At 57.7% G+C, this 249,813-nt stretch overlaps 3 protein-coding genes across 4 annotated transcripts; 2 read left to right on the top strand and 1 right to left on the bottom strand.

Annotated features, from left to right (window-relative positions):
- Positions 1 to 27,548: 27,548 nt before the first annotated feature.
- SCUBE1 (signal peptide, CUB domain and EGF like domain containing 1) lies at positions 27,549 to 208,294 on the top strand. Its single transcript, XM_030320864.2, has 27 exons — positions 27,549 to 27,620; positions 28,170 to 28,290; positions 28,680 to 28,868; positions 35,293 to 35,430; positions 75,956 to 76,513; positions 80,324 to 80,455; positions 97,608 to 97,736; positions 126,947 to 127,081; positions 151,701 to 151,826; positions 155,955 to 156,071; positions 158,785 to 158,874; positions 171,959 to 172,075; positions 178,463 to 178,585; positions 181,044 to 181,160; positions 182,668 to 182,790; positions 190,836 to 190,955; positions 191,287 to 191,391; positions 192,347 to 192,460; positions 193,290 to 193,427; positions 194,570 to 194,773; positions 197,651 to 197,812; positions 199,147 to 199,314; positions 200,909 to 201,070; positions 202,824 to 203,021; positions 204,432 to 204,584; positions 204,934 to 205,013; positions 207,324 to 208,294. Exons 1-27 carry the CDS (start codon positions 27,549 to 27,551, stop codon positions 207,474 to 207,476), a joined length of 4,044 nt encoding a protein of 1,347 aa, XP_030176724.2. The 3' UTR covers positions 207,477 to 208,294.
- A 9,778-nt stretch (positions 208,295 to 218,072) lies between these two features.
- TTLL12 (tubulin tyrosine ligase like 12) lies at positions 218,073 to 234,996 on the top strand. Of its 2 annotated transcripts, XM_030320858.1 has the most exons (14): positions 218,078 to 218,210; positions 221,654 to 221,826; positions 223,833 to 224,031; positions 224,820 to 224,979; positions 225,066 to 225,199; positions 227,295 to 227,371; positions 228,414 to 228,530; positions 228,612 to 228,806; positions 229,154 to 229,265; positions 230,116 to 230,267; positions 230,665 to 230,746; positions 232,480 to 232,548; positions 233,108 to 233,246; positions 233,610 to 234,996. In XM_030320858.1, exons 1-14 carry the CDS (start codon positions 218,100 to 218,102, stop codon positions 233,759 to 233,761), a joined length of 1,872 nt encoding a protein of 623 aa, XP_030176718.1. In that variant the 5' UTR covers positions 218,078 to 218,099; the 3' UTR covers positions 233,762 to 234,996. The 2 variants fall into 2 exon arrangements, with proteins under 2 accessions (XP_030176719.1, XP_030176718.1); XM_030320859.1 differs by lacking the exons at positions 233,108 to 233,246; positions 233,610 to 234,996 and adding an exon at positions 231,951 to 231,983 and having other exon boundaries at positions 218,073 to 218,210.
- Positions 234,997 to 238,155: 3,159 nt separating this feature from the next.
- On the bottom strand, positions 238,156 to 249,582 carry TSPO (translocator protein). The gene is made up of 4 exons (XM_030320857.1): positions 249,510 to 249,582; positions 240,774 to 240,984; positions 239,097 to 239,235; positions 238,156 to 238,597 (listed from the first exon to the last, which is right to left on the bottom strand). The coding sequence occupies exons 2-4, from the start codon at positions 240,953 to 240,955 to the stop codon at positions 238,409 to 238,411; spliced, it is 510 nt and encodes a 169-aa protein (XP_030176717.1). The 5' UTR covers positions 240,956 to 240,984; positions 249,510 to 249,582; the 3' UTR covers positions 238,156 to 238,408.
- Between the last annotated feature and the right edge of the window lie 231 nt (positions 249,583 to 249,813).

Raw genomic sequence — 249,813 nt, 5'->3', positions numbered from 1 at the left:
CCAGAACCCACAGGGTGACCGTGAGATGGGGCCACACGATGGCTGGTGTTCTGTAACCAGGGAAGGTAAGTTTTACTTTTCGGAGCGGGGGAATCGGGAGGAATCCCCTCCAACCCCACCCCCTCCCCACAGAGCCCCCGAAACACACCGCACCCACACCCCCGCCCCCCTGCAAGCCCGAGCAGGTGCAGAGCACGGGGCGAAAATTCCTTCCTCAACATCAACGTCGCCTGAAGATATCTCTGAGCAGGGCTTGGAGAAGGGATTTTCCCAGACAGATTGCCATACACCAACTCAGCTCAGGAGGTGGCCCGGGGTGGGGGGAGGGAGGGCAGGGGAGGATCTACTTTAAAAACAAAAGTCTTCCCGAATGCCTTGCGAGGATCTCGGGAATTCTGGTGTTCCCTTCAAACCTCGAATCCATACAGAACCGCAGCTTTGCAAAGGCCATCCTCTGGAAAGTGCGGTTTGCACCTGCAGCTACTGGGTTCTAACGTCCTTTTGACTGATTCCGACGTGGAATCCTGGGAACGGGGTTGGGGGGTGGAGGCGGCTGAGTCTCCATCCTACCCGGACCCGCTCACGCACTTCACATAACGGCCAGCGCCTCCTTTCCTGAGACCGGCTAGCGTTCTCGTTCTTTGCCGTGATCATCCTTTTAAACTGTGTAAACAGATAAGGCCTTGAAGATATTCTGTCGTGTCTTGTTTCAACGCGGGGTCATTAAGACCCTCCGAGGATTCCGTGTCCACGGCACCGAACCAAGGGGAAAATGACGTCACTTAAACTGTTCTTGGTCAGTCATATCCCAGTCACGTTAAATGGAGAAAAATCCCCGTGCAAAGCAAAGGGGAGTCACCACCGTCAGAAAACAAATTAGATTAGGAAAATGACAAGAATTAGAGACTGGAGAACATTTTAATTACGTGCAAAGGAGAAATGGATTATTAATTTTTTAAAAATCTCAACAATCATGCCCATACAAGGTGTAATAAACAGCGATATCCTCCTCCTCCTCCCCCCCCCCAAAAGAAACGCATCCTGATTCACAACACACGTCCCTCCCTCTTCTCCACTTGGGGAGGCAAGGAAAAAAATCTGCTTTTCCCTCAGGACAACACTTGCTCCTGTCCTTTGTCCTGCTGATTGTTTCTCTGTGATTCGGTTCTCCCAGCAGATACCTCCGGGCAGGCCTCTGAGGTGGGCAGGCGGGGGTTCCTGGCTGTGGGACTCACAAAATCTCTGTGGGAGCTGGCCCTGGTCCACCTGCGACCCTGGGAGAGGCCTGGGGGCAGCAGATGCCGTGGCCCAGGCCTCCAAGGGCCCAGATCTGGACAGGGGTTTGAGCCCCAGCATTGCACTGACTCACTGTGTGACCTCAGGCTGATGTCTTAACCTCTCTGAGCCTCAGCTTCCTCTTCTGGAAAACCGGTATGACAACAGTAACACCACCTCCCAGGGCAGCTGGGCAGGTTAAACAAATGGGGGTCCTAAGCACAGTGCCTGGCAGGTATGAAGTGCCCAGCCAATACTCCGGGTTACTATGTAATCACTATTCCCTTCAATGTGACGCCTGCCCACGGTGGGCCTGCCGTGAGCAGGTGCCGCCCAGGTACCGGGGCGTCTGTGGCACAAGGTTGTCAAGGGGGAGCCCCAGGAGCCCCGGAGAACCTGAATTTTCTCAAAGCCAAGCCTACCAGATCACACCCCTGCCTGCCACGTCTTTGCATGGCTCCTCCGATGAGGGCCCATGTCCGCAGGCCCTGCACGGCCTGGCCCTGCCCACGCTCCAGCCACGCCGCCCCGTGCCCAGTGGGCTCAGGTGCCCGGAGGCCCTCGGCTACGAGGTGCCGTACTCGTGTTCAGAGCTGCCCCATCCAACGCTTCACAGGCTCGCCGCTGACCTACGAGATGGCCATCCCCACGCCTCCCATCCTACAGAGGAGAGAGGCCTGTCTCCGCGAGGGGAACTCTCTTGCCCAGCTCAGCACAGACAGTGGGCACCACTGAGGGCTAGCTGTTAGCAGCCCCACCCCAGGGCTCTGGCTCCTTCCCCCGGGCCTCTTTGCCTTCCTCTCTGGCTGGCAAAACCTGACTCGCCCGTTACCTCTCGACCAAGCCGGCATCTTCTCAGAGATCGGGGGCCCTCGTTCCAGGGCGCCACGAAGGGCCACACGCCTCCTAGAGGCAGGGCCTGGGTCTCACTCGCTCCGCAACCCCCCCCCCCCCCGCCCCGTACGTCAGCACCAGCCCTCACCAGCTCTGTAGTCCTGAGCCAGCGGCTTAACTTCCAGGAAGCCCAATTTGCTCATCCATGACACGGAGAGAAAAACAGTACCTACCTCATGCAGTCGCGAAGATGAATTGGGGTGACACATGTACACTACTTGTCACAGGACCCGGCACATAATAAGCGCCCAACAAATGTCAGCTATTGTTATGCCATCGTTATTATTGTCACCCCAGGGATGTGTGGCTGGCTGGCTGGCCGGAAGGATGGGTGGAAGGATGGATGGACGCATGGACGGATGGAGGGAACGTTGGGGGGATGAACGGACGGATGGAGGAACAGAGTTCGTGTCTCGCCAGTCTCTTTCCCCAGCGCCCGGCACAGGCCTGGCAGGGACTGAGTGCCAAGAGGCCTCGGCTAAAGGTCGAAGACTCACGGCCCCTCCCCCCCGACCCACCGCACAGCCCTGCAAGGAGGCTGGCCAGGCTGGGCACCACCCTCCGAAAGGCGAGGTCTCGGGCACTTCCGCCCGTCCCCGCCCCGAGGGGCCCGCACCTCCGTGGCCCGCCTTCAGGCCGGCGGCAGGGGGAGGGTGCCTCTGCACCAGGGGACTCGGCCGGAAAAGCGGGTGGCAAGGCATCCCGGGAGGCGCTCTGCAGTGAAACGCTGCGTTTCACATAAAGGGGGTTCGCAACGGGCCCTGCTTGAAGGAATCAGGGAAACTGGGAACGCAGAGCCTTCTTTTAATACCCGTTTAATATTTATGGAGCCACAGCAGCGCGTCAGCCAGCGTGCGGAGAACACAGCCGATCCGCGGAGGGGAGCGTCGTGGCCCAGACAAACGGCTTTTAGCTGGGAAGCGTTTACACCTGGTCCACAAAACAGCACAGCATGTGGGCAGTGCGACGGGGCCGCTGGGACCCCACTGGGTCCCGCTGCGTGGAGCGGGCTTGGGCTTGTGTCCTGACTCTCTCCAGCCAGCAGAGTGACCTTGAGCCACACATACACATCCTGGCCCGGCAGCAGGTGCCTCCTCCGTGCCAGGGAGTGGGAAGAAAACGCACCCAGGAGGAGGAGGGTGGGGTGAATTCATTAATGCATTTACTTATTCAATAAACATTTACCACAGTCATTGTTCCAGGTGCCAGAAAGAGCAAGGAGAAAGCAAACAGGTCACTGCCCTCAAGGAAAGGGCAGGGGGCAATAAAGTAAACACGCAAGATACACACAAGATAATCATGTGCCTGGAAGAAGAACGGAGTGATGTAATAATGAGTAATGGGGAAAAGGGGACTGTTACTTAAACTTGGGTGATCAAGAAAGGCCTGTCTGAGGAGGTGACATCACCTCAAAAGCGAGGGCTGAGAGGGAGCCAGCCACACCCAGACCCGGGGAAAGGCGAGCCCTACGCAATGCAGAAGCAGCAAGTGTAAAGGTCCTGAGGCAGGGGAAGCATCAAGAAATGGTCTCTCTCTTATTGTCTTTGTTCTCGACCACTGGTGTGCTTCTGCAGTGGAGAAGAGCCTGAACTTTGAAGTCAGGGGCAGCGGGTTCAAATTCGGTCTCCGGTGCTGCTTAGCTGGGGGACCCCGGGCAAGTCACTTAATCTCTCTGTGCTTCCACTGCCTCACTAGTCCCCTCGCCGGGTAACAGAGGAGAAGGGAGCCTTGTGCCTGCTTCTCCATAAAGGTCCAATCAGCCCAGTTAGGAGGGTTGAAAATTCTTGAAATTTCTGGGTCGAAAACTTCTTGTTGAAAAAGCGCCTCCAGGGGCGCCTGGGGGGCTCAGTCTGTTAAGCGTCCGACTTCAGCTCAGGTCATGATCTCGCGGTTCGTGGGTTCGAGCCCCGCGTCGGGCTCTGAGCCGACAGCTCGGAGCCCGGAGCCTGCTTCAGATTCTGCGTCTCCCTCTCTCTCTCTGCCCCTCCCCCCATTCATGCTCTGTCTGCGTCTCTCAAAAATAATTTAAAACATTAAAAAGCAAAAAGAAAATGTAAAAAAAGAAAGAAAAAGTGCCTCCATTTCACAGGGCTCCCTTTTTCAGTCCTTCTTTCACAGAGTGATCTGTCTTTCTGTTTCCCTCTCAAAGACACGTACTTGTTGGTCCTCAGATGCCACGAATCAAGTCAAGCCAGGGTTCTTTAAGAGGAACCTGGACATCAGCCGAGGCACGAAGTAGCAAGGAGCTATTAGGCACCAGCTGTATTGCAAGGTCACATGTAGGAAAGAGGCCAGCTCCAGGCCCTGTGCTCTCGGACTGCCCCCACAGCCTTGTCTGGCCTTCTCCTGCTGAACGGTCAAGGCCAGTGCCAAGCCAGCCTCCAGAATGAATATCCTAAAATGCACTTTTGACTAAGCCATTCCCTCCGGCGCACCAAACGTCCTCAGGGGCCATCCTGCTGCTCTGGGCTAAAGCCCCAGGTCCTTAGATGAGCTCAGAAGCCCAGGCTGGGTCCCCGGCCTCCCTCTCACCACTCAGGCCAAGCTCACCACTCCGGGTTTCCCCCAGCACACCGGCAGTCCCGCCTCTGAGCCTTCACACGTGCTGTTCCCTCTGCTGAAAGGCTCTGCACGCTACCCTGCCTCTGTGCACACACACCTGCTTCCCAGACGTGTCCTCGACCTCCCCAGGCTGGGCCAGGCACTGCCACCTGCCACCTACATCTCTCAGCAAAGCCCCCGTCTGAGCTGAATGAGAAGCCAAAGGATAAAATGATAGGTGATCCCAGGAGTGGGAGAGGGACACCGCACAGGCCCTCACAACTCACAACCCGGATTCAAAAGCAGCGTTCGCCTCCCAAAGCTCAGGTGTCTCCCCTACAACCACACGGACGCTAAATCCTCCTTCCCCAGAACCACTGGGAGGATTACAGGACACAGTACCTGTGAGAACACCTGGCTGAGGGCCCAGCACACAGTAGGCGCTCACTAAGTGTTTCTTCCACTCTGGTTAGAAAGCTCTGTTGCAACCCAGGAGCTCTGTGGAGAACCTCTGACTGAATCCAGCAGAGATTTTCGGATAATCAAGGGACCCTCCTGCCTTGCCGGGGAAGCCGGACTCCTGGCCCCTTCCCTCTCGTCCCGCTGCTGGCTGAGTCCCTGGTTATTTCACTTCCTAGGATGTTGTGATCGGACACGTCGCGAACAACCCGCCCTCGACGACGTTTCCCAGGGGAACTCCTCACCACCCGCCTCCCCCAAAACACTGCGGGACACCCGCTGTCCCCGCTCCAGGGCGGACCCCGGGCTGAGACCCAAAGGACTCAGATGTGCAACCAGCTCTCAAAGGGCTTGGGGCCCAGGGGGCAGCCAGGCGGATCAAAAGAGCAGCTTGGAACCCTGTGAGGATGAGGCAGAGGGAATGGGGTCTCTCCCACCAAACCGTGAGACCTGCCAGCACACGCCGAAGGCCGGAATGGACGGACTGAGAAGCGCCTTGGCCGACCCTGAGCATCTTTGCAGCAGGTGGCTTTCTGCGAGGGAGACACTTGGGTCATTCCAGCAGCCCAGGTATGTCCACCAGATACGGGAGGGAAATCTACGGGCATCTGCGATGCCAGGGGCGATGTGAAGATCGAAGAGAGATTTCCTTTGCCACGAGGCTTGAGGCATCCACGTCTACCCGATACCGCCTCCTTAAAGCCAGGGTGGGCCCAGGACAGTCCTGGTTCATGCCAGTCATTACTGCCAGCACCTTCTCTGGCTGTCAGAAGGGTCTCCATTTTGATATTGGAAATGTCACAAAGGGTAAAGGCCTCCATCATCAAAGCCACCCTGTTAAGGTAACCATCGCCAAAAGGCACCCGTGTTTCTCAAACATCGGCGTGTTTGCAGCCACAAGGGTGAGCCCAGGACAACACTGTGTGGTCCTGGGTCGGAAATCAGGTGACACTGACCACACAGGAACAGAAGACAGCCCAGAGAAACACCCGTCCCCACCAGTCACTGTCCCCGCCTAGAAAGCCTCCTCCGGGGTTCTCAGGGCCTCCTTACCCCACACCTCGTCTTCTTCAACGACGAGTGGGGGGCATCTCCACAGGTCAGCCCAGTGCACAGGCGGCTGTCCCCACCGATCACCCACAGCCTTGCTGGGAGAAAGCCAGCTCAGCGGAAGTCAGTGCTCGCTGAGGCTTTTGTTGAGAGCTCACTGCGATGTGGCGAAATGTCACAGAGAAACCGCGCGAACACCTAAGTAGTCCTCCCTAAGCAAAATGCAGGCGAAATAATATTGAACAGGAAAATACCAAGGTTGGGGGGAGGGGTGGGAAGAATTCTTTCACAAGCCACCCTTCCACACAAGCTCAAAAATCACTTCTAAGTGGTTTTGTTTTTCCTTGTTTGGCTCGTGCCTGAAAATATGCAATTGATCAGTCAATAGTTGAAAATGTCATAAAGGGTAAAAAAAAAAAAAATGAAAAGAAACAGAAACTTAAAGGGAAAAGAGCATATAGCCCAGCGGAGGGAGTTGGGGTTGGGGGGGGGGGGGAGGGCAGGGATCAGACCTAATGCAGCACGTCCCGAAAATGACAGCCCTCACATCTGACCCTCCCCCTCTGTCAGCCGCGGGTCCAGGACGGAGAGCGCCAGCCCACGGCTGGTCCCCGCGGCCACGCCAAATGATGAATGAGTGACGGGCCGAGCCGACGAAGGAGCGCACGAATATCGTGAAAATTACACATATTCCTTGAAAAAGGATCAACCACGAGTGCCTTTAAAGCATTTACCACTTAAAAACCTTTTAGCTGGGCCCATTTTGAATTATGACTACATGATTTTAAATTACACTTTCTAATTCCTCGCCGCCCACCCCCAAGCGGTGGCTGCCGTTTCATTTTCCAATTATGCACTTTTATTTCAGAATGATCAAGAGTGCTGCTACTGGATCATGTCCTGTCTGCCACAAATAGCTGCTCACTTATTCCTTTCAGACACGAACGCAGTCCGTTCATCGGGCCGGTCTTCAGATTCTGAATATTCTCCATCCCCGCAGCACCAAACGAGGCCCAAGACGCAGAGAAACCCACAAAGCTCGGGCTGGGAAATATGTTTGTAAACCAGCGCTCCGCTCCATAAATTATTATAATTCTTGGTGCTTTCTCTCTCCATCTAGCAGATCAGCAATCACATAAATAATAGTGAATGGAATGATTTTTCTTCTGCAAAGTGCTATGTCCTAGTTTTCAAAATAAAGCATTTGGAGACTCACGTATCTGCGGAGTTGACACAGGAAAAGCTGCTCAGATCCGTTTCAAACGTGCACACAGACATACCCACACACAAAAGGAAACGAGAGGTAAATGTGTAAAAACCAGCATTTTGTAGCTCGTCAAGTCCCACTCAACAGTCGTGGGGGTTTGGGACACACGCGGTTGGGGAGGGGGGAAGCGAGAGGGTCCTGGTTGCTCACCATTGAAATACAATTTGCAAAGAAAGTGAATGTGGATTTACAGTTCTCGTGGAAATCTATTAAGCAGATGTCACTGAAGCATAATCAAATCGGCACTATGGTAATGCTACACTTAAGTCTGAGATCGAGGTTTTGCCATTTTTACGATCAGTTTCAGTGTGGTTTTTTTTTTTTTGCGATCATGCGGGAATTGGCAACTAAGGATTAAGCCTCCAAAGTATGATCAATTAATGTGTCTGAACGACAAAAAAAAAAAAAAAACAGCAAAACTCAGTTCTCTTCCCCCACACCCCCTTTGTGCAGGGAGCCTAGGGTGGGGGAGGGAACATTTGCCTTTTCCACGAACGCTGCAATGCAAACAGCACTTCGTCCTGAAGGGGGAACGACGAGGCACGGGGAAGGGCTCACGCTTCTCAGGTAGCCGGTGCAATATATATCTTGCAGCCTTCCAGGCTGCAGCACTGTCGGAAAATGCAAAGGAATGAAATGAAGGGGAAGCAACGGGTGTGTGAGAAATTGCAAGTAGGCATCATTTGCTCCTTAAAGTGATGGACTTAGCATGGGCCATGCCAAAAGCCTTTTGGTGTGCATCAATGCCGAGTCTCAAATCCTCCTCGGAAGGGAAGGCGCGGATGGAAATATGAAGGCATTCAAAAGAAGCAAACTCTCAGGTGTGGATTTGGACGGGGGGAGGTGGAGGGAGGGGCCTCCCTCCATCCTTGGCTCTGAGCTCAAGGAGTATCACCATCAGCCAGAGGGGAGAGTTCTTTTTTTCACTGCAGCTGCTTCCATTTGCGACCAGGTTGTGACATCAAGCTGGCCAAGTTCACGTCCAAGAAAACCCCCGAAGAGTAATGGACAGAAAGGCACGAAAAGACCAAAGACTATCTCAAGCTTGTATCTGAGGTCAACATTAAAACATACAGGGGCGCCTGGGTGGCTCAGTCGGTTGGGCATCCGACTTCGGCTCAGGTCATGATCTCACCGTCCGTGGGTTCGAGCCCCGCGTCGGGCTCTGTGCTGACAGCTCGGAGCCTGGAGCCTGCTTCGGGTTCTGTGTCTCCCTCTCTCTCTGCCCCTCCCCCGCTCATGCTCTGTCTCTCTCTCTCTCTCTCGCTCTCTCTCTCTCAAAAATAAACATTAAAAAAAATTTTTTAAATAAAACATATAATCTCAATTTGTTATGATTTTTTTTTCCATGAGATTGGGCTGTCCTCCTCTGCCATAGATATTTTAAATGGAAATAAAATACAAACTAAATCTCGTCTCATTGGGACCAAAAAAAAGTCAAAATAAAGTTGGCGGCAGAACGGCCAGATCACCAGGGAGAGAACCACAGTGAATCAAATTAACCGAGGAACTATTTATACCTTCCCTCCAACACCACCCCCAAAAAAGGGATCTCTCTTTTTTTTTTCCTTTCCCTTGGGGTTGCTTTTGCTTTTTACATTTTCTTCACTTCTCCAGACTCAAGGCAAACAATTTCAGTGGCAGTCTGGAGAGGATGCTAGCTGGGGTCTCATGCCATGGGGATATCCACACCCCAGGGACCGCAGCGACAGGGAACTGCTTTCAGAGTGACCCAGCATCATCTACAGGGCCCTTACTGTGTGAAACAGCCCCTTCACCCCTCTGTCACCTGCCCCCCAAGCGTTTGGCATGTCTGATCCCAGAGGGCGAGGCTTTTGGCCACAAGGAAGACCTCACAAGCAGCCTGTCTCATCTGAGATGCCATTAACCGTGATCCGTGGGCACAGAGTGAGCCTGAGAACCCATTCTCCGGCCCCTGCACCTGGGGAGGCCCTTCCCCCAGGGTCCCAGGCTCCAGAGGGGCAGGCAGACAAAGGTACCAATTGCCGAACTGAGAGATCTCAGGGAAAAGAAGAATGGGGTGGGGGGAAGCTTGAAAAGACCCTTTTTCTGTTCGCGGCGAGGGAGGGGCGACGGGAGAGACGTGTCACATTGTCACATTAAAGATTTTGACAGACAATTCAGGGATAACGCAGAAATTCCGCCCTTAACTGCAGCTCGGCCTCAACTTGAAAGGCATTAACTAACCTCCACTTAATTGCATGTTTTTCTGTGCGTAATATTTACTTGTTAAAAGTCTTTGCCTGGCCGATTATTTTCCTCTGCCCCGCTATTCAGGATCAGTTCACAGGCCCGAAACTAGAAAAACAAAATCATTTTGATAGACTGAAAGATGATGGCATGTGGGGGACGGCTTTCCTTCTCCCCCTAGTCCGGACCCGGAATGCTGATTTTTCTCCTTGAGTGCTACCCTTTAGTGAAATCCTGCTACCTTCCTCCATTCCTCAGACGAGAGCAAATTCTCTCTCCTGTGTCCTGCGTTACATGAGCACGCGAGGGGCTATCCCTGCCAGGGAATGTAGCAAGTTCAAGGAAAACTAATGAACTTAAATTACTTCCATCGGATGAAGACTTCACAGTCTCAGGGGTGGACGGGGAAATTTTTCCAAAGCAGGTTTTTTTGAAAGCTTATTCTAGATGTTGGTCTATGCATTCCTGACACAGTTCAGACGCTGGCAGAAAGACCCCAAAGTCTGGGTCTTTTACCTAAACTTAGACATGTTCCGTCCATAAACATGGCCCACGGGGCATCAGCTAGGGTGTATGTAAGGGACGCTAAGGACACACACACAGCAGGCACATCAGACATGCGGCATCCCACATGCAGATGACCCTGAGCCTGCCTACATCAACATTAAAGGGAATCTACCCCAGTCCAGGTCTTTGGAAATTTCTAGGGTGGAGAAATAAACAGAAAGGCAGCCCCCATGTTGAACGGCTCCCAAACACAGGATGCAACCTCTGTGAATGGATTATCGCTTTTTGACCAGCCATCGGCCAATTACTGTACCTCGACCGACTGAGTACTCAAATAGATGTAACCATTTCGCAGAAACCCATCCTGAGAAAAAAGATTTTACAAGTGTTGTGGGGCCTGCCACTTGGAAAGCCAATTTGCAGGGAGCCGAGCCTCGTGAGGCACAGTTGATTATGCACGGCTCCCGCACCACAGGCCCCTGTACACAGAGCCCAGCTCCAGAACACCTCCCAATCACCACCGGCTGGCTCTCAAGCCCCGGGGTGCTCCCCACGGCCAGAAGCCTGCTTCAGCCCAGCCAAACACTCCCCCCGCCCCCCCAGAATGGTCTCCTAGCGCCTTGGTTCCCACGGACCAAGGCCTGGCTTCCAACTTGGATGGGGCAGTCAGCTGGTGGCCTCACCAACATTCCCCAGAGCATTTTAGCCAATGTGACAAATTATTCATGAAGTTGGTGTAATTTTTTTTTTTTTTTTTTTTTTTTTTTTTTTTTTGCAAAGACCGACCAGGGTATTGAGGCTGGTAGTGCCTGCCTGAGTCACCCCCCACCTCCACCCCCATGTGGCTGGTCGGTGCGAACAAGTCTCCCACCACCATTCAAGTCCTGTCCAGCCGGCTCAAGCATCCACCAGCCCACCCACTTTCGTTCCCCAGTTTAATTTCATAATTGTCTGCTACTTAACAAGCTCTCCTCTGGGGCCTTGGGAATGGGAAGGGAAGGCAACCAAGCTCTTGGAGGGGAACCGGAGAGGTCTGAGCCAGTGCTGGGGGAAATGCATCTCAGAGAGGTCAGCCGGACAGACTTGGGGGCCGGGTCCAGCGTGGGGCCTCCCGATCCCACCATCTGGCCTGAGTGGAGACAGGGACGGGAGGGAATGGAGGGTGGTGGGTCTTAGACCCCAAGCCACGCTCTGCCACCCGCTCCTGGACACATCAGCTCTCAGACTGACCCTCCTCTGTCTCCACCTGGGTCAGGGGAGGCTGTGTGTGAATTCGCTCTCCTGTAACAAGTTCCAGAATAAACACACAAGAGCCAGAACTGCTCCTTAGCATGGAAATATTACCTGTGAGGGCTGGGACCTGCCTGGTTGGCCACTGAATCCTCTGGGCAGGGCACACGACGGATAGTAATAAATACGCGTGGAATGAGTCAGTGGATGGATGGAAGGATGGATGGATGGACGGACGGACGGACGGATGAAGTTTCCAGCAATGCCTTGCAAAAGTGGCCACTAGACCGGCACCAGCCGCCCCCTCCCTCGCCCCCCAAGCACCAGCAGGGGCTTCGCTGCGCACAGTAGGCTCTCAGCGACCAGGGGCTGCTATTGTTATTACCATCACCGTCACCAGTGCCCCGCCAGTCCGCTTCCTCCCCCAGCAACTCCGCCAGCAGCCAGCCAAGACCGGCGAGCCGGGGAAAAGTTTCGCTGACCCCTCGGCCCCAGTCAGAGTCCAGCGCCCCGGCCGAGGCCCCTCTCGGCGTCACCCGCTCGGCGGGCCGGGCGGCGGGGGTCCCCGGCCGGGGCGCCGGCACCCGGCAAAGGCGGCCAAAGTAACTTTGCGGGCGCCCCTGCGCCGCGCCGCGGGCGTCATCCGGCGCCCGGGGAGGGTCCCGGCCGCGCCCCCTCCCGCGCCCGCCGCGCCCCGGCCCGCGCCCCGGCCGCCCCCGGCCCTACCTGGCCCCGGGCTCCTCTTCGGCGGCCGCGGCGGCCGCGAGCAGCAGCGCGCACGGAGGGAGGCAGGGGCCCGGCTCCGGGGAGGGAGGCGCGCAGGGGCGGGGGCTCCTCCGGCGGCGGCCGCCTCGCCGCGCGTCCGAGGCAGCAAGTGGGAGCCAGACTCCTCCTTCGGGGGGCGGGGGGCTCCCCGCCGCCCCCTCCCTCGCCCGCCGCGCGGCTCCGAGCCTCCCCGGCTCCCCCTCCCGCCGCCGCCCTCCCTCCCTCGCTCGCTCCCGCCGCCCGCCTCCCCCGCCCCGGCGGCCGGGAGGTCCGCGCGCTCGCGCCCGGTCCCGGGCCCCGCGCGGCCGACCCGCCGGGGCCCCTGCCGCTCCGCCCAGGCCTCGCCCTCGGCCCCCGCCGCGGCCCGGAGCCCGCATCCCGCCGCCGCGGGGAAGGGAGCGGGGAGCCGGCCGGACGCGGGGAGGCGGAGCGGGCCCGCGCTGCGGAAAAGAGCGGGCGGCCGCCCCGCCGCGCCCCGCGCCCCTCTCCGGCCCGCACCCCTCCTCCCCCGGGGCCGGGGCCGCGCGCGGGGTGGGCGGGGAGCGGGGCGGGGGCGCTCTCACCTCCGGATCCGCGGCCGCCGCGGCGGGGACCGCGTGCCGGGGCGTGCGCGGCTCCTTCCGGGGCGCTGCGGCCCCCGCCTCCGGCCCGGACCCCCTCCCGGGGCCGCGAGGGCACCCCGCTCCGGACCCCTTCCCCCCGCCTCCCCCCCAGTCTTCCGGGGAGACGCGGACCCCAGCTCCGAGGCTGCAGAGGCCCCGGGTGCGCCTCCTGCGCCCCCATCACTTCCTCCCCGGGGTCCCAGGTCCCTAATCCCAGGGTACAGAGGGTGGCCGGCGGAGGCCTGACCCGGAGCGGGGCAGGTAAGCAGGTCAGGGCCACAGAGAACCAGGCCCCTGGTCTGAAGAAAGTCCTGCCTGGTCGGGGAGAGCAACACCCCCAGAGGCCGTGGTCCCACCCTGGGGAGCTTGAGGGGCCCCTGACGACCTCCAGCCCCCTGCCCCGGGTGAAAGGCCGCGTCCACAGGGCCTGCAGCCAGGGCACGGGCCGGGCCTGGGCCTCCCAGACTGGGAGCAAGGTGAGAAGGGGGTGTGGCCCCTCAGAAGCCCGCGGAGGGCACCTCGATAATGTTCGTGGGTCCCTCCCCCACCACACTCACATGGCAAGGTGGCTCCCACTCCTGCATTCTCCACGGCTTCAGACTCAGTCTGAGGACACTCAGTGTGGGCGCCTCAGGCCTGGCCTGCCCTTGGGGACAGCCCAGGCTGGTAGGGAGGCAGACAGGAACACAGAAAAATTCCCCGCACAAGTGCCGGAGCAGAAGCGGGGCCGGCTACCTGGTGTGGCTTCTTGGAGGCGGACACACCCCAGCTGAGAAAGTGTATGCCCAGGAGAGAAGGTAGGGAAAAGGCCTTCCAGGCAGAGGGAACAGTGCATGCAAAGGCCTTGGCATGTTTGGAATGGCAGCTTGGATGGGTCTAGAGAAAGAGGAAGTGGGGGGGAGAAGGGAAGATGAGGTGGGGGAGGGGGACAGACAGGAGCCAGAGCAGGAAGAGCCTTGGATGCCTGCCCAAGGGGGTGGACTTTATCAGGGACAGTGGGGAGCCATAGAAGGTTCTGAGCAGGGGCATGCCTTGGTCAGGTTTATCTTTGCAGAGATCGCTCTGGCAGCCCGGACAGAGGAGTGAGAGGGGCTGCTCAGGGAGACGATGGAGGCCTGGCTGGGGCCCTGAGGCCAACGAGGGGGGCAGAGACTGGCCGAGGGGGCCACAGGTGGGCACCGGGCCTCCTCTTCCTTGTCCGTAGACCTGAATTCTCCCACCCTGGGCTGGGGCGATTCTGGGGCAGAGTGAAGAGGCCAGGCTAGAAATACAATCTCAGCCAGGCAAGGGGGAAGGATGGTCCGACAGAGGGTAAAACCCTCCGGGTGGTGAGCACAGTGCCAGCAGCCCCTACGCTTTTCCTGGGGAGCAGGAAGCTGCCACATGGTCGCCTCCCAGGGTCCGTTCTGGGAAGTGGGTTCCCCAGTGCCCTCGAGCCACCAGGCAGGTGCCCCCACCACGATTACCCGCTCTGTCCCCCGGGGCCACGTTGACCTTTGCAGAGGCCCAGCTCAAGTCTGCCTGCCTAGTGAAGGTCAGAGCCCCAAGGCGGGCTCTTCCCAAGCCAGGAAGAGAGGAGTGGGAGAGCAGTCACCTGGGAATTCGGGGAAGAAACCCCAGATAAACACACAGGCCTGCTGCCCAGGAGGAGGTTTGTTCAGTGGCCCAAATCCACGGTCACCTCCACTGCTCAGGTGGCCACAACATCCATTGGCCACCTGTGTCATCCCGGAAACCTGTGTGTGCCAGGCTGTGCCGGGGGGGCCGAGGATGCAGGGGGCACCAGATGCGGCCCCTGCCATCCAGCCGTGGCCAGTGAAAAGCCACGGGGCAGACATGCCCAGAGACCAGCCCGGACCGAGTGTGGGCTGGGGAGGGAGAGATACCCACCCTGGGAGAGGGGGCCGGCTTCCCGGAAGAGGGCACCAGGACTGGGCCTGGAAGAAAGTACAGAGGGTGGACAGGGGAGATGGCTCGATGGGGGTTCCCGATGGCGGGAACTGCAGATACCCAGGAGGAGATGTGAAGGAAGATCGGGAAGGCGAGGACTCCCTAAGGACGGGAGCAGGCCCTGAGGCAGGCCATGCGGGGCCTTGAGTGCCAACGCTCAGCAGGCCACAGGAGGCCAAATGCCCTATGGTGCCTTGTGACCAGCGCCCAGGGCAAGGCCAGTGTCTCCTGAGTGAGTGAGTGGGCATGGGAAGGGTGAGACGCACTGACCTCAACTCCTCTTGGCACACAGAGCCTCCCAGCTCCTCCAGCCGCGCTGCCCCGCCCTGTGGAGCATGAGGGGGCATCACAAACTGGCAGGGAGCATCTTTCTCGCCCTAGGGCCGCAGGCTTCTCCAGCACAGCATGTCCAAGGGAGACGATGAGGAAACGGTCGTGCTTGCCTGAGAGACAGGGCTTGGGCTCAACAGCCCAACAGACTCCACCTGCTGCCTGCCAAAGACAGAGCCACAGCTTGGTAGTGGCCTCAGGAGACCCTGGAGGACATATGGTCCGGGATAGCGGAGAACTGTCAGTCTTGGTCCCTGGGGGGCAGAGCAGAGAAGTTCCTGTGATGCTCATTCTCTAAAGCTGGCTTCCTCACCACCTCCAATCCCCCCCAGCCCGCCCCTCAGCTCCCAGACACCATCTCTTAACCTGCCTGTGACGTGCATTTATTGAGCACTTGCTGTATGCCTGACGCTCGGCGCTTCTTTTGGAGCCAAGCGTGAGCTCCCCACCTAAAGGGCCCACCGTTACCTGCACCACCCAGTCGCAGGCACCGAGCTCGGAGCTTGACCCACACCTGCCTTGGTCCGGGTGGCCTCTTGCTTCGCCTCGGTCCCCAGCACGGCCGCCCTCAGGGCCTCTAGCTCAGTGGGTGTCCGGAGAGCGGGCTCTGAGAGATGGATTGAGGAGTACAGGACGGGCAGGCTAGACCCACTCCTAAAAGAGCAACCAACTAGCAAACACAGCAGACATTCTGCTTTTGGAAAAATTTAATAAACACAGTGGCACTTGTTCATGGAGACTAATAGAAACACCACACAATCCCACACTGCTAAGCCAGCCAGGGGATGGCTTGTTCATCTGGGAGGCCTTTCCCACGAGCCTCCTATGTGTCGGGGACAGAAGGAGACGATGCCAGGCTGTCTGGCCTCAGAGAGGCAGGAGGTCAACAGTCGCTCATGACACCAGGGACAAAAAGGACAGCCGGGGACAGGGAAAAGGGCTGCAGATTCGGCAGCCCGGGGACACTTGGGAAGAAGGCTATGGGCGCACATCAGAGGAGTAAGATTTCGGGATGGCGATAAATGACAGAGAGACCGCCCAGCGGAGGGACCAGCCTGTACAAAGGCACAAGAGTCTCGAAAGAGCGTGCTATGGTATCCGCTGGCCAAGAATTCACCTTCTGGAAAGGCATCCCGAGACAGCGGCTGCAGTTGTTGGTAATAGTCCCACATCGGAAGCAAGCTAAAAGCCCACCAAGAGGGGATCGGTTTAAAAAATTATGGTATGTCCAGAGAATGTCAAGCAACCACTTGCCAGCACGTGACATGGCAGGAAAATGATGTCCGTGCTCTGCACACATCCCACGAGCCAGCAAAGTAGGCTACACAAAGTAGGCACCTGAGTCTGTGTCGTGAAAAAAGAAAGGCAGTGGGGGGAGAACATAGGGAGCACAGCACAGCAAGATGACCCTGGGGATAAGATTATAGGTGATTTTTTTTTTTTTTTTTGCTTTTATTGATGGGACGCTTTGTGGTCTCCAACTTGTCTATGACCGTCGGAATATGGTGAAGAAAGGAGAGTGGGGGGCATTCAGGGAGGGGTGTGGGCACCATGAAGGGTGCATGTAGGGCAGGGGCTGGGAGGGGCTGGAAGCATGGGCAAGGCCAATGCCACAGACGACCTCTCATGCCCCAGTGGCAAAGGAGCTTAGGTTTTCGGGACCTGCTTAGGTCCTCCGTGGTGCCTGGCACACAGCCAACGTGCAAGCTACGGTGAATCTTTTGACGAATGGTCACTGGGCTCCCACAACAGCCAGAGCTGTGTCAGGCCCCCAGCAGTCACTCTGGCAGGGGAGGCCGGGGCAGCTCAGAGAGGAGACATCAGTATGTGCTGGAGGGGTGGGGAGAAGCTCTCTGGGGTTGGGAGGACGAAGCCTGGCTCTGCACCCCCACCTATGCCCCATTATGACCTCCAAGGTCTCCACCTGCCAGCCCAGGTCTGTCCGAATCCTGACACAGCCCAGAGGGAGGTCGATTTCAAAGCAGCTGTCTGACACGGCCTCATCCAGGACCTTCCTCCAGGCCCAGGGTGGAAAAGCCATGCCCCGTCAGGGACCCGAGGCCCTGCCCACCTCTGGTCAGACTCCAGTGACTGCCCCAACTCCTGAGCCAGGCCCTGACCGTTGGTTCAAATCCTGCCTCTGCCACTCACAGCCTGTGACTCGGAAACCCAGCCTCCTGACCTTTCCTGTTGTGAAGCTGCCCCAATAGTCTCAACCCCGGGGAGGGAGGGGCAGTGCCCGTGGAGAGCCTGGTATACAACTGGAGCTCACTAGTGGTGTTTGCTAATGCTGTCAGGGTTCCAGATCCCAAGTCTAGGGATATGGATTCTAACCCAGTTCTGCCAGCCGGCTTGAGACCTTGGCACATTCTCGTGTCTCCCTGAGCCTCAACTTTCTCAACTTGAGGGGGGAAACGATGTAGTCTCTCACTCCCACCCTTGACCAAAGATGAAGCAAGGAGATGCGGAAAGACCCCAAGAGCCCCCTCTTCTTGCCCTTGACTGAGGGTCCAGCCAGACTGCTGTCCAAATGAGTCCCCCCATCCCATTCATTCCAGGACACTCCCCCATATGACTCGGGCCATCACCCAGACAGCCGGGTACGGGAGGAGCCTTGTAAAAGCGAACTTCAGGACGCTAGCTAGCTGATGATGCCACAGGGGACGGCTCCAGGGAGGCCAGCTGGGAGGGGGAGGCATTTGTCACTAGAAAACTGGCCCAAGGTATGCCTCAGGAATGATGGCCTCTGCCCCAGGTGATGCTGCTCTAGGTTTGGAGTCCCCAGGAGCTGGACAGAGGCCACACCCAGGCAGGGCCAGCCACCCTCTGCAGGCTGCAGCTCACCGCTCTCTTGGAGCAGGAAGGGTGGGGGAAGCTCTGGGTGTCACCGCCAGGCACCCCCGCCAACCCTCCGGTCACCCCTCCTAAGCTTCCCCCTGTGGGTGGCCTGGGCTGTGAGCCCTCATGCTGCCTGTGAGCCCCTTTTCATTTTTAGGGAACTTTTCCAGTTGCCTGGTAACTGGTTTATTTCTCACAACAGCCTGGCTGGGACCTCAGCTGGGGGCAACCTGCCCTGTGAAGGAAGACTATGAGGCCCATTTTACAGATGAAGAAACTGAGGCCCAAGAGGTTTCGAGACCTGTCCAGCAAGTATCTGTTACACTTGGGACTGCAAGGCCAATCTTCAGACTTCAGGACACCTGCTCTCCCCTCCGACTGTTCTGTCCCCCCTCAGGTGTCAGGCAGGCCCCTTCCAACCTCTGTAAAGGCCCCCACACATCTCAGTTACCATCCCAGCACGCCAGGGCCTCCTGGGCTCTGCTGAGCTGTCCAGGGTCCTGGCCAGGCCCAGCCTTGCCCCGAAGTCTACTCTGATCCCTCCCAGGCTATCACTTCTTCCCACCTCTTGGATATCAAAGAAGCAAGAACAGGGGAAGTTGCACCTGCCCCCCAGCTCCGCCCCTGCACTGCCTGCACTCCCTGTGAGCCCCGGGATACCACACGCAACTCGCAGCTGTTCTCCTCTTCCAGAGAATGGGTACAACGTGGGGCAGACCAGGAGGGGGTCCATATTCAATACATTTCCACGGATATAACAGCCGCCTCCTCGGGGCCAGGCAAAGCCAGAGCTGCGGAGAGACTGGACCCGGCCCTGCCCTTGAGCAAATGTGGGGGCTGGAAACCAACAAGGGCCACACACTGATGAGCAGAGGGGAACACAGGCTGAGGGAGCACAAGGGACTTCTCACCCCTCCCAGGGGCAGAAAGGGGAGGTGCTTGGGGAGTGCCGCGTGACAAGGGCAAATACAAGAGGACATTCTGGGGTAGGGATGGAATAAGCCAAGACCTGGAGGCAAGAGTCAAAGGGGAGCCTGGGCTAGAGGAGGGAGGGACCCGGGAAGGGGTGGCACCTGTCCCAGCACCTCTGGAGTCCAGAGCAGAGCCCCAGGGAAGGGCAGGCCTGGCAAGCCCGGTCAGATCCCTTGGGACAGAGGGATGGTGAAGAGGTAGGAAGGCCAAGCCTCGGTGACTTGCAGATACAGTCACAGTAGCTCGTCCCAGCCACTTGACACATGTCTCCTTCAGTCTTCGTGGCCCTGCCAGCTCAGTGTGAAGCGGTGGGCAGGGACCGGGACCCAGTGGGCTCCACAGGCTGCTACTGTCCCCTCCAGCTGAACGCGTGATTTCCTCAACATCCCTGAGCTCTGCGTCCTATCTGAATAAGAGAAAGTACCGCCTGACCCGGTCCCGGTGAGGGTCAAGTCAACTGTCGACCGGACCTGAAAATCGGGCTGTCTGTCCTTGGCTCGCGCTGCTGGAACTCATTAGAATTCTCCCAGGGTGGCTCTGGCATCTGCTGGATCCTCTGCGTCTTTCTCTGTCTGTGACAGCCACCTAAGAGCTGCCCTACACCAATAACTCTGTCCAAACCCAGCTTGGATTTGTGGGCACCGGGACACAGGTGACCCCATCCACACGAGGACCTCACAGAGGGCCCAGGTGCCACGGCTAGTAGCAAGAGTACTGGTTTGAGTCAGACTATCTGGCCCCAGGGCCGGGTCAATGTTGGGGCCAGAGCCAAATACGGAGAAGAAGGGAGGAAATTTGGGCTTGCTCCTGGGACCCAGGAAAGGAATGAATGGGGGGGGGGGGGGTCTTGGCTCTCTGGCTGTAGAAGCCCAAACCCAGACCCTTGCTGCTCCAACTGGGAGGCCTGTGGGAGGCTCAGATAAGATGCCTGGGACACAGGCCTGGGTCCCCACACAGACACCTGACCCGGACCCAGCAGACAGCAGGGCCCCCAGGGTGGGCCAGACCCTGGAACGAGCGCCCTGGGGAGGCAAAGGCACTAGGCACCCATTCAGAGAGGGCAACTCCTTCAAAGGCAATGAGAGCTGAAAGCTGGCCATCCCTGTGCCCCACCTCATGTCTGTCACTCCTGCATTGCGCCGCACCCCAAGCCCGGTCCACCTGTCCCCCCAAATCCAGCCCCTCGTATCCTCACGTCCTTCCACGGGGTTCCTGCTCCCCACACTGCAGTCGTGGTGCCCCTGCCCTGCGTGGAGACCCTCGGTGTCTCCCCACTGCCCCTATATCTGCATCCTTCCCCTCCCACCCAGGATACACCTGCTCAGGCAACCTACCCCTCCTGGGCCCCCCCACCGGAATGGAGCTGTGCTAGTCTGCCTCCCTCCGCCTGTGGCCGGTAAGCAGCGAGGCCCCGAGCCTGCGAACCTCGGGTGGGATCAAGAGCCAAGGGGGCAGCCGGCAGGCCTGGGCCTGGGCTGGGGGCCTGGGCAGGGTGCTTGACCTGTCGCCTCACTTGGAAGACGAGGGTAAAGTCACCCGCCTTGTTAGGTTGCGCTGATCACACGGGATAAGGATAGTGGGCTGCTGAGTGCTGGCTGTGACTCTCAGGAAGTACAAATCGGCGACGGTCCCCAGGAGACCCAGGAGGCCCCTGCCCGAGCCCCCCCTTGATACTGGTGTCCCCAGGCTACTCACTGCCAGGCCCCAGCTCCATTCCTGCTACCCAGCAGGCTCTCGGCAAACACTAAATGCTCCAGAGGTATGAGAGGAACCCCAGGAAGCACCCCCACTTTTGTTGATGCCTGAAATCTCCGCACTGGGGAGCTGTTATCCTTGGTGAAAGACAAAAATCCCAGGGCGGCATTACAGTAGGTGGGGGAACAGCAGAGCTGGGGGAGGCCGAGCCAGCCTCCTCAAGCAGATGGCCCCCAGCCCCCTCCTTCGGAAAGGAAGCCCCCCCACACTCCCACAGGGAATCATGCCTCTATTTGGCATGTCCCAGATGGCCACCATGCCCTGCTTCCCCAGAGGTCATTTCCTATCAGAAGTTCTTCCTTATGTTGAGCTCGTAGCTCCTTCCCCGCCTTGCTCCCCACCCAGCTTCCAGGGCTGCATGGAATCCGTGAGGGGCCCTGGGCCCACCAGCACAACTCCCCGAATCTGCTCCTCCCCAGACTCACAGCGCCATCCCTCAGCGACTGTCCCTCAGCTAACCTGGCCACGTACCCCCTGCCCATCTTGGTCCTCTTCTCCAGGTTCTCTCTCGCCTCCAGGTGTGACATCCAAATCAGCACTGTAGCAGTCATTCACACCCTAGTCTGAATGTTTCCAGCCCTTTTCTAACAGAAGAGTTGAGTCAGAATCATCAAAGGTGGGTAGGGAGAGCTCTCATCGCCCTTCTGTTCCAACCTCATCTTAACTCCCCAGCTCTACAAATAGGAAACTGAGGTCCGGATTACAAAAGAAACCTAGGAGAGGGAATACTCTGTCTCCAGCTTAGAGGGAAGGATAAACAGCCCCTGAAGAGGAGGGTCAAGGGAGGGGGGCGGGGCTGAAGACAGACTTGTGATCTCCCCGTCTGGGACTGACGATGCCTGAGGCCACAGGGGCTGCTGATAAACCTTATTGCTCTAATTCATCAGGATAGTCACCCATTCTACAGATGAGGAAAGTGAGGTGGGAGCCTTTGAGAGACTTGCCAAAAAACGCATTGCAACTGCCCGGATCTTCCTGACTTCAACCTCCACGTGCTTCCAGGTGACAATGCCCTGCAGGCAGCCGAGGGAAAGGGAAAGATGGGTGTGCCTGGACCCTCCCCAGGCCACCCCTGATGGAACATCACTCATTGAGCCTCCTTCCTGACTCCCGTTCTCACACACACACACACACACACACACACACACACCCTGCACGCCCTGCCGCTGTAGCACATCCAGACGCATTATGCTTTTAGTCCTCAAACCACCTGGAAAGATGGCACTGTTATTTCCAGGTTACAGATGACAAGCTGGGGCTGAGGGAATGGACTTGCCCAAGGTCGCACCTCGAACCCCTGGGAGGGCTGCAGTGACACCCAGTTCCGGCCCCATTCCATCCCGGGCCTCTGGCCCTCTGCGGCGGCCTGGGCCAGAGGGGCAGCACCGGGACAGCTCAAGCCCTACGCGTTCCATCGTGTGCCCAGAGCAGACATCGCTACTCGATTACAGTGCTCCTGTGTCCCCTGGGATGCAGCCTCAGACTCCTTGCACAGGGCTGAAGGCAGCCTCTGTGAAGAACTGGCCCTAGAAACATCGACTTGCCTCCGCCAGAGGACCTGCTGGACCGGCCGATCTCCTAGCTGCCTGTGGGGCCTCATCGTGCCCCGCCATGTGTAACAGAGGCCGTCTCTTCCCTGCCACGTCGGGCCTGGAGCTGACCAGGGACTCACCGTGGTTGTGCAGAGCTCCCCAGCCGTGCACAACACCCTCTCTCCCCACAGACCTGCCCCTTCCCCATAGCTCGCCGGGGCCTCTAACCACCCCAACCTTGAAGATGGCCATTTTTTTTTTTTTGCACCATTGAGCCTTGAACCACCCCCCCCCAAACCCAAAGCTGCAGCCCTTCCTGAAACCCCCTCTCAGACTTCCCCTCCAGCCTCTGGGACCCCTATAGCCTCTGGGACCCATATAGCCAATACGCCAATATGTCCTTTGCCACATCTTTGAGCGTTCCCAGGAGATCGGTTCCTCTCCACCTGCCTTTATACCTGCTCATGTCTCCCAACTCAGGAAATAAGACTTCTGTCCCTCCCACGTCACCCTCCAGCTCCTACACATCTCTTCCCGCTTCTTAGCCAAGTTTCCCAAAAAAGGGCCTCCACACGTGCCCTCTCCCCTTCCCTGCCCCACCTGCCCTCTCCTCGGGCCAGAGCATGGCCGCCAACAGCCTCCTGGTGCCCACGACGGTCCAGCTCATCCCCAGCCACGTAGGCCTCTCCCCCTGCGATCGGGACAGAGTCCAGCTTCCCAGCCATGGCCTTCAGCTCTGCATGTCCTGGTCCTGGGGACATCTCCAGTCTCGCCCTGTGCCCCGCCCTCCACCCTACTCTCCAGACACCCTGACCCTCTGGCTCAATCCTCTGCCCGTGGCGAATAATCACAGCAGCAATAACAAAACTGTCGCTTGTTCAGAACTAGCCTGCACCCGGCATCGTGCAGAAACAGATCAGCAACCCCGTCCTCCATCGAGTCTACTTTACTCACTGACTCCAAAAACACTGACTTGTGCACCTACTATGTGCCGCACTCTTTTGTAAGCACGAGGGTAGGGCGGTGAGTTGTGATGCCGGTATTTCTGGCCCAATTGTGCAGGTGGGGAAACTGAGTCTCACAGAGGCTAACAGGCCTGTCTGGGCTCACACAGCCATGAGGCAGACCCTGGCACCTCACACCCACCCAGCCCCCCATGTCACGCCTCCCCTCCGAATGGGACCCGGAATCCTGCCCACCCCGCCCCCTCCCCTCCTTTGCCCCTGGGGTCCGGCACCCTCGGCTCTTTGTTCTCCTCCCTGGGAGCCCCCTCCCACCATCCCCACCACCTAGCCGCCAGCCTGGCTGCTGCCTCCTCCCCGGGAGCCACTGCCAAGCCGTCAGCTCCTTTCATCACCCCGAGGCAGCCGGCGGGAGCGCCAGCAGCTTCTTTGGCACAGACCCGCCTCCGGCCACCCGCCACGCGTTCTCAGGCACAGACGTCAGGCCGGCAGGGCGGGCACCTGGCCCCAGGCCGGGGGTGGCAGAAGGGGGGAGGGGGTCAGCGCGGGGGTATCCAGCCCTCCCCATTTACAAACCAGGAAACTGAGGCTGGGGATCAATCGGTCTGCCTCTTTGGAAATTGTCTGAATTTGTCAAGTCAACGCACTGAGCGACAATCTGTGGAAGGCAGTTCCCTCTGCTGGATGATCTCCATTCGACCCGCCGCCGTGGGCGCCTCGGAGCTCAGCAAGGGTGGGCACTTCCTCAGAGGGTCCTGCCTTTCATCCGGGTACAAGCGCCCCCTCAGCGTTCGCAGCACCCACCCCAGACGCCTGGCGGGTGGTCAGCCCAAGGGGCATCTGATGACTAAGGAAACTCAGGGCCCCACCATCCAGGTGTGCGGGCACCTGGCCAGCCTTTCAGGACAGCTGGGCTTGGCTCCTACAGGCTGGACCTCTGTCCCCATCCTGACTCTGAGCCCCCAGGCGCAGCTGAGAGCCGGGCAGGGACACCCGACCCCACAGAGAGGCCCGTGACCTTAGGAAACTCTGTCCCACATCTTTGGCAGTGAGCTTTGGACGAGAGCCCGGCTCTGGCTCCAGGATCAGCTCCTTCAAATCCCTGCTGGTTCTCTGACACTTCACTTCCTCCTCTGCCAAATGGACTCTTCGTGGTCAGGCCGGTGACAGGTGAAAGGGGGTGACAGACGCGGCCTGCCCTCGCCTGTCCTGCTGCTGCCCTCCCTTCCGTGAGACAGCTGTGAGTGGTGGAGGGCCCCTGCAGAGAGGCAAAGGCAGCGGCCCGTCCTGTCTGGGGCCTCCGTCTGCCCCCTCGGGGTGCCGTGGAGAAGCACAGACCAGGCCTGCAGGACACGGGATGCCTGCTGGAGGCAAGGGCCCCGCAGCGAGGGAGAAGAGCTTCCACAACGGGAACCACGTCTGAGGAGGGTAAGGAAAAGGGCTGATACCTGCGGGGGACGGTGAGTTGACAAAAGGTCGAGACACAAGCATGTGGAAGGGCAAGACCCACGCAGCCCTGAGGCCCCGGCCCCCACACCGCCAGCGCCCAGCCGCCTGCCCACTCCAGGCCCCGGGTCTGCGGGTTCCACCTTCATGCTCATGGGCAAGAATCCCATTGGGCCGCTCCTGGGTCCGGCGTCCAGCCTGGGCCAATCAGCTGTGGTGGGGAGGGCGGGGTCCCATAGCGCGGAGTGAGCCTGGCCAATCAGAGAGAGGAGAATCTGTGGGCGGGGCAGCCGTGGGCAGGTGTCTTCTCATTTCACCGGTGGGAGGTTGACCGGCCTCCCCAGGTCCAGACGCCCCTCGGTAGTGTGTCCCAGCATTCTTGGACCAACCCAAAAGCCTTGAGATGGGAGGGAGCCAGATATGCTTCAGATGAAGAAGTGGAGCAAGGCCGCAGTGGAGGGGACCCTGACGGCAGGGGGTGGGCTTCCGGACATGGGGCAGGACAGACAAGAGGAGGTCCCTGTTTTAAGCATTGACGCTGGTAACGAGGGGCCAGGACGTGATCCAGGAGGAGGGGGCGTGGATACAGACAGGAATAGGAGAGTATACTGTGACCCAAGCCACTGGGGGCAGGTGGAAGAGGAGAGGACCCTGTGGCCAGGGTTCCAGGGTGCATGGTGGGCTTTCTGGGTGAGAGGGCAAATGGAGCGAGGGAGGGAAGCCAGCCCCGGGGGGAGGTTGGAGAGGTCGGTCTGAAACACCCTGAGCCTGAAGGAGAGAAGACGAGAGGGTGGTGGCCACGGAGGAGGGGGCCTGGGCTGCCATCAGGGATTGGGGGGTGACTGGCATGGGCAGAGGTCGCCTGAACGGTCAGGAGAGTAGTCCAGATCAGCTGGGGGATGCTTAGAATAGAAGGGAAGTCAGGACAGAGTGTGAAGAGCCCAGCATTCTAAAGAGGCTCAAGGGAAAGAATGGGAGGAGTGGGCAAGGAAGCTGAAAGAGAATGGGAGGGACGAGACCCAGTCCCGGAGGGCCTCAGTGGGAGAACTTGGACTTCACAACCAGAAGGTCACAGCAGACCTTGAGGAGAGGGTCCCTGAGGGGGCTGGATGGTGGAAGTGAGAAAAGAGACGCTCCCCCCAAACAGACCACACTTCCCTGTGCCCCCGATTCTTCACATTTGGGTGCAGTTCTCCATTGTGTTGACAACAATGACCACGACGTCCATCAGGGGCAGAGATTTCTTTGGCTAGAAGGAGCCAGGGTCTGAAACATGCTGGGAAATAGCAGCATTCCATTCCCAGGGCCTCCTAGCAAAGCCAAGGTTGTCCCCATTTTACAGATGGGAAAACAAATGGAAGCAGCCCATCTGAGAGCACACAGTCAGAGGCAGAACTGGGACCAGGACCAGAGTCCCTGGTGCCCAACCCAGCATGCGCTCCTCCTGACCCCGTCCATGCTCCAAGAGATGCTATGAGTCAAGTTCATGGCCGTGAAATGGGAGTGGGAGGTGGAGAGCTCTGGTTAGACCTCCTCTCCCCAGTCCTCAGCCCTACCATCCGGGAGCCTGAACTGGGCCTCCGCTTGGCCACAGTGCCCTCTCTAGACTCACCAGATGAGGCTGGAAAGAACCCCATCCTACAGGTCTCCCAGCTCTCGCCGGGAAGCCAGGAGTGAGCCAGCGCCTCCACTCTGGTCAGCCACCAGTGTCTGGACTCCAGGGAAAAGCTGCCACGCACACCAGTGACTTCAGGAAGGAAGCATGAGGCCAGAGGAGCTCTCAGATGGGGGCCAACTCCAGAGGCGCCGTGACCTCCCGGAGCCAACACAAGCTTTGGAGCTTGATGAGACCAGGCTCATCCTGAGACCAGCCAGGAGACCAGCTCCTGGCTCTGCCATTTGTTACCCGAATGCCCTTGGCCAAGCCTGGACCACCTGTCAGAGCCTTAGTTTCGTCATTTGTAAAATAGGGTTCATATGCTTGTCTCCCAGGGCTGGTATACGGATTAAGCGGGTTGACCTTTGAACGGTTATCTGGCACGGAGAGGGAGGGGCCCTGTTCATGCTGGGTGTTGACCAACAGGAATCAGAAGGGACATAAAGAGGGCGCCTGGGTGGCTCAGTTGGTTAAGCGTCTGACTTCGGCTCAGGTCATGATCTCGCAGTCTGTGAGTTCGAGCCCCGCGTCGGGCTCTGTGCTGACTACTCGGAGCCTGGAGCCTGCTTCGGATTCTGTGTCTCCCTCACTCTCTGCCCCTCCCCCACTTGTTCTCTCTCTCTCTCTCTCTTTCTCTCTCTCTCTCTCTCTCTCTCCCAAAACCAAATAGATCTTATAGAAGTGTCGTAAAGATAAAGGACCTGCCCTCAGGTAGCTGACGGGCTAGAGCAGCAGGGGACTCAGTCCCAATATTTCCTGTGAATGTGATCCAGTACTTTCCCCCCCGGTGCCCCGGTCCCTTTGCCTGTGCCGGGCCCTCACTTGGTGTGCCTGCATCACACCCATCCCTTGAGGCCTCTGGGCTCACCTGTCTTAACATGAAGCTGGTCACATGGTCCCAGCTGAGTCCTGGCTGGGCCTGTCTCTTTGACAGCGGTCATCGGTGTCACACGGACGGCCCCTTTGAAGCTCGCGTTCAAAGCAACCAGCCACCCAGGGGCCCAGGAGGCCCGAGGAAGCCAAGTGGACCCCCCACCGCTCTTGCCTGGCACTGAGGGAGGGCAGGCAGGACCGGGCAGCCTCACACAGGAAGCCAGGTGTTTGCACTGCAAACAGAGACTTTGGAGAGATTGCACTGTGGATTCAGCGGCGGGGAGGTGCAGACGCCCAGGTGCCTGGCGGCATGTTTGTCGTGGTCCCCGGGGGTTCGCGCTGCCTCCCGCACCCCAGAGCTTGATTAGCTCCATTTGCTGTCCCGGTGTGCGGTGTGCCGTGTAGGGGTGGAGGGATGCGCTTTACGCCCACATGGTTGGGGGAGCAGCCCGTGTGCTGTGCCTCGGTGAGCTGGCTCCCTCCCGGCTGAGCAGCCTGGCCCTGGTGAGCAGGGTAGCAGAAACACAGAGCGGGCCAGCTCCCTGCTCCCTACCCTGCCCGGCCTCGGCAGCCCCAACTCCCCGTCTCCCGTGCTACCCGCCACACCCCCCCCCGCCCTAATCACTGTCAACACTGTGCCCCAGAGACTCATTTCCATCCCTCACCCCTTTACCAAGATGCTCTCGTGCCAAGGCCTGTGCTCATGCCAGCGGGTGACGCAAAGGAGCTGGGCTCTTGCCCAGGGGACAAACAGAAGCCGTAAGAAGAAGACGGGAGCTCACCGGTCCAGGAGCTGGACTCCCAGACCTGCCTCTCACCAGCTGGGCGAGCTTCCACAAGTCACCGCACTGCCCTGGGCCTCATTTCTTCACCGGTAAAATGGAACGATGCTAGTCGTGAGCTCCACTCGTAGGGCCGTCATGGGTATTAGATAAGTCGGGGCAGGTAAAGTGTTTAAAAAGCGCCTGGCACGGCACATGGGTTCAGCAGGTGTCACTGTGGGTCCGGAGGAGGGCCAATGACACGTGTACTTGTCACCTCTGCCCTCGTAAGCCCTGCCAGCTGGCCTTCGTCAGACCCATAGACGAGAAGAGAAAATCGAGGTCACCACAAAGCCTCCAGACAGCCGACATCAAACTGGGCAGTGGGGGGCAGGGGGATGGGGATGTGCAAAGTGCCTGTCAGAGAGGCTCCCCAAGAACTCCCGGTGTCCGTGCGCCCCAGGAAGCCAGCAGCCCTGTGGCCGCATCTCAGGTGGGGCTAGGGAAGCCACCCCTCCCACTGGGCCGTGGACGCTGGCCTACCTGTCCCCTCCCTCTGGCGGGGACCTCCAAGCTCCCCAAGGTCCCGGCTCCAATGGGTTCCTGCCCCCTCCGGGTCCTTCCTTCCAGGCTGGTGAAATGCAGTCCGCTCCAAAATCACCTCTGTCATTCACACAGAGCAGGTGGAGTGGGAAGAAGCCTTGAGGAATTTCTGTCCTCTCTCAGGGGCCCCTGCCAGGGTCTCGTGCCCGGAATTCCCTTTAGGCCTGTCTCACGTCCCCTTGAATGTCTTGAGCCCCAGGACCTGGAAGGATGATGTATCAGAATAAGCAGAAACGAGGAGGCAGCCCGCTGGCAGAAGCCCTCAGTCTGGGAGCCACTGCCACCCCACCCCCTAAAAGCCACAGCGTCCACGGGAAACCCAGGGTCCTGACGAACCGCCGTGAGCCTCGTCTGGCAAACAGGGCTGGCGACATCAGGCCCGTGGCAGGTACACAGCACATAGTAAGTGCTCAGCTAAAACGTGCTGTGCTTGCTGTCATCTGCCCCCTGAGCCCTCCTGGGAAGATGCTTTGTGGAGTGCTATAGTCATGGGCGGTGTATACAGGGGCTGCAGAGATGGGTGGGCATGAGGGACAGAGGCCTGGCAAAGTGGGAAGAACCCAGGCGAGGGGTCAGGTAGACATGTTTCCACCATGTAAGAGCTGGGTGACCTTGGTCACGCCATTTAACCTTGCTAGACCTCTTTGCAAGGATTAAACGAGAAAAGGTGTATGAAGGGGTCTAGGGCGTGTCTGCAAACAGCAGGAGCTAAATTAACGTCAATCTTTTTTTGTTCATGTTTATTTATTTTTGAGAGAGAGAGAGAGACAGAATGTGAATGGGGAGGGGCGGAGAGGGAGGGAGACACAGAATCCGAGGCGGGCTCCAGGCTCCGAGCTGTCGGCACAGCCCAACGCGGGGCTCGAACTCACAGACCGTGAGATCATGACCTGAGCCGAAGTCGGACGCTCAACAGACTGAGCCACCCAGGCGCCCCTGGGCCTCAGTCTTTATGCACAAAGGGGAGAAGCCTCCTGGCCACCCGGGGTGGTTATCAGATTCAATACACAGGGACAAGATCCTGTGCTAGTGAACCTTTAACAGTGGGTCACCTGTGGGGGGGGGGGGGAAGCCCTGATTTGCAGCATTTGCTGATTTCCAGGGTGTAAACCCTCCCACTATGATCCATTTCAAGCTCACGGCCTGCACACTGAGCTGGGAACGGCTGCATGCAATGGCTCTGGGGAGTCAGCTCCAAAATCCTATGGCTCCGCACAGCCTCCCTTCTCCCTCACCCACCGCCCTTCTACCGCAGGGGCCACGTTTCTGATCCCCGCCCAACCAGGCATGCTCCCGACTCAGGTACTTATGGTGTCCTCTGCCTGGAACATTCCTCCTCTGGTTGTGGCATGGCTGACCATGTCTTGCTTTCCGGGTCTCGGCTCGAATGTCACCTCCTCCAAGAAGCCTGCCCTGACCACGGCGACAATATTGCCCCCCACCCACCCTGCTGCTTTCTGTGGTTTTGTACCATCTTATTTCCATCGTGGCACTTGACTCGTGAATGTGACGCACATTTATCTGTTTGCTGCTTGTCTTGTCTACCCCACGGTTTGCTCCAGTGGAGCCCAGCCTTATCTGCCGGGTCACTGCTGTGTCCCTGTTGTTTATAGCACAGTGCGTAACACATAGCAGGTGCCCAGACAATATTAACAGCATGAATGAATGTGTGTGTGTGTGTGTGTGTGTGTGTGTGTGGATGAATGAATGCCCGATCGGACAATGAGGGCTGGAGCCTACCTGACCTGATCCTCGAGGCCTGCCTGCCCCCCTGCTCCCTTGCCCTCCCCCGGCTCCCTGCAGCAGCTCTAATTGGCAGGGGCCCCCTTGACAGCTCCCCATTGTGGACCCTGTAATTGCAGCCTCCTGCCTGTCTCCCCCACCCCGAGTCTCCCTCTTCAGCAGAAAGCAGACCCTGGCTCTATTGTGCAAGGATGACCTCACCAGGGCCTCCTGAGATGGGGCCCAGGAGGGGAGCAGGGGGGGTGGGGGTCGGCCAGGCCCAGGTTGGGAAAGCCCGGAGGCTGGGGTCTAGGACAAAGGGGCAGAGGGGAGCGAAGCCGTTCCCGAGAAGGAGAGCTTCCAGGGGAAAGACAAGGGTGCTTTTCATCAGAGGGAAAATTGGGGGGTGTGGGGTGAGGGGGATTAATCCACAAGAAAGGATCCCAAGGGAAGATTGGACCAGGAGGCCACGTGCCTAAGGGGGACTTTGGAGACACAGAAGACAGACAGACGTGGGCCTGAAACCTGCCTAACGTGCAGCCTTAGACCAGAGACGTCCTTACCCCGAGCCTGTGTCAAAGGGACAAATAGCCATGCCTTCCCCCACGGGTTGTTACGAGTCTGTATGAGATAACAGATGTCGGTGCCACGCACACAGTAAGTGCTCAGTAAATAGTCCTAGACTTCCTTCACTCCTTACCGTCCAATCACCCAGGCTCACTGACAAACCCCCCCAGGATGCCCATCCCGGGGCTGACCCCAGGAACCCAGAGCTTGGCAGGGCCCCCTCCCCACTGTCCCCTGGGCCCGGAGAACCAGCATGCTTTCTGCTCTGGGCTCCTAAGCTCAGGACCAGGTGGGCCGAGGTTCGTCCTCAAGGGGGAGCCCCGCGATAGGTCCATCTAGCCTCTGCACCTGAATCACTGCATGGGGCGCCGCCTGGTTACTGCTCTAGCGCTGAGTACCACACCCCTGTCCCCATACCAGAGGGCCCCTGAGGAGGGCACACCCCTCTTTGCCGTCAGGTCCCTCTATCTGGGAAGGCAGACAGTGCCCGGGTCGGCCGCTGTGGGATGGAAGAAACAGCTAGCTCACACACTTGTCTGTGAGCCCCTCGCGCTGGGGATCATCACGAGGCCTGGTGGGGACACAGTGTGAGCCATGAGAGACAGCAGGACGTCTGGCCCAGCCTTCTGAGCCCCTGGTTTATGAAGACACACACTTTCAGAATTTCATCGACGTCGTATCATTTTCAAGACTACGGTTTTCCACACTGAAGCTCCTAACGATGTTAATTTCGTTTCTTGGTTGGGCTTCTCAGGTGTGGTTAGCCTGTTTCCACTTTGTGATTTTTGTTTTCATTTTCATTTTACTGGGCTTATTTCTCAAAGGGATCAATATCTCCCCCTGCGGTATTTTCACTGAGGGCTCCGTCTTTCAAACGGTTTCTTCAACCACGCCGCCCTCGACCATTCCGGCTTCTGCCACACGGGCTTCCTCTGGTGACAATTCTTTTCCGCCAAGGCCAATGTTTGCAGGACTGCTGTTGCAAGTTCGAAATTGGGTTGGAAAGGTCTGATTCTTCCTTCAACCCCTAAATGAATACGGTGTGGGAGTCTCGTTTGGGGTTGGGGATTCCCCCAGTGAGATTTTTTTTTTTTTTCCTGTGCCGGGTAAAACACTGGAGGGTTGTGTCGACTCCTGGTGTTAAATCGTTTTAGAGATCGGGGGCGCCTGGGTGGCTCAGTCAGTTAAGCATCCAACTCTTGATTTTGGCTCAGGCCATGATCTCACCATTCATGAGTTCGAGCCCTGCATCAGGCTGTGTGCTGACAGTGTGGGGCCTGCTTAGGATTCTCTCTCTCTCCCTCTCTCTCTCTCTGCCCCTCCCCTGCTCATTCTGTCTCTCTCTTTCTCTCTCTCAAAATAAATAAATTAACTTTAAAAAACTGGGAGTGCCTGGGCGGCTCAGTCAGTTAAGTGTCCAGCTTCGACTCAGGTCATGATCTCATGCTCCGTGAGTTCGAGCCCCAGGTCGAGCTCTGGGCTGACAGCTCGGAACCTGGAGCCTGCTTCGGGTTCTGTGTCTCCCTCTCTGTCTGCCCCTCGCCTGCATGCGCTCTCTCTCTCTCTCAAAAATAAGTAAACATTAAAAAAAATTTTTTTTTTTTTAATTGGGGCGCCTGGGTGGCGCAGTCGGTTAAGCGTCCGACTTCAGCCAGGTCACGATCTCGCGGTCCGTGAGTTCGAGCCCCGCGTCGGGCTCTGGGCTGATGGCTCAGAGCCTGGAGCCTGTTTCTGATTCTGTGTCTCCCTCTCTCTCTGCCCCTCCCCCGTTCATGCTCTGTCTCTCTCTGTCCCAAAAATAAATAAACGTTGAAAAAAAAAAAAATTTTTTTAATTGAAAAAAGAATGCGGGTTGGGGTCATCCCACAGGCAAGGACCCACGGCCAGCTGAGGTGCTTGTCCTCTGTGCCCAAACCTCTGCCCCAGGGCGGAGTGTTGCTGTGGACAGCTTCTACGAGGGCCACCGTTGATCCCCTTGAGTGTGGGCAGATTCTGTGACTTGAAAGGAACCCAAACACTATGGGAAAGGGGGTGAGATGTCACTTCTGCGATGAGGCTCCACAAGATGGTGACTTCGGTCTTGCTAGCAGGGTCCCTCTCTCGCTGGCCTTGAGAAGCGTGCTGCCGTGTTTCGGCTGCCATCTTGGGAGGTGCCCACATGGCAAGGAGTCAACAGCCAGCAAGGAACGGAAGCCCAACCAACAACCAGGAGTGTCTGGGAGTATATCCTTCCCTGGTTGAGCCTTGAGGTGACACTGTAGACGCTGGGCCAACGCCCCGATTGTGACCTGGGCAGCCCCAGAAGCTGAGAGGACCCGATCAAGCCATACTCAACCTCCTGACCCGTGGAAACCATGAGATCATAAATGCGTGTTGTTCGAAGCCGCCAATGTCGTGGTGATAATTATGCAGCAACAGACAATAAGCACATCTCCTGACACTCAGCGTAACCACCGGCGGTTATCGTTTGTGGATGAAAACACAAACTCCGAAAGACACGCCAGAGCAAGGCCCAGATCCCAGAGCCCGGCCGTGTGCTAGGAATTGGTCAGAGAAAGGGGACTGAGCCCAGGGACAACCAGCCAGTTCCCTTTCTTTCTCCCAGGTCCGTCCCCTTTCCTCCGTGAGCACAGACACCCTTTGTCTTGTCACGAACTGATCACATGGACACAAATGCACCTGCAATATCGTTCTGCAGACACATTTCCCAGAAATATAATATCAATTTTACCTGCACTTTTAATAAGCATTTAATTCCTTCAATTGTCTGGTGGTCCATTTACAGGGGAAACTGAACTACCTGATCATTTCTCATTTCACCTGCCGTACGGGAAATAGATTCAATTAGAAAAATCTATTGCTAATTTGAAAGCTCTGATTCTATAATTTCCTACAGGGAAGACATGTAAATTACGTGTTATTTAACACCCTTTCATGGCAGGTGAGTTCCGCGGGGGGCAATTATCATCTGCTCTCCACTCTTCTTACAGATTCCTGACAAGGCAGGGAAGAGGGAGGAGGGAGACGGAGGAGGAGGGAGAACAGGAAAATATTTTGAAGGTTGGTCTCTCAGTGGCTTTAGGAACCCCCGCATTGGAAGGGCCTGGGTGTGGTCAGCCGCTGTGGTGCCCACCTGCCCACCCATCGCCGGGCCGCTGTCCCAGAGGTCAGGGTTCCCAGGTGCTCTGCCCCTTCCCTCACCACCTGGTAGCTGGAAAATCATGGGGAGGGAGAGGCAGTCAGGACACCCAGCGCCGCAATCCAGGACCTCTGTCACCAGCTATGCGGCACGGGGCGGTCCCTTTGCCCTTCTCGCCCTGGTCCCCATTTTTAAAAGGAGGAAACTGCAGTATGGTCCAAACGAGCTATTGGGATCCTCAAACCCAATATTGAGCATAAAATTTAAAAAAATGCGGGGGGGGGGGTTGCAAACCACAAAGCGCTGTCCCCAAGCTTGGGGAGTCAGGCTCTGAAGCACCCACTTGGGGTCTGCTTTCTACCCTCCTCCCCACCCCCACAAGCTGCCAAGAAGGTCTTTCTCGAGTCGGACCCAAATCTTTCTGGCTAAGGGTTTTTTTGAGATAAGACCATTTCTTCCCACACAGTTGTGGCTGTGTGCACCCCCCCGCACGCGCACACACATACAGCACACAAACACACAGATCTGGGCAGAAAGATGCTTCTGGAAGAATGTTCAAGAAGCCAGAACCACAAGGGGTCTCTGGGTGGGGAGCTAGGGTAGGAGGGCGGGGGGAGGGGGAAAGAGAGATGGAGTTTTTACTTTATGCCCTTTTGTACTGCTTGGGTTTCTTCCCTCCCTTCTCCCTTCTTTTTTCTCTCCCTCCCTCCTTCCTTGGGCACTCATTACGTATTCAAAAACGATTTTATAGATGTAGGCATCTATTCATTTCTAACCAATGAAACATGAGACCCAGGGGGCCTCCCTCCTTCCCACGACCAGAGCCTGCCTTTCTGACTTCTCTAGCCTCATTCCATCAGTGGGGTCACAATATTTGAGCACCTTCCCCAGACAAGCCCCAGGCTGGGCACTGCGTAAAGGTCCCCTCCACCTGGAGCTACCCCCGAGCTAGGCCTTGAAGGAGAGGCAAAAGTCCCCCACCCCGCGCCCTCCGGGAGCTGTGGGGAGACACGCCCCGCAAAACGAATACATTGGGATCGGATGCCCCCCAGCCGCGACCCACGCTGCAGCCGGGCGCCCACTGGGCTGCGGGCAGGGACGGGCGCCACCTGCTGGGCGCAGGTGAGATGTGCATCCGATGCCACTCTCCCCTGTGGTCCTTCGGGACTGAGGCTGTGCTGGAGACTGCAGCCCCAGGCAGGTGTGCCCTGAGCTCCGGCGGGAGGGGGGTGAGGGGGGGGAAAGCGGGGAGGGGGAGGGATCGCAGCATTCTCTTCCCCAGAAGTTTCTCCCAACAGCTTTTTCACACGCCTTTCACAGAGGTGATGTTTTTACATGTCAGGAGTGTGTCGCTCTTTGGGTGTGTCAGCCACTAACTCCCCAGATGTGCGCCCAGCGCCAGCTTCCATGCTAGGCACTGATGCCGTGGTGACCAACAAGACGGCCACCTTCCCTGTAGGCCCTGAAGGCAGGAAACGGAGATTAAACAACCTGTTGCACACGAACCCGTTTAATTACAAAGGTAATCGTGCACAGCGGGGAAGGGGAGAGCGCACCTTGTTTCCATCGAACCCCCAGGCATTTCTGCCAGGGAGGACGTGATTGCTGTTCTACAGACGAAGCCCAGGAAGGTGGAGGCGCTCAGGCAGTCATCCAGGCGAGCCAGGCCCCTGGAAACAGGAGGGTTCGGGATCCCCGCCAGACCCATTGCCGGGCTGCAGAAACAGCCCCCAACTCCTTCGCTGAAAGGCCCCAGGGAACAACTGTTTCCCCAAAGGCCGGTTTCAGTGGGTTTCTGCCGTTGCTAGGAGTTAGACCAAACCTCCTGCGGGAAATGTGCTCCTCCTGTCCCATCGAAAGGGATGAGCGGACAGAACGTGGAGTCCTCGAATTCTGTCCAGCAGAGACCACCTTCTGCTCTCCCACCCCCACCCATCCCGTTTTCATCGAATGAGCCCAGCATCCTTCATGAGGGAAAAGGATCTTGCACTAAGATGTGTCGGTCCCCGAGCCACCTGCGAATTGCCATCTCCTCCCCCGCCTCAGTTTCCCTTCCCGTCTAGCGAGAGGTCAGAGCGGATGTTATCAAGAGCTAGGTCGATCTGAGTAGTATGCCCTCTTCACCCACCTCCCTTCATCAGCACACGCAGAGATGCACTGACCCCTTAGCAGTGCTGGGCGTCCTCAGTTTCCCCAAGGCGACCCATCTTCGCGAGACCAGAGCCAAGACGATTCAGATTGCAAAGGCAAATCAGACTCCCTGCCCACAGGGCGGCACAGCGATGCAGCCCCAGGCCACCAGGAGGGCTCAGTAGGCCAGACCCGCGGGCCAAGTCCGCTCCCTCTCTGTGTTCTGGCCCCTCCATGTATCTGCAGACCCTCCCTGAGCAGGAATCCAAAGCCCTCCGGTGGCTAAATTATGCACTCCTCCATAAACAGGGTGCAAGAAGGGGGCCGGCTGGCATCCGGCAGCGGCCGCGGGGCAGATCACCTAACTTGTCTGCTAGTGTCCCGTCTCGTCTCCGGTGAGGTGGAGATGATGGCGGCACCTGCCTCCCAGGTGGCGGATGGGACAGTTGAAATGGCCCTCTGCACAGAGGGCAGGACGCCTGGGCATCGTTGGCGCACAGCGAGTCAACCCCGCCGGTGAGCGCTTCCTCCCCAAATGCGGAACGAAGACCTGACGGCCGGCACACACACCAATCACCTGCACGGTGCTTGGCACTTGGACACCCACTTAACCCTCGCAGAAGTCCTGCTTCTACCCGCCTTTTTCAGCCCAGAGAGGAGGGACATTCCCAGCGTCACGCTTTGCTGGATTCAAGCGGGGCAGCTCTGGAATCAGAGCTGGTCTAGGGCTATGTCAGCGCCCACCCACCAGGGGAGCAGCCTGGACCCTGGGCCAGGGTCCTTGCAGAAAGTCCCAGGCGCCTTCATCCCCATGACAGCTGGCACCTCCCCACCGTGGCCACAGGGGGGCAGCAGCATCGCGGCCATGGCGGGGGGCCTCCCTGTGCTCCGAAGGGACAGGGAGGGCCAGCTGGAAGGGAGTCCCAGGTGGTGGCAGGGCCAGGCACAGAGGGGGACGTCTACGGTTTTGTTCAATCTATAGAGTTTTTCAAAAAATTATAATTGGTTGCCAGCATTTTTAAAAATCAGATCTCATACCCAAATTCAGATTTCCAGGCAAAAAAATCCGGCAACAGTGGGTGCCTACCCAAGTAACAATGGAGCTGGACACCACTGTCCCCCACCCCCACACACTCATTCCTGTGGCCCTTGGGTGTCGGGGGGCATTAGCGTTGGAGGCCGCCGGGCACTCCCCAGCAGCGATGTCCTGTAAGGCGGCATTTCTCAACCTCGCAATTGACAATTTGGGTCAGATCATTCTTTGCTGTCTGAGGGCCGGAGGGTCAGGTCCAGAGGGACAGGTCCCAGACTCTGGGACAGCACAACAGGGTCTGACCCTCTGGTCCCCGGCTCCCCCTAAGATGAGCTGCAAAAGCCCATAAGGGAACTCCTGGGAGGGGTGCTCACGTCAGTCTGAAGTTTTCACGGGGTCTGTCTGTGCGCGACCCCAGAGAGGCAGCCCGGGCTCCGGACGTCGCGTGCTTCTCCCAGGCGTGGAGACCACACAGACCTTTCCTTTTGTGAAGGAAGTAGCAGCCTGACGTGTCACTGCCTCCAGGGTGATGAGGAGATTGCAAAAGGCTGACGTGACTTGTCCGAGGTCACGTGCCCAGTGTGAGGTAGGAGCAGAGCCAGGACTCAGACACCACACTGGGTCCTTGCCCCCATTTCTGAAGTCCCACCATGATTCAGGGAGAGCTGGGTGGCCGGCTGAACCGGACGCGCCAGCAACCGCCTGCAGGACGCCCACAGCTGATCACAGACGCAGCCCGTCCCAAACCTCTCCCCTGCCTCCCCGCCCGGCCAGCGACATCGCTGCACAGAGTCCTTCGAGCCTGAAACTCAACTTTTCTGATCACCCCCCACCCCACTCCAACCCCACATCCCACACTCAGACTGTCGCCACGCCCTGTCAATTCTCCCCAGGCCCACCTTTTAGGACGACAAAATTGGCTGGAGCCTCGTGAAAGCTGTCCCTTTGGGACGGACACAGGCCACACCACTGCCTGCCGCACCTCTGACTTCGGGACCCCCTCTCGGCTTTGATCCCGCATTAGGGTGCACCGCGTGCTCCTGACATTGCAGGAAAGACGGCTGGGCAGAGAAGGCTGCCTCTTTAAAGAAAAAAAGAAAATCAGAGGCAATTTTCTTCATGGGAGAAAAGGCGCGTTCCAAGGGTTAGCACGAAACCAACATGTGTTTGTACATTTCTTACACTCCGCTCACATTATCTTTGTCGCCGCCTGTCTGCCCCCTGCGGTCTTTGGGGCTGGCAACCCTTGGGGTGCAGCTTACATCTTGGAGTCCATCCTGTCCAAAGGGGAGGCTTCCGGTCCCTACCTCTGAAGTTAGCACCTCACAGGGTGGATATTATTTGTCATTTGGTCTAAACTCTTACAAAGAAAGCACCGCTTCTGGACCTCAGGCGGTGGGTTTGGTGACCGCCCCCCACCCCCGGTTCCCTGCTGCCCTCTGTGGTACGGGAACTGTGTCAGCTCCCACCTTCTCGGCTGGGGAACCTTCCAGAATCACAACGAGCTGCTTCAGTTTTTCATGCCACCTCTCTTTGCTATCCATGGAGGGCGGAAGGCTCAATCTGGGTTCAACCCTTGGATTCCATGCTCCTCCTGCGATGGGGCATCACTAATATTTATTTTTTTTATTTTTTTTATTTTTTTTTTAAGCTTTTTATTTATTTTTTTTTTATGAAATTTATTGACAAATTGGTTTCCATACAACACCCAGTGCTCATCCCAAAAGGTGCCCTCCTCAATACCCATCACCCACCCTCCCCTCCCTCCCACCCCCCATCAACCCTCAGTTTGTTCTCAGTTTTTAACAGTCTCTTATGCTTTGGCTCTCTCCCACTCTAACCTCTTTTTTTTTTTTTTTCCTTCCCCTTCCCCATGGGTTCCCGTTAAGTCTCTCAGGATCCACATAAGAGTGAAACCATATGGTATCTGTCTTTCTCTGTATGGCTTATTTCACTTAGCATTACACTCTCCAGTTCCATCCACGTTGCTACAAAGGGCCATATTTCATTTTTTCTCATTGCCACGTAGTATTCCATTGTGTATATAAACCACAATTTCTTTATCCATTCATCAGTTGATGGACATTTAGGCTCTTTCCATAATTTGGCTATTGTTGAGAGTGCTGCTATGAACATTGGGGTACAAGTGCCCCTATGCATCAGTACTCCTGTATCCCTTGGATAAATTCCTAGCAGGCTATTGCTGGGTCATAGGGTAGGTCTATTTTTAATTTTCTGAGGAACCTCCACACTGCTTTCCAGAGCGGCTGCACCAATTTGCATTCCCACCAACAGTGCAAGAGGGTTCCCGTTTCTCCACATCCTCTCCAGCATCTATAGTCTCCTGATTTGTTCATTTTGGCCACTCTGACTAGCGTGAGGTGATACCTGAGTGTGGTTTTGATTTGTATTTCCCTGATAAGGAGCGACGCTGAACATCTTTTCATGTGCCTGTTGGCCATCTGGATGTCTTCTTTAGAGAAGTGTCTATTCATGTTTTCTGCCCATTTCTTCACTGGGTTATTTGTTTTTCGGGTGTGGAGTTTGGTGAGCTCTTTATAGATTTTAGATACTAGCCCTTTGTCCGATATGTCATTTGCAAATATCTTTTCCCATTCCGTTGGTTGCCTTTTAGTTTTGTTGGTTGTTTCCTTTGCTGTGCAGAAGCTTTTTATTTTCATAAGGTCCCAGTAATTCACTTTTGCTTTTAATTCCCTTGCCTTTGGGGATGTGTCGAGTAAGAGATTGCTACGGCTGAGTGGCATCACTAATATTTAAACCTCAACCTTGTTTTGTCCCTTCCCCACTCCCTAGATGTAGCCCCGGTGGGGACTCCCCTCTGCCTTCTTCCCTTCTAATTTTTGTCCCCTGCAAGAAAGGAGGATGATTCTGGGTGTGTATTCATTATTTTCCTATGTTTAAAATTGTGACTGTATTATAAAAAGGAGTATATGTAACTGTTAAGGCACGATAATAAAACGCTCTCCCACATACTCACGGCTCGGATCAAGAAAATAGAGTATTGTTCTCCCCAGAAGTTATTGCTTTCCTGACCTTCAAGTTAATCCTTACGTTTCTCTTCTCTTTTTTTTCTTTTCTTTCCTTTTTATATGTAAAGAGAGAGCAGGTGAGCTGGGGAGAGGGGCAGAGGGAGAGAGAGAAAGAGAGAGGGAGGGAGAATCTTAAACAGGCTCCACACTCAGCATGGAGCCTGACATGGGGTTCAATCCCATGACCCTGGGATCATCACCTGAGCCGAAATCAAGAGTCAGATGCTCAACCCACTGAGCTACCCGGGATCCCTCCCTCGCTTTTCTTTTACGGTCTACTACCCATGATGGTCTGGCCTGTTTTTAACTTCATATAAACGGAAGCATGTGGTATCCTTCCTCAGCTTGGTCCTTTTCCTAACTCGGGAACTCATTCGTGTTGTCGCACGTGGCTGTAGCTGAGTCAGTGACACCGCTGTACGTATGCATTCCGTGGTGGAATAGTCCACACTGTTGGTTCATTCCACGTCCCCGGACATTTTGGGTAGCTTCCGTTCAGGGTGTTAGGATCAGTCCTGCTGTGAACATTCTCTTCGCGTCTCCTGGAGCAGAGGGGCAAGCGTTTTCCCGCGGTGCACCCCCAGGAGAGGAAAAACGGCTGGGTCACAGAGGATTTGCACCTGCAGCTTTTGGAGGGAACATTACAGTCTCTGCCAACCCTTGGTTTTGCCCCACTTCTTAGATTTTGTCCAAATGGTGAGCATACAGCCATATCTCCTGAGGCTTCACTTTTTATCTCTCTGATTTCTGATGAAGTTGATCGTTTTTTTCATGTGTTTACAGGCCATCTGGGTTTCTACTTCTGTGAAATGCTTGCATATTTTTCGACCGTTTTTCTATCAGGTTGTTTAGTTTTTTTTTAATTTTTTTGAATGTTTTATTTTATTCTTGAGAGAGAGAGAAAGAGACAGAATGTGAGTGGGGGAGGGGCAGAGAGAGGGAGATGCAGAATCCGAAGAAGGCTCCAGGTTGTGAGCCGTGGGCACAGAGCCCGACGCAGGGCTGGAACCCACAATCATGAGATCATGACCTGAGCCGAAATCAAGAGTCGGTGGCTCAACTGACTGACCCACCCAGGCAACCCGAGTTGCTTACTTTTTCTTCTCGGTTCTCAGGCATTCGTGATATGCTCTGGACAACCCTTGCTTGGTTACACACGTTGTAGACATCTCCAACTCCGTGACTTGTCTTTGCCATCTATTTACGGTCTTTTGGTTTTTTTCAAAAATCTTAATTTTCATGGTGTGAAATTTATCAACTTTTCCTTTACCGTTCTACTCAAAGTCATAAAAATATTCTCCTTTATTGTCTTCTTATATGCGTTGTCTGCTATGTGTTAGTATGATGCATCAGATCTGATATGGTGTGAGGAAAGGATCTTTTTTTTTTTTTTTTTTTTTTTTTTTTTTGGCATATGGATATCCAGTGTCCTGGTGCCATTTCTTCAATGATCTCAATTGCCAGATCTGCCATGAATCAACTGTCCACATAGGGGTGGCTTGGTTTCTGGGCTCTGTATTCGGTCTGTCTAAACAACACCATAACACTCTTAATTTTTATAACTTTGTTTTACAGTATCTCACAGAGCGAGTCTTTCTCTTGTTCATCTTCTTCAGGAAAGTCTTGGCTATCCCTAGACCTTTTCTCTTCTACATACATTTTATTTTTTTTAATTTTTTTTTTCAACGTTTATTTATTTTTGGAACAGAGAGAGACAGAGCACGAATGGGGGAGGGGCAGAGAGAGAGGGAGACACAGAACCGGAAACAGGCTCCAGGCTCTGAGCCATCAGCCCAGAGCCCGACGCGGGGCTCGAACTCCCGGACCGCGAGATCGTGACCTGGCTGAAGTCGGACGCCCAACCGACTGCGCCACCCAGGCGCCCCTCTACATACATTTTAAACTCAGCTTTTCAATACTATAAAAAAATTTCTCTTGGGGTTTGCATTGAAATTGCTCATAATAATTTAGGGAGAATTGAGTTTTTCTTTTTCTTTTTTAGTGTTTTATTTATTTTTGAGAGAGAGACAGAGTGTGAGCAGGGGAGGGGCAGAGAGACAGGGAGACACAGAATCTGAACAGGCTCCAGGCTCCGAGCTGTCAGCACAGAGCCCGACATGGGGCTTGAACTCCCAAACTGTGAGATCCATGACCTGAGCTGAAGTGAGACACTTAACCGACTGAGCCACCCAGGTGCCCCAGGGAAGAATTGAGTTTTTAAAATATTGAGTCTTTTTATCCAAGAACATGGGATATTTCTGCATTTATGTGGATTTTCTTTAAAATCTCACCATTTAGTTTGTTTTTTTAATTAATTTCTTTTATTTTTTTAATCTTTTAATGAAATTTATTGTCAAATTGGTTTCCATACAACACCCAGTGCTCATCCCAACATCACTAGTTTATAATGTTCTCTATAAGAAATTATTTGGTTGATTGATTCCAAGGTACTTTATCTTTTTTTACTATTGCTAAATAGTATTTTTAATTACATTTTTAACTAATTGTTAATGATATATACAAATACAATTGGCTTTTTGTGTTTTTATATATTGAACAAAATTGTTAGATATTTAATTCTAATAAGTTATTGGTAGATTTCTCTGGGTTTTCTTCGTAGATGATCCTATCACTTATTCATAGTATTAGTTTTATTGCTTCCTTTCAATCTTTATACCTTTTATTCATTTTTCTTGTATTGAAACCCTGGCTAGACCCTAACCACAATGTTGAAAAGAATTAGCATCATTGATCATTTTCTGATCTTAAAGTTAATACTTTTAATATTTCATTATTCTTGATGATAGCATCTATATCTATCTAGGATCTATATCTATCTAGGTATCTATAGATATAGATAGCAACTATATCTATAGAGATACCTAGGTAGCTGTTTCTCTTTATCAAGTTAATGACAGTCCTTGCAATTCCTGACTTGTATGAAATTTTCATAATGAATGAATATTGAATTTTATTGAGCTGTTTCATCTAATGAAATGATCACGTTTTTCCCTTAAAACTGTTAATATCATAAATTATGTTAAATAATTCCCTAATAATTAGTCAACCTTGCATTCATAAGATAAACACAACTTAATCATGATGTACTAGGTTTTTTCAACTATTATTGTTGAATTTTCTGTGCTATTATTTTTTTTAGGTTTTCTTTATGTTTATTTACTTATTTTGAAAGAGAGAGAGAGAGAGAGCAGGGGGAGGGCAGAGAGAGGAGACAGAATCCCAGGCAGGCCCTCCACTAACAGTGCAGAAGCTCAAACCCGCGAACCATGAGATCACGACCTGAGTGGGAACCAAGAGTCAGACATTTAACCAACTGAGCCACCCAGGCGACTCTCTTTTCAGGTTTATTTAAATTCCAACTAGTTAACATACAGTGTAATATTAGTTTCAGGTGTGCAGTATAGTGATTCGACACTTTCACACATCACCTGGTACTCATCGTGACGCGCGCCTGCCTTAATTCCCATCCCCGATTGCACCCATCCCCCACCCGCCTCCCCTCGTAACCATCAGTGTGTTCTCTGTAGCTGACAGTCTGTATCTTGGTTCGCTGTGCTAATATTTCAAAATAAATTTTCAATCTCTGTTCATGAGTGAAATTAACTTGAAATTATTCTTCAGTATATTGTCTTTACCTGATTACCAAGATAAAATAAGTTGACTGACCACGTATCTCCGGGTTCTCCACCCTGGGATAGAAATTGGATACGCGTGACATGATCAGTGCTTTGAATGGTTAGCAGAATTTACCTGGGAACCCATCTGGCGCTGAAATTTTCTTTATAGGAAGATTTTAACTCACTGATTTAATTTATCTAATAATTATGGGACCGGGGCACCTAGGTGGTTCAGTTGGTTAAGCATCCGACTCGTGGTTTCAGGTCAGGTCATGATCTCATGGTTTATGTGTTCGAGCCCCGCATCGGGCTCTGCTTGGGATTCTGTCTCTCCTTCTCAGAGCTCTGCCCCTCCCTGCTCATGCTCTTTCTTTCTCTCTCTCTCTCAAAATAAATAAATAAAGTTAAAAGAAAATTATAGGACCATTCAGGCTTTCTATTACTTCTCGAGTCAATTTTGATGCATGGTATTTTGTAGGAATCTGGCCATTTATTTTAAGACTTCACATTTATGACATAGAGGTAGTTGACAATATCCTTATATTATCCATTTGACTTATGCTGCATCTATTATTATGTCCTTCTTTCCTTCCTAGTGTTATTGATTCGTACTCTCTTTTACCTTAATTAATCTTGTAAGACACCTGTCTGGTATTTTTAGTCTTCCCAGAGAATCATGTTTTGTTTCCAGCCATTCTCCTCTCCGTGTTTGTTTTCTATCGCATCAGTTTCTGTTTTTATCCTAATCACTTGATTCCTGTGGGTTTATTTGTTCCTGCTCTAACTTTGTAAGTTGGCTGCTTTGCACGTTAATTTTGGGCATTTCTTATTTGCTAATACAAGCATTTAAGTCCTGAAGTCTCCTCTAAGTACACCACCCCTGTTGCATTTCACAAGGCTTGATACAAATATTTTTGTTATTGGTCAGTACTAAGTATTTTCTAATTTGGGTCATGAGTTCTTTTTTGGCCCCTGAGTCTGTTTTAGGTGTCTCTTTTCCAGTTCCCAGAAGTCTGAGCTTTTTTTTTGTTTTTTTGTTTTTTGTTTTTTTTTTTTTTTTTAGTTATCTTTTTGGTTGTCCCCCTTCAGACGTTTTTGGATTGTAATCAGAAAATCTAGTCTGTGTATAAACTGTGCTGGATGCTGTGATTAGTGCCGAGATGCCCCTGCGGGAGAGAGGGACTCACTCTCCCAGCTGTTGGGCAACTGCCAGAAGGTGGCCCTTGGTGGTCAGCCTTTGGGGGTTGCCTGGGCTGAAGAAATGGCCCAACCAAGGCCATACCTCAGTCTAAGGGCAGCTGTGATAAGTTGTTGCCCAGGCATTTGACAGTGTGACAGCCCTGCTCTCACCCTGAGTCGGGACACGCAGATAGAGACTGGGGCTTAGGATTCTGGCCCAAGTTCCCACCTTGCTTTTCTTGGGGATTGTTTATTTGTGTATGTATGTATGTATGTATTGCACCTGGGTGGCTCAGTGGGTTAAACATCTCTGGTCATCTTTTAAAATGACCACTCAGAGGGGCGCTTGGGTGGCTCCGTCGGTTAAGCGTCCGACTTCCGCTCAGGTCATGATCTTGCGGTTCATGGGTTCAAGCTCCGCGTCGGGCTCTGTGCTGATAGCTCAGAGCCTGGAGCCTGCTTCCGATTCTGTCTCCATCTCTCTCTGCCCCTTCCTCACTCGTGCTCTGTCTCTCAAAAATAAAAAATAAAACATTAAAAAAAAATAATAAAGTGACCACACAGAGCTCAGCCTGGGAAAACTACTGACCCCTGTCCCAATCACCTTGTAAATAAGGTCTCCTACTTGCTAGAGACCTGGGGCTGGAGGCTGCCTTTGCCCAGCTCGTTGCACTCCCATTCTGAGATTGGTAAGTAACAAATCTTGCAACTCCCCTTCCTTTGTGTGAACGTCCTGAAACTGCACCTTCAATCAAAGCCACCCTGGGGTTTTCACTTCCCCAAGGTAGGAGCTCTGATGCCACGGAAGCTACCTGCTGACCCCATGTGGACGGCTAGTGCCTCCTCGTTCAGCAAGTCATAATCTTTATTTATTTTGCGAGAGAAATAGAGAGCAAGTGGGGGAGGGGCAGAGAGAGGGGGAGGCAGAATCCCAAGAAGGTTCCGTGCTGCCAACGCAGAGCCCGATGTGGGGCTTGAACTCATGAACCGTGAGATCATGACCTGAGCCAAAGTCAAGGGTTGGCTGCTGAACCGACTGAGCCACCCAGGCTCCCTCCCGCTGTTGCCACGCCCAGGACTGTCCCCCAATACACTTCCTGCACCCCAATATCCATCTCGGTTCCCGGGAAACCCAGTCTGCAACTCTAATCTTTGAAATCTGTTCAGGTTAGCTAGATAGTCTGGCAATATTTTCTACATGGTCTACGCAAGCCCGAAGAGAATGTGTTCGGGATTCCATAATTTCCATGTTTCTACTGAGCTTGCAATGGTGTTCCTCAAATCTTCCGTATCTTCACTGAGATGGTCTAAAAATACCCCATCGCAGAGGTGGGTATGTTCATTCTTATTCTTTCCATCTTTGTTTCTATTCTTTTGCAGCTATATGAGTCCTATGTAAATTAAGAACCGTTACTGCTTCCAGGTGGATTTGAACCTTCCGTTAAGTGACCATTTTATCTGGGATGATGCTTGTCTCTCTTAGAGTCTACTTTTATCTTGCATGAATGCAGCCACAGCCACAGCAACTTTCTTTGAGTTAGTATTTGCTTAGCGTACTTCTTCTGTACTTGGACCTTCAACAGTCCTGGGTCCTCGTGCCGGAGACCAGTCTCTTGTAAACAGAACATAACCTAGATATTTTAGAAATCCAATCTGACAATTATCTCTTAAGAGTATAGTCCTTTGGAGTGTATTGCTGATCATATAAATCTAGATTAATTTCTATGGTCTCCTAATATATTTTCTTTTTTTTTTTTTTTAATTTTTAATTTTTAGGGACAGAGCGAGAGGGCCCAAGTGGGGGAGAGGGGCAGAGGGAGAGAGAGAGAGAATTCAGCATGGAGCCCGCTGAGGGGCTCAATCCCATGATGCTGGGATCATAACCTGGGCTGGAATCAAGTCGGACACTCAACCAACTGAGCCACCCAGGCACGCTTCGTAATGTATTTTCTATTCATTCTAATGTTTTCTGTCCTCACCCCCCTTCTTTTCCTTCCTTTCGATCGTTTGAGATTTTTATCTTATTTTTCTTTTCTTTCTGTTTAGAAATTATACATCCAATGACTAGTTATTTGTGCTTCTCCTCGCTATTTTTAACACTGAGCAGTTCACTAACAAAGTCTAAATGTAATCAATATAGTTGCCCTCCTCCCAAATAATGGGAGAGACTTGAAAACTTTAATTTTGACCACTTCCTCCAAAATTATATGGTGTCATCCAGTATTTTAGTACTAGCCTGTTTTTTCCTCCCATAAATTAGACATTACTTTTTTTAATGTTTATTTATTTTTGACAGAGACAGAGTGTGAGCGGGGGAGGGGCAGAGAGAGAGGGAGACACAGAATGGGAAGCAGGCTCCAAGCCCCAAGCTGCCAGCACAGAGCCCGACGTTGGGCTCAAACCCATGAGTCATGGGATCATAACCTGAGCTGAAGTCGGACACTTAACCAACTGAGCCACCCAGGCATCCCTAAATTAGACATTATTATCATGGGGTCAAACCATCCATATTTTTCTTAGTTTCTCTCCAAACATTTGCCAGTATCTCTGCCCATTTTTTTCTTATGTATTCCTTCTCTCTGGAATGGTTTGTGTTCTGCCCTAAGTACGCTACGTTTGGCATGTTCTTTCAGAAGGATCTCTCCCAGCTCTTATTTGTGTGAATACATCTCTATTGTACTGCCATTCCTGAAGGACAGGACAAAGCTCTAACTTGACAGTTATGTGTTTCTCTCAGTGCCTTGACAATATAGTTCCACTGTCTCCTGGGTTCCATTATTGAGAGTGAGAAATCAGCTGTAAATCTAATTCTTGATCCTTTGGAGAGAATCTTGTTTCCCTCTGACACTTGTAACATCTTCCCTTTTCCCTTGATGTTCCACGATTTTACTGTTGTGTGTCTACACGTGAGTGTCTTTTTATTTACTTTGGAATCAGTGGGCTTCCTGGGTCTAGGGATTCTACAAAGGCATCAGGCATTACCTCCATATCCCGTCTGTTCCCCTACTCTACTATCTCCTTCCAGAACTCTGAATAGGTGTACATCAGGCCCCCTCTATTCTTCTGGATCGCTCCCTTGGCTCTAATAGGCTGCTAATCCTCCTTTTGTCTGTATCTCACATGCAGTTCAATCTGTCCATTGAGTTTCAAATTCCTAGTATTCTATTTCTCATCTCTGTAAGCTTTCTTTGTTTTTTTCCCCCCAAATCTGGCTATTCGTCCCAGTCTCTTACTCCCTGCTCCTATTTTCGAGCCTCTCTTTGATGTCTTTAGGAACACAAAAATAGTTCCTTTAAATTTGTTTGGTTGCATATGATCATTCCAAATCTAAAGGCTTTAAGGATCTTTTTCTCCTGTCTCTTGTTTCCGCTGGTTTCTTCACCTCCTTGGGAAGTCTACTGCTTTCCACTGTGACCTGTGCCTTTTCTTTGGAGCTTTATTTGTGGACATTCTATAAGGCTGACATGTCGTTGGATTCCTCAAGAGAGATTTTAGGGCTCCCGTCCACTCCACCAGGTGATGGGAGGCACCACCAAGCAGGGCCACCTTAAATTAAACTCTCTGCTTGGGTTTGTTTGAACCACACAAGGAGCATGAATTGAAACTGAAAATCGTGGGAGGGCCAGCCTGTGATTACAAATTCTCAAGGGAGCTATTTTTTCTCTTAACTCAATGTCAAGTTCAGAAGAGGCAGATTTCCTTTCTGTTCTGTTCTGCAGGGTGAGGTTTACTTGTCACTCTTTCCTATGCTCTGGATGTGGCCCTCCTGGACTCCAAAGGGTCTCCTAGAGGATTCTCCCCTTGAGTGATGTCGGTGTCTATCTCCTGTTCTTGCATCTCACGCGGCTACAGGGGCAGGAGGTAAAGGGTCCCAGCCTCACTTCATTTCGGGGATTTATCATTTACTTACTTTCATATCAACTCAGCAGTGCTTAAAAAAAAAAAGAAAAAGAAAGTTAAAAAATATTTTATCCAGAATGTTCATCATAATCAGGGGAGTTATAAAAGTTATCTAACCTGTCAGAGTGCCAGAAACAAAAGTCCTCCCTGAGAACTTTCCAGAACTTGCCTTTAGTCTGCTCTTCTCTTTTATTTATTTATTTTTTTAATTTTTTTTAATCTTTATTTATTTTTGAGAGAGAGAGAGAAAGCGTGAGCAGGGGAAGAGCAGAGAGAGAGGGAGATACAGAATCCAAAGCAGGCTCCAGGCTCTGAGCTGTCAGCACAGAACCTGACATGGGGCTCGAACTCATGAACCGTGAGGTCGTGACCTGAGCCGAAGTTGGACGCTCAACCGACTGAGCCACCCAGGTGCCCCTGCTCTTCTCTGTTAAACGATGGCACAGGAGGTCCGGGAGGAAGGAAAGTTCAGAGTTCTCCATCCTGACGCGAACACAGAACAATGAAGTCTCCTGAGAAATGCGTGTAGACAGTTGAACGGATGGATGAATGGATGGATGGATCCTCGCTCTAACATCTAACCCGCTTCAGCTGCACACTCTCTGAATTTCAAGTACAACCCGTGCCCTAGTCTGGTCTTACAGTCTCCCAGCACGCCGGGACAAAGGATAGCATTCGTGCGGGATAACTGCCATCACTCGCTGCTAGTCACAGCCCCACCTTGGTACCGAGGGCCGCACTTCAAGCAGGATATGGTCACAGAAAGCTTCAAAAATGACCAGTAAAAAAATAAGTCTGAATGCCACAAAATGAAAATACGTCTTGCCAGTTGGAATCGCACCAACCAAATTTGGGGCCTGCGGGTTACGGCAGCCTCAACCAGAAGGCCCGACCGACGGGCGTCAAGAGCCTGGCAGAGAATAAGCCGGACTGTCTGAGGGAGCTCATCTCTCTTAAAATGGAATGAATCCTGGTACCTAAATATACACGGGTCTTTCAGAACCTTGCTCCTTCTCCTACCTACCTTCACACTTCTGACTCAAGGGGGAAAAATAACCCACAAGCAATTTGTCTTCTTCAGGGGCTGCTGGCAGCTTATATATGTTTTTCACAGTTGAGTTATTTCTGATCTGGGTCCTGGCAAAAAGAAATATAGAGCAACCGTGGCTGGGAGACGTTTGGAAGCTGTGCCAAGCCAAACAGTGTCTAAAAGTCTGCATCAGATCCGCCAACCTTGTGAAAGTGTATTTTAACTCTACAAAAAAACACCTTAAAACACTTGCGATGTGAAACCGGTGAGAAGGAGGGTCAGCGAGGAAACGGTCCCGAGTTATCTTCGGAGGCAGCCTCTCAGCCCCAGAATGTGTGGCCTCGGGGTTCGCAAAGAATCGTTGGAGCTAAGCGAGCCCCCGAGGGCCCCCTGTGGCGGCCAAGTTCAGAGGAGGGAGGCGAGCTAGAGAGTCGGATGACACTGGGTCTGAGGCGTTCCCCACTTCTGTCCAGCTGTGTGACCTGGGCCCATGCCTCACCTGGGATCTCCGCTTTCTGAACATAAAACGAAGGTGATTCTAATTAACCGACCTCGTAAGGTTGTCATAATAATCGAAAAAAATTATTCATGCCATTATATAGAATCACAGTGTTTAGCAAGTTCCTAGAGCATACTAAGTGTTCCTTGTAAGACAGAAGCTGCATTTTTTTTATATGTTTGTTTAAAACATTGAAAGAGAGAGAGGGAGGGGCAGAGAGAGAGAAAAGGAGAGAGGGAATCCTAAGCAGGCTCCACACTCTCAGTATGGAGCCCAAGGAGGGATGCAAACTCACACACTGTGAGACCATGACCTGAGCTGAACTTAAGAGCTGGACGCTGAACAGATGAGCCACCCAGGCACCCCAGAAGCTACATTTTCTTAAAGATTTTATTTATTTTTTTTAACGTTTATTTATTTTTGAGACAGAGAGAGACAAAGCATGAACAGGGGAGGGGCAGAGAGAGAGGGAGACACAGAATCTGAAACGGGCTCCAGGCTCTGAGCTGTCAGCACAGAGCCCGACGCGGGCCTTGAACTCACGGATCGTGAGATCGTGACCTGAGCCGTAGTCGGACACTTAACCGACTGAGCCGCCCAGGCGCCCCAAAGATTTTATTTTTAAGTAATCTCTACACCCAACGTGGGGCTCGAACTCACGACCCCGAGATCAAGAGTCACACACTCTACCGACTCAGCCGTCCAGGAGCCCCACAGAAGCTACATTTCTATTGTTGCATCAGGACTTACAAGATGATGATGATGATGATGATGATGATGAAGAAATCGAATGTAAGAAAAAAGAAGACATAATTAAAGTCATTTAAAAAAAAAAAAAAGGGCGCCTGGGTGGCTCAGTTGGTTAAGCACCTGATTTCGGCTCAGGTCATGATCTCACAGTCTGTGAATTTGAGCCCCACGACCAGCTCTGTGCTGACAGCTCGGGGCCTGGACGGAGCCCGCTTTGGACTCTGTGTCTCCTTCTCTCTCTGCCCCTCCCCCATTTGTGCTCTGTCTCTCTCTGCCTCTCAAAAAATAATGACATGTAAAAAATAAAAAAAAAATTTTTTTAAAACAGCAGCAGAAGAAGAATTACAGCCCGGTTCTCCTGACTTCCAATCCCGTATTCCCTCACTATTGGTCATCTCCAATGCTGTCTCCCTGCTTTCCGGGTGACCATCAACTAAACCTCCAAAGTGGTTCGATGCTCACCCAGTGCTCACATACACACCCTCCTGCTTCTCTTTTGTATCAGCTTCATGAGGTAACCTAGATCTACCCATTTTGCTGATGGAGAAACTGAGGCACAGAGAAAGAAAATGACTTGTCCCGTTCCAGCAGGTCCGTAGCAGAACTGGGATTTGAACTCAGATCTCCTGGCTTGAGGTCTTATGGGGAGGTCCACACTGCTTTTCTCTTCTAAAACATCCAACTAGGGTTTACTGAGGCTAGGTTCTGGGCTCACTCAGAGGACCTGGAAATGAATGGGACCCACTCCTTATCCTGAGGAAACTCATGTGCAAATGGGCCAGAAGGACGTTTAAAGACATAAACAGGGGCTTTCAGTAGGAATAGCAGATTCCTCTACATGTCATACCTACATCTACTTTTTCTCTCCCAAAGCCCTATGAAAAGCGCAGTAAAGGGACTTCTTCAAACTATGATGAGGAAAGTTAAGACCAAATGGACTTAATCACAAATCCCTAAAAGGCTTGAGGACAGGCTGGACCAGGAAGTGAACATTAGGCTTGTCTAACGCAAGGAGGGGACCGACTGGTCACCTGCCCAAGGAATAGTTAAAAACCCAGTGCCTTCTCCTCAACCCCAGGCAACCAAGAGGCAAGCCTGAAGGTTATACATTGGGGAGAATAAGACAGAATCCCTCTGGAAAGGTATATTCAAGATACTGAGAGGCTCCTGGGTGGCTCAGTCGCTTAAGCATTGGACTTTGGCTCAAGTCATGATCTCACAGTTTGTGGGTTCTAGCCCCGCGTCGGGCTCTGTGCCGACAGCTCAGAGCCTGGAGCCCGCTTCGGATTCTGTGTCTCCCTCTCTCTCTGCCCCTCCCCCACTCATGCTCTGTCTCTCTCTCCTTCAAAAATAAATAAAAACATTTAAAAAAAGATATTGAGAATCCTAGTATTTCCTCACTCATGTCCTAGAACACCAGCAGTCTAGTCCCCACCCTCCAGACAAGAAATTAGGAGAGTTTTCTCTGAAGAATTTGACCAGCCCAAGGAGAAAAAATCTTCAGATCCAGAGGTATCAACATTTCCCAAACTAAACAGTCCAGCCACATGACTCAGAGAAGCTCACATCACCAGGCCCCACACACACACTCAGAAAGACCAATCAGCTCTTAGTTCCTGTGAGCGCACAACCAAAAATGACCAGACATGGGAGGAGAGCAAGGCACATGAGTCATAAAGACCAAACAGACAACAATCAGGGAAAAACAACGTGGGAAAAATAGAGACTATTTGAGGGGAGGAAAACTTGAAAAACAAACAAAAATAAGCTCCCAGGGACAGCCTTGGAGAAAGAAGAGAAGATCCGGTAGCCATGAAACAAGAACAGGATGCTATTAAAAAAAGAACATCCAGGGGCGCCGGGGGGTTCAGCCGGTTGAGCGTCCGCCTTCGGCCCAGGTCATGATCTCACGGTGCGTGGGTTCAAACCCCGCGTCGGGCTCTGGGCTGACAGCTCAGAGCCTGGAGCCTGCTTCGGATTCTGTGTCTCCCTCTCTCTCTGCCCCTCCCCTGCTCACACTCTGTCTCTGTCTCTCTCAAAAATAAATAAACATTAGAAAAAAATTTTTAAAAAAGAACATTCTGAGAATTTAAAAAGAGCTCCTGGGTGACTTGTGGGGAACATAACATAATGTATAGACTTGTCCAATCACTATGTTGTGCACCTGAAACTCATGTGACATTGAGCATTTTACTTCAATAAAAAGATAAAGAAAAAGAGCTCTTGGAAATTTAAAAAAAATAGCAGAGATTTAAACACTTGACAAAAGAGTCAGATTATAAATTTGAAGAAATATTCCAGAAAGCAGAGCAAAAGTACAGGGATGAAATATAGGAGGTGTGAGAGTTAATTTTATGTCAACTTGCCTGGATCACAGCACACCCTGAATTCTGCTAAATATTATTTCTGTGTCTGTGAGGGTGTTTCCAGAGAAGACTCGCATTGGAATCGGTAGACAGAGTAAAGCAGATAGAACCAATAGAATATAGATACAGGCATAGGTACAATTATAAATCTAGACTGCTCTAAAGAATCCCAACCAGTGATACAGGAGGAAGACACAGAGCAAGAGGTTTGACATCCAATTAAAATCAGTTGCAGAAACACAGACCAGAGAAAACGGCAGGAAATAATTCATTAACGATTTGGGGAATTTTTCAAAACCAAAGAACCTAAATTTCGAGATCACGAGGACCCATCCAGTACCTCTCTAGGCAAAGCACAAACAGGAGACCTGTCAGGGCACATCATCATGAAGGTGAAAATGCTGGGGCAAAGGAAAGGTCCCACAAGCTTCCAGGGAGCGGAAAAGGGCCACCCATGACGGTCGGGAATAGCCTTAGACTTCTTGACAACACAGGCTGCTGGCAGGCACAGGAGAAATGCCTGCAAAGGGCTGGGAGACAAGTCTTTCCAAGCTAGATTTCTTTCCCCGGACAAGCTATCAACCCCATGTGGGGACAGAATGAAGATATTTTTAGCACGCGGGATCTTGAGACATTTACAGTTGATCACTACTCACAGACTCCTTATTTGCAAAGTCAGAGTCTCTATGTTCTATCAAATACGTTCTCTAGAACAGAACTATTCTGAATAATGAGAACCAACGGTACTTACCTTATACTCTTCCTCCGGAGATTACTAGAGAAGATCCTTCACCAGAATGAGGGGGTAAATCAAGGAAGAGGAAAGTATCGGGTACAGGAAAGAGGAAAAGGCAAGAGGACGGGCCTGCTGTTAGGGAAGGGAGACCCTGGGACAGCAGCTGGGCTCCAGGCCTGGGGGTCCCCAGGAGAAAAGGCCTGGAGCATCTCTAAGTCCTGTGGGGAAAGTTCGGGACTGAATTCGCAACATGGAAAACAAAGCAAAGGAGAAAACAGAACATTACTAGTGGCTGCAGGGGGACCACTGGGCAGAGAAGTTGTTACAGCGTAGCCTTTTCTCCCTAATGCCATGCAGCTCCTGGTCTATCAGACTCTGCTTGTAGCAAGCGCGTTGTGTGAATTCAGTCACGGAGAGCTACAGCCCAGGAAGGTTGGGTGGGCAGCTGTCAACACAGAGGTTGAGGAACTTGTCCAGGATCACACAGCTAGGAGGCGGCTGGCGGCAGACGGGAACCTGGGAAGGTGGCTCTCGAGTGCACGCCCTTAATTAGCAGCCACAGAAGCGAGTGGAGTTTTAAGACTCTGTGGAGAAGGTGTGAGGACAGGGGAAGGTGTGGGCGGTGAGGGGTGAGGCAGGCGACAGCAAAATCCTCACCTTCCAGAGGGAGAAGCCAGCCGAAAAGGCTGACAGCTACAAGAATCAACCTGCAGGGGCTCCTGGGCGGCTCGGTCCCTTAGGGGTCGGACTCTGGGTTTCCGCTCGGGTCCTGATCTCACGGTTGTTCCTGGGATGGAGCCCTGCGTGGTGCTCCTGGCTGACAGAGGGAAGCCTGCTTGGGATTCTCTCCCTCTCTCTCTGCCCCTCCCCTGCTCTCTCTCTCTCTCAAAATAAATAAATAAACCTTAAAGAAATCAACCTGCAGCCCCAGAGTCAGAGGTAAACTCCAAAATAGTTAGTTAAAGGAGGGGATATAGTTGCCTCTGGAAGGGCACACGGGGGAGAGTGGGGGGAATACAGGCAGGAAACCGCTGTTTTTCTTAACAAACCTCATAGAACGACTTGCCTGTATAAATCTGATCAAAATAAAAGCTAAAAATAAAGAACAGAAATAAACAACGTCTCCCTGATCCTGCACAGAGCAGCAAGCCAGGGCTGCCTGGGCGGGGTCTGGGGCAGGACATGTATGTAGTCCCTTTATTTCGTTACCCCTGTGACTCTGCCCTTGACCTGGTAGACGCCCCTCTGGCCCTCCAGCATCATCAGGGCCATCTCCCTCCTGCGAGCTACGGCCGGCCGGGGATTGGTTGAAGATCCTGGCAGGGACTGGCCTGTTGAGACCCCATCGGCATCAGCCTCCCAGCTCATTCAGGGGCCGCTGGAATTGACAAATCTCTGTCAATTGCTAGTGAGGGATCGTCCCAGGGATGCTCGGCCTGGCCCATCATCTCAGAACCAAGGTCCCTAAGCCCTGTTGCCAGCTGTGGCTGTCACCACACACAGGCACAGGCTGATGACACGGGCACAGGCTGATGCTTCGGGCCCTCAAGAGACACTCCAAGCACCTGAGGTCACAGACACAAAGTAGAATCCGTCGGGGGGGACCGCCTCGGGCACGCGGCAGGACCTCATCCCATCTCGCGCCCCCACCCCGGCCCAGATGGGGCTCCCCGCCGCCTTCTCTGACACCCCACGCTGACTCACTCTTGTGGGTGGCAGCTTTTCCTGAGGCCTCCCAGGTGACGGCCCCTGATCACGTGAGGCTGAGGACTGGAGGCTGGCTGCACACACATCCCCACTCTCTTCCCGTTTGTGCCAAACTCAACAACCAAAGTTGCTGCTGACCAGACAAGTCCCTTCCTGAGGGGAATTTCAGATCCCAAAGGAACACTCCCCCCACCCCAAGAGCTGTGACAAGTGTGTGTCATCTGGCCTGTCCCTCAGCCCCTCAGCCCGAGCGGCCGCACGGCTGGCATAATATAATTAATGCTTCTTACTTATTTCACAGGGTTCTCGTGGGGCCAAATGAATCACGCAGGCTGGGGTATTTTGGGAAGTAGAAGGGTGAGAAATCCAAAGAATATTCTGAGAAACACAAGCCATCAGCCCTCTCGGATGTTAGAACTGATGATTAAGCCCTGGGTTAAATATCGGAGCAGGCATGGGTGGAACAGAATGGAGAGAGGAGAAGCTTCTCACGTAAAAGGCTTTAATATTTGATGACGTTATCTTTGGGGGACAAGGAACCGTGAAGGGACCGCACAGAAAACAATCAGTTTAGGCTCATGCTTCTCTCCTTTCACAGGCGCTGAAAATAGGAACGATTTATAAAGCAAATCAGACTTTAGGAAGATAGGCCAAAAATACAAGTGAATATTGACCACATCTCTGGAGGAATGGGATGTTTCCAGGCTTTAAAAATATTAAGGAGATTTGTTTTTAAGGGAAAGGAGAACAGGGCTGACCATATAAAAACAAAACAAAACAAAACCTTCTGTACCACGTTAAAAAAAAAAAAAAAAAGCTGACAGGGACAAAAAGGGACTGATAACCAAGGAAACGTCAAAGCGTTAATAAACCTAATCCATGATCAAAACTGTGCCCATTAATAAGAAAACCCTTAAGCCAACTGGGTTTTTATTATATTTCACTTTGTGGAACTTGACAAAATGATACCGAATTTCATCTGGAAAAATAAACACGTGAGACTAGCCAGGGAAATTCTAAGGGAAAACAAAAGTAATGAGACAGGACTGGCTTTACCAGATGTTAAAACATATTATGAAAATACAATAATTTTTAAAGTCTAGCACAGGAAAAGAACTAGACACTCCATCCTGCCCGGAGTACAGAAATCTATGGAAACATATGTGGGAAGTCAGCACGTGAGGGGGAAAAAAGGAGGCATTTCATATCGGGGAGAAGAGGTGCACATCGAGATAACTGGTGGTCAGGCATCTGGAAAATATTGAGTTGAATCCCTACCTCACCCCTTACAGCACAACAAATTCCAGACGGATCCAAGATTTAAGCCACACACACACACACACACACACACACACACACACAGCAAAAAAAAAAAAGGCCAAAAAAAAAAAAAACTCTAAAAGAAAACATAGGTGAAGTTATTTATAATCTTAAGGGAGAAAAAGATCTCTCTAAGCAGGAAACCCAGAGGCCATAATAAAATTGATTGGAGGAACTAAGTGAGCGAGAAATCCAAAGATTCTTTTCAAAAAAATGAGGACAAGCCCTCTCTAACATTAACATACATGATTAATGGAGAGCAAAGAGACAGTCCTACATAAAAATAGCTCAAACCGTGAAAACAATATCTTCTCCACCTAATGACCAATCAAAGGAATGTTAACTAAAGATAGTTGGAGCACCATGTAAGGAAATATATAAGTTTAAACCCATTTTCACGTAGGCTGACAAATAAATTATCTATAAAGCAAATCAAATTCTAAAAAAGACTGACCAAAAATATACGGGAATATTGACCAGCTCTCTGGAGGGATGAGAACATTCCAGGCTTCAAAATGAGTTAAGGAAATAAAAAAAAGGGGGAGGGGGAGGTGGGGAAGGAGAACTGATTCAACTCGTTTTTAAAAATATACTCTAGGGGTGCCTGGGTGGCTCGGTCGGTTGGGCGTCCAACTTCGCTCAGGTCATGATCTCACGGTCCGTGAGTTCGAGCCCCGCGTCAGGCTCTGTGCTGACAGCTCGGAGCCTAGAGCCTGTTTCGGATTCTGTGTCTCCCTCTCTCTGACCCTCCCCTGTTCATGCTCTGTCTCTCTCTGTCTCAAAAATAAATAAACGTTAAAAAAATTTAAAAAAATATATATATATACTCTATACCCCCCTCAAAATCGAAGTTAAAAGAGAAGACCACATAAAAATTTGAAGTTTCTGAGTGGAAAAAAAAAATATAAACAAAACCATGCCAAAAACTAAAAAGGGAGTGACATTTCATGGGATTAATCGCTTTAATCTAGAAAATGCTCGTACGCGTGAGGGAAAGACTTAAAACCTAACACGAAAAGGGGCAAAAGCTGTCTCTGCAAAGGAAATCCCCAGAAAAAGGACTTAAAAATGAACAACAGTGACATGAAAAATGTTCCACCTCACTCAGAATTAATAAATGTGAGTAAAAATGATAGGATGCTCTCTTTTTTTTTTTTTAACTTGTCTAATTAGCCAAGATTTTAAGTTTCAAAACACCCAAACTTCTAGGGAAATACTCATTCTCAAACACTGTTCGTGGAGGTACATATTGGTCTGGTCCAGTCTTTTTTTTTTTTTCTTTTTTTTTTTAATGTTTATTTATTTTGGAGAAGGAGAGAGACAGAGTACAAATGGGGGAGGGGCAGAGAGAGAGAGGGAGACACAGAATCCCAAGCAGGCTCCAGGCTCCGAGCTGTCAGCACAGTGCCCGACGCGGGGCTCAAACCCACTAACTGTGTGATCATGACCTGAGCCGAAGTCGGATGCTTAACCGACTGAGCCACCCAGGTGGCCCCCCCTTTTTAAATTTTTTTTAAGGTTTTATTTATTTTTGAGAGAGAGAGAGACAGAGAGAGCACAAGCAGGGGAGGGGCAGAGAGAGAGGGAGACAAAGAATCTGAAACAGGCTCCAGGCTCTGAGCTGTCAGCACAGAGCCCGATGCGGGGCTCGAACCCACAGACCGCGAGATCATGACCTGAGCTGAAGTCGGCCGCTTAACCGACTGAGCCACCCAGGTGCCCCAACCGATGCTCATTTATAGACATTCAGAGTTGCTGGTCTTTTTTTTCCCCTTCAGTTTTAGGTACAAAAAGCATCACTGTGCTGAACATCCTTGTCCGTACATCTATGCGTACGTAAGTGAATATATTTGTGGGAACTATTCTTGGCAATACAATTGCTCAGTGAATGGATCTTTGCGTGAAAATGTTGGCAGACGTAGCCAAGCTGCCTTCCCTCGAGGTAACGGCGGTTCATACTCTGACCAGTTGTGGGTGAGAATTCCCGTGTCCCCGGACCTTCTCCAGCAACAAGTATAACATCAACATTGTTTTGTTAAGTGTGTTGTTAAAAGGGAGCGGAGGGCGCCTGGATGGCTCAGTCCGGCTCTTGATTTCGGCTCATGTGATGATCTTGCGGGTTCACGGGATCGAGCCTCGTGTCAAGCTCTGTCCTGACAGCACCGAGCCGGCTTGGGATTCTCTCTCTGCCCCTCCGCCCCCTCAGAAATAAGTAAATAAGCATTTAAAAAAAAATGAGGACCCAGATAGGAATGGATGGGTATTACAAACTGTGGTACCAATGTAAAAAATGTTTCTTAGTTCTGCCTTCACCATTTACCGACCACGAGATACTCGGCACGCCCCCTCCCCACTTTGGGCCTCAGTTTCCCCCTCTGTAAAATAAGAGGGATGAAATAGATGGGCCCATTTCAAACCAACCCACCAAAGGAGGGAATTACTCTTACCTGTGAGTGTCTCGAGTGTCAGGGGCAGATGAGAAGCCATCCCTCCTACCCACCAGAGATACCGTCACACCAGGGGCTCCAGAAGGGCCCAGCCCAGGGAAGACAGGGCTGGGTCTTATTCCCCAGCTGTGGCCCAGGAGGGTGGGGAAGCCAATTTCCACTCTGCTGGAGAAGTGGATGCTTTCCTGCCAGGAGGCAGGCTGGACCCTGGGACTGCCTTTCTCGGTGTCTTAGGTGTGGGCCATCCAGCACTGTTCTGATGATCACAGCTGTTGCTCAGAAACTATCCATGGCTCCCCATTGCCTGTAGGAGTAAAGCTAAACGCTTGGGCTGATTCTGGCCTTGAGGCTTCAGGTTCCAGCCCCACGTCCTTCTAGGGTCTGGCCAGACACACAGTCTCCACTTCCAAAAAACTGAGCCTTCAGCATGCACCTTATGGGGGCGGGGGGGGGGGGCTTTCTTTCCTCTGAGCTTTGTTCTGCAAATCTCTCCTGTCCATCTCTAATGACTTCCTTTGCACAATGATAATCCCTTGCACATAATCTATAGTGCGTAATCTGCTGTTAAGAATCAAAGGGCACAAGGTCAATAAGGAAGATGACAAGCCATCATCAAAGCTTTCTGGCTTGGTGAATCTCCAAGAAAAAATAAAAGCACACATACCCAAGTGGTTCCTGGTGCCTCAGGCGGTTAAGCGTCTGAGTCTGACTTGGGCTCAGGTCATGATCTTGTGGTTCCGTGAGTTCGAGCCCCGCGTCGGGCTCTGTGCTGACAGCTCGGAGCCTGGAGCCTGCTTCTGATTCTGTGTCTCCCTCTGTCTCTGCCCCTCCCCTGCTCACACTTTCTCTCTCTCTCAAGAATAAACAAACATTTAAAAAAATTTTTTTAAAAAGCATACATGTCCAAGATAGGGCATAGTGTAATTACAGTCAAGGTTGAGTATGTATATATGTATGAAAAATAAGACTGGAAGGAAATACACTCCCAATACGATACCCAAACACTCTTATCTGCAAGTATCTCCATAACGATAACCCAGATGGTGATGATGATGGCAGCTCCCATTTTTCAATTTCCACGTGTGACTTTCATGATGGAAGAAACAACCGCTGTGTTTTTAGCACGTTAGAGTCAAATTGCGATAGATGGAGAATTGGTTTCATGTAGTTAAAGGCAGGTTCTAGATGCAGGTGCCTGAGGTCAGGCCCCTCTCCCCACCTTCTGGCGGGTCTCCCCCCCCCCCCGCCTTCTCCTGCCGACTCCCTGCCCCCAGCAAAACTGGGCCCAACACTGTCTCTAAGCGCCCATGGCCAGAAGAAGCACCAAGCTAGACCCCCCATACCACAGAATCCCCCTCCCCTGCCCAGTCAAAGCCTCCACAGCTAACTGGCAGCAGTATGGTGGTTAAGAGTTTGGACCCTGGAGATCAGACCAGCCCTGACCCTGCCCTATGCCCCTGTGTGAACTCAGCTAAATATTTCCTTCCCCTGCGCCTCAGTTTCCCCATCCTTAAGATGGCCGTCATCGTAGAGTCCCCACCTCTTTCCCAGGCAAGAGTGAGAATGGAAAGGAATGCATAAAGAAAGCGTTGAGCCCAGGGTCTAACACATAGTAAGTGCTCACTAAATGGGCGCGAGGCATTACATAATAATAATTATTAGCTAGTTGTTATAAATATGTTGGGGGATGCTGAAAGGCCGCAGACAGGGAGTCCCCTCAAATAAGTACTTGTTTAGAAGTCCTCTGGACGGAGGCCCAGAAAACCAGCATGTTAAAAGGATAAATAGTCTCAGAGCGCCGGACAAAGTCTGGGACCGAGGGGGAGGGGATCGGGCGCAGGGAAGGGTTAAGCCTCAGACAATGGAGGCAGTCTGAACTAACCAGGGCCGCTCCTTTGAGTCGTGAGAAGAGCTATTTTCTTGGTTAAAGCCTTAAAGAGCTATTAAGTTGGGCAAATCACTGATAAAACAGCTGGAAACCTAAGTAGCAATTTAAACAGCCCATGGCCCTTCCATCTCGAGGTGGAATCCGCGGGCCGGGGCCCTACATTGTCTGGGCTAAGAGGATTGAGCGGACCTCTCCCTGGCCGGCTCTTTATTGAGCAAATCCACAATTTCTACCCTCCTCCTCCTCCTCCCCCCCCCCTTTATCTTCCAGGGAGCAGACGGAACTCTGATTTTCCCTCCTTTCTCTCCTGCCCCGAGTTCGCCCACTTTTTGTTTATGCGGCTCCAATGAAGGCCTCGCCTCACAGAGCCCCTGCGCACCAATGGGTCCTTAAATAAAACATGTTTCATTGATCAACTTCAAAAAGTCTTCCTCGGGGCGGGGGGCGGGGGTGGTCTCGGGCAGGCCAGGGAGGGGAGGGCACGGAGACAGCGGGGACTGTCCCCTGGGGCGCGATTCTGCAGGCAGAGCTCACATTCACTCACCCTCAGTGGACGAGAAAGGGGGGCTCTGTTGCTTTAAGTGTTTTATTTTATTTTTTCTTAGTCTCCCCGAAAATAACAATTGGGGCCAACTAAACAGAGCTCTGGCCTTCAAGGAGCCCCCCCCCCCAACACACGCACACAGAAATGTGGCGGCCAGATTCCAGCTTCCTTAGCATCCATTCCAGAAACTTGAGAGCCTCCCCTGGGGGATATGGGGGACCCAGTCAGGATCCTGTGTGGCCGCCCGCTGCCCCCCGCCACCCTGAATGGGCCCCATCTGAGGGACAGAGTACAAGAGCCCATTGATGGTTGAATCCTGGTCCTCAACAAAGACTCAGTGAGCACCTACTATGTGCCAGACGTTTCTACTAACTCATTTTATTTTTATGGATTTTTTTTAATTGCAAAAGCAGTGAATGCCAATTGCAAAACTTTTCCATGCCCCACTGTGGGTACCCAGTAGAAAGCAAAAGTTCCCACTGGGGCCCTCCAAGAAGGAAAGTCATATTCACATTTGGAGGTTGCTTTTTGAGACTTCTTTATACAAATGCACACAAGCAGAGAGCCATTTTCAGTCGTGCTTTTACAAGCAGGTTCACATACAGATCCTGGTTTTTTTTTTTAATGTTTATTTATTTTTAAGAGAGAGAGAGAGAGAGACAGAGCATGAATGGGGGAGGGGCAGAGAGAGAGGGAGACACAGAATCCGAAGCAGGCTCCGGGCTCTGAGCTGTCAGCACAGAGCCCGACACGGGGCTCAAACCCACGAACCAGGAGATCATGACCTGAGCTGAAGTCGGACGCTCAACCGACCGAGCCACCCACGGCTGCCTATTAATATTCTATTGTGTTCGTGTCATAACTGACTCAGCCATTCCCCTCTAGAAAGCTCTTTAGATTGACTTCTCTTGGTCTATATGGCACGCATTTCTGTAGAGATTCCCGGATGGGCAACTGTTGTCTCAAAGGTTGTTACATTTTATTTTATTTTTCCTTTTTATACAACACATGGGTGAAGTTGCCTAACACAGGCCAATCTTAACTATTCAGCTCGATACACTTGTCTCGGGTATATACCTGTGTTATCCCCACCCAGGCTAAGATACAGAATGCCTCCGGCACCCCCCAGAAGCGGGCCTTGTGCCCCGTCCCAGTCAATCGTCCGCTCTAGAGGTAAGGAAGGAGAATTTCACATTTTGACAGACGAGCGCTCCATAAAAGCTGCTCTAATTTACCTCCTGGGACAGCACCCAGCCCTGTTCAGCCCCGGGTGTTATTGACCTTTGTCTTTTTGGCCAATCCCCTTGACCTAGGTGACCCCTTTGATGGGAATGGAGCCGGACTGCCTTTTCTCCAACAGCACCCTCTGCTTTGGAAACTCCTGCTCTGTAAACTGCCGCTTTGCCTCCTTGGCGCATTTACTCTGGTCCCTCGAGAATTCATTCTCTGGGCCATCCGGAAGCTTGGGATGGGTCTGAGCGCCTCCCCTCCCCGTACTCGGCTTCACACTTCCAAATTCTTTACCCTGTAAGTGAAAGAAGAGTTTAAGTGTTCTGCTGTGTTTACTTCTGGGTACCTACCTTGCTGGTGTTTTTCCCTCGAAACCCCTTGGACGTGTCGTTTAGCCCTGACTGGGCCTCGGTTTCACCATCTAAGAAATGGGGATAGCCACACCTTCATGGCAAGGGTGTTCCGTGAATGAAGTGAGGTTGTGGCCAGTCGGCCTGCATTAAGAATACAGTTAGCGAAGGGTAACAGCAGGAAGGGTGACCGGCCCCAGCCTTTCCCCATTCTCCCAGCCCCTTCGAGGTTTCAAAGTGGAGCCCCTGGAATGGGATTCTTGTTGCCAAAAGGCACAGAATGACTGGGGATTTAGAGACTCCAAGGTCCGCGGTGCTGAGGATCCCAAAGTTTACTTGAAAGCAATTTGCTCAAATCTTTGTGGCCAAAAAGGGTCTAGGCTGTCCTTCAAAGAATGTCCCAAAGAAGCTTAGTAGGTGATTAAAATAAAGGCGGGGCGCCTCGGTGGCTCAGTTGGTGAAGCTCCTGGCTTCTGCTCAGGTCACAATCTCAGTTCGTGAGTTCGAGCCTCGCTTCGGGCCCTGTGCTGACAGCTCGGAGCCTGGAGCCTGCTTCGGATTCTGTGTCTCCCTCTCTCTCTCTCTGCTCCTCTCCCCGCACCCCCCCCCCACCCCGCACTCTGTCTCTCTCTTTCCCTCTCAAAAATAAATAAACATGGGGCGCCTGGGTGGCGCAGTCGGTTAAGCGTCCCACTTCAGCTCAGGTCACGATCTCGCGGTCCGTGAGTTCGAGCCCCGCGTCGGGCTCTGGGCTGACGGCTCGGAGCCTGGAGCCTGCTTCCGATTCTGTGTCTCCCTCTCTCTCTGCCCCTCCCCCGTTCATGCTCTGTCTCTCTGTGTCCCAAAAATGAATAAACGTTGAAAAAAAAATCAATTTAAAAAAAATAATTAAATAAATAAATAAATAAATAAATAAACATTTTTAAATAAAGAAAGCAGGGCACCTGGGTGGCTCAGGTAACTACTTGGAATTCTCTCTCTCCCTGTCTCTCTCTCTCTCCGCCCCCCCATTGGCACTCACTCTCTCTGTCTTTCTCAAAACAAATAAATGAACTTTAAAATAAATAAACATATAAACTTTAAAATAAATAAACTTTCAAATAAACAAGTAAATAAACTTTAAAATGAGCAAACAAACAAATACATAAAGGAGGGAAGGGAATGTGGTCAAATCAACGTGATGCTCACTGGGCCAGGCAAAGACACAGGACCCGTCTGCTGCAGGGTCTCCGAGAGCCCTTCATCGGCCACCATTTGGGAGGATTCTCCAAGAGGACGAGGCGGGTACAAAGCAAGGCGGTTCCCAAGTGGATTTGACCCTGGACTCCCAGAGGAGCAGGCTTTCGCTCTCAGAGAGAGCCACCTGCAAAGAGGACTCAGGGTACGGTTACACGGATGCTCAACCCGATTCACAGTGCCCCACCCAGGGCAGAGGGGTCTTTCTAGAACACAAATCTGCCAGCTGCTTCCCTTGGCTAGAACCCTCCCATGGTGCCCCAGCACCTTCAGGATAGAGCTGGAGCTCCTGGGGAGCCAGACTGGCCTCCCTTGTCTCTGCCTCCAGGCCCCCAGGCCCACCTGCTGAACTCCTATTCATCCGACAAAACCCGACTTACCTCTTCCGTGAAATTTTACCCTCGCGCATGCCGTCCCCCCCCCCCACCCGGGCCACCACGCCTGCCGCTTTGGTGCTCCTCCCTTCACCTTAAAGCTGCACCTTGCAGAGGCCTCAAATACCTCTCTCAGAGGTAACTATCGACTCATTCCTCTCCCCAACCGGACTGGAAACTCCCGCAGGGCAGAAACTGCCAAGAAGAGCGCTCAGCGTAGCTCAGCTATGCTCAGCTCAGCAAGAACAGTGAGTGCTTGGTAAATGTTTGTTAAAACTCTAACGAACGTCACCCAAACAAAAGCACAGTGGTTTGATGATGCGACTTTCTTTTCACTGAGCGTGGCGGATTGATTATCTAGGACCAGAACCTCAAAAAGGAAGTTACGTGCTCTCAGCCGAGGTTTTTTTTTTTTTTTTTTTCTTCTTACTTCCCCTTCCAGCTACGGCGTCTCCTTTGGGAACTCCCCAGCCTCGTATGGCCTGCATTCTGGTGGGTTCACCAGACAAGGAGTTCAAACCCCCCTGGCCCAGGTGGGCGTGTGACCCTAGCTTCACCCACTAGACTCATTGCATTGCCGGGAACTTGAATCTTGACTCGAGGACAGAGGCTCTTTGGAGCTGATTCATCCTGGGCCCGGAGAGCATGGCCTTGGTTCCTTCTGCCTGAACTTCCGCCTTGGTCTCTGTTCTGCCTATGTTTTATGTTGTCCTTTTTCCTCCCAAAGGTACCCACCTCCTTGCGAGAGATCTTGCGTAATTTAAGTTATCCAGACTCACATTCTGTCACTTGCAACCGTGCTCCTCGGCTGCAAGCGGTGCTCCCTGTCCCACCCAGGTTGGCATCCTCCCCCCTCTTGTTTACATATGGTTCTTGGCACTTTATCCTGCCCAAATTTTATATCTGTATTTATTGAGTGCCAGCTGTATGCAGGAACTTTCCGTGTGTCATCTCATCTGTCCCGCACTGAGCCCCCGTGATGAGAGCAGTTTATTCTCGTTTCACATATGGGGACGCTAAAAAGCTCAGAGGCTCTGGAATTTCCTTGAGGGCAATAGCCGGTTACGTGGTCGTGTCCACCCAGGTCTGAAACCAGATCGTGCGGCCCGTTGCAGGAGACCTGTAATATAGCAGAGAGAAACAAGGGTGGTTTTGGGAAACTGGGCCCTCTGGCTGGAGTCTTGGCTGCTTCCTGCAAAGTTCACGCACCAGAGTCTGCCTCTCCGGCCTGGGCTGCTTCGTCACCGGCAGGGACGTGTCCCTAGCGTCTGGCATCCTTTCTTTCCAAATAAAAGGAATCTTCCTCCATCTCCATTGGGCACTAATACAACTCAGTAGCTCTTTTTTTTTTCTTCAACCATTTAAGTGGGACCAGCACAGCTCGGAGGGGTGGGGGTGAGAGGCGTACTTAATTTTCTGGGGCTCAGTTTCTCCATCTGTAAAATGGAGGATTTGAAACGCCTGATCTCAGCCTTCGACTATGAGGATCAAACAAGACGATGGGCGTGAATGGTAAGCTGTGAAGTCCCGCACAAACACCCATTGTCACTACCAGCGTGACCTGCCCTGTGAGACTAGTTACCAAAGAGCTCAGTTGACCTTGGAGGCAGAGCCAGGGAGCCCAGGTCCCCTGGTCAAGCCCCCTCAGGCCAGTTTTTTTCACTCCCTCAACATTCCTGAGAGATAAGGCTGCCCGGCAAGAAAGCCATAATGGCTCATTGTGCACGGGGTGCGGGGAGGAGGGGGGGGAGGGGGCGCATCCATCCCCAGCCGGCCGTGGGCGGCTGTGGGAGACCTTTATCGTGGTCACACGAGCCCCTCCTCCTTGGTGTGAGGGGCATTCTTGAAGTTGAACGAGTCCAGGCCTGGGACCAGAGAAGGGCTGGCACCTTCCGTTAAATGGCCAAATAGGGCAAGGCCGCCCGAGGGTGGGAAAGCGGTGGGTTTCTGGGCCATGAGCCCTTGACTTCTGTTTGGTCCCCAGGAGACCCACCCTGGGATGTCGCTGACCAGCACCGGTGCCTCTTGATTGTGTGTATCACCACTGCCACCAATTAGCCCGAAGAAGAAGATGTCTGAGGGATTCCAGAGCCATGCCTACTCTCTGTGCCTCCTCTGCTAGACCCCTTGCTGGGCACTGGTGACGGGAGGCATGGAAAGGGACTAGTGACCCCTAATTCACTCGTGGCATCCTCACTCTGTACCGAGGATCATGGCTTCTGCCCTGTCCACAGCCACGAGGTCCTTGCCTGGCTCCCTGATAGTTCTGCCTCCCTGGAGGACTGTGTGGTCTTGGGTTTTGAGGGTCGCTTACAACTCAGGCGGGCAGCACTGTGCGTGCCAGGCAGTGACCCCAGAGGGCAGAAGAGGTTGAGGATGCGGAGAAGGGTCCACAGGTTCGAGAGACACTTAGGAGGTAAGATTGACAGGTCATGGTAACACTTTTCTGAGAAGCAACGTAGCAACAGGTATAGAAGCAATTTGGCAAAAGCTGCTGCTTCCCTTCCACCCAGCTTTCCACCTCCACAGATTTATTTCAGAGTGACGATCAGAGGTGGGCACAGATTCAGGAACAAGGATGTTCCGCTCGGTGCGGTTTATAACGCAAAAAATTAGAATCCGTTTAGGCTGGTTAGGGAAGTTGTGGCGCATCCTTGCAATGGAATACTACATAGCCAGTTTTTTTTAATTACATTTTAAAGTCTATTTATTTATTTTTGAGGGAGAAAGAGAACGCAAGCGGGAGAGGGAGGGAGACACAGAATCCAACGCGGGTTGCAGGCGCTGAGCTGTCAGCACAGAGCCCGACGCGGGGCTCGAACCCATGAACCGCGAGATCATGACCTGAGCCAAAGTCAGACGCTTAACAGAGTGAGCCACCTAGGTGCCCCTTAAATTATATTTTAAAAGAAGATTTAATGCTTATGGTCCTGAATGAAATGAGAGAAAACAGTCTGCAAAGCTGTATGTGCGGCATGAAACACAAAAAGCATGCTGAGCAAAAGAAAGCAGGCAAGAGACTACCTCATTGGGCAGGAGTCCATTTGCATGAAGTTCTAGAACAGGCAAAACGAATCCATAGTCAAGGGCACCAGACTAGTGGTTGCCCTATCTCCCAGGGAGTTAGGGCAATTGATGGGAAAGGCAGGTGGAGATTTGGAGGGTGTGGTACATGTTCTTTATTTTGATTGTGATGGAAATTACGCAGCTCTGTGCATTCATCAAAACTCACTGAATGGTGCAGCATCTTTGGAACCGAATAGCAGTTTCTCAAAATTAAACATAGAATTACCATACGATCCAGCAATTCCACAACTAGGTATTTCCACCAAATTACTGAAAACAGGGCTTCCAAGCAATATTTGCACACCCAGGTTCTTAGCAGCATTCCTCGCAGTAGCTAAAGGTGACGACATCCCAAATGTCGATCCACAGATGAACAGATAAATGAAGTGTGATAGATACAAAAAAAAAAAAAAAAAATCATTCAGCCTTAAAAAGGAATACAATTCTGATCATACCACACAGATGAATCTTTCTTTTTTTAACTTTTAATTTTTATTTTAGAGAGAGAGAATGAGTGTGAGTGGAAGAGAGAGGCAGAGGGAGAGAGAGAGAGAGAGAGAGAGAGAGAGAGAATCCCAAGCAGGCTCTGCACGGTGAGCACAGAGCCCGACGCAGGGCTTGATCTCACAGTTTGTGAGATCATGACCTGACCTGAAATCAAGAGTCAGATGCTTAACCCGCTGAGCCACCCAGGCCCCCCAGGGGAGTTAGTGTTTAAAGGGGACAGAGTTTGGGAAGATGAAATCGCTCTGGAGACGGATGGTGGTGATGGTCACGCAAGTACGTAAATTGCACTTAATGCCACTGATCTGCAGACTTAAAGATGGTTGAAATGGTCAATTTTATGTTACGTATATTTTAGTACAAAAAATTGTTTTCAACTCAACAAACCATGCGCTTAAACCGGTGCACTCTCTTCTATGGTAAGTATGCCTCTATAAAGAGGATTTATGAAAATTTTAAGACAAACACGGAGGTCAGAAAATATGCTTTATGTATAACATCATCTTAATTTCATTAAAAAATTTTGTTTTAATGTTTATTTTTGAGAGGGCGAGACAGAGCACGAGTCGGGGAGGGGCAGAGGGAGAGGGAGACACAGACACTGAAGCAGCCTCCAGGCTCCGAGCTGTCAGCACAGAACCCAATGCGGGGCTCAAACCCACGAACTGTGAGACCGTGACCTGAGCCGAAGTCGGACGCTTCACCGACGGAGCCCCCCAGGCGCCCCTTAATTTCATGTTTTAAGTGTATACGCTCATAGAAAAAAAGACTGGAAGGAATACAGCAAAAGGCTCATTGTCATCCTCTCTGGATCTTTCCTACGTTGAGCAGACGTAACTTCTAAAATTGGGAAAAGTGTTAATTTTAGGTAAAAGGTGTTCTTGCACAAATCAGCATTTGCAGAGCGTGTGGTGAGAACACACTCATCCCTGCACCTCCCACAACGCTGTTTAAATATTGCTGGCCGCACGGGTCACCTTGGTGCAGGGGACTCAGACAGGCTCCACTGTGGTTGAAAGGGAATTTGAAGGTCCAGTCCACTCCATGGCTCTCTGAGACAGACTTCCCATCTTGGCATCGTGGCTCCTTTTGAGATTCGGGTCCTGGGGCAAGAGTCAGCTCCTGGGAAAGAGCTTCGCTGCCCACCCCACCCCACCCCACCCCCGCTGTGGTGCCCTTGCCCCACTGCCGGCTGTATCCCACCACCCCATCTCAGTTCTCTGCGCAGCCCTCGTCCCTCTGTTAGGCTTTTCTTGTTTCTGGTTTCTTGTGGTCTGTCCCCCCTCCAGCGGACTGTGAGCTCCACGAGGGCAGGGATCCAGCCTGGCCGGCTCACTGCTGTATCCCCAAGACCCAGAACAGCGTCGGGAACAAAGGAGGTACTCGGTAAATATCCCTTGACTCACTAGACTACCTGGTCGCCGTGGGCTCACTGCTGACCCCGTGGCTGGGACTTCACAAATGTGATCCTTGGAGAGTCTCACGCCTTCTCCGTGAGGTGGGCATTCTTGCTTTTAGCAGGGAAGATACTGAGTCACAGAAAAGTGCCGTGGCTTGCCCAAGGCCACACAGCAAGTAAGCGACAGAGCGGGGATTCAAGTCCTGATCTGCCAACCCCCTGCTCTTTCCCTCCACTCCGCTGCTGAACATTTCAGACTGTGGGTCAGAGGGAGGGTCCAGGAACTGGACAGGGTATCACGAGCCCCCGGCTCCTTCTCATCCTGACTCTGACTGGCTGGGTCGACCAAGGGCAACATTTCCCATTCATTCATTCATTCATTCATTCCTGTGTGACCTTGGGCAAGGCACTCAATTTCTCTGGGCTACACTGCACACCTATAAATGAGGATAACAGCGCCTACCTCATCCGGTGATTGTGGAATTACATGAATCAATATATATCAAGGGTTTAGAACAAGGCCTGGAAAGGGTCATTTATTGATGGTGTCATTTCATGGAGATATCCCCAACCCTACGCATCCATTCAGCAGGACACTTATGGCTTCAAGAGATGGGAACTAACATAATTGTCTTAAGGACAGAAGGCAGGGCTCAACCAGGGCCTCAAACACTGTCAGGTCCCTCCTTTCCCCTCCCCTCTCCTTCTCTGCTCTCTCTCTTCTCTCTCCCTCTCCATCTCTCCCCTCTGCTTCTCTCTGACTGATGGATCCAGTCTTTCAGGCCAGCTGTCTACATCATCGCAGAACCACAGTGACGAGAGCCTATCCGGACACCCATGCTTACTGTTCCATGACCACACAGGGAGTAGACACATCCACCAGCCCATGTAGAGACTCCCAGGGAAGGCGTCTGATGGGCTTGGCGTAGCCACAAGTCCTCGCCTAGACCAATGATGTGGCTGGGGGCATGGGATACAAGAAATGGTCCATCCAGAGCCACCTGTCCACCACTGGGCCTTGGGTCTGGAAAGGATACTAGCTGACCGGGAAGTCTAACTAACCTGCTCATCTTGACCTGAAGAGGAGACAGATCTATCGACCAAAAATTTCAGGTTTCAAAGCTGAACCCGTGCCCGTGATGGGGGATCATGCAGGGCCCAAGGGCCCCAGACCACCCATTCTGAGCCCCTGAAGACAGCCCCTAGCCAGTCCAGCCTCCCCGTGGGGCACAGAGGATGGAGACAGCCAGGAGAAAGTGGGCAGTTGGATTGACTCCCCAAAGCCCCGGGTAGAACAGGGCACCTCTGAGGGCAGGGCATCTGAGCCGAGCATTGAGTCTGAATGTGCCAGACCTATGGGATGGGAAGGGTATTGAGAGAGGAGGGAAGGAAGCCTGCTGTGGCCCAGAGGCGTGAGGCAGCGTGGAAGTCTACCAGTCAGGGGGCTGAGGATGAACAGGTCCACAGGGTCCCGTCTCTCGGGGTCTTGGGCGGACTCTGTCCCGTAGGCAGCAGAGTGGAGAGGTCAGGTCGGCCTTTGGAGAGCTTACTCCAGCTAGCCCGGAGGGACGAGTTTGAGCCTCTGTGGAGTCACTTGCGTGAGAGCTGGTGTTGTCTCAACAAGCCAGTGGCTGAAGGGATGGAGAGGAGAGGTCACGAATGCAGAGCTGACAGGGTTTGGTGCGGGTGGTGAGGAGAAGAGGCAGGGAGCCCTGAGGGGAGCTGACCTGGGCAGTGCGGTTAGAGATGCCTGAGGGGGGCAGCAGGTCTGTGAGATTGGGCCTCAGTTTCCTCGTCTATCAAATGAGTGTGGGGTGGGCCACCTCTAGGATTCATTTGCACGGGGTATGGAGTGTGTATGTGAGTCATATGACCCCTTGCTTTCACTTCTATACAGCCCCTTCCCAAAAGTGAGGGACCACCATCTACACGGGGGGAAAAATTCTTTTTGCACCTGTTGGAAAGATGAGGGAACATAAAGTTGGGTGGTGCCTAAAATCAGCCCCATGAATTATGAACTGTTACAGTCTGTCTGGCCACTATGTAGAAACCACTTTTCTCAATAGCAAAGCCAAAAGAGGAAAACCTTGTGCCTTCCAGAGAGGAGCACTCTTGTGCCCTTTGAGCCTTTGAGGGAGTTTTATTAACAGGTAATGGTGAAGCGTGTCATCGGAGTCCGGCAGACCTCGGTTCAGATCCCACCTCTGCCATTTGTTAGCTCTGTGGTCCCAGACAAGCGGCCTGAGTCTCTGTTTTCTCTGGTGGTTAGTGGGGGGGGGGGGAGGGAGGGGTGGCGGTTTCAACCCCTCGGGATGGAATGAAACAGCGTGCGTGTGCACATGTCTCAGGTACACAGAGACACTAGAACATGGGAACTACTGTAATCACAGGGGAGGAATTAGTAAGGAGGTCAGGACATGCTGCGTGCCCGAACACAGGTGAGTCATCTCAGAGAAGTCGCTAGAATGTGAGCAGGAGATGACCAAGGTCCCGGGGACTGAGACCCCCATTTGACAGCCAGGGCTCAAGCCAAGAAACCCAACTGGTGGGGCCCAGGGTCACGGAAGGATTGCAAGAGAGATTCTCCTCGAAGGTCTAAAGAAGTGTGTGGCATAAGGGGGATTATTACAAAACCCCATTTTTAATAGGAAAGGACAAGAAAGCCTCTAAACTCATGGAATGACATTTCATGCCGGCAGAGAACTTTGTTTCCTCAAAGAACTTTTGCAACTGTTATTAATCAAGAGACTTCTTCTTGAAGAAGTTTTCTTTTTAAAGTAAGGTATTCTTTTGCTGAGGACTGGGGTCAGCAGGGACAGCCGGGTGGCAGAGGCTGCGTGTGTGTGTGTGTGTGTGTGTGTGTGTGTGTGTGTGTGTGTTGGAAGGAAGCCCCCCTCTTCCTCAAACTTCTGTGAGGCGTCACCAGGGGGAGCTAAAGGGCCCCGGAGGCCAGCGGTCCTGCCAGCCTGCTCAGCTTCCCCCGCAGGGCAGAGGGGATGAGGGTGGCCAGGCGAGCAGGCAGCGGGGTTCACCCCCCCAAAACCCCATCAAACAGCCAAAGAATCTTTATCCGCTCCCTGGAGCAATGTGAATTCTCGGTTACGTGACATTTGTTCTCGTGTCTTTGTTCGTTCATTCACTAATCCTTGCTTAGACGTCAGGGGGAAGCTGCAGCCCCAGACACAGATGGGGCGTGACCCCCGCCTTCAGGAACCCCCAGTTTGGGAAGAGGGAGCTGTGAAACCCCAGGTGAGCCAGACTCCGATGAGGACAGCAGCCCCCAGGTGCGTGGGGCAGAGGTGTGGGCAGAGGAGAAGGGTGAGCTTTGTGAAGAAGGGTATAAAGGGCGCTCCCGGCAGAGGGAGACACACAGGCAAGGACCCAGGGGGGTGACAGCAGGACGTCTGTGGGGCCCTCTTCGCCTGTGGTTCCGCGAGGCTGGGACTGCTGCGGGTGCCTTGTTAGCGGCACAAAGCATTCAGGGCTTGCTTGGAAGGTGATAGGGAGCTATGGAGTGTTCCCTCCCAAAGTGACGTGTCGGGTTCATCCCTAGACCTCCACTCTCGTGGCTCAGTTCGCAAGAGCTGCGAGATACCCCTTGCTGGAGTCCAGGCATACGTGTTCTCACCCGGGCCAACTGGTCCTCGCCCCCCGTTGCTGCTGTCTCCGTGGGCAGCTCTCCACCATGTCACCATCACAGACGTGCAATGCTTTACAGTTTTCGAGGCACTTCGAGAGCATTCACTCCTCGGTCCCTGCCTTCTTCAGTGGATGCTGGCACATTCTCCTATCAGGAAAATATCCTTCTCCTGTTTTGTGCCCAACACTAGGGTCTCGGATGCCTCCGTGACCAACCCAGGAGCAGAAGTGACCACCCGTTTCTCTCCCACCGCCTTTGGTGCATTGGTGGGGACTCACCAGTGTCTCTCCTCTCCACTCCCGTCCCCTGCTCCCTGACTCCTCTGCACAGACCACAATCTCCTCCTGGAAAGAACCGTGTTTTCTCCATCTGCACACCTTCCACCAGTCAGGCTGGGGACTAGAACTTGGTATGAGTGAGAGCTGCCCCCGGGGTTGTGGAGTCACAGTCTAAAAAGCTGTCGCCCTGCCTCCATTCACTGCTTGATCTGCGGGGGAGGGCAGCGGGGGGGCGGGGGGGACAAAGCCTGGAAGAAAATTCCTCTGCTGTCATCAAGCTTGGGAGCCACCTGGCCAGAAGCGAGGGGCCCCTGATGAACAGGCCCTTTGAAAGACATTGTTTCTGGTCAGTTAGCGCCCCCCCAAAAGGACCTCGCCCTCAACCTCACATTTCTTGCCCCGTTACTGACGCACAAGACCATGTGCATTTCTGAGGGAGCTTTCTCCCCCCAGAAACCCAAAACCACGCAGTTGGGAGGAGGACAAAATAAAGCCTGCAAAGATAATGGGGTCTCCCAAATTAAGCCACCAGCCAGGAGCAACCACGCAGAAGGAAATGTCTGGAGTCACAGGGCTAAGGCTTAGAGGAGGCAGAGAGCAGCACTGCCTTCCCCTCTCATTCCTGGACAGCCGCAGCTGACCCTTCCTGGCCCCCTTGGCCTCAGCCACCAGGCCACTGCCATGAGCTATTTGTGACACGAAGTCAGACTGGGAGTAAGGGTGCCTGGACACACACGTTCAATTTCCAGAACGGCAGTGACTGTCTACAGAAGGCCGTGTGAGTGTGCGTGCAGGGTGTGTGTCTGTGAGGGTGCGTGTGATTGTGTGGTGTGTGAGAGAGAGAGAGAAAGAGAGCACGTGTCTGTATGTCTGAGGGCAGTGTGTTGGGAGGGGTGTGTGTGTGTGTGTGTGTGTGTGTGTGTGTGTGTGTTGGGGGCAGGGAAGGGAGCCGGTATGGAGAGGGAAGCTAGGCGCAGACCGAGACGGGCAGAGTGGACAAAAAGAGGAAAGTCTTGTCTTTGAGTCTGGCCTGGAGAGCAGGAGAAGAAAAAAGGAGCTCCTATTGGTGGTTGTCAAGGAGATGGGCCTTGGGGTTTGCCGAACTTTCTTTCCTTAAAGCGTCCTGCCTCGGGCTGAGAGGGGCCATTTATTTCCAGCTGCGACTCCTGGGCAGGGGTCTCTGTCGAGGCCCAAAGGCCGACAAGTGTCAGGTGTAGATCCCAGGTCAGGCCAGAGCACGGCTTGGGCTGGAAAACAGTGATGTTCCTCCTGCCCCCCAGCTCATCCCTGCCGGAGTCTGTCACCGCGGAGGCCCCAGGCCCCGAATTCTCAGGGGCATCAAACTTGGCTGGCTAAGAGGTCAGCCCGCAGATGGGCTGCGCCCAGACAGGGACTGACCGCAAAGTGGCATTGTCCGGCAAGGAGCTTTCTAGACGCCCCTCCTGGATGCGGCTGCCGCGGCCGTCCTATGCCGCGCGCGCACACTTAGGAGCCACTGTCCTTTGGCGAGCGGTAAAAAGTTCACTTGTTTTGAAGGCATCCTCGTGATTTCTTCCTTTCTGGCTTCTCCGCCGCTGCATCGCCCGCGCTGGGCACACAATAGGTGCTCAATAAACGTTCACCCAGTGGATGAGCGCGCAATGCTGCTTTGCGCGGTCCCATTTCTTTCACTACGAATGGATGTCGCCGGGCCTTTCTCAACCCCTGAGGGCCGGTTGGCAGCCCCCCCACCACCACCCCCCGCTCTCCCTAGAGGGTGCGTGTTGCAGAGGTGGGGGTGCTGCCCCCGGAGGGGCGGCCGCGCTAGGCGACTGGGGCCAGGGCGGGCGGCGGGAGGGGGCGGCCTCCGAGCGAGCCCCAGCTCGGCGGAGACCCCGCGCCCCCGCGGCCCGCACGAGCGGGCCCCGGCCCCCGCCCCGCAACCTGCCGCCCGCCCCGAGCGGAGGGGGCGCCCCCGACGCCCGCGCCCGCCCCTCCCCCCGCCCCCCGCGGCCCGGCGGCCGGCGCCCATTGGCCGGCCGCACGCAGAGCCCCGCCCCCGGCGGCCGCGGGCCAATGAGCGCGCGGCTGTCAGCTCGTCAGCCGCGCCGGCTCGGTGGCTGCGAGCCCGAGCGGTGGCCGAGGAGCCAGCAGCGAGGAGCGCTCGCCGAGCGGCCGGTCGGAGGGGTCCCTGCGCCCCGCACGCCCGCACGCCCGGCCGGCCCGGCCAGGCTCGCAGCGAGCATGGGCGCGGCGGCCGTGCGCTGGCACTTGTGCGTGCTGCTCGCCCTGGGCGCGCGCGGGCGGCTGGCGGGGGGCAGCGGGCTCCCAGGTAAGCGCGGAGCCGGCGGGCGGCGGGCGGCGGGCGGCGGGCGGCGGGCGCGGGGTCCCGGGTGGGCCCCCGCCCCGCGCCGTCGGGAGGGCTGCAGCCCGCGCGGCCCCGCGCCCCGCCCCGCCTCTTTGCAGAGTAACTTCTGGGGCGGACGCCGGGCGCCCCCTCCCCGAAGCCCCAGCGGCCCCGGGCGAGCTGGGGGGGGGAGGGGGGGAGGAGGACGCCGGGAGCCCGGCGGGGGCCGCAGCAGGGGCGGGGTGGGCTGGGGCCCCGGGGGAGGAGAGGGGAGGGGAGGGCGAGGGCGAGGGCGGGAGGAAGAAAGAAAGCGCGACGACCGGCCGAGGGGAGCCCCGGCGCTCTCGGACCGCGGGCGGGAGGGAGTGGGGACCCCGGAGCCCGACGGGCGCTCCCCGCCCCCCCCCCCTCGCCAGGGGAGAGGGGCGCGCGGGAGCGAGGAGGCCCGGAGGGGAGACGGAGAGGAGGTGAGCCGGGGACGAGGACCGACCTAAAGAGAAAGGGGGTGGGGGAGGTGGTGGATAGAGGGACGGACCGACAGAAAAAGAGGCACAGAGGGGAACACACAAAAGGACCCAGAAAGAATCCCAGAGAAAGACGGACGCTTAGAGTAGGGAGGAGACCAGAAGACCGGAGGGGAAGGAGGAAACCCGAGGGAGGAAGGAGGAGGCAATGGGCAGCTGGAAAGAAAAAGACAGATAAAGGGACGGGCTAAGGGATGGGGAGGAAGAGAGAGGAGGAGAGGTAGAGGCGGGGGACAGCCGAGAAAGAGACGTGGGACTAGGGGTGGGAGGGGAGGGAGGGAGCAAGACCGACAGATGGGAAAGACGGAAGGATGGACGTGTGTGGAAAGCGATGGACAGACGCACAGACAGGAATGGGGGGACAGAGGGACTGACACAGAGGGAAGGAGATGGATAGGATCCAGAGGGAGGGGAGACCAGACTTGGGACATCAGGGAGGAGGCCCAGGCAAGGGAGGCGGGAGGCACCGAAGAAGGGAACAGCCTCCAGAGCCTTTGGGCATGGGTGGGGGGCAGGCAGCAGAGGCTAACACAGCAGAGGGGCGCCCCAGGCTTCCACAGGGAACTCCCGTGTGCCCACTCCTTCCCCTCCCGCTCTCTTGGTTGTCTGGAAGGGGTGCTCCCGGAAGGGGTGCTCCCGCAAAGCTACAAGGACAGCCTCTCCACCCACCACTTCAGAGGAGCTTCCTCCCTCTCTCCTTAGGGGGTAGGGTGGGGTATCCTGCCTGCTTCTGCTCCTCGGCTATCTCCGGACACCCCCAGGCTGCCATGCTGGGCTCCCTGAAGTCTGTATTTGCTGGCACGGGAGTCGTACCCTGAATAAGGATGCCAGGCCATTTAAACTGTCCACGGCTGGAGCCCAGGGAAGCTGGGCCCTGCTGCCTACACTCCCCCTCCCTGTGTCTGTAGGTGTCTGTCTCGGACTTTCGGGTCCTTCACCCCCTGTTTCCCTGTTTTTGTTATGTGCCTCTCTCCCGCTCTCTGTCCCTCCCGTGTGTCTGTCTCTGCGTCCCACCCCTGGAAGCCTTGTGCCTGAGACAAACCAAAGTCAAAGCAAACAGCCGGTGATGGAAGGGCTGGGCTGCCCTCCGGAGGGGGTCCCCAGCCCTGAGCACGGAGCAAGGCCCAGACCGGGGGAACACATGCTCCCTCTCCCCAGCCCCCACCTAAAGACATGTTTCGAAGATGTGTTGGGAGTGCGCCCCCCCACCCAGCCCTTTGGCTAACGTTCATCCCCTTCCATCCCCACGAGGATACCTGCCTAGGTCAGAGATTAGCGACAAGGGCGAAAGGGGTCCCAGAACCGCAGGCAGTTTCCCTCCCCCTCATTCCTGTGCGCTGACCCTTGGGATGTGCATCCGTGGCCCTATTTCCCCACTGGTCCTAACTCAGAAGTGGCCCCAGCCCTCCCCACTGGAAGGATGCAGACTGGCCCTCCCTGGCCTCTGGCTTCCTGCCCCTGGGGCTGTGCTGTCCCTGCATGGGGGTCCCTCTCATTCCCAGGAAGGGGCTGTTCTGCTGGTCTGATGTTCCTTCTGGCCCCTGGCCTCCTACACCCACTGCTTCCCAGCTCCCGTTCCACCTTCCTTTGGGCAGCGACAGAGGACGGGCCGCCGGCCTGAGCAGACACTACGAGCCTGAAAAATGACACCACCAGCTGTGTGTGTGTGTGTGTGTGTGTGTGTGTGTGTGTGTGCGCGTGTGTACAGAAGTGTTTCTGTTGTGCTTCCGGCTGATGCCTCTCTTCCTCTGGGGGAGGCTGGAGCCTTAGGGATGTAGGAGAGGAGCTTTGCCCTCTTAGAGAGACCCCCCCCACAGACTTAGAACCCGATGCCAGCCAGGGGAGTAATCCAGAGTGGACAGTCTTGAGAACCAGACAGTCTAGGGTAAGGCTGGAGTCATAAAGGGAGGGGGTCACTCCAGGACTTCGCCACGCTTGCCCCTGGGTGGCTGCCCTCAGGGTGGCCGCTGAGGGTTCCTTTTCTGCTCTTCTGAGTCCTTCTATCTGTCATCCAACTGTATTTTATTCATAGCTAGCTGGAAGTAACATAGCACATAGAGCTCTAGATCTGAACTCCAGTCTCTGCCCCTAATGAACTACTGACCTACAACAGACCTCTCTGGGCCTCGGTTTCCTCATCTGCTAAGGTTCTTCTGGCTGTGCTATCCTGTGTCCCGAGGGTCCTTTCCCTGTCTGAGCTCTGTGCTGGTGGGGAGGGAGGAATGGGGTGGATGTATGTACAGATACACAGAATCTATTTTGCGTTATTTTGGCCAACAGCTATTTCAGATGGAAGGTGTGTATGTGTGTGTTGGGGAGGGAGGCGAGGAGTGTCGAGAGCCCTCAAAACCTAGAGTGAACTTGGGGCACCTGGGTGGCTCAGTCAGTTAAGCGTCTGACTTCGGCTCAGGTCATGATCTCATGGTTTGTGAGTTCGGGCCCCGCGTTGGGCTCTGGGCTGACGGCCCAGAGCCTGGAGCCTGCTTTGGATTCTGTCTCCCTCTCTCTCTATCCCTCCCTGACCAGTGTCTGTCAAAAACAAATAAATGTAAAAAAAAAAAAAAAATTTTTTTAAACCTAGACTGAACTTGAGTTTGGGTGTTGGGATCCGAGAACCAGGTTCGCCCCTTGGTTTCTGAGATGGAGGGGAGAGGGGATGGGGAGGTCAGAACCGTGGAGAGGCCGGCTCAGCCCCACTGAGGACGTGGCTCCACGGTCGGCCCCTGCAGCCTGGGGACAGAAGCTGGGTGAAGAGCCATCTATTTTCACAGTCTGGGGGGCTGAGTGGGGGCAGGTCACCCACCTGGGCCTCCTGGCTTGGCCTCTGTTCATTGCTCTATCCTGGCCTTGGTTTCCCCACCTGTAACCTAAAGACGATGGACTCAAATTCTCCCAAGAGCCTTCTGGCTTCAAATTCTAGAGTAAGGAGAGTGGAGGAGGGCTAGAGCCGTGCTTGCGGGGAGAGCAAGACGCACAGAGAGGCTTTCCTGGCCGTGCTCCTGCGCCTCGGTTTTGTCATATTCCTAGCAGGAGAAATAGATTGACCTAATGGGATTGTTGTGAAAATAAATGGGGGCCAGGCTTTAGGTAGCATTGTGCCTGGTAGCTGCCCCCAAAATGCTGCCAGTCGCCGCTTGTCACACACACTGTCGTGTGATGGCTACTACTGTTAATTACCCCTGTGATCCGTGGAAGGTGGGGGGCAGAAGGAGCTCCCTTTCCCCCCGCCCCTGCGGCCACGCTTGACCAGGTGTTTCCCCCTCCCCCACAGGGGCAGTCGACGTGGACGAGTGCTCGGAGGGCACAGATGACTGCCACATCGATGCCATCTGCCAGAACACGCCCAAGTCCTACAAATGCCTCTGCAAGCCGGGCTACAAAGGAGAGGGCAGGCAGTGTGAAGGTGAGCCCAGCCCAGCCCTCCCCGCTGGACCCTGCGGCTGCCACGGCCACTATACGTGGCTGATGCCCGCCCCCGTGGACACCAGCAGGGGCTGATTCTCCAGCACCCGCACCCCGCGGGTGCCGGCGTCACGGGCCTCACTCAGCCTTGGGAGGGAGGCTGGGGGCTTCTTGGGAACCTGCTGTCTCCCTGGAGGGAGGAATTTGGAGTCATGGGGTACCTAACTCACCCTGGAATTGAAACTTTTGTTTTGCTGTGTATTAAGTGAGGTGAAGTGTCTAATGATCTATTTGTCCTTCAGTCCCTGACTGGATACGTTTGGGGCGGGGGGGTGGTAAAGGCCTGGGGTAACCCTCCGCCGGGTCCCAAACTTCAGGACCACCAAAACCACCCCGTGTGGCCTGTAACTTCCCTGAAAGACCTGAGTGGTAGCCTGCCTCGGCCTTTGGGGGCTAGCTCAGGTACGAGAGCTTGGGCAAAGATGTAAATGTGTGCTGTGCCCATCTGTCTGTCCAGCCTTTCCTTCCCTGCACCTGGAGTGCTGGCTTGACTGCTCAGCACTGGAACTGCCTCCCCCAAAAAGCTGAAAGTCGGAGAGACACGAACAGCTTTGGCTGTCGTTGGAGCCAGGACCCTCCAAACTGGATGGAACCCGTGGGTGCATCTGTCAGGGAGGGTCTGACTGGGTGGCTCTGGGGAAACCCATCATCGGGGAGCTGGAAACAGCTGTCCCCATGACCCACGTGCACACCCAGATGAGAGCCCTTGATCCAAATCTTCCCTGTCTGTCCCCACTTGACAGATGAGGAAGGCTGAGGCTCAGAGAGAAACAAGCCCCCAGGTCCCACAGGGCACGGCGAGTACTAAGCCCCAGGTCTCTTAATGGCCATTCCACGGCTCCCTAGCATCTCGCTTTCTTGTCCCCAAGCCCCCCAGCTTGCTTTCGCAAAGCGGAAGATTCGCGTCGGGAAAGCAACCCGCGAGAATAAGATGTCCGTTCTGTGCAAGGCTTTGCGGGAGCTTTCTGCGATGTGGCCGTCTCACTTGCTGGGCGTCCGCTTGAGGCTGAGCGCCGGGCAGCTGACAGCCTTCTGGATCCTGCCAGACCTCCGGCCTTGCTTGGGGCCCAGAAGCCTGAGGGGGGAGCTTGGCGCCTACCCACGGACCTCTGGAAGGAGGCCAGGCTGGAGGCAGATAGGGCAGGTCACGAGCAAGAAGCCTGGTGGCACGGGCGGCCCCCCTGCCGGCAGTGCCTGGAGGTTCCAAGTGGCACGTGTGGGGCGCTGCGTGACCATTTTCTGACCCTCCGTTCCCCACTCCGGGTCCAGGGCTCTAGCAAGGGAGGGCCGGGGGCAACCCCCCATCTCTGCTTGTGTAAGCCGCTGACCCGACCTGTCCTCCTCCAGCCCAGCTCCTGCGGTCCCCCTCCTGCTATCCCCCCACCTAGAGGCCCACACCTCGTCTCCTGCCTGTTCCCCTGGAGCCCTTCAGAGTCCGGCTCTAGCTGTCCACTTGCTTGAGCTCTGCTTGGGAGTTAGACCCGCTGACTCAATGTAAGCACGAGAAAGGAGGAGGCTTGGAAATGCGCTTCTGGAACCGCCAGGGGCCTGGCTGTCTCTCCAGCCTCTGCCCCTCACCTCCTGAAACCCTGAATAGCACCTGTGTCCTGGGCACACATCCACACAGCAGGCTCTCCGTGTTTCTGAGCCCCAGCTTGAGTCTTTCCCCTACGAGGCGTTCCTTTTCCACCCTTTGTGTCCTGGCCAGTTCCTAATCAGGCTTTAGATTTGCCTCCTCTGGGAAGCCCTCCTACACAATTACACACACACCCAGGCACCAGACACACACACACACACACAGCCCCGTCGTGTATCTCCTCTGACCCCAGAAGCCCCTGGGATTTTCTCCATCATAGCATTTCTGCCTTCGGATTATAATTAAGTGTCTTGTCCTCCCACCGAACTATGAGCTCACTTACTGAGGGTTGGCCATGGGCTCAGCACTGGGGCCTCCACACTGATGCTGTCACACTTGGGCTCACGGTGAGCCCCTAGATTGCCTTCCAGGTCTGTCCCCATCTCCCCAGCTCCTGGGGCAGGGCCTGGCATGATGCAGAAAAGGCCTAGTCCGAGTTGGCTGTCTTTTGCCCAGACTGGAGTTCCCATCAGATGGTATGCCCACAGAGGGGCTGTGCGGGCGGCCGGGAAGCGTGGAGTGCTGGGTCCACATGGGAACTCGGTTTTGCCATGGTATCACCTCCACCCTGTCTGATGAGGGAGGGGAGCGAGAGTGGGCCCAGCCTCTGCATGGGAGCGTTGCAGCTGATGTGAAAGTCTAGGTGGTCATTTGACCTCTTGAGCCTTAGTTTACCCTCTGGTTATATGGGCCCCAAATACCCCCCGCCGTAGGCCGTCCTGAGGATTGAACGACATGCGGTGTAGGGCACCGGGGGCCAGTCACACTGCCTGGCTCACGGCAGACGCTCACCACACAGCATGTGCTCGGGACGCAGATGATGGTGCTATCACTGTCCTTGTCACCATCACCATCATCTGTCTTCAACGCCTTTCAGCGGTTCCGGCTGTGAGAGGCGGTGTGAGCTGGCTCATTTAATGACATCTTGAATGGTGGAGACTTGTGAAAATGGCTCAGTGCTGCCTGCCTCGGGGGTGTTAATTATAGTGCAATCTTGCCCCTCCCCTCAAGGAGCTTTTGATCTGGGTTGGGCCGCATGAGCTGAAATTACATATCAAGGGGAAATTCTGTCTGTTTGGTTTCTTTTTATTTTAAGTAGGCTCCGTGCCCAACGCGGGGCTTGAACTCACGACCCTGCTAACAGCCAGGCGTGCCTAGATCAGTGGAAGTTCTTAATGAACAGGGTCACACGGGTGGTAAATCGTTACCTGTTGAGCCTGCCAGTTTAACAGTAAGAAGGAAACTGTTCGGAACCAAGAGGATGCCATTTGGCTGCTCAGTCCCCAGACCTCTGGGAGTGAGTGCTGGCAGGGGCTCTGGGGACCTGAGTGGACGCTGTGCCCCTTGCACTGAGGTTTTCTCATCCTGAGGAGAGTCATCAGTCAGAGTTGATGGAGCCTGCTGGAGTGTTCCCCCAAGGGCCATCAGATGGCCCACCAGCTTCCCCAGGAGGGACCATGCACACTTCTGGAGGCTTTGGAATCTGGCGGGGAGGGGAGGGGGCCGGCAGGTCACATGCAGTCGTGGCCTGAGGGAGCTTGGAGATCATCCGGATGTTCATTCACTTCCTTGATTTACAGATGGGAAAATGGAGGCCCGAGGAGGCAGGGGTCGTGCCTGAGCTGGGGCCAGGGTCCGGGTTTGGTGGGCCCATTTCTCTCAATGCGTTCTGCAAGGGGTTATTGCCACCTGCGACTCTCTGCTCTGAGAAGAGGGAATCAACAGTCACTATTCAGTGGGGCACAGACAGTGGTTGAAGCCTAGACTCTGGAGCCACCCTTCTTGGGTTCAGATCCTGCCTGTGTAGCCTCGGTGAGACTCCCTTTGTTTGTGTATATAGTAGAGATAATGATAGTATCTGCTTCAGAGAGATCGTGTGCGAATGAGATGAGTTAATGTCCACAGGGCATTTGGACGCGGCCTGGTACGAAAGGCACACCAGGTGAGCCGTACCAGGTGATGGTGATGTTGAGGATGACGACGGTGATGGTGCCTGTGTTGGTGACAGTGATGGCAATAATGACGGTGGTGATGATGGCCATGTTGACGATGATATTGATCACCATCACGTTGACGATGTTGTCGCTCGTCGCCGATTATCGTGTTGTCCGATATACGGAAAGGAGTGAAACTTTGTCTCTTTCCGCCAGCCCCCGGGATCTGACGTGGCTGGGAAATGGGGTATTCTGGCTCACAGGCTGTATAAACCACACGCGTGCCTCCATTTCCTCAAAGAGATATAGAGACACACGTGCCATTTGCAGGTGACCATTCACCGAGAATGTGCAATGAAACTTACAAGTGACAGAAAGCTCTCCTTTGTTGCACTAAACCGACCGCAGGGATGGCGAAGAGGCCACCACATTCTGCCACAGCAGACATCGGTAATCAGTCATGGCCCCCTCCAGACAGCCGTTTCCACTTTAGATAAAACCTGTTCCTCTCCCTGGACCCCTTCGTCTCGGGTCCTGAGCGGATATGGGGCTGTGTGGAGGTTGGCGCTGGAGCCTTAGGGTGATCGGTACCCTCCCCTACGGATCTGGTGGACTTTGTTGTTCACGGTGATGAGCAAGAGGGCAGATTCTCGGCAAAGCGTGCCACGTTCTCACTAGTTCTTCGAGGGAAATGGACCCAGGTTATGGGGAGCCCTGTGTGGGGCCGACTGAGCCCCTTACGCCCTTAACCGCTTCACCCTGAAGCTGCTGCTGGTTATGGAAACCCCTTCGACAAACCGCACTTCCGGGGCCGTCTTGCCACGTGGCCAGTGCGCGTGTGACAATGACCGGGCTTCCCCAGGCTCGGCCGTGTTGCAGCCAATGCCAGAGGGCAACCGTGAAGCCCCGTGTGGTCAGCTGAACCCCGGCAGGGGGGCTTGCCCAGGCCAGGCTGAGGTGCCTCAGGTGGTTCAGAAGGGCTCTGGGCGAGGCTGAGGATAAATCTGTGTTTTCTGGATGATTTGCGTCTTAACAGAACCTCAGGTAACTCGAGGCACACTCACGGATGTGCCTGGTTGGAAGGGACCAAAACGGGCATCCAGGGTAGCCCCCGTGTTTCGCAGAAGACCAGCTGTCTCTGTTACCCTCTCCAGGCCCATGCACACCTCAGTTTTGGCCCGCGTCACCCTGAATTTATGTTTCCCCGTGTCTCCTCCTGGGACGTGGGCTCCGCGAGGGCAGTGTCCGTGACCTGTTCTGCTCCGTTCCCTGGAAGCCGGTGCCGGGCCTGGCACAGGGCTTGGAAGGCGTCTGCTGAGTAAAAGGGTGGGCGGATGAGTTCCAGCAGTCACCTCCTCCAGGAAGTCTTCCCGGCTGCCCATGTCACCTGTGAGCATCCCCCCTTCAGAGCACCTGTGACACTGGGTTGCAATGACCCAGATGACTTCATTCGGGGCTGGGTCCAGAGCTGGTGCCAGTGGACAACAAGTGACCGTTATAAATCCCAGAGATACCAGGGAAGGCCTCCCAGAGCCTCCACGCTCTGAGAGTTTTACAGGTGAGGAAGCCGCGGACTGAGAAGGGAAGAGGCTAGTCTAGACGGAGTAAGGTTGGGGAAAATGGCCCCTGGGAGGTCAGTCTCTAGCGGGTCACCCAGCTGAGAAGTGGCAAGGCCTGGATCCAATCCGAGTCAGCCACGGGGTCCCGGTTGCAGGCCAGGCCCCTAGCAGCCTGTCTGAACAAAGCAGAAAGAGCTCCTTAGCTAGAGGAGGCTGTGGAGACCTTTTCTTATGTTCACATCCCCCCTTTGCTGCCACCAGCTCATCTGAGCAAGGCTCTGTGGATGCAAGGGTCTTGAGCCCACCACCCATCCATAGAGCTGAGAGAAAGCACCCAGCCCTTCGCCTTGAGCTGCTGTCCCTCTCAACCCTTCCCTTCCCAACCGCACCCCAGCATCACTCACATTTTTACTTCTCACGCTTGCCAGCTCCTTCCTACCCCAGGGCCTTTGCACGTTCTACTTCCCCTGCCTCTTTTCATTTAGCTAAGCCCACGCATTCCCCAGCTCACCAGACCCCTGTGCACTGGCCTCCTGGCCTGAATTAGTTGGGCCTGTTTATGCTTGTTCTGCTGAGGGGGCAGGCCAGGGGCGAGGAGGGGGCATTTCATCCCTTTTAAATGCTTCAACTCATTTAACCTTAATTGCTTTGTTTTCATAGACATTTGCTAAGGAAAAGGACCAAATTATAGCTTGAATTGGGTCTTACTAATCTTAATTAAAAGCTCTCGTTTATAATCAGGACCAGACCCCAAACGAGGAGCAAACCGCCCTCAAATGGCTTGTTTAAATAACTAAGACCCTCTTGATAATCACTGTTTAGTCTAACCCAACAGTGCACATCACCCCTTCTATGTGTTACTTAATTTTTAGACTATTTATTCAAGTCGTTTATTCCACTTGCAAGTTCCAACTCGGGCCTTTTCCAGAATGCTATAATTAAAACTCTTAGGGGAAATAACTTTTTGTTTGGGCCACAGAAAATCAAATATATTATTATTTTCCCCCTTTTTGTGTGTGAGAAGGAAAAAAAAAACGACAACCCTATAGGCATCAGAGATCACAAAATTAGCATGTATGTAATGAATATAAATAGCCATTTCCTGAATTTTATGTCCCCAGGGTCCACTTGTCAGTCACTGAAGTCAGGTAGATTACAGGGCACGCTATTAAGCATTTTAACAAAACTCCTAATAACACACCCGGCGATCCGTTTAGTTTAACATCAGCAAAAAAAAAAAAAAAAAATCTTAAAACCAATTGGCCTTCTTAGGGAATAATGCCTATGACCTTATTAAATCATTTTCATCAACCATTATTGCACGTTTTATTGGAACTGCAGGTAAAATTCTGCTTTTTGGGAGGCCAGGAAAGGCAGTAGGAGGTGGGCTGGGGGCGGGGGCAGGCTTGGGGAGGGGAAATTCTTCTTCAAGTCTTAAAACGTGCAATTATGCATGCTAACGTGTGCCCCACTGAAGATGAAAGTGCTCTAGTCCAGCAGACCAGCAGGCAGGAAGAAGTCAGATGTGACTTAAAATTCCAAGTCAGCTAGCAATTAGACGGCCTTGCTTTTGCAACTGGTCCCAGCTCTGCCTCAGAGCGGGGGCTTCCCGGAGCCCCATATCCATGTTGAGAAGGAAAAGTGACAATGTCATACCATCGGCCTTTAGGCACTGGAGGCAAGTTGGCCCCCGTGAGCCTCAGTTGGCCCATCTGTAAAATGTGTCTGCTGGGCCGGATTCAGTTTGCAACTGAGAATGTTCACGGAGCGCCTACTCTGTGCCAGGCTTGGTGTTGGGCCCAGGACACGTTTTTTCCTGGCCTCACTGGTCAGTGGGAGAGACAGACTAGGAAAGACGGGAACATAACAGGGTGTGGGGAGGGCAGCAGTGGAAATACAGACCTGACTCGGGGGGTAAAGAAGAGACAGTGTGGATCTCCGCCTCGGGAGGGAAGAAATCAGAGAGGCTCCCTCGGAGAAGCGTTCATGCAGGCTAAGTTAGGAACGCAGACGTTCCTTCCAGCTCTGACGGTCCAGGAAGGCATCCGTAGCATGGATGCAGAGGCCTTTTTTGGTCTTGGCTGACTCAGTAAGGCCAGTGAGCGACTTAACCTTCCGGAAGCCTCGTTCCTCATCCAACCAGTCAGACCAATGGCACCTGCCTCCCAGAAGAGCATTTGAGCAGAGGTGAGGGCCTCTGTGCTGTGGCTGAGAGTGTGTCGAAGGCAGCCCAGGGCCTGCGTCTCGTGCTTTCTTTTTCCTCTAAATCCCCATTTCTCCTAGGGTTCGAGGGTCTCTGCCCCCCCCCGCCCCCAGAGCCCCAGCCCCCCACCCTCGGGCAGCAGCCCCTCTCCGCCCCTTCCTCTGGGCTCTCTCTCCTCCTCTTGGCCGCTTCTTATGACAGTGGCTGTATTTGTTTTTCCATCTGAGGAATGCTAACCAGAAAAAACCATTATTTCTAAGAAAATAAACTGCGGGCCTGTCGGCCTTTGGATGCTACTGAAATGGATGATGGCCTTTCCCCAAGGCCTTGAGACAAAGAGGGCCAGAGGGCTCGTGTGTGCGCGGGCAAGGTCACGGGGCCTCGGGGGGACTCCGAGGGGGTCCTCCAGATGGGCCGGGGCTGCAGCCCTGGGAGGACAGAGTTTAAAACCCCAGTCAGCCTGCTTGGACTCTGGCCTGGCTAACAACAGCCGCCTGTATCGATCACTCCCTACTCTCCTCCAGGCTCCAGAATGTACTTTCTCTGGGAGTGGCCATCCTTCCGTGTGGGTGTCCTGCCCCTTGCGTCAAGGGGAGTGGAGCCAGGCATGGGTCCATGGAGAACTGGATGCCGGCCCCGGGTGACCTTGGGCAGGTCTGTGGCCCTCTTGGGCCCTAGTGGGCTGACTGCAAAGTTTAGGGCCAGAGCTAGGAGAGCCCAGGTCCCTTCGGACCCCTGTAGCGGGCAGCTCCTCCTTCGGGGTGCCCCTCGCCACGGTGGCACCTAATGCTGGCTTAGTCTCTGGGGCTGGCAGATGGGCTTGGGCTGGACTGTCAGTCCCCTGTCCCTTCCCACCGGCAGCCCTGTGGACGGGCCCGGGCCTGGCCGGTGTGCTGGTGGGGGAGGCTCTCCTCATATGAGACGGGTTCATCTGTGTCTGGGTCGTCGTCCCTCGTCAGGCTGGCAGCGACTTGTGGCCAGGGTCCGGGCTGAGGGTGAGACGCCAGCCTGGGGAAGGCATTGGTAGGGAGAGGAGGAGGCAGGGAGGTGCCTTGATGCTCGGTAAGGACCGTGGGCCCTGACTTCCTCGGTCGCTGAGACTGGGAGATTCTCCAGACGGTCGTGGTAAGGTTAGGGGGGCAGAGTCTGGAACCGGCCCGCCTGAGTTCCAGCACTGGCTTTGCCCCTTACTAGCGGGTGGTCGTAGGCGAGTCGCCTAAGCCCTCTGAGCCTCAGTTTCTTTGTCTGTGATGAGGGAAGTTACTTAAGCCTTCCTGCCTGGGCTCTAGTGAGGGGTGAGCCGCTTGCCATTAAGATGGTGTTTGGTGTGGAGTTGCCACTACCGCTGCTGTTTGTGTTGGAGAGAAACCCCACCTGGGATTTGGAGAGAAAGAAGGAAAACGAACTGCCCCAGGCCAGCGCGGGCTGCCCCCTGCCCGAGCCTCTGAGGTTGGAGTCTTGAGTTCAAGGTGCTGTCCACCCCTGACTTAGCTGATAAGATTAGCTCTTCAGTTCCCCTCTCTGGGCTCGGCTAGCCCTTGATAAAGTCCAGTGGGGGCATCAGAGGGGCTCCGGGGTGCCGGCTTACCCATTCTGAGGGGCGGCTCGGGCTTTCTGGCAGCTCTGTGTTTCTGCGTGTCATCCTGTTGAGTTCAGAGGTGGCTGGGCCCGCATAGCAGTCCCTCAGCGCCCGCAGTTTAGCGGGATTTAGGGCTTCTCCTCTGCCTTTTGCTAAGGGGACAGGAGAATGACCGTGCCTCTGCTTGGCAGACGGGACCGACGGGGGCCTCAACTCTGAGCTGGCCACCCGGGGCCCCTCGTCACTTCCATCTCAAACATTCCGACAGGTCAGCTTTCCCTTGACCAGGTTCCGTATCCTTTAGGCTGGATGCCAGAGCCTGGGAAGAGCCCCCGGCGAAGGGTTCAGGGTGTTTGGTGGGGAGAAGGGGAATAATCCACTGCCCCTTGTCCTTTGGTTTGGTAGGAAAATTCCTCCTGGGGCTTGGGAGCCACACACCCGCTGTGAGCCCACACCGGGCAGGTGGTATTTGAGGCTGGCTCGGGACAACATCCTTCTGGTTTCCCTGTGTCCAGGCAGAGCCCCAGTGACCCAGCCAGCACAACAGACGACAGCGGTGACGGCATTAATGTTTTAAAAATTGTAAACAGGGGTGCCTGGGCGGCTCAGCCCGTTAAGCATCCGACTTCGGTTCAGGTCATGATTTCACAGTTCATGGGTTTAAGCCCCACGTTGGGCTCTGTGCTGACAGCTCGGAGCCTGGAGCCTGCTTCGGATTCTGTGTCTCCCTCTCTCTCTGCCCTTCCCCCACTTGCTCTCTCTCTCTCTCTCTCTCTCTCTCTCAGAAAATGAATAAATGTTAAAAAAATTTTTTAACTGTAAACAACTTTATTGAGATATAATTCACACACCATGCCTTTAAGGTGTACCTACAGTTCATTGCCTTTTGGTACACTTACAGAATTGCATACCCATTGCCACAGTCAACTACAGGACCTTTTTATCACCCCAAAAAGAAACCCTGCACCTCTTAGCCGTCACTCCCCAGCCCTCCAGCCCAAGAAAGCCACTCATCTACTCTCTGTCTCAATAGATTTGCCTTTTCTGGAGACTTCATATAAATGGAATCTTATGATACGTGGTCCTTCGTGATGTGGACAGCATTAACTTTGAGGTCAAGTGGCCTGGCTCGTGTTCTGGTTTCACTTGTAGCAGCTGTGTGATCTTGGGCAGGGGAGGCAACTTCTCTGAGTCTCGGTTTCCCCTGCTACAAAACAAAGATGTTGGGACGTACCTCTCCGAGGGGGCATACGTGAAGAGCCTGCCTACCGTCCACACGTTGTGGGGGTCGGTGAACGGAAGCTGCGCTCAGGACGATTGCTCATTTGTTCTGTGTTGAGCAGGCTTTTGTCGAGCAGGGCTCTGCTACTGCTGAGGCTTACGCTGAACAGAACACGGCTCGTGCCCCAAGGAACTCACAGCCCCAAAGGACAGATACATAGCAAACGAGAGCCGTGTAGACTCCATGCACGGGGCTCTGGGGCCCAGAGCGGGGAGGAGCCCTGTCTGCCAGGGGATCAGTCGAGGTTTCAAGAGGCAGATGACGCTGGGGCTCGTAGGTGTCCTGTGAAGAGGAAGGAGCCCCAGGCTAGGGAACAGCATGAGCAAAAGCGTGGTGGCCTGAATCTATGCCGGCCACGGGGGGCGGTCAGCAAGCAGCTCGAACCCCATGGTCATCTTGGATCTCGAACTGGGCAGTGGGGAGGGCCTTCCCACCCTCCGGCTGAGCCACGGTCATTGTGTGCAGTTAGGAATGAAAACGTATATAGATTTGTGTTGGTTTTGCGTGACCTCTGACCTTTCCCATAATTAACTGCTGGGCCCACTTCTGACATTGTCTCCCCAGAAGGGAAACCTGATCAATGGATGCCAGGGGTCCACAGAGAGCCGGGTCTCATTACTCAATCATTACAAACCCAGAGCTTAACCCTGTGCCACCGGAGACAGGAGGCTTAATCCTTCCTGCTAGGCGCCCTGCAAAACTAGCTTCCCTCGAGCGTAATTAGCCAACAAACCGGATTAAGATTTATTCACCAATAAGGACTCAACTTCCTAAGCCATACGTGTCTCCCGGAATGGATGCCTGATCCGAGGGGTGCATGGTTTCTCCTAAAGCCCCCAGACAAAGGAGAAGACATGCTATAGCACCCAGCCAGGGAAGGGGTCTTTGTTAGAGCGTTTCGTCTCCACTGCCTGCAAAGAACGTCAAGGAAAAAAAAAAAAATGCCAGTTTCAAGGAGGAATGAGAAGACGTTTTTCAGTAATGATCTCTGAAAGTGGAGAGCAGGGTGCTTTAAAAATCCTCATTTCGAGAACCTTTCCAGTCAGTCCTGATTCTTAGGAAAAATGCCCTGAAATAGGGTTCAAATAAAACGAGAAGGAGCTCTGACTCATTGCAATACAATCTTTTAGAACCTAAGCACCACCGAATAAATATATATTTTATGGGGCAGCAAGAATCAATTTTGAGTTAAATGAAAAAAAAAAAAAACACTATACTCTTCTCATCCGAGTTCCAGTGTTGTGGGCATATAACCAGAGCTGTGGGATCGCACACGCTGCCATTTTAATGCAGGAAAAATGGAACTTTTAAAAATCCCATAATGAGTGGTTCCTGTGCTGCTTTGCTCTCCCCTGTTAGATGTTGGGAGCTGTTTTCTGTTGAGGAATGAATTTTCACTAAAGAAAGAAAATGCGGGGCGCCTGGTGGGGGGCTCAGTCGGTTAAGCGTCCCACTTCAGTTTAGGTCATGATCTCACGGTCTGTGAGTTCGAGTCCCGCGTCGGGCTCTGTGCTGACAGCTCGGAGCCTGGAGCCTGCTTCGGATTCTGGGTCTCCCTCTCTCTCTGCCCCTCCCCCCACTTGTGCTCTGTCTCTATCTCTCAGAAATAAATAAATGTAAAAGGAAAAACAAAAACAAAAAACAAACAAAAAAAAAAAGAAAATGCGGGGCGCCTGGTGGCTCAGTCGGTTAAGCATCTGACTTTGGCTCTGGTCATGATCTCATGGCTCGTGAGTTCAAACCCCGTATCGGGCTTTATGCTGACAGCTCATAGCCTGGAACCTGCTTCGGATTCTGTGTCTCCCTCCCCCGCTCACGTTCTGTCACTCTCTCTGAAAATAAGCAAACGTTAAAAAAAATTCTTTTATTTTAAAGAAAATGCAAGCTGGAGAAGGAGCAGGGATGGCTGGGGTGAGCACTCGGGTCAGATCTCCCCCCCCCTTCCCTGCGGTTCCCACTCACGTGACCCCTCCCCATCACCACCCCTCAACCTCAAGGCTAGGTATGCACGTGGGAAACACAAATAATGATGCATGTGACGTCTCCTTCCCAGTTTCTCCCTAGTAACTTTTTGGCGCGTGAAGCACTTTTAAAAAGTCTTCACCTCTTGCACCCTAAGGATATGGCTCCAACAGGTGCAGCGTCTGCCTTTGAACACAGCCACCGGCCAGGGGCTCGGAGACAAGGTGCTCAGCCACGCCGTGCCTCAGCCTCCATGTCAGCGAAATGGGAGTAGCCCTGACACCTGGCTCTCACACAGCCTCCGCCCTCCAGTGTCTGCCTCCGTTGTCACCTGGCCATCTTCCTTCTGTGCGTCTGTGTGTTGTTCTTCCATGGTGTTCTCCTCTCTGTCCCAGCATCCTCTCTGTGGGTATCCAAATTTCCCTCTTCTTATAAGGACACCAGTCATTAGATTAGGGCCCGTCCCACTCCAGTATGACCTCATCTTAACTTGCTTACATCTGCAAAGACCCTATTTCCAAATCAGGTCACATTCACAGATACTGGGGGTTAGGGCACTGAAACGTTTTTTGGAATGACACAGTTCAACCCACAATAATCGTTTTGGAATAAACATCCAGAGAGCTTGGCTCTGTTCCCCCCCATTCCTTCACCCTCTCCCTGCCCCATCTGCCTGTTTCTCATTCTCTGGCTTTTTTTTTTTTTTTCAAGGCTTATTGATGTATTTTGAGAGAGAGAGAGAGAGAGAGAGAGAGAGAGAGAGAGTCCCAAGCAGGGCTCGATCCCACGAACTGTGAGACTGTGACCTGGGCCGATACCAAGCATCAGACGCTTAACCGACTGAGCCACCCAGGCACCCTCATTCTCCGGTTTTAACAGTCCTGAAAAAGTGGTCAGAGCCCGATGGGCATCTCGGAAGCCTGTGTGGCCTTCTCCAGGGCTGGCAGCTCACGGATACATTTATCACAGTAATAAATCCACTTGCTTCGGCAGAGATGATTTTAGCTGATTTGTCTGTGTGTTTATCTCTCATGTATTAAAAAAAAAAAAAACATGATTACAAAAGACAAAACTTCAACGCACAGACACAGACCTCAGGGGAGGGGGGGCTTCGTTTGTGAGCAGGTATTACAGGCTGATCTCAGAGGCACGTCAGGCCCGGGGATTAAAGGGGAACTGATGGTTCTAAGATGCTTGGATGTGGGGGAATCCTTTGGAGATAAATGAAGGGAAGACGGTGAGCCATAGACATGCCTGCGCTCTTCTGCCAAACTGGCATCGACTGTGGCCGACACTATAGGGTGTCCCAGGAAGGAAAGGCTAGAGTTGTTTTATTGATTATTCAGCAATCTCTTTATAATGCATGATGGGTATAGTGACCAAATAGTTTGTTATTTTGCGGGTGCAGAGTGTGTTCTTAGTAATTCCAGCATAAACTGGGACTATGCCAAGCAAATTGGGGCATACGATTATGTTAACCAGGGTAAGAGATGTTTTTCGTAGACCTTCCCGCCATTGAAAGAGCCGGTTTCCTTGCATTTTATGGACGTGGTGACTCTAACTGATAGTGTTTCCTTCTTTGCTTTGGCTTCCAGGAGGCTCAGAGCCGTATTTGTGGCCAACTTTTTGAAATCGTGCTGGAAATTACCAAACGTAATTTTGCAGGCTTTCACCAGCTTTCTCTTACTCTTCAACCCTCATTATTTCCTCCTCCTCCGCCTCCTTCTTCCTCCTCCTCCTCCTCCTCTTCTTCTTCTTCTTCTTCTTCTTCTTCTTCTTCTTCTTCTTCCTAACACCTTATTCTTTTTGAAAATCTTATTGTATGTATTTCATAAGCTGTTTAGATGGATCGTGTTTGAAGAAATGGATGGGTGGGTGAATGGAAGACTGGGTAAGGGTGGCGTGTGTGTGCATGTGCGGGGGGATGGATAGGTGTTTGGATCGATGGATGGATAGGTGGTTAGATAGTTGGGTAGGTGGATGAGTGAATGGATGTCTAGGTGTTAAGGATGGGTGCCTAGCTTAATATTTAGATGGATGGATGCATAGTTAGACACATGGGCAGGTATCTGGCTGCACAATTGGGTGGGTGAATAATAGAGGATTGGATGAATGGGAGGGTGGTCGGCTATTTAGATGAATAGATTTTAGCATGAATAGACACGTGGAAGGATGAATGCACAAATAGGTGTTTGGATGATGAGATAACACTCTCTCAGCACACGGTGCAGATGTGCCAAGGGTGAAATAAGGGGCATAAAGTAATTTGCCAATGCCTGGCACGTCATGGGCATTCTAACTCATTAGAAAGGACACCGCTTTTTCAGACTGAAAGACCTTCCTTCTGACCCTTGCCCTACCATGTACTGTGGGACCTTGAGCAATTACCTCGCCTCTCTGCACTTTAGTTTGCTCAACCTTCAAATGAAGTTAAAATACCCGCTCCAGAGGGTTGCTATGAAAATTCAATGAGCCGGTGTATGTTTCAGGAGGAAGTATCTGCACACTTCCTTCTGGGGTACAACTTGAGAGAGAGAGAGAATTCTTTTACCCGAGCATGGGGTAGAAGTCCTGCTCAATCTGACTGATCCAACCTAAGTCACATGCCCGCCCTGGAACCAATAGCTGCTGCACGCACTGTATCGGTTGGACTGACCAGGCCCCACCCCCCCCAGAGCTGGGACCAGGCCATCTTCTCCTGAGACACTGTTTACACGAAGGAAAGGAGGAAGGGAATGGTTTGGGAGCTGCTGTGTTCAGATCTGATGAGAGATGATACTGATGCTGAGCGGGTGGTGGGTTGGGTGACCAGTGGGCAGACTGCAACCATGTTAAGGGTATAGAAAAGCCATGCTTTGGAAGCTGCTGTGATGTTGGTGGAGAGGTGAAAGGATTATAGTATCCACGGGGACAGGGACCCCGAGGGAAGTACAGGCTGATGAATTAAAATCAGGCCGTGTTACCTTTGGAGTGTCCGGGAGATTCAGTGGTTGGATTGGTTTATCTGGGGCTCTGGCAAAAGGTCAGGGCCGCAGAGAATGAGAAGTAATCAACGTCTCCGTCTTATAAACCCATGTGCCCTTTCAAACGTGAAATCTTATCTCTAACTTCAGTGGTATTTAAAATGTCTTAGCGCATTAAATATAATGATTAAGAACAATCCAACTGACTTGCAGAACTGAGTCGGCTTCCCAGCTGACGCTGACGGCCATGGCAGGCGGGTTTGGTGGGAGCTCCTGTCTCCCGCCCCTTTGGGGATCCGGGCTCCTTTGTTATTCCCTCGTCATGGCGGCACCGGTGGGCACAGTCCAGGCTCTGTTTTCTGGCATTTTCTCACCGCCATTTTCACCGAAGTTATCCCATCTGCTGGCAGCATCACTGGCAGGCAGACGTCTAGACAGTGGTTGGTCATCTCCTGAGTCAGGGAGCTCACTACCTCCTGAGAGAGCCTCTGACCAAATGGACATTCCTGCCTGCGAACTCCAATTCGCCCCTGTGGCTTTCCTCCGCTGGGTGCAGCTCTACCCTCAGGACCAGCACGGGGAGCGTATGGAGCTGGGTGTCTCTCTATGCCAGGCCTTTGAGGGAGCAGCCAGGCTTGCCTTCAGAACTCTCTCTTCTTTGGACCGGCTTCCGCAGCCGGAACCTGGCTTCCAGTATCCCATTTTGACCCTGGAGGGGAGGGACTGATTTTTCCCGAGAGACACTTCCGGTTCTCCTTAGCTCGGGCACTTCCGGTTCCCCTGAGCACAGTACTTCCGGTTCCCCCGTGGGACACTTCCGGCTCCCTTTTCCAGGCCTTCCTGTGTTGCCTGTGGAAGTCGGCCGGGGTGGGGGCTGAGACTGCGAATCCGGGGAGCGTTTGGGCAGGGGTTGCCGAAGCCCAGGCAGAGCTGGGAGAAGGGCAGGTGCCCCCAGGCGGTGCTGGGGGTGGTTCTCCCTGGGCCCCGGCTCCCCCTGCTTGCTACTCCCAGAGATACGGTGGGCTCGTGCCCCATGGGGCTCCCAGGCCAGGCTGCCCGGTTCGAATCCCACTGGTACCACTTCGTAGGTGTGTGACCTTGGGCCGGGGTCTGGCCTCGCTTTCTTTGGTGCCCTTGTAAAGTTGGCATAAGGATAACGGTGTCCCCCTTCCCAAGTTACTGGGTGGTGTGAGGAGGTAATGACATATGGTGTTGCCAGCAGGCCTTGGGGATAGAAGCGGCTCGTTGAATGTTAACTAGGCGCGTTCCTATTATTCTCTGAGGTCTCTCAAATCTCTCTGGAACTCTAGAACTGATAGCCCTTTGACCCCTGATGGGAAATGTTGCAAAAGACTTAAAACAGCGAAAGGGGTGACCTTTACAGAGGCTGTTGGCCATTGTTTATGAGACAGAAGCCTTTGTTACAACAAGGAAACCGGAGCGGTGGAAATCCAGGCTTCAGACGTTGCTGGGGAAGGAAACTGTTTCGGCAGAGTGTGCGGACTTTCCTCTCACTGCAGAGGCGACGCTTTTGGCGGTGCGCAAAGTTCACGTTACGCAGTACTCCCTGCTTCACACGTAATGAGTTCTGTCTCTGGGAGGCTTTCAGATAGACTGAAGGCAGCCGGCGTGGGGGGATTTTAAACAGGGTCCCCACATGCAGCTATTGGGAGGCTTTTGAGGGAGGCAGCGCTGGGTGTGAATCGTGTCTGCTTCGCTATGGTGAAGACCCCCTGCATGTGGCTTGGCACGTGGCTCTGCCCTGTGAGGAGGTGGCCGGCCTCGCTGCAGAGCCAGGAGCTTTGTCGTTGTCGTCTGCGGGTCCCCGGCCCCCGGCAAGGACTTTAGTGAACACCTACTGAGTCATTCCCCCCACCACCCCCAAACCAGTCATGCCCTGGGGGCCTCAGTGGTAGCGGGGAGGCCAGACCCCCAGACCCTTCCTCTGATCCCTCTCCTGGCCCTCGTTTTGCAGACATCGACGAGTGTGAGAATGACTACTACAATGGGGGCTGTGTGCACGAATGTATCAACATCCCGGGGAACTACAGGTGCACCTGCTTTGACGGCTTCATGTTGGCCCACGATGGACACAACTGCCTGGGTGAGTGACGCCGCCGTGCCCTGCCTGCGAGGCTCGCCCTGCCTGTTCTTCGGCTCCAGCGTGCGGTGCTGGGGGCCATGGGAAGTCTCGCCCCCTCCCCGCCCTGGTTCCTGGTATTACTTTGCTATGGCCGCCAGAACAAAATAGCATAGACCGGTAGGCTCAAACAACAGCAATTTATTTTCTTACAGTCCTGGAGGTTGGAAGTCCGAGGTCAAGATGTTGGCGGGGTTCGGTTTTCTGAGGCCTCTCTCCTTGGCTTGCAGACGGCCACCTTCTTGCTGTGTGTTCACACGGCCATCTCTGTGCATACACGTAGCTGGTTTCTGTCTCTGTGTCTCTCCTTTTTCTGTGTGTGTCCTCACCTCCTCTTATAAGGGCACCGGTCTTACTGGAGTGGGGCCTGTCTTCACAACCCATTTGTAACTCAATTACCACTTTAAAGGCTGTGTCTCCAGATAGGTCACGTTCTGAGGCACTGGGGGGTTAGGGCTCCAACATGCGGATTTGGGGAACACAGTTCAGCCCGTAACAAGGAATTCTTCTGTATCTCCAGATTCTCATGGTTCAAATGCATACGTTTAAGCCAGTTATAAGAGTAATACAAGCTTGCTGGATAAAATTGGGAAGATGGAAGAGAACGGAAAGAATTGGAAAATAGCTTAGTCGTGCTGGTGCGTTTGCTTGCCGCCTTCTCTGCACCCAGCTGTGATTTCCTGTGGTGGCAGTCAGGTGGCCCCTTTAACATCATGTGCACCTCAGGTATTCTCAGCCTGGCCCCTGTGCTCACCATTTTGTGGTTGCCTCATAATCTGATAAGTTGACCAATAGCCCGGGGCTGCCGTAACGATGTGCCACGCTGAGTGGCCGAGACGACAGAAATGTGTTCTCTCGCAGGCTGGAGGCCAGGAGTCTGAAGTCAGGCTGTCAGCAGAGTTGATTCCTTCTGAGGGCTTCCGAGGAGAATCTGCTCCAGGCCTCTCTCCTAGCTTCTGGTCGCTTCGGGCATTCTGTGCTAGTCAGTCACAGTCTCCCCGTGTTTGCACATTGCCTCTGTTCCATGCATGTCTCTGTGTCCAAACCTCCCTGCTTTATACGGACACAGTCATATTCCCATGGCCTCATCTGCAAAGACCCTATCTCCGTTACGGTTCCACAGATGCTGGTCTTTAGGACTTCAGCATCTTTGGGGGGACATAATTCAAGCCATCACAGAGGTGGCTTGCGGTCTGCAGCAGGAACACCATCGTGGCAGGAAGCACAGGGTCTCAAAGCAGAGGTACCTGTCCCCCGGGCCCTCTTCTGCGACTGGCCGCTGGAGTGACACAGGGCACCATAGCTAGAGCTGAGGAAGTAAGACCATGAACTTGACGGGAGCGTGGCTGTGGATACATTATTACTGTCTCTGGGTCTCGGTCACTTGTTGGTGGCGGGGGTTCCAAAGAGCGGCTTCCTCACAGACCCTGGTGAGCAGGAGCTGACGTGATGTCCTGATGCTGAGAAGCATGCCCGGCACGGAGTTCTCCATTCTAGTCGCTGTCACTATCGTCACAACCTCTGAGCCTCAGTCTTCCCCACTGTGAAATAGGGACAATTATGCAGGCTGTGTGCAAGGACGAAATGACACGGTGAAGTGGAGTGATCGGCGTTTAGCACGTGCCAATAATCAACAAGCAGGCATTACCGTTCCTCTGGGTGACTCAACCTCCCTTTTATAAGGGAGGCAAATAAGGTCGTTTCCTTATTTTGTTTGCTTGTTTTCAGCAACCGAGGCTGGAGGTGATTCTGGGCTTAAATTTATATTTTCTCGGGCGCCTGGGTGGCTCGGTCAGTTTAGCATCCAACTCTCGGTCTCGGCTCAGGTCACGATCTCGCGGTTCGCAAGTTCAAGCCCACGTCAGGCTCTGCGCTAGCAATGCGGAGCCTGCTTGGGATTCTGTCTCTCCTTCCCTCTGCCCCTCCCCGGCTAGGGGCTTGCTCGTGCTCTCTCTCTCAAAACAAGGAAAGAAAGAATTTTTTTTTCTTATTTGTTTAATTGTTGCCTTTAACAAGTCTTCCCAGGAATGGAACCACTGGGTCAGAGGGTCATTTGGATGTTTTTTTGGCTTTCGATGCAGAACTCGATGAAAGGGCCCAACTGACCTTCCCCTGTGCCAGCGGGCGTGGTGATGCATGGCACAGGAAGTGTGGCGTCCCCGGTGCCCTGGAACTTTTCCTCTCCGCGGTGTATTAGCTGTAGATTTCCCTGCCTGTTTCTGTTTAACGCGTGCTGGATCTCAGACAAACTTGTTATGGGAAACAGATCTGTGAACATGTAATTACACCCAAAATAAGTCCTGAAGTGGAAGTCTGGACAGCGGGCCGTTGAAGCCCAGATGGGGCCTGTGAGGAGCCTCCCCTGCATCGGGCGAGGGTGGGGTTGGACGTGGGGTGACTCCTCAAGCGGGTCCTGCAGAGGTTAGAAGGCCACTTGCTGGGACGAGGGCCCAGCCTGGGCAGAGGGCTGGGGGTGGGGGAGGCAGCTGGGCTCAGGCGGGGTGGCAGGTATTTCAGAAGGCTGCAGAGGTAGGCAGGGCATTTGGTTAGATTGGAAAGACCGGGGCTGTCCTGTAGGACGTTTATCGTGCCAGACCCCGAGTTAAGTACCATCCGAGTGCTGTCTCGTTTAATCCTCCCAAAGCATAAGCCCTTACTTTTACCAGTCGCCTGCCACTTTCTCAGATGACAGTAAGGCTGGTTTCGGTAATTGACTAGTCCGGGAAGGCAGAGCTGCTATCTCTGCAAGACAACAGGGAACAGCACCCTGTGGCCAAGGTGACAGACCTCGGGGACCGCCAGTTCCGGGCTCAGATCCTGGCTCTGCCAGTTACCAGCCGTGTGCCCTTTGGCCAGCCACGTCACCCCCCTGCCTCAGTTTCCTCACCCGTACAATGGGATCCGTAGTCCCCGTCTTGTAAGGAGTGAACGGGATCGTGGCTATAGAGCATCTAGCAGAGTGCCTGGCACCGAGGACTCCAAACGTGACGGGCGTCGATCCGCCGACCGACTTTCAGAAAGAGATTCATTGAGGTGGGCCTGTGGAGGCCAGAGCCAGCCACACGCACTCCCCGGGCTGTGTCTGACCCATGGGGCTCCCCTCCTGGTCACGGCACTCGCACCTGCGCAGGACCACGTGTTTGTAAATAGCCTGGTTCTGGACGACGGCGCATTCGCCCAGTGCCTCCCGTCTAACGGCAGAGTCTGGGTGGGTTTATTTTTATTTTTACAACATATTCTCTTCATGCTGGTTAATTTCAAGAACTGGTAAGACTCCCCCCGCCCCCACCTCCGAGCACAGATTGCACCTTCGTACGGCTCTAACTCACACATATGGCAACCGAGAAAAGGCTCTCTCTGTGGCTCCTCTCCTTCTGGCTGAGGGCGGAACCTTCCCAACAGACTTGTTTTTGTTTGGGCTTTTTCCTTCTCAAGACAAAACTCTGGCTCTAGAGAAGTCAGACCTTGGTTCCAACCGGCTGTATCCCACACTGATCATGTGACCTCGTAGAGCCTCAAATCCCTCATCCGTAACATGCCGTGAGGGTTAAGTGTCTGGTGTGTGTCGGGATGAATGTTGGCTGAAACACAGAACGCTGCAAGAGGAAGCTGGGCTTGGAGTTGGAAGGTGCAGGCTCAAGTTCCGGAACCACCGCTCAAAAGTCAACGGTTTAGGACCAGCTCCTCAAACCCTGCAAGCCCCATTCCCCTAATGACAACATAGGTCAGTAATCCCCGTCTCAGAGGGTCACCGTGACAGTCATGCACAAAAGCACATACGGAGAGCTGCATGTACAGATGTCACACTTTGCACAGGTGCTGCATGCTGTCGTCATGGCGTGGTGGAGGTTTCAAACGGGCAGCCCGCAGTCGCCATCCAGCCTGCAAGCACGTTTGGTCCGTCCTCCCAGTGGTTTTGTAATCGCCACTGTCGCCATCATCAGTCAATGGCTTGTGAATGTTTAAAAACCGAGGGATGTCGGGGTCCCTGGGGGGCTCAGTCGGTTGAGCGTCCGACTTCGGCTCAGGTCACGATCTCGTGGTTCGTGAGTTCGAGCCCCGCGTCGGGCTCTGTGCTGACAGCTCGGAGCCTGGGGCCTGCTTCGGATTCTGTTTCTGTCTCTCTGCCCCTCCCCTACGCGCTCTCTGTCTCTCTCTCAAATATAAAAAATAAAACATTAAAAAAATTAGAAAAGAAATTGAGGAATGTCACAGAATAGATCACACATCAGGCCACAGAAAAAGCCTCAACAGATTCTAAAAGATGGAAGTCATACCATGCGTGTTTTCCGACCACAACACTATGAGACTAGAAGTCAACCACAAGAGCAAATTCTGAAAAGACCACAAGTACGTGGACATTAAATAAAATGCTACTAAACAATGAATGGGTCAACCAGGAAATAAAAGAAGAAATGAAAAAGTACATGGAAACAAATGAAAATGAAAACACAACAGTTCAGGGGCTCCTGGGTGGCTCAGTCGGTTAAGCACCTGACTTCGGCTCAGGTCACGATCTTGCAGTCTGTGAGTTCAAGCCCCACGTCAGGCTCTGTGCTGACAGCTCACAGCCTGGAACCTGCTTCGGATTTTATGCCTCCCTCTCTCTCTGCCCCTCCCCTGCTCATGCTCTATCTCTCTCTCTCAAAAATAAATAAACATTAAAAAAAAAAAACACAACCGTTCAAAACCTTTGGGATGCAGCGAAAGTTGTTCTAAGAGAGAAGTTTATAGCAATGCAGGTGGTCTACCTCAAGAAGCAAGAAAAATCTCAAACAAACAACCTAACCTTACACCTAAAGGAGCTAGAAAAAGAACAACAAATAAAAACAAAACCAGCAGAAGGAAGGAAATAATGAAGATTAGAGCAGAAATAAATGAAATAGAAGCTAAAAAAAACCCAGTAGAACGTATCAATGAAACCAGGAGCTGGTTCTTTGAAAAAATAGTAAAAATTGATAAACCTGTAGCCATACTTATCAAGAGAAAAAGAGAAAGGACCTAAATAAATCACAAATAAAAAGGAGAAATAACAAACACCACAGAAATACAAACAATTATAAGAGAATATTATGACAAATTGGACAATCTGGAAGAAATGGATAAATTCCTAGAAACATAGAACCTAATGAAAATGAGAGCAGGAAGAAATAGAAAATGTGAACAGACCCATTACCAGCAATGAAATCGATTCAGTAATCACAAAACTGCCAACACACAAAAGTCCAGGGCCAGATGGCTTCACAGGCAAATTCTACCCAACATTTAAAGAAGAGTTAATACCTGTTCCTCTCAAAACTATTCCAAAAAATAGAAGAGGAAGGAAAACTTCCAAATTCATTCTATGAGACCAGCGTTACCCTAACACCAAAACCATGTAAAGACACCACACAAAAAAAGAGGACAGCAGGCCAACATCTCTGATGAACATAGATGTAAAAATCCTCATCAAAATACTGGCAAACCAAGTCCAACACGACATTAAAAAAAGAAAAAAGCATTCGCCGCGATCAAGTGGGATTTATTCCTGAGTTGCAAGAGTGGCTCAGTATTCATAAATCAGGGCGCCTGGGTGTCTCTGTCAGTTAAGCGACTTGGGATTCTCTCTCTCCTTCTCTCTTTGCCCTTCCCTGCTCATCTCTCTCTCTCTCTCTTTCTTTCTCTCTCAAAATAAATAAACATTTTAAAAAGGCACTGCTTTGGGGTGCCTGGGTGGCGCAGTCGGTTAAGCGTCCGACTTCAGCCAGGTCACGATCTCGCGGTCCGTGAGTTCGAGCCCCGCGTCGGGCTCTGGGCTGATGGCTCAGAGCCTGGAGCCTGTTTCCGATTCTGTGTCTCCCTCTCTCTCTGCCCCTCCCCGTTCATGCTCTGTCTCTCTCTGTCCCAAAAATAAATAAAAAATGTTGAAAAAAAATTTATAAAAAAAGGCACTGCTTTAAAAAAAATTCATAAATCAACCAACATGATACATCATGTCAATAAGAGAAAGTATAAGAATCATCTCATTTCAGTAGGCACAGAAAAAGCATTTGACAAAGTACAACATCCATTCATGGTAAAAACCATCAACAAAAGTTTAGAGGAAACATACTTCAACATAATATAGGCCAGGGGTACCTGGGGTGGCTCAGTCAATTAAGTATCCAACTTTGACTCAGGTCATGATCTCATGGTTCATGAGTTCGAGCCCCACATCTGGCTCTGTGCTGACAGCTCAGAGCCTGGAGCCTGCTTCAGATTCTGTGTCTCCCTCTCTCTCTCTCTGCCCCTCTCCTTCTCTCTCTCTCCCTCTCAAAAATTAAAAAAAAAAAATCATAATAAAGGTGAAGTATGAAAAACCCACAGCTAACATTATCTGCAGTGGGGAAGAACCGAGAGCCTTTCCCCTAAGATCAGGAACAAGACAGGGATGTCCACTGTCACCACTTTTATTAGACATAGCACTGGAAGCCCTGGCTACAGCAATCAGACAAGAAAAAGATATAAAAGGACTCCAAATCCAAATCACTATTCACAGATGACATGATACAAGAGACAGAAAACCCTAAAGGCTCCACCAAAAAACTGCTAGAACCGATCGACAAATTCAGTAGCATTGCAGGATACAAAATCAATCTACAAAGGCCTAGAGCATTTCAATACACTAATAACGAAGCAGCAAAGAGAGAAGTTACGAAAACAATCCTGTTTCCAGCTGCACCAAAAATAATAAGATACCTAGGAATACACCTAAACAAAGATGTGAAAGACCTGTACTCTGGAAACTGTAAAACACTGATGAAAGAAATTGAAGACGACACAATGGAATGGAACGACATTCCTCCTTATGGGTCGGAAGAACAAATGTTGTCAAAATGGCTATACTACCCAAAGCAATCTACCGATTGAACGCAGTGCCTATCAGAATACCAGTAACGTTTTTCACAGGAACTAGAACAAGCAATCCTAAAATTCGTATGGTGCCACGGAAGACCCCAAATAGCCAAAGCAATCTTGAAAAAGAGAAGTAAACCTGGAGGCATCACAATTCCAGACTTCAAGTTATTACAAAGCTGTAGTCATCAAAACAGTATGGGACCGGCACAAAAATAGACACATAGATCAATAGGACAGAATGGAAAACCCAGAAATAAACCCACAATTATATGGTAAATTAATCTTTGATAAAACAGGAAAGAATATCCAATGGGAAAAAGGCCATCTCTTCAACAAATGGCGTTGGGAAAACCGGACCACTTTATTACACCATACACAAAAATAAATTCAGGGTGGATTAAAGACCTAAATGTGACACCTGAAACCATAAAAATCCTAGAAGAGAGCACAGGCAATAATGTCTCTGGCATCGACTGTAGCAACTATTTTCTAGATAGGTCCCCTGGGGCAAGGGGGAAAGAAAGCAAGTACAAACTCTTGGGACTCCATCGAAATAGAAAGCTCCTGCCCAACAAAGGAAACAATCAACAAAACCAAAAGGCATCCTACAGAATGTGAGAAGATATTTGCAAATGACACATTTGATAAAGGGTTAGTATCCAAAATACATAAAGCACTCACACAGCTCAACACCCAAAAAACAAATAATCCAATTAAAAAATGGACAGAAGACATGAATAGACACTTTCCCAAGGAAGACAGCCAGATGGCCAGCAGACACATGAAAAGAAGTTCAGCATCACTCATCATCAGGGAAATGCAAATCAAAACCACAATGAGATACACTCACACCAGTCTGAATGGCTAAAATCATAAACACAAGAAACCACAGGTGTTGGATGAGGATGTGGAGAAAAAGGAACCCTCATGCACTGTTGGTGGGAGTGCAAACTGGTGCAGCCACTGTGAAAAACAGTGTGGAGTTTCCAAAAGTTAAAAATAGAACTACCCTGGGGCGCCTGGGTGGCTCAGTCAGTTAAGCGTCTGACTTCGGCTCAGGTCATGATCTCGCGGTTCGTGAGTTCGAGCCCCGTGTTGGGCTTTGTGCTGACGGCTCAGAGCCTGGAACCTGCTTCGGAATCTATCACTCCCTCTCTCTCTGCCCTTCCCCTGCTCATGTTCTGTCTCTCTGTCTCTCAAAAAATAAATAAACATTAAAAAAATTGTTTTAAATAGAACTACCCTATAGTCCAGCAATCAGACTGAGTATTTACCCAAAAAACACAGAAACACTAATGTTTATAGCACCCCTATGTTTATAGCAGCATTGTTTATAATAGCCAAGATACGGAAGCAACCCAAGTGTGCATCGATCAATGAATGGATAAAGAAGACGTATTATATATATACAATGGAATATTATTCAGCCGTTAAAAAGAATGAAATCTTGCCATTTGCAACAACATGGATGGAACTAGAGAGTATTGTGCTAAGTGAAGTAAGCCAGTCAGAGAAGGACAAATACCAAATGATTTCACTTATATGTGCAATTTAAGAAACAAAACAAATGAGCAAAGGGGGGAAAAATGAGAGAGATAAAGCAAGAAACAGACTCTTAACTGTAGAGAACAAACTGATGGTCGCCAGAGCGGGGAGGGGATGGGTGAAACAGGTGAAACGGGGGGGATTCAGGAGTGCACTTGCTGTCATGAGCACCAGGTTATTTAAAAACTTAGAAACCAATCAACCTAATAAAAATTAAAAAGTCAAAGAATGTCACGTAAAAGTCGTAATTTCCGGCATCGTTCCTGCTCGGCCACATTCACCCAGCCCCTGACACTGTGGGGCTTGGGCAGGAATACAAATGGAGGCCTGGATGCCACATGGCTATGTATGTAAAAGTTACAAAGCTTCAAAGCTGGAATATAATCCCTCTCTTCTGCCTTGAGCGATACTCCTTCCTAATGACCTTTGGAAGGCTAGACTGGAGTTCAGAACCTGGGAGTCCTTGAAGCTTCACGTCAGAGAGCGGCAGTGGAATGGCGGGCTGCGTCCCCACACCACGGGGAGCCTGAAGACACGCTAACCTGGATGTTCAGGCTCTGGCCGTTTGCTCCCACACCACCTTTCCTTTTTCCACTGCTTGGTCCTAAGTGTCATCTGTCCCTTTGAGAAAAGATTTGGGGCCATTTGGGTGGGGAATTTTAGGGTCTCAAATACCCAGAGTGTGGTCTAGAAAGGTGTGTGTGTGTTCCGGGCGCACATGACCCCCTCTGGACTCCTTACTCCGTAGGGAGGGCTGAAGCCACGGGAGGGGCAGAGCAGGGACCGCCCCCCCCCCCCCCCGCCCCGCAAAGCATGAGGCCCAGCACAGGGACATCTCTTGCCCACGTCTCAGCGTGGCGAGATTTGCCCGTACATCACTCGAGATTTGCCAGAGCGGAAGCCCGGATGCTGTGCTGCGGCTGCCCTCTTTGGAGGGGGAGTGTACTTCCTGTTTGCTACAGCCCTCACCGTGCCCTGTTGCTGACAATCAGCAGCTTTAGGCATTTAATTGCCTGCTTGGTCTCCGTGGGAATTGTGTTCGTGCTTCCTGGTGAAGCCGCCAGCACAGGGCCTGCGCCCGGTGGGTGCTCAGTGGTTCTGGAGGCCGACAGAGCTGTTGGAAGGTTGTCCGTTCTCACTGCCTCGTGTAGTCCTGACCGTCTCTAGTCCGTCACTGTGAGCCCCACTCACGGCCCGTCGGCCGTCAGGGACAGTTAGGCTGGTTTGCATCTCCTGTTTTTTGGTGTCTAGGAGTCTGGGTCAGGAGTCTTGTCCAGCCGTGACATTCCTCTCTCAACCACCACTGAACTCCTCGGGGATGAAGGCTGGACTAAATACTGATCAGCAGAGTATGAAAAGCATTCTGAGTTCATTAGGAGAAAGGAGGCTGACGGCTTACGGGTTCCTTTCTCGCCTGCGTTTTCACAGTTGAACCTTTTCTTTTGAGCAAACGAGGTTATTTTTTTGTGGAGATGGCTTGCCTGGGAGGGTGGCCAAATCTGCCCTCTGGGGAGCAAAACCCTCTCTCTATTTGACATCTTTATTGAGGAATTTCTCAAATATAACAGAAAATGACACCAGAGGGATTTGAAACCAGGATGAGATCCTTGCTCAACCCCAAATGCCTGCTTTTAGCATTGTAATTACTTGAAATAGCAGTAGTTCTGTTTGAAAAATATTATTCCAAACTCCATGCAGTTGGACATGAGAGCAATATTTAGGCTAATAGAATAAGATGTTTTTTTCATCTTAAATTAAAACCAGCAGTGGATAATTTTTCCCCATCTCCGCAAAGCAAGGGCCCTTTTTCTCTAAAGCCACTCGTTCACTTAGCCAGATGTTTTCTTTGACCCCGGTCTTTACCTTGACTTACTGAAAAATATGTTTCTCAGGTTGCTCACAGTTTGAGTTTTGAACTTGCTTCTCAGCACTTTTTCCCCTGCTGAACACAAGCCATCTGTAGCCAGGTTCCGCAGAAAAGCATCATTAACTACATCACTCCTTTCCCATTAATGCTTATTGAGCACCTACTCTATGCCTAGCCTTGTGCTAGGCAGGCAGTTCCACTTAGGCGGGATGAGGGAACTTTGCGTGAGTCTCCGCCACGCGCCCGGAGTGGTCCAGGATGTTGTGCTCCCGTCCGTCACTTGGTCCTCGTGGCATCCACAAGCGGAAGCCATTAGTACCCCCTTTTTATGAATGGCGAAACCAAGGCTCAGGGAGGGAAAGTGACCCACACCAGGCCACCCAGCAGAGCTGGGGCCATTTGGCCACTCAAGCCCGCAAGCCTGTAAGTCACCGACCGCCCCCTGCCCTCCTGGTGCCCGAACAGCACCAGCTCTGGGAGGCTGGCCAGGTTCAAGGAGGGGCTTCCTTCCATGGGCTGATAGGTATGCACCCCCTGCGAGCTGGGGAGTCACTGAGGACATCCAGAAATCCTAGCATCTGCCAAGCCCAGCCGGTGGATGGCGTGCTGGGGGGCAAGAAGGAACCCCTGACTCCAGAGTTCGCTTCCAGGGCACCTCCTCCCCCGAAGCCCGTACTGCCTCCCCTGGCCCAGGCAGGAGCCTGCGGCCCGTGTAGCAGCTTTGTGTCCCCCTTGCGCTTCCCTCAGGATGTTGTCTTAGCCTGTGTGACTGTGCAGAGCCCTGTTCTTCCAGAGCTTTCTCTCATGCTTCCCATGGCTTCCACAGTAGCACCCAGTGCCTCTGCTCACTGGCCCGTGAGGCCCCTCATCAGGGCCCTGTCAGCCGTTCCCCCTCACCCCTCACCTGTGCCAACCTGTGCCAACCTGCGCCCTCTGGCCCAGCCGTCCTTAAACCCACAGAGTCCTTCTGCAGCTCCCTGCTGCTCCCTTGCGGCCCTTCCCGCAGCGGGTTCCTGGTGTGGTCCTTCTTGTCGCCCAAGACCCAACCTGCCTCTGCCTTTGCTCTGAAGTCCTGTGACCACGCTGTATACATGGCCCCTGTGGCTGTGGGCTGGGGTCCTCTCTTCTCCCCATGAAAGCAGAAGCTGTCTCCTCTAACCCTCCGCCTTCCTCCTCGGGGCCCAGTGCCGTGTCTGGCAGATCACAGGCATGCGAAAAGTATTTGCAGAATGAAAAAATAAACACATTCGCAAAAGTGCCTTATAACCTGGGCCCTCTCGCTCAGCAGACCTCCATGCTGGGCTCATGGCAAAGATCAAGGGCCATCTCTCTCGGGACTCCCGGGGTCATAAGAAAGAAACGTTCTTGACTGTAACGACAGGTGGAAGGCCGTGATGGCAGGGACCCCAGAGCCCTCCGCCTAGTGTTCATCCGTTCGTTTATTCCAGAAAATTGTTCGGAGCACCTGCCGTGTGCCAGACATGGTTTCGGGTGCTGAAGAAACCAGTAAGCAGTGAACAAAAGGAGAATCACCCACATCCAGTTGAACCTGCATAGGTGGGTGGGGGGTGGGGGACAGCACACAGGCGAACGTGTAAGTCAGTAAGGTAACTTCAGGCAGGTCAGCTCCACTGAAAATAGTAAAACAAAATAACGTGATCGAGAGTGATGGGGAGAGAGATGATGCACTGGGTAGGGTAGAATCCTAGTTACTGCTGCTGCGCAGAAAAACCACCCCACACTTAGTGGCACAAAATACCATTTAATTTGGCTTTTGGATCCTCTGGGTCAGGAATTCAGATGGGGCACAGCAGGGGCGGCTCGTCTGCTCCACGGTGTCTGGGGCCCCGGCTGGGAAGTCACGAAGGCTGACGATGGCTCGATGGCCGGGCTAGAATCCTCTGGAGGTTCCTTTGCCGCTGTCTAGTGGTTGACGTTGGCCGTCGGCCAGAACACTTGGGGCGGCCCCTGCGTGTGGTCTCCCCACAGGGGTTGGGGTGGCCTTCCTCGCAGCATGGCGGCTGGGTCTGAGAGCGCATGGAAGTTTGACGGTCTGGCCTCAGCGGGCACGTACGCGAAATTCTGCTGGTCAAGGCGGTTACAAAGGCCTTGTCCCCACATTCGAGCAGAGGGGACATGGGGGCGGGGGCCTCAGTGAGGAGGAGGAAGCCACCATTAGAAAATTACCAGGGAGGATCTTCCCACCCAGCAGAAGGGAGAGGACAAGTGAAACGGGCAGAAGCTGGGTGAGTTTGGGAACAGGTCAATGTGCCTGGAGGCCCGGGAGTGAGGGAGAGAGGGACCGGAGATGAGCTCAGGAGGTAGGCAGGGCCTTATAGGTCCTAGAAGGGCCTTGGGATTTTATTCTAAGTTAGCTGGGAGCCATGGGACACTTCAGGGATTGACATAATCTGATGGACATGTTAACTTAAAGGGATTTGCTTTCTGGCTATGAAGTAGAAAATGTGTCCCAGGGAGGAAGAGGGAGAGACCACTGTGGCCGTCTGGGTCTGAGACGGTGGTGGCTCACTCCAGGGTGCCGGCGGTGCGGGTGACGAGAGGTGGTTGAATTCAGAACGTATTTTGAAAGCAGAGCCCACAGGAATCGCTTATGGGTTTGACGTCAGAGGTAAGGGGGGAAAGCGTAACCACCACCAACTGCCTGGAGTTTGTGGGCGACTGTGGGCAGCGGCTCAGGTGCGGAAGCCTGGGGGGCAGGTCAGGCTGGAGCTGGGAGGGGCGGACTTGAGGGTCGGTCTGGCCACGTTCGGTCGGGACGCGCGACAGCCGTGCAGATGGAAACGGTGTGTAAGGTCGGAAGTCGGCGGAGCAATCAGGTCTGGGCGGTGGGGCGGGGGTGGGAGGGGGCGGTATATGAGAGTCTGGAGCTCCTAGATGGATCCGGCAGCGAAAGCTGGATTCGATTCATAGAGTTCTCACGAGCACCTGTCCTGAGCTCACTGTCAGGAAGTAGATGACATGGTCCCAGCCCTCAAGAAGTATAGGGAGCCAGCCTGCCTAGCTTTGAATCCCGGATCGATCGCTTACTTGCTTTGCGACCTTGGGCAAGTAACGTCACTTCTCTGGGCCTCCGTATCCTCATCGGTAGGGCGGGGCTGCGAGCGGTGCTTGCCGCACAGGGATGATGCGGACACGGAACGAGGCGAGCTTTGTACAGCACGTAGCACGGTGCCTGGCACGTGACCGAGGGCTCGACGGGTGTGAGTTACCTAATTCTCACTCACCGCTGGTGTGTGAAGCCAGCCTACTTTGTAAAGAGGACCGATGACTTTCTGAGCTGGACCCTGGGCCGTGGGTGAAGCCCCTTGGCCGGGGCCCACGCCTCACGTTCCACGCGGCGCCCCTGCCGCATATGAGCCGCTGCTCCCCGCCCTCCCGGGGTCAGAAAGCTCCCCCCATCCTCTTGCACTGATGCTTGCCCCTGTCTACTGACACGGGGCCATGTGGCCTCAGCGCTTCCAGTCCCAGCTCTGGGCCACGTACTCCTTTTGTGACCTTGGACACATGCCACCTCTTGCTCAGGCTCAATTTTGTTCTCTGCAAAACGGGCATGATCCCTGCCCATTCGGATCCGAAGGGAAGACAGATGTGCAGGTGACCCTGCGGGCTGCCAAGCAGAGGCTCAAGAGGAAGAGGAGAGGGGTCCTGGAGGCCGACGGGGCCCAGGAACCCAGCTGCGCCCGTGGGAGGAAGTCGCTGCGGGCGCCAGATGCTCCGGGTGGCGGCTGGGCCTTCCCTGGCGGGATGAAAGGGTCGCGCTGCCTAGGCCCTTTTGAAGGCACCCCCTCTCATCCTGGAGGACAGCTGGAGACAATGTGCTGCTCCCTCACACCCCTCACGAAGAAGGTTCCAGTTGCCTCTGTTTATTTGTCTTTATACTTCAACAGCTCAAGTGCATTTCTTGCTGGGAAAGAAACGCCGCCCACTTTAATGTGAAACTGACGAGCTTCGCACAGTCACAAACACCAGTGTTTTTTAAGGTGGACTCCAGAGGTCTCTTCCTGTTCTCTTTATCTGTGCCCCACCCTTCCCCACTCTTGGCCCACATTCAGGTGATGGGAACGCGCCCGGTTGGAGGGACTTGCCCTGCCAGGACCAGCCAGAGTCAGGCCCGCTCCTCCCCCCAGCTTTTTACAACTGTTCATCTGGTGGAGGTTCTTTAACCTGAGAAAAAGAAAAACGCTGGAAACTTGCGCATCGTTATAAATGGGCTTCCTTCTTCCCCCCAAACCACTGTAGAACTAGGGGTGTGGGGAGGGGGGTTGATTCAGACCCAGGGGCGTTTTGGGGGTAGAGTGAGCTTGTGTGGCCTCCTGCCTACACCCAGCTCAGGATGGGGACAGGGAGGAGTGTGGGAGAGCAGAGGGGGCCAGGCGGTGCTGGGGTGGAAAGGCAATGTCTCGGGCCCGGCTCTTTGGACCGTGGACTTGTTTGGGGACTCTGGAAAACTCCCCACCTCTCCGAGCCTCAGTTTCCCCATCATCTGTGAAACGGAGGGGTGGGATGTGCCCGCTAGTTCTCAGACTTCTAGCAGCAGAACCCTTAAGTGCGAGCCGACTCCCGCAGTGGTGGCACTGCCCTGGCTGCAGTGGGAGGGCAGGGCCGGCCGGAGTGAGGGCCCTGCTCTCTGCAGAGCACCCGCTGCAAGGGGGTGCTGGAGCACCGTTTGGAACCCCTAGCCTGGCTGTGGTGTCAGAGCCCTTCCTTACTCTCCAGCATCTTGTGATTCGATGACTCGGTGGCATGGCATGTCCTCGAGGACAGGGGTTGAGCCCACTGCTGTGTCCTCCCGGCCTCTGCCAGACGCAGCCCCTGTCCGTCTCTCTCTCTCTGATTTTCCCAGAACTGGCATCTCCAGCCGGCCAAACAGCTTTCATTCCCCTAAACACACCGCCCCATCCTGCCCAGCAGCATCCTTGCACCTATGCACCTTGTCTGTCCCCGGACAGAGCCCGCCAAGTCCATAAGCAGATGTCCCTTCTGCCCGAACCGCCCTTCCCCCTGCTCTTTACGGATGCAGGGCTGACTCCCACTTGTCCCTCAGGACTCGGCTTGGGCCTCAGGCCCTCCAGAAGCTACACACTCCTCCCGTGGGCGCCCACAGCCCCCAGGCTTGTCACGGGACCTCTCTGGGGCCTCCCCTAATGCCTCAGGAGGTCCCTGGAGGGCGAGACTCCGGCATGACTCTGCTCTTTTCCCCAGGCCCAGCACAGGCTCATTTGTGGGATGGGGGGACGGCAGGTGGCTGGAGACGGGACGGAATGTTTGATTCTGACCATCCAGGGGAGCACGATTTGATCGTGGTGGGTGCACAAGCCTGCCACAGGGGCAGAGCATCAGTGCACTCAGAGCTGCAGAGATCTGCTGCGGAGGTGTCCCCCGCAGCCCGTGGGACTGCAGCGCCCCGTGTCCCCAACCCCACGCCCAGCCCCTGCTGGTCTCTGTTCCAGACGAGGGGAGATGGGGACCTGGGAGTTGACACATGGAGCCTGGCTCCCAGCTCCCTTCCTAGCAGCGTGTTGGGGGGCAGCTGTCCGCTGTCACTCCAGGGAGGGGGCTACAGAAACGCTGCGAGGTGGTCTGTGTGAGAGCACAGGGGCGCCCAGCAGGCCTCAGGAGCTGCCCTGCCTTCTCCTCCTTCCTGCGCTCCCTCTGGCTGGGGGGCCAGGGCAGGGACCGCATCACTGTATGAGGCCAACCTTCCCGTTGGTAGGACCCGGCTGAAATCGATCGTCACTCCCCCTGTGCCAGCCCCACCGTTGACCAAGTCTTGATTTGGGAGCCTGGGGAAGAAGTCCTGCTCTGTCCCAGGGCAGAACGTGCCAAGTCCATAAACAGCAAAGAAAAACGCCCAGTTGCAGAGGACGCGACGGGCCGGCAGGCTCTTTCCTCCATCTTGTTTGCGGTCTATGTGCCAGGGGCTCGGTCAGAATCTGAGCAATAAACAAAAACTAAGGGTCCTGTGAAGACTCTTTAAAAATACTCTACCAACCAAAACAGACATCCCAAACCAGAGATGAGCCATGTGCCTAAAAGGGGGCATCAGTCAACACGTATGAGTGTCCCAGAACCTCCAGAACCTCTGCCAACCATCTTGCTTACTTTGGAGCCGCCTGGGCCCTCGCCGGGGTTTGGGGTCACCCTGGACGTTTGTTGAGCCTGACTGCCTCTGGACAGATGTTGCCGTGACCCTGCTCGCCCGGCACCACAGGCCTAGCCCCGTGTTTACGGTGGCCGCTAGCCAGCCCCGTGTATTGCCGGCTCCACCATCCCTCCCCGTCACCCGTCTCGTCCCAACCGCGTGCGGCTGGAAATAGACCGGCTAGTAGAGACGCCCTGTGCCCAGCTGTGACGCCTGCTTGTGGGACGTGGGGAGCCACGGCAGCCACCCAGCTGCTCGGCCGGGGTCTTCAGCAACCTCCTGGGCTGCCTTAACAGGGGGAAGAGGGTCCCATCCCACAGGCCGACTTTCCCTCCCCTGGCACACCCGCTCACTGGCCACCGAGGGGCCAGGCGCCCGTGCAGTCATTTGGGACAAGCTTTAGCGGAGGTCCCCCCTGAGTGGGGTCTTCCTGGGGCCCCTGTTGCCGCCGGGGAGTCACTACCTCGGCCTGGCAGCCAGCCCCTCGTGGCCTGGGCTCCCCCTGCCATGCCGGCCAGCCGCGCCTTTGCTCCGCGTGCATATTGAGCCTGTCCCGGGGCGCCTCGCAGCCCTGTGCTCCCCCTGCCCAAGGGGCCGGCACTCTCTCTTCCTGTCCCAAGCACTCCAGCTCGGCCTTCAGGGGACTTGCCTCCCACCCTGCGTTCGAACTGAGGAGTCACAGTGCCCCTCACGCAGGGCTGAAAAGTTCTGTTCACGCAGCCGTCTTCCTCCTGTGTGCCGATTATACAGAAATGTTAAGGGAGTACAGACTGCACGGAAGGAAACCCCCACAAGCTCCCCACCCGCCCCGCTCTGCGGTCTTCGCGTCCCCGGGTTCTTGCCCGTGTCGTCTGCATGCAGCCCTGACTTTCCGCGGTTACGATCACGCACGGGTGTTTTTAGGCTGCTTTCCTGGTGTTCTGTCAGAACTTTCCTCGCTGTTGACGCATAATCATGTGGCCAAGAGGTGAGACTGTAATCAAAGCCCGGGATGTGGGCGCCTGGCAGCCTGTGGGCGCACTGCTGCCGTGGCGGGCTGGTTAGAAATGCCTGGAAGGAAGGATCTGTGATCTCTGGGTCCAAAGATGCCTCCTGAGTGCCCTTATCTGCCAGGTCAGGGGGTCCTGAGATGATCTTCGTGGCGTAATTAATGCTAAACCAAGTATGGGACGCAGCTCACCCCACCGGGACCGAGTGACAGGGCACCGGGTGGCGGGTAGAGATGGGGTGAGGGGAGGAGGCGTAACAGGTGCAAAGCCTAGAGGTGGGAGAGGCCTAGCCAGGCAGGAGAGTGGGCTCGGAGTACGGTGACACGTAAGAGGGTAGTTTCTGTCGGCTAAATGCCCGAGACCTGGAGATTTGTGTCTGCAGGTGCGAGCATGTCAGGGGTCCCCTTCGGCTGCGCGTCGGGCACATCCCAGACTCAAGCCTGCCTCCCGGCCCCCCTTCCACGTCCACCGGGGCCCCACCCGGGGCTGCTGCGGCCGCACACGCGCACACACACACGTGCGCTCACGCACACGTTCATCCCACCACATCCCACCACCGAGCACGTCTTTTCCCCGTGCTTGTCCGCACGCGGCAGAGAGAGAGAGAGACCCCTCCGCCTGTCAGTGTGGCCTCTGAGCCCTCTCGCACACGCTCTTTTCCCCTGCAGCCCTCCGCCCCAGCCCCCCCCCCACCCCCACAGTAGTTAATCCCTCCTGATTCCCCCACCTCTCTCTCCCTGGCCGGGCAGCTCCCTGAGGGCAGGCCTTGCCTTGGCGTTCACTGCGCCCTCATTGAGTGAGGGCGTGAACGAACGGACACACGGGGCTGATCGCGGAAGGCTCTCTGCGGGAAGACGTGGGCGCTAGGAAGGGACTTCGGAAGAGGCAGAGGCCGGCGCAGGCAGGCTCCAAGGTGGCAAAACCAGCAGATTAAGGGCGTCCCGTGGGGAGGGATGAGAAGCGAAAAGCTGGCAGTCTCTGGCTGGGACTGCGCCTCTGGGAATCCATCTGAAGAAAAGAAACCCTAAAACGGAAAGGGCTCTACGTGCCCTGTGTCCCTCGTAGGGGAGTTTACTAACGGGGTCCAGAACAGAGACAAGTGCACCAAGTGGTTGGGCGGGGGTCGCCTGCCGGCTGGACAGGCAACAGGTGAGGAGGGCACCAGGGATGAGCCCCGGAAAGCGCTGCTTTCAGTGAAGGGTGAACGAGCAGGTCACATACAGAGAGACCCGTTTGCACTAGGAGAACATCGGCCCACGAGAAAAGACAGAAACAAAATAGACGCCTATGGTTATGGTCGCAGCCAGAGCGTAGGACCGTTGACCCGTTTTTTCCCACTGTTTTTCAGAATTCCTTGTAAATTCAAAATCTTAAATAGTTTTGTTGGACAAGTGATAGGGAGCCGTGCTGCGTGTCTTGAGGGGAGAAGGGCCACAAATGGGCTAGAAAGGGTGGGCTTGGCCACGGGGAGCCGTGGTGGTCTCCCAGCACGTCAGCCACCCTCGGTGCCCCCTTTTCCGGGGAGCCCCTTGGTGCCCACACCCACCCCTCCACGTCCGCCCCCTTACAGCCCCTCTGCCATTTTCTTAAGTCGGCACAAAACCTTTTCCCATCCCGTTGTAGCTCCGTGGCCCACCCAGGGCCTGTCAGCAAAGGACCACTTAGTGTGGGAAGGAACCAACTAGTCCACAGCGGGCCCAGTTAAGGCGCCGTGGCCGTTCAGGGGCGGGAGCCCGCGGGGCCTGGGGGCCCCGCCTTCACGGAGAACTTCTGGCGGTGCTGACACTCGTGGGGAGGACACTGGTTTTTATACTCAACAGCTTTGAAAAAAGCGGAAGAAGCCATAGAGTTTAATTGGGAAGAATTGGTCCAGAATTCCAGGCAGTACCGAGGCTGGGAAGCACGTGCCGGGAGTAAGTCACGTGCCGTGGCCAGCGTCCGGCAGGAAGGACTGTGTCAGCCGGGTGGCCTCGGGAGCTCCGGGGCCCTCCCGGGTTCCATGGGCCGTGCGTGTGCCCGGCCCGCCCCGCGCGCGGGCCCGAGGGGGAACTAACCGCACCCAGAGGGGCCTGTTTTATTTCTGAGGATGTTCACGAAGAATCCGTCAGAGCCTTTCCCCTTTCTTTTCTCACGGCTTCTCCCTTTGGTTCCGGGATTTGTTTGTTTGGGTTTCCTCCCCTTCCCCCTTCCCAGTCCTCTGTTCTTCTCCCCATCAAAAGAAGTTTTTAAAACCCGAGTGCCTGCCACAGACGTCCGGCCAGGATCGCGTTCACAGCTGGGCTGTCAGAGGCCCGAGGCCGCAGGGATGAAAGTGTCCAGTTCCCAGCCTGGCACCGGCGCGCGCGTGTTGTGACCGAGGGCGGGCCGTTCGCCCCTCGAAGCTCCTGGTTATGACGCCCCCGCTGCCTCGGGCTGAGGCCCTGGGTGAGACGCTGCCACGAGCACGCCCGGCACCGAGCAGGAGCTCAGGGCGCACGGCTCCCCTGCCGCCACCTGCAGCCCCCTCTCCTGCCCGTGCTTGAGACATTAAAGGAAGAGCTGGTCTTGCCGTGGCGGTGTGGCGGGGGCCAGGGCGGCGTCCCTCAGGAGCGCGTCCCGCCGCCTCCAAACCCCCGTCCCCTCTACCTGCTTCTTAAAGCGCTGCCCGCTTAGAACGGCTTTTCTCTGGCCGAAGACGTTTGTCCTTGTACCGCTGAAGGCACTGGCGAGGGAGGAGGACACCAGACGCTGTGGGCAGGGCTGACGTGGCAAGAGCCCTGTGTGGCTTCGCTCGTCCATCGAGCAGCAAAGCTCACAGGCCGCCTCCTCCACCCCGATCCCACCCGCCCCCCCCCGTCCCCGACAGGGCTCACTCCCAGGCAAGGCTGACGCGGGTGAATAAACGAGCACAGCTCTTCTCTGACCAGCCCTCACTCGCCCTCCCAACGGGCCCGCAGCCTCTGCCCCCCGGGACCCCGCGGCCAGCACTCAGGCTTCTCACTCACCCAGAGCTGCTTCCTTGGCTGGATCCGGGAACTGGGTGTCGCCAGGCAGCCCCTCCGGGGCCACACAGGGCAGCCCTTGTGGGACAGGCCGAGAACCAGGGCCTCCGGGCCAGAGCCACCGCCCCCAGCCACATTTTGTAGTTGTCAGTCGGTCACTCGGCCCACGGACGTGGCTTATGTGCCTCAGGCACTATGTCAAACCCTGAGATACAGCAACACTCGAGACAGCCATGGTCCTCCCTCTCGAGGACTCTGCATTCCCTGGGGAGAGAGCGACACAGGCAGAGGTGTTTCCCCCGGCGTGGACGGAGCAGTTCTCTTGGGCCTCGCCGGCCAGAGAGGGGAGTTTGTGTTTTATTCGAAGCCGACGAGGAATCCTTTGGAGGCTTTCAGGCAGGGGATAGCGTGGCTGGTTGACACTCTCCAGGGTGGTTCAGCGGGGTGGCGAGACCAGGGTGGAAGGAGGGAGACCTGGGATGCCACCGCTGTAATCCAGGCCGGGGAGGAGGGGAGCTGGACCCGGCCACCTGAGGGGAGGGGGCGGGGAGCTGGGTCTGCAGGCAGAGCTGAGGACCACACCTGCTAAGGGCTTAGAGGCGGGGAGCGGGGAAGGGAGGGCTCCAGGATGACAGAAGCCACCGTGAGCTGTGCTGCCATTGGCCGAGATGGGGAAGGCTGAGGGCGGGGCCAGGCTTCGCTCTGTTCTGTTCCGTTCTCACAGGAGGTCAGATCAGGAGTCCAGCAAGGGCCGTGTTAGGTTTGTCGTGGCTTTGGACATCTGGGTCAGCCGTTGATATCTCAGCCTGAGGACAGTGGAGCAAGCGGGCCTAGAGGTCTTAGCGGCATTGGCAAATAGGCGGCAGTTAAAGCCGTGGGACAGGGTGACATCTCCCGAGATCGGAGCCCAAGAGGAGCGCAGGCCTCGTGGACCTGGGCCCCACCGGGGCACAGCGCCCAGGGCACCGTGCTCCCAAGGCTGCTTTACAGGAGGTTGTGCCCACAGAATGCAAACATGTTTGCCAACCATATGTCTGGTAAGGGTCTAGTATCTGCGACACACAAAGAACTCTCAGAACTCACCAGTAGAAAGACAACCCCGTGTAAAAGTGGGCGAGGGATTTGAATAGACACTGCTCCAGAAAGGATGTACCAACGGACGGCAAGCACGTGGAAAGGTGCTCGGCGTCATTAGGGAAACGTGAGTCAAAGCCACGATAAGGTGCCATGTCACAACCGCCAGGATGTCTATCGTTTTAAAAAATGGAAAACAGGAAGTGTTGGCAAGGACGTGGAGACATTGGAACCCTCGTATTTTGCCGATGGGAACGTGGAATGGTGCCACCACCGTGGGAAGCAGTGTGACAGCGCCTCCAGAAGTGAAACGTGGAATCACCTTATGACCCGATGATGCCGCGCCTAGGTACCCACCCGAGAGAGTTTAAACGTGTTCACTCAAAGGCTCGTACGTGGCGTTCACAGCAGCGTGTGTCCTCACAGCTAAGGAGGGGGAGACCACCCAGGCGTCCCGCAGCTGGTGGACGGGTCGACAAAACGTGGTCTCTCCGGACGATGGAATATTATTCAGGCATAAGAACGAATGACGTGTGCTCCGCCGTGGGAGGACCTTGAAGACGTCATGGGGTGTCAGAGAAGCCAGACGCGGAGGACGCACGCTGTGTGGCCCCAGTGGTATGAAAGGTCCAGAACAGGCACGTTCGTAGAGGCGGAAAGTAAGCTAATGGTTGCCGGGGGCTGGGGGAGGGGAGAATTGGGCTTGACTGAAAATGGGCACAGGGCGTCTCTTGGGGGTGGTGGGAAACGTTCTGGAATCAGATCTTGGTGATGTTCACACCACCTCGTGAATGTGCCAAGAACCACTGACCCGTCCTCCTTGAGGCGGTGAATTTTATGTAACGTGAGTCGTATCTCAATGAATGAAGGCTGAGGTGGCACGTGCAGAGGCCGGGGCTTGTCCCACAGCCCGAGCAGGCCACACGCGTGGCTCTCAGTCCAGTTCTGAGCCAACGTGAAGCCCCTGATAGACTGCGGTCCCCCAGAGAAGGGTGACAGGGTGGTGAGCTAGCCAGAACCTGTGTCAGGAGGGAGCAGTTCCGGAAGCTGAAGCTGCTCTGCTGAGGCCACGCTGGGGGCTCCCTTGGACGCAGCTTGGTGTCACTTTCCGGTGTGGCGGGGACCTTACCGTCCCCTGGGGCACGTTCACACCTGTGATTCCCCGAAGCCCTGGCAGCGGCTTTGTTCAACGGTTGTTAACGTTCACGGGTGGTGTGTGTGTGCCAGGCACCGAGCCGAGTCCTTCGCTGCATTAGTTCCTTTAGTCCCCCAGACAACTTAAGGTGCCTGTTATCCCCGTTTTGTGAAGAAGGAGACCAAGGCCCGAAAGGGGTAAGTGACGTGCCCAAGGTCACGCAGCAAGTTACTCACCGAATCTTACACCCCAGCTGGTGTGACCTGGTAGGAAAAGAGTTAGAACCCGTGGGCAGCGGTCCCAGGGAGACATCGCAGAGACAGCGTAAAGAGAGTGGTCCTCAGTCGGACCAGGCAGCAACCTCCAGGCCCAACCCAGGGGGCTCAGGGTCAGAGCAGGGCTACGGTGGGGGACCGTGTGTCTTCTGCATACGGCTGACCTGCTTAAGAGTCAGGCCCCCCAGAGAAGGCCCAGCTGATGCCCAGACCAGGAAGCGGAGAGGTCCCGGGAGGCCCCGTCATACCTCCCCCTGCCTCTGCCAGCACCTCTGACAGCTCAGGGAATGTTCTGGATCTGGCAGAACCCAGGCCTCAAAGCTCTGAGACCCGTGTGTATTTTACCCGAAATCTAATCCATCTGGTTCTCATTTATTTACACTTAACTCATCAAATGTAATTTTGCAAGAGCCGCTCGATGGCCAAGAGGCTTTTGTGCCTAAGCCTCCCTTCTGACAGGGGCCAGGGGAGGGTTGGGGCCTCAGCCCTCAGGGACCAGGAGGGAGCTCTCAGGGTTGGAGGTCAAGTTCGGTTCCTGCGATGGGCCGGGGCCTCTGCCTCTGTCCTCGGACCCTCGGTGGGACCTGTGGTGTCGGGGCCAGGCACGGGGTCTGACACATAGTAGGCCCTTGGCAGCCACGAGAACACGGGTGGGGCCCGGGCAGAACACAGAGTCTCTGTTTCGAATCGTGAAATGTTCGTGGGAAACACAAAGCAAGCAAAGCTGGGTCCAGAAGTAATTTTTAGTTATTATAAATAACTGCAAACCTGGATTCTTGGTCCAAAGGAGGACAAACAGCCAGCTATTAATAAAAATAAACAGACCTCATGGGCAAACCGCAGCCCTGCCTGCAGAGGCCTTTCGGAACCAGATCAACCTACAGCCTGTGGGCGTCGGCTAGAGAGCAGCCGCCCATGAGCCCATCTCAGACGCAGCACTCTCGTGCTCGGGACCGGCGGGCCCACCGAGCAGACATGGGCCGGAGAGCCAGCTGAGGGCTGTCTCCCCCCGACCCCGGCACCCAGACCTCCCGTCAGGCGCTACGGTGTAAGGTGGGGGCACCTGACCCCAGAGACCCCGCTCGGAATCCGTCTGTGGTGCCGAGGTGCCCTGGCCTCTTCCGACTAGAACTGGTCACAGTGGCCGCTGGGATTGGGAGGGGAGGCTGGGGGCCCGGAGGCCTAGGAGAAGCACACAGACCGTGCCTTCGGGCAGGAGTTGAGGCCCGACCCAGGCCTGTGGCACAGTAGTGGAGGCAAAACAGACGGGCAGGGTGGTGAGGAAGTCGGCATCCTTGGCCACTGCTCGGGTGGTGGGAGGGACAGAAGGGGGCTGCTCAGGCCAGGGGAGGTGGGCGGGGGTAGGGCAGGGCTGGAGTGAAGCCCCTCTTGGCACCCTGGTCTGCCGGTCTGCCTCCCACCTTCCGTCCTCCCTCAGCCGTTGGCTGGACGGGTGAGTGCTCACCGTACCCCCAGACGCTGGGCCTCAGGCTGGGGAGCAGCCTGCACAGAGCGGCGGCCCCATGTCTTATCCCAGACTGCACTGGGATGGTCCGTTTCTGAGGGTGTCCCTCAGCCCCGCCGGCCAAGGGCCCCCTGCCGCCGTGGCCAGCCGCGGCTCAGTGTCCCCTCCCCTCCCCTCCCAGCACCCTTCGCCCGCTGCCCCCACCCCAGCCCAAAAGAGTCAGGGGCTCTACCAGTCCCAGTGGCACAGAGATGTGTTTGTGTGTTAAGGCCGGGGGCTGGGGGGCGGGAATGGAAGGGTGCTGCAGGCTGGGGCCTTCCAGAGAGTGGCCCGGCCGGGGCAGGCAGCCCCTGACAGAGGGCCACCCGAGACCCTCGCAGCGCTGCGGCTGCTGGGGTCGTTCCTGCACAGTGTAGCCATCAGCTCTTCCATTGCCAGTTAAAAGAGTTTCCCACTAGGAGCCTCAGGTCTGCCCCCAAACCCACAGGGCCTCCTCTCTGCTTTATCGCAAAGTCCTCGGGCCAGGGCGCTCCCTGCCTTCTGGGAACATTCCAGCGTGGCCGCAAAAGCAGATGAAGGACCATGAGCTGCCGGCAGGATTCAGAGGCAGAGCAGCCCCTGTATCCCACCCAGAGCCCACTCAGGCATCGTGCAGCCTGGATCGGAAACAGGCTTGCTCAGGGCCCTCACTGCACGCAGCGGGCTCAGCCTCTGCCCGAGGCCATGGCGGTGGCGCTACTGTGGCTTGTCGGGCTGCGCAGACATCTTCCCCGAGGACTGTCCCCTCCCCCGGCAGCACCGGTGAGAACGGGGGCCAGGGGGACCTGGACAGAGCCGGGGTTTGTGAGGGCCCTTGGGGTCTCCTTGACGGGGGGTGTGTAGGCTGCACAGCTTCCAGAACTCCTCCTCTGCCCCAGCGGTCGCGGGCCCTTCCCCATCTGTGCCCTGCCACGCCCCTTCGGCGAGAGTCGGCTTCTGCGACACCTCTTCCTCCCCCGGCCTCGGGTCACAGACCTCCCTGCCGCCCCCGGGCCGGCCCTCCACGAAGCCTCCCACCTCTGCTCAGGTCCAGTACGGCAGCAGCTGGGTTCACTGTGGTGCCCTGGCGGCCCTTGGGGAGCGTGGCACGTAGTAGGCGCCCAGTGTTTGTGGAGGGAACTGATGAACGAAGGCCTGTTGGGTGGTTCTCAAAGGCAAGAACTTCCGTCTGGACAAGGAGGGAGAGGGCATCCCAGGAGGAGGTGGGTGTGATCACAGGAAGGCAAGCGTGAACAGGGGGCTGTTCCGAGAACAGCGGAGATAAGTGCAGCTGCGGGGAGCCCCGAACGAGCCCCCTCCGTGTGCCCAGAAGGAACCGGGACAGCACGCCGCTCCAGGGGACTGGCCTCTGTGGGTCGCGAGCTCCCCATCGGTGGCGAGTGCAGACACACGTGTGCCATTCGGTTCTTCCTGCGGACACTTGAGCACCCGCTCGGTCTGACCGTCAGCGGGGCACAGGGATATAAAGACTCAGGGCTCTCTTCAGCCCAGAGCAGAGACAGGACGACCGAGCCCGAGGTCCGGGGCAGAGCAAGCCTGGGCACAGGGGACGAGCACAGTCTTCCGGGCGCCGGGAAGACTTCAGAGAGGAGGAGCGTCAGAGACATGAGCGTGTAAGGTCGGGGGTGGTGTGTTAAGCAGAACTACTCGGGGAACCGGCTCTCGTCGCCGTGATTGGGCTTGAGGCGTCCTCGTCGAGAGAAACCAGATCGCAGGAGAGCGGGGAAAGGCCAGAGCCAGAACTCCCACATGTAGGCTCCCTCCTTGCCCCGCAGGACCTCTCATGACAGAGTTTTCTAAGTCCTGAGGGGGCCAAGGAACAATGTGTGCTGGGCTTGCCCCCATCAGGAGGGCCCAGGGGCCGTAGTGCTGTGCTAGGCCTGGCCAGGGCCTCCAGGTGAACCCAGTCTGCCCGAGCCCGGTGGGTGGCCGACCCACGGCCCCAGCTCCTCCAGCTGGTCCCTCTTCAGACTTGACTGTGAGCCCCGCGTGGAGGGCTGAGCCACGGGGGTGTGAGGGGCATGCGGTGGGCATCAGGCCCCCGACCCAGCCCTTAGAGAAGCCGGTGACGACCGCAGGCTCCCCAAAGGGATTGTGAGGCTGTGGTTTCCTGCCCGGCTCGAGGGAGGCCTGTGTTGGGACCACAGTGGAAAAAGGGCGCAGAGGGGGCCGCCCCCTTCCCTCCCTGCTTAATCTTGGGGCTTTGTCATTTGGGAGCGGGGAAAAGAAATGTTTACACGGCCTTGCATTTGTTTCAAATTATTCATCAGTGTTTGAGAGTCATTGTTCCCCGCTAGTGTAAACAGGGCTGTCCCAAGGCACAGCCACTCTGCCAGCTCCCTGAACTTCTGTAGATGCGTGCAGTATTAACTGCCCTCGGGTCCCTGGCTTCCAGTGAAGGGAGATGGGCCGGGCCAGGCGGGGGGCTCCAGGGAGCTCGTTCACGGTGGGGTCAAAGCAGCGCTTTCTCGCCACCAGTGCAGCATTTGAGGGCCTGTAACTGGTTTGTTTTACCAACTGAACCTTTCCTAGGGCTGGAGAAGCCAAGGTACAGAGCAAAGAAGCTGAGAACCATGGGAAGAACAGCAAAGCGTGTGATTTGAAGGGGGTCTGGACCGAGTCCCAGAAGCGGGTTTCGCTGTGATACGTGTGCCAGCACCGGGGTGCAAGTGCCTCAGTGGCGTGTCTTTGGGACAGAGGCGGGACTAACGCCACGTACGCTGGGACAGGCCCCGTGTTACCCACGGCAGGCTGGCTCCGGCGTTGCGTTTGCATCTGGGGTTCCCAAACACGTTCAAGGTGGCACCCCGCTCAGGCTCATGTTAAGAGTAGCTGGCTCTTCGTAGCATTGGTCTCGACACACTTTCTGGCACGGCCAGCTGAGCGGCGGGGCAAAGCCGCGTGCTCGGGAGGTGAACGGCGGGTCTAAGTCCTGCCTCTGCCCTGAGCAGCCGTGTGACTTTGCTCAGGTTACTTTGGTTCTCTGCGCCTCAGTGCCCTCACCTGTAGAGTGGAGGCCGTAACACAGCCTGTCGCTCAGGGTTGCCGCAGGGGTGGAGCGCGGGGATATTTGTGAGGCCCCCGTGCCTGACGCATAAGGAGCCCTCGAGGAGTGTCAGCTTCGCGTCGTTATGGGTAGGATGAACAGGACTCGGTCCCTGGCTTAGAGCTGCTCAGGGTCTAGTGCCGGCGAGGGACAGACCCCCAGAGGCAGCCACCCCTGGAGGGGAGGTGCCCCCCGCAAAGGGGGCACTGGCAGTGGCCCTTTAGGGAGCCGTCCGTAAGTAAGACTCCGTTGAGTGGAGAAAGGTTTTCAGAATAATCCCTCTGTGTCATTTCCAGCTCCCCCGGGACCCCACTGTGTCTCCTCTCAGCAAGAGCCACCTTCCCCACTTCAGCTGTAACTGCTCGTGGCTTTTAGAGTTCAGAGTCCTGCCTCCCTCCGGGCTGCCACACAGCTGACATTTGAGCTTGCTAGAGAATAATGGCCTGCCTCAGCATCGGCCTCGGAGGCAGCCATGTGGTCTCCTGGGTGGTGAAGCGACCTGTTGTCCCTAAGCCTCAGTAGGACCCAGCTGACCTAGCTCCAGGGCTCAGTCCTCTCCTGGTTCAGTGCAGGTCAGTCTTCTTGGTTCTTTACGTGTCCGCATCCCTCTGGTTGCAGTACTGGAAGATGGCTGTGTGAAGGACAACTGTATTAAAAGCTTACAGCCAAAGTGTGTGTGTGTGTGTGTGTGTGTGTGTGTGTGTGTGTGTGTGTGTGTGTTGGGGGCCAGGGGATTGGCTAGAAGCGGCTGGTAGCTCACCTTGCCTTTGTGGTTTCATACATTTGCCTGTTAAAACGACGATACAGACACGGCACGTTAAGGTTTAAGAAGCCCATCTTTCGTTACACAAACTGACAGTGTAAGGGGTTATGACTTTGGTAATTGAAACATGCTGTTCTGTTCAAGCCCAGAACTCCATAAAGACTCTTTTCAGCCAATAGCCGCCTTTGTGCCAGCAGCCTCTGGTCAACGCCGAGTGTCAGCCCTGAGGTCTCTCTCTCCTAGAGAGCAGGAAAGACCGCTTAGAGGCCTTCTGCGGCCGTCTTGGTGGCCAGAGGTCAGGGCCTTTTAAAAAATTCCCCATTCTTAGACGTTTGAAGTCCATTTGTGAGGCAGAAAGCAGGCTGCAGGGTCTCGTGTTACTGGTTGTAACTCTGAGGTAGGCTTGAAGACGGAGGGGACGGGAGAATTTGCTTGGCGAGGCTCCGTGGGTTGGGGAAGGGCAGTGCAGGCTGCAGTCTTCCCGGAGAGGGAGAGTCCAACAGGATCAGTGAGACCACGGTTTGGGAGTCGGACTATCAGGTGGGACCCGGGACAGGTGACTTGGCCCCTCTGGGCCTCGGTTTCCTCATCTAGCAAATGGGCTAATACCCGGATCTGATCTACAGGGCTGCCGTGAGGATGAAAGGAGTTAGTACGCGTCGGATACTTAGAAGAGGGCCGGTCGCGTAGGTTACCGACAGTCAGCTGGCGTTACAAGCATCGTAACTACCTCTACAGAGTAACTCCGCGGAGTACCTTGGTAGAGCACAGCCCTGTGCAGTGTCTCTGCGGAGTACCTGGCCCCCCTGCGGGGTGTAGCCGCGGGGTCCCCCTGTGGAGCGTCCCCAGAGTGCTGCCGTGTGCAGGGCCTTCTGGGCAGCCTGGGAAGCTGGTCGCCTCTCACTTCCGGCCCCAGGTGCGATTTCTCCCCTTCCCCTCTCCGCCTCTCCTTGCAGATGTGGACGAGTGTCAGGACAACAACGGTGGCTGCCAACAGATCTGCGTCAATGCCATGGGCAGCTACGAGTGTCAGTGCCACGGTGGCTTTTTCCTCAGCGACAACCAGCACACCTGCATCCACCGCTCCAACGGTGAGTGCGGCCCGTGCTGACCAGGCACACGCCCCCGCCCCCGCCCCCCAGAATCTGGCGGCCCCTGGAAACCCCCTTCTCCACATCTCGACTCCGGGGGCCTCAGGGTCAAGGCGGGGGGCGGGGCGCGGTTTGGTGGTGGCCTGAATGGCTGTTTTGTGCTTCTGGTGTCGATTCTGCGCGGGGCTCCTCCCAGCTCCCGCCCACCGCCCGCTACACCGGGACTGCTGGTGTTCCTGGTGTTTTTATGTGGAGGCGAGGTGGGGCCACAAATGGGCAGATGTGACCAGAGAAGCTGTTTTCGTTTCTGGGCTGAAGGCCGGCTGTGGCCAGGAAGAGTGGGGCCCCATTCTCCATGGTCCCCTTCCCCAAGGTGGGCTGGAGACCTGAGCAGGCAGAGTGCCAATTTCCTGGTCTCTGAACGTTCACCGGGTCACCAGCCAGCAGAGGGTCCCTGTGGTCGGGAGCCTGCCTCCCTCTGGTTGTCGGGTGGGATGGCAGGCCGGCCCGGGACAGTGCAGAGGGACTGGGGAGCACTGGCCAGCCGGAGTAACCTGCAGACAGCCCCAGGCTGGGACAGAGCCTGGCCTCCAGCCAAGCCTGGCAGTGAAGGTCCACAGTATCAGAGGAGGGATGGTCAGAGTTTGGGCCCAGAGAAGCAGGACTGTGAGGTAGGACAGCTGGCCAGAAGGCAGGACCCACATGCGTAGAGGAGAGGGGCTTTTAGGTAGAGGGAACAGCATTTGCAAAGGCACAGAGGCATATGTTGCTTAAGTTAATGGCAAGGTCTGGAATCTTGGGGCAGGCTGCGTGCTGCAATGGAGTGGGCTGAGGGCAGGGGCGGGGACCAGCGCTCCTGGGGCCCGGCCATCGTGTGCGGTCAAGAGAGTAGATGGGGAAGGAGGCCAGGACAGCCGCCTGGCCCCGGCCTGAGCCCCTCCCCCATCGCTGACCCCTGACACGTCGGAGATACCGGAGGGGCCTCGAGGGGCCCCTGTGAGGGCCCAGCCCGGGGTCCGTGGCACCAGCAGGAGACCAGGGAGTGGCTCACACTGAAACGTGGGGACAGAAGGGCAGGCCCCGGGCTCCGGCGCAGCCTGCCGGGCACGACTCCGGTGCTGCCGCTCCCTGGCGGTGAGCCGAGAACCTCAGCCTCCTTGTCCACAGCGTGGAGATGTGGTGGTGCCCCGCCAGGCTCTCCGGAAGGCGGGGACGAGACCCTGCGTGTGCAGTGTTCCGCGTGCACTAAAGCTACAGGGGCTGCAGGGCGAGGCTGGGGGACGCTGGGTGTGCTTGTTATTTGGAAGCAATTCCTGAGAAAGAAAAGAAGGAAACAGTTAAAAGTCCAAAGCCTGGGATAGGGAAGCAGAGCCGTTTCACTGGATGCCTTCGATGCTCCGTGCTTGTTCAGGCGATTTCCTCAAGGACGCGACAAGCCCGGCGGTCCCCACTCTGCCGTGTCCCCAGAAGGACGTGGGCGCCAAGCTCTGCGCGCCGTGGTGCCCGCTGCCGCTGTGTCGTGCGGACTTCCCCGGGAGCCTGCGGCCGGGGCTGCGGGCTGCCCCAGATGAGGACCGGGGGCCCAACCCGAGTTTTATAGGAAGCAGATTTATGGGGAAGCGAGTGCACGTTGGTGGTGAGGAGGGAGTCCTGCTTTCCTCGCGGAGGGGGGCTTTACAGGGCGACGGCTCTGAGCAAGCCGTGAAGTCCCCGAGGCCGGGGTGGCCGAGCCTCTTTTCCAGCCAGGCGGCGTTGCCCCGTTCCTTTGAAGAGCAGCTTTCCCACGAGCGGGGTCCGGGTGAAGCTGTGAGGCCCCTGGTTGAAAGGAGGGTGCGCGGGAAGGGGGGACCGACGCGAGGCTGGGTACAAGACCCCGGCCGCGTTCCGTCGGTAACCGGGACCCGGTTTGGCCCGGAGGCACTCGTCTGGCTGAGGATGTCACCGGACAAGCCTCAGCAGCAGGCGGAGGAGTAGGGTCAGGGGACGCATTAGCGTGGAGAGCGGCCGGCTGGCTGCCGAGGGGTCATGTGCGTACTCTGAGCTAGGCCCTCACAGCAACCCGGTGAGGCGGGGATGTTATGACCCTGGGACAGCGGAGGAAGCCAAAGCAGTCAAGTTAGGAGACTCGCCCGAGGTCACACCGTAGGGAAAGGGCGGAGTCGGGATCCCAGCGCACGTCTTCAGCTGTGATGTGATGAGGCCGGTCAGGAAAGAAAGAAGGTGGCAGAACAGACAGAAGTAGGCGGGCCTCCTCTTTGCGGAAGCCACACGCGAGCTGAAACAGAACGGCCAAGAGCCCGCCGCGGGAAGACTTGGGGGAAGCGTGCCAGGCAGCACGTCTGCAAAGGCCCTGAGGCAGGGATGGACCAGACTCGGGCGAAAAGCAAAACGAAGGGGAGGGCGGTGGAGCACAGTGAGCCAAGGGGAGAGGAGCCCAGGAGGAGGGGAGCCTGGCAGGGCCCGGACCCTGGGAGGCCGCCAGAGCATGGGCAGGAGTTTGGATGGTGTGCAGAGAGGGCAGCTGTGGGAAGCCGGCTGAGCAGAGGTGGGAGACGTGCTGGAGGGGAGAGTGGAGGGCTTCCAGGGCCTCTCAGATACTTCAGGGGCTGGGCCTCAAATTAAGCGTGCGGTAGAGCCTTGAGCCCACGTGCCTCACCTTTCCCAAAGGCCCTGGGGTGACCGGATCCTGACGCCAGGACTTGAGATTTAGCCAGAGTACAGATTTGGGGGCCCCAAGCCCAGTCTTTGTTAACCAGCACCAACCAGCACCAACCAGCACGTTGGTTAAAGAAGTCCCTTCTCTTATTAGGATTTTTGTGTCCATCTCCCAGGTTTTAAATCTGGGCAACGAGTCCATCCAAAAAGCAGCAGACAGCTTCCGGGATACCTCCCGAGGGGCGAGCGGCAGCATTTCCAGGGCTCCCACAGGCCGTGTGGAAGGTCTGAAGAAGACAGGCCAAGTGCACAGCGCGTCTGCTGACCGCTCGTTAATGCCAGTGGCCGGAGACGGGCGCAGGGGACCCGGCAGGTTGCCTCCCTCCCGAGCCTCCGTGGGTCGTGACAACTGCCCGCCACGAGTGCATGCCGACCACAGTGATGCTTGCTGAAGCATCACTCAAAGCTCAGAATGTGTCGGGGGTGCAGAGACCCAGCTTGTTTTGCACCTAAATGCCCCCTGATCCCTGTTCCTCCCGGGAGGGCCCGTGAGCCCAGGGCCATTTGGCAAATCAGACTCCTCGTGTCACCTGACTTCTCCTAATGCCCGTCGGCGCCTTGGAGCCTGCCCCGAGCAGGGAGGAGAGCACGAGGTCTGGTTTTGATTAGAGGGGCCTGGATGCACGCACAAGGTCAGCCAGGGTCGGTCTGTGCTCCTGGCTGAGAAACGAGGACCCGGGACTCAGCCCTTCCGAGTGGCCCCACTTCCTAGGCACCGGTGCAAACCCTGGCCGGAGGTATGTGGATCTGGCCAGGCCGGGGTTGGGAGTTTTAGGCTTTCAGCTCTTCTCCGTGGCCCCTGCACAGCCACTCCTGCCTGCCTGGGTCTCCTCCTCTGTAAATCGGGACCGGTGATCCCTCCCAGGCAAGTGAGGGATCCGTTAGGGAAACCCCGTGAAGCAGTCGAGCGCAGCGCCTGCCCTAGGGGAGGCCACTTGCAGGCAGCTTCTCTAGGTGTTTAGAACCCAGGCTCGATGTGAGGAACCCAGGCTCTGTCCCGGCACTGGGCGGGGGGTGATGAAGAGCTGTCGGGATCTGGGGCCCATCTCCTTCTCCTCGGTGCTTCCAGGTGCTGGTTCTGGTGCCGTCACAGCCCACGTTCACCCCCACTCAGCCCCTGGCCCAGCAAGCGGTAACAGCCTGGGGGCAGCCGGTCCAGGCCAGTCCCAGCCTCCACCGCCCCCTTTGTGGTCACGCGTCCTGGGAGCCCAGAGCGGATGGGCCACCGAGGAGCCGGCACCTTCTAGCTCTCTCCCTCTCCCATGCCTGCCCTTTTTTCCTAAATCTACGTCACGTCTGTGTTCCACGAAGGTGTTTCCTCCTGGATGAACTTGTCTCTTCCCTCCTGGCGAAGAACTCTTTCCTTCGGTCTGAGTAGAACGGATTTAGGAGAAGAAGGTGTTCAGAAAGGCGTAGGTCTAACCAGCTGTGTGATGGCAGGCCACCGTTTCATTCATTCATGTTGCCCGGTGTCTGTCTGGTCCTCAGGATCCCCGTGTGAGCGAAAGCTGACATGGTCCCCTGTGAAGCGTTCGGTCTAGGAGAAGGACTGAACGCTAAATAAGGGTTGGAGTTGCTGTAGAATAACGAGCTGAGAAAGAAACGTTCTGGAGGGAAGGATCTGGAGCTCCTAGGGGTCTAGTGTTCGGGTCTGAGCAGGGGAGGTGGTGAAGAGAATGGTTTCACCGGCCTGGTGAAGGACTGCCCCCTTCCCGGCGCTGGTCCTCGGCTGCCACAGTTGCTGACACGGTGGGCTGGAGAAGTCCACGCCCTTCTAAGCAGGAAGCCGTCCTGCACGCCTGCACCCTGAAACCTCACCAGACCTTCGTGGTCTGATCTCTGGCGGTGGCGGAAGGCACCAGGGTCAAGAGAAGCGTCACGTTGTCCCCATAGTTGTGGGAAACAGCCACAGGCTCGCGAGGGGGCTTGAGGGGCTGCACATGTCACAGCCCAACCCAGAGGGCCCTTAGACACCCAAGGAGACCTGTCATCCCTGTGTCAGACCGCGATTAAGAGCACGGGTTCTGGGGCCTGGCTGCCTAGATCAGAATCCCAGCTCCAGCAGTCATGATCCACGTGACCTTGAGCAAGTCCCTCAACTCCTCCGTGCCCGGTCCATAAAATGGGGATAGCACAGTACCTGCTTCATAGGGTGGAAAAGGTATCGCAAAGATCACTTGATAAACGTGGGTTCCGATTACGGTAATCGGTCACAGATGAGGAAAAGGGCCCGGAGAGGACGGGGCCTCACCCCAGGCCCACAGCAAGCCAGCAGCAGAGTCAGAGCAGGTGCTCCCTGGGCAACGCTCTGCCGATGTGTGCTGGGTGCTGGCTGAAGCCTGAGCTTCAGCTGAGGGTGGAGGGGAGATAGGGGGTAAGTCCTCATCCTCAAGAGACCCCCTTCCCGGGGGCGAACAGGGACCCGGAGGCTCCGTGAGGCCACCGGGGAGAGGCTGGGCTGCCGCATGGCTGAGCGCGTGGAAGCCGGGCCGTGCTGCCCCCTTTCCCGTGTCTGATGCCCCAGAACAGGCCACAGGGCAGCTGAGCATCTGTGCCCCTGGGAGGCTGAGCCCCCTGCAGAGCCGGCATCACGGGTTTCCCCGTGCACATTTCCCGTTCCCTTTAACGCCCTCTGAGCCTGTTTAAATGCACATGTAAATACGGGTAGGAAACCCCATTGCCCTCCCACCACCGGCGTTCCCTGTGGCACTTTCTCACAGAGCTCAAGACTTGGCGTCAGGGGCGACTCTGGTTCCAGCGAGAATCAGACGTGGGGCCTGGAACAGGGAAGCTCGGCTTCCTTTGTGTTAAATAACGAGTGATGGCACGAGCTGCATTTACTGTATGCCTACCGCACGCCGGACGTTTTCACGCACTCACACATCGCATCCTTGCCATGACCCCATTGTCCAGATTCAGAAGCTGAGGCACAGAGAGGTTAGGGAACTTGCCCAAGGTTGCATAGCCATTGCTCTGCTGGTCTGGCCCCTAAGCCCAGGCAGACTACGTGGAGGGTTCTGACAAGGCTTGGACCCCTGTGCCTCGTCCGCCCAGTGGGGGTGAGACCCAGGAGAGGCCCCGAGGGACAGCAGAGACACCTCCTCGGCGTTCCCCATTCGTGAGCGTTCCCTACGCCACACATGCCTCATTAAGCACCAAGAGTTTCAAACACGCTTTGTGGTGGAAATTTCCGGAAATGGCGCACCCGTTTCCCTCTCCTCTTCGGGGAAACAACCTGAGTCAGCCTGGCCTCTTTTCCCTACAGTTCGTAAAACCTTTATGAACTTCAGTTACCAAGACAGCCACTCCCCTTAAGGGCTACAGAATGCTCGTTAGTGTTTGTCCCCGTGCCGAATGTCCCCAGACACCCGAGCCGGAAATAGCCCTTCCCTTTTGACTTTGCTGTCGGCAGCCGATCCGTACTGCTGCCTCACAGCGGGTTTGCTGTGAAGACTGTGGTGGGGGCTCCACGTGCACACGCAGGTGGGACGCTGGGGACTCCCGACCGGTTGGTGACATGCCTGGGCTCTCCCCCCGCCGTTTGCCCCGTGGGAACATTCTCACGCGTTTGCCAGGTCACAGCCCGACTCTGGGTGACTGCGTTATGCAAAGATGGCCTCGATTGAGTTAAAAATTACTTTGCTCATTAGATCTCTACAGGAAAGACTGTCAGAATCTGTTCCTTTTTCCTGTAGGCTTATGAGGGCACATACCCAAGCGTAACTGGAGACAAGAGGATAGGATTTTTTTAACTTTCCATTTTGAAATAATTACAGATTCATAAGGAAATGCAAAAAAAAAAAAAAAAAAACCAGCGAAGAGAGGTCCCGTGTACACGTCACCCAGTTTTCCCCCACGGCCACATCTCCCGTCACTGGAGAACAGCATCTACACGGGGAAGCTGACAGCCATACTGCGTATGCATACGGCTCTCGGCCATCCCATTACATGTCGATTTCGCGTAACCGCCTCAGCGATCAGGAATTGACATCGTGGGGGCACCTGGCTGGCCCAGTCACTCGAGCCTGCGACTCTTGCTCTCGGCGTAGTGGCCAGCCCCACGTTGAGTGTGGAGATTACTTAAATGAGTCAATAAATCTTAGAATTATCACTCAATAGCTGAACGTCCTGCCAGGCACGCTGCGCCCTCTCTGCCTCTCTCCACGGGGGGCTGTACGAGTTAGTATCTACGCCCGCTCGCTTCGAGAGCAAAAGAGGCATGATTAAGTACGACAGGGCAGCAGCTACAAACTGGGACTGTCCTGGGCACAGCCAGACATACGGTCACCCTAATATTTCCTCGTGTGACTCCTTGAACCTTTCAAAGTAGGTGCCAGCTACCCCCACACGCAGATGCGCCCAGGGTCACGTGGCTGGGAGGGGGGGGGGGCGCCGAGCCGGCACCCAGGTGGTCTGGCTGCGGATCCGGACCACCGCCGTTGAAAGGAACCACCACGACCCCGTGGATCACCTCTTCTCCGAAAGGCATGGAAATTGGGTTCTAAAGAGAGGAGGGACTCTCTCGTCCAGCGTGCTTGCCAACCTGGCCTGGGGTTGTGGTGCCCGAGCCTGCACCCTGGGCATGGCATGGCGTGGCATGGCGTGGCATCCTGGGTGGTCAGCGTAGGCCCGCAGCAGTGCTGAGGGGCTCGACCAAAGGGAACTCAGTTCCGTCTGGGCGCTGGGAGCCTGGGGGAGGTGGAGCAGGTGGAGGAAGTCCCTCAGAGTGGGTGGCCCCTGAGGGAGCCAGCTGGTAGTGAGTAGGGCAGGCGGTGGGCAGAGGGGCCCCTGGGAGATTGCGGGGCAGTGGGGGTTGCGGTGGGAAGGGAAGGGTGAGAGGCTGCTGGGACCATCTGAGTCCGGGCCTGGGTTGAAAGTAACGGGTCAGAAGCAGCTAACCTTGAAAAACAACTCGAAGTGGGCCGTGGAGACAGGCAGAAACCCGAGACACAGGGGGCCCACCTCATCCCTTCGTGGGCCTGAGTTCTGGAATAGTCTGGAGCGGGGAGGGCCCTCAGACACCACCCCCCTGGCGCCATCGGACTGGGCCTGGCAGGTCGCAGTGACGACAGGTCACGTCTGTACCGTCCAGGGAAGGGGGCTCCGATTTGAGCCCCTCCGACGTGCGTGATGCTTCTCGTATGTGGTTGCTTTTGATTTGGTTTCCAACCTAGCCTAGACTCCGGGTCTCTGGCCGCTCCCACCCCCCCCCACCCCCCCGCACTCTTCTCTTCCCCGTGGGTCACCCAGCTGCCCTTCACTGCCTGGCCCTTCACGCAGGCTGGTGTGGCCTCGCATCTCGCACCGAAGATGCCAGCTCTGCTCTGGTTGGCCAGGAGAGCCTGTGTCCCAGCGGCCCCTCTTGCCTGTTGGAGAGAGTGCATCCCAGACCCTGAAACCAGACCCAAAGCGGATGCGAGTGAGAGGGTCAAGGCACTGTGCTCGGTGGGACTTTGGACTTTGCTGTGAATGTTGCAGGGCACCCTGTCAGTCCTGGGGGGCGGAGGCACGGTCCACCCTCCGGGACGGTCACTAAGCACCTTGGGGTGGGCAGCGAGATAAAGCAGTTTTCCGGCAAGTGATGCTGGCGAGCGTCAGGGTCTAGAACTCACACGGGGGCAGTGTGGGCGGAGAGGAGGGTAGCCGAGGGGAAGAAGACAGAAGGGCGGCCGAGGGGAAGGTGGCAAGAGGAAGGGAAGGTGACAGAACAGCGGTCAAGGAGAGGGTGACGGGGGGGTGGCCGAGGGAAGGTGAGAGGCAGGGCAGATGGGACTTTCTGCAGAGCCCCGCCCCCTCAGGTCTGCACTTTGGGGAGCCTGTTGCCCGAGTCACGTGGGTGCAGGGTATCTCAGCGGCGGCCGCCTCCGGACGAGGCAGGGCCTGGCTTCCAGCCACCCAAGGAGCCGGGGAGGGGGGCCCCGCAGGCTCCGCGCAGGACCAGTCCACCGCTGCTTCCCATGAGGCTGGACGTGCTCAGCACCCTGGCTCGGGGAGAGGCTGGGGGCAGTGCAGGTGGCCACCCCCGTCGCCTGGTCAGCCCCGGCCTGGCCCCGGCCTGGAGCCTCAGCAACTCTCTGGGCGTTGACGGATGTGAGGGAAATCTCCGGAATCTGGGGCTTCATCGGGGTTTAGGGGCCTGGGATACTCAAGTGGAGTTTCTGGTCTCCCTGCACGTGTTCTGGGGGCTTGGGAACGGCGTATTGCCATCGATGTCACCGAATGACCTCGTGACCGGGCGTGGGAAGGGTCTGGGTTCCCCCGTCCTGCTTGGGGGGCAGTGCTCAGAGCCCCACCTTTGAGCCAGGGTGTGAACTCCCAGGACGCACAGACGGCGGGGGAGGCAGACACGAAGGTGAGGGCTGTGGGTCGGGGTGCCAGCACGGCGGGGGGGGGGGGGTGGCGCTAGGCTCCGGCACAGGGGTCCTGGGCTGTGGGGGAGTGCCAGCGGGCTCGCTCACTCAGTCCGCAGAGAAGACCGAGGGCTGCACTTCAGATGAAGTCCCTCCAGCCAGCCCGCAGACTCCAGCCCTGCAGGCCACACCCCTCCAGTCAGCCACAGCAAGAAACCTCCGTCCTCGGGACCCTTGTCCTCGGGACCTGAGCCCGCTGCTAAAGCCCGCACCACTCAGGCACTGACCGGGGGACTCCCCAGCAAGAGCCACTGGGGGGGTTTCGGGTACAGGGCCCTGGGTTTGGGCCAGAGCAGAGGGCCGCCTGCCGAGACCCCAGGGGCAGCCTCTCCGTCGGTCCCTGCGCTCGTCCTAGACCCTCCTTCCGCGTTCCTCCAAGGCCGGTCCTTGGCCCTCCTCTGGACTTCGCCTTCTACCCTGCCCTTCCTGCTCTGACTTGCCCTTCACCTTGGCCGGCAGTCAGACTGGACTCTGTCCCCAGCACCTTCTCTGCGAGCAGGTGTCCTCCCTTGCTAGGCTCATCCCCACCCCTCTACTGCTCAGCTCACGCTCCCCATCACTCTGACACTCGCATGCACTCTGGGAGGTACTTTGGGTGAGAGCTGTCATCCCCACTCCTGGAGGGGGAACTGAGCCGGGCCACCCCAAGAGACGGTCCTCAGGACGAGGAGGGGCCGACCTTCTAATGCTACCGCCGTTTCCCTTCTCCTGCTCCATCTACTTCCAGATTCCAGTAAACAAGCCTGTGGACAGACCCACAGTCCCTTCTGAGCTACCCCAGCCACAAAGCACAACTTAGGATCTTACCAGTGTGCCTGGCTGGCGGGCTCCCATGGGCCCCCAAGATGTGGTTCCCCGGCCCAAGGCCAGGCCTTGACCCAGGGGGCTCCAACATGACTCCTACAGGGCCAGGGACATCTCCTGCCCTGTGCCAGAGCTTTCCATCATCAGCTGTGGGTGCTGGGACCCCGTAGGTGTATGGGCTGGGAAGTTTCTGTTGTAAATGAGGGGAAACGGCCTGGCCACACTAGCGGATCCCACCCTGGCCCCAGGGCTACCCCTGCCAGCTCTCCCCGGGGTGAACCAGCCGGGCCGAGAGCACAGGGCAGGGCTTGTGCACAGGTTCTCCTCGATCCCCCTGCCCGCTGCAGGCCAGGTGGGCGGGAGAATAAACAGCTCTCGCATTTAGCGGGAAGATTTACGGTGCCGCCGGAGGGGACCCGTCCCAGCCCTGTGCAGTCCGGAACGGCCCCGGAGGCGGGGACGATAAATCCAGCCCATTATTTTTTACGAGCCTCCCACCCCATAAACAACTCCTCTGGCTGGTGAGCCCAGCTTCACGCCCTTCTCCTGGCCTGGCCTCCAGCCAGCCCTGGCCGGGCACCGGGACCCCAGCACTTACTTTGTGGCGCTGGCGGTGGGGGTCTTCCTGTGCTGCAGCGCCTCAGGCCGCCCAGAGAGGACAGTGCAGGGCAGACGGTGGACCGAGCCCGAGAGGTACCTAGCCCTGGCCCCCTTGGCGGCCACAAGTCCCGTGGCCTCAGTTTCTGTTCCGTGAAGTGGGGCAGACATCAGTATTCGTTGATAGTCATGAATTAATATTTACAAGGACTGCTCTGGACACAGTGTGTCTAGGCACCGCTGTGTGCCCAGCCCCGTGCCTGTGCTTTGCCACGAGTGATCAGATCCCGAGAACAGTCTTGTGCCACTAACTCCCTCTTGCAGGCGAGGAAGTGGACATTGAGAAGCAGAGAGATTTGTCCATGGAGCCCTCCGAGTGTGTCCTTTACCCGTTATGGGCCTCGGAGGGTGCTCTTTTTCTGCCTCAAATGCCATTCCCCAGCCCCTCGCTTCCTGGAGAACTCTTCGTCCTCCTTCAGAACCCGGCTCACTTTCACCTCCTCCGTGAAGCCACCTCTGACTCTTGCCAGACACGTCTTCCTCTCCGTGTGTGCCACGAGGTTCTGAGCGGCTCAGCTCTCTCGCGCGCTCCCTCTCTCTCTCTCTCTCTCTCTCTCTCTCTCAGGAGACCCGTGTGTGAGCTCCTAGAAAGGGCACAGACATGTTTCTTACGCCGAACCCAGTGCGGGGAGCAGAGGAGACGTGCCGAGTGGCAGTGAAACGGGATGGGATTGACCTCGTGGGGGGGGGGGACAAAGGTCTGAATCGTGTGTGGCCTCGGTGGCAGGTCCCTCCCGTGGGCAGGATGCGCGGCACCCGGCGAGGACTTGAGCCGGGCCGTGGTTCGGCTGGGGGCCGCGGCTGCTGGTCTCGCCTGGGCTGGCTCCCCGGCTGCGTTCGGCGTGCAGTCGGCCGAGGCCCCTCCAGCGGGAGAGCCCAAGTGTGCCAGAGGCTCGGAGACTCTCCCCTGCCACGGCCACCTCCTCGCCTCTCTGCCTACGCTGATTCTTCATCGGGGCACCTTTCCTCCCTGCTGCCCCAACCCTGCCCTCTTCCTCCTGGCACCCTCCCCCCTCGGGCACCCAAACATGTATCCGGGGAAGCCACAGCTAGGCCATCTGTTTAAGTTAGAATCAACGGTGAGAATCTGCGTAAGTTCCCACAAGTGGTTACACCTGCCCTTGATATGAGCTCACGGGAAAGGGAGACGTACTCAACATTTGTCGAGTGCCTGCTGTGTACCTAGCCCTTTATACCCTTTACTTCCCAGAGGACGCTTGGCAGGGACAGCCGCCACCACAGGGCACAAAGCAGGGGATGAGGGTGTCGGGAGGGACCGCAGCACCACTGGTTTGGGACAGAGCCACACAACGTGTCTCTGTCTCTCGCGCCCCCGCTCTGGACTGCACCACGGCAGGCCGCGGAGAAGCGCCAGCTGTGGGGCCGGGGGGCTGCTCTGTGTCCTCAGAGGACCTCCTGCTAGCGTGTCCCCCAGCGTTCTTACCGGCTCCTCCTCCCAGGGGCCCCAGGGCTGCTGTGGCAACACTGTGGGGGCCGGGCACCCCCCCCCAGGTCCCCTCCGTCTAGTCGCCTGTCGAGAGAGAGAAACGATTTGTTCCCTGGTCACGGCCAGGCCCATGGTCTGGGGGCTGCATGAGCTGACTGTCCCCCCGTGGCTTCCTCTAGGGAAGGATATGGTTGTCAGATGAAAGAGAGGACGCTGTTTCCACTTGGGTTTCAGGTAAGCAACGAATACTTTTCTAGTGTAGGTATGACCCACGTGCCATCTGGGGCATACTGATACCTGGAAGTGTTTGTTGTTTTTCTGAAATCCACACTTAACTGGGCATCTTCTGTGTCTGTCAGGCACGTGTGTAAATCTGGCAGCCCTGGGAGGAGGAGAAGGACACCCCAGACCTCAGGCCTCTCGAGCCTGGGAGGAGTGAAAAGCCTGCCGGGCCTCAGACGGGCTTGGACGTGCTCGTGCTGGCGCCTAGTGGTCAGCAGGGGAACTTCAGGGGGTCGGAAGGGGAGGCGGGTAGCTGTGAGGTGACCCAGGGGCCGGGGAAGAGGGGACACGGGGGAGACAGGTCGCCTTCACGGAGCACCTGAGACCCGAGGGGCTTCACAGAGCAGGAGGCTGAGCCGGTTCGGGGCCGCACACCTTCAAATGGGCCGGGATGGGAGGCGTGAGGCAGAACCCGGAAACCAGGCCCACCCTGCCTCAGCGACACCCACGGAGCTCTGCAAACGTTTGTCTACGCGTGTCTGCCCAGACCGCCGCGTGGTCCTCGCATCCGCTAGGCAGGCTCCCTCCCATCCCACAGAGGCAGCTTTCTGGGGGCCCTGGTGTCGGACCTGGTCCAGGCACCGGCGGGGCACCAGAGAAGGCTGGTGTCCGTCCTTGCTTTCCGAGAGGGCAGGCCCGGCCTGCCGGGAGCCAGCCACGTCTCAGCAGCGCGTCGCACGCGGTGCCTGCCCACACGGTGAGCAGCGGTGACGGTGTGGGCCGGGCATCCCGCTGGCCTGGCTCGCGGCTTCCGCACGGAGGCTCGCACAGGTGGTGCTCTGCGGAGGCTCATGGAATGTGCGAGGGCCCGACGAGAGCCTCGTGAGCCGCCTCCTGACGTGGCAGAAAGAACGCGGAGCCTGAGAGCCGGGGCATCGGGAGCCCCAGGGGACAGAGTTGAAAGGTTCTGTGTAGACGGCGGGCTGACTGCTGCGTGACCCAGTGGAAAAGGAGGGCTTTTGTCTAGATGGTCTCCAACGTCCCTTCCAGTTCTAGCTTTCCAGAAAACTGGTCCCTTCTGGCTGTTTGCTGGCATGGAATCCACAGCGAGTCCGCTTCACTTTAGAGCCATGACTCTTGTCTACAACCGGTGCGCCTTGAACCCACCGCCCCGCGGACGTGTGTTGAACACCCATGAGCGGCTCGACTGTAGTCGCGGCCCCTGCGAGAGCGGAGCCCGCGAAAGGCACAGAGGAGAAGCAGCCCGGTCTTGTGGAAAGGTCTGGTGTAGAGGGGACCCGGCCTAAACATACGCGGGAAGAAAGCGCAAGTAGGCCAGTGAGCAGATGACAGGGACGGTGTTAGGAGTCCAGTCGCAGGAGGGTTGGACCTCCACGGCTGGCCCAGCTGGGCGGCAAGCGCTGGAGAGGAGGCGGCGTGCGAGTTCAGAAGGGCCGGTCCGTCCCGGCGGGGGGCCGCTGAGCCTGAAGGAAGGGCGGCCGGTAGTAGGAGGGCCGAAGTGTCCTGCCTAGGGGGCGTGGGGGTGGGGGGCAGTGAGGGACGATCAGACCCACCGAGGCAGGGAGACACAGGCAAGGAGGAAGAGGGAGCAGAGTCCCCTGAGGGCCCCGAGGCAGCCGAGGGGGCCCCAGGCATGGTAGGTAGGGTGTGGGGCGAGCATTTGACCGCTGCTGGAGAGTGGCCCAAGGGGACCTTGTCCCTGCTCCACCGCACGAGTTGGGAGACCTCTCTCTGAGCCTCAGCATCGTCACCCCTTAGATGGGCCTGCTGACAGGACCTGTGCTCAGAGTCGTGCAGACAGTCAATTAGGGACATTCGCAAAGAGGCAAATTGCATGGGGCCTGGCCTTGAGGGGCTCTGGGTAAGTGGAAGTCTGTGGTCTCTTGTGCTCCCACTCCCCAGGTGGGGGCGCCCCTGGGGACGCAGCCTGGGCCGGCCTGGACTCCTGGTCAGCTGGGGGTCTAGCCCGGGGCGGCCGGCTGCTGGCACTTGGGTCGGGCCTGGCATTGCCCGGGAGGGTGACGTTTCGGGGGCACAGGGTAGGAGGCGGAGCCCTGCGTCCTTGCTAAAGCCCAGGCTTTGTGATGAGAGGCTCCTAGAGCACTGTCTAGGCACAGATACTGTTGGAGCGTAATTAGGGGAGCGGGGCAGATCCAGGCAGGCAGCTGGCGCAGGGTCACGGTCGGCACGGTGACTGCAGGCCCCACCCAGGTCTGGGCCCACAGACAGATGCGCCCTGTTGCCCGAGTGTTGGTCCCTGTTCTGACGCAGAGCCAAAAGCCCAGAGTGGCCGAGCCCAGGTCCCTTGCCGGTGCAGCTGGGCTCGGTGAGCATCTCTCAGGTCTTCATTGCAGGCTAGGCCCTGTGCAGGGCACCAGGGTGAAGAGGTGACTCAGTCTTGGGCCCTGCCTCCTCAAGGAGCCCCTCGTCTGGTGGGGGGAGCCCAGCAGATTGCAGTTACAGTTAGTGTGCTGGGTGCCCTGAGAGCGCGTAGTGCAGGGGCTTTGGAGGCCCAGGCCAGTCCCCTAACACAGACTAGGGACTGGGCTGCGGGGGGGGGGGGGGGGGGGGAGAGGAGGGAAACAAGGAAGGCTTCCTAGAAGAGGTGACGTCCAAGCAGAATCTCAAGTAACTATAGTCGAAGCTGCTATTCAAACGAGGAGGGCATGTGTCCCAGGCAGATGGAACTACATTCCCAAAGGCTCCAAGGTGAGAAGGGAGGGCAGGATGTGCAGGCTGACGGAGCATCCCTGTTACCTAGGGCCACGGCAGGCTGTGTGGGGGCGGGAGGACCTTTGGCGCCAGACTGAAAACCAGCCTAACCCTATGGGTGCTATGGTTTGGGGGTGGGGGGGGCATTGATGAGTTTTTAGCAGTGGGATTTAGCAGTCAGATTTATGCTCTAGAAAGTTCCCTCTGCAGCTGTCAAAGGGCAGATCTTCAAGCCAAGTGGAACAGGTTCAAGTTTCACCTCTGTCACATCCTACGTAAGTGACCGTGGGCAAATTGCTTAACCTCTGTAAACTCTATAAAATGAGGATAAAGTTACTTGCTTTTGCAGGGTGACATTATAAAAACCTATAGTCTTGTCTTTGTCCCTACACAAGGCTGGGGCTGGGCCCTGGGGAGTCGGGGATGAACTGGGGGTGCTCCGGCCCTCAGCAAGCTCAGGCAAGGGTCTGAGGAGCATGGAGATTGGAGGGAGGGCCAGGGTGAGAAGTCAGCATCTTGGAGCAGCTGGCATTTGAGATTACTTGGAGGGACAGGACATGGAAACGTGCACGTAGCCAGGGAGGGCAGGGGCTGGGTCATTCCGGTGCCCCAGATCACCGTGGGGAAGGTTAACGAACAGAAGGGGACGAGCCCGGGCTTCCCTCCAGTCCCCTGTCCCAGATACGAGTCTCCACTGCCTCCTGGAAGTCCCTGGGAGCACAGGTTCTGTGAAACTCGGGTTCTCCTGTCCTGCTCCGTGTCCCTTGGGCAAGCCACCCAACTTCTCTTCACTCTGTCCTCCTTTTCACTTGCAAGGTGGGGAGAACAGGTTACTCGGAGAAGTGCCCGGGAGGCTTTGAGGAGATTATTCGTGTAAAGAGCTTGGCGTATACAGCAGGTGCTCACTGACAGTAGCCGTGGTTGTCATCAGCCTGCAGCGAGTTTCTGGTGGGCCCCTAGATCCGGCCCCCTGGATCCCCAGGCCTCCCCTCAGTGGTGACCTCGCTGTGCCTCGGCGCGCCCATCTGTTAAGTGGGGCTAATACCCTGGTGTGTGGAACAGCTCGGCACACGGGCAGCTCTGGGCAGTCGGGCTCGGTCGTGGTCGTCGTTCGAATCCCCGCTCCCCCAGTGGCCCATCCCTGCCACTGCTCCTGTGCCTTTCCGTCGTGGCACGACCTTTCCATGTTTCCTTCATCCCCCTGGTTTTTGCCTGCCTCGCTTGGACGGCTTGCCTCGTCTGGGTTGGGGAAGGCGGTAGCGTCTTCCTGCCACCCCCGAAGGCTCCAGCCTCTTTCTGGGCTCCATAATTTTCTATTGATGAGGTCGAAGGGGAGGAGAATCCCTCCCTCCGGAGGTGGGGGGAAGGGCGGAGCGGGGTAATTGTTCTTCTCTCCCGGCTCTGCCGTTCCCAGCTCGCCTTCCCTTCCCGTGTGTTTAAGGGACATGGGTGCGGAAAATGATGTTATTGATGAAGTCGCCATAGCAACGACCCTCGGGAGGCACGCATTCCGGCTTTGTTATCCTGGGCCAGGGCAGAGAGAAAGGCCCAGCTCCTAAGTACAAACAGATTGGGCCCGCACCCACCCCACCCCCCGCCCCGCCCTGCTTGAGATGCATCCGTGAACTTTGCTTTGCCGAGAAGACGCGATGTGCACACTGGTTTGGGGCAGGCAGATTCTGCGGTGGTTTAACTGTGCACACTCTCGTGGAGAATCCAGGCGTGATGGAATGGCTTTGGGAAAACTAGGCCCTGGCGGGGAAGGGCTGCCGGGGCCCGTCCCAGGGCCCGGAGGAGGCAAGAATCGAGAAGGGGCCCATCGCGAGGAAGCCCTGGGCACCGGGCAGCAGAAGGCAGGGCCCGGGACCCTGGCCCTGCTCCCCAGGCACGGCGCGGCCCTGGCACGTCCTTCCCCACCCTGATCTAGCCTCCATGTGCTTGCTCATGAGATGGGCGTGGCCGTACCCACGTCTTCGACTCATGATGAGGGCTCAGTCACACGAGAGCGTCGCCAGAGCCCTAGTCTCTATATCACGTGTTCTGAAAGACTGAGAAAGGGCTCCTGATTGTGTCCCAGACCCAGCCTTTCTCCCTCTCCCACGGCCACTGCCCTCCCCTAGGCTCCTTTGTCCCTTTCAGGGTGATAGCGCCTCCCATGTGCTTGTGGCCCGTGCTGGCTGCCCTCCGACAGCATCCACAGCTCTCTGCCACGAAAGTGCACCCCTACCCTATTTACAACCCTCCTGTGCCCGCCCCCCTCCCAGCCTGGGACGCAGTCCCTCAAGCTCTTATCTGTGTACTTAGCCTCAGTGGCCCAAAGAAGGGCAGGGCACACTGAGTGAGCGCCTGGGAGGCCCGGCCTGTGACTTAGCCACTTTTATATGGATGGAAACTGAGGCTCAGAGGGCCATGGTTGCCCAAGGTCCTGAGGGCAAGTGGCAGAGTCTGAAATCGGACCCCGTGACGCGGCCGTGAAGCGTCTGTCTCCTCATCACTCCCCGCCCCATCCTGGGCACAGAGAGACACTCGGTCGGAGTTTGCAGAGCATCATTAGATTTGGACGGGTTAGATCAAATTAGATTCGACCTGGCGGGCAGCCTGGCCTGACTGGCACCGGGTCCCTGAAGACCAGGATTTCTGGAAACGACTCTGAAATTCGATCTTCTTTCCCCTCTAGGCAGGGAGGTAAACAGGGCTTCCTGCTGAACTTGGCACTGTGGTTACTCCCCATATCAGGACGGGGAGCCGGGCCAAGGGAGGCTGCACCCCGCCCAAGGGTGCCGTCTTGTCGTCCGGCTCCCAGGAGCACATGCCGTGCAAAGCAGGGGCCGCAGGAGGACAGAGTCTGGGCCAGGGTCCTTCCGTTCTGCGGCTCACGGAGAGCCGCGCCGTGCCCGGCCCCGGGCTTGGCCTCTGCCCTGAAGGAGCCTACGGGCTGGCATCGGTGGAGACGGCGTGCCGGTTAGAACTGGCCAGAGTGCCCCGGCCCCCTCAGGGGAGCCGGGGTGGGGCTGCAGCACAGGGGGTGGAGCGGAAGACGCTGAGGCCTCTTCCGGCAAGGAGCCCAGGACCGTTCCCCTGGAGCACCTCACGTGCCGTGGGGTTCACCTATTCAAATCCACTTACCCTCGGCAGTAGCTATGCTGGTAATACTACCTGTCAGCTCACTGTCCTCAGGACAGCCCCCCCGGGAGAGGGCAGAGGGAGTGCCACCTTCTTTACCCCTGGGGCCGAGGCAGAGGAAGCCCCACGCCAGGCTCCTGGAGACGGAGCTAGAGCCCCATCCCCTGCCCAGGCCTGAGCCACCTTGGTCGAGCTCACCCGTAAGGTGAGGGACTGATGTGGGTCATCGTAGGTTTGGACTGTGTTAAGGGAGAGGCAGGGGGCTGTCCCACGCGTGACCGCGGGACTTGTCAGAGCCTTTAATGTGTGCTGTGGAGTTCCCGAGGTGCCGTCCCAGAGAACGCATGGCTGCGAATGCCACATAACGCTGTCACGATTCTCTGTGAGATGCTGTCAGGTGGGACAGCCTTCGTCTCTCCCTTCCTCCCTCCCTCCTCCTCTCCCACCCTTGCTCTCCTTTTATTTCTTTCACCCCTGTGCTGGGCACTGAGGACACAGACAAGGATAAAGATGTCCGTCTAAGTTCCCCCTGGCGGCTGAGGAGGGTGACTTCGTGACCACATGCATGTAGCACAAGGTAGACAAAGGCAGGAACCCGCTCTGTGCCACACGCATCACGTAGTTCTATCATTCGAGTGTCGTGGCAACCCTCGGAGGTAAAGGTCATGACAACCCATTTCCCAGCGTAGAAAACAGAGACCTGGAGAAGAAGGCATCTGACCAGAGGCTCAGGTACAATGCATCTCAGCCCCAGCCCCTCTTGAGCTCTGTACAGCCTTCCTCGGGGTGCCTAGAGGATGGTGAGCCCACGGGCAGGCCACCCTCTGGGCCCGGGAGCTGGCCCCTCCCTCTGGCTCTCCGCGTTCGGTAAGACCCGCTACGTGCAGCCAGGGTCCTGGGCACCGGGACGTAGCGGTGGACGAGGCCCCTTCCTTCCTGCGGGAGCTCTCTGGTTCGTGGGAGAGGTGGCCGCAGGTTGACGTGCACGGGGGAGAAACGGAGCGGTCCCTGCCTCCCACCCCATCAGCACTTTGCCGACTGGAAGGAAGAGACACGGAGCCAGGAGACTCGGTCTGTGGGGTCAGATCTACCTGACGCCTCCGTCACGTAGCGGGGGCTGTGCCCAGTGCTGCCCGGGGGCATCGGTCTCACGGGCTGGCGCGTCGGCTCGTCGCTCAGCTGAGGGCCCGCGACCTTTCTGAGCGGTCATGGTGGGTGTGGGCCAGGCCTGTCCGAGGCCGCCCTGGTGCCTCCGGCCCAGTGGGAAGGCCGGCACGGCTGTAAAGGGAGAACAGGACTCAGAGGACGAGCGGGCGGGGGGGGGGGGGGGCAGGCTGCTCAGGGAACCTCGTGCTGCTCGGAAAGGCTAAAGGGGTGACACAGGCACGAGAGTCGAGGCCTCGTGCGAGCCTGACGGTCCTGTAGCTGAGCTGAGGCTCCGCCCTCATGCGCGGTGGTAGCCGGTGCGAGATCACGGGAGCCAGGGGTTACGTGCTTTGTTGAGGCGCTGCTCAGAGAGCTTCACGGAGGAGGAGGTGTCTGAACCGGCCTTGAATCTTAATAGGTTTTTAGTTCCGAAGACAACCACTGGTGACAGGCACCGCTTATTACACTAAGGCTGTGCCAGGTTCCCAGTTCTGTTCACCCCCGCGAAATGCTGCCAGTCAGCCTTCTGGGTCCCACAAGTGTAGCTCAGGGACCCCGGGGTGGGAGAGTCTGGCTGGGAGCCCAGCAGCCTGGATTACAGTCCTGCCATGTGATCTGGGACAGACACTTCCCATCTGGGGGCCTCATTTTCCCCTTCTGCAAGATGGACGGACAAGATGGGCCACAGGGATCCATCTGTGGCTCTGCCCGCCACGCCGCACCTCTTCTCGTGGGCTGCGGAAGCCGGTGTGCCCCCGAGCGAGGAGAAGGTCGTGTGCGTGGAAGAGGGGAGGTTATTCCATTTCCCTCCCTTCGTGGAGGATCCCCTCCCAGGCAGGACTTACATTGGACAGTGAGGTCACTGAGAAGGCTCAGAGCTCAGCCTTCCCGCAGGGCCCGGCCAGAGAGTCATGCTAAGCCCGGAGAGGAGAAATCCGGCCACCGTGTCAGTGCTGCGAGTGAGGCTGGGGACCGAGGAAGGCTTCCTGGAGGAAGGGACGCAGTGGCATTTGGCCTTATGGAGCGAACACCTTATGGGACACCTCACGGGTTGACCGTTTCCTGTAGCATCCAGTCTGTGGCAGGTGCAGGGACAGAGACACCCCCTTGCTCCAGCAGAGGCGAGAGGTGATGAGTGCCTGAGAATGGATGGGGGATGGGGACCTGGCTTCAGGCCCACCTGCACCCCCAGCAAGGTCAGGAGTCAGCACCCACCCCATTCTCCTCCACGATGACTCTCCTCTCAGCCAACTCTCCCCTTGTTTTGGAAAGTATCGTTTTTAATTTAAAAATGTGTTAATGTTAACATGTGATAGGTTTTTCAGTTTCTATTTTTACAAATACAAACCGCCCCATTTAGTTTCCAGGATAGCAGATACTAGTAGCTATAGCACGTCAACACGTGCACAGAAGCTTGCAGCCTCCCGCGTAACGGTCAGAAACGTAAAGCGGTCCCAAATCCTTCTCCACTGACGATCCAGCACTGGCCCTGCGCTCGGCTGGAGGAAAAGTGCCCCGTGCTTCGGAGCCTGGGTGGGGAGTCCTCGGCGGGTCCCCTGACCTCACTCGGGACTTTAGGCGGAAGACGGGAGCCTCGCCTGCCTCTCCCACGGTTGCCAAGACCACTGAAGTGGACACGTTTGAGGCCCCATCACTGGTGGGGCTTGGGGCCCGCCCTTCCAGCCCCAGTTTCACTGCTTCCACGTCGACTTAGACTGGAACTCCGGATCGCCCCCCAAATTATCCTTTGCCAGCGAAACAACAACAGCGTGGCTCATTTTTAAGTCCGGATTCTCGGAAAGAAAGACTGCCTGATTGCAAGGCCACAGTGGAAGACAAGCTGAGGGACTTCTAAAGCCTTGTACTCGGTTTAGCAGCCAAAGTTCAAGGCCACATCCGCTCCCCAGTGACAAATTTATGGTTAGTGATAATTAGCAGGGTTTCTGGTGAGTTGTGTTCCTTTGGCTGGGAATGGAAATCGAATCTCTCTCTTCACAGATGAGCCTGAGCGCAAACAGGGGCCCTCAGGCTCTTCCCAGTTTAGGGAGAAAGCACAGATCCGTTTGAGTGGCATCGATTGCCTGTGCCAGCCCCAGGACAGCCCTGGGCGGTTAATACGGGGGGTGGTGGTGTGGGGGTCGCGTGGGGTCGCCATCGGGAAGCCCTGTGGAACCGGTGCAGTTTGAGACAGGCCTAGGATTTCATTTGTGGAAGACCGGAGGGGCGAGGGCGTGGAGGGGGCGGTGCCAGGGGGCGGTCAGCAGACAGCGTGAAATCACAGGCTGGAGTGCGAGCAGGAGGCGGAGGGAGACGAAGCTGGGAAGAAGCCCGAACACCAGCCCCTGTACCTCATGGGCGCCAGGGAGCCATCATCAGGGTGGTGGTGGTCAGGGAGGCCCCTTGGCGGCCACCCCCCACTGGCCGGCCCCTGGCCAAGGCGGGAGTCTCTCGGAAGACTTGATGAGAGACAGCGTATGTCTCAGTGGCCCGTGAGATCCCCTCAACTGAGAGCCTTCTCCGAGGGGGGGGGGGGGCTGCCGGGCCTAGACAAGGTCCCCGTGAGGACCTCTCTCCAGATCCGCAGAAGATCCCGGCCTTCAGTGCCCCCATAGAAAGACCTAGCGTCGGAATACCTACGCTGTCTTGTCTGTGGAGCAGATTATCATTCCCGTTTTACGCAAGAGACTCAAGAAGTGAAGCAATTTTTTCTGAGACACGCAACCGGGAAGGAGGCCAGGCCCCTGCCCACAGCTGCTGCCTTGGCAGTGACCGAAGAGAGCCATGCCACCTTGGTGAGGCTGGCTCTCGCCGGCTCGCAAGGGCCGGCTGTGCACCGCTCCCCAGCTGCACCTCCAGGGACCTCTCCTGGCGCTGGGCGTCAGCCGTGCTAGGGCATTCGCACCCCGGCAGCGGGCCGACCCTAACGCTCACCCCAAGCCCCGTCCGCGCCCCCCTCCCGGTTCCGCGTCGCGCAGCGCCCCCGTCCGCCAGGCGTGCACGGGTGCTGTTGTGGACTTTGGCCAGAGGAAGGGGCTGTCTCTCCGGATGAACTTGAGGCTTCCTACAAGGAGCCCTGTTTGTTCCGCTGCTGGGTCGTTGGTCACGCTCTGCGTCTGTCCAACCGCGTGCCTGGAATAAGTAAGGAAAGTGAGGTGAAGGAACAACATGGGAAGTCAAGTCAGGTGAAACCAGAGGTCAGCACGCTGAGCAAAGTGCAGGTTTTACTCGTGGCCATTTCTTCATTTTATTGTTATTTAGACTTTTTAAAACTCTCTGTTGTGGGGCCTCTGGGTGGCTGAGTCGATTGAGCTTCTGACTTCGGCTCGGGTCATGATTGCCGGGTTCGTGAGTTTGAGCCCCGCATCGGGCTCTCTGCCCGCCCCCCCCCCCAATAAATAAAAATTTTAAAATACATCTTGGTTGTAGCTGCCAGGGTGTTTGTGTTTTTAAATAGATGTCAGATCTCAGTTGCCCCCCCCCCCCCCCCGCCGCCACCCATGCTTAAAGTGGACAGGGTCAAGACTGACCCAGTCCTGACACACACGTGGGCCACCTAGGGGAAGGGAGGCCCCCGTGTGTCCCCGCCCGTGGCGTTCCTTCCCTCCGTCCAAGGCTGGGCCTCTCGGGTAGGACGCGGAAGTAAGGTCTCAGGGCGCTGTGTGGGCAGACAGCAGCTCCTCCTTTCATCTGCCCTTAGCCTCTTGATGGACTTGTGACCTACAACCTCTCACTTGACCCCAGTGACCTCATAAATCCTGGAAACTCCTCACAAATCACCAGGAAGATAAACATCAACTGGGGTCAACCGGAGGGGGTCCGAGCCACTCCAGGCAGGCTCCCGGGGTGGGGAGAATGTCCTAGGAACTACGGGTGACTGAGGAGAGAGGCAGATGGCCCACCCCAGGCGCCCCTCACTGTCCCCATTATGCCAGAGCCCTCAGGGAACATTTCCGTGTAACTCTCCGCGAGCAATGACTGGAGGCCAGGCCTCTGGAGCCTCGAGGTGAATGGTCCATGGTCCTTGCCCTGGAAACTCAGGGTGGCCCAGCTCTCTGCGCTCCACAAGGCCTCTGGGCCAGGAGTGGGAAAGAGGTTTAGAGTCTGAGGTGCTGGTCCACGTCCTTGTGATGCCTCTCAGCGTACCGTGGGCCTTTGGGCAGGTGTCTCAAGCATGGTTTCCCCACCTCTGAAGGGAGCGCTTGCCTTTATAGGGGCAAGGAGCCCAAGCACATTGCTCCTGCCTAGGGTTTGGAGCCCCAGTAGAGTCTCGGGGAGCCTGGAAAGAGAGGAGACAGGAACACAGCTGGCCTTGTGAGGGACAGGGCTTCTGAGCCCGGCCGGGAGGACGAGCCGGAAGGGCCCGCCAAGCAGGTGCGACAGGGGCAGGGCTCCAGCTACAGGATGGGGACACGAGCAGGCGGTGGGGTGGCCCGGCCCCAGCACCCTGGGGCAGGCTCCCCTCTCTGATGCCTCCCAACCAGCAAGGCGGGGGGGCTGAGTCTTCGCAGAACAAGGCACCTGAGGTCTGCAAACATTTGCCTTTAAAAAGTAGCATCTGCCAACCAGCAGGAGCCTCGGGCTGAGATTGTGGCAATGGTGACCCGCGTGCCCCGGGACGCGGAACAGGCTCCAGGGGGGTACAGGGGCGTGCGGACGGAGCCGGAGGTCGTACGGGGCTCTGCGTTTGGGAGTGAGGGTTCCTCGGGTCCTGGGGTGCACCGCAGGGACCAGGGACAGAGACAGACCCCCCTCTGGCAGCTGGGGGGTGGTGTGTAGGTCAGGGCGTGGCCGTGGGGCTGGTGAAGACGAGCCTCTGCCACCCTGAGGTCCAAGAGAGCAGCACGGCTACCTCCGACTCGTGCAGGAACGCGGTGAGGGGTGGCCGCGCGGGGCCGACGGCGCCTCCCAGGCCACAACACATCTCCTGACTGCTGCTGCCCCCCCCCCCCCCGCCGCGGTCCCCTGACCCGTCAGCGTCCCCTCGGGGCCCAGCCGCCTGCCGCGCAGGGCCGCGTGCCCTTCCGATGCAATCCGCCGCCATCGTTTGAGATGCCGCCGCGCCTGCTTTAGTAGGGAAGCGGTCCGAAGCCCCGACCTGAACTCGGTTCCGTAATCCGACCTAGGGCGGGACCGCTTCTTCCGTGGGTCCCCTGGTTTCTCCCCAAGACCTCTCCAGCTGGACGGCTAGGTGCACACCCCGCCGTGCGCGGACGGTGCACGTGCTAACGGCGGCCCCAGAACGCTGCACTTGATGGTGACGTTTTAGAGGCCGCCTCTCTTCAGCCTGAAATTTTCTCTCTCTTCCCTCCCCCCGGTCCTCTCTCTCTCTCTCTCTGTCTCTCTCTCATCTGTCTCTTCCCAGAGGGTATGAACTGCATGAACAAAGACCACGGCTGTGCCCACATCTGCCGGGAGACGCCCAAAGGTGGGGTGGCCTGTGACTGCAGGCCCGGCTTTGACCTTGCCCAGAATCAGAAGGACTGCACACGTAGGTAGATGGAGGCAAATGGGTCAGACATCCCCATGCGTCTCCTGCCATTGCTTTATTGGGGGGTGGGGGGATCTGTCCGGTCGGCTGGACGTTTCCCAGGGAGGGCTCTCCGCCCCTCGGGGTCGAGAGGAGGGCCAGGTCCCTGAAGAGGCCTGGGGAGGCATGAGGGATGAGGGCTGTGATCGCTAGACACGGCGGTTTCCCCACCTGGCACGAATCACCGACAGCCCCGGGGCAGGACCCTGCTCAACAGCCCTGCCGGTGCGAGCTGTGACCCTGACCCCAGAGACCCATGGGCCCCGAGCCGAGCCCTCCCAGGGTATGGAGGGCTGTGGCACAGAGACCTACAAGCCCAGGCTTCCCGGTGGGCCAGGGCAGCCCTTGGTGACAGGATGGTATAAAGAAGGAAAGGAGCTTGGGGGGGGAGGGGTCCCAGCCCAGCCCGTGCTGACCTTATTTCCAGGATCACAGATCGGAGCTTGCAGGCTGCCCCCGCGGGGCCCACTGTAAATGGTGATTCCCTGGGAGATCTGGGTTGAATGAGGCCTCTGGCCAAAGGTGCCATTCAGGACCAGCTTGGAGGTCAGCCCACGGGGCACGGGTGTCATTCAGCCCCTTAATGTGGTCCTCCCCCGGGAGGACTGGGAGCCCGCAAACGAAGCAGGACCGTGGCCGAACACACGAGTCCCCAAGAGCGTCAGACCCAGCTCCCAGCAGGTGCGTGGGGAGTGGCAGGTTCAGCCTCGGCTCACTGGGCAGCTGGGATGCCCGCCGTGGTGCCGCGTTTGCTCTGTGTGTACGAAGAGCTGAGGGAGGCCGGTGTGCCTGCTGCCCACGTCTGGCCAGAGACGCGTGCTTCATTCCAGCCCCACTCTGATGCAGAGAAAGGTGTGGAGGAGTCCGAATCCGATTCCCGGTAGAGAAAGCAGCCCCAGCCTTGCCACTGGAACGGGAGACTGAGCTGACCAGCGCTCACAGAGAAACTGGCCTCGCTTTCCATCCTTCGTTCTGTGGAGAAGACAGCTGGCCCTCGCCGGCCTGTCGTCCTTAGTCCGTGATTGTCATCAGCTGTTCCGTGGGTGGCCGCCACACCTTTCCCAGCCCATGCTCCTCAGTCACCAAGGTCTTGGGGACCCACATGCAGTAGGCACAGTCCCTGTCTCCAAGGAGCTCGTGCTCCAGCCCCGACTCGTGATGCGTCCTTTCCCCGAAGTGGAGATGCTTCCTTCTCCCCAGGCACGTCCCGAGATGCGGGCAGCCTCCCTCCTTGTTGCTGGCCTTTCCTGTGGGGCCTCACAGATGAGCGTGCGGGCGGTCACCACGGGCGAGTGCCCGGCTCCAGCCCCAGGACTTTGCCAGGCCCTCTGTCCTCTGCATCGGACAGGTCCTTTAACTACAGAGAAACCCGCTGCGCCTGGTGCCCTTCAGAACCGAGAGTGCAGAATTGCAGCTTTCCCAGTCCTCCAGACCAAGGCCAGGGACAAGCACGTGTGGACTGGGCAGGCTTGTTGACAGGCTCAGCCAGAAGTAAAGAGCGTTCCTTCCACAGCAAGACTGGCCAAGCCTTGAGCTGGGTGCTGGGGAGAGAGCTCTTCGAGCCACAGGCGGTGGTGGCTGGGACCCACTGAACCGTCTGGGATGAGCACTGCAAGGGGACAGGTTGCTCAGAGGACATCTCCCGAGGGGCCGAGCTGATCTGAGAGGTCGGGGACAAGGCAGGGCCCTCTGTGAGCCGGGAAGCAACCCCCCCCCCACCTCCCCACCCTTCAGTGAGAAGACTCAAGCCCTCGACCCGCATGTTTGCTGGTGAAAGAAATAGAAGCCCCGCCCTCTCTGCTGGCGGGGGCTCCGTATAGCCAAGGTGTTTATAGAATCGGATACCGGTCCTGGGGGCAAGGAGTGGGTGACCGCAGCCCTCCTGTGCAGGGCCCGCGCGGATGGCCCTGGCTCCTGCCGTGTGGTTGACGTGAAGGGTTAGCATAAAGTTGGCTCTGAGGCTTTCCCCCGGCCCTTGAGGCCGACCGAGGTCTAGGAAGTTCTACATCCGGATTTGGGTTGGGGGCCTAGCCCGCCTCCGTGGGCCAGCAGGACTGCAGGGCCTCGGCACCCAACTCTTCTATCCAGAGTGCGGGACCCACGCCGGGGCCAGAGGCGCTTTTTCCATCCCTTCTTGGTGGTCCCGGAGCTCCAGGCTCCAGCATGCACTTCCACGTACAAGCTGTGGGCGCTCTCGGTGCTCACTAGCCCGGCCCCCACGGTCCATGAGATGCGGGCACGTCCGTGTGGGGGAGCACGGGACCCTCAGCACGGCCCTCCCCCAGCTTGCCTCAGACAGACCTTCGCCCTCGGAGTCGCTTGCAGGGCGCGGCCCATCTCCTGGAGCCCAGAGCTTGGAAACAACTGTCTGCGGTGTCCTCACGGCCTCCTCACGCCTGCACCCCTGCCCCCTGTGAAACGAAGCTTCTCTCAATCTGGGGAGGCGCGTGACGTCCAGCCCGAGGCGGGGCTGTGCCTGGGGCTCTGCCCTCACCTGAAATCTGTGGCCGCCTCTGCCCTTGGCTTCCCCGGGGCTCTTCCTAGGCAGAGAGCTGAGCTGTTTCAGAGACGGGAGACTGTGACCGCAGGCTGCCGGGCTCCCCGGGAAAGCTGAGAAGAGATGCTCCTGTGGAGAAGGGGCCAGAGGGGCTCCGCACTCCAAGTCCCCGTTGTGCTTCCTGAAGAGTTGTGCACGTCCTCGAAATGTCACCCCGGAGGTTGGGTTCCTCCTCCAGACGGGACGTTAGCTCCCTGTGGCAGAGGCAGCCCGGCAGAGCCTGTCTCTGGTTGCAAGGACGGCATCTGAGACACTGAGCAGAAGCCACTCTCTTCGTGTCCTCCTCAGCCGGCAGGGAGATGGCACGTGTCCAGGCTGACAGGGTCCCCGCCATCGCTGGGGACGGACGCCCTGGAGGCTCTGTGCCGTGCCCTGGGTGAGAGGGGTGCCTGGGAGAGGCGGCCGCGGGCCTCGGTTATGGAATGCTTGGGACCCGTCGTGGGGAGCTGCCACCCGAAGGAGCGTCATTAATCCAGACTGCCACTCCGGAATCTTCGGCCCCTCCGACGGTGGTTGGCCTGAGATTTATTTTTGCATATTTGATCATCACTGGGGTCCTGCCAAATACATGAAGAGCGTAGATAGAATTCTAGATAAGTGGTTAAGGTGCCAGGAAGACAGCCCGTCCTCAAGGCCCTGGGGCACCGTTTGCATGCAGGCGATGGGCACCCTGTCATCTTACGAGCTGAGTAAAGCGGGGGCTGCGAGAACCCCTCGCACAGAGATCTCGGATCTCCTTCGGCTATACTTCTCACCCTGAGACGGGATAACAAGCGGTTTTCTTTTAAATAAACCGGAATTTATCTTCTCCGACCTCAGACTGGCTGTGTTTTGTCCGGCCCCCTTTTAGCCGACCCGGGTCGCTGATGCCGTGAAACGTTTTAAGACTCTGTGAGACGCTGCAAACTACGTGACGTGTTTCCGTAAGAGGTCATTCTCAAAAGCGCACCTGAGATGACATTAACGTGCATGTGTTCTGTCTGTTTGAACACTGCCTCCGGGGGATCCGGGCTCTGAGGGGATACAGGTGGAGACGGCCGCTGGGACTAGGAGGGAGCAGACTTCTTTGGGGACACCCTCCCGCACGCGGAATGAGTGTCCCCCTCGCCACGGGCCCGCCACCTCCCTCCCTCGCCTGGCAGGGCATGCCTGGCATTAACAGACACTTGTCCCGTCCAGACAGGCAGTGTCGAAGTGCCCGTGGAACCTAGGAAGGATAAAATTGTCTCCCCTAGCGCTTTCTTCCCCGAACACCGTCCGAGTCTGTCAGCTGGAGCCGGCCCTGAAGCCCACGCGACCCGAGTCCACCCGTCCTACCCCAGTTCACGCCCAGGGAGCGAGCAAACCCATCCAAGACCCTGGTGGGGCTGAAGTCCAGGGAAACGTGTGCTTACTCGCTGTTTATCTTATGCCGTCACTTTGCACCCCCCCCCCCGCCCCGTCCCTTAAGAGAATGAACCAGCACCAATAAACTAATCCTCTTTGTTGTTGTTCCTTTTATACACACGTATGTACGCTTTGGGCCTAACTAGTAACCTGTAACTATGGAAACGGAGGCTGCCAGCACAGCTGTGAGGACACAGACACGGGCCCCATGTGTGGCTGCCACCAGAAGTACGCCCTCCACTCAGACGGTCGGACGTGCATCGGTAAGTAAGTGTGCCGGGCACTGGCTCCCGTGCGCCCCCCCTGCCCCCCCCAGGGTGCACCGTGTGGCCCTGCCGTTGGCCAGCACCCCACCGCGGCCCGGTTCCCAGGAAGTGAGCCTGAGGGAGCAAGAAAAGGAGCGCCCAGGTCCCCACCGAGGGGGCCGGCAGACGTCCCCGAGGGAAGCCTTCTGTAGAGACTTACCCAGGGCCATCCAGCCACCCAGGACCAAGCACCTCCGCTCCGTGTCACTGTGGGCTCTCTGCGGGTCCTCCTCCTCAACAGGGGGGTGGCCTGTGGGGAGGAGGAAGGTGTGTGCGCCCGAGGAGGGGACCTTCTGTCTTTAAAGCGCAGGGGTTTCCCTCCCGATACGGGGACGCACAGCACATACGCCTAACCTGCATCTTGGCCCCATTAGCGACGTGAGCTGCCCGCCACAGTCTAGAAAGCCAAGGGGTTTGCTCAGAAAGCAGCTCTAAGTCTTCATCGTCTACACCAGGGGAGACGGACGGAAGAATCCCGGGGCAGGGCGGGGGGGACTCTGGGTGTTTTTAACTGCTTCCACTCCTGAGCTAACGGAGCTCTCGCTGGACTTCTCCCAACTAGAGTCCCTTCTTGTCAGCACTGCCCCTTCTGTCACCTCACCTGTCGTCACATGGAGTCCCCTTCCCCCCGGTCCTTACTTCCAAGAGGAAGCTAGAATATCTGGGGTTGCCTCCTGCCGTAATCAGTAGTCGCTTCTTTCCCACCCAAAAATAACAGCACATCTTCCAGCTGAGAAAAAGAAGAATTCAAAGTTGGCACCCACCCAACTTTGTTCATCCTCTGCTTCCCTTCCCTCCAACGTCAGCCACCCTTAGAGGCCCACGGTCGGTGGTCACGTCTATTCTTTTTGAGGGCGGGAGCGGGGGGCATCTCTTCATACTGACTCTGAAGATACTCACACAAGGGGTGGCCAGCAGGCAGAGCCGGGGAGCCAGAGTTTGCTGCCGCCTTCTGTCCCCGCGACTGCTCCCTCGTCCTGTGAGGGGCCGAGCGGGGGCGCCAGGGCCGGGGCCGGCCCCCAGCGTCTCAGCCTGGTCCCGGCTGTCTCCCAGGGGCTGCTACCTGCGTGGTTCTCCCTTCCTCTGTGTGGTCTCCTCTCAGACGGCCGTTTTGGTTTCATTTTATCTCATTCCTCCTGCTTTTCTGGTGATGGTCCCTGATTGCCTGTCTTGTCTGATAACCGACGTTCATTAAGCATTTTCAGAGCCAAAAGCCAAACCGAACGAAACAACCAAAAAACGAAAAAAAAAAAAAAATTTTTTTTTTTTTTTTTTTTCAAAGCAAAACCTGGTCTCAGACTAGTGTCTCTATTGCAGCCTGATCCCATCTAGAACTCCCTCTCCCACCTCTCTCCCTGTCTCCACTGTCCTGCCGGGGGGACCCCCCAGGGCCCCCCAGCCCCTTCCTGTCTGTCTGCTGGGTCGCCCTCCCTGTTTGTGTCTGCAGCGCAGCGGCCCCCGCCGGCCACGGGACCAGCGCACTCAGCCGCCGGCCAGACACCCACCCAGCCTCGTCTCACGCATCTTGTCTCTGTCCACCTGCCTCGTCGTTCCTCATTTTTTTACCTTTTAGCGTCTGCTGCATGTCAAGGCCCCTGCCTAACTCTCCTCTCTGACGTAACCTCCCTCGCCCCCTCTTTGCCTCCCCCCCTCTTTCCCTCCCCTCCCCTTAGCGGTCCTCCTCCTCCGGACCCAGCTCCTGGGCCATCGCCCCCCGCGGGCCAGGAGAACCACCCGTGTGCCTCCGCTCACCGCCGCGCAGGCTCCCCCCCTCGGGAGCCCGTGTCCCCACACACCTCCGGCCGAGCCGAGGACCTCCTGGCCACTAACCTCACGTGCGCCTCCACGGGCAGCATCGGGGCACAGTGTCTTGCCCGACGGCCAGGATGCTGCCGGCCGGCCCGCCTCTCTCTCCGCACGCTCCTGAGATGACTGGCCCCTCTCGCGGCCCCTGTCAAGCACTTGAATGTCTCGCTCTAGTCCTCTATAGACAAGCAGGCAACCAGCGCTGCCCCAATCGAGCCCCTGTTCTGTCTGTCTGTCTGTCCGTCCGTCGGACCGGGTCCATCGCTGTGCGTGTGTTTGTTCTCCCGGGTGTTTTGTTCTTAACTTTGCATGAGTGTCTGACGCACGTCCGTGCCCTCGAGACGGGGCGTCTTGCTGTCCAGGCACAGCCATCACCGGACCTCGCGGCCCTGTCCCTTTGTCCTGTGCCTCGTCCTGTGCCTGCCCGTCCAGCCTGAGCCGGGGTGTCTGCAGTCACGTGTGTCTGCCCGAGCGCTGAGGCCGTGCCGTCTGCTTCCGCGGCCCCCCGCGGCTGGGTCCGTCCACTCTGACCTCAAGCCGCCTCCTCTGTCTGTCGGCAGATGGGCCCCGCGTCCCGTCTGTGCCCTCGTGTGGTCGCCCCGCCCCCGCCCCCGCCCCCACCCCTGTTCCGCACCCCCCCCACCCCTGTTCCGCACCCCCCCCCCCCCCCCGCCGCCTCCTCGCCCCTGCCCTGAACACGCCCTTGGAGGTTCCCGGGATCGGCCCCTCGGCGCAGACGCCGCGCCGGCCCGGCACGCCGTGTTGGCTGTGTGTGCGCCACGCCGGGAGGCTGACTGTCTTGGGCCGCGGGAAGTGGGCTCTCATTAACCAGCGGCTCCGTGTTTGTCCCTTACTTGTGTTTTAGAGAAGGATGAGGCTGCAATTGAGCGCTCTCAGTTCAATGCCACGTCAGTAGCTGATGTGGACAAGCGGGTGAAACGGCGGCTCCTCATGGGTAACACTTTTCTTCCACTTCCTTTGTTGTACTTGCACCCTTGTCCGTGTGCGTGCGCGTGCGTGCGTGCTGCGGTGTGGGGCCGGGAGTGCGTGCTGGCGTGCGGGGTGTGCGTGCGTGGGGGGGGGCCCCCGGCGTGTGCCCGCGCGTGCCGTGTCCGAGCGGGGGGGAGGGGGCTCCACTCCAGATGTGAACTCGCTTTTCCCTCGTTAAAGGTTTTGCCCCTCACCAAACACGTGTATCTCTCTGTGTGTTTGTAGCAAAGAACCCAGAGCCAGTGTCTGGGGGCCTCTGCGGGTAAGGAGACCCCTCTACCCACCGTAAATGCCCACATTGGCTGTCGGGAGCCCCGAGGTCAGCAAAGCGACACTGAGACACAGAAGCAAAGGAGGGCATTAGGGCAGAGCAGCGATTCAGGCAGCACAGTGCCTCTCGGTCTCCTTGCCAAGGAGGGAAGCCACGCTCAGGGCGAAAAAGACCCATCTAGATTCGGGGCCCGGGGATCTCCGGGGCCTGCTTGATAGTTGGGAAATCTGCTGCCCAGAGAGGAGAGGACCATTAAGGTCAAAGCAAGACTCACTCGGCCCCTTCCGGCCCCAAGGCTCCTGACCCTGTGAACGACCCAGCCTGAGGTGGGCATACGGGGACAGCCCTGGCCCATTTTGTGCTGGTCCTGCTTCAGGCCCCCGCTTATCCTGAGGGGGCAGGTGTGATGGCGGCTGCGCTCCGGACACTCGCCCCGGGCTGGACCCAGATTCTAGGGAGGCTCGCCCGGAAACGGCTGGCGCTGCCCAGGGTGGCCCGGGCGGCCTGCTGGTGAGGCTGACCCTGAGCAGGGGAGGGGGGAGGAGGAGGAGGAGGAGGACCCGGCTGGCTGCTCGTCCGTCGAGCTCAGGCTGCGGAAGCACGGGGCAAGTCTGCCCCTCGTTCATCCATCCCCCTGCCCTCAGCTCTCCAGTTCTGCACTTGCTGGCCCCTGAGTGGTGCCAGCTGCCCGGCCGGGCCTCTGGAGCACAACCGTAGGGTCGCTTGGGACTGTCACACCCTTCCTTGTGGCACACCAGCCTGGGGCGCTGTGGGTCAGGTGGTACGTTTCCTATGTCCCAGAGGAGGAAACTGAAGTTCGTGGGGTCCTCTGGCTTGCCCGCAGTCACATACTACCCTTCGCAGCTGAGCTTAGCCCGAAGGTCGCGGCTGTGTGGGCCATCCTAAGCGTCAGGGTCCCGGGGCCGTGGAAGTCAGAGCCTCGGGGTCCCGGAGAGGTCACCTAGTTTCATGGTCCTCATATGGACCTCAAAAGAGTCCAGGCATCTAGGGAGAAGGGAAACGTAAATGGGGCCACGGGAGGGATGGGGCCTTTCGTGCTGGGAACTAGGCTTGAGGGCCCCCTCCCTGGTGGAGCTTCGAGGAGCAGAGGAGAGCCGGGCTGACAGTGTTCTGTGAAGCCTGAAGTCCATGCCGGGCAGGACAGGCGTCGCCCTGCTTCTCAAACAAGAACACTAGGGTCCAGGGGGTCTGGAGGATTCACCTCTGGTCCCACGGGCAGACGGGACTTCTGTCTGGAAGTCCCCTCTCCACAAGCTCTCTGGACGGGACTGTCATGTTGACTTGGGCTGTCTGGGCTGGCCTGGGAAGGGCTGGAAATGGCCACGGGGCGGGCTTGAAGGCCCCAGCGGGCAGGCGCGCCCACGAGTCTCCAGGACCCAGAGCTAAGTAACCATCCTTGAGGGTTCCATGAAAGGCGCCGTCTAGAGCACTGGTGCGCCCCTCCCTCGAGAGCCCATAATTCTTAGCACCTGTCTCCTCTGAGAGCAGCCCATGTGGGACAGACTTGGGATCCAACTGAACTTCAGGCTCTAACTAGCAGCACTTGGCGAGGACGGCTGCTCCCAGGCTGTGTGAACGGAGGCACGACAATGGAGAACGAGGGAGGTCGCCAGCCCCGTTGTCCCCTGTGCTGGTCAGAGCACGCCTGGGGCATCACATTCAGAGCCCGGCCCTGTGTGGAAAGAGCAGCGTAGACCATGAAGGGAACCAGAGTTGGATGAGCATCGTTGGCCGGTGTGACAGAGCCTGTGGCTGGTGGGCATGTGCGCCCTGTTTGGGGTCCTTGGAAGGGATGCGGTAGAATAGGCAGAGGGAAGGACCTTGTTCTGTGGCCCAGGAGCAGATGAGGGAGGCAAGACACTGAAGGGTTTGAGGGCAAGGTCGGACCCTGGGCCACCCAGCTCCAGAGTCTGCCCCCCTTGACCCGGATCCTCCTGAGAGGGCAGAGACTAGCGAGGAAGGGCAGAGCCAGAATGCCCTGGAACCATCTACTATCAGCGGTGCCCATTATAGTCACGGTACAGGCTTCTGCCAGAGCAGGGCACGCGTGCTACAGTCCCCCGGTGGCTGAGATGTCAGTGACCTTCCTGTGTCAACAGGTCTCGTTTTTAGGGGGTAGGATAAGACTGAGCGCAGGGTGGCGCTTGGCGGCCCTGTGAGGCGCCGTGAGCATGCGCCACCCCGGCCCTGTCCGTGGTGCCCCACGTCAACGACAGACTGGTTCTGCAGCCTTGGGGTGACACCCCCTTCTCCGTGCCACAGAAAGGGTGATGGTCTGTCACAGAACAGCCTGGGGCCATTCAGGGCTGCAGAGCCCTGCCCCACCCTTGGGGTCCCGGCTGCACCCAGCCGTTGCTCTCTGTAGTTACCCCCAGTCACCGAGCACAGGCGAAGAGCAGGGGCGGTTACATTTCCTTTCAAGAGGCTCCAAATACGTAAGAGATTTTCTGTTGACATTAAAATCGATTGAAATATTTGGGCTTGAGGGTTGGAGTGATAAATTTCAAATATCTGGCCGACTTGTGCGAAGCCCCTGAACACCCCGCTAAGTTTGCCAGGGGCCCCTGGGGCCCCACTCACAGCAAGACTGATGAGGCGCTGTTTTGTTGTTCGTGTCAGCCCGGGTCTTCGGTCAGTCCCTTCCCCACAGTGTACGTGGGTTGGATGCCGTGTTAGCTTCCTGTTGCTGTGAACAAGCTACCGCAATCTTAGTGCCTTAAAACAGCACAACTCGTTGTCTCCCGCGGGCCAGAGACCGGACTCAGGACTCACCGGGCTAAAATCAAGGTGTCAGCAAGGGCTGCATTTTTTTTCTGGAAGCTCTAGAAACTTCTAGAACCACCCACATTTCTTGATTTTTGGCCACTTCCTCCGTCTTCAAAGCCGGTAGCATTGCATCTCCCTGACCTTGCTCCCGTCTCTTTCTCTGACCTCTCTCCTCCACTTTTAAGGAAACTTGTGACCACATCGGGCCCACCCAGATGATCCAGGACAAGCTCCCATCTCAGGGGCCTTAATTTAATCGCATCTGCAGAGTCGCCTCTGCCATGCAGGGTCATGGGGAATTAAGGACGTTCCAGGGAGCTGTTATTATACTGACCGCAAGGGGGTTCACGCTTGGGCTCGGAGGAACCTCCCGGGATGTCTGGCTGCTGTGAGCTCCAGAGGCAGAGCCCACGTCTGCCCTCTTTACTGGTTTATCCCAGGGCCCCCGGGGCCACCATTCTCCCGGCACAAGCCCGGGGCTGGCAGCACGGGATGCATTGGACGGTGCAGGAAGCCCCGCCCCCGCCCCCGCCCCTGCAGGTGGGCTTAGAGCCCCCGCCGCCCGCCCCCCACCACGGTGAGCACCCACCGCTCCTTCCGGCAGCCTCAGTGCCCTTCAGCCCACTCCCTCTGCTGACTTGCGCTCCTCACCAGTGAGTCTTCCCGCAGCCCTGAGGCAGACGTCCCCACTTTGCAGATGGAGGTGAGGCCCCACAGAGGGAATACTCACACTCCTCCTCCCCAGCTCCCGGCCCCTCTGCCCACCCAGGGGCCGCCCGCCTGCCACCTCTTTTGTGCGGCCACCACCTCCCAGGCCTCACCAACCTCCCAGGCCACCTCCCCCCAGACCTACCTGGCTGGCATCCATCACCTCCCGGAAGCCACCCTCTGCCTGTCCCTCAGGCCTGCACCTGCAGCTTCCTGCTCTAGTGGGCCCTGTCACCCACCATTCTTTACCCAGGTGCCATCTTAGAGAGTTCCGCCTGACAGAGGCTTGTCCAGACCTAACTGGTCCTTCCTTGCCACCCCCATCTCCACTCCTTGCCCCTCCTCCGCCAGCACCCTATTTTGTCATAAGCCTGGGACTCCCTGACGTGTGGCAGATGCCAAGACTATGCCAGCTCTGATGGCCCCTGGGGGCACAGCGTGGGGCCTTGCCCAGAGCGGGAGCACAGGGTAGGCTGGTTGGCCGAGAGCATGAATGAAGGCTTCCTGGAGGAGGGGACCGGGGTTGAGTGGGGCCTCACTGCTCGCTGTTCACACAGGCAGGTGTCCAGCTGGGAGAGAAAGGGCAGACCCAGATCCTGAATCCTGGGCAAGGCTGGCAGTGGGGAGGGGCTCAGGCAGATGTGAGGCAAGGGAGGTGATGACACAGGGCAGGTTCCTGACCCAGAGGGGAGACTGAGGCTTAGAGGGGTGTGACTCACCCCCAGCCTCCCAGTAGGTCAGGCAGAACCAGGGTTCCTGGTGCCCGGGCCCTGCATTTGCAAGGACCAAGCCTGGCTGGGGGAAGCGGGCCCGCCCCCACCCTGCAGAGGCCCAGGGCACTCGCCCTCAAGTCCCTGGGCTGCCTTTGGAGCCTGAGGCCTTGCAGCCTTCCCCCTCTCTCCGGGCCCCACGTGAAATCTGAATCTGGTTCTAGCCGGTCTGTAGGCCCGTCTCCTAAAGTATAAAAACTGTGAGAGATGATCCTTCTGGGGGCACAGCTAACACAAGACCTCTCCCGCACGCCCCTGTCTCAGCCCCCAGAATGAGGGTAGGGGCGAAGGCAGGGTACGGGGAGCTGCGGACATTCTCCCTCCCAACTACAGGTGTGGGTACAGGTCAGTGTGGGCAAGCCGTGGCCCAGGCTCTGGGGGCGGGTTCTGTGAAGGAAGACCGCAGATGGGGCGGCGGGCAGAGAGAACCTGGCAGGAAACGTGGGCCGAGGCCCAGTTGTTGGGCTTCAGACCCTGCGGTAGACGGGGGTTTTGCAGACACGGCGTGCGGCAGAGAATCCTAAAGCGTGAAGCCGGCGTGTGGCGGTGTGGACGCGGCACGGGCCAGAGCGTGTTCGTGAAACTGGAGGTCAGAGGGGGGTGGGGTCTAGCGTGTGGGGAGCTCCGAATGGTGTCACAAAGAGAGTGACGTGGTCAGACCGCCAGGTGGGATGACCCCTGAGGACTGAGGGAGACAGTCGTCCTCCGCTGGCAGAAGTGGCCGGGCTCAGGGAGGTGAGGGTTAAGCCAGGGTCCCCTGGCTTTTCAGGGGCAGGTGTTTTGTGGCTTCCCTGGGGGAATCCATGCTTGGACCAGAGGGCTGGGCGTGGGGTGAGGGGCAATGAACTGGGCATTGGAACGCCCGGCCTGCCCCGCTGCTCCTCACTCCGCTCCGTCCCACCGGTGGCCGGGCACACTTGACCCCCGCACACTCCTGGGCCTCAACGCTCCCTGCCCGCAGCCCCTCGCTGTCCTGCCTTAACCCTTCCCTAGTTTTCTTGGCCCCTCAGGATTTGGTCCAAGTGGGTCCCAGAGCCCTTTGGGATGTGACCTCAACGCCCCCCCCCCCAACACCTAATGGCCCAGTTCCTGAGGTATCTGCCAGTCGACGTGGCTCCCCTGCCCTGCCACACTCAGGAGGGCCCTGGAGGGGCGATACTGATTGTCCGTGGTGGCCGTAGATGGAAGGCACCCCAAAGAGCGCAGGGCATCTTTATTTTACCAGTACGATCTTTGGTTCAGCCGCACTCTCCAGAGGAGCCCCAGCGGGGAGAAACAAGTGAAACTACCCCGGGGCCCCAGCCACACCCCCCTCCCCTGCGCCCCTCCTGCCCCAGCCACCTTGCTGCCCCACCTTCCCTTGCTGCTCCCCCTGGCCTCGCTCGGGGCTTCCCGGGCCGGCACCAACCAGGAGCAGGCCCGGTGGCGGCTGCAGGCCGGCTGACCACCGACCAAGGAACAGCCAGAGCTCAGGGCTTCCTGCATATTTCCAGGTCTGTCCCAAGGAGGGGTCGGGGGGTGTCACGCTGCTCAGCCGGGCCGTGTCTCTGTCTTAAGGACCACGCGTTCTTGATTAGGGTTCCGCTAACGGTGACTCTTTCCAGTTTGTCGTCCTGGCCCGGGCTCTGGAGCCAGACCCGGGCTGCATCCTGGCGACCCAGTGACTGGGGTCACCTCACGTCTCTGAGCCTTAGCGTTCTCTTTTGCAAGGAGGGGGTCGTAGTCTCTGCTCTGAAGCGGCTTGGATGAGGTGCTTGATGTGGAGCACCTGGCCCACATGGGGCACAGGGCAGCCGCCCGGCTGCATCCGGTCTTTCCACCCTCTCCTCCCCAGGCCCTCGGCACCGTACTAGGGCACCCGGAATGCTGGGCCCAGGCCGTGAGGCGAGAGGCCTCGGGCCTGCCGGACCTCGGTCGGGTCACGGGCGGTGATGCCATAAGAAAGGGGGCCGGAAGAGCCAGCGGGGTGAACAGGCGCCTTTCAGAGGCCAGCCAGGCCCCTGCCGTCTAGAGCCCTCCGTGAGGTCCACCCAGCTCACAGGCCAGAGCTCCGGAGCGGGAGGGCGGGCTCCGTGTGCCGGCTGCACCGGCCCCAGGAAGTCCCGGGCTCGGAGGGGGAGCGCCAGACGTTGGTGTGCGGGTGCCGGGCGGCGCCTCCCTCAGCCCAGGGCCGTGCTCGGACCGGGCTGTCCCCGAGGGCCGGCAGCCATCAGGAATCTGGAACAAGGCTCCCCTCTGCCGGGCAGCCTCTGGGCTGAGACTTTGTGTACCTAGACACGTAGATGTTCCCAGCAATCGCCAGGGCGCCCTTCGTGGTACAGGTGAGACCGAGGCGCGGGGGTGAGCGGCCGAGGAGCCCCCTAACCTCCCACAGCCCCTCCAGGGAAAGGCGGGCAGGTGACACACAGCCAGAGGGCCTTAGCTGCTGGCGGGTGTTCTGGAAGAAGGGTGTGACCCCCAAACCTCCACGGCCACACGTGGTCGGAAGGGTCACCAGCCGGGCCTTCGGGAGCCCTCCGTAGAACCACCCCCTCCCCGCTGAGGACTGCCTCAAACAAGAGGGTGCGTGTGAGCCCCCCTTGATCTGCCCTTAGCACCCCTCCCCTTAGGAAGCAGAGTAAAGGCGGGAGTCAGAGGCCAGGGTAAAGGCTTGCCGTGGCTCTGCCCCTGCCCCCGGCATTAATATAAAACCTCAGTTGGAGAAACTTCCCCAAGGTCTGCTCATCTCACTCTTGGTCGGCCTCTTCCCTGCCGTCAGCCCCCACCCCCATTGCCACAGACTGCCGGGCACCGTCCCTCAGGTCCGGAAGGGCCCTGCGCTCCGAGCACCGGAGTGGAAACCCCACCCACCAGGCAGGCCCGTGAGAGGGTGTGGTCCCTGAGATCATGCACCTGCCCAGTGTCTCCAGAGGACAGTGTCACGGACACTTACTCGCAGCACACTGCCCTGAGCTGGGACGGGGCCCAGGTGGATGGAGCCCATGGGGTGATGCGGGCCTGAGGGCCTGGTCGTTCCACGCAGCCTGGCCAGAGCCCGCACAGGGCCCGGGGCCGGGGGGGGGGGGGGGGGGGGGGGGCGGCGTCCCACAGTCGCCCGCCTATGTGCGACAAGGGCAGAGTCCAGAACCCACTCAGGCTGCCTCAGGGCTGGCCGGCTCTTTGAAAATCATGGGCCGAAGGGTCCGCTGGCCTCAGATGTGACAGAGCAGTGCTGGGTGCTAAGCGGGGCTTCCGAGGTTCCCTCCCACTTCCCCTCAAACCCCGGCTTGGGGCCCCTTCCCCGAAGGGCCTACAGTCCCGGCCTCCACAACTGCCCCGCCCCCGGCTCCACACGCCCCCTTCCCCCACAGCCCCCATATCACACTGCCACCAGCGTGTCCCCCAGGGCCCAGCTCAGAGACCGGGGTGCTCCTGGGGCGGGATCATCCGGCACCCGGCCCTCACGGGGCGGCTCCCCACATGGGTAAGACCACCCTCCGCAAACCGCTCCCGGGAGCCGGCAGAGCGGGGCTTCCGGGCAGAGGTGAGGAGGCAGTGTGGTAAGGAGCAGGGGCGGCAGGCGGCAGACAGGGACGACCCCTACTCCCCCCGGTCCCTGCCGAGGGGCTGGGGAAGCGGCTTCTGCTGTCGGCCCGAGGCCTGACTCTTCTCACTTGCCCGAGGGACTTCACGAAGGTGACCAACCTCACTGTGCCAGCATAGTGAGGGACATCGGCCTGCTGACGATGCCCACGATGGGCCACGGGCCCGCCTGGAGGTCAGTAGTCTGCTCGAAGACACGGGCAGTGAAGGAGAGCCGGGCCAGTGTTTAAGAGTTCTCTTATCCCAAAGTGACGGGAGCCATGGAAGGCTCAGGAATCAGCTGAGGGAAGAGAGATCAAAGGCCAGACAGTCCACAGCTGGGCTGGGAGAGCCAGTGGCTAGCCCCTCTTCCCAGCTGGCTTCAGTTGACCTTAGTGGCAAAAGGGCAGGCGGACCAGCCCTGACTAGACAGGTGCTCCCGCCACCGGGGTAAGGGCCTTAAAGGGACAGACCCTGGGCTGACAGGGTCTCCGTGGGTCACTGGGCTCACATCTCAGCCACCAGATCGGAGCCTCCGGGGCGGGGCCTGACACCTGCACTGTAGACGAGCCTGTGATTCCAGGCCCACCACAGGGGAGAAGCCCCGAGACGGGAGCATCCGTGGCCTAACGTCCCACGGCGCATCGGGAACTAAGCATAGCATTCAGGCCTCTGGACTCACGTCCGGTTCTCATCAGGGCACGCCACCTCGGCCCCACCCTGTGCTACAGTGCCCAGCGCTGTTCGGTGATGCCCTCCTTGGCCTGAGACGCCCCCCTGCCTTCTGAGCCAGGTGAAGCCACTCCCCCTGCCGTCAGCCCATGTGGGCGCCCGCCTCGCCCAGGGCCCGTGACGCAGGCTGGTGCCGCTGGACGCGGGTCCTCCCCCGCCGTCAGGCTCATCTCAGGCGCCCTCCCCCTGCCAGGCCCAGCATGGGGCCGGGGCTCGGTCTCTCCGCTTCATCCCATTCCTCCAGAGCCTTGTTCTTTCCTCTGGTCATTCGGCAGAAATCAGTCCCGCACCGGGCTTGGGGTCACCCTGACACAGCCCTGCCTGGGGAGCGAGCGGTCCCTGGGGGAGACCGCCACCCAAACCGAGGCCAGGGCCTGGGAGAGCCAGCAGGGCTCAGGAGAGCTTGGAGGGGCCTCCTGGGTCGTGAGGGGCACGCGAGCCGGGGCCAAGGGCTGAGGCCTGATGGGGTGGGGGGCGGCGGTGGGCCCGGACTCCTGTGAGAAGAGCAGGAGTCTGTCTCCCCCGATAAACCGTTAACCCCTGAGGCCTGGTTGCCGTCAGACTCCTCTCGAGCTCCTCTCCCTCAGTCCTCAGCCACCTCGTGCCAAGGAGTCCTTCCCAAACCGGTGGTCAGAGCACTGAGCCCATCTGCTGCCCCCCTAGGCTGAGGCCTCCACAAGACCAGGGACTGTCTGAGGCGCGTGTGCCCCACACAGAGCAGGAGCTCAGGAAATAGTTGTCAGCCGAGTCAGCAACCGACTGGGTGCTAAGACCCCTCACGGGAGGTCGTAAGAGGTGGAGCTGAGAGTGAGCGTGTGGTCGACCCGCTCTGGGCCCCCAAGAAACGCTTTGTGACGACTCACAAAGCACCATGACATCCACATCTGTCCGGGCCCCGTACGAACTCCACGGTCAACACCATCACCTCCACTTCGCACGTCAGGAAGCCTGAGCTCCCGGAGTGAGGGGGCTTGCCCCAGGCCCTGCCTTCAGAAAGGCCTGCCCCCCATTGGTTGAGTGCTCTGTTGTCTGTCTTGAAATGTTTAATTTTTGAACAAGGGCCCTTCATTTTAATTTTGCCCTGGGTCTCATAATGTGAGGTTCCCTCTGCCTGGACAAGCTGTTTAACTTCCTGGAGCCTCAGTTTCTCTTCCTGCAAAAGAGGCCAGCCTCTGGGGCTGCTGGGAGGCCGGCAGATGTTAACGGAGGAGAAGATCCTCTGTTAGCTGTAGAGGGCTGTGCCCCGGGAGGGTCTCTCCTCGTCTCTCCAGGGGGAGAGGGAGAGGCCTTTGGAAAGACCCAGTAGCTGTCTTGGAGAGGCGGGTTCCGGGAGAGACTGGAGGGCTCACGGGGTCCTTCCCAGAGTAAGGCAGTGGTCTGGAGGAGAGGGACCCTTGCGAGGCCGTAATTGTCACAGAGGAAGACACTGGTGGCCTGGCCCAGAATGGCAGCAGTAAGGGCAGGGGCTGGAATCAGATGTTAAAGAAGTGGCAAGACCAGGCCTGGGGGCCCCAGGCGAGGGGGCAAATGGGTGGGGGTAGGATGCACAGAGAACACTGGAACAGGAGGGATGTGGAAAGTATAGTACCTGCTCGGCTGTGTGGGGTCCTGGGCCGGGGCTGGAGGTTTCAGGCCGTCAGGTGGGTTGGAGTCAGACCCAGCAGGGCCCAGCAGCTCGGCCACTCACCGGCCACACAGCCCCGGGCAGATTCCTCTCCAGGGAGGTGGAGGGGGCAGGAGAGCCTTACCTTGCTGCTAAGAGCCCGGGGCACACGAGGCTTGGAAGGCTGAGTTGGGTCCGGAGCAGGTGACCCGCCATAACCAGGTGCTATGGGATGAGGAGGTCTGGACCCAGAATAGCCCCTGAGGGCCTTTCTTGGGGGCCCAGAGCTCCTTGCTCAGGACCTGAGTCTAGACACCACACCTCATCTAGAGCAACATAAGAGATTAAAAGTGTACCCAGAGCAGGGGAGAGGCCAGAGAGTGGGTGACCCTCCAAGCTGACCCCAGCCTCCTCCCGGCCTCTGCCCGCCCAGTGGGTCCCGAGGCCCCAGCGCTCTGGAAGGCCAAGATTCCGAGCCCCATCGGGGCCTCCGGAGGTGGGGAGGGCCCACGGGAGCCTGCCTGGTCAGGTCCATTTCTCAGGGACACAGCCCCCAGTGCCCCCACCTCACCCCACCTCCACTGCCACGGGGAGCCCCAGGCGCCATCACGGTCACGAGTGAGGTCCCGGCTGTGCCCCCCCCCCCCACCGGCTCTCCAAGGCCTGGGCCTTAATTACCTGCACCTGGAGAGCAGACAGGTCCTCCGGCCCCGCTCCAGAGAGGGCTGTCCCACATGAAAGGCCGAAAAGGCACCTGAGGGTTGCGCTTTGATTTGGGGCTGGGAGGCCTCTCTGGTTAGAACCCCAGGAGGGGAAACTGACGCTTGTTAAGCAACTCCCCCCTGCGGAGCCCCAGACCAGTGGCTGTGAAGTGGGGAGTTTGTCTGAACTTCACCGCAGCTCTCTCGGGAGGGAAGGCTTGCCGGGCGAGGGTGCCGAGGACCAACCCGAGGGGTAGCCTTCTTCGGTCACTCGGTGAGTGACACCCCGGCCCACGCACCTCCACTGCCCCAGTTAACAGTCGGGTTAAGAGCAGGCCACGTGCGGGTCAGAGCGTGGCTGGTGCTGACGGAGGCCAGCCTGGTGCAGGGAAGGGCGGGGGCCTGTCTGTGCCTGGGGCTGGGGAGGCTCTGCATGGAGGTGGTCTTTGAGCTGGGCCTTGGGACCTGAGCAAGCCGGAGGCCTCCGAGCCCCTGGGCCGGCACACCAAGCTTCGGGGCTGGGGTTGGTGGAGACCCTCGGAAAGACAGACCAGGAGGAGTCAGGGGCCGGGACGCTTGCCTTTCAGTAGTAGTCACAGCTCCTCCCATCACGGGGAAGGCATTAGCCTTGAGAAGAAGGGCCGGTGGTCCCCTGCCACCGGTGGCCCCTGTGTCCGGGACATTCCGGACAAGGCCCACCACGGCCCCCGCAGAATCTGCACACTCACACGGAAGGGAAAGCCGGATGTCCGCCTCTCACTGCCCTGCCCACCCCCACACACAGAGTTGAAGTTCAAAGGAAAGGCATCAGAGTTTGGTATAATCAGCAGCAGGGACTCCTGGCTATCGGGGTATGTATTCAGTCATCACTCCCGCAGGAACGCAGACACCACAGAAGGACAGACGGAATAAACCAGTTAGGGGGAGGCTTCAGGGAAAAAAGCCCCCAGGGCCAGGTGCGCGGAGGAAGCCAAGGTAGACAGGCAGGGGGGGGTTCGGGTTATAAAAGATGGGGCCCTCGGCTCCTCAGTTCCCAACGTGGAAGGGAAGAGGGGAAGTCCACTCAGGCACGGTTCCCACAAGATCAAAGCACACAGATGCTCAGAAAGAGCTCAGAGGCCTTAGGAACGGTCCCCTCCGTGTGCGGGCCACCTGCACCCTGGTGACCCAGCTCTGCCAGCCCCTTCTCCAGGCCTGGGGAGGATCACTCTCACCACACGACGGGTTGGATGACCTGGGGCTCTGCCCCAGCCACTCCAGGCCCTTTGAATTTGCAAAGGAAGGAAAAAAAAAAAAAAAAAAGCACTAGACAAGTTTCAAGTGGACAAAAACCAGATGCCTTTGGCTTATGGCTCAATGAGAACAGATGTTGAGCTGAGTGCCTCATGAAGGTGATGGATGGTGTGCGGGCTCGGGGAACCACCCCCTGGGAACCCCACGGCCAGGGTCACAAGCCAGTCCACGCTGAGACCTGTTCCGGAGCCCCAGGGACTGCCAGTCCCCGGGTTTGGAGTCTGAGTCCAGGCAGGACAAGGGTTTAGGAATCCGGCGCTGGGCAGTTAAATACCAGCCAAGCTGATCTCAGCAACGGCTCCACGTGGCAGTGTTGATCCTGTTGTGGGGTGGGGGGGAGACCTTTACACAAGCACAGCCCTCTGTCGTGTGTAGACGGTTTCCCATCCATCATCATCGAAGTGGGTCCTCACCAGCAATCCCACGGAAACGGTGTCATTCTCCCATTTTACAGATGGGGAGCCCAAGGCTCAGGGAAGCCCACAGCTAGAGGGCATCAGCCAGAACTCAAATTCAGGTCTCCTCTCTCAGGAGGTTCCCCCCCGCCCCCATGAATGGAGAAAGGCGATGGTGGCTTCTGTCCCAGGAGACTGAGCGTCTCTGTCTCTTTTCCCCTCTCCCAGAGACGTGTGCAGTAAACAACGGAGGCTGTGACCGGACCTGCAGGGACACAGCCACTGGCGTGCGATGCAGCTGCCCGGTGGGATTCACGCTGCAACCGGATGGGAAGACGTGCAAAGGTCAGCGCAAAGCCACGGCGGCACGGGTACCCCCCTGCGCTCGCCACTCAGGCAGGGACGGGGCCGCGCGCTCGGGTCCGGTGTGTGGCCACGAGTCACTGCAAGGGCAGGGGTCAGCGGTCCCCGAGGCTTCTGCTGGAGAGGCCGAGAAGGGGGAGGGTCGGTACCAGTGCCCCCCAGCAGGGTTCAAGAGAACGCTGCATCGGTAGGGTCCTGAGCAAAACAGCGGCGCTCTGCGATCCGAGAGACCGGCTGTGCACTGTGCTGTGCTGGGTGAGCAGCGTCTTCACTGCGGGGCCTCCTAGGCCCACAGTGATACATCGTGGTCCCCCCAACAGACACACACCCGGGGTGAGAGCTGTGGCCGTCCCTTCCCCTCCCCTTCACGGGAGCACCTGGCAGAGCTGGGGCATCGGCACGACCCGGGGAGGTTTGGGGAGGACAGGTCTCCTTGTACAGAGACGGGATTGTCTTCTTGTCACCGTTGGAAAAAAGAGAACGCTGCGTGTTCTTGTGGCTGGAGGAGTGAAATTGTGGGGGCTCTCGGGACTAGGGGTGCAGAAGGACCTCCGTTTGCAGTTAGAGATGAGGTTCCGGGAGGATGAGAGTCTTGCGGGAATGGACCGCTCTCCCGGCCGCTGGGCGTGACAGCAGGTGGAGCTTGCTCGGCTCTTCCCCCTCTCGCTCCCTGATTCAACCCACAGGGTTCTGAGTGCCCCCGGAGGTGCTCGTGGTGTTAGGGGTCCGTCAGGACACAAGAAGCGAGAGCTGGCAGGTCCAGAGACTGAAGGGGCCTCCCTGCAGCCCTCGCAAAGGAGCCCCAAGCACCAGAGCCCCCTGCAGGGGAGGGAGAGCCCCCCTCAGCGCCGCTCACAAGGCCCCAAGCTGACCCTTCGGATCCCTGGGAGCGCTGGCCACCTGCCTCCCCGCCTTGCCAGGAAGCAGGCCTGTCTGGAAGGCAGCGGAAGGGCAGAGGAGTGTGAACTTCCAAAGCCCAGTGGGTGACAATACGGACAGCAGAGGCCTCTGGCGATTTTAAATAGTCCGAGCTGGGCTTTTCTCTTAAGCCTGTAAAACCAGACAGCATCTGACTCCTTCTGAGCTGCCTTGCGGGGAAGAACCGAGGGGTTATTGACAGAAGCAGAGGTCCTTCCACCTGTTTGTTTGCAAAGAAAGCCCTTCCGCAGCCCCCGCTCTGCCCGCTCGGTGCCCGCTTGTGACATGTGGACTCGATGTAGGGGGGGACCGGCCAGGGCTCCCCGCAGTCCCGGCCGTCCTCACAGCCAGCGGCGTCGCGGCAGGCCTGGCCCCGTGCCCTTTGAGCTGGGGCCGAAGAGGGTAAAGTCAGGCCGCTCCGCCTCCCGTTCTATCGAATGCAAAAGACAGCTTTTCAGCTTTTAAAATCACCGAGATGAACGTGTATTACAGACCGCTGGGTGCTGATGGTGTACCGCCCGGCAAAAGACTGAGGACCGGAGCCTGCCCCGCACCCGGGCGGGGAGGGCGCGGGGAGAGGCGCTACCGGGCTGCGTTTCCAGCAGCACGGGGGCGGCCGTGCAGAGGCCAAGGGCTTTAAGGCCCCAAAGACATCTTGTGCGCCCCGGTCTGTGAGATGCGGGGGAGGCCAGGCCAGATGCCGCGGGGCCTGTGTGTCGGGGAGGGCTCGGCCCTGTATCCCTTGAGCCTTGGCGACCCCCCAGACACCACTGAACAGGGCAGCACGGGCCCGGGGTTGCGTTTTGAGCCGGTCCCTGACCACCGCTCGGACGGGGCTCTGAGCGGGGTCTGGAGGAGCAGTGAGGCAGCTGCTGTCGTCACCCGGGCTGGAGACCACCCGGCTTGGACCAGGCGGAGGCAGCGGCGGTAAGCAGAGCAGTCCGGATGTTGTCATACAAGTTGGCGTTTCAGGACTGGCATGGGTCTAGAACTGCCCGATGTGATGAGTATCATGACGTCTTCAACTCAGGGAACACTGGGGAACAAACGCTGACCTCCAGACCCCAGGATTTGGGGTCCCAGAGCCTCGTGCTCACGGCCCGAGTTCTCCGGGGCCGCCAGTGAGGTGCAGGTCAGGGCGCGGGCACCTGGCAGGACCGGCCGGCTGGGAATCCCCGGCCCCGGGGCTTTGGCTCCTCGGTGGGCGTGCACGCCCTGGCGTTGGCCCGGGCCCAGAAGGGGATATCAAAGGAGTGATTTCAAAGGTTTAGTATATTCTGGAAGCCAAAAGCCATGGTGAAGCAAGACCAGTGACTAGAGGGTAAAGGTAACAGAGGTCTTGGAAAATCCAGAGCTGAAAGCCCTGAGCGCACAGGGGTCACACGGGCATGTGGAGACCGGCATAGAAGAGGGGAAGGGAGGGGGGGTCCTGCCTGAAACGTGAGGGCTGTGGAGTTGTCTGAAGGATTTGCCCCCAGCTTTGTTTTCAACAGTGTGGGCACGGCAGGGGTCCAATCTCAAGGCCCCCTGTTTGGTGCTGCACCTGTTTGATATCGGGAAGGGGGGCACCTTGCTAATGGGCTCTTCTGAGAGGAGGGAGGTCTGGAGCCTCAACTCCCTGTGCTGGAGCCCGGATTTCCTCAGAGACACCAGGCCCTCCTCCCAACACCTTCCAGAACAGCCCGAAGAATGCCCACCCACCACCTGTTTCCTCTTCTCCCTCACTCTGCCCAGCGAGCCCAGCCCAGCGGCTTGCCCTCCCCACGAGGCTGCTCTAGGGTGACACCAGCCCACTCCCACCCAAAAGCCCCCCACATGGCCCCTGGGTTTCCAGGCTGTGCCCCCTCCCACTGATGCTTGAACATTGCTGATACGGCTGAAAGTCCTACTTGATGGCCCAAGGCGCTCAAGAGCCCTGCTCTTAGCCACCGTAACTCATTCATTCGTCATTCATCAGCGAATACACTCTGTGCAGCCCCTTGCTGGGCCCTGGGGCTCCAGACGGGAGCCAGATTCCCCATCTGTGTCCTCAGGGCCCTCTCGCCGCCCCCCGCCGAGGCCAGGTCCCATGACAAGGGGACAGCCCACACTGATGAAGGGAACGTCAGCAAAGTCTTCCTAGAGAGGTGGTGGTTCCCAAGCTGCGGTGGGGGCTGCCCCGTGTGAGGCAGCCGGAGTCTGGGCCACCAAGGCAGAAGTCAAGTACACAGAAAGAGGAGGGCAGAGCATCCGGGCCGAGGAGGCCAAGGGGAGGGCCTGCAAACAGGGCTGGGCCTTCGTCCTGGGATGACCCGGGGCCACAGAAGACTTGTAAACAGGTACAGACTGCTGGCTGCCTGGTGGAGGTGGGGGCAGGGTGAAGAGGGAGAGGAGCCTTAGAGGGGCGGAGGCCCGTCAGAATGAAGGTCCAGGGCCTCTGCGTGACTGCATCTCGGGCTAGAGCCGGGGGCACTTCTCCCACTCGGACCCCCAGGCAGCCTCTCCACCAGCCTCCCGCGGCCTGTCTGGTTGCTGTGACAGACCCTCAGCCGACAGGCCCAGATGGGGATAGGGATGGGGCTGGGGGTTCCAGAAGCCCTGAGGCATTCCTGAAGAGGCAGACCCCGTCTGCAGATTCAGTCTGTGAGAGGCGCCTGTTGGCAGCCCAGTTCACAGATGGGGGACCTGAGGCTCAGAGAGGCGCCTTTCCCTGCCCAGGATCACACAGCTCCCTGGGTCAGAGCCGAGACGGGCCTCCACTCTCCTGCCATCTTCCTGGGTGCCTGGGTGGCTCAGTCGGTTAAGCATCGACTTCGGCTCAGGTCACGATCTCACAGTCTGTGGGTTCGAGCCCCGCGTCGGGCTCTGTGCTGACGGCTTGCTCAGAGCCTGCAGCCTGCTTCGGATTCTGTCTCCCTCTCCCTCTGCCCCTCCCCTGCTCACAGTCTGACTCTTTCTCTCGAAAATAAATAAACATTAAAAAAATGTTTTGAAGAAATTTCCCCATCTTCCTATAATCCCCAGGGGGAGAGGACAAGAGAGATGTCCAAGCCTCTGCCCTGGACAGGCCCTCAACTGGGCTTGATGTCTGCTCTCTCTGGAGGCCGCAGGGCCAGCACGGTGCGCTGGAGAAGGCTCGTCTTTGGAGACAGCTGGAGCTGGGCTCCAAGCTGGCTCTTGCGTGTAGCTGTGACCCCCTCCCCCCCCCTGTAAAATGGGGGATCTGGTCCCCCGGTCGTTTTGACGATCACACAAGGCCTTGCCACAAAGCGCTTGGCCCGGTCACCAGCATGAGGTTGTACCCAGTAGGTGCAGGGACCCCCCCAGAGGGTCCGACTACCTACCGTGGCGTCTGGGCAGCCTTACCCTTGGGCATTTTTGTTCCTGGAACATGGGCGTGTACAGAGCTGTCCGGAGCTGAGATTGTTGTGAGCGATCATCTCGCTGCGCACATATACAGCACCTACTGTATTTAGAGGGGTGAAGTCACCCAGGAGGTGGCACAGCAGGAGCCAGGGCCAGGCAGGCCGAACCGCAGGCCTCACTTAGTGGGGACCACCTCAGGTTCCCCTGCTCTGCCTCCTCCCTGTGCCAGAGTCACCAGATTTTGCAAACAGAATGGGTGTCTGGGGTGGGGGTGCATGGGGAGGGGGGCAACCAAGGGCAAGGAGATGCAGGGGCACGCCCACTGGGTGTCCTGCACTCCTCAAAGGTGGTTCCCACGGGGGCTCCCCGGAAAAGCAGCTCTGGGGTCCGCCCCTGCCAGGCTCGCTGGGCCCCCGTGTTGTGCCAGTCTCCTCCCAGAGGCTCTGAGAACTGCCTGCCGGGGGTGGGAGGGTTGCAGCCTTGCCGTCCTTTTTTTTTTTAAGGTTATTTATTTTGAGAGAGAGAGTATGTGTGTGAGCACATGAGAGCAGGGGAGGGGCAGAGAGAGAGGGAGAGAGAATCTCAAGCGGGTGCTGTGCTATTAGCTCGGAGCCCCATCGTGGGGCTCGATCCCACAAATCGTGCCATCATGACCTGAGCTGAAATCAAGAGTCAGACGCCTAACCGACTGAGCCCCCCCCCCACCCCACCGCCCCGCCGCAGGCCTGGCCCCTCAGCCTTGCTGTCTATAAAAGCCGCCTTCTCCTAGTGTCCTGGGCCACACTTGGGTTTTATCTTGTTGTCGCAGAGCACTCTGCGGGAGCACTACTGTAGGACTTTCTGCACGTGTCAGGTCCAGCTTGTTTGGTTTGAGGAAGAAGAAGTGAGGCTCCATCTGAGATTTGGAGCCGCTGAGATGGGATGGAGTCTCCTCCATGGAGCTCGGCACAAAGGGGCCAGATGGACCTTGCTCATGGGACAGGGGCACCTGGGCCCTCACGTTCAGGACAGGCTCAGCGATAGCCGGAGTCTGAGTCAGCCACTCTGCAGAGATGTGGCCTTTGGCCAACACAGAGAAGTCCTTTCTGTTTTCCATCACTTCCTTTCACCCCCTGCAATCCAGGGTGAAAACACCATTCTGAAAATCATCTGTTACTGCTTGCTGGGTCATGTCATCATGGGGAGCCTTGGGGTCAGGGCCCAAGAGGAACTTTGGACCAAGAAGAGACCTCAGGGACGAGGTCTCTGATGGCACAGTCTGCCGGGCTGGCCTGGAGTCCAGAGAGCAAAACCCAGAGAAGCAGGGCAGGGGAGGCAGGAGGTAACTCACAGGAGTCAGGGAGAAGCTGGTGATGCATCAGCCAACAGGCATGCTGTGAAGGAGAAAGCCCTCCATCACCAGAGGTATGCAAGCAGAGGCCAAGTGGCAGGGATGTTTGGGAAGGGCCCTTTATTGCACGGGGTTGGGCCCGGTGACCTTTAGGGTACAGCCACAGCTGGTTAAGTGATGAGTGAAGAATCCACTTAGACCAGCAGGCAAGAACCGGGGACGTTAGCACCCCCCCCCCCCCCCCCCGTCGAACACAGTTACCTTTCTAAGCCTCCGTTTCCCATCAGTAAAGCAGGGGCGTTAAAGCTACAAATTGTTGACTGAGCCCTCCCTAAGCACCAGCCCCCAGCCCCCAGGACTGTCATTTAATCCTCATGGTGTCCTTCCAAGGTGTGCTTCTGACCCTTGTCTTACAGCCGGGGAGCCAAGGCTCCAGGGGCAGTAGCTCGCCCAAGGTCACGGCCATCGGGAAGCAGCCAGCCTGCTCCAGGCCGCACTGACGCCCCAAACGTGCACGTGGAAGGACACGGTGGACGTCATTGTCCCTGTCATCTTGCCGGGCACAGCACACGTCACTCCTCTCCCTCCTATGCCACGGATGCCCAGTCTGGGGGAGGCAGGATGACTCATCCTCCTTGACCCCCACTGCTGTGAGCCAGGCCCCTCGCTCGCCGTGCTCAGATGGGGGGCCATCGGCAGTCAGGAGCGGAGACGAACTGTCCCCCCACCTGGTGGCCAAGCCCACTCGCCTTGCCCCGCCTGCTTGGTCCCCGCAGACATCAACGAGTGCCTGGCCAACAACGGAGGCTGTGACCACTTCTGCCGCAACACCGTGGGCAGCTTCGAGTGTGGCTGCCGGAAGGGCTACAAGCTGCTGACCGATGAGCGGACGTGCCAAGGTGAGCCTGCCGTGTGCCCCGGGACACCCCGTCCTTGTCCCGCCCACCTCGGGCTTATGCAGGCTCCTAGGAGCAGAGGCCCAGGGCCAGGTTCATCAGCCCTGCTGTTGTGAGAGAGCAGCTGTGGATTTCCCATTCCCAGCATGTGCACCTGCCCCCCCCCGCCCCCGCCTTCTCTGTCCTTCAGGACTCTGGGGACCCTCAGAAACCACCCAGGCCAACCTGTCCCTTTATGGATGGGAAACTGAGGCCCGGAGAGGCATCTGCACATGCCCCCGGGGATGGGAGGGGGGGCAGGGGGGTCACAGTGAGTCCAGGCAGAGCTCAGAAGCTCCACCCTCCATCCCTGTGGTCCCAGGCCTCCTTCGGAGGCTTCGGAGGTGAGATGCTACCACCTGCTGGAAGGCAGGGCACATTACACTTTCCTGCAGTCCTTCCTTAGGGTTCCCGGGTGCCTGCAAGGAGCCAATGGGGCGATGACAGGCCTGGGCAGAAGCCAAGCACCACAGCCCAGCACGAGTCCAGGAGACTTCCGGGCTGCAGGGAGAGCCCAGAGGATGGGCAGTGGAGAGAGTAGTCGGGGAAGACTTCCTGGTGGAGGGGACAGTGGTGAATAGGCATTTTCCTGGAGAAGCCAGGGAGGTAAACCCACCCAAGGAGAGTTTGGGGGGCCGTAAGGAGCCCCGTGGAACTGTATGAGGTCATTGGGAAGACAGGGGTGTCCCGGGGGCCGGCTTTGGGAGAAAGTACAGGGGGAGTAGCCGGGGTGTCCTGTGTGGCAGGAACGTGGCTCAGTTTCATCATCAGCAACTCTTGCAGACCAGTCCTTTACTCTGTGGCAGGCTGCACACCGCTGAGTCGGGCCATAGGGCTCGTATCTCCTGCCTGTTAGTGGGGCTCAAGGCTGGCCCTGGGGCAGCGCGCTGCCATGAGGGGCGAGGGCTGTGCTCTCCCAAGGGCACCGAGGAAGGCTGGTGAGGGAGGGGCCGGGGCTGGCTTGTCGCCAGCCTATCATGTGACCTGAGCCCGGCAAGTCCCCTCCCAGGCTCCGCCTCCTCCTCCCTCGGTGGATCTCTGGGTTCTATCTTCCTCTCAGGGCGTGAGGCCTGTTGGGAGCACAGCACCTGTCCAGGTTCCTCTACGCTCGGACTTAGTTTCTCCATCTGCCTTGCCGAGGTCTGTGGAGGGCTCAGGGAGAGCCCTTGACTTTGTACCCCCAGCCGTCCCACGAGAGAGGTGGGCAGCTGCCGAGAGGAGGCGATGAGGCGTCTGCCTCTGGGTTCCAGCCAGTCCCCTCCACCCTCTACCAGGCCCCCCCTCTCTGAGGCCCTGGGGCTCCGGCCGCTTCCCAGCCCTGCTCCAGCACCAGCCTGGGCTCCCCAGCTCCAGCAGGGAGGAGTCTGCCTTCCTTTGCCTGGCGCTCCGGCCCTTGGGATGGGGACCTCAGACACCCCTCCCCACCCCCCTGAGTTCCACATAGTCCCCTGGTGCCTCGTTCCCCCCTCCCAGCCGCTGCTTGGAGTGCCCTTCCCCCACTTCCATTCCTAATTTCCGAGTTAGTCCCATCCTTCAAGGCCTAGCCCAAATGCCACAAGTACCAGGAGATCTTGCCAGATTCTGCTGCAGGGAGGGATCATATCCTCCTTGGAGCACCCACAGTGCGATTCCTCGCTTGTGCTGGAATTATCGACCATATTGACCATATCGTCAATATGTGTGGTCACATTCAGTGTACTCCAAGAGTGAACGGTGCCCACGGAGAGGTGGGTCAGTGTCTGTTTGGCCCTCAGGAGCCCCGTCAGCTATCCCGCGAGAGCCATTTTCCTCAGAATTTTTGGCCAGGACAGGCTTGTCTCCTATGAGCATGTGGTTCATTTCTTCCTTTCTGTCCGATGATAAGCACTCTGTGACCCTTTTTCCTTTTTTACTCTGGCCACCAGGAAGCTCAGGATCAAATTTCACGTAGTGTCAAGGCTACCTTGTTATCCCTCATGAGTGGCATACCCCCTTCTGTTCGGGCTGTTTTCCTTACCGTCTCAAGAGACATCTTGAAGTGAATAGGAAAACACACTTTGGTCGGCATCCAAGAGGTCCGGGCTTCATGTCCCAGCTCATGTGTATCCTCAGGCAAGCCTCTGTCACTTCCCTGCAGATGCGGATTAAATACCAACCACAACTGAACGGGAGATGTTCAAATAGCAGAGATTCGTAATAATACCTTGTGGTCAAAGTATTTCTACCCTGCCCACCTCCAGAAAAGACGGCAGATGGAGGCGTGAGGTTGGCGGAGAGAAAGTAGAAAATGGGGCCTTGACGAGAAGGCTGACGCCGCGGATCGGCTGTGCACGGAGCCTCAGGGACTCTGTGTACAGACATACACTGGGTGACCGTCGAGTGACAGGCTGTGCCCATCCCCCTGAAACTCCTCCCTGGACTTTGTCTCCCTGTGGCCACACAGACATCGACGAGTGCTCCTTTGAGAGGACCTGCGACCACATCTGTATCAACTCCCCGGGCAGCTTCCAGTGCCTGTGTCACCGCGGCTACATACTCTACGGGACAACCCACTGCGGAGGTCTGCAGCCCGCCCGCCAGGGCCACCTCCCCCCCGAGGCACGCGCCTGGCCACACGGCCACCCACGCTGCGCCCCACACCCTAACCCTGACCTTGACTCCGGAGGGCCGGGAGGGGACCTCAGCAAGGCTGGGGGCTGGTGGGCAGAGGGGCTCAGCCAGGAGCAGAGTGGAGGATGGGGGAGGGAGCGGCAAGCGTCCACTAAGGGGGCCGGACTCTGCCAGGCTGTGGCCTCAGGCCTGCGGATGGCAACTCCAGGGGACCTCGGTCCGGATCGGGGATGACTGCCCCACAGAGAATCCCACGGATGGCTCATTCCAGCGGGAGAGGGTGACGACAGAGAAGGGAGGCGTGTGGAGACGGTGGGGGGACCCTAAAGGCGAGGTGTCTGGCACAAGGTGAAGGAAGCAGGCCAGAAGGATCAGCACGTGCAAAGTCACCGAGGCAGCAGCGAGGGGCCGAGAAGCAGCCGGTAGAGCCCCGTGAGGGAAGGAGAACGTGGTGGGAGATGCAGGCGGGGAGGAGGCAAGGCTTGGTGAGCCCTGGAGGTGACTTGGGTTTTACCCCCAGGGCGATGAGAGACTGTTGGAGGGTTTGAGTAGGGGTGTGACATGGCTATGTCCGTGCAACGAGGTCACTAGCTGCCACGCGTTTGGGAGAGAGGAACCCAGGGCACCAATAGGGAGGCAACTCCAGGCATGGGAGCCAGAGCTCCAGAGCTCGGGCGAAGGTGGGGGCGGGGGGGGGGAGGGCGTCCAGAGAAGGGGAAGGTTCTAGATGTGCTTAGCTATAGACGATGGGACTTGGAGAGGCACAGGGCGGCAGGTGAAGGTGGGAAGAGATCAGAATGGCCCCGAGGTCCTAGGGGCCTCATTTCCTGTGACCACACTCACTCTGCTGGGCGGCTCTGCGGGTGGGATGGGGTCAGTCAGCGACATGATCGGGCACAGGGGTGACTCCTGGGGTGGGCTGCAGATTCTTCTGGAGGGACCCCGCAAAACCTGGGCACTAGCTCCCCTGGGCCTGCCGCTGCCCAAATCCCGGCCACCCAGATGCTCAGAGCCAGGCACCCCAGTGTGAGTGTGGCCCAGCCCGTCCCCATCTCCAGGGGAGGCCTTGGTTCCTTGGTGGTCAGCGAAGGAAGGGCCTCGGAGGCGGCTTCCTTGACACTGGGGCCCGGGGCCCAGGAGGGAGTGGCCCTGGTAAGAGAAGCCTCACGACCCGGCCCCACGAGACCTGCTTGGCACTTTAGTTTTGTGCCGCCTCTGCCCTCCCCCCAGTCTGGGCACAGCCGCTCAAGTTCAGCAAACCGCTATGGTCCCCGGTGGGGGGAGGGACGTGGGTCGGCGTCCGCGTGTGTGCGCGCTCCCGCGTGTGACGCGTGCGGCCGCACGTCTGCATCCGAGGACGGTGTCGGGCTGTCGTCGGGGTCGGGATCCTCGTCCCTCTCGTCCTGGGCGGCCCTGCCCTGCCAGCCTCCCGCCCTCACCCCCACCTGCGCTTGCAGACGTGGACGAGTGCAGCGTGAACAACGGGAGCTGCGACCAGGGCTGCATCAACACCAAGGGCAGCTACGAATGCGTCTGTCCCCCGGGGAGGCGGCTCCACTGGAACCGGAAGGACTGTGTGGGTGAGTGGGGACCCACGAGGAGGGCCTGGGCGCTGGCTTCCCCCCTTCCACCCGGGGCCTGGGCGGGAGGGGCAGGGGCCTGTCAGGGCGGGGCTAGCGGCACGGGGCGACCTCGCCTGGGATGCGGCTGACGGGAAGCGGGGCTTGCGGAAGAGGGCACACTTGGGGTGCGTCAAAGGCACAGAAGCGGACCTGCGGGGGGGGAGGGGTCACCGAGGTGAAGGCCCGGGGCTCAGGGCGTGCAGCTTGAGGCCCCCCCTTGTCCTGCCCAGGAAGCTGGGAGAGGGGAGGGGCTGGTTACTCGGGCTGCAGCGGCACCAGGGCCCGGAGGGGAGCACCTGGGTCTTGGCATCCCCGCCACCTGCCCAGGCCACCAGCCCCACAGCGTCCGGCACAGGAAGGGAGGTGGGCTCCCAGAGAGCGTGGGGTTCCCGTGTCCTCCGCTGACTTGCGCCGGAGGCGGGGCAGCTCTGGGCTAAACTCTGGACAACCCCCCACATTCTCTGGTTTTACGAGCACATGATTGCCCACTAGGCACCAGGCCTGTTCTGGGTGCTGGGGCCACGGCCCCGAAACGGCTCTCAGATCCCTGCCCCGCGGTGCTCTAACATGCCCGGGGTAGTCAGAGCGAGCCTTTTAAACCTGACTCGGGGTGTGTCCCTCCCTGCTCAGAGCCCTCCAGGACCCCTCTCCAAGCGGAAGCAAAACCAGAGTTCTTAGGGTGGCCCAGAGGCTTCTGCACCCTGGCCTGGTGGCCTTCTGCCCTCACCCTCATTCGCCCCATGCCAGCCTCAGTGACCTCGACCCCCCAACTGACGTGACTGTGCCCGTGCTCCCCTCTTGGCCTGGAGGCTCCTCGCCCCTGTAGCTGTCTGCTCTGGGCGGCCTTCCCTGAGCACCTCCGCCCCCCTCCCGCCCCCCTGCCTCCCCACTTTGCTTTTTCTGTCATTGGGCTTCCCACCGCCAGACGTATGCACACTTGACGCGGCTGAGCACATATTCCTGTCTTGTTCGCCGCTGAATCCCCAGCGCCTAGAACAGAGCCTGGCAGTTGTAAGCGCTCAGTAAATACTTGCTGAGCGAATGAGTGAACGTATTAAAGAACGGATACCGTCACTCGGCATCTGATACCGAAAGGCTGAATGTGTTGCTCGCTTAAGTAAGGAATGCTGTGCTGTTCAGGCAGTCTTGGTGAGCAAAGCGGACCGCTGGTCTCGTCCTGAGTTGCAGGGGGGAGCCCGTTAGGGGCTGTGCTGGAGACGAAGGATTGGGTGGTATGTGACCCGGGACGTGGCTTGTGCTGCGTACTGAGGAAGAATGGGTTGACTCCAGCCTTGGTAGACTGCTCGCTGAGTGAATCTGCCACCCGATGGCTGAATCTCCAAGCCTGGGGCTGTCGTGCATGGACTGGCTTTCAGAGACGCGTCTACTGACCGGTTAGGGTCCTACCAGGCCTGGCATTTACTTGTTACCAAAGCTGCGGGCCAGCAGGCTTTCCCTAGGGAAGGGGGAAGGGGCACTTTTGTTCTCAGCACCCTTCCGGCCGCCCCGCCCTCCGTCAGCGCTGCAGGAGAGGCCGCGGGGGCTTGTCTAGGTCCTCACGCTGCCGCCGACCCCCCACAAAGGGTCATCGGGGGTCTGATTGTCACTGTCAGTCCGTGGGATCTTCTCCCGTTCCTGTACCTTAAGTCATCTGCCAGGACCACGGTGACGACGTAGAAGCAGTTAGCATCCTGGACGCTAGATGTGGGGTGACTGACACGAACAAGCGTAACCTTGTTGGAAGGTGCCGGAAGGCCCTCCAGACCTGTGATCTGAGAGTTCCCGGGGCTGACCAAGAAAACTGGTTCCACCAACTCCCCGAGGCCACCCTCGGCCTTCAGGTTGCTTTCCCTCGTTACCGCAATGGGGGTTGTCCCAGCACCTCTGCTTCGAGTCCAGGTTCAGCGTGAAGGGCTGGCAGTGACACACCCCCACAGTGGCCAAAAGAAAATCCAGGGTCTCCCTGTTACCCACGACGGCTTGCACCAGGAAGACAGACTGGTTCGTCCTGCCCCCCGCACCATGCCGTGACTGTGTTATTGTCACCCAACACGAGGGGCACGTCTTGGACGACCACTTGGAGCTGTGTCCGATTCCTATGCGTGGGACCGACGGCCTCCATGATCAGCTCCACCAGGTGCTGTTGGTGTCTCTCGGAAGGGTGTCCTAGCTTCAGATGATTCGCAAGAAGGCGGCGTTCACCGAGGGGTGGGGAGAGCCACTCACTCGGGACAGTCCGAGAGCCCCGCAGAACGGTCAGCTTGCGGTCCTGGGTGGCGTTGACGAGCCAGACCCCATACAAGAGATGGGCTCCACCGCCGGGGGGCTGTAGGGATACTGTCTGTGGGTGTTGGGTGGTGATAGCCAGTCGGTTATGTTGCCAGATAGCAGAATCCACCTCTCCCAGCACAAGGGCGTCCTCCTTCTCTTCTCTGTATGGTCTACAAAGAGGGGCGTAATTAACAAGGCATGCGTAACTCACTTTATCCTGCTTTTCGGTATCCATTTCCCCAGCTATAGTTTGGGAGGACTGATCTCAAGAATTACGATGGTGGCTGTCCGTAGCAAGGCCAGGAGCCAGGCCAGTTATCATTGGCAAAGGAAGCGTGATAGGGTAAATCAAAAGTGTACCACCTTAAATGCATCAGGTGGGAAAGCGTGACCCAAAGAACGAAGCCCAAAGGCGTGTGACGGAGTGTGTGCAAAACAGTGGTTGCAAGCATCAGGGAGAATTCATCCCAGTGGTCTTAGGCGATAGCTTCGTAACCGCTGCTACCTGTCCCGAGCATCTTGGGGTGTCGCTGGTTTGTGTGCAACCAGCTTCTGGAGCTTCTCAGGAACCCCACCCAGTTCAAGAGCTGTCAATTGTGAACTTTGTAGTAAGTTCTGAAAAATCCACCTCTGTTTTCCCCCAAAGATACGGGGTAAAAAGACAGTGAACCTTCCGAGTGATTTACGAATAACCCTCCCGGTAAAAAGCTGTCTGCGTATTTCTAAATCAATGAGTCGGAATGTCCCAAATAAGGAACACAAGGTCTAGTATATTTTAGCTCCTACGAGTGCTGGGGTTTTTTTCCAACAAGCAACTGCTTTGGTTCATTCAGAAAGGAAACGTGGTTATTATGAGCGCACATGTATAACCCATAGAATCCACTTGGGGATGCCCAAGGGGTCCCCGAGGGTTTGGTTCCAGTCCTGCGCTGTCCTGGGAGAGTTTCTCACCACGTCGTCTGCCACCACAGCCGGTTGGTTTGCCCCTACTGAGACGAGCTATCTTGAAGAAAACGTTAGCGCACGTCCATATGAGGCCGTCTGGTGGTTCCAGGGGGCCGTCCTGGCTCGCCAGATGGTACCCTCAGGGAGCTTGCCACACCACTGTCCCGCTTGGCCCCTTTTCAGAGCAGGCAGGCAGGCAAACGTCGTGTGCCTGTGCTGGAATCCCCGCGCCTCTCCACGGATGCGCCTCTCTGCACTGTCGGAAGTCCTGGCCTGGGGATCACGGTCAGAGCAGCCCATTCAGCGTGGTGATCCCGGAAGCATTTCCTCTGACTTTCATCCCTCGTACTGTGGGCCTCCGCGTTTCAGTTACGGGCAGGAAACCTCTCTGTTTCCAAAGCACTGCTAAGTCGAACGCCACAGCTATCCGTTTACCTATCCACCCTTTATCGGTAACAATTCCGCAGGCCCTAGAGCGGGCCACAGGCTTGGCCGCCAGAGCCAGCGTGAGTCCCTTAGGGCTTGATTCCAGCCCGGACCGTTCTTGTGTATCCGGCCTTAGTATTGTCTCTCCTCCTTTCGTTTTTTGTTTTTATCGACAGCTTTATTGAAATACCATTCCCATGCCATCCAATTCCCCCATTTAGCGCACAGCTCAGGGGTGTTTAGGAGAATCACAGGGCTGTGCAGCCACAGGCCATTTTAGAACGTCTTCATCACTGTCCCGAAAGGAAACCCTGTGCCCATAGCAGTCAACCCCCAGCCGTAGGCAACCACCGTCTACGTTTGTCTCTGTGGATTCACCAATTCTGGACACTTGATAAGTGGAATCGTGTGCCATGTTGGCCTCTTGCGACTTGTGACTTGTTATTTCATTTAGCCTCATGTTTTCAAGGTTCACCCATGTTGTAGCCCGTGTCACTGCTTTGTTCCTTTTTATTGCCCAGTTATACTCCATTGTATGGTTATACCACATTTTATTTATCCGTTCATCTGTTGATGGGCATTCGGGCTATTTCCAGTTTGGGGCCGTTATGAACAATACTGCTGTAAATAGTCATGTGCACATTTCTGTGTGACCATATGTTTTCACTTTCCTTGTGTATATGCCTAGGGGGAGAATGGCTGGGTCGTGCGGTAACGCTGGGTTTAACTTTTGAGGGACTGCCAGCCTGTTTTCCAAAGAAGCTTCACCATTTGACACCCACCAGCAGTGGGTAAGGTTCCAGTTTCTCCACATCCTCACCCACACTTGTTATTTTCTGACTTTTTGATTATAGCCATCCCCGTGGGGGCGAAACGCTTTCTCATTGTGGTTTGGATTTCCCTGACGGCTAATGGCGTTGAGCACCTTTTCGTGTGCTTGTTGGCTGTTTGTAGATCTTCTTTCAAGAAATGTCTATTCAGATCTTTTGCCCATTTTGTAACTGTGCTGTTTGTCTTTATTATTCGGTTATAAGAGATCTACATATAATCTACGTATATTCTCACCAGATATAGGATGAGCGAGGAATTTTCCCCATTCTGTGAATTGTCTTTTCATTCTCTTGGTGCTGTCTTTTGAAGCACAAAGGCTCATAAAGCACAATTTTCATAAAGTCCAATCTACCTATTTGTTTCCTTTGGCCACTCGTGATTTGGATGTCATTTTTAAGAAACCACTGCATAATCCAATCTTCGTAAATCCAAAAGATTTACACCTGTTTTCTTCTAAAAAGCTTTAGCACTGTAGCTCTTAGGTCTTTGATCCACGGCGCATTAGTTTTTGTACGGTGTGAGATAGGGATCCAGCGTCATTCTTTTGTGTCTGGGTATCCAGATGTCGCCGTGCCAGTTGTCGAGACCATTCTTTTTCCCCACTGAATGACCTTGCCATCCTCTTGAAATCGATTGGCTGTAAATGTGTGGGTCTAGTTCTGGACTGTCTTTTCCATTGATCTGTTTGTCTTATGTCTGTAGCCCACTGTCTTGATTAATGGGGCTTTCTAGTAAGTTTTTAAATCATGACGTGAGAGTCTTCCAACTTAGTCTTTTGGTGTTCACGATTGATCTGGCTGTTCTTAAACTTACCTTGAATTTCCATATGAATTTTTAAATCTCTTCATTTTCTAAGACAGGTGCCTTCAACAAACGATATTAAGTCAGGGTTTGGCTTGGAATGTTCAAAAGATCTGTTCTGGATATGAACGCTTCTGAAGTACAGACACCCAAAGATGAGTTTCCTCCTCAGGAAGGGGTAGGAGTTGCTCAGTGGTAACATGAGAAGGATGAAGGAACCAGATACCATAATTAGTCCAATGACAAGCAGAAAAAATACCGGGTGCTCCCGGTTCACGGTGGGGATCATACTGCGTGTGGTACCCTTGGATTAAAGGTGATTCTGGGACAAGACCTAAAGATGCTCCAACTGCTTTCGCCAAGGCATTGCCCCGAGGCAGGGAGGACACGCCTTGGCCATGGATGTTTGCCATGCTGTTGACCTCGCGTCCTGAGAGCATGGCCTAACTTTTGCGTGTTCATACCAAAAAATATGTATGCGTGTGGCAGTCTGGGAACACTCAGTCCGGGCTCTTCCTGGACTCTGTTCCATTTGTTCTACTGATGTTGTGGAAGCTTTGCCCCAGGGTTCCTGGTTTTTTAAATCTTTTTAATGTTTATTAATTTTTGAGAGAGGGAGGGGTAGCGAGAGGGAGACAGAGGACCCGAACGAAGCAGGCTCTATGCTGACAGCAGAGAGGACTCAAACTCGTGAACCACGAGATCGTGACCTGAGCCAAAGTCAGAGACTTAACCACCTGAGCCACCCAGGCGCCCTGGGGTCCTGTTGGTGAGTCATACGTAATGCGGGTATATTAAGGCTCCTATCAGCTATACTTTGAATTATGTAGGAGAATTTTCAGGGGCTTGTAAAAGTGACCTCACAGGTATTGTTCAGGGGTATTATATTTAGGCATATTTTTAGCTGGCAGTTCCATTGGTGGAGGAGATCCTGCCCCACTACCTGGGTAGGGGCTTTGACCCACAGAAGGGAGGGCTGTCTTCTGATAACGGCCCCCAAGGAGCGGTCGCAGGTTGGAAGTTGGGAAAGAGCCGAGGCTTGTCAGAGTCTCACTTCTTGAGTGGTTGATTCAGTAAACCAGAGCAAATCGAGGTCACGGCCGCCACGCCTTCTGCAACTTCTCGCCCGCTTTCAGAGCTGCCTCTTCCTACTTCTTTCGTGTTCTCCCACAACCTGACATCCTTATATTAACGATACTTTTTTTTTCTCTTTCTTTCTTTTTTCCCCCCCACTTATCACCGGTCAGTTTGCCTTCCCTCTTGCTTGTTAGGTGGTGACTTTAAGCTTTTCTCTGGGCTTTGGCATTCCGTGATGGTGGTCTCAGTGGTGCACGTGGTGGGGTCAGAGATTCTGCCCACATACAGCTAGTGAGCTAGGCTGCTGCTGCTTCAGGGCGCCAGGAAAGTTCTGGAAGTCCTGGAGCCCTTGGGCCAGAGACGAAGGACTTCTGTACACAGCACGCCAACCAGCAGGAAGAGCACATTTGTGTGGGTTCCCCTTTGCCCACCCCCACGTCCCATCTGCGCCCTTGACGCGCCGTGCAGGTAGAGACCTTGCATCGCAGCCGAGGGAGGGAACAGAGCGAGCCTGCTGCTTCTCCAGGGGGAGATGTTCCCTCATCCCTGAGGCTGCTGGGGGCAAACACGACCCTGAGAAATTGTCCGGGGACTCTGCATCCCCAGCGTCCCCGCAAGAGCACACAGGATGCTCGGGGCCAGGGTGGTCTGCCTCTCCCAACGAGCGACCCCCGTGAGGACAAGAAGGCAGTGTTGCCGTTCGCCAGAGTCAGTGACAGTTCCCTTTAGGAATTTAGAGACAGTCCGGGGAACGGTTGGGGGCTGACGTCTCCCCTGGAAGTTTGCCGATGCTTGTCCCGCTGCGTGTTAACCAGCGTGAACATCGGTTCTTCTGCAGGGGGTTTTATTTGAAGGTTCTTGATTCTTTGGTCTTGTATTTATTTGGGGTTTTACCTGGAGCGCCAGGGGTTTGTTTGCATTTCTAGATTATTTACTTTCTAAGACTCCTTGAAAATGTGCAGCCACATGTCGGAGACCATCCAGATGGGCAGTTTCCCCTCTCAGCTTATTTTTCCGGCTACGTCCCCCGTTTCAGCCTGTTGGCTGGAGCAGCTCGACCGCTGGTGACAGACACTGGGTGCGACGCTTCCAGAGGCGTGTTCATCTCAGCCAGTGGTCACCGACCAGTTTGTTGTCCACGAAATCTGTTCTCATTTTACCGTGGCTGCAGACCTGTCAGTCTCCTGGGAGTCTGGGGACTTTTGTCATCCTCAAAAGATTAAAAATCACATGAGAAACTCTGGGGGGCTTAATTTGGGGGACATCTTTAGACACCTGATGGCCGTGTCCAGCGGCTGCCCCGGAGAGGGGCTCCCAGTGACCACGACCTCACGTGCTTCGAGGTCAGTCACTGCCACGAAGCCTGTGTCCACTGTCAGCTCTTCCCTTACTCAGAGGGGCACGGGCACCTGCCCTAGAGAATCCGGCCCTGCCCTCCGGCCCAGGCCAGCGGCATGACCCTTGCCACAGACGGCCTGGACTGGTCAGAGGGAGGACGGACCCTGCCATCCCCCAGCCCCTTCCCACCGAGGTCTGGCCACGGGGCAGAGGTGTGGTGGGAGTCCCTGATGGTCCACGTTCAGGGGCAGGGCCTCCAGAAAGCCTCCACCCTGGCCCCCTCCGACCTGCTCTTATGTCCTCCCTCTCCTCAGAGACCGGCAGGTGCCTTTCCCGGGCCAAAGCCTCAACCTGGGCCCAGCTGTCCTGCAGCAGGGTGGGCGGCGTGGAGAGGTGCTCCCTGTTCTGCCCCGCCCACTCACTCTTCGTGCCAGGTAACCTGAGGCCGTCCCCGGGAGGGGATGAGGGAGTGGGGGGCTCCCTCCCTGAGGTGCAGCCCCTGCTCCCTTCCGTTCTCCAGGAAAGAGCCCAACCTAGGAATGAACCCACCCCCCCCCCCACCCGCCCCCGGCCTTGATCGCCGAGTGATCCCGGCCCACTGGCTGGTTCTCCGTGGGCCACGGCATCCCTCCCAACAAGTGTGGCGGGCTCGTTCCCGCCCAGCCACTTACCCAGAGCGATCTCTCTGAGACCTCTAGGATCAGGGGCCCCTGGCGGGGAGGTGGGGGGGCACCCGAGTCCATCTGGCCACCGGCCTCTCCGCAGACTCGGAAAACAGCTACAGCCTGAGCTGCGGCGTCCCGGGTCTCCAGGGCAAGACGCCACAGAAGCGAAACAGCACCAGCTCCAGCGCTGGCCCCAGCTGCTCAGGTACCCTCGGCCTGTCCGTGCTGCCCGTGCCCGGGTGAGCCCTGGGCTTGGCGTCCAGCACCATACTGGGGCGAGAGGGAGGGGCGCTGCCCGGGGAAGAGCTTCCTGGCCGGGGGCCTGCCCCGCACGATCCAGGGTCCTGGGGGGCTGAGAGCAGTGCTGGGACCTACAAGCAACTGGTCTGCGGGCTGAGTCCCAGCCCAGGGGCAGCAAGCCACGGAGGGAAGGGCCCTTCCAGCTCGGAGGCTCTGGGCCGCGGCTCCAGTGACCCCGAGGTGCTAGGAGCCTATGGGTCTCAGGCTCCGTTTCAGTGAAGTGACTCACGGGTGCTGTGAGCACGAGGTCCCGACAGTACTGGAGGCACAGCCCCCTCCCACGCCCCTTGGGACCCACCAGCCAGGTCCCGGGCGGCCCGGCAGACGCAGGAGGTTGTCTCCAGCAGCTTTTCCCATTCGGGATGTTGAATTCAATGATATGGGGGCATCTGTGTGCATTTCACACACACAGGATGTGAGTCTAAGTATCCGCGATTGTAGGATTCTTCAGTACCAGCAGCTGTGGTTGGCTCTTTAAAGGAATCAGCAGTTTGGGGCACCTGTGTTATTCCAAACCCCGCTTCCCTTTGTTGCTTCCCTCTCTTTTCTGTTCCAACCCCGTTTCCCAACAGCATGAGCCACGTGCCCCGGCCGTGCTGTTGGGGGAGGAGGCGGGAGGCCTCCCTCTCCTCCTCCACAGGAGACCTCTGGCTGGGTGGCCCCTGGCTTGAGTTGGACCCCGCCGTCCACACGCCCACCTTCTTCAGGCCTTGCGGGGAGAGCAATGAGGCAGTGGAGGCTCCCCAGCCCCAGCTCCCCGTGGATCTGTCCCACTGGCGGCCCCCTGTGTAGCCCACGGCCCCACCACCTCCCTGCCTGCAGGAGAGGCCGCCACCAGGGGGGGTCTGGGCTTTCCCCAGGTGCGCCTGCCTCCATCAGGCAGAAGGCCCGTTTCAAGATCCGAGATGCCAGGTGCCGCCTCTGGGCCCACGGCCAGGAGCCACCAAAGGAGGCCCCGAGGCAGCCGCTGCTGGGTGAGTGGGTGGCCATGGCACTGACCCACACGGGGGTGGCGGGGGTCCCCGTGCCTGGGAGCTGGGAGCCCAGCGGCCAGTGGGGCTGGGCTTCAAGTGTGGGGGCCTCTCCTTGTCCTCCCCATCACGGTCCCTGAGCCCCAGGAGCCATGCCTGAAGCACCAGAGACAGTGGTGGTGTCCCTCGGGAAGAAGGCCGGCATTTGAGTGGAAAATTCAGGTCCCCCAGCATCCCCGGGGCCCGTTGCCCCTGCCCCACCTGGAGTGGGTTAGATGAGCTCCCCCAGGGCAAGTGCAGCCTGATTGTGTCCAGAAGGCCTCGTGGGAGTCAGGCAGTGGCTCATCCTTGAATGAGGGAGGCCAAGAAGGACGCTCCAGGCTTCTGACCCCAGGGGGGTCAGGGGTTAGTGTAGGGAAAGCCCGACGAGAAGAGCCCAGGCGAAAAGCATCCCAGCTCTGTTTCCACCAAGATTCCCGAACACCTTAGGACTCCTTCCCAGACCTAACAGAGCCCAGGGCTCAAGCAGCCCCGACCCGGGCCGGGCCCCACGGAACTGAGCGGCACGGCTCCACGGAGCGAGTACGCCAGGTGCCTCCACCTGCAGCGGTTTGACAGACTCAGAATGGCTGGTGCGGGGCCTGGCTCAGCCACCAGCCCCGCGTGAGACCCGGAGCCAGCCTGGCCCTCTCCGGCCTCAGTTTCCCCATCCGCACCGCAAGCCGTTAGGTGAAGCGGGAGCCTCGCCGGTAGCGATCTGTGCGCGGGGCTCGGGAGGACCCTGCTTCCTGCCCTGTGCCACCTTTGCCACAGCGGTCCCTTCTTTGTCCAGAAAACTGCCACGTGACCTTTGTGAACTTCAAGTGTGACTCCTCCAAGAAGAGGCGCCGTGGCCGGAAGTCCCCATCCAAGGAGGTGACCCACATCACGGCGGAGTTCGAGGTGGAGGCAAAGACGGACGAGGCCTCAGGTGGGTGAGGCTCCTGAAGGCCGGAGGGGGGACAGAGGATGCGGGGGGCTGGCGGGGTCCGGGCTCCCACCCGAGCCACGGCTCCTGGACGTAGAGGCCCAGCCAGGCAGATGGGGGGACTGGTGTGGGTCGGCGCCGGGTCCTTAAAACGGCTGCCTGTAGCCCGGGGTGGGAGAGGAGGCCCAGGGCAGTGAGAGGAACGGGGCTCAGGGGCCCGCATGATGGCCACGCGGCCTCTCCCAACCGTCCCCCATGCGCTCGCTGGGGCCCGGAAGGGCCTGACGCCCGTGGCCTTTCCGGAACAACTGAGCCACTGGCCTGTCTTTCCCATGTTCCAGAAGGGGGCTTACATTGCCGGCTTGTGTTTCGTGTCCGTGCTTTCTGAGCTCTGTCAACAGACGTGTGCTGCGTGTGCCCAGCGCTGGGCACCGTGGAAAGAGGGGACCAGACCAAGGTCCTCACGCTGGCGGCACCCCCAGCCACGGGGAGGCCGACGCGCACACAAACTACCCGGTGCCAAGGGAGACCCCCGGGGTGGGGGGCACAGAGCTGAGGCGTCTCCCCGAGAGAGGAGCCCGGGAGGTCCTCCCAGAAGAGGTGCCGTGTGAATCAGGGCTTGAAATCAGAGATCCAGTGGAAAAGGTGGCAGGCAATGGCCTTCAGGCAGAGGGAACGGAACGGGCAAAGGCACAGAGGTCAGAGAGAACGGAACGTGTTCAGGAAGCAGCGAGCAGGGCAGTGCAGAAAGTGGAGTCCACGGTGGGTGTCGGAGGACTGGGGGCCAGGGCTGACGCGGCAGGCGGGGGCCCCACCACGAGGGGCCTTGGGTTCAAGGCCAGAGAGCTGGCTGTCATCCTGGGAACAGTGGCGGCCTCAAGGCTGTTTGAGTGGCAGGGAGGGGCGCCCGTCCGTGAGCTGTGCCCTAGGGAGGTGACGTGTCGCAGTGGCGGGGGCCTGCTGGGCGGCCTGGGGAAGGTCCTACCTGTCGGATCCTCCTCGGTCTCCTCACCTGTCAGGTGGATGCAACAAGGGGGCCTGCGGCCGCTGCGAGCCTGTGCCCTCGGCAGAGGCCTGGCAGAGGGGCAGCTCGGGAAGAGGCAGTCCCGAGGGGCCGTGAGTGACCGTCCCTCCCGCCCCTGCAGACACCTGCGAGGCCGACTGCATGCGGAAGCGCGCGGAGCAGAGCTTACAGGCCGCCATCAAGACTCTGCGGAGGTCCATCGGCCGACAGCTGTTCTCCATCCAGGTCGCAGGCACAGAGTACGCGATGGCCCAGTGGCCGGCCAAGGCCCCGGAGGGCCCGGGGGCGTGCAGCACGGGCCAGGTGCTACAGGACGGGAAATGCGGTGCGTCCCTGCCCGTGGCCACTGGGATGCCCACTGGGCAAACTCCTTCTGCCCTTCCTTCCACGGGTGGCCTGGATAAACAGATGCCTCGGGAGGGGACAGTCAGACGCAGAAGCCTGCCAGAGACAAGCACTGTCGTGCTCGTCATCACGGCTGTCGTTTGAGGAACGTTCCCCTGGTGCCGCCCCCTGGGCAAGGCTCTTGCCGGGCAGACATTTGTACATCTGACCCTCGCCATAATCCTGAGGACGGGTGGGACAGGGAGAGCACAGGCTGGCACGGCCACAGTGAAGGGGCAGGGGGGGCGTGAGGACAAGTCCGTGTGGCTAGAGAAGGCTTCCCAGCGGAGGCCGCGTAGGAGCTGAGGGCAAAGGAGCAGCAGAGCAAGGATGCACAGGAGGCCGAGGCCGCCCAGAGTGCGGCACCTGCTGCAGGGAGCACCGGCTTCAGGGGGCACCAGCCGCGGGGAGCACCAGCTTCAGGGGGCACCGGCTTCAGGGGGCACCAGCTGTGGGGAGCAGGCGAGGCCAGGCCCCCAGCGGGAGCTCGGCCAGGGCAGCCAGCCGGGGCCCAGGCCCAGGCCGCAGGTGACCTGACCAAGCAGGGGAGCAGCCTTACCCGCTCTCTCATCAGGAGAAGGCTTCCCGGTGGGAGGACCAGAGAGGGGAGGCCCAGTGGGAGCCGGCAGAGCCTTGAACGGGGATCGGGGCTGGCAGCAGGCCAGGAAGGAATGAGGCGCATTGCGAGTGCACTCTGGGGGTGGGGGGGCAGCTGTGCGGGGGGAGGAGGGGAGAGGCTTCGAGGGCACCGTGGGGAACTTGGGGCGGAGGGGCTGGTGGAGGGTGTTCTGTCTGTCCTCCTGTGCTCAGACGCATCCGAGTCGTCCTCGCGAAGACGTCGAATGGGCGGTCGGAGCCGGGACTCTGGAGCGCGAAGCATAGGCTGGGCCACAGAGATGAATTGGGGAGCCGGTGGAGGAGAGGCGGGGCTTAGGAGCGTGGGGGGAAGGGAGGAGCGGACAGGGAGGGAGGACCACGGCCTTCGTGATGTCACTCTTTTATTTTTAATAGCCCGTTCTGAAATCATTCACACGTTCAGAAATATCGCCAGGCAGAACAAGGGACTTCCGTGTTCTCCTCATCCCGATTCCCCCGTGTGCTGTGTCGCGCCCTCTGGGGCGTGTGCGTGTGTGACCCTTACACCACCATCCGGGCCACACACCCGTTACATTTCACCCGCTCTTCCCACAACGCCCCTGTCCTCCACGCTTAGCGTCCTGTCTCCCGGATTCCTTCATTCTGGACCAGTTCCTTGCTCTTTCCCTGCGCCTCCTGCCCCCCGCTGTCCCCAAGTGCTACCGGGCTGCGCCCCACGTTTCCGCGACCAGCCCCATTCACGCTGGACGCCTGCTCTTCAGCGCCCCCATCAGGAGGCACAGGATACTGACCCAGCCCCCGGCTGGCGCCTCCGCCCTAATTCACCCTTTTCCTTCTGTATGTAACTGACGAGGGTTTTTCTGGGGATGTAGTCTGAGTTTACACCAACATCCTGCTCCCCATCAGACATCCCCCCAGCCACCAGCCGTCGCACCCGGTGGCAACTCCTGCCAAATCAGCCTCCTCTACGGCGGTTCCCGGGCGGTATTCTCTATTCCTGCCGGCCCTTGTCTGTGTATAAGTTAGCGTTCTCCCGTAAGAAAGAGCTTTGCTTCCCCCCTCGTTTATGTATCTGTCTGCGTGTCCGCGTGGCTGTGTATTTATGTCAGTGCGGACTTAGAGATTCTTCTTTTACCCAAGGGGTTGTAATCCATTCCTAACGTTATTTGGCTCAGTGCTCGGATCATCCCCATTGTAGCCAGTAGGTGCCCCGTCAGACTGGTTCCCACGTCCTTGGGACGTGCCCCATGCCTCTGTCACTCACTGAGGATTCTCTGGCACAAAACCTGGACTTTCCCTGCCCCTTTGGAATCGGTCAGGGCCCCTGGACCCCTAAAGGAGGAGGAGGATACGGAAAAGCCAAAAGTGGGGTACTCATTGCTTCTGGAGCGTCATTGCTTCTAGGCCCTCCCACTGGACGGAACTAGAAAGCATAGGTTTCTATATGTGTGCAAATACACACGTACATTAACATATGTATACATTTACATAGATACAGATGTATACACCAGAGTGCACATGCGTGCACATGTGTGTGTGTGTGTGTGTGTGTGTGTTTTATAAAACCATGAGTTCACACCCGTTCCATTGAACCTCCAGTTCAGTTTCTCAGGGTTCTTTCTAACCTTCTCTCTTTCTAAATATCTTCTCCAGAGAAACATTCACTCCCTTTCTCCTCATTTGCTCAGTCAGTTTGCTTACTCACCGGTTTGCTTGTTTGCTCAATGCAGCCAACCACACTGGCTCTCCCTTCAGCCCCCCATCCCTGGACGACCCTCAGCCACCGGACCTTCCTGCCCCTGCCTCTATCACCCGCCCCACACCCTCTGCACCACCCCATATCTCCTCAGATGGCAACCCCCCCCACGTGAGGAAGGAAAGGGGAAGGGAGGAGAGCTGGGTTTGGATGAGGGATGCCCAGGAAGCAGTTGGTACGCAAGCCGAGGGGTCAGGGCTGGAGGGCAGGACAAGGAGGAAGGGTCTGCCCAGGACCCTGAGCGGAGCAGCCACGATGGGGCACGAGACCAGGGTCAGGCCTCCAGGGCCTTCACAGATGGTTGCCGCCTTGCTCCTTCTCTCCTGAGATGGGTCTGGGCTCCTCCGGGCCCTTTGAGCCCCAGGGACGAGGGATGCACCCTATCTGGTAGGACAGAGCCCGAGAGACCACCCGGCCACCACTCCCACCTCTGCCACCAGCGATCTCTCCACTCTGCCTTTGCAGTGGCCTGCGGGCCTGGCACCCACTTCAGCGGAGAGCCGGGCCAGTGTGTGCCGTGTGCCCCGGGGACCTACCAGGACGGGGACGGCCAACTCAGCTGCACGCCATGCCCCAGCAGCGACGGGCTCGGCCTAGCTGGTGCCCGCAACGTGTCCGAATGTGGAGGCGAGTGCGGGCCCCCCCAGGAGGGAGGGGTTGGGATGGGGTGGGGGTGCTGGGAGTACCTCCTGTCTCCACTGAGGTCCCCAAAGCAAAGGCCTGGTACCTTGTGACAGTCTGTAAAGCTCTTTGCCATTCGCAGAGCCCGGTATGACTTCCACGTCGCTGCACTCACAAAGGACGCCTCAGACCCGTAGCGTCTGTGTGCCGGCGAGCACGGGCTGTACTTAGCGCACTTGAAAATTGCAGCGTGCGGTTCAGAAAGGATTTGACAGTTTACAAATACTCGGTCACTTACAGGTCAAGTTACCGTCGCAGAGGCACATAGCACTTCACGGTTGACAAAACACATTACGTTGTGCGGAGAACTGCCTCATCGTCGAAATGCTTTACGGGGCGCCCCATATACTCGGCAAGAACTGTACTCTATAAAGAACTTTACAGTTTGCCCTGTAGATGGTTTGGAAAGCCCTTTTTTGATTTACCAAGCACAGTTTGGTTTACAAAGAGCTCTTCCACTTACACCTCACATGACCACATCTGTGAAATGGGCTCATACCCCCCACCCATCAGCCTCCCTTCCCAGGCCATCGTGGGGACCACCCAAGAGAACAGGTGGGGAAAGGTGTGCCCACGAAGGTGGATGAGTGAGATCCTTAGGACAGCGGAGACCACAGCCAGCCTTCTCTGGGGTACAGGAGAGATCAGAGCCCAGCCCTGAGTCTCTGCAGGCTGGCCCGCTGTGCCCTCTAGGAGTATGGCCTCTGCTCTTGGCAGGAAGGTGACTGTTTGAGAGCAGAGAGTAGCCACTGGTAGGAACAGGGATTTCAGGGTCTGGGCTGAGAGGGCCCCCCACCCACCCCTCCCTCAGTGCTGGAGCGCCCTCTACATCCGACTTCCCGCTGGATGTGCTGTCCCCTCCCGTTGTCCCAGCGGCGCCCTCAGGGACCTCACAAGCCCCCTCCCTCTGCTCGGCCCAGCCCTGCAGACAGACAAGGTGTGCCAGCCTGGAGCCCCCGTTCCTCTCGCGAGGGCACAGTGTGGTCCTTCCCCTGGGGGAAGCCCCTCTGATGTAAGTGACCTCCTCCAACCTCGCACATCCCAGCTCAGCAGCAAGGCCACCTGCTCTTTAACCCGCAGCCCTTCTTGCCAGTGGGAAGGGTCAAGCCAGGCCCGGCCAAGGTCCCAGAGCACCTGAGCCACTGGCAACGTCCAAACTGGGGCCAGGTCCCTCCCACCACCCCCTTAGTGCCCTTCCCCAGGGCAGGGGAGGGCTGAGAGCAGGGTCGGGACCCAGGCGCCCCCTCCGGCCAGCCTGAGCCGTGACCTCTGACTTCCAGGTCAGTGCTCCCCAGGCTTCTTCTCCCCGGATGGCTTCAGGCCCTGCCAAGCCTGCCCGGTGGGCACGTACCAGCCAGAGCCTGGGCGCACGGGCTGCTTCCCCTGCGGAGGAGGGATACTTACCAAGCACGAGGGCACAGCCTCCTTCCAAGACTGCGAGGCCAGAGGTGAGGCGGGCTGGGCGGCTGGAGGACGTTTGCCCTCAACCCCTCTCATTTCCCGGGTGGCAGACCTCCAAGGGCAGCGGAGGAGCCGGGAGCTGTCAGGCAGCGGACGCTGGTGACCGTCACCGTGCCGCACGCTAGGACAGGGACACGGGGCCCAACACAAGCCTGCCCGAGGGTCTCAGGTGGGAGGGGCAGGAGGCGCAGTGGCTGTAGACGGAGCCTTGAGCCTGGCTAGAAGGAAGGTTGGGGGAGGTGAAGAAATGCGGGGGCAGCAGGGACAGTGGGGCGAGGTCGGGCATCTCAGCTCACCTGGGCGGTGGGGACCCTGTGGTCCAGCCACACCTTCCCCTCCACGTCACCATGTGTCCCTGATGAGCCCGCCTCCCCGTCCACACCCTTCGGCCCGCCAAGGCCTTTGGGACAACTCTGCCCGCTCACTGACCCCCGTGTTCTTGGGAACAGACAGACGGCTCCGAAGCCTCCCTTCTGGAAGGAAAAGTCGTAACTCTCTAGCCCCACCCCCCCTCCAGTTCCTGCCAGGATTTCTCTTCCTTACTGGGAACCTTGTAGCGAAAGTGTGTGGACTCTATTTCTCTCGCACGCCCTCTCCTGAACCCCACTAGTCAGTCTGTTGCCCCGCTGCCCCCCGGTCACCGCTCCCTTCAAGGCCAGAGCCAAGTCCACTCCCAGCCCACACCTCCCACGTGCCGGTGGCCCCAGCACGCCTCAGCCTCACCCACCCCCCGCCCAGTCGTGCTCGGGGTCCCCGGCCTGGGCACTCACTTCGGAGTCTGGACAGAAAGAGCATCTGCACGGTGACCCCACTTTCTATCCCAGCCTCTGTCCCAAACTCGATGCTACACCCTCCTGCCAGGAGACGGCCCCGGACATGTCCAGCAAACACCTGTCACCCCACGTGGCCAGAGCCCCTCATTTTGCCCCACGGCAACCCCCGCTCTAGTTCACAGCAGCTCCGCCCGGCCAGGTGCTCCAGGGAGACCCGGGGAGCCCCCGAGTGCTCTGCCTCTGACCTCACGCCCAGTCTGTGCGCAGCCCCTGCCAGCTCCTCTGACCGATGACTTCTCACCACCCCACTGCCACCCCTGAGCCAGGCCCCTGCCGCCTGTCCTGCCACCCCTCCCCCCAGAGCGGCCGCCGGGAACATGCCGGGGCCCCGGGTGCCCTCACTCAGAGCAAAGCCTAGCATGACCCCTGGGCCCGGGAGCTCGTCCCCGTGGCCTCTGACCTCCCCTCTGGCCACACCCGGCAGCCGTGCAGCCCACCCCGGGCCCGCGCTTTGCCGCTTCCTCCCCGCAGAGAGCCTCCCGGCCAGCTGCGCACAACTCGAGTCTCCACTCAAAATCCCTGCACCTCTGGAGCCACCCCACGCCCGGCCTCACAGCGTCTCGTGTCCCATTTACTGCCCCCGAACACACGCACGGCTGTGGGCAGGGTCGGGACCGGGCGCACGTGGCGGGGGGGTGCCTGGGTGGTGGAGGAGGGCCTCGAACTCTGTGCCGAGACAGGCCTCGAGGGCGGGAGGCCCCGGCGAGAACGCGCCCTGCCCTTGCCCACCGGCGTCCCCGCCCCACAGTGCACTGCTCCCCCGGCCACCACTACAACACCACCACCCACCGGTGCATCCGCTGCCCCGTGGGCACCTACCAGCCTGAGTTCGGCCAGAACCACTGCATCACCTGCCCGGGCAACACCAGCACCGACTTCGACGGCTCCACCAACGTCACGCACTGCAAAAGTAGGTGCCGCTCTTGCCACGGCCGGGGCGCTGGGAAGGCTGGGGGGCGTTGCCGGGGGCAGGGTGGGTGCTCACCTCGCGTGGTGCCCGCGGGCCGGCGGAGGACTCCTCCCTGCTCCGGCCCGTATACCTGCTCCGCGTGACACCCGCCCCCCCAGGGCAGCCTGCGCCCCTGTGCCCGGCCGGGCCCTGCCCCGGGCTCCGGGCCTGTGGAGGGAAAAGCCAGGCCCCGTGCGGGGCAGCCGCGGAGGCCCAGGCTGTGCCGCCCTGAAGGCACGCACGGCCGGACTGGGAGGTGGACACAGAGCGGATGACCTAGGACCCGGGAAGGACGCGCTCAGTGCGTGTGGCTGTGGCGACCAGCACATGGCCTTCTCGTGTCCAAGAGGAGCTCGGTTTAGCCAAAGGGCATCAGTGCCGCGGGCAGCACGGGACAATTTGGGAAGCAGATACGCCGCTCCCTCACTCAGCGAGTCATTTGGGCCCGACAGGACGCTACCTTTAATTCATTTCTCGGAGTCCTTGGGGACGGCTTTTCCAGTGTCGTACCCTTCTCCTAAGCGACTTCTAGCCAGTTAGCCCTTTGACACTGGGCTGCTGGCATGTTGAACAGCCTGAAGGCCCGCGAAGGGGACTTAATCCTAGAGGTGGAACCCTCTGTTCCCCGGGGCATCCCCAGGGCTCGTGGCCTTCAGGGGCAGAAGAGCAGGGACAGCGGGCGAGCTCCACAGAAGCAGGGTTTTATTTTTTTCTTTTTTAAGTTTATTTATTTTGAGAGAGAGAGAGAGAGAGAGAGAGAGAGAGAGCACCAACAGGATAGGAGCGGAAAGAGGGAATCCCAGACTCCGCACTGTCAGCACAGAGCCCGATGTGGGCTCAAACCCCCGAACCGTGAGATCGCGACCTGAGCTGAAATCAAGAGTCGGACGCTCAATCGACTGAGCCACCCAGGCGCCCCGAGACAGGGTTTCAAATGTCCTCATGAGTTAAAGTGGAGAAACCGAATAGGAGGGGAAGCTTCTGGAAGATAAGTGTAAAAATGAAATGCTTCCCAGCAATTTTGAGTTTTATAAATGAAAACGTGTAAGAAAATGCTGTATATTTAACATTTCCACTCAGGGGTGCCTGGGTGGCTCAGTCGGTTAAGCGTCCAGCTTTGGCTCAGGTCGTGATCTCACGGTTCGTGGATTCGAGCCCCGCGTCAGGCTCAGGGCCGACAGCTCGGTGCCTGAAGTCTCCATCAAATTCTGTGTCTCCTCCTCTCTCTGCCCCTTCCCTGCTCATGCTCTGTCCCGCTCTGTCTCGATAATAAATTAATGTAAAAAAAAAAAAATTTTTTTTTTAAATATTTCCCCTCAGTTCTCTTTGCAGAACTAAGGTGGCCTCCTTTGTCAGGTTGAGGCTAGGAACTATTCTGCTCACCAAGCCGTCACTTTTGGCCTCTTCGGGGTTACACGGCTTGGCTAAAAAGGAAAAGAAGGGGAAGCTTGTCTCTTTCTCCTCACCATGCTGCCTGCCTGTCCCCTGAGCCGTCCTGCTCGGCCGGGAGGGCGACCACACGCGGCGCCTAGCAGTGCGCGGGGTGTGGAGTGAGTGGGCGAAGTGGGGTTCAGGGAGCGGGGCCCCCCACGGGGAGAGACCCCGTGAGAAGCGCATCTGGAGGCCCGGCTGGCGGGGAGGCCGGGTGGAGGCCGGGCCTCCGGGGCACCCGTGCAGCCGGCCTGAGCAGGCCCTCGCGCCCCGGTGCCCACAGACCAGCACTGTGGCGGTGAGCTCGGGGACTACACGGGCTACATCGAGTCCCCCAACTACCCCGGCGACTACCCGGCCAACACGGAGTGCGTCTGGCACATCTCCCCGCCCCCCAAGCGCAGGATCCTGATCGTGGTCCCCGAGATCTTCCTGCCCGTCGAGGACGAGTGCGGGGACGTCCTGGTCATGAGGAAGAGCGGTAGGTGCAGGTGGTGGCAGGGCAGCGAGGGGACGCCCAGGGTCACATGTGGGCGGGCTTTCGGCGCCCCTCTGTCTGCCTCAAGCCCTGCCCCGAGGGTGGCGAGCGTGGGGCGCACCCTGAGCGCGGGAGCCGGGCCGGCCGGGTCCGGTCCCCACGCTGACCACCAGCCAGACTCCTCCCAGGTGTCCCGCCTGTCCCGCCACCCCACCTAGGGTGAGGCCCCGGGAGCGACCCCTGCCCCGCCCGCCTCCCGCTCCCTGGGGGACTCGCAAGCGAAGGGCCAGCCTGTGCACACGCAGGACACCCCAGGGTCAGACAGCCTGAACCTTCCCCTCTGTGAGTCACCGCGTCCCGGCCCGTCACCCCTGTCAGAGGCTCGTAGAGGGACTTCAGGCCACGAGCAGCAGGCCGGCTCTAGCAGTGGGCGCGGTGGGTGAGGACGAGAAAGGCGGGGAAGCACCGGCGTCCCCCCAGGAACGAGGTGAAGTCCCTTGCAGCAGGTGCCTAGGCCAGGGCGCCTGACTGCTGTTGGAGGGCCGTGGGGTCCACGGGGAGCAAGCTCCAGTCAGAACGTTAGGGAAGGAGGAGGGGGACGCAGGCAGGCACAAAACACACCTGCCCGCTTGGGGCTGGAATGTCTCTGAGGCACAGGGAGACTGAGGGGTCTCTGTCCGCTCTGTTCCCCTTGTCCTGCTTGTTACCACGTGTGTGCATCGCCCACTCAGTGTAGCCGAGAGGCCAGAAAGGGCATGCTGCCTGCCCGGGATCCCAAAGCCGGTCCGAGCCCGGCCCGCGACCGCCCCCGCCCCCACCCACTCTGTCACCTGCCCACAGGGTTGGACTCTAGGGGGTCAGCCTCTCCCGCCTGCAGGGCACCTCAGGTAGGCTCCCCAGGGAGCAGTGAAGAGGTGGGGGGCCCTTTGGCCAGCCCCACGCACCCCAGGGTCAGCAGGTTCACTCCTGTTCATCTGTTCACAGCGAGAGGGGACTTCCCAAATGTGACCCTCCACCCCGGCCCTGGTTCGTGCTGGGTACAGGCATGAGCCCTGTCCTGGGGGAGCGTCCCTCCCTCCAGAGGGAGACAGTGACAACCCAGCAGAGAGGGGCCGTGACAAAGGGTTCACCAGAGCAGAGCAGGAACACGGCAGGCAGTCAGGAAGGCTTCCTGGACGGGGAGACACAAACCTGTCTCCGCAGGATGCGTGGGAACTGGGGTTGAGGGAGAGAACAGGCACTTGACGCAGAGGGAACGAGGGTGGAGATCAGAGCTGGGCCGTTCGGGGGACTGGATGTGGGGGCTGGGTGGCCGACCGGTGTGGGGGGACACGCGGCCCAAAGCAGGAGGACGGGGGCCAGGTGCAGAGCTGTGGATCAGCGAGCCGCTCAGGTCCTCGGCTCTGCCCCCAGCCTCACCCACGTCTATCACCACCTACGAGACCTGCCAGACCTACGAGAGGCCCATCGCCTTCACCTCCCGCTCCCGGAAGCTCTGGGTCCAGTTCAAGTCCAACGAAGGCAACAGCGGCAAAGGGTTCCAAGTGCCCTATGTCACCTACGACGGTACGTGTGGCTGCACCGTGCGCCCAGCCCGGGCCGGCCCCGCAGACACAGAGATGACAGGCACACAGGGGTAGGGGTGGTGCAGATGAGGGAGGCTTTAGTGGCGTCTGTGGGCTTCAGCGTGAGGTGCTGCCCAGGCAGGGTTCTGAGGGTTGAGTAGGAGTTTCCCGCTAGCCAAAGCTCGAGGAAAACAGTTTGGGTGGAGGGTACAGAGGTTCGGAGGCAGGACTGCTCTGGCCAAGGGCCGAAGCCTGAAAGTGGGTCAGGGCAGAGGCCAGAGGTGAGGGGGGCGGGCAGGCAGGGTCTGGAGCCTTCACCGCCCTTCCTCCCCCGCCGGCGGGCTTCGCAGAGGACTACCAGCAATTAATAGAAGACATCGTTCGCGACGGACGGCTCTACGCCTCGGAGAATCACCAGGAAATTTTAAAAGTGAGTGAGCTTCTTTATGGGAAAGGATCCGTGTGATCCCAGGATAGTGGCCTGTGATGACCCAGGGCCACCCCTGCCCCCAGCGCCCGCCCCCCATCCCCGGAGACCGTGAGCAGGGGAGGGTGGTGACAGGAGAGGAGGAGGGTGTCGGGGGGGGGGGGGGGTGGGGGCGGGGCCTGGCTCCAGTGCATCTGTCCCTGCAGACCGGGAGGTCCGAGGCCGGCTCCCTGGTGGGTGTCTGGCCCAGGACCTGGTGACTAGTCTTTGGGCAGCTTCCTGAGCCTCTGCTGGCCTCACTTTCCCCGCCTGTGAAATGAGCTGAAAGTCGGTAGAATCCACCCCCGCCCTCGGGACCGCCTGTCTCCTCATCTTGCTCATGGCTTGGGAAGCAGAGCCACCTTGTCGTCGAGGGGGGCTGTGGCCGTCACGCAGCGGGCAGTGGCCAGGCCGGACCCAGGGATTTGCTCGGGCTCTGGGGGTCCGGCCCCAGCCCAGCCTGTAGGCAGACGGCTCTCCCAGCCCGGGAGCTGAGGTGGACGGGACAAGAGCAGGACCAGGCCAGTCCCCCCGCCCCCCTTGACCGCTGTTCTAGCTGTCACTTACCCGCCCGGTGGCCCCAGGCAACCCCTCTAAGAAACGGGTGGCTCGCAGAGTTCAGGTCTTCCAGCCCCGGGCCTGGCGCACCCCTGCACATAGTAGGCGGTTTGTAGGCAGAGGGATTTGCCCCTGATGCTGCTGCAACCGGGCTGAGGCCTGGACGTTTCGGAGCCTGTTTAGTTCCTTCTGTTTAGTAGGAACCAGAAGGTCACGCTGGCCTTTCCATCAGTCCATCCTGACTCTCCTCCTCGCCCCTCCCCTGCCACCCCGGGCCCTCTGCCCTCAGCTCCAACCCTGCAGCCGAGAGCATCTCTCCAGAGCTAGAAGCGTTTCCATTACGTAGGACAAAACCTGGACCAGCGAGGCCACCACCTGCCTCCGAGCGGTTCTCAGGCCTCCACGCTCCCTCCACTCCCTCGCCAGGGCCTCTCGAGAACGTTCTTCCCCAGCCGCTCTCCTCAGTGAACGTCCCACTGTCCTGCCCTCAGCTTAGGCGCCCCTCCTCTGGGCAGGTCACAGACTCCTAGAGCCCCACGCAGCCCTCCTTGTTGGCGCCTGCCTCAGTCAACTCCCTCCCTCTCGGTGGAGGAGCCGCAGGGGGTCCTGTCCCAGCACCTGGCCCTGCTCCTGGAAAACAGGAAGAGCTCTGTGTTTCCCAAGGGCAAGGATGTGTGAGCGCCTGTGTGAGAGGGAGGGAGGAAGAGAGAGAGAGAGAGCGCATGAGCGGGCACCAGGACAGAGCAGACCCTGGACAGCAAATGTGGCCCAAGTCTCATTGTGACAGCGAGTCCTGGTGCAGACGGCCTCTGGCCCGTGGTTGCTGCTCAGATCCACACGGGCCCCGCCCTGAGCGCCGAGGCTCACCCTCCTCCGGTGAAGGGGCTGGTGTGTACACGGGGCTGAGCTCTCAGACCCCGGACTGTGGGCCTCAAAAGCCAGGGCATCAGCAACACGTCTTATTTTGGTTTGTTTGTTTGTTTTAATTTTTTTTAACGTCTATTAATTTTTTAAGAGAGAGAGACAGAGACAGAGGCGTGACTGCAGGAGGGGCAGAGAGAGACGGGGAGACAGAGTCCAAAGCAGGCTCCAGGCTCTAAGCTGTCAGGACAGAGCCCGACGCGGGGCTCGAACTCACAAACCGCGAGATCATGACCTGAGCCAAAGTCGGACGCTCAACCGACGGAGCCACCCGGGCGCCCCTACTTGGGTTTGGTTTTGCAGAACCCATTTGAAATAAAATATTTTGCATTGCCAAGTCCAAACCAGTAAACCCTTAAGAAATCAGAAAGAAGGGGCGCCTGGGTGGCGCAGTCGGTTAAGCGTCCGACTTCAGCCAGGTCACGATCTCGCGGTCCGTGAGTTCGAGCCCCACGTCGGGCTCTGGGCTGATGGCTCAGAGCCTGGAGCCTGTTTCCGATTCTGTGTCTCCCTCTCTCTCTGCCCCTCCCCCATTCATGCTCTGTCTCTCTCTGTCCCAAAAATAAATAAACATTGAAAAAAAAAAAATTTAAAAAAAAAAAAGAAAAAAAAAAGAAATCAGAAAGGAATTCGTGGCAAAGAGAGTCTGTGGGATCCTGAAACCCACCGAGCAGTGTAGACTCTTCCTCCTTCCCCCGTCCTCACGGACACCCCACCCCAGACATTGGAGAAGCGAGCGGCGGGGGCCCCCGGCCCCCCACTCGGCCTCACCGCCCACCTCGCCGTGTCTTACAGGACAAAAAGCTCATCAAGGCCCTGTTCGATGTGCTGGCGCACCCCCAGAACTATTTCAAGTACACAGCCCAGGAGTCCAAGGAGATGTTCCCACGGTCTTTCATCAAGCTGTTGCGCTCCAAAGTGTCCCGATTCCTGCGGCCCTACAAATAATGCCCTTGCAGCCGCCCAGCTTGGGGACGGCCCGGTACCCAGACGGGGAGGGGAGAGTGCCTTCCCTCCACGGCGGAAGCCAAAAGGCGGCTCCACATGCCTCCGTGCTGCCTCGGGAAGTCACCGGGGACCTGCCCTTCGGAAACACTGACCGGCCCGTGGGGGTGAGACCACGTCCAAGCAGAGACCCCAGCCCACCGCACCCCTCGGATCGCCCCGTTGGGAAAACACTGCTCGAGGCAGCCTTTCTCCCTCCCTCCCTCCCTCCGCCGGCTCGATTCCAGGACAGTGCCCTCTCCTGAGCGGCCAGGACGCTCTGTGCCACCACGCGGCCGGGTCCTGGGCAGAGTGCACGTTTCGGGGGTCACGGGTGGCCTCACCCGACGCCTCAAGAGAGAGGGGAGTGTGGCTGCCTCTGTCTCCGGGCAGGCTCTGAGAGGCCTAATCGGAGACAGGAAGCCAGGCTGTGGAAGGAGGGGTGCGGGAAGGCATCTGGAAAGCTCTGATAAGCCAGTGTCTACACCTGCAAGGCATCCACACCCCGACTCCTCCGGCCTCGGGCCCAGGACGCAGGCGCAGTGTGGCGGGGCTCTAAGGATTCTGTGATGGGACAGAAAAGAGCTGCTGGTGGAGGAAACTGTAGATTTGTGCTTTTCCTTGATAGAGCATCTAATTAAGTCCTATATATATATAAATATAAAGATAAATATATATATACTTCTATTTGTGGGTACTTTAGGAAAATGCTCTTTAGTAACTATAAATACGAATTGCAACCCATGTCTTCCCCCACGAGCTGTCGCCGGCACCCCTGAGTGACTCACCCCTCCCCAGGAGCGTGCTGTCCCTGTGTCTGTGGGCCAGGAGCCTGCAGGAAGGGGAGAAGGTAGGAGGGAGCCTGCAGGAAGGGGAGACGGCAGGCTGCTTCTGGACCCACCTGGAGTGCGGATTCTTTGGGAACTGGGCCCCGAGGCTTTGCTGGAGTGTTGCCTTCAGATGGAATGTGGTAGAAGACGGTTTCCCCTTGCCCCCTCTCCTGTGGGTACAGGGGCCCAGCAGTAAACGCAGCAAGGGGCGTGTGGCTGGCCCTGAGGCGTGACCTTGGCATCCATACTGTGGCCGCGTGCCACAGGGAAGTGAGCCCTTTCCCACGGGAGCACGGGCCGTGCCGCCACGCGACGCCTCCGAGGGCAGGAGCCCACCCCTCCATCCCACCCGTCCGGGGAGGGCAGGTGGCCAGTGTCGGGAGGCCTGGCCCCGAGAGCAGCCTTCCTTCCGCTGCGACACGCCGCGTCCCTCGTAGAGTCTGTCCTTAAAGAAGAAAAGTCCGGAGTCTGACCAGGGTGCACGGTACGCCCCTCAGCCGGGAAGCCAGAAAAGCCCCCCAACGCGCTGAGTCCTTGCCCGCTGGCTGCCGCCGTGGGACACGCATAGGAAGTGGTCTGTATGTTTAGGGTTAACAAATACTCAAAATTCCAAGACACACGGGAGAGTCTGAACGCTGAACTCCAGCCGCCCATCCCAAGTGCCTCTAGACGCCTCCTCCTGCCCCCACACGCCAGGGAGCGTGGCGCGGATGGCGAAGCCCGAGGGCAGGCGAGCGGGGTCTGGGGGCCGATGACAAGGCAGGCCCCGACGATGGGCTCCGAGCTCAGGAGCTCAGGGGCCAGCCACCGCCTCTGCCTACGTCAGCAACCGTGAGTCCCCAGCTCGAGCGGCACTCCCTCCAGCGCCGGCTACGCCCAAGTCCACCTCGGGGTGGGAAGGGGCTGCATCTGGCGGCCAGGACAGTGTCAGTCGGGAGCCCCCCTGGGCCAGCACCGCCCTCCCCCGGTCACAGTCCTCTCCAGAAAGAGGCCCGCCCTCCCTCCCAAGCCGTTGCTCAGGCCCAGAAATCAGACGGGTGTCGTCCGGAATGGGCCTCCGGCCACAACCTCCCCAGAGGAGGGGGCGGGGAGCATTTTCTTAATGCTCTCAAAACAGAGAGGACCTCTCTCCGACTCCTGCTGCCCCGCTCGGTGGCTTCTGTCAGTTGCCACCTGCAAACCCCACGAGTCCACCAGCCCTTCCCGTGGGAGGCCACCCACGTTCCGCGGCATTCCCCACCGCTGTGGTCAGACCTGCCCGGCGTCCCCCCGACACGGCAGGACAGATGCGGGGCCCCTAGCCCTTCACATGGACAGGGTCGCCGGCAACCCCAGTTGGCCAGCTGCCTACCGTTCAGCCCTCCCGCCCAATCCAAGTGCCCCCCCACGCACACACCATCAGGGGGACTAGACGTCCGGGCATGGGGGTCAGCCGTCAGCCCCACACTGGGAAATTTGAGGGTGCCACCTGTTAGAGCCAGAGCCATCCCCGGTCCGCAGAGCCCGATGGTCCTGGGAGAGCTCCCCGGGCAACAAAGCATGCGTGTCCGTGTGTCCGTGTTCCGGAAGCTGGCGGCAGATTGGTGCCGTAGTGCTGGCAGAGAGAGAGAGGAAGGACCGAGCCCAGGTGGGGCGGGTGCCCCGCGTGAGTCCTGAAGAATGGGAGCCAAGGACAAGGGTGCGGGAGTCCCGGGCTGCCGGAGGGAGACTGGAGACGTGCAGGGGCTGAGCCAGAAGGAGCGCCCCACTCGTGGTTGGGACATCGGCCTCGAGCAGCCCCCACCGCAGCCCCATCCCTGCCACCGCCGCCCCTCGCCGGCAAGGACCCTCGGCGTCTGGCCAGTCGATAAACCCCAAGGAAAAGAGCTGAGGAACAAGCTTCTGGAAACAAAAGCTTGCCCAGCTGGCCAGGACTGAAAGCAGGTGCCAAGGCCTGGGGCCTGGCATTGGGGTGACCAGGGAAGCGCCCCAAGGTGCCCCTGCAGCGGGTGACCGGCGGACGGCGGTCAGGTGGGACCCAGGAGCGGCGGACCTGGAGGAAGCCCCTTTGCCCCACACCTCTGGCGTCTCCTGGCTCTCTGCTTCCGAGGAGACACGCGAAGGAAAGGAAGAGAACCTGCCCCGAGGTTCAGGGGCCGGCTGGGCCCTCAGCGAGTGAACGCTGGGGTCACCTCGTCTGCCTCCCCGAACCAGGAAGCCCTCTTGCCTGAGCCAGAGCCTTGCAGCTGTGGCCTTGTGCCGGCCTCCCTCCTCCCCTTAGTCTCAGACTCTGCCTCTGCCCCTCGCCCCCGCTGGTGGCATTTGCCAGTGGTGGTGACCTTGCTCGGGCTCCCCGGGGTCAGCCTTTGCCAGCCCCTCCTCACCTCTGTGGTGACAGAGTCCAGGAGGCCGTGGGGCCCAGGATGGCGGCCTCAGACAGCTTTCCCTCCTGCCATCCGTTGGTTTGGGACACGTAGGTAAACTGCGCCCCGGGCCAAAAAGTCACCAGAGAGCAATGGCCCCAAGAGGCCGATTCTGAAAACCCGAAGAGAACCTCTTGCCTCCAGCCTGTGTCCTACCCGAACCCTCACTCTCCCAGGGACATGGCCAACATCACCCATTTTCCACCAAAGAGGCCCCCAGCCTGCTGGAGCTGGAGTGCCTGCCTCTGTGACATCTTGGGGGTTGAATAATCATTCACGACCACCCCCAGCAGGAAAAGAAGATACTGAGCTAGGTTAAGTCATTTAGCAAACATTTGCTGCACAGCCGTGGGGCTGGCTGGCAGGATCCCCTGGAAAGTCCCTCTTGGTCACAGAGATAAAGGTGATTGAGGCTGGCCCGGGATGGCCAGACCCCGGCGTTCCTTCCGGAGAAGGCAGTCCCTCCCTCCAGCACCTCCCGCTACCCTAGGTGGGGGGTGGAGAGTGTCGGCAGGAGGGCAGAGCAGAGCAGGGGTCACCCAGGGAGTCCCGAAGTCCGTGTCCCAAAGGAGAAGCTGTCGCCAGCCCGGCCTCACGACATGGCCGCTCTTCTCCACCAGCAGAGAGAGATACAGAGGAGACCCTGGTCACCACGCACAGGACAGCGGGCTCCCCCCGCCGCAGCACCACTGCCCCGCCCAGAACAGTCCATGCTCCAGAAGGGAGGGTCCTTTCTTGTTCCCCCGGGACCCGGCTTGTTTTTACCTCCTCTGCTACACGCCTGGAGATGTCAACCTGGTGAACCGTATCTGTATCGAAGTCCCTTTTCTTCACCAAAGATACACGTGGTGGCAGCTCAGCCCCTTCTGACCAGGGTGACGGTGCCAAGGTGACATCATTCAGGCCAGAGGCAGAAGGGCTGACATTGGAGAGACACCCCTCATCCACACACAGAGCAGACAGCTCGATCCGCCCATGGCTGCCTGCCCCGTCCCCTGCCCCAATCCACCTGCAGGCGCCAGCCTTCCCCCACCCCACCCCCACGCCCCGGGGTAAGTGCCGAGCACCTACTGTATGCCAGGCACGGGGCCGGAGGCCGCCTCATCCAGGCCGCCTTGCTTCTTGGAGAGGGCATCTCGGAGATGCCACAGGCACGGCCGCCCCTCCCCTCCCGTCCCCCTGCACACATGGCCCCCATAAAGCAGGACCCCCGGTCTCTCTGAGGCCTCCCCAGCCCCTGGGTGGGGCCCCTGAAACTGTACCCCTCAAGTCTCAACGGGAGGCACTGAAAGGCCTGAGCCCCCCATGGCCCAGCGAGGCGGGCGGGCCTGACCCTAATCCCCTGTGGAGGCTGAGACTCTGGGAGGCCCAGGGACGCGCCCGAGGCAAGTGGCTCATAACTGCTGGAAGTGAGAACCAAACCCGAGCCCCTCGAAGCCCAAGGTGCTGAACGTCCGTGAAATGTTGCTACCGGTTGTGCAGATTGGGAAGTGCAGCTGAGGCAGAGCTGGAGGTGGGGAGTTTGGGGGCAGGGATGGAGGGGAGGGAGGTGGAGGGCGGGGGCTCGCAGCGACCTTCCCTCCCTCTGGAGCTGAAAACTCAGAGGAAGACCGGCTTCCGCCCCCTCCCCCGCGTGGACAGGTCCCTTCCCCCCCACAGGGCAGGCTCGGCCGCAGCCGGGCGCTCACGCGGAGCGGCCCCCAACCCCGGAGAGATGCCGCCGCCGGCCCCCTTGCAGGTTCCGGCACACGAACATTAAAGAATGCGGGTGTCCCTCAAAAACAGTGTGGTGAAAAGTAGGGGCCAAAAGAAAGCTTGCCGATGCCTCCCGAGTACTTTGTCATGCGGTTCGGAGGCCCCGTGGATCCCCAGGGCAGGTCTTAATCCGCCGAGATCAGAACCACTCTGAGCAGACCCAGGTCGTGGAACAGGACCTCTGAACAGCCCCTGGGGGGGCCTGTTCCCCCAGCCTCCGCTCTGGGTCCTGGGAAGGCCCAGGCAATCACTCTGCCTACAAGAGTGACCAAATACCAACGCAACCGTGTTTTTTCCCTTTAGTTGCCCCCAGTAGTCAAGGTTTTGTTTTCTCCATCACGTTCATACGTATGCATGTAACTAAACATTTGTGGAAATCACTTTAATAATAAACGGGAAATGAACCTACATGTTGGTCCTTTCCTCATTCATCAGAGGTCATCCAGAGGGGGAAGGAAGGTAACTGGAATCAGAAAAAAAAGTTTTTTTCCCAGACACTCCTTGGCTGCTGTTGGGGGCTAAGAGTGAAGGAGCTAAGGTAAGCTTCTGGAAGGCAAAGCAGTGGGTTTGAGATCTGCATGTTAAGAGCACCCGAAGTCAGGGAACTGACATGTTCCTAAATGAGCGGCCAGGAGGTAAAATTTCTGTGTCTCGAATTCCACTGCTCCTCGTGACTCGCAGTGTGAAAAAGGAGATGTTCCTCTAAGCTGAGGCTTTTTTTTTAACATTTATTCATTTTTGAGAGACAGAGAGACAAAGCTCGATTGGGGGAGGGGCAGAGAGAGGAGGAGACACGGAATCCGAAGCAGGCTCCAGGCTCCGAGCTGTCAGCACAGAGCCTGATGCGGGACTCGAACCCACAAACCACGAGATCATGACCTGAGCCGGTCAGACACTTAACCGACTGAGCCACCCAGGCGCCCCTATGCTGCAGCTTTAATCTTGGAGTCACGGTCACTATGGGACCCCCAAAATTAGATGCACAATCGATGCTGTGTGTGCTCACATACGCATGCATGTGTTTCTCTGGGAATATGACCCACGGCTTTCATTAGCTTCTCAAAGAAATCCAGAACCCCAAAGAGACTGATAGCCATTACTCTCTTCGATAACGTGGAGAATCGTCTGGCATCATGCACTCAGCGGGAGAAAAAACAATCTCATAAATGATACTAATATTCCAAATAAGTGACAGTAAACAGCAAGGTTGTTTTGCTTGTTTGGTCGGTTGCTTGGTTTTTTGTTTTGTTTTGTGTTGTTGGTTTCACACAATAATTTAAAAGCCTAAGGAGATTTCTGGAATATACCCAAAAGAACTGAAAAGCAGGGTCTCAAAGATAAATTTGTATACCCATATTCATAGCAGCATGACTCACAATCGTCAACAGATAGAGGCAACCCAAGTCCCCATCAACAGGAACATCAGTGCTCCTTTAGGAACATGTTAGGATAAACCACACATGGTCCATCCATCGGAATAGGATTCAGCCTTAAAAAGGAGAGAAGCCCCGGGGCACTTGGGTGGCTCAGTTGGTCAAGCACCAGACCCTCAGTTTCAGCTCAGGTCATGATCCCAGGGTCATGGGATCGGGCTTGTGAGTGTAGAGCCTGCTTGGGATTCTCTCTCTCTCTCTCTCTCTCTCTCTCTCTCTGCTCCGCTCCCCGACACGCACACGTGCACGCTCTCTAAAATATAAAAAAAGAAATAAAGAAAAAAGCAATAGGTATTTGGATTTGGTCTTTGTCCCAACTCATGGCATACAGCTCCTAAAACCCTTAGAGCCTCCAGTGTGATGTCTTTTGCAGGCTAATGAAGGACTAGGGGCTGGGGTCCCCGGATGAGCTGGTCACTGGTCACTGGAAAGACTGTGTAGAGGGTTGGAACTTTGAGCTCCACCCCCTGACCTATGGCCAATGATTCAGTCGGTTGTGGCTACGTAACGAAACCTCTATAGAACCCCCCAAGAAGGAGGTTCAGAGAGCCTCCAGGTCGGCGGCCATGCAGAGGTGCCGTGAGGGTGGTACAACCCACGTACCCCTTCCCCCATAGGCTGTGCCTTACCATCTCCTCCAGCTGCTGTGCCTGAGCTGTATCCTTTATCCAAAGCCAGTGGTAGTAAGGAAAGCACTGTGAGCCATTCTAGCAAATTATCAAACCCAAGGAGGAGGTCATGGGGATGCCCTGAATTTATAGCAGCTTGGTCAGAAGCATGGGTGACCCCCTGGGACGTGGGTCCGGGGTGTCAGGTGGGGGCAGCCTTGGGGACTGAGCCCTTAACCTGTGGGGTCTGTGCTAGCTCCAGGTAGACCGTGTCAGAATCAAACTGAATTAGAGGCAGGTGGAGAATTGGTTGGTGGGGGGGGGGCAAAAAACACACACATTTGGTGTCAAAAATGTGAGTAAAAACAGTTCAAGTCTAAACAAAACAAAACACCAGAATGTGGAGTGAAAAAAAGCTTCCTAAGTTAATAACACTGTATCTTTAATCTCAAAAACAAGCAAAACCGAACCATATACTGCTTAAGTAAACATAACACCCACATGTAAGGAAGGAGTATTTTTTTTTAACGTTTATTTGTTTTTGAAAGACAGGGCATGAGTGGGGGAAGGGCAGAGAGAGGGAGGCACAGAATCTGAAGCAGGTTCCAGACTCCGAGCTGTCAGCACAGAGCCCGACGCAGGGCTCGAACCCAAGAACCCTGAGACCATGACCTGAGCTGAAGTCAGACACTCAACCGATTGGGCCACCCAGGCGCCCCTGGAAGGAATAGTTTAAAGCACGGAAGTCACAAACATCCCTTCCAGAACAAGGATTTCCCTTCCAGGAGAAGGAAGGGAAAATCACGATGGAGACAAAGCACCGCACCCTTGTTGCTTGACAACTTCCGTAGGGTTTCCCTTCTCGCTTTATTTGTACTAAGTATTTTATGGGCAAACAAAGGGAAAGTGTGGGTTTGAACACATGTCCTTCGGAAGCTACCGGACTGGAGACCAGCCTGCAGTCTCCTTGCAGGCTCCCCGCACCACCCCCCACTCCCCCCACCTCCTCACTCCCTCACCTCCCCACCCTCCACCCCAGCAGGGAAGCCAACCTCTGCCTCTTTGGTTGAGCAACAGGTGAAGTCCTTGTCTTGGGTTTAGGCTCCAGGGTGTATGAAAAACCCGTGTTCTACAAGGACCCTCAGCACAGCCCATGGCAGGAGAAGATCGCAGGGACCAAAGGTCACCCCAGGGCTTGCAATTTTCAGGATAGAAATTCCTTTTTCCTCTCCTTCCCTCTTCCTAGGGGCGAGGGGAACAGAGGCGGGATTAGGTGTCAAATTGCACATACAGTGCCTCCCGAAAGGGGGCGCCACTTCGGAAGATACCCAAACGATGAGTTGGAATTAAGGAGGGGAGCGGAGGGCGAGGGCCCCCAGGCGGAAGGGGCAGAGCAACCCCCCCCCCCCCAGCAGAGGCTGTGCGACCCACTGCAAGAGCTGGAGGGCACCAGAGGCGCAGGACTCAAAGAGCGAGGGAGAAGGTGCTGCCAGGAGGTCCCATGAGGGGCTGGGCTTTTACTCCTGGGCACTGGGGAGCCACACGAGGTCTCAAGTAGAGACCCGACGCCATCGGGTTTGCATCTGGGGAAGGGAAGGCAAAACAGGCCTGCCCTGTCAGAGGGACGGGTCAGCCACATTCACAGGACGTGACCATGGTGCAAGAGATACACACACTCAGGCTCCCTCTCCCAGTGGGAATGACCTCTGGGAGGATGCGGCCAGAGCTGCTACAACTATTCTATCACTACAAGGGGACAGCCCATCAGAGAGGAAAGCCAGTGCACAGAAGAGCAGAGCTGAGGGACAAGATAGGAAAACCGGATCCCAGCGATGCTTGTGTGCGCCTAGATCAAGCTGGACCTGAAGCCTGTCTGAGCACCTGTGTTAAGTGTCATATGGCAGTTCTGGCTGGCATAACAAAACACCACAGACTGCGTAGCTTAAACGACAGAAATGTATCTTCTGGGGTCTGGGCGGTCCAAGAGCAAGGGGTCAACCCGTTTGGTTCTTAGTAAGAGTCCTTTTCCTGGCTTCTCACTGTGTCCTCACTTGGCAGAGACAGCACTCTGGTATCTATCCCTTTTCTTGTAAGGGCATCAGCCCTATCCCATCAGGACCCCACTCTTGCAACCTCATTTAATGTTTATCTTCTCACAGGCCCTTTCTCCAAATACAGTCAGAATTCAACATCTGAATTTGGGTAGATACAGTCAGGCCATAACATTGTATGGGCCAATAAATACCCTTTATCTTTGGGTTTTTTATTTTTTTTAACGTTTATTCATTTTTGAGAGACAGAGAGAGCACGAGCAGGGGAGGGGCAGAGAGAGAGGGAGACACAGAATCCGAAGCAGGCTCCAGGCTCCGAGCTGTCAGCACAGAGCCCGACGTGGGGCTCGAACTCACGAGCTGTGAGATCATGACCTGAACGGAAGTCAGACACTTAACTGACTGAGCCCCCCAGGCACCCCTAAATACTCTTTATCTTTAAGCCAGTTCGAGCTGGATTTAGGGTCCCTTGGAGTGGATAAACTCCAGACTGATACGGAGGGGAGGAAGATGTGGTGTCAGGGATGACAGGTGGGTTTTCAGCCAGTGCAACACAGAGTTGCTCATAATAAGAAAATTGTTAGAAGTATGACATATGCTGGGGCGCCTGGGGGGCTCCGTCGGTTGAGCGTCCGACTTTGGCTCAGGTCACTATCTCGCGGTCCGTGAGTTCGATCTCCACATCGGGCTCTGTGCCTACAGCTCAGAGCCTGGAGCCTGCTTCGGATTCTGTGTCTCCCTCTCTCTCTGCCCCTCCCCTGCTCATACTCGGTCTCTCTGTCTCAAAAATAAATAAAAACATTTAAAATTTTTTTAAAAAACAAAAACAAAAAAACCCTCTGAGTTTAACTGAATAAATTTACATTTTGAATCCACACTATGCGTATGGAGGCGCCACTACCCGGCAGCACCGAACTCCGGTGAAGCATTCAAAAGAATCCGAGAGCCCCTCCCACCCCCGGGGTCTGCGAGCCTTCCGAGCGGGGTGGGTGCGGGGCACGGCCGTGACTCCAGGCCTCAGTTTCCTTTTCGGACGGTGTCTGGAGTCTCTTCCGCTTCCGACCGCGTGGAAGCCGCACGGCCTCGCTCCCGGCATGCCCCGGGGCAGCCGCGGGGCGAGCGAGAAAACACCGCCCCCAACAGACGCGCGTGCGCACTCGCCGGCAGCACCGAGCCCCCAACGCGCCCCGCGCCCGCGTCCCCCCCCACCCGTCCCCGCCCGCTTCCTCGCCGCGCAAGCCCGCGCGTTCACGCACTCGCGCACGCGCCCCTCTGCCGCCGGCGCCGGGCCACGGTCCGGCCCCGAGCTCGGCCCGCGGCGAGCCGCTCCGTCGGCTTTGCGGGCCGCTTGAGCTCTCGCTATGAGGGCGGGGTCGGCTGCCGGTCGGATTCCTGTCCCCTGCTTGCTTGTCGTGCTGTTGACCTCGTCTCCGGCTCTGTGCTTTTTCCCATGGAGCCTACGTGGGCCGGGACCCTCCTGCCGAGTCGCTCACCCGGCCTGACTCCGGATGAGGCGCGCGGCCCGCGCCGAGTTCGCGGCGCTGCACGGCCCGGCGCTGCGCGCGTCCGGGGTCCCCGAGCGGTACTGGGGCCGCCTCCTGCACAAGCTGGAGCACGAGGTGCGGGCTGGGGCGACGCGGGAGGACCCGGGGTGCCGAGCGGAGCCGGGGAAGCGGCGAGGGTGTGGCTGCGGGCGGGGCCCGGAGGGGAGGCCGGGCCAGGTGCGCCGGTGGGGAGGCAGGGGAGGGGGCCCTGGGGGTCTCCTGCCGACGAGGCTGCTAGGGTGCCTGGGGGAGGAGGGGGGAAGGCGCCGTCCTGCGCCCAGGTAGGCAGGCCCGGGGGCGACGCGCTGGGGGTGTGTCGGCGCTGGGGCGCGGCGGGGACCGGGCGGGAGAGGCGCGAAGAGCACGAACGCCGTGACGACCGACTTAGATGGTGCCTCCTTGGCAGCTTAGGAGGTGTCTAGACTTTGGGGCCCAAGAGTGGCGGCAAGAGCCCAGTGCCTGTGGCCCCGATCCTGCCAGCGCCTGGGGCTCCTGCTCTGTGCCGGGCCCTGTACTGAGTTCTCCACGCTTCCGAGCCCCACATACATCCCCATTGTGCAGTTGAAAAAACTGAGTCACAGGAAGAGGAAGAGCCTCCTAAGGTCGGTCAGACTCGGGAACCTGTGCCTTGCTTTCAGCCACTCCTTCAAGGAGAATAGATGCCCCGTGAATTTGTGTGGCTTGAACTGTTGGGGCCGTAGAACTCTTAGATGTTTCATCATTCGATTTGAGCCCCCGCTCACCCTCATTTTGCAAATGAAAGAAAACCGAGGTTGTGGGAGACGGAAAAGGACTCTACAGAAAGGAAGAAAAGGGCTGACATGCTTCCAGATTCTGTGCCCTTTTGTGGGGACAGCTCCCTTCTCACCAGTCTTATCTAGCCTGGGCCTCCAGTGTGGCACCCCGCGGGTGCTGGCTGATCAGAGTGGTTCCTGGTTTTTGGTAGTTTGCCCAGGTGCTGAAGTCAGAGCAATTAGGCTCTTCTTGGGGGGGGGGGGGGGGGGTGCTGCTCCCTGGGGCCAAGACTGACCGAGGGGCACAGGTGATGAAAGGGACCCCCAGATCCAGGAAGAGGTTGTCCCCCAAGCCTAGCTGCTGGACACACCCCCACCCCACCCACCCAGCCAGTTTTTCTGTGGGAAATCGGGGTTCACCAGGTACCCTCCTGCTCCTTACACATAGTTGCTGTAAAACAGGCACAATGTCAGTGGCATTCAATACATACCTACCTCTTGTAGCAAACAGTGAGTTTCCTTCCCCTGTTTTATTTGCCCTCTCAATTCCACCAGTGTTTCCTGAGCACTTGGTCGGGTCCCAGGCATGTGCTGGGGACCCCACCAATCTGTTAGGATAAGAAGGTCCTCGTGCTGGGTAAAAGGCACACATGTGGGAGAACCCCCCGGCCCCAGTCCGGCGAGCCTCCATGGGCAGTAAACCCTCATTTAGACAAGTCACTGGTCCATCCAAGCCAGAGTCTCCATCTGGAAAGCCAGGCGGTGGAACAGGGCCCCAGCTCCCACAGTCTTAGCGGGGATTGGGTGGGGAGGAAGGAGATGAGCTCCAGCAGGTGCCACAGCACACGGGTGGGCGGTCACCAGAGTGTAGCGTCCCCTCCGCACTGGCACTGGCCGCTGTGGCTCTACCAAGGGGCAGCCAGTATTTTTCCATGACCCTCCCTTGCCATTAGGGGTTATGGGCAGAGCTGTGAGTCATCACATCGCCAGACCCAAACCTGCATCCATTGTCTTCAGTGAAGCCTGCTGCCGCTGGGGGCCAGGTGTGGGGGTGGGCACCTGCCAACAGGAACCGGGCCCCTCCAACTCCCCGCAGGGCCCGTGGCCCTGGTGCCTTACTTCAAATCTGTTTTGTTGGAAAAGGTGGGGAGTGTTTTAAAATAAGTTGCAACTCCCGCTGCCGGCAGGAACTTCCTGGCTGCAAGACCACACCCTTCATTACACCCTTAGGGCCTTCTGTAGTTGAACCCAGAAGGGATCACGGTCACCCCCCCCCCCAAAGGCAGGCCCTCTATCCCCAGGCCTTATACTGCCCCACTGTGCCCCTCCCTCACATAGGAGTTAGGGTTCTAGATTGAAACCCAGGGTGTGAATTCCAGTCCTCTGAGCAGCTCTGTGCTGGAAGGAAGGTGGCAGCCTTCCCCAGGCTCAGACAGCTTAGGGAGCCTGGCTGGTTCCACAGCTTTCCCTACCCCCAGCTTCTGTGCCCCCCTGCCTGGGGTCCTTTGCCCACCACCCCTAGCCACAGCTTCCCCCCCTTTAACCCTCCCCTCCCATCAGGCCCCAGCACCATTTACCTGGGCCTGTCACACGGCCCGACCTTACTCCTCTGTGCCACTCGGCTGCCAGCTCCCTAGGCAAGATCATGAGGGGTCCACGTTCACACCCCAAAGTGCCCACCTGCCCAGCACAAAAAAAGCTGCTTGTGCCTGAATAGCTAGCTGGTTTCTCTCTGCTGGGAATGCAGTTTTTTTCTGTCAGAGTCATGAGAAGTAGGTTTGGGGGGAGAACTGGCCTTCGTGGAGTCCCTGCTCTGTGCCAGGGACCTACGGTGCACTGTTCTGTCGGTTTAACACTCAGCTCTCCTGGAAGGCAGAGGATGCCTTCCTCCCTGGTGAGAGACTGGTCTCCAAAGTGCAGTGATGACAGCAAGTGCTTCTGCGTCATTTGCCGGGCTTAGGCGCTTCTAAGCTTTTCGTGTCTTAATCATTTAATCCTTCCAACAGTCCTCTGAGGCAGGTTCTGATGTTCCCGTTGGAGGGATGGGGAAACTGAGGCACAGTGGTTCGGTGACTTGTCCAAGGCCCCATAGGCTGGCTCCAGAATCTACCCTGAGGCCCCTTGCCAACTCGTGGCAGACACAGTGCGTGAGTGTGGCTGCAGGGGGCAGCCTGGCTCTAGAGCACGCAGGAGAGGGCTGACTTCGGCTGCACAGGGCTGGCACTGTCCGTTGCAGGGAAACTTAAGGACCCGGGCCCTTATCTTCCAACCACAGGCCCAGGCCCCGCTTTGTGCAGACCCAGACTGCCTCTTGTCTGGGCAGGCGTGGTAGCTGTGGGAGGCTCCAGGGCACCTGTTTCCTTCTGGATTGCCTCAGCTGCCTTGGTATAGGATTGGCTCTTCTGGTGGAATTGGGGTGGGATCCCCTGCCACCAAGACCCCACCTCTTCCGTTCACTTCTGACATGACCGGGGCCACCCACTGCCTTTCAGGACTCCTCTCCTTGCGCAGTAAAGACCGGACTAGATAGGGTTCCGCCCCGTACGTGCAGCCCTACCTCCAAGACCGGGTGTCCCGGGCTGAGGGACTTTGGACAATAGCTGGTGACGGCGGTTAGGTCCCAGTCCTGACTGATTTCTAGGAGCCTCGGTTTCCCCACCTGTAAGATGGGTAGTCGGATAATAAATAGGTGCTGCTTCTCCCGAGGGGTTTAGCTTGTCCTTGAGGCTGGGGGGGGAGGGGGGGATGGTGGGTAGCCCGTCAACACGCCTGCTGTGGCCCCAGGTCTTTGATGCCGGGGAGATGTTCGGGATCATGCAAGTGGAGGAGGTGGAGGAGGAGAGTGAGGGCGAGGCAGCCCGGGAAGTGCGGAGGAAGAAGCCCAACCCCGGCAGCGAGCTCTGCTACAAGGTCATCGTGACCAGCGAGAACGGGCTCCAGGCGGCCAACCCCAACAGGTAGGAGCCTCAGGCCAGACGCCCGTCGTCCATCCCGTGGCCCTCAGGATGGGCTCCTTCCTAGGGGGTCACCGAGGCCAGAAGCGGTAAATTCAGGCACTAGTGTTTTCTGTGTGCCGGGCACTGGCCTCTTCGCCAGCTGGTTCAGAGCGTGTGTGTGTGTGTGGGTGCAAGGCAGCCTTACCCGTGAGCCTGCCCTTCTCTGAAGGCCTGTCTCCGGTCCTACGGGATCTGGGTCTCTGGGTGGAGCCCAGGAAACATAAACAGGTTCTCCCAGGGCTTTATGCCCAGACTGTGAGCATTGTGGTCTGGTTGGCTTCTCAGGCGGGGGGCACCAGGGCCCAGCGCCACAGGGTAGATGGGGCGGAGCTCAGACCGAACCCAGGACTCCTGCCTCCCAGGGACCAAAAGAAGCTGTCATCAGCCATGGCGGGCCCGTCCGCCGCACTCTCTTGGAACCTTAAGGAGGAAACTTGCCGGCCTCTCGAGGTCACCGGGCCCCTGTGTCCGTAGGGACAGGGTCTTCTGTGTCCGGGAAGGGTCTGGCTGGCCTCTTCTTCTGCAAAGGTTTTCTGGCCTCCTTCGCCAGCCTGTGAGGGGGCGGGAGAGGCCACACAGGTCGTGACAGCAGCCAGGCGCCACCACCCACACGCTCTCTCGCTCAGAAACTTGCAGACTCACCTCTCACGTCGAGTTCAGCTCAGCAGCCTCCGCATGCACCTGCTCTGTTCCCGGCCGTGCCACTCTGGGGCCCTGGCCCAGCAGCCACCAGGCAGGTTCCGGAGGGGATGCGGGCAGAGTCCTGGGCTTGGAGCTCCGGACATTGGTTTCAGCTCCACAGCCCTCCCTGCTCCTGGGCCTTTCTCCCTTTAGAGCCTCGTGAATCTCCTCTGATTGCCGGGTTCCAACCTCATCCTCTCCCCATATGTGCTGTGTCCAGCCCCCCTGGTGAGCATTTGCCCGGGGCCACCCCCAGGTATCCCACCTTGAAGCTCGGCTCGGTGCCCTGCAACCTACGGTCGTATCCCCTGCGCACAAGGGCAAGGATAAATCTCCATCTCTTGCCGGGTATTCGAACAAAAAGTACCACAAGCACAATGAAATAAACACTGCTGATCTTGCCACCCAGAGGAAACACCGGAGCATTTGCTGTTCCTTTCATCTCCTCAAGGGAATGGAGGTGAGGGCCGTGTGGCCCGGCAGGCAAACCACACGCCTGTGTGTTCGGAGCGTCCTGGCCCAGCGGGCCCCGTGGGGCGGTAGGGATGCCTGCCTGGCCCTCCAACGCGCTCCCACCGCCGTGTGTGAGGGCAGCCGCGCCCCTCTGGGCTCTTCCAGGGGGACTGGACCACACGGGGCACAGCTGTCCATATGTGTGGAGACTTGAAGCCTCTCCCACAAAAAGGCCTCGGGCTTTCCCAGGAAGTGCCCTGAAGCCCCCGGCACGCGTGAGTGAGCTCCGAGTGACGGCCTCTGCGCACAGCTGCCTGCCGCTGGCCTTCCGCCGCGGGCAGCTTTTGCCTTTGCTGAGCACCTGCCGTGTGCCGGGCCTGCAGGTGGCGAGGAGGGGGGCATACACCTGTGCAGCGGTTCCAAATCCAGTTGAAGTCACTTGTTGTTACAGTGATGAATAGCAATCGGCAAAAACACAAGTACACGGTGTGTGGTCAGCATGTTGTATGTTTGGTCTCATTTGGTCCACTGATGGGAGGCAGGGACTCACTGATGGGAGGCAGGATCTCGCACTGATGGGAGGCAGGGTCTCACTGATACGAGGCAGGGACCCACGGCTATGAGGCAGGGTCCTACTGATGGGAGGCAAGGTCCAACGGATGGGATGCGGGGACCCCGGTGGCTTTTTCAGAATTGGAAGAGGGAGAGAAACCTCCCCAGGCCACAGCTGCAGGCCTCTCCCTCCTCAGCATCTCCTGCTGGCCCCTCCTGTCCTGCCCTTCTTGCCGCGCCCGTGGGGCAGCCTCACGGCCCCCTTTGGTCTGTGCCCGCAGCATCTTCCTCATCGACCACGCCTGGACGTGCCGCGTGGAGCACGCGCGTCAGCAGCTGCAGCAGGTGCCCGGGCTCCTGCACCGCATGGCCAACCTGATGGGCGTCGAGTTCCACGGCGAGCTGCCCAGCGCGGAGGCTGTGGACCTGGTGCTGGAGGAGATGTGGCGGTTCAACCAGACCTACCAACTGTCCCACGGGGTGAGCAGGCGGCTGGACCTGGGGGAGGCGGGCGACCGACAGGGACGGGGGCCTTCACTGCCCTGGGCCGTCAGGGGCAGCCCAGGAGAGCCAGGACCCGGCCCCAGGAGCCGTCACCCTGGGGTGAGCAGACTCCTCTCCGTGGGGCCCCTCATTGCCTGTGGCTTCATCGTGGGCCTGTTACTCTGCTTTGGGCCACCCAGCACTGGGGATCCGTGTATCTGGGGGCCTTTGAGCTCGTGGGACAGCACCCTCTCTCTGACCATAGACTTGAGTTCCGTGACTTGGCTGTCTGTTTCCTGATGCTTTCAGATTCTGTTGTCCCGTCCCCGTGAAAGCCCTCAGTTGTTCCTCACTGACTCCAGAAGAGTCGAGTCCCTGCTGTCATGACCACCCCTCCCCCCCAGCATCCCCAGACTCACCCTCACACTCCAGCCCCTTGCCACTTTTAGTTTGGGAAGAGACAAAAGTTGTTTCTCAGGGTCTCAGCTTAGATGTCCCCTCCTCCGAGGAGCCTCCCTCGCTCTCTCCCTGCCACACGCACAAAGCCAGACACATCCATGCAGCCGTGGTCTAACACCTGTCCCACACAAGCGATCACTGCAGTCGGCCCAGAACGGCCCAGGAGGCCCCCGGTTAAAGGTGCATGTGATAGTCGCTGCAGGCTCTGGGAGCTGGGTGTAGACGGGCCGCCGTTTGGGTGGATGGGCGGGAGGGAGGATGTGCCACAGAAGAGGGCAGGTAGGCGGACCGGTGGACGCAGGCTGCTGCGTGTGCTCCGCCTACAGACGGCCGAGGAGAAGGTGCCTGTGTGGTACATCATGGACGAGTTCGGTTCGCGCATCCAACACTCGGACACGCCCAGCTTTGCCACCGCGCCCTTCTTCTACATGCCCCAGCAGGTGGCCTACACGCTGCTGTGGCCCCTGAGGGACCTGGACACGGGCGGTAAGTCCGACCCCCGCCCGCCCTGAGGGATGGACCCCGGCCCTGGCTTCCCGCTGCCTCCTGATGGGCCACGTGTCTTGATGCAGAGGAGGTGACCCGAGACTTTGCCTACGGAGAGGCGGACCCTCTGATCCGCAGGTGCAGGCTGCTGCCCTGGGTCCCCGCCGACATGCTGGACGTCAGCTCCTCCACACCCGAGCCGCCGGACCAGCACTACCAGGTGTGACCGTCCCCCTCCGACCCTGGGCCTCCCTGCTTGGTGGCTTCTGGAATGTTCTTCAGTCACCCAGTGTTCTTGAGCGCCAGCTGGCTAGTGTGGGGGGCAGCGGAGAGTCTGGGCGTGCCGGAGAGACGGGCTCAGAGCCCAGGCAGTGAGCAGGAGCTGCCAGCCCTGAGCCCAGACCCCAGGGGCCGGCTGCTGGGAACCATGCTCTCAGGCGATCAGAGAGCTGGGGCTGCTGGTCGTCCGTGCTACTCCTCCTCGTTTTCGGGGACTCCTCACCGGGGACTGGGGGGCACAGCGTGAGCCATGCGGCTTGGTTACAAATCCCCACTCGGTACCGTTTCCTCCTCCCCCGACACCCCCCTCACCGGGAACGTGAAGACGCTGGACTCGAACACCGCAAGGCGCGTTTTCTGGCGCACAGTAGGCCCTCCGCAAGTAGTCACCGGCGTCACTGTTACGAGCAACAAAGGTGCTCTGTGGCGGCCTCTTGGGCAAATTAGGGAGTCGGGGTCAGGGAGGCCCAGGGCAGGGGAGGAAAGGGGGAGCCTCTAGGAACATAGCCACTACCAGACCAGGCAGGGCTGGGCAGGGAAGACCCCCTGGCCCCTCTCTCCTCCCTCCCCTGCCCTCTGATCTCCCACCACTGCTTCCCATTGGCTGGTCCCAGTTGGAAACCAGGCCACGAGTGAGCCTGTGGTTAGCACCTATGGTATGCTTGACTATAATCCTCACGACAGTAGGCCTTAAGGTCCCATCTCTATCTCCATTTCACTGAGAATGAGGAAATAGGCACAGAGAGGTTGAGTAACTTGCAAACGGTCACACAGCTGGTGGGGGAGCTGGGCTCCAATACCAGGGGCGCCTGATAGCTTGTGGGCAGAGGCTTCCAACCTCGCCCCAGTGTGTGGAAATTTCCCAGCCCACACTGGCACATCAGACACTCACTGAGCGCCTCAGAGGATCGTGGGAAGGAATAGACAAGTCAGGAAGAGTGAGGATGTCACGCGCTGTGTGGTGGTGTCGATTCCGTGCGTGCTGTTGCTTGGGAGAGACTAGGCCATAATGATGGAACTATTGGCACCTTTCTGGTGGATTCCGTGTAAGCCAGTGGTGGTCGAACCGTCCCTGCGGAAAACTGTGCGATCACTGTGATTACTCATCTTGAGTTTGAGGCGAGTTTCTGAGCCTCGTAGGATAGTTGCACGTAGTAGGTGCTTAGTGAACAAGTGAATGCAAGGGGGGAAGGCTTAAGAATTGCTTAGGGATGAAGACTTCCTCCTGGTGGTGAGGCTGTTCAGCGGGCAATCAAGCAGGTGACGTGGCCTTCCGACCTCAGGGCTCAGGAGCTAAGACTGCAGAGTGGAGTTTGCACTCACGAATTAGGGTTTTTTTTTTCCTTGGGTTGCCCTCTACTGCCCAGGAAGAGGCGATGGGGCCAAACTCTGGTTGTCTGTCACCCCCTGGTTGCTTTTCCCCATTTGACCATCTAGATCGGCCTGGGCCCTGAGGCCTGGGGTAGCCGGTATTAGTTAGCTGTCACTGGATAAGAAGGGACACGAAGACAGCAGCTTCACACAGCAGACGTTTGTAATCTCACCCCCACTGTCTGTGGAACAGGCGTCGGGGGAGCTTTTGGCTCGGAGCCCTGCTCGCATAGCCAGGCTGTCAGCTGAGGCTCGATGGGGCTGAGGACCTGCCTCCACGACGCTCACCCGCCCAGCCACGTGGGCCCCCTCCGCAGGGCTGCTGAGCATCGGGGTGTTTTAAACCACCAGCGGCACCTCGGGGCTCCGCTAGGACCGGGCAGCCCCCTCCCAGGACGGGCCTGACATCTTCTCAGCTGCCTGTGATTTGGAGAGAGCCTCGGGAAGATTCTTCTTTTTGACACAAAATGGGCAGTCCGGCACCTGTGGGGCCTTGAGGCCCAGAATCCCGGGGCAGGGTGGTCAGAGGGCTCTGGCTCTGGCTGGGGTCTGAGTGTGCCCCCTGAGATCTCAAACCCCGATGTGCCAGGATGGGGGTCAGGGGGGCGTGTTCACATGCTCCCTTTCTCGAGGGTCTGTTTCCACCTTCGGTGCTTTCCTTCCAGGCCATTTTGGAGGAAAACAAGGAGAAGCTGCCACTCGCCATCAGTCCGGTGGCGTATCCCCGTGACCACGTCTTCAGGTGCGCAGCTCCCTTCTCGGCTCGTGATGAGACTTCCCTCACTCCCCCGAGTTCCCACAACCCCTAGGACAACGCCTGGCACAGGGAGGCGCTCAGGAAGCCTGCTGTCTCTTGGCGACATGGCAGTGACAGACGTGTCAGGCACAGAGTCTTAGGATCACAGAGAGAGCGCCGTGAAAAGTGAGGGGGTGTCCTGGGGTGAAGTCATAGCCAGGCCTGCGTGCAGCAGCCCCTCCGGAAGGCAGGAAGCCTGTGCGGACAGTGAAGGCTCAGGGCGCCCAGGAGGGTCTGCAGGGGTGGGCCGGCGGGTTATGCGAGGCCGGCAGGTGCAGGCTGGACCCCAGGGGGAAGCAGGTACTCCATGTACAGGTGAGGGTGTAAAAGTCAGTGCCGAACCCCCCCACCCCCCGGTGTAGGACAGGCTCAGAGGCGGGGCCCAGCCCTCGGTCTACGCAAACCTGGTCCGGCCACAAACTAACTGCCTTCTGTCTCTGCCGTACCCCGCAACCGGGCTCCCAGGCTCTGTCCTCACCTCTGCCCGGGGCCAGCGAGGGCCAGGCAGGTAGCAGTGAGCACTGGTGTGGAGCGGGGCTACATCCAGGACACTTGTCTGGGCCACACGCTCACCTGTAGGCACCAGGACACCAGCTGCCTTCTCTGAGGGCAGGGGTCTTCGTGTGTCCATTCTTCCTGCTTCCACGTGGGAGGAAAGCCTGCATTTGTTAAACACTCGGGTTAGCCCGTTTCATCCCAGTGACGAGTGTGAGCTAGGCCGTGATCCCATCTTACGGGGGGACCTGGGGTCACACAGGTAGGTGTGTGGTTGCCCCACCCTCGGCAGGCAAGCAGAGGGGCTGGGGTCTGACCCTGGCTGTCCGCCCTCAGGGCCCGCGCTGGGACCTCAGGGTCGAATTCACACCCAGCCGCGTCCTCCTTAACATCAGCCCCGGGCAGGGCGCCCCCAAGTGGCAGGGCGCCCCCAAGTGGCAGGGGTGTGGCGAGCATAGGCGGGGGCCCGGCTCAGCCCGACTTCTCCCTTTAGGGTCTACACGGACGTCCAGCAGGTGCTCGGCCACCTCACCCACCCACGCTTCACCTTTACCCAGAGCGAGGCGGACGCGGACATTCTCTACAACTTTTCCCACTTCAAGGACTACAGGTGAGCCCCCCTCCGCCCCCCGCCAGCCAGGCCGAGTCCCCTCGCCACCCCGAGCTGCCCGCGTTTCCCTCGGCCCTCCAGGAGGCTCAGCCAGGAGAGGCCCAACGTGCTGCTGAACCAGTTCCCCTGCGAGAACCTGCTGACCGTGAAGGATTGCCTGGCCTCCATCGCGCGCCGGGCGGGGGGCCCCGAGGGCCCAGCCTGGCTGCCCCGTACCTTCAACCTGCGCACCGAGCTGCCCCAGTTCGTCAGCTACTTCCAGCAGCGGGAGAGGCGGTAAGAGCCCCCTCCAGGCGGAGACTCCTACATGCGCCCCGTCCCTACAGCCCCCACCCCACCTGTACCTGTCCTCACCGGCCCCCCGGCCCGCGCCTCGGCCTCGTGCTGACCGTGGCCTCGGTGCTGCAGCCGGCCGTGACTGCCGGGGGAGTTCTCCACGCCCCTGCCGAGCGAGCTCCTCCTTGCTCCCTGAGGTCCGGCCCCTAACGCCCCCTCTGTGACACCTGCCACTGCTCCCTGCGGGAGGTTGGGTGCCCCTTTCCTAGGGCTGCCACGGTCCTGGGGAGACGTTGCCTGGGAAGGTGGGCCCGGGGCGCAGCCCAGCTGACCCCATATGCTCTCAGGGGCCAGGACAACCACTGGATCTGCAAGCCCTGGAACCTGGCCCGCAGCCTCGACACCCACATCACCAGGAGCCTCCACAGCGTCATCCGGCACCGCGAGAGCACCCCCAAGGTGGGCCTTGGCGCTCCGGGGGCGAGGGGCACTGAGTTCACCGGCTGGCCACCGAGTCAGTGGGGCAAAGGGGACTCGCGTGTCAGGGCCTGGATGCGGGCGGGTCCTGGTGTTGGGTCACTCAGCTCACGGGTGTCTCTGAAGCCCACACTCCATTCCTTCCACCGGCCTGGCCGTCAGGGAAGGGCTGTGTGACTGTCCGGGTGACATGGGGGAGCCCTTGCTCGGAGCTGCCCCTGGTGTGTCTGACCTCAGAGTCCCCACGTGCTGCACCAGGAGTGACCGCCGAGCAGGGGGCAGGTGGCCAGGCCAGGGAGCCCCTCGGGGCCCCGGACAAGGCTGCTGCAGGGACACACGGCACAGGGGCAGTGTCGGGGGCTTTGTGAGACGCAGCGCATCTGGGCGGAAGCCAAGGAAAGCACGCCACGGGGATGATTGTCGCAGGGATTCCAGACAGCGGACGGGGAGTCGGCGGGATTATGGCTGAGGATTTGTATTCAATTTTCAAAACCCAAAAACTGGTGGGATCCTTTCCCTCAGTTAAAGTGAAGCTTAGGGTACAGAACTTGCCACAGCCCGGACAGGGTGTGCAAAGGCCGAGGAAGAAGCCAGGTGCGGGGTGCACGCGCCTCCGTGGACCCCAGGATGGGAAGCGGCCCGCTCCCGGGACCGGGGCAGGAGCGCACCTGCGTCCCCAGGAAATGTGACGGCGTGCAGACGCGCCACAAGCACGAGCCCGCAGCCAGTGAGGACGGACGCGGATGGGGCGAGGCTGGGGTGCCTCCGGGCACTGGGTCCTGGCCCAGGGGAGGTGAGACCCCGCCCGCGACCCCGCGTCTGTGTTCTCCAGGTCGTGTCCAAATACATTGAAAGTCCAGTCTTATTCCTGCGAGAAGACGTGGGGAAGGTCAAGTTTGACGTCCGCTACGTCGTGCTGCTGCGCTCGGTGAAGCCCCTGACGCTGTTCGTGTACGACGTGTTCTGGCTGCGGTTCTCCAACCGGTAACTGGGAGACTGGCTGGGGGGTGGGCAGCGGGGCCCCTCGTTTCCTCGGGGGTCAGAAGGCCTGCCCTGGGCTGCTCCCCCACCGCGCATCCGGCAGGTGGCCCACTGAGCTGGTAAATGGCGGGGGCTCTTGCCCTGCCTGCCTCAGCCACCGCTGGGGACGGTCCTTGCGGAACAGGCACCGACCCCAGAGTCTCGCAATGACGTGTCCGGGCCGTCGGGGCGTCCTCACGGTTAGCTCATCGCTCGCTCTGACCCAAGCTCTGTGGGGCCGTGGGGCCGCCCCCTCGCGCCGATGGGGGGACAGGCGTCCGGCGGGCTCGCTCAGGGCACTGTCCCTGCTCGGCCGCGGCCACGCTCAGGACCCTCCCGTGTCTGCGCGCTCCTCCCGCAGGCCCTTCGCGCTCGATGACCTGGACGACTACGAGAAACATTTCACTGTCATGAACTACGACCCGGAGGTGGTGCTGAAGCAGGTAGAGACCGGGGCGGCGGGTGCAGACCCACACCCATCGGCCCGTCTTCTGGGCAGGCTGTGTAGACGGTCAGAGGAGCGGACTTGGGGTACCTGTGTCAATCTCAGAACGGCACCCCCGCAGCTCTGTCTGAGGTGCCCGCGGCCTCCCCGGGCCCTGCGGCAGGTCGCCTGCAGGTCTCCCCTGGAAGCATCTGCTCCGCACAAGGGCGGGTGGGGGTGGGGAGGCACGGGGTGCATGTCACGTGCCGCCACCCTCACCCCAAGGCCGGCTGCTGCTGTTGCTGGCCTGCGACCCTGCCTGGATCCTCCATGCCCTGTGCTATCTGGGCACCGTGAGCAAGGGGACATCAGGGCAAGGCTCCCTTCGAGGTGAGGGCATCACACCCCAGCCGGCCAGCAGTGCACCTGGCCAGGTGGGCGTGGCCTGGGCAGAGGCAGAGGCCGGCTCTGGGTGGAGGAAGGAGGGGAGGAGAGAGAGGCTGCCTCCTCCCGGAGGCCCTCCCTGTTCCCTGACCTGCGCACTGGGTAACGGCTGTTTGAGGCAGGCAGGAAGTAGGGCACGGGCACTCACGCACCCTTGCTCAGCCCGAGGCCTGCAGGTGGCCTTCCCTGCCCTGCCTCCCACAAGGAGCCACTCCTCTGAAAGGGGTGATTATCCTTCCCGGGCACATTCTTTTCAGCGTGCGTACCTCCCGAAATCACTCAAAGGACTGTTTTGCACGTACTATACAAGTCTGTGTGAAATGGAGCAAATGCTTCTGTGGCTTTTGTCGTTGTTGAGCATCGCGTGTGTAGATCCGTCATCATCGCTGAATGCGGCCGGGGGCGTTCTTGTCCCCGGGATGGGCTCGTCACTCACCTGCTAATAGACATTTGGGCCACGTGCGGTGTTCACTATTCGTGAACGTGCTGCATTGAACACTCCCGGAGACGCCTCGCCATGACTGTGCGACCGGAGTGGCCTTGCCCACGTGCACGCCCAGCGGTTGCTTCTGGTCCCGGGCTGTGCTGGCGGCCGGCGCCTGGGACCCTGAGCCCTCATGGGACCCTAGGACACGGTTGGAAGTTGTCTCTGAGACAACCAAGGGCCACCCTGTATACTGTGTGATGCCCCAAGGGTCCTGTTTCCCCTGAAGCTCCTGTGTGCGGGGACACATGTCCAACAGGATGTGAATGAGCCCACCCTGGCTCGTCCTTTGCAGGAAGAAGCCTGAGCCTACTGCCAGCTCACGCAGGTGTGTTTGGGGTGAAGCCTTGGCCTGGGGAGATCTTGCCGTCCCCGGGCACTTTGAGCTGGTGCTGAGCGGTGAGCTCCGGCCTGGGCCCTGCAGATGCGGGTGCAGGCCCTGCCCCCCGTGCATGGAGACCGGCGTGGTGCTGCGTCCCCCGGGCCTTGCAGTCTGCTGACCCCTCGGCATTAAGCGTCTCACTTGAGCCTCACGAGAGCCCTGCAAATAAGTGCCGGGCAGGGAGCATCCTCCCGTTTTACGGACGGTGACACTGAGGCTCGGACAAGTAAATCTGCTTGTCCTGAGTCTATAGTAAGATCCAGAACTCAGACTGCCTCCTGCCTCCATTTGTGCCCAGAGGTGGGGGTGCTGGATAGGCGGCTGGCACCGACACGTGGCCCCGGCGAGTGTCAGAGGCCCCAAATTAAGGTGGGGCAGGCCTCCCCACTCCGGCCCAGAGGAGGCCCCGGGCAGAGCGTGACGGTCCCTGTGTCTGTCACAGGTGCACTATGATGAGTTCATCCCTGAGTTTGAGAAGCAATACCCAGAATTCCCCTGGAAGAGCGTCCAGGTGAGTCCTGAGCAAAGCCGCAGAGGCTGGGGCTTGCCCTCACCGGCCGGCATCGGGCGGGTGGGGGTCTTTGCTCCTCCCACCGAGACTAGGGAAGGAGATGGTGTGAGCTGCAACCCTCCTCCCACTCTAGACCTTGTGGGGTGCTCTGGAGGGGATTCAGGGCACTACGGGGACAGCCCGATGGCAATAGGCCCTACCTGCCCCAGAAATTGCAAACCTGAGGGGACAGCAGGGACACGGCTGGAGACACAGGCTGGCCTCCGTCTCTTGGAGCAGCTGCTTCTGGTGCTGCTCTGTCTGCTTCGGTGCAGAGGGCAGCAGGGGGCTCTGAGGCAGGAGACCGGCTGCTTTGCGGTAGTCGGACGCCACGAGCGAGGGGCCGGTGTCCTAGGGGGCGGCCGGGTGTGGAGACGCGACGGCTGCAGGAGGAGGGGTCTTGGGCCATTTGGGGCCGCAGCCCACGTGGAGGCAGGGAGCCCGTGTCAAAAGTGGCTCTGGGGGCTGGTCCTGGCCACAGAGCCACGCAGCCCCCCAGCCCTACCTCCCCCGTCCCCAGGGTGAGATCTTCCAGGCCTTCACGGAGCTGTTCCAAGCGGCATGTGCCAAGCCACCGCCCCTGGGCCTCTGCGACTATGCCTCATCCCGGGCTGTGTATGCCATCGACCTCATGCTCAAGTGGGACGACCGTCCAGATGGTGAGGCCCCCCCAACCCCGCCCTGTAATCCAAACCACGCCCTCTCCACTTAGCCAAAGCCGATCATCCAGCCCTCCCCCCGCCAGCACCCCCAGGGGACAGAGAGGGCGTCCCCGCTTCCCTGCCCCTGTCGGTCGGTGCCCCTCGGGTTGTACTCTGCCTCACGTTCGCCAGGAGGTCTGGTCTGGGGGGTGCACCACCAAGGGGTGGCGGTCCCCAGGGCAGAGCGCAGGCAGGAAGGGCGGTGGGCTGTGGTGTCGGGGGGAAGCTCGAAAGGAAAGGGCCCTTGTGCCCCGAGGCCCCAGCGGCCAGGGCCCAGCCCACCCTCCTGGGAGTGAGGTGCCCTTGCTCTTGCGCCGTCAGGGAGGCGGGTGATGCAGCCACAGATCCTGGAGGTGAACTTCAACCCGGACTGCGAGCGAGCCTGCAGGTACCACCCGACCTTCTTCAACGACGTCTTCAGCACCCTGTACCTGGACGAGCCCAGCAACTGCCACGTCAGCCGCCTGGTCTAGGTGCCCGCGGGTCCTGCTGAGGCTGGGTCCTCCAGCCTCAGCTCCCCGGGCCGCTTCTGCAGAGTCCTCCTCCCCGTCCTCCCTCGGACAAGCCTCGCCTTCGAGCCTTGGCCCCAGCACCGCCTCTGGGGGCTCAGGGTCCTCCTCTGCCTCCTGACTCAGGAGCAGGGCCGGTCACAGTGTCCCCTGGGGCTGAGTGCCAGGCCCCCGTGCACAGTCCCCTCACCGCCATCTCTGCTCAGCCAAAGGCTTTTCCAAAGAGTTTGGTTCCCGGTCTGCCGTGTTTCCAGGGTGTCGGCGGAAGACGGGTTCCGGGGAGCGTGACGAGGCGTCCCCACAAACAGGCTTCCCCGGAAGCGCCTGTGGAGCCCAAACACGAACGGGGCCAGGCTGGCTCCTTCTCCAGATGCTGCTTGTGCGTCGTGGCTCCCCCAGGGCAGGGCGTCGGGGTCCCCCGCTGCACCCCTGTGTCCCCAAAACCCCTGGGAACCTGCCAGCCTTCTTGTTCCCCAACCTCGACCAAAACCTTTACGGGCAAGCTTCTCGTGCCCGCCGCCTGGGATCGCTCTTGCCTTTCCATTTGGCAAAAGCAGGCCGTCCTTCCCACCTCCGTGGCCCCCCGCAGACCTCGCCGCCCGCCGGGCACAGCAGCGCTCTCCCCCTCGTCCGACGTCGGCTGGGACTCCCTGACGAGGGGCCTCGGGGACAAGTGTGGGCAGCAGGGCACCAGGCAGTGGAGAGCCGACAAAGATGATTCCAGGGAGAACTTCGTGTCATAGTTAGATGTCGTCTTCCACCAGAGTCTAGAGTCAAAATGTCGGGTTTTTGTTAGTTTTTCACTTACGGGAGTAAATCGAAATTTCTTGTCCTTCCCGTGCTTTTGTTTCCGAAACCTGGAGTCCGATGCCAGCCTGTGTGTAGCCGCAGCACGCCCAGGCCCCGCTGACAGGGCAGGGGGGCCGGTCCGCCTCCCGGGGAGCGGGGAGCTGCTTTCGTTTTGAAGCCAAGAGTGATCCTGGTGGCAAAACTGGACTTGACTGTGTCTCCTTGGCTGTGTCTGTCGGCCTCTGTCACCCAGGACCTCAGCCTGTCGGCCGGGGGGACGCCCCTTCCCTCCAGCCACGCACAGGTGTCGAGAGCAGGGCACCTCGTCTCGGGTCGTCGCCCCGGAGGGCCGCTGGCGTCCCGTCCTCTCCTTGACTCGATTCGTATCACAATAAAGTATGCCTTCTCTACTCTGGCCTCGCTTTCTCTTGGGAGGCCCTGGAACCACAGGCCTGGCGCAGCGTGTCAGCCGTTTGCCTGTTGGGCTGTGGAAGAAAACCAAAATACCAAGACTGGCGCTTTGAAAAGTGGGAGAGACGGGATCGCGGTGAGGCTTCCAGGTTCCCGTCCCGGTCCGTCCGGGCTGCTGTGACCAGATATCCCCACTGGGGGGCTTAACAGGACTTCCTTCCTTCCACCCTTCCTTCCTTCCTTCCTTCCTTTCCGGAGGCCGGGGGTGGGGTGGCCCAGGATCAGGGGGCGGCGGATATGGTGTCATAAGGGCCCTCTTCCTGGTCACAGGTGGGAAGGGGCAAGGGAGCTTTGCGGGGTCTCTTGTAAGGACACTGATCCTGCTCATGAGGGCTCCGTCTTGTGACCTAAAGGCCTCCCGAAGGCCCCGCCTCCTAGGACCATCACATCGGGGCTTAGAATTCAACACAGGGATTCGGTGGGGGGACACTCAGACCACAGCAGGTTCCTAGCCCAAAGTTGGGTTTCCCAGCACCGGTTCCGCTGCGGAGCGGAGCGCCGTGGGGACAGACGTGGAGCTGAGGCGCATCACAGGCAACGCCCAGGAGCCTTGTCCTCGCGCGAGCCCTGAACCCCGGCTCCGGCACACATTTCTGGGGCCTCAGGCAATGGGAGTCTCTTTCTGCCCGTTTCTTCACCCTGAGGATGGGGGTGAGAGGAGACCCTAACTGCTTTTAGGGCAGAGTATCAGGAGGGCCGTGAGCGCCGCTAGCCTGTGCAGCGACGCCGCCTGGTGGTGATGGAGCTGACGACAGGAAGGCAGAGGTCCCCTCCCCAGCGTGCCCTGCAAGGGGCCTCCTGCGCCCCTCAGGGTGGGCACTCACACCAGGTTGTTCATCCAGCTGCCTATCAGGGGTGGCAGTCCTCATTTCCAGTCCACTTAAAACCTGATTACCCGGACACTCCGAGCAGGCACAGCTGGGATCAGAAGACCCCGTGATCCAGACTTTCCTTAATTATAAATGGGCTGTCCCCCACTCTCGCTGTCCTCGCATCTCTGATCAGTGAAACGCAGACAACCCCCAAGGAAGGGCATCAAGCAGGGCCTCCGCCGTCCCTGAAGCCCAGACTGCTTGCCATGGAGACGGCTCTTATCCCCGGGAATGCCTCTTTCTGGTATTATCTTCCCTGGAGTCCTTTTGTTTGCATTGAGAATTCATCAAAACGGAGAATTTGTAAGCGCAGGACATCTGGAGTTGACCGGGGAGCCACATCCGTGGTGTCAGTTGTACCAATGTTCCACAGAGCCACACAAATCCGAAAGGTGAAGCTTAAGATGCTCATAGTGACATCTAGAAAGACCCTCTGTGATGTTCCGTGGCCACAGTGACACCCCCGGACTCGGTGGCGCTCTCCTGGAGAGGCGCCAGTTTAGGAGAACCTCTTAGCACCAGAGACGAGGCTTCCACTGTGGGGTTCAGAGTGGCCGACCACACGTTAAAGTGCTCAGCTCACACCCACAGTCACTGCTGTGCCCCTGCGGACGGTCGGCCGAGCCCTCCTGGGCTGCGGGAATGGCCTCGTGTCCTTTATGGCCAGTCAGCTGCAGGAGACAAACGCCCAGATTTAAGATTTCAACGGCATGAAGTAGCTCCAGCAAAGAGCACAGCCCAGAAGGACGTGACCCATCCATGAGGTGTGGGTTTTCCTGTTAAACGAACGTGGAAATTGCCAGCACCCTGACGTTCCTAGTGGATGACAACAGCTCAGAAAGGAAGAGAACGCTGTGTATGAAGAAGGGGGTGCGAGGAGGGGGAAGCATCACAAGAAAGCCAGCAAACAAAATGGCAAAGTGCATCTGCCTCTCGTCTGTTTCGCCAGGCATTTTTGTGGCCGTGCGTGGTATGTGGCCAGTAGGAAGTGTGTGGGATATTGCTAGGGATGAACGGACCCACAAGTGAATGGAAGGGACAAAAAATCGCCTGCACCAGCATCACGGAAAAGATTGCGGAAGTCTCGGGTGCAGTTCAGTGCTAAGTACAAAAAAAAAAAAAAAAGCTCAGTGCAGGACATCTGGCAGGCGCAGGGGTGGCTGTGACACATCCAGGGGCCCCCTGACCTTCTTGGAGAACTTCGGAAATAATGAGGACGCTCAAAGAGTCCCCCATCTGACCCCTCTGCTCTCACGAGCATCAGAAAAGCAGCGTGGGGAGCTGGCCAAGGCGCTCCCGGCTGCCAGGCTGCCGGGTTCCTGCAGGGCATCGTCTGTTGGGCTCCAAAATCCGCCGGAGCTGAGGGTGAGCAGCAGGGCGATGGCCCCGGAAGACAGCCGCCCCTTCTCTCAGAACAATGCAGTCAGCTGGCTCTCCCCGAGCTTTCCTGACATCGTAAAGTGGGGATAGAACAAGGGGAGATGGGCCACGAAGCATCCGGCCTCCCGAGATGACAGAGCGAAACACCAAAGTTTTGCCAATGTGGGCAATCGACAAGCAAAACCAGGCAACAAAAGGCACGGCAGGTCACGGGCGCCAGGCGGCCGAGCGGCAGAGGCAGGACGCACATGGAATGTGGGAGCTCGTAGCCGGAGCAGAGGGACCGCCCCAGGGGGAGACTGCCTGGGGGGGGGGGGGGGGCGCCAACCTCACTAACTCCCAACAGCCAGGACACGGGCCTTACTGCCTCTGACACGCCCTCCTGCCGATTTGGTGTCTGTGAGGCTGCTTCTGGTGGGGTGAGGCCGGCATGAGTCCCACCACCCAAGGGGCAGGTCAGGCGGTGTCCCCACCTCTAGGCCCAGCCCCATCCCGGCCGAGGCCAGCTGAGGGTGCCGAGGTGCTGGCCCAGGCCAACTGTGGGCCCACGCCCCAGGCTGAGCTTCCCGGGGGGGCTTAGAGAGTGGGTAGGACTGAGGTCCCAGCCTGCCGGACGCCAGCCAAGCCGCGGCATAGCCGGTGTGGGCTCCGGGTTGAACCCAGGCTGCTCTGGGCAAGACACGCCGCCTCTCAGAGAGTCTGGGGGGAGGCGCGAGGAGCGTGGGTGAGCACTGACCTGGTCCAGCCCCGTCTGGATGGCGCAGCCTGGACAGATCCCGCAGGAGGATGAGTCCCTCCCGCCCCCACCCGCAGCCAGCAGCCCCTGCCCAAGTAAGAGGGCCGCTGCCAGGAGGTTAAAGACTTTATTTGCCTTATGACCTTCCACGTTCTGAGAGCTTGCTTGGAGCAGGTGCAGAAAGAACAGGACGCTGTTTCTGGGGCAGGAGCTTGGCCTAGAGCACTTCCGAAGCGGGTGGTGAGCCCCCGGGGCTGAGACCCGGGCACACCTACAGGCCCGGTGGCCACGGAAGCAGAAGGGCCACCACCACGGGCACCACCTGACCGGCGGGCAGCCACAGTCCTCGGACGAGGCGCGCTTTCACTCGACGAGCCTCCGGCCGCCGCGCCGGCCGTGGTTGTCCCGCCACACGCAATAGTTGAGCGCGGCCGCAAAGGCCAGCCAGGCCAGGTACGGGTAGAGCAGGCGGGCGGCCGGTGGGCTCACCCCACGCCAGGCCACGGCCGTGGCTCCTGCCAGCCCACCCGTCAGCAGGAGGTCCACCAGGGCCTGCAGAGACACGGGCAGAGAGGTCAGGGAGGCCTGAGGCTCACGTAGCCACGAGACGTGCGTCCCAGCTGGCCGCTTATAGGCGGCGATCGAGGGAACACCTCTCCATTCCACCCCTAAGCGACCCAGCCAAGCCCCTCCCTCGTTGTGTGCCTCCGTTTCCCATCTTTAAAATGGGAACGATCGCCCCCGCCCGATCCCTGCTGGGTGAGGGAGGCACATCACCAGGTGCGCTGTGTTCAGCATACAACGGCCCCCCAGCCAAGCCCGCCAGCCCATCTGGTTCCATCAGGAGTCCGCAGTGCTCCCTTCACCGAAGGAGGAGCAGCCCTGGAGGGCCGCCGGCCCCCCGAGCTTCTGAGAGATCCTGACCATGAGCCGCCCCCGTCGCGAGACCCTCACTCCATCTAGGATGTGATGCCCCATGTCCCCCACGGAAAGGCCACTCCTCCGCAGGCCATCTCCAGGGACCAAGAGGACTGGCCAAGGCCACACTTACCCAACCCATTTGTCGGGTGCCAAAGAAGAGGGGAGGCCACGCCCAGTTCAAGGCCAGCTGCCCGGCATAGAGCCCCAGGGGAACCACAGCCTCCTCCGAGAAGCCCCCCAGCTCTTTCCAGACCATGTAGGAGCCATACCTGAAACAGAGGCCACGGGTCAGGGCACCAGCAGGGAAGAGACCCAAAAGCTCACCTATGGGGCGACACAGTGGCGGCTCAGGCACGCTCTGCCGCTGACTGCTTTGTGACCTCAGGGAAGTTGCTTGACTTCTCTGGGCCTTCATGCTCTCTACAGGATTGCTGTCGGGATGTGAGTTAACACACTGGCCGTGCTTCGGTCAGCGCCTGGCACATGCAACACTCAATAAATATCTGCCATCATTATCATCAGGCTCTGAAGAGGACAGCACGTGAGGCACACAAGTGAGAAAGAGGCTCCTGGCCCAGCCGGGGATGGGACCGGCACAGGTACAGGTGACGTCCTCCAGCTCTTACACACGCAGGCACTGCCCTGGCACTTTCCGAGCGTTAACTTGTTTTATCTTCGTGATAAGTGAAGGTGGGCAGTGTCGTCACCCCCCTTTTACAGGTGAGGAAACTCAGGCACAAAGCGGTGAAGTGACTCCCTTAAGACCCCTTAGCAGGCAACCAGCAGGTAAAGTCAGGATTTGAATCCGGGTGGCCAGGGCCAGAGCCCGAAGTCTTTACTCCGTGAGAGATTCGACCTCATCAGGGTCACAGGGAGCCTCCGCAGGGTCCCACGACAGAGAGACCAGGGTCGCATTTGCGCTTTATCAGGATCTCATGGGAGGAGGAAGGCCAAGGAGTGGGAGGCCTGGAGACTGAAGCAAGATGAGGTAGACATAGTGATGCCTGGGCCAGGATCGGGGAGGAGAAAGCAGGACACAGGAAGAGCTGGGAGCCTGACTGGGCAGGGCCTGGGACTCTGGGGGTGATGCCCACGTGATACCCGGGTTGTGCGGACTTGTGTGTGTCTCAGTCCCATCAGAACCCCGGGGGGCATCCAGCCTGGCTTGTGCCACCTGCTCCCCGGGCGCCTGGCATCTGCAGCCCCACGCTGGGCTGGCATAGACTCAGGATGCAGGGAGGCAACGAACATTCCAGGGCAGGAAGCAGCCCGCAGAGGCCGGTTGCAGTTCCCATTAGAGCCACCAGGAGGGTGCCCTCACCCGCCCAGCTGCCGCCGTCTCGCCACAGGGTTTCCTGCAGGGTCCCTACTTGCTAGCTGTGTGTCTTCTCCAGACCCCTTGTCAAATGGGTGGCCTTGCAAATTAACCCAGACCCAGCCTAGCACGGAGCAGGTGCTCGACAAAGGGTAGCTGCGAGAATTGCCGTTCCTGTTGCTGCCGCTGTGGGTCTTGGAAGCCACCCAGGTCTGGACTTGACACACTGAGCCAGGCTCTCCCCCCCACCCCCACTCCCCGGAGTTGCGAAAACAGCCAGGGTGCCAGCGTGAGGCTGCGCCATCCGGCCCGCCCCTCCCGGGAGGCCTTGGAGGAGAAAGTTCAGTCGTTGGAGCAACGGTCCCGAAGCTGCCTCCACCCTCGCTTGGCAAACCTGGCCAGGAAACGGTGCCTGCGGCCCCAGGAGCACGTGGAGAAGCTCTAAACTCGAGCCTCAGCCTCGGAAGGGGGAGGACGGCCCCGCCCACCTACCCCATGGCCGAGTACAGGGTGCCCCAGATGGGGCCCAGCGTCCAGCGGGGCGGGTGCCAGGAGGGCTTCTGCAGGCCGGCATACCAGCGGAGGCCCTCCCCGCGGACATAGTACGAGCCCAGGAAGCCCCCCAGGCTGGGCACCAGAGTGAAGCCCACGGCGGGCACCCAAGGCGGGGCCATTGCTGCTGCGGCTGCTGTTCTGGAAAGTTCTGAAAGAGAAGACAGGGGTGGGGGTGAGGGGTGGGGTGAGGAGCGGGGCAGCACTCCAGAACTGGGGCGAGGCTTCCCAAGCACTGGGTGGGGAGGGGCCAGGTTCACACAGGCAGCCCCTGCCAGCCGAGTGCACTGGCTCCAACGAATGCATTTCCACCCAAACTCCTGCCCCCCAACCCAGAAGGCTGCCCTGACTGGCAGGAGCCTGGGGTCACCCCTGCCCCCACAGGTGGCCCCAACCTCAGCTCTTGCCTCAGCGGCCAGGGCCCTGTCCTCTCTCTTACCCTCACCCTTGACCTTGGGGCTCCTGTCAAGTTGGATTCAAGACCAGTCCGTGTCTCCTCCACCAAGAAGTTTTCCCAACCCTTCCTCCCCAGGCCAGTTGACAGCTCGGTGCCCTAGGAAGCCTGCATCAGTCCACACCCTCTACTTTATGTTCTAGTACTTCTCATTCATTCATTCTCTCATCACTCATTCATTCATTCAGAAGCTGGGATCACACAGAGCGTGGCTCAAACCCTGGTTCTCCACTGACTCACTGTGACCTCAGGCAAATCACTTCAGCCCTCTGGGCCTCAGTATCCCCCTCTGCAGAATGGGATATCAACACTGCCTACCTACCAAGGCCAAGCTCAGTAGGGGAGCATCCACCAACCTTCAGGTATTTTACCACCAACCTTCAGGCCCACCCTAAAATCACCATCCCTGCCCTGCCTGCCAGAGAGGGAAAGCAGTCACACAGCACTCTGGGGCCAGGCTCTGCCCAGTCCAAAAGCTGCTCCCTCCATGACACCCAGGCTCATTGAGGAGGTGGGTGGGAAAGAACAGGAGTTAGCAGGAGTTCAAGGCTGGTGAGGTCCCCTCGGCGGCCCTGAGAGGCTGGCAGGGCTCAGGGCAAGGAAGGCCCCCTGCGTCAGGCCTGGATGCTGCCACCTCAAGGGCTGGGGACCCAGTCATCAGGCTTGTACATTGTGCTCAACAGCTACGCCCCCTTGCCCCGCAGCCCTGAGGTCTCGGAGAACCTACTAGGCGCCCAGCAGCCAGTGAGGCTCTCAGCAGACTGAATTGCTCACTGGGGCTGAGAACCCAGAGTGACAGCAAGGGGGACCCCCAGCTGGGCATCTCAGGCCAGCTCTGACCGCACCTGCTGTGGGACTCTAAGCCTGTGAGCACCCCGACTGGGCCTCAGTTTCCCCACCATAAAATGAGGAGGCTGGGCTCCCGCTGACAGAGCCTGATCCTAACTGGAGAATCTGGGGGTGCTTGTATGCAGGAGGTAAGAAGCCACCCACCCAGATTCAGCTCAGCAAACCTGTAGCACGGCCTCCTGGGGCGGGGGCTGGGGCCCAGGGTAGATGGAGCGGGGGTCCCGGAGAGGCACACAGACCTCAGTCAGAAAGGGCACCCCTGACCCGGGCTCAAAGAAAAGAAGGTCGCGGCGGCACAGTGCGCCCTTCCTTCACAGGGACACGGGGGCGGGGGCGGTCAGGGTGAAGAGAATGATGGGCATGGGCTGAGGGGTCGGGCTGCGGGGGAGCAGGTGCAGGGAAGGGGGGGTGCGCTCACTCTGGAGGCAATGGGGAGCCATCAGGGCCTGGTCAACCCCCAAAGCCAGCTGTTGACGACTCTCATGACGTGAAAACTGTTCTCCACATAAGTGAGGAAAGAATATAAAATTGACTACAGAATGATCCCAATTAAAAATAAATAAATAACACAAATAAGCATTTTAAAAACTGTAACAGGGGCGCCTGGGTAGCTCAGTTGGTTAAGCATCTGACTTCAGCTCAGGTCATGATCTCCTGAGTTCGAGCCCTGCATCAGGCTCTGTGCTGACAGCTCAGAGCCTGGAGCCTGCTTCAGATTCTGTGTCTCCCTCTCTGCCCCTTGCCTGCCCATGTTCTGTCTCTCTCTCTCTCTCTCTCTCTCAAAAATAAACATTTTTAAAAATTTTGTTTTCAAGAATAAACATTAAAAATTTTTTTAAAAAACTGTAACAGATATGGGGTGCCTGGGTGCCTCAGTCGGTTAAGCGCCCGACTCTTGAGTTCAGCTCAGGTCATGATCTCATGGTCGGTGGGTTGAAGCCCCGCATCAGGCTCTAGGCTGACAGCCTAGAGCCTGCTTGGGATTCTCTCTCCCTGTCTCTCTGCCCCTCCCCTGCTTGTGATCTCTCCTTTTCAAAATAAATAAATAAACTTAAAAAAATAATAAAACACAAAAATAAAACCTGTAACAGATTCACGAAGATGTTAGCAACCGTCATAATCACAAAGCTAACATTGCTGGGGAACGACTGGCCGCCCACCACCCTTCAATCCTTGCCCTGCGGGGAACGATGTCATCTTATCCCATCTGCCAGCAGAAGAACGGAGGCACAGAGCAGGACAGGCGTCGGCCGGGGACCCCTCTGCAAGCGGGCAGCTGAGGATTCTATGGGCTGCCCTTGGCAGTGGGATTTACAACGCTACGTTCATTCCGTCTTTATTGTTTTCCAAAACGTCTATAATGAAGATCATTTTAAAGGGAACAATCGAGAAAGTGCTAGCAGATTCCAGCTCTGCCATCTGGGGACTGACTGATTCCTCCCTCCCCCGCCCTCCTGCCCTGCCCTCTGGTTTCCAGAGAGCACAGAACAGGTGAGCCTGAGGGTCTATCTCACCACAACCGACAGGACCCTGGCCCTGTGCTCCTGCCAGGTGGATGTGGAACTCTGGACGCAGAGCCCTGGGACCCAGCCGTCCCGCTGAGCTCACCAGCATGTGACCTGGTGACACATGTGACACATGTGACGGGCTCGGGCCTCCTCAGCTGCTTTCTCATCTGTGCAATGGGGACACAGCCCAGCCCGCCTAACAAATATGCTGGATCCACAGTAAAGTGACAGCATTTGGCAACCCCAGGAGCTGTGGTCAGTGCCCTAGGTCTCCCCCAGACTGGGACATGGCTGAGCAGGTGGGAGGCCTTCACACCGTCCTGATCCTCACATGCCGGCAGGGAAACTGAGGCCCGGACACCGAGGGGAGGGGCTGGGGGTCAGGCATTGAATGTCAGACTTCAAGTCTCCTCAGGGTGACTGGGGGTCTGTGGTCGCGAGCGCCGCACCACAGTGACTTCCCAGCTGGGTGGAGGCTACGTGGGGACTCTCGGTACCACTTTTATAACTTCTCTACAAGTCCCAAGTTGGTTCCAAGTAGACCGTTCAAAAAGAAGTATCCTGGTTTGGATAACAGCTTGCACCGTCCCAAGCTTATTACGCTCGGCATCTGTCGCTGCATCAGGCCCTGAGCCGGGCCCCAGACCCCGCTGCAAGTGCCACCAAGAGCCTCCGAGCCTCCATTGCCACCACAAGACTCCTGCTCTGAGACTGTCGGTGGCTCCGGTCCCGGGTTTTGGCTTTTTTTTTTTTTTCCTCTCCTACTTTTTTTTTCTTAATCGAGGTGAAATCTGCATGACGTCAAATTAACCCCTTAAAGCGCACAATTCGGTGACAGTATTACGCTCCCAATGTCGTGTAATCGCCATCCACACCAAGTTCTAAAACGTTTTCAAAACCCTCAATGAACCCCCATACACTCCTTGCTCCTCCCTCCCCCGGCCCCTGGTAACCAGCCCTCTGTCTCTGTGGATTTATTTACCTTTTCTGGACATTTCATGTAAATGGCATCATACACCACGGGGCCTTTGGGGTCTGGCTTCTTTCCCTGACCGTGATGTTTCCGAGGCGTGCTCACACTGCCGCGTGGGTCCATACTCCTCCCCAAGGTGCTGTGGGCAGGGGCGCCCGTGTCACCCTGCCACAGCACCCAGCCCGTGCCCAGGAAATCCCACACAGGACTCGCTCACAGGGCCAGCGGGCCCTACAGCCCACCAACCCGGTCCCTGCGGTACAGGACAAACCAAGGGCCACCAGAGGGCGGTGGCTTCCCTAAGTCCTCAGGGACAGAGTAGGGTCCTGTTCCTGCCCCCACCCCCGGCTGCGCCTTCCAGAGCCTGGCTGTGGTTATGCTTCACTGGGCCTAGGGGATCTGAGGGTCTGCCCGCCCCGAAGGTCGAACACAGAAAGGCCAGATGCCTCCCACGCAGAGAGCCCGGGCAGGGAGCTTCCTGTGGCCTCTCGGGGACTGCTCAGCCCTTGAATCACCCGACGACGGGGGGACCCACCAGGCTGAGTCACGCTCGGCTGGGCTGGGCTGGGCTGAGCTGGGCTGGGCTGGCCTGAGAGAGGTCTGCTCTGGGATGGGGTCCCAGGGAGGGCTGGGGAAGGTGAGGGAGCACCCAAGGCTGGGAAAGGGCTCGAGGGCTGATCAGCTGCGTGGAAAACCTGCCCGGCCGGCTTCATGGGGTCATGGGGAGGCCCAAGCGAGGACCAGATGAGCGAGGCGCTGTGCTGCCAGTGTTGGGGCCACTCACCCCATTTCCTCCGGGGGAAGAAACAGCCCCGTGGCATAGACCCAAGGCTGAGAAAACATCAGCCAGTCAGGCACAGGGCGCTAAACGGGGCAAGATGCTTCACAGACGGCCAGGGGCCACTCCCAGAGGAGCACTTCCAACACAGAGGGCTCAGGACCTGGGGTCAGGAGAAGGTTCTAGGCCTCTGGGGAATGAGCATCATGGGTGGTGCTTGGTGCATGGCAAGCTGTGGGCCAGGCCCATGCTGCTGGTCATTACTTCACTTAATTCGTCACAGTGGCTGCAGGGGAGGCGACCAGCTGCTTCTCTTCCGGGGACCCTGAGCCACACCCTCCCAGCCTCCATGGTGGACGTAACTATTCCCACCATCCGGATGAGGAAACTGAGGCACAGGGAGTCGCAGAATTTTCCAGATCTGTGTGACTCTGAGGCCCAAAGCACCCCCACCCCTGAGCTGGGAGTCTGCTGGCCTCAGCGGTCTCAACCTGTGCCCAGTGTCAGAAGATTCTGTCAGGGTCAACAGGCTCACTCTCTCCAGCCCCAGCACCAGTGTCCCAGCCCCCACAGGGCATCAGACCCCACCTTGGCCCAGGGGCGGCACTTATAGGATCTGAATCCTTCCTTTCCCCTCAGGGTGGGAGTCAGGACCTGTCCTTAAGATGCCTCGCTCCTGGCCAAGAGACTCCAGACCCATTTCTGGCCCTAAGATCTCACGTCCCAAACCTCTATGTCCCCATCTGAGAAGTGCGGACTGAGCTAGTGAGTCTCAGGGGATCCTCCTGTTCCCTGAGGGTGGCAGAAACTGCTCCCCAGGAAAAAAAAAAAAAGTTTTGTCTCTCTGATTCCCACCCTCGCCTCCCCAGCTACGCCCAGCTCTCCTCGGCCTTATCTCTCACTCAAGCCACCGCTGTCCAGGGACTTGTTTTAAAGCTCCTTTCTACTTTTTTTTTAATTTTTGTTTAATGTTTATTTATTTTTGAGAGAGACAGAGAGAGACAGAGTGCGAACAGGGGAGGGGCAAAGAGAGGAGACACAGAAGATCCTTTCTACTTTTTTTTTTAACGTTTATTTTATTTTTGACAGAGAGGGAGAGAGAGAGAGAGAGAGACAGGGCATGAGCGGGGGAGGGGCAGAGAGAGAGGGAGACACAGAATCCGAAGCAGGCTCCAGGCTCCGAGCTGTCAGCACAGAGCCCGATGTGGGTCTCGAACCCACGAACTTTGAGATCATGACCTGAGCAGAAGTTGGACGCTTAACCGACTGAGCCACCCAGGCGCCCCACGGACTGCACAATTCTTGACCCTCCCCTCATTTCTGTGTGCGCTCTCTTCCTAGCTTTGGATACCATCTACCTCCTACTGACTTTCCAACAGACCTCTCCCTAGAACTCCAGAATCAAACCCAGAGCCAGCCTGACATCCCCACTTGAAGGTCTCAAAAAAGACGCCCTAACTCAACTCTCAGTGAGGAACTCCCCACCAGAGCGCCCCTCCCATGCAGTTGTAAGAAATAACACAGGCAGACCTGTGGGACCCTTTACTCAGTTTCCCTCACTGGTAACACCTTGCAAAATCACAGGGCGACACCACCCCCAGACACTGACATTGATCCGGACAAGACACAGGAGATCCTCCTGGTGTCCTTTTACGGCCACACCCACGGCCCCCCGCACCCTAATGCCTCCTGAGATGTTCATTTCTCTGTGATAAAAGTCCAGAGGGCAATCGCTGAGTTGTATGGCTTAGCTTTTAGTTTAGTTTAGTTTTGTTTTTTTTTTTTTAACGTTTATTTATTTTTGGGACAGAGAGAGACAGAGCATGAACAGGGGAGGGGCAGAGAGAGAGGGAGACACAGAATCCGAAGCAGGCTCCAGGCTCCGAGCTGTCAGCCCAGAGCCCGACACGGGGCTTGAACTCACAGACCGCGCGATCATGACCTGAGCCGAAGTCGGACGCTCAACCGACTGAGCCACCGAGGCGCCCCGATCCTTTCTACTTTTAAATGACTCACAGCGAATCCTCCTCGTTCATAACCTTTGTGAATCTTCTTCATTATGAAAGTACCCAGCATAAGAGACAACAGGTCAGGAAGGATCCCCATCCAGCTGGTGACCTGGGAGGTCTGGGATGGGGTGGGGCTGGGGGTGACAAGGGGGTATTTGCTTTATGGGGCAGATGACTACTTTTTTAAACACAAAGAGCATATTCAGGCATGGCTTGCATAATCAGAAATAAGTAAAAAACAAAAAACAAAAAAGTAAAAATAGGGGCACCTGGGTGGCTCAACGGGTTAAGCATCTGACTCTTGGTTTTGGTTCAGGTCATAATCCCAGGGTCTTGGGATCAAGCCCGGCGTGGGGCTCCATGGACGTAGAACCTGTTTGGGATTCTCTCCCTCTCCCTCTGCCCCCCTCTCTCCCACCCTCCCTCCCTCTCTCTCAAAATAAACTTTGAAAAAAAGAGAGAGAAACAGATTTGAAAATAAAATAGTGACAAAGCAGAAGTGTGTATACTAAAAAGAAGGCTCCCTCCCTTTGAGCCCAAGCCCCCACCCCACCCCAAGGAACCCACTGTCAGCGGCTTCAGTCACTGCCAGGCACAAATGTGTGCCTGGCATACACACACACACACACACACACACACACACACACAGCAGGCGGAGAAAGTAGCCTCTCGAGCCTGGTGGAGGAAGCAAGGCTTTGAACCACACTGGTTCAAACCCTGGCTCCACCGCTGTCACTGTGTGACCCCGGACAAGGGCCCCTGGGTGAGCCTCAGTTTCCCTCAGTTCAAAGGATTCCCTCAGAGACTCCCTTTGGGTGTGCTGAGCAGCCTTCTAGAGACGGAAAGAGGCAGCCTACCCCCTGCTCCACCAAGAGGCTTGCTACCCCCACCCCTTGCTCCCCGGTTCCTTTCGAGGCAAGTAGACAAACACCCTTGCTCCATGAAGGAGGCATCGGCCACTGCTGTCCCGCATCCCCCACAGAGGCTGCCCACTTCTGCCCGCAGAGGAAGAGGCTCCGGGCCCACATTCCTCCTGCTAGGCCTTTCGGTCAACAGCCTGCTGTGTGCCAGGCACCCTGGCACCCTTCTTGTGCACAGCCTCCTCTGACCCTCTGCTGGCCCCATGACCCTTTTGGAACAGCCCCAGTCCATGGCCCCTAGGGCAGGCCCAAGCCCAGCTCCTTCTGCCATCCATCTTAGAGCTCGCGGCGGGCACCAGGTACCATCGGGCACTAGCAGGCCAGCCAGAGAGGCTCGCAGGCCGGGCCAGGCCAGCAGGGTGGACCCCAGAACTGGCAGTGTGTTCACAGCGGGAGGCCCCACCCCCCCCCACCCCCACCACCCAGGCTCTGAGCTCCTTTGCACGAGGGCCAGGGGACAGGCAGGTCCTAGGCGATGTTCTGCCCACACCAGACCTCTGTCCAGGCTACAGCGCACCTGAGAACTGAACTGGGAATCTTGGGACCCAGGTCTAAGGCCCTCTGGGGCCTTAACCGGTTGTGTGCAAGTAACCTCCCAATCTGGCCTGGGTTTCCTCCCCTAGAAATGGAGTGTCTCAAGTTGATCAGCAGCCTGAGGTCTCTCGGGCATTTTGTGGCCCTCACGGCATCCCGCTCAGCCACTCTCGCCCTCCTCCCATCCCCACCCCTGCTTCCACATCTGCGGAACGGGCGGGAGCCGGGAGCGTCCGGTCCCTCCGGGGGCTGCGCTTCCCTCCAGACCCGAGCGGCGGGGAGGGGAGGGAAGGGGCGCGGAGAGGAGGGGCGGGGCGGGGCGAAGAGGGCCGGGGCGGGGCGAGGAGGGCCGGGCCCCGGCGAGGCTGCCCTAGCTCCCCCTCCGTCTCCCGCTCGCCCACCGGAACCCCGCCGTACGGCAGCCCCGACCGCGGAGGTCAGGGCCCGGGCCGCCCTGCCCGCTGACCCGGCGGCCGAGCCCCTAGCGCTGCCCCACGGCCGCCCCTGGGATCCCCGCCCCGCCGCTCCCGCCCGCCTCCTCCCGCCTCACTTCGCCCCCGGCCCCCGCGCAGGCGGCCGGGCGCCGTCGGGTGTCGCACCTGCGCTGGGCCGCCCCGCCCGCTGCCCCCTCGGCGCCCGGGCCCCACTCACCAGCCGCGGGGACGCGCTCCGGGAAGGCACTGCGCGGCGGGAGGCGGCGGCCCAGGTCCCCGGCCCGCCCCGCCCCGCCCCGGCCGCGAGGCCCCGCCCCGGTCCCGCCCCGCCCCGCCCCGCCCCGGCTCCGCCCCGCTTGGCTGGAAGCCGCCGGAGAGCTCACTCTTTGCCTCCTTCCCGCCAGCGAGGCACGCCTCCGCCTCCGCCTCTGCGCCCGAGCCTCCGTCAGCCCCAGTCCTTCCCATGGCGACCTTCCCGGCTGCGCCGGCTGGCAGGTCGCTTCTCTTCTTGAGCCTCACCT

Source organism: Lynx canadensis, chromosome B4, assembly GCF_007474595.2.
Source record: "Lynx canadensis isolate LIC74 chromosome B4, mLynCan4.pri.v2, whole genome shotgun sequence".
In the NCBI taxonomy this organism is placed as follows: domain Eukaryota; kingdom Metazoa; phylum Chordata; class Mammalia; order Carnivora; family Felidae; genus Lynx; species Lynx canadensis.
Note: the sequence above shows the minus strand (reverse complement) of the source record. Positions and strands in the feature narration are given on the sequence as shown.

What these genes read in the sequence shown, in the direction of transcription:
- TSPO (XM_030320857.1), bottom strand. Translation starts at nt 240,955, where the DNA reads ATGGCCCCGCCTTGGGTGCCCGCCGTGGGCTTCACTCTGGTGCCCAGC. An exon ending in ACCCTGTACTCGGCCATGGG is followed by an intron (nt 239,236 to 240,773) that starts GTAGGTGGGCGG and finishes CCTCTGTTTCAG; the next exon opens with GTATGGCTCCTACATGGTCT. An exon ending in GCACCCGACAAATGGGTTGG is followed by an intron (nt 238,598 to 239,096) that starts GTAAGTGTGGCC and finishes GTGTCTCTGCAG; the next exon opens with GCCCTGGTGGACCTCCTGCT.
- TTLL12 (XM_030320858.1), top strand. Translation starts at nt 218,100, where the DNA reads ATGAGGCGCGCGGCCCGCGCCGAGTTCGCGGCGCTGCACGGCCCGGCG. An exon ending in TGCACAAGCTGGAGCACGAG is followed by an intron (nt 218,211 to 221,653) that starts GTGCGGGCTGGG and finishes CTGTGGCCCCAG; the next exon opens with GTCTTTGATGCCGGGGAGAT. An exon ending in TCCCCTGGAAGAGCGTCCAG is followed by an intron (nt 232,549 to 233,107) that starts GTGAGTCCTGAG and finishes CCCCGTCCCCAG; the next exon opens with GGTGAGATCTTCCAGGCCTT.
- SCUBE1 (XM_030320864.2), top strand. Translation starts at nt 27,549, where the DNA reads ATGGTTGGGGGAGCAGCCCGTGTGCTGTGCCTCGGTGAGCTGGCTCCC. An exon ending in CGATGGACACAACTGCCTGG is followed by an intron (nt 97,737 to 126,946) that starts GTGAGTGACGCC and finishes CTCTCCTTGCAG; the next exon opens with ATGTGGACGAGTGTCAGGAC. An exon ending in CAACGTGTCCGAATGTGGAG is followed by an intron (nt 197,813 to 199,146) that starts GCGAGTGCGGGC and finishes TCTGACTTCCAG; the next exon opens with GTCAGTGCTCCCCAGGCTTC.